The sequence below is a fragment of the Electrona antarctica genome (genome assembly GCF_951216825.1).
Source record: "Electrona antarctica genome assembly, chromosome: 16".
Taxonomy (NCBI): domain Eukaryota; kingdom Metazoa; phylum Chordata; class Actinopteri; order Myctophiformes; family Myctophidae; genus Electrona; species Electrona antarctica.
This window is the reverse complement of record NC_136797.1, coordinates 42,827,004-43,115,361: the sequence shown is the minus strand read 5'-3', so window position 1 is coordinate 43,115,361 and position 288,358 is coordinate 42,827,004. Positions and strand designations below refer to the sequence as shown.

General features: G+C 43.9%; 5 protein-coding genes and 1 long non-coding RNA gene across 8 annotated transcripts; 2 read left to right on the top strand and 4 right to left on the bottom strand.

The window, feature by feature from the left end:
- Positions 1–5,998: 5,998 nt before the first annotated feature.
- Positions 5,999–33,332, bottom strand: LOC306939265. The gene is made up of 4 exons (XR_013791865.1): positions 33,200–33,332; positions 21,885–21,947; positions 15,346–15,564; positions 5,999–6,364 (listed from the first exon to the last, which is right to left on the bottom strand). It is a non-coding gene; the product is annotated as an uncharacterized lncRNA (long non-coding RNA).
- Positions 33,309–38,838, top strand: gtf3c4 (general transcription factor IIIC, polypeptide 4). The gene is made up of 5 exons (XM_079523819.1): positions 33,309–33,717; positions 35,012–36,811; positions 37,187–37,317; positions 37,808–37,896; positions 38,342–38,838. The coding sequence occupies exons 1-5, from the start codon at positions 33,403–33,405 to the stop codon at positions 38,404–38,406; spliced, it is 2,400 nt and encodes a 799-aa protein (XP_079379945.1). The 5' UTR covers positions 33,309–33,402; the 3' UTR covers positions 38,407–38,838.
- Positions 38,839–87,590: 48,752 nt separating this feature from the next.
- Positions 87,591–126,954, bottom strand: tsc1b (TSC complex subunit 1b). 3 transcript variants are annotated; one of them, XM_079523851.1, is made up of 23 exons: positions 126,887–126,954; positions 126,250–126,400; positions 123,377–123,585; positions 122,932–123,035; positions 119,987–120,139; positions 119,677–119,821; positions 118,067–118,221; positions 117,786–117,859; positions 117,495–117,673; positions 116,211–116,332; positions 114,231–114,393; positions 113,701–113,822; positions 112,145–112,241; positions 110,833–110,940; positions 106,866–107,514; positions 105,148–105,191; positions 101,931–102,097; positions 101,161–101,343; positions 99,930–100,040; positions 98,482–98,604; positions 96,056–96,243; positions 94,354–94,524; positions 87,591–91,181 (listed from the first exon to the last, which is right to left on the bottom strand). In XM_079523851.1, exons 3-23 carry the CDS (start codon positions 123,483–123,485, stop codon positions 90,443–90,445), a joined length of 3,906 nt encoding a protein of 1,301 aa, XP_079379977.1. In that variant the 5' UTR covers positions 123,486–123,585; positions 126,250–126,400; positions 126,887–126,954; the 3' UTR covers positions 87,591–90,442. The 3 variants fall into 3 exon arrangements, with proteins under 3 accessions (XP_079379977.1, XP_079379979.1, XP_079379978.1); XM_079523853.1 differs by having other exon boundaries at positions 106,866–107,511; XM_079523852.1 differs by having other exon boundaries at positions 126,250–126,341; positions 126,887–126,899.
- LOC306939500 (transforming protein RhoA-like) lies at positions 126,253–127,846 on the bottom strand (the record flags this gene model as incomplete). Its single annotated transcript, XM_079524087.1, has 2 exons — positions 126,253–126,341; positions 127,270–127,846. 2 exons carry the CDS (start codon positions 127,844–127,846, stop codon positions 126,253–126,255), a joined length of 666 nt encoding a protein of 221 aa, XP_079380213.1.
- An 887-nt stretch (positions 127,847–128,733) lies between these two features.
- LOC306939938 (eukaryotic peptide chain release factor GTP-binding subunit ERF3A-like) lies at positions 128,734–130,071 on the top strand (the record flags this gene model as incomplete). Its single annotated transcript, XM_079524772.1, has 1 exon — positions 128,734–130,071. Exon 1 carries the CDS (start codon positions 128,743–128,745, stop codon positions 130,069–130,071), a length of 1,329 nt encoding a protein of 442 aa, XP_079380898.1. The 5' UTR covers positions 128,734–128,742.
- Positions 130,072–139,673: 9,602 nt separating this feature from the next.
- LOC306940151 (matrix metalloproteinase-17-like) lies at positions 139,674–248,870 on the bottom strand. Its single transcript, XM_079525154.1, has 10 exons — positions 248,353–248,870; positions 185,705–185,837; positions 184,556–184,691; positions 165,316–165,602; positions 157,867–158,043; positions 147,254–147,359; positions 144,892–144,974; positions 142,746–142,898; positions 141,671–141,928; positions 139,674–140,247 (listed from the first exon to the last, which is right to left on the bottom strand). Exons 1-10 carry the CDS (start codon positions 248,515–248,517, stop codon positions 139,919–139,921), a joined length of 1,827 nt encoding a protein of 608 aa, XP_079381280.1. The 5' UTR covers positions 248,518–248,870; the 3' UTR covers positions 139,674–139,918.
- Between the last annotated feature and the right edge of the window lie 39,488 nt (positions 248,871–288,358).

Sequence of the window (288,358 nt, the reverse complement as noted above, 5' to 3'; positions counted from 1 at the left end):
TAATGACTTCCAAAGTTCTTAGTACAAAACACTCTTTATTTCCATGCAACATCACACTGCTTGCCATGTCTACGTTGTAACCGTACCATAGTCACATGGGAATGGAATACAAATGTGAAGAAGATATGACAAACTCTTCTCCCTCTCTGCATGTGGTGATGGCTCATTTATCCTGTGTGTGAACTACTGTAGCTGCCCTGTGTACAACAGGTGTGCAGCAGTGTTAATTTTGACAGCAAAGTTTGATTTGGTTTTAGTCATAGCCTTTTGAGAAAGAAATTATATATATAGAGAGAGAGAGAAACATTTCCCAGAACTCACAGTTAGTACTATCTCCTGAGACCAAATTACCGAACCGTAGCGAATTGAAACAAACCAGGTATATGACTGCTCTCACCCACCCTACATGCTGAAGTGGAAGTTGTTCATTTTGCGTGTACATCGTGGTTTGAGGGCTTGATTAAGTCTTTTAAAACAAAGCTACAGTCAGCCCAAAATAGACTGATCAGGGTTATACTAGGGATGGAACCCAGAACCCATATAGGAAGGAACCAGTTCAGAGAGCTGAACTGGCTCCCAGTAGAATCCAAGGTTACAATGGCTAGACTAAATATGGTCCATAAAATGAAATACGGAGAGGTCCCAGCAGTTTTAAGAACATGTTTTAGGCAAGTAAACGAGGTACACAACCATTTCACCAGAGCCAGTATTGCAGATGTGGTGCTCCCTGCTTTTAAAAGTAAAGTGGGCAAAGGCTCATTCATTTATATAGGAGCCACACAGTGGAACAGCCTGGAAACCAGTGTTAAACTGACCTCCAATTTGAGGACATTTAAACAGAAAACTAAACAATGGCTACTGGAAAAAGTTCCCCTATAAAGGGTCATCTTAGAGGGATGGATAGGGTCGTACTTGTTGTGTTGTGTATGTAATGTATATGTACTGTTATGTATTTGTGATGTATTTTAAAGTATTGTTCCGTTCAGTGTGAGAGGACCTCAGTGGAAATAAGTCTTTGGACTTTTCTGTGTAATCCTTGAATCGCTGTATTGTGTATTATGATTGCTTTTCTAAAAAAAACAAAAAACAAAAACATGTTATTAGACTGGATATCGTCTGTGACATTCGATATCGTACAATTGTGATATGGCAGCAGGGATAGGGAGCAAAAAAACGTGATCGGGACACCCCTACTTGGTAGAGGTTTGGGTCATGAATTAACTCCAAAGATGGGCAAGAAATCTAAAAATAAATGCTCCAGTGATTAGAAACGGATTAACCAAAATATATGCTCCACCATTAACATCCATTGTACAGTGAAGAGGCTGTGGAGGCTCTCTTTTAGCCCGTAAACAAACGTAAACTAAGCTGATTCTGACAATATAGATCACCACCAAACCCGGTACTACTTCCAGTTGGTTTCTATTATGAAGAAAAGCCACTAGATCCATTTACAATGGGGAGCATTATTTTGAATGATTTCTAATTTCGAATCACTGGAGCAATTATATTTTATTTCTTGCCCACCTTTGGAGTTACATCATGGCAAACCAACTACACAAACCAAACCTCTGACAAAGTCCTCTAGCCCTTTAAAGCAGTGATGGAAAAAGAAATTGTGACGTAAAAGTACCAATACTGCAATATAGAAGTTATAAGTAAAAGTCCGGAATTCAAAATGTACTTGAGTAAAAGTACAAAAGTATCAACATCAAAATGTACTTCAAGTACAAAAAGTAAAAGTTCTCATTATGCAGAATGTCCCATTTGAAGTTTTCAAATAGCTGATCTGCGATGCGACGAATTGTGTAAGTAAAGTAACTGAAGTTTTCAAATAAATGTAGTGGAGTAAAAGTACAATATTTGGATCCAAGATGTAGTGTAAATTGGAAATACTCAAGTAGAGTACAAATACCTCAAAATGGTACTCGTACAGTACTTAAGTGAATGTACTGTAAATGTACTTTCCACCACTGCCTTTAAGTGGGTTTTCCCTTGACCCCCCCGACAGCACACTCGTATCTCTAAAACATATATGTCAAACTCAAGGCCCGGGGGCCAAATCAGGCCCGTGAATGAATTATCTTTGGCCCGCGGGATGATATTTAATTAGTATTAGAACTGGCCCTCTAGTATATTGTACGGACCACCATAATACTACAAGTCCCACAATGCATTTGATTTGATTTACTTTCTCATTTTACTATGAAAGCAGTGCTTGGTGAGGATCATAGAACAGGAAACTGAGTTTAATAATAATGCATTTTCAGTTTTTAATGCATTTACTTTTTTGCTGTTTGCCTGGGACGTCCTCCTGACCGGTGCCCGTGTGTTGAAACACAGTCCGGCCCTCGACTTGTACCATTTTATTTTTATTTTGGCCCACTGTGTATTTGAGTTTGACATCCCTGCTCTAAAACTATCTACTGAATACACCATCAATGTGCTACACAAATTGCATTTACAACTTGAGCGTAAACATTGCTTCCCTCAAGTTTGAGGACGATTAAGTGTTAAGTGTTGTGGTTAACGTAACATACCGGTACACATAGTATAATCATATTATGTTATTATTATATAACATAATTCCTCGAGCAGGGAGACACTGCATGGTTCAGCATGGGCAATTTAGCTGCGCTGATTTGTCAGCTGCCATATAACCCCTTGGGAATATACAGCATCTGGCCATGGCCAATCAGCGCAAGTTTATCACCTTCATGTTCTTTTTATCACTCCCCTCTCACCCCATCTTGGCTGGATAAGATCAGTAAAGGCCGGGTGATAATCTAAATGTATATAGGGGATATATTTATACGAGTACATTATGTTGCCTAACGTAATGCCATATCCTGATGTATGTGTATCCTGTGGACGGCCGTCAAACACTGCATTTTAACCGGCTAAAAACTGTTGTAGTCACTTGGCCTACACTTTTAAAACAACCTTTAACCCTTTTAAACCTAGCGTCCCTATTTTGTGCATGTTATTATAAGTGAATAAAACAAGAAACATATACAAATATAAATAAAAAATGTTTTTTGAAATGGGGGCTCACTTGAGCCCCCATAGGTCTTATTTTATTTTATACTATAGTATACAGCAATATACATGTATCCATTTCATACTTGAAATGTAATATTTATAATATAATATTTGTGGACTCCTTACTGCATAGACTTGCTCTCCAATGACACCCACTCCACTCCACTATGCATGCTACTCCCTCGTAGGGCAATCGTGGTCTCAGTTGGTTGGTCTCAGGACAGGTTATACTATAGCATTTTGCTATGAACAGAAAATCACCCCCATTGAAGCCACCGCAAATATACACCTACAGTAAGAGGAAATTATTATAAGGACATCAGACAGGTCACATAGTGTTACACATTGGCAGTCCTTGGACCATAACCCGGCATTTGCTAAAAAGAGTGATGGTACTGGGTCCACTAGTTACGATACGATACAACTTTATTGTCAGCTTTCACTGAAATTTGCTTTGCGTCCATGACGTCACCGTTCAAGGTACAGACAGGAGGACATACACAATACAATACACAAGGTACATTACAGGACACAACTCACAGAAGCAGACAGGAACAAGAACAATAGAACATATCCTCTTGGTTTACCGATTTTGGTTTAAAAGCAGAACAGACTGGTGTACAAAAGAGTTCTTTAGCCAGTTTTTCTTATATTGTGGGACTCTAAACCGCCTCATGGAGGGCAACAGTTGATATTCATCATTTCAAACATGTAAGTGGTCAGAGGAGATGCTCTTCGCCAGTCTAAGCATGCTAGTTGCTCTATAGAGCATAAAGAGTGATGGTACTGGGGCCACTAGTTGCTCTATAGAGCATAGCAGTGTCCGTCGTTTTCTGGACCCACTGAAAACTGTCCAATTCATTTTTCCCATAGAGATTTACAAAAATATTTATATAAATTATTCTAAGCCTATAGAATCAAGCCATACAGGATTCTGATGATTCATGACCATAAAACCTTTGATTCTGTGAAAAAACAACAATTTAATATTTAATTACTAGAATTTTGCCGCCCTTCGGGAGCCTCATCCTAGAGTTACGTTCCAGCGCAATATGGGAAGAAGGAAATTGTGGGATTTGACAGACTCCACTTCATGTTTCAGCTGTGTTTTTTAACCCAGTATTGTGCCCTGCACATGTAGTAACGGATGGGTTATTATTATTATGTGTTGTTAACTTGTTCTGTATTATTTTGATTAGTGATGCTGAAATCAAACTGCACACGCACGTGCAAGTGAGTCCGTGGTGGGACTGGGAAATAAATAATGCGCAGAAGAACTTGACAGGCGCGTTTTGTGGCTGAAATGGCTGGCTGGCCAGCCATTTCAGCTGTGTTTTTAAACCCAGTGTTGTGGCCGTCACATGTAACGGATGGCTACACATCGTAGACACACGCACACGCTGGGTAAATAGTATGTGTACTGCGCGCGCGCGCGCACGCACGCACGCACACACACACACTCACTCGCTGACTTATCGCGATGCGATACAAACACACACACACACACACACACAACACACTCACTTGTCAGTTAAAGTCCCCCCGCGTTGCGATACAGAAGTCCTCCACAGTGTACGAGGACACTGTGAACCCATGTGTCTGCAGTGACACTGCGTTGTAAGCAGCTGTTGTGTTGCAGCCATAGAGCTATAAAGGAGGTTGCAGCACGTTGTTGCAGCGCGCGCGCGCGCGCGCGTGTGTGTGTGTGTGTGTGTAGTGTTCGTCTTGTTCTTCTTCTAATGGGTGTGTGTGTAGTGTGTAACTTCCGGTGGGCTTTTCGGAAATGCTCAATGTAACATGGAAACTCGTGGGTCACGTGGTGGGGTTTGAGCCAATGGAAGAGAGTTAGTGTTGCCAGGTCCGCGTATTGTAAGCGAGTGGTAGTGTGTATAAGTAGGCTGTAGGAAGTCAGGGTTTGCGGGCTTGTTTTCTTAGATGTGGCAACAAATTAGCAATGGTAGCCAATGGATGCAGGATGCAGTGTTGCCAGGTCCGCGAGTTGTAGTGTGTGTAAGTAGCGTGTTGAATGGCATTTTTTCTGGGCTTGTTTTCATAGACCTGGCGACAGTGTTCCGTGTCTGTGTGTGTGAGTGTGTGCGTGCGGGGGTGTGGGTGCTTGGGGCGATAGTGTTTGTAGTAAAGAAATGCATTGCCGGCGTGAGTGTGGAAGGGAGGCGACTTTGGTGGCAGTGCAATGACCATTGATCCGCGGGTGGTGTTGAGGCTCGGCGTTCGGCGCGACATGAGGAGATAGCGGTGGAACGACGCGGAGGGTAAGTGTGTGACGTCACTGCCGTGTGAGTGTAGTCTGTAGGACGGCGTTGCAGTAGTGAGTAGGGTGGTCTCGGCATGACGTAGCTGTTGACTTTGGGTCCCTTGTCCGTGTGTCCGTGTTTTGGGCACAACATTAGCTATGTATATATAGATTTGATATTTAATAAATACCCTTTGTTTTTCACAATCAAATTTTTATTTTATGGTCATGACTCACCAGGAGGGATCCTGGATGGCTTGATTCTAGGCTTAAAATCATTGATATAAATATTTTTGTAAATCTCTATGGGAAAAATGGTGGGCTGGTCCAGAAAACCACACCCACTGCTATGCTCATAGGCGCATAGCTCTCAGCTGTGTTGAGTAGGGTAGGGTTGTCGTCACTTGACGATTGATTGTCACACAAATCATTGCGATTTAATTGTGTTTTTAGCATTGAAGATTGGAACATAAAAATGTATTTTAGGCTTGATAAACAAAGATTCTACAGGGCAGATATGGCAAATAATTATACAAAGAAATTACTGACATATTTACCGGTAATAACTTTACACTTTCAAAATGTAAAAAAAAAAGTAGCAGATCTACAAGCTTACAATGCTCCACGATGCTACGCATTGTGCGCTTGAAGATCTGCCATTTCCACAATCTTTGTATGCGGAATCATTTGAAAATTGCGAGAGGCAACAGTCTGGCAACACGAGACTAACCAGTGACCACCTACTGTAGGGTAAGCTCTAAAAACTCTTTGGACACACCATCTCCTCAAAATGCAGCCGGATGAAGGGATAGTGTAGGCATTGCTGCCTGAGGTCAGGATGTCTGTAAACTTGAAGTGCAGGGCACAGGTGGGCCTCCAGGTAGTCGCTGCAGGCTTAAACAATGCCCACACCATTGAACTGCTCTGCAGCAGCCAAGAACTCTTCCACATTCTCTGATGTTACCAAAACAGAGTCTGTGTTAGCGTATAGGATGACGAGTTGCATCACAGGTGGAGGTACAACTGGGAAGCGATTCTCTGAGCTGCTCCAGACACCCGTGAAGAGAACTGGAATGGAGAGTGGACAAAAAAAATGTATTCATCAAAACCCTTTTCACAATATATTATAGTAACATAATGTGCAACGTTACTGAACAAACATTACTGGATATAACTTGCTAATATAGAGCTATTTAACACTTACATGAAATCATAGTTACTGTATAAATGGAAACAGTAAAATTCTGTAAAGGTGTTCATTTATTTGCATGTTTGCATGTTCTCCCCGTGTCCCCTAGGGCATGGGTTCTCAACCCGTGGGTCGCGACCCCTCGGGGGGTCGCCAAATTATTTTAGGGGGTCCCCAAATTATTTAAAAAAACAAAAACAAAAAAAAGTGTTTTTTAAAAAAAAAATCCACGATTTTTCAAAAATAGCAGACCTACAAGCTCGTAGCGCGCCACTCGGTGGCGCGCTATGAGCTTGTAGATCTGCTATTTTTAAATAGCTAAATTATAACAATGCTTAAAACACCAAAAGGGGTTCCCGCCCAAAATGGTTTAAGATTATTGTAGCAGTCAATTTATATTGGGGGTCGGGAGGGGGCGGGGCGGGGGTCCCGAGACGTTGCCAAAGCATTTTCGGGGGTCCCCGGCCAAAAACGTTGAGAACCCCTGCCCTAGGGTAGGTACCCTCACAAAAAACATGCAGTAATCCTGGTCTCTAAACTACCTCCCCCTGGCCAGCCGGGGCGCCCGATGGAGGGGAAAGGAACTGGTCGGAATAACATGTTCCTTCCACGCGCTACGTCAGGTGAAAAGAAGCATCTTGGACTCCTCATGCATAGAAGGAAGCATGAGTTCAGTCCGCTGCTCCCCCAGGTTGGCAGAGAAAGTGTAGCGCCCAGGATTACATTAGATAATTGACACTGGGTGAAAAAATGGGTTGCAAAATCGTGGGATAAAAATTATTTTAAAAAAAAGGTGTTAATTTATAGTAATTATGGAACCATCTCTGTAAAATGCGTTAACTCACCTGAAATATCCGCTACCCACATAGATCGTTCTTGTGGGCATTTCATTTACTGTTCATTTATATGAGCAAATGAAACTGCTTCGCTATCTGACACAGTTTTTTTGCCTCTTGGAGTGAATGTTTTGAGGTGACAGAAGGCCAATTCTTGGCACGTCATAATAGTCGAACATACTGGGAAAATAGGCAAACATTCTGGGAAAATAGCTGAACTACTGTACAAGTTAACAATGCGTCACAGCTTGACACCGGTCAAGAAGTACTATAAAGGGTAGTTCATATGTTTGGTTCTGTAGCAGCTCAGCCATATCTTCCTACTGTAGTTGCTCCAGGTTACTTGAAGCATCATGAGAATTCTGATAATGTATACATCTTTATTGTTAGAATGGATATACATGTGTAGAGACACGCACACACGCACCCACCCCTGAAATTTGAACCAGGGCCCTCACAAATATAGAGGGTATGTGTGTGACATCATCATCATACCATCATCATATCATCATAAGTGACATATTCATGTCACTTGCTTTTTGAGTCATTGAGCACTGTTTAAAATATTTCATACTGTAACGGTAGGCTACTCAAACTGAAATTGTATATATATCACTTGTTTTATATTTAGTTGTATTTTATTTTTTTAACTGTTTTTCTTACAGTCTTGTATCAATGTATTTCATATGACTGTATTGATTGTAATGTATTTTATGTGTGGACCCCAGGAAGAGTAGCTGCTACTAAGGTAGTAGCTAATGGGGATCCAAATAAACAAACAAACAAATACCCGGACGTTATGTGGGAACGCCTACTGAGTGGCAAAAAACTATATTTTCCGTTCTTAGTCGACAGCCCATACATCCAAACAGAAAGTTCTATCTGATTGCATTAAACAATGTTAAACTCTCTGCCATTTGTCACTCGATTTGCCACTCACTTTATGTATGCGCATACCCTCTATAGTATAATACAAATGCACACATACTGGACATGAAATGGGGGGAAATAATGAAAAGACATACACACCTATGAAAATAGCCACATTCATGTAAAATATAGATATGCACATTTTATGCACAAAGATTTAGAGAAAGACCGACAGATAGAGATACAGATATAGAGAGACAGAGAGACTATATGGGCATTCGTCCTTGCCCGAGGTTATCCAGCCGAGGGCATCATTTGATCATTTGTTAATCACATCCCCTCAGCCATATTTAGTCGCAAGGACAACAAGAAAAAATGCACTTGATCAACGCAGCAACAGTCCATGTTGCTGGGTTCCTTTCACAGCGAGGTCACTCAAGCCTGAGTTATCGTCCGTTGGATCATGGGTTCTCAACCCGTGGGTCGCGACCCCTCGGGGGGTCGCCAAATTATTTTAGGGGGTCCCCAAATTATTTTCAAAAAAAAAAAAAAAAAAAATATTTTCACGATTTTTCAAAAATAGCAGACCTACAAGCTCGTAGCGCGCCACTCGGTGGCGCGCTATGAGCTTGTAGATCTGCTATTTTTCAATAGCTAAATTATAACAATGCTTAAAACACCAAAAGGGGTTCCCGCCCAAAATGGTTTAAGGTTATTGTAGCAGTCAATTTATATTGGGGGTCGGGAGGGGGCGGGGCGGGGGTCCCGAGACATTGCCAAAGCATTTCCGGGGGTCCCCGGCCAAAAACGTTGAGAACCCCTGCGTTGGATCATGCCACACACCGAAAATAGCCGATCTACAAGTTCAAAATACTTAGCTTGGAGGTCGGCCATTTTCGGCTCGCAACACCGCCACGCAAACCGAGGGCAAAACAGGCGACGCGTCAATGAGATAGCACTTCAGCTTGTAGCTGATTTTGTCAGCTACAATCAACCCTTGGGCTGATAACACATATCACCCTCTCTGCCATTGTATCACTCCCCTCACCCAGGGCAAAGGTACAGGGTACAGTATGTCTTCGTCACACACACAAATGAAGGTTGTGTATTAGAGATAAAATATTCATCACATATACAGCAACACGCTTGCAATATTGTGCGGTATATTTTAGACATTTTGTATATACATTTTTGTCCATTCCTTAGAGTGTCACATGTGCAAAGCTAGATAGTAAGTAAGTGCGCGAACACAAACGCACGTCACACATGCGCGTACTTGCACGCACGCACACACACCCCCCTCCGCATGGAGTTTCAGCCTTCTAAAAACACAGGCGCACACATTCATCATGCTACGTGCACACACACACACACACACACACACACACACACACACACACACACACACACACACACACACACACACACACACACACACACACACACACACACACACACACACACACACACACACACACACAGGATTATTGAGGTAGTATCAAAGAGGAATAATAAAGCAGGTTCTTAAGATTTTAATAAGAATAAAATGAAACAGTAACCACCCAGAGGCCAGCGGGGTTAATCCCTTCAATATTACTGAAAATAAAAAAAGGATAAAAAACAGACAGGAGGGGAAGAATGGAAGTGGAGAGGAGGGGGGCTGGGGGGGGGGCTAGAGATAGGGAAACAGCAGAGTGGGAGTGGAGGGGGCACTGGGGGTGGGGGGGGGGGGGGGGGGGGGGGGGCTAGAGATAGGGAAACAGCAGAGTGGGAGTGGAGGGGGCACTGGGAGCAGAAGGGATGAGTGGAGATGTAATATGAGAATAATGGCTGGTTTAGAAATTAAACCGGTTGTGGTGGATTGCAATTAACAAGCAGGTTTAAAAAGAGCACAAGTGCAAATTTAACAGTAAAAAAAAAAATCGGCAGTGTTAATTCAGCTCCTAAAGTGTACACAGGTTACATTTGCACACTGTGCGACTTACAAAATAGATACATTAACACTGAGGATTTTACTGTGTAATGTTTCATACTGTGCGGTGACACGCACGCACGCACGCACGCACGCACACGCGCACGCACGCACGCACGCACGCACGCACGCACGCACGCACGCACGCACGCACGCACGCACGCACACAAAGATGACACTGTTTGACTGTGTTTAGACGTGGTGAAAGCGCGGGCTCAGTTCAGTAGCATATTTCCAATGTCAAAGCACGTGCAAAGGCAGCAGATGGCATGAAACAGTTGGCATGAGTGACTGAGCGTGAATATCTGTTTACTAATAACCCTTTAATTACTTCAGATGGGCAATGGGATCAAACATCCAGACTCACACAGGAATTAGCCTTAAATGAGACTGGACTGAAAATCTAGGCTATCCCCTTATGTTGCCATAAAGACCTTTTGGCTGTCAAAAAAACACACACACACACACACACACACACACACACAACACAATCATGCACGGATTGCATGCGTGCACACAAAAACAAAGGCATTTTACGGAGATATTACATATCCTTGCATATCCATGTTTCAAACGAGTGTTTTGCCCTACTTCATCATAAGTGTCACACAAAAGTTGTGATAATAGCCGATATACAAGCTCATAACGCGCTGCATCTATAACGATACCATATAACAAAATATCCCAAATTGATCTGTAAATTGACAAGACCACACACACACACACACACACACACACACACACACACACACACACACACACACGCACACACACACACACACACACACACACACACACACACACAGCCTATTATTCAAAATGTTTGAAAGCTGACTGTACATATCTTTAGCCATCAGTCATCTCATGAAACGCTCTCTGGTGATCGTGGAGAAATGGCTTTGATACAGGTGTTTGATGTAGGTGCAAATCAATATGGCATCAACGCATGATTCTCACGTGTATTCAGCCGGCAGCAGAAGCTGTTCTTAATCCATTGAGACCTGGAACGCATCCATGTCACGTTAGCGTTTAACCACATTAACCATTAACCCCTTTTGGTGTTTTAAACATTATGTTATAATTTAGCTATTGAAAAATAGCAGATCTACAAGCTCATAGCGCGCCACCGAGTGGCGCGCTATGAACTTGTAGGTCTGCTATTTTTGAAAAATCGTTAAAATGTGCCTCAAATCTTTCCGAAAATTGTCATGATTTAGAAAACATTCTTTTTTTAATTTCGACGTCAGGCCTGAATGGGTTAATATTTTGTACACTTAGTGTATATGCCACAGCTCGCATGCGGTGTTATGAAGGGTGTTGGGGGGGGGATACAATCCCACTGCTGAGAGTAAATGTCACAAAAAAGAAGAGAGAAAAAAAGAAAATCCCTTCCATTTCCAATTATTCAATTTTGTTCCACAGAAGCCACCTCTCGGGCAAAATATGTTACAGAAGGTTCTCAGGCCGGATTTATTCCAAGTCGACTCGTCGTCAGCGCCGAAAATAACAGCTGATCTGCGAGCTCAAAACACCTTGCAAGGTGATATGTTGTGAGCTTGTAGATCTGCAGCTATATCTTGGGGGGGGGGGGGCTGGCTATTTAGAGAGGGGGTTAATGAATCTTGGTTTACATAGAAGTCAGTCAATTGTGCTTGTTTTGAGGGGGGCTTAGGGGGGCTAAGCCTCCACCAGAGGGGGCTAAAGCCACCCCTTGCCCCCCACCACCGGAGCCCCTGCTGTTTTCGCCGCGTCCCGACGCCACACACTGCGCCTGCCACCGGTCGGCCTTTCATTACAGTGAATTCCCTCCGTCAGGCTGGCTGCCCTTTCGTACGGAGTGCGGAGAAAGCACATATTTTAATGACGAGACCTTTACTTTGGACGGAGGCAGGGAAAATAAATTGCTGTTCAAAAGGAGATAATACTCTTCCTGGCGCTACAGGATTGCCAAGGATTGGGCAGCTGGTGTGGCGATGACCCGTGCACCGAGACCAACCTGCATAAATGAAGATGGAAACAGCTTCATCTGGGCCGTAGCATTACTGGGGTGTGCTCAAGTGCTCGAGCACATGCTTAGTATATATATGTATAGGTGTGTGTGTGCGTGTGTGTGTGTGTGCATGCGTGCGTGCGTGCATTACTATACTTGTGAGGACCAAATTATACAATTATAGTCGAATTTTAGAAATTGACATTGTGAAATAGAGAAATGGTTGTTTAGAGATACATGTACAATTAGAAGAAGTTTCAGGTTAGGGTTTGTGTTTGGCTTAGGGCATTTAGAAGTTAGGTTTAGGGATTAGAGATAGAGTTATGCCTGATGTATAGGGCTAGGCTACTTAGTTGCGCACCGGTGTCGTGCACCGAAACATTGGAGATCTACAAGCTCACAGCGTGATAAATTGTCAGCTTGTAGCTCTACTATTTGTCAGCTTTAGGCTTTAGGCACAAAAATTTTATATATCTGCTGTATATTATGAGTCATGTCTCCTGCTGTTCCCTGCCTTGCCTTGTACTGTTTGAGAAATGCTGTATTTTTTAACTTTTTGAACTGTTTTTCTGTTTTTCTTTGATTGATTTTTTTGTCTCTGTTTTTGTTATGTATTTTTGTTTTCTTGCATTCACATTTCTGTTTGATTTCTGTTTTTTTCTTTTTTTTTTTTTTTTAAGTAAAAAAAAAAGAAAAAAGGAAAGCAATGCCATTCATAAAATTGCCGCCCTGAAATGTTGATGTCCTCACAAGTATAGTAATACAAACGTGTGTGTGTGTGTGTGTACACAATGCGTGCGTGCGTGCGTGCGTGCGTGCGTGCGTGCGTGCGTGCGTGCGTGCGTGCGTGCGTGCGTGCGTGCGTGCGTGCGTGCGTGCGTGCGTGCGTGCGTGCGTGTGTGTGAGTGTGTGAGTGTGAGTGTGTGTACACAATGCGTGCGTGCGTACGTGCGTGCGTGTGTGTGTGTGAGTGTGAGTGTGAGTGTGTGAGTGTGAGTGTGAGTGTGTGTGTGTGTGTGTGTGTGTGTGTGAGAGAGAGAATGTGTGTACGTGTGGATGCTTATGCGTGTGCACAACCCCACAGGATCAGGGGAAAGACAAAGACTGCACGTGTCCACAACATCCCAACAGAATCAGAATAGGGTCGACGTGGTGTCTGGTCGCTAGTAGGGCCGAGCTTACCAGCACTCCACCTGCCTCCACACATCCACAGACTATTCATACGTACTCTGCCAAGGTTCTAGGCTCATTATCCCGCCCTCAATGTCTTCACATATTGTACAGTTAACCCATTCAGGCCTGACGTCGAAATTTAAAAAAAAAAGTTTTCTAAATCATGACAATTTTCGGAAAGATTTGAGGCACATTTTAACGATTTTTCAAAAATAGCAGACCTACAAGTTCATAGCGCGCCACTCGGTGGCGCGCTATGAGCTTGTAGATCTGCTATTTTTCAATAGCTAAATTATAACATAATGTTTAAAACACCAAAAGGGGTTCCCGCCCAAAATTGGTTAATGGTTAATGTGGTTAAACGCTAACGTGACATGGATGCGTTCCAGGTCTCAATGGATTAATATAAAAGGCATTATTCACGCACATTTCAGCCACCTCTTTTGCCCATTAGGACCACTCTACGCAACAGCATCAAACAGCGACGCGCGCCTATGGTAACATCATTCTACAGGCCGCAGGTTTCTGCATTACACTTTTTCTTTTCTTTTTTGGCGAGACTGGCCGGTCGAGCTTCTATTTACTTGAAATACGGTTGGTATGTGCCTGTAGGTTTGTGTGTGGGCGTGCATGCATGGGTCGGTGTCTCTCCGTCCAAGTCTCTGTGAGCATGTGTGTGTTTGTGCGCACACACACATGCACACACACACACACACACACACACACTAGTGGCAGCGTGGCAGGCAGGGTCACGTAAATCCCACTCAAGTGTAAGGTAAACAGTGGTGGCAGTGTGTGGGCTGAGGCAGCCCATGCCTGCTTATTGTATTTTCTTCCCTTGGATCCCAGTAAAGACCTCCCAGGCCCGTGTTGACTGCCTGCCTGCCTGCCTGTATCAATACTGCGATACGGAAAGTATTGGTATCAAAATGTAGTTAAAGTACCAAAAGTAGAAAGCACTCTTTATGCAGAATGTCTCATTTCAAGTTTTCAAATGTATACAAATCTTTTGAAAGTAGCAGATCTACAAGCTCACAATGCGTTGCATTGCGAAGCATTGTGAGCTTGTAGATCTGCTCTTGTCAAATGGCCAAAGGGCTGAAGTGGTTAATGTATGTTTTGTAATAATAATCAAACTCTACAAAAATAACTAGTAACTAGTGTTTTCAAATAATTGTGGTGGAGTAAAAGCACATTATTTGCCTCTGAAATGTGTAGTGGAGTAGAAGTAAAAATATTGGAAATACTCAAGTGAAGTACAAATACCTCAAAGTTGTACTTAAGTACAGTACTCAAGTAAATGTACTTGGTTACTTTCCACCACTGTGCCTGTCACCGCCATGATGCAGGCCATCCTGCCTTCATCGGCCAGCAGCAGCTTCATGTGGCAACCAGAGCCCTGGCTCAGGACCCACAAGGAAATTAAAAGGGGATTAAGACTGGCTGACACTTTGTGGCCGATTACTCATTTATTTATTTTCTCCCTGTGCTGCGCAGAGCGGGGGGAGGGGAGGGGGTGGTGGGGGTGGAGGACGCATGTCGTCTTGGCGGTGAAACGCGGGTGGGGCTTGCGAGGACATCACCTCAAAGGCTATAGCGAGCTAAAGCCTGATTTGTACCTCGCCGTATGACGGAGGAGGCGTGCGCCCCAATAAAACAGACGACCTACAAGCTCACAACGCGTCTCTTCCCAAACGCGCGGTGAGCTTGTCGATCAACCATTTTCGCGATCATGAATTAAGCATACAAGTCTAATTCGCATGATACATTTCAGCTTACTAGTAGAGGCCATACTGAAATATACCTTGACTTGACCTCTACACCACCCAGTTGAGATATTATCAGCCCCTCAGTAGAAAAGTCCCACTTCATTACTGTGACTATGCATCAAGCGGCCCGGGGGTTCACTGCCTATTTACGTTAGCGCTCAATACCATCACTGCAGGGAAAACAAAGTGTACAGATGCCAGTGTTTGGTTTGCTAATTAGCAGTTTGTATTAGTAATTAATAGGCATTACCAGTCAAGCAGGCTCCTGCTCAGCGGTCTCCAGCAGCCTGTGAAGGAGATCCAGGAAACAGGGTCTCGTCCCCCACGGCGCCTCTCCTCCATGTGGCCCAAGGAGAAATGACAGCGTCCAAGTCTTCCTTAAAGTCACACTGTGGAACGTTGCTTTTCGGGAGCGTTTTTGGCGACATCTCCGGTGGCGACGTAGTCATTTCGGCATCTGTTCATATTTCTGGGGGAGAGCAAAGAAAATAATTTAATTAAAGAGAAAATACATTTCCGGTTCCAAAGCACTTCCTGTGTGTGCCACTGCCTAGCCTGGCAGCTTCGTGTGGTTTCCAGGCTAGTGAGAGACTGCGTCATCTTGGAGTATAGAGCGTCGTTGTCCCGCCCCCGACGAGTGTTGTCCCGCCCCCAACGTGCGTCGTCCCGCCCCCGACAAGCGTTGTCCCGCCCCCGACAAGCGTTGTCCCGCCCCCGACAAGCATTTTCTTTTGCTTGTCGCATTCATTTTTCCCATAGACATTTCAGAAAGTATTTATTTAAAGACCTTTAAAGCCTCGGACAAAGCCAACTCGGATGGTGACAACTCGTGACAATAAATAATCTTTTGGGCCGAACAAATAATTAGAAAGAAGAAAAAAACGGCCCAAAAGATTGTGTTTATTGTCATGATTTGTCACCATCCGAGTTGGCTTTGTCTGTGGCTTAACGGTCTTTAAATATATATATTTTTAAAATGTTTATGGGAAAAATTTATGGGAAATTCTCTTCCGGGCTGCTCGTCGTCATGAAAGGGGTGTGACTGCGATCATCAATAGCGCGCATGCACTATTTTGTAATTAATTTGTACGTTTTTCAGAAAGCTTAGGTCAGGATTTAGAAGGCATTTTTAGAATTGGCCTCAGGTCTAAATGGTTTAAAGCATACCCCCCGACTTTATTCACATCAGGGTCAACTGACGTAATTCATCATTGCCAAAGTGTTGAAACATTAAAGGAGCATTCAGTGATTTCGGTGATTTGGAAAACCCCCCAGTCCGCCCCAGTAACAAGATGTGCACATGCACGCACTACAGTGGGGTGACACACGGCAGGCCAACAGCACACACACCAAGGCCCACCCCCGCTCGATCATGATTGGCGGAAGGCCCCTCTCTATCCTGATTGGATGAAGTCTGGGCCACCTAGCCAAAAACGAAACCTACGTTTTTTTTTTACCCCCAGGGGTGAACTGGGGACAGGGAGGTACTCCTTATATGGCCAGCACACTCTATAAAAGGGAGGATTATCACAACAAAACAAAAAAAGAAGTGATATTTGAATTAAGTGAAATCACTGAATATACCTTTAACAAACACTACTTTATACAGAAACTAGCTAGAAAGTCTAAATAAAGTAGACAGTACAGTACTGACCGTGTTGTCAAGAGTATTAATGCTCTGTGTTTTCACTATTGTACCCCTGTGACTACGGCAGGTTTCACAGTATAGTGAATATGCAGAGCGATGGTAATCTGACAACACTGAATTATGCATCTAGTCGACTACATTCATGCAGTGTGGCGTTTGTCTTTTTGCAGTGTGTAGCTTTTTAAGCTGTTATAAAGTGTTGTCTTGTTTTGACAATAATGGATTACGCCGATGCAACGGGCACCAGTCGTCTCTTTAAAAGTCAACAACAAAACAAAATGGGTGAGTACTCTCCTTATACAGGTACACACACACAGTAAAACCATCAGTGTTCATTTATCAATTTCTAACAAATGTTACAATTAAATGTACAATTGTACTCTGAGTTGAATTAACACTGCAGATTTGATCTTGTACTTTAAATGATGCAACCATGTAACGGTTTGTTGTGTAAGAAAGGTGAAGCAACACGACATTTGTCAAAATAATGCTCAAACGACAGTCACGCTACTAAAAATGCATTGCGGCATAATGTGGTGTTACAAGAGCATAACAGCTTTTTTTGTGGACAGTAACCCACCTGCCACTCATTCAGCGTATACGAGCTAAGGTGTGGCACGCGCGAGGTGAGGTGTGGTGGGGTGGGCTGCGCCATGGCAGAGTTATCAATTATCCAGGGCACAGTGGCATTTTGGCTTCCTCCAGATCTGGTGTTAAATTAAGTTGTCAGCGCTGTCTCCCTGATTTCCCCCATCACATGGGCAGACGGTGATAGCGCATGACGGCCACTCACAGGAGCTCCTCACCGGCTGCCGTCCCGCATCTCGCTTGCAATTCATCAGCCTCCGAGCAGCACTGGCCCAGGATCAGTCCACGCCAGCAGCACACGCAGGCACACACACACACACACCGCGCTGCATCGGAGCCAGCCAGCCAGCGCAGTGGCAGACGAGAGAACCGGTTCACCTTCCAAAAACCCACTGTAGAGGACAGGGTGTGGTGGACCTTCGCCCCACGTGTCAGGGGCATAAGTGGACTTTGTGTGTGTGCGTGTGTGCGTGTGTGCGTGCGTGCATATGGCCTGTCTTGTTTTCTAAAAACGAATAGAGGCAGGACAAAAGGATGAAGAGGAGACGCTATAAGACAGAGGGAGAATGGAAGATAATTTCCATTTGAAACGTAAAAGTAAAGGAGCATTGTCTTAATAGCAGACTGAATTAAAAGCCTCTGGCCTTGTCTCCACCCCCCCCCCCCCGCCCTCCCATGTCCTCTGGGGCAGGGCCTCAGGTGAGGGCAGGGAATTTGGAACACAAGGCAGGGAGGCTTGGCACATGGGCACTGGCCACCAGCTCCCCCCCAGCACACCACTGAGTTGAAGGGCATGTGAATGCACAGCTATAGACATAAAGAGAGAGAGAGGGGGGCAGAGAGAGAGAGAGAGAGAGAGAGAAAGGAAACGAGAGAGGGAGAGAGAGAAGGACAGCCAGGTGACAGAAATAATGGATAACTGTAAAACAGCAGGACGCTAAGCTCTGAGTGCTTAAGTATTTATTTGTGATGAATAGTAATGATGGCACACTTACAAAGCACTTGTTTAATATGGAATGGCTCAAGAGGCAAGAGTTGTTTCCGTGACTCCTTAGCGGGGCCCGTGCGCGCCAATGTGGCCGTGGGGAGTGGCCGTCACCCCGCCTGTCCCTCCCTACACTACGCATGCAGCAAAATCCCAGAGTGCTACGGTAGTTTAATCCATTGAGACCTGGAACGCATCCATGTCACGTTAGCGTTTAACCACATTAACCATTAACCCATTTTGGGGCGGGAACCCGTTTTGGTGTTTTAAACATTGTTATAATTTAGCTATTGAAAAATAGCAGATCTACAAGCTCATAGCGCGCCACCGAGTGGCGCGCTATGAACTTGTAGGTCTGCTATTTTTGAAAAATCGTTAAAATGTGCCTCAAATCTTTCCGAAAATTGTCATGATTTAGAAAAATTTTTTTTTTTTAAATTTCGACGTCAGGCCTGAATGGGTTAACTCCGACAGTGTCAAAGTAGACCTATAAGGGTCCATTTTAAACCAACACTCGGGACTTAGCTGTGCGCCTCCTTTTAATCCACATTCACAAACACTTGCCATCCCTTTACCCTGTCCCTGTCCCAGCACTAAATAAAACATTAAACACCATTCTGACTCGGAGATATTAACCTACTTATTGGGGGAGAGAAGTCAGTGATTTATGTCGATTTAGTTGGCATTCAATGCTGCCCAGCTGTCACAGCAGAGTCTGTAGCCTAAATTATCTAATGACGGTCTCTTCATTTTACGAGGGCTCTGGTTCGACACCGCCGATAACAGATGACGAGAACATGTTGACCTTGCTCCTGAAGAATATGACTTTTTATGCATTTCTTCCAGGCTAATTTAAGGCAACGGTGCTTAATCGTCTACCAAAGGCCAAGCAAAACACTGGGATCTTGGATCCTCTCCATCCCTGTGGTGGGGGGGTGGGGGGGGGGGGACTCCTCCTGTTAATAAGCCGTATCCAGAACGCCAGGGTATAACTGGTATGGACCTCTTCGGCCATGGATCAAACCGTCATAACCCCTCCCCCCCCCCGTTCCAAAAATGAGCTACAATCAGTTCTGTGGACCTTTAACCAAGGAGGGGAGGAGAGAGAGAGAGAGATGTATAGAGGGGAGAAGGAGAGAAATGATATGAGAGGTGGTGGAGGTGATACAAAGAGAGATATAGTGCACAGGAAGGGCTATGGAGGAAGAGAGAGTGAGGGAGGGAAGGAGACATGGGAGAGAGGGGTGAGACCGAGTGAGAAAAAGTTAAAAAGCAATAGGTACAGCATGGGGGCGGAGGAAGAAGAGCAGGTGTAGGGGGGGGGGGGGGGAAGTAGGCATGCATGAAAAAGAGTGTGTGTGAGAGAGAGTTGAGATTCAGTGGTGGGTGGGAGGCCAGGTGGGGGGGCAGGGGTAGGCTTCTGCCATGCCTCTTAGTAAAGATGGCAACCTTCTCGCCAGTGACGTGACTGAACGGGGCGCCGAGGGGGGGGCCCGGGCCCCTGCGCCTTAATTGGGCACTCAAATGCTACCAGGTCCCTTCCCAAACGACTTGGAGGTGACACATGGCCAAGGGAGAGAGAGCAAATGGGAGCACTGAGAGAGAGAGGGGGGAGGTAGATAGGGAAAGAGGGAGAGAGAGAGAGACAGAGAGAGAGAGAGAGAGAGAGAGAGAGAGAGAGAGAGGCCCAGTGTGGGAGTGGAGAGACGCTTGTGGAGAGAGGAAATGGAGCAGAGGGTTTTAGCACATCCTATGGCCAAGTTTCTCTCTCTCCCTCTGGGTTTTTGGTTGAGAGGACGGACGGCATGAGTGATGGTACATTTGGTCTCTTGCTGTGCCAAGGATGACAGAGCAGAATTAACCCCTCTGTGGTGGGATGGATGGAAAATGTTATTGGTTCAGTCTGTCACTATAGGTGAAAGGGATTTGTTTCCGCCAAGCGAGGCTTTGTCATTGACGGTTAACATTGATAACGGCATTAGACAAGAGTACAAAATTATTCTGTGGTTGTTGGTTGCATCATTTACTGCTGCGCGCATACACACATTCTGCAGCCGTGCGTGTACAAATCTTTGTGGGAGCCGCGAAATGAAATACAGCAAAACAAGCTGAATTAGTCCACTTACCAGGTGATCTCATACTATTATGTACAATTCGATAATTGCACTCAGTGAACATCTGACCCATTTAGAAACTAAATCTTCAAACTGACAAACAGAAGAAGTATGCGGAGTGCAGTCTGATATTTATGAAATCAAGGATGCCGACTTCAAACGTTTCGCTGTGGCAGGACGGGAGCAGATTCATTCCTTTTTTTCCTTTTTTCTCTGCAGTTCATCAAAGCTTCAACCAGCTAATCCCTTTCTTATATAACCCATTGATGCCTGGTGCAACCTATACGTTGTTCTACCCTTGATGCCGGCGCTCTCTCTGTGTCTCATCAGCTATTGTTATAATTTAGCTATTGAAAAATAGCAGATCTACAAGCTCATAGCGCGCCACCATGGCGCGCTATGAACTTGTAGGTCTGCTATTTTTGAAAAAACATAACTATTTAAAAAAATAATGAATCAAAATGTGAAGGTTTTCAGAAACCTTAGGTCAGGCCCTAGAAGGCGTTCCCAGATTCAGCCTCGGGTATCAATGGGATAAATAGCTCTTTGGTGGAGAGGATAGCTGCCGCATAGAGCTCTAACCCTTCTGTCCCCGATGCTACAGCCAGGATAAGCTGTGCGTTGGATTGGCACGTCGGGCTCTGCCTAGAGGCCTGCTGCTGTGCTGGCCGCCAGTACAGATGGAGGGCAGGGCTGGGCAATGCCAGCTTGTCAGTCGGATTAAAACGACTCATTTATTCACTGAAGTATCGTGCAAAGCGACCGGGCCAAACCGGGGTGAGCCGGAGTGGGGAGCAGAGGGTCGAAATGGCGTTGAGACGGGGGCAGTTTGAAAGTGAGAGAGGGGTCCTCCCGCCCGCCACCCCTAACCCACGCTTCCCCCCTCCACCCCCCCTCCCTGTTCCCCCCCCCCTGTCTCATGTTTTTTGCCGGTTACTTATCTTTCTGGGGCTGCCAGAAGCCATTACCGCAGTGTACGGAAGGCGGCCGGCAGGGTGGCATCTCCTGGTGCCCGGGTGACAGATTGCCGCTCGGCATTGGTGGCGGAGGAGGTGAGGGGTGGAAGGCGATTGGCTCTGATGGTCAGGAAGTGGGCACTGAGGGATGGTGGCGGAGGAGGAGGTGGTGGTGGAGGTGGTGGAGGAGGAGGAGACAGAGTCAGGGAGAGGATGACAAGACCTGGCTGTGCGACCTTTGGTATTAGGTGAGTTACTTAAAGGGGCACAGGGCTTGCTTTAAAGAGCATGCTTGGCAACGGTGGGCGCGGGCCGAACACGGATGCCAGAGGAATGAGAGGTGGTCTGGGGTCGACCTGTCTGGTAGTGCCCAGAACCCTGCTGTCAATGTAAAACCACAGCCTGAGAGGATACGTAGAGGACGACTAGCAACATCTTCAGACCTGGCCAAGTAGAATGCACGTCCAAGTCGAATAACTTTGCGGTGGACTGACTCACCTCTGCAAAGACTCTTTGACATCCTCATCAAGTCCACGGGTACTCTTCAAAGTCACTCCTGTTCTGTGGAAAACAAACAACAGAAACAAAGCAAGGTTTTAATCAATAAAGACAAAATAACCACTCACAGAATACTTAATGTTTGAGTGGAAAATATGACTTTTTATGCAAAGACACGATGCAGTTCAGTTTTATTTTAAGTAGCCGAACCGATGAAAATGTACCACACAAAAACTGCAAGAGACAGACATGCAAATCTGCTCACCCTCCATCTAAAAAACCCCACCATACAGTCAGGTCACTGACAGGCCAAACGTGTGTGTGTGTGTGTGTGTGTGTGTGTGTGTGTGTGTGTGTGTGTGTGTGTGTGTGTGTGTGTGTGTGTGTGTGTGTGTGTGTGTGCACGCGAGCGTGTGGCAAAGGGGGTAGGGAGGGGGTGGGGGTGGTTGTGGGGGGGGGTTGAGGCTTGGAAGGGTTTTATCGGGTCTAATTACTCCCGATAGCTGTAATTTACAGGTTGACAGCGGGGAGAAATCGGCAAGATTCACACTTCCGCGGGTCAGCATCTGTCGCCATTACTGTGCCGCGCGTGCCGTGCCGGCCAGTCGGCGAGCGCGGGAGGAAACGGTAAACAACAAACGGCGTGTGACAGATTAGCAGCGCGAGCTAAAGGACCTTCCACTGACACATCATTTCTCTCGCTCCGCGAGTTTGTTTGGCGGCAGCTGTCACCAATAAAATGGAAAAGCGGGAGATGGGGAGGGGAGGGGGAGGGGGAGGGGGAGGGGGAGGGGGAGGACGACGTGGCGGCGGTGGCTTTTGTTCCAGATCCAGAGAGGTGGGTGGTGGAAGGGAAGTAGGAGGAGAGAGAGAGACCAAGAAGACAGGGCGTAGCCTATTTGGACCTGAGATCAGATTCTAAATCCTGACAGTTTTCTGAAAAAACCTATGTTTCTATGGAACCTATGTTTCTAAGGAACCCCCAGAATTATTTGTATTTGGCCGCGGACCCCCATCTGAAAATATGTTTTTCCAGGGACCCTGAAGAGAATATATATTCAAAGATTTACGCCACATTTTCAAGATTTTTCAAAAAATAGCAGATCTACAAGTTCGTAGCGCGGCACTCGGTGCCGCGCTATGAGCTTGTAGATCTGCTATTTTTCAATAGCTAAAGTATAACATAATGCTTAGTTAAAACACCAAAAGGGGTTCCCGTCCGGAATGGGATAGAGGAGGAGGAGGAGGAGGACAAGAGATGGGAGGGAGGGTTAGCAAAAGAGTGACCTGTTTAAAAAGTCTGGCCTCACTTTTTAACGGAATATTAGCAGGAAAAACCAGGGCAGGGCCGCGTCAAACTGCATTTTTTCCGCTGACTGTAATTAGCCTCACTATTTTTTCCCCACCTTTTTAGGTCTGCAGTACAAATTGCGAGTGTCACCCTGAAGTGGTAATTTTAGTTCCGTTTGCATCAGCCTGTGTGGTACAGTCAGCAAAGGAGCACAGAGTGTATTCTAGAGGGTAAGCATTATCTCGGCGCATGTGTGAGAACACATTCATACACTGCACTGCAGAGCCATCCAACATACTTTCCTCTCCTCCTCTCTCTCTCTCTATCTCTTCCTCCCTCCATCCTGCTTGCCTTCCTTCCCATGTGGCTCTCCTTCCCCAGTCCCATGCAGCTCAAAGAGGAGCCAGATACGTCCAGTGCCAGAGTGGGCTGGTGGTGTGGGCATCGCTGCTCTCTCTCTCTCTCTCTCTCTCTGTCTCTCTCTCTGTGTCCATCTTATTGCCTACACACGGGGTCGATCTGGCTGGCTCCTGAACGGAACGCTGGGCTGAAGTCTCCTAGATTCTGGCAATCCAAGTCTTTCTTGACCTCCAACTAAAGGACATCCTCCCAGGTGTTGGCTTGTTAAGCTGGGCTTTTTTTTTGATGACTTGGCATTCGGTTATGAAAAGCTAGGGCCTCTCCAGAGGAAAACGTAGTCGATTTTCAACTAAAATCACGTCTGATGTGAGATCAATAATATGGTGTGGCAAAAAGAAACTGTACATGTCTTCTGTGTTATTTCTCTGTGAGTTGTTGACGTCGCAAAACGATGTGTCAACTCATTACATATCATCGGGTGTCCAAAACAGTATTATTATTTTTTAAACGATTTTAAAGCCGATTTGCAAGCTGACGGTGGCATTGTGAGCTTGTAAAATGTAATTTTCACTACTTGTACATGCGACACTCGCATGATATGGCATTCATTCACAAAAAAATGGAGATGCAGGGTTTCCACCCGACAGCAACAGCAAAACAAATACTATATTATTGAACTCCTCACATCAGATTCATGGGATTTAGTTTGAAAATCGTCACAGTTTCCCTTTATGGGAACTGAACGAAGAAATGCGTCCGAGGGAAAGAAGTAGCATATTACACACAGATAAACAGATACCATTACAGTTAAAGCCGGTTTCTTCCCCAGTGTTTAAGGACAGATGGAGTCCTCTGGTATCTTGCTGTCCCCATCAGTGAGCACATCCATAATGCTGGGTGGGTGTGGGGGCGAGTGCGTGGGTCTGGCCCTGTCCTGTTTAATATCTAACGGGAGACTGCCTGGTCGCTCCGTGTGCCAAACTCCAGAGCCCCCAGTCTTCCCACAAGTGACATATGGGCAGAGCAGCCCCATTCCATTAGCAGGGCCCAAACAGAGGCCAGAGCAGGCCCGAAACCCCGGGCCCTCCTAGCCTTCCCCTGGCACCGCCACAGGGCATGCCCTGCCCACTGCCAGCTGCCAAGACCAGGGACGGGACAGTGACTCCTTATACCTGCGCCTGGCAACAACTGTCAGCTACTATACTACCAGCAGCCACCACACCAAGCAGGCGCTGGAAATAGTGTGTGGAACACAACGCGTTGTTGACAACAAAGAATGGTCAAAGGAACATTGCTATTATAAAATGGATAAAGTGCGTCCTCGCCTTCGTCTTCAATGTTTGCGTTTTCGCAATGTTTGCGTTTACACAAACACTCAAAGCTGGCCATTCATTGTCAATGGCATTCAATTTTTGTGTTAGGACAATGTTTGTGTTTACAAAAATGTATACTGTAGTCAGGGTCCTTTGTAATTATCCTTTAAAATCCTCTCCATAAAATAATGCTTTGTAATACAAATCTACATATGCAGCCTGAAGTGCAGTTTCAGCAGCCACATAGAATTGCAGACGTAGATTAATTCTACATCCACTATAGCCTCCTTAGATTAGTTTCCCTTGGCTTGCAAAAGTACATGCAGGTGATGGTCTGGTATTTAATTCTTGATCATACCTAAATCTCCAAAATCACTTCTTATTAAACTAAAGAACATCGTCCGCAGTCCAGAAGTGACTGGTAAATCTTAGCATTTATCTAACAGAGTGACCTGACAATCACAAAGATGTACTGCAACAGGAGAGAAAATAAGAAAGTCTATAATCTCGGACACCGCTGAAACGATCAGCATCAAACTTTTCATGCACACTTCCAGTAGGCAGGCACTCCACAGACCTCCACCTTTACATTCCAAAGTTTGGGTCCAATGTCACTTAAACCCATGGAGGGTGGCACAAATTATGCTACAAATGTGACTCTTTGTTGCAGAAACACATTATCTCGGGATTCACATCACGATTAATTCACATCACATCACAAAGAGAGTCAAACTGAGTTTTGATATTCCAACTGTTTGCCTGTAATTGGCTTCCAGAATTAGTGGGAGGGGTCCTGTTTCTTAACACACCACCTGAAGGCAGAGAATAAACTGTTCAAATGTGACCTCCTGGAGGCTAAAGTAGTTAACGGGTGATGTATAACACTGTTTGGGAACAGTGGGCCGGGACCCATTTGTGGGTCACGGACACATTTGTATGGGTCCCTTTAGTTTTAGTTTCCTACATTTAGTCTTTAATTATTATCATTTCAAAACATTTTCAAAGACATTCCCAACAAAACTTTTCATGAAATAAGATATACGTTTTTATTATTTTCCCCTCAGTAGGCAAATTTCATTAAGAAATCAAAGAAAAATCTAAGCAATTCCATAAATTAGAAAACAAATGTTTAAAGGAACTACAACATGCATTTTAAAACGTTTAATATTTAATATAATATTGTTTATGCCCCTCAAACGTAATTCTAATGGTTTGAGCCTAAATCACTACTCTGATATAACCAGTCCATGTCATTTCTTTCTGGCTTCTGAAGCAGTTTTAGCTGCAGTACCACAATGTCCTGAGGTGTTGGGGGCGCTGAGTGGAAATGCAAATTTGGAACTGAAGACTGAAGAGGAGGAGGAGTTATACAAAGTAGGGCGATACAGATGACATCACGCGTACGACCAAATCAGTTGAGTTATTCCTGAGACTAATTTCCTTAAAAAACCCTAAAGCCTGATCGTTCAAAATTGATATTTGTGTGGATAGAAAACACATAGGGGAGCGCAAAAAACACCAACACATTTTGAAAAGTTTAATTTCATGTTGTAGGACCTTTAAGTATTAGTGAAATTAGCCGATCTAGAAGCTTGTAGATCTGCTATTTTCAGTCCCTGGAAGACTTCTCATTTTAGGTCACCGGCTAAAACGTTTGGGAACCACTGGTGTACAACATCAGGACTTTTCAGGTATACAGTGCAGTATGCTGCTGCTGATTGTAGGAGGCACTTCTAAAGTAACCCTAAAATACTATTGTCTAAATGTAGGCTAAGGTAGAGGCTATATATTTAAGTGTCCAGGCAAGGCCTGTCCACCAGCTACGAACGCCACCTGGAACGAACCATCACAAGTGTACGGTTTGACCCAGGTCTGTTTAACACACATTACACCGTGTAGCAGCTCAACCCACGTCTTTCAACTCACGTGTTCGCAAATGGCGAATGGACTAAAATGCTGGCCGTGGAGAGGCGTGTACAGCTGTGAGGGCACCTTCCCTGAAGACATACATAAGTAGAAAAGGAGAGAGAACAGGATTGGGAGGGGGGGGGGGAGAGAGAGAGAGAGAGAGAGAGAGAGAGAGAGAGGGAGAGAGAGAGAGAGGGAGAGAGAGAGAGAGAGATGTTCAGCACATCGCATGGGAATGTCGCCGTGCGGCTCAGCAGCCTGTACCTGCCACAGGACCTGAGGCCTTTTTTAATTAATCATTACACTGGATGAATAATTCAGCCATTATCACTGTGAATAAATAGAATGGCTTGTTTGTCTCCCAGGAAGTTCTACCCAATCAATGTTTCCTTTAACCCATTCAGGCCTGACGTCGAAATTTAAAAAAAAAAAGTTTTCTAAATCATGACAATTTTCGGAAAGATTTGAGGCACATTTTAACGATTTTTCAAAAATAGCAGACCTACAAGTTCATAGCGCGCCACTCGGTGGCGCGCTATGAGCTTGTAGATCTGCTATTTTTCAATAGCTAAATTATAACAATGTTTAAAACACCAAAACGGGTTCCCGCCCCAAAATGGGTTAATGGTTAATGTGGTTAAGCGCTAACGTGACGTGACGCCGTTCCAGGTCTCAATGGATTAATAAGCTACAGATTAGGGCTGTCCCCGTGGCTAAACATATTCTTAGTCGACTAATAGGCTGCCGCAGAATTTTGTCAACTGTACAAATCGTCGATTTGGGTAATCATCAAATCTGTTAAAAACGGCTTCCTCTCCCACATTATTTACCTGCAAGAGAATGCTACAGTCTAACACAGTACAAAGTGAAAATCGGAGATGAAGTTTTGGGGATTACGGCTGACGTGTTCATGACATTTCAGTGGATTGATCAAACAAGACTTTAATTTGAAAATAAAATATTAGGTTTACATGAATTAATACCTGATGTCACCTGCTGGAAAATAGGCTTATATATCAATCAAAATACTATGTTTTGCTATACTCCATAGTTTTCATTCATTCAGTATTTTACATTAGGGGACAGCGTAGTTCATTTTGGGTACAGTATTAGTATTAGTATATTATAGTATATAGGTCCCAAGTAAAATAACATTTGTATACCAAAATACAATTACTTGTTGTACACTGTATTTAGAATACAAAGTCATATAACTGTTTTATTTTCACTTGTTGATATTTATGTTCATGTTTGCTGGAACAATAACATAACCTAAATTGTTCCAAGACAAGAGTACAGGTGTGTCGATTATACTCAACAGTTACCAAACCAAAGTATTAGGGATATACAGGCTGAAGGAGAGAGCTATTTCACCCACAATAACCCAGCCAATGCTGGGTACCAAAACCTGAACCTGCATGTGAATTGCCACTGACAGCACAATATACCCCAGCATCGCCAGGCAAGCTGATAATAATAACGGTGAGTTATACGTTATAGAATTCAAACGTTGATGAACACCATTATCCTGAGCGTTGAAGAACTCCTCACGTCTAATCCACAGACATCGTCTCACCTTGACCTCTTCTCGGGTGAGTGAACATCTCCCAGGGGAGGTTCCCACAAAGCGCCCGCGCTGCCTTTCCTCAATGATCCAGAATCAGTAGGTTCTCATTGAAAGGGGATTTACAGTGGATTTATGGGGTCTGAAGCCCGCCGTGCGCCTAGGCATTTGCCTGTGTTCGAGAACGTCAGGGAAGTGAGGAGGGAGGGGGTGGTGGTGGGGGGCTGTATGGTCCCCTTCCTGCCCCAAGGACAGCGCGGGGGGGGCAGAGGAGCACTGATTGAGAGCAACACCTGTCAGGTGAGGCTTTCGCAGTTGACGGCACACAAGGAGCGCCAAGTCCACTGCTATGACTGCTAATCTCTGACGCGGCGGCCCGCTGGGCGCTGCCAGCCTCCTGAGGGACGGCGCCAGGATCCTGCGCGGCGGCAGAGCCTTTTTCTCGCGGCCGCGGCGGCCCCGGCTAACGTCTCCTGAGCGGGAGTGAGCCAGCGCTGATGTGCTCTAAATACATTTCATTATCATCATCATGATTATATCACTAATTGTGTGTACTCGGTAATGCGGCGCAGCAGCTCCCTCCTGGGAGGTGTCTGAGAGACTGAATGATTAAAACACGTATGATGAACCATGCATCAAAACGTCCCTGCGGGCTCCCAGCTCGCAAGATACATGTAGCCGGCTCCGCTGACACTCGGCACGAGCAAACAGCAGAGGATGTAAGGTCTGCTGAGGGATGAGAGATTTGCCGGAGAACCTGCGAGGCAATAACAAGGCAGCAGGTGGATATTAGAGATGCAGGGGGATTGACCTGGGCTGACACCATCCTTATCGGTATTGGGTCCACACACGCTAGCTACGCAACCTATACCATGGGACATGACTGCTTCCTGCTAAATAAGTCCACTATCAAACAATAACTGAGCCAAAGAACAAGGTGGAAATACAGCCCAATCGGCACGGCAGAGCAAAAACGTTGCCATTGGCATTTTCTGCAAACCAGATGGAGTGCCATGATTTCCCCCCCTAAACATGATCATCAGATATTATGATCATACTAGGAAGAAGATTGTTTTCAAAAGGGTACATAAAGTGTTACAATGTTGTTTTTATGTGACCACACCCACCATTAAGTATACCTGGTTTTCACCTTAGCACCACCCACCTGAACTTAAGCCACACCCACAGCTGTTGTATGATAAAAATGGGATGGGTAGATTTTAGTGTGTCACTAAAAGTGGTGTATTTCGATTGGGCCTTTTGACTCAAAGGCTTTCAGCTTTCAGGAAGAAACCAAAAATACACAGGGAAGACATATGCATATTATAACCACACATGGGGGTCTACGAGAGTAATGTTAAATCCATAGTCCATAGACAAATACAAAACGTATGAAGGCAGTTGTGCCATCAGAAGCCACACAGCCCGCACTCAACTCAGCACCATTTGAGTAACATACACCCATAGGATGGAATCAGTTATAATCTACATAGAAATCGCACAGAAATCTAGGATTGAGTTGACAGTCCTCCGCATCTGGAAACACTGATATACAAAATACATGATTTGTTCAGAAACTTCAATATTCAACGCATCTTGTGGTTTGCAGAAACCCACAATGCTAACGTTGTCTCTGGCCAACGCAGGCTCCGTTTCCCTCCCTTCATACAGTATATGTGTTGACAGGAGCGGATAAAGTTTTTGTGACAGCGTTTGATGAATGTTTAATCCAACATTCATACAACCCAGACTGGGACCGGGTCCCCAGTCAAAACCCACCGAATACACACAGCAGGTGTCTGAAATATTCATTCACTACACGCTTCATTAAGAATGAAACATACCACGGTCCCCATTCATTTATTCATTTCGATTATCGAAACAAAAGACTGAAAAATGGGAGATTAAAACACGGTGGGAGTGCCGCCCTTCTATATTTGTCTGAGAGATTTGTAACAATTTGTTTTGTGACAAATAACTCTTGCCTGTTGAAATCCCGCTGTCATCTCGCTGCGAGTCAGGCAGCTAATACTGCGAGAGAGAGGCTTTCATGTTAGGGCTGCAACAAATCACTGTCTGACTGGCACTCTCTGCTCTTCAGGAGACTGCGGCAGTTTGGCCTTTGACCAGTCCAGGAGCGATCCGCGCATCGTCTCATAAAGCATGCTGATGCATACCGAAGCCTTCTACTGCGACGAGAAGAACGCTTTTCATTATTTCCTTTAATTAATGAAATATAATGACAATTAATGAGCTCCGTTGTCAGAGAGAGTGACCACAGTGGAAAATGACTGATGTAGTGCCTGTCAGGATTTGAGCTAATTATTTTTGGACTGGCGAATGTATCATTATGCAGTGGCAGCTCAGCGTTGCTGTCCAGCACTGTTAAAAAGGAATGACTAAATCATAACACGAGCTATGTCAAATACTAATGCGTCACTAAGTGGCATTTGGAAAAACACATTATGCTAATTCCAGTGCTACATGTGGTGCGTGTGCACTGCCATTTTCTATTCCACCAAGTAGTTAATTGCAGTCATCAAGTGACCCAAGTCTAAATTAGTCTGCTATTGTGTAAAAATAAAATAAAATAAATAAACTATTATAAAAAACAATGTAAACCAGACCAGTGTTATTTGAGTAATTATTTTCGCTCCTGTCATGACCTTATTTATATAAACAATACACTAGCATGCAACTCATTCTCAATATTTAACATTGAAATATACTGTATATTCTGAAATCTCAAGATACTATAGCTCCCTTCATAGTGAAACCGTATGTATGTCTGTTCCGTCTTAAAGTTGCTCTATGGACAAAGTTAAAAACAAATGTCATCTATAATCTGTACGGAAAACGTATGGACCCATAAGTCCATTTGGTTACATTTATTTTGTACACACTCTCAATGTGAGGATGCCACAAGACGAAAAAATAAAACAATATTAATTTAAAAAAAAATAACACAAAACACAACATTGTGGTAGAAACAACTCTTCTGCAGTTTCATATAAGTTTGATTGATTGATTGATTGAAATATTTATTAACATTTTGCAGAATTACAGTACATTTCAAGCACAAACTCAATACAAAGGCTGTTAACTGTGAGTGGACGACCCAATTAAGCATTACACTTGTTTACAATAGGGTCCACCATGTTCAATTCATCAAAATCTTGATGGACATACCAGTTATAAAAGAAATATCTGAAAGGACATCAAAAGCCTATTGAATTGGCCTGGATGGTTCAGTGTCTGCATGGGCACCTAGGCTGCCAAGCCAGCCTGACGGCGTGCCGCGGGTTCGACTCCCGATCCCGACGGCCTTTGCCGCGTGTCTTCCCCATCTCCCATCTCTCTCCCCATTTCCTGTCAGTCTACTTTCAACCTATCAATAAAGGCAGAAAAAGCCAAAAAATATCTTTAAAAAGCCTATTGAATTTCACACCTGCACCTGATCATTCATTTTCATTCATCCAGTCAAATCCCGAGAGTTAACTTAAACCTGCACTATGTTAGCCTCGGTCCCAGGCTTACTTTTCTGCGAAAAGAAGAGCCTGGTCACAACGTAAGGCAGAGAAGCTATCGGGCGGATGTATCCTCCGGAACATCAGTCAGATGTATTTCCCCCGGATACGATATTTTCCCGACCAATCACAAAACTTGTTTCATTCGCGGAGAATGTAAACTGATTTGTAAAGCATCAACGTCATTTCCTTGGGCAATACTTCCGCTAAAATCCCGCAACTTCCGCTGATAGTCTTTTCAGTGTAGGTCTTGCCCAGGGTGGCACTATGTAACTTTACTCTTCTACCGTGGACTGTGAAAATGCTGAATTTAGCTATTAGAGCCTGCATGCTTGCTCAGGGGATAAATTGAATCTCGACCAACAGGTTCAAATACGTGTCAGATCCTGTGCCTGGGTGAGACATGACCTTTGACACAATCTAAATGTCTCAATAGATGAGCAGAGAGACAAAATAAATAACGCGTAACTCTGAAATGTACAAATTGACCCAAATATACTGATAAGTACTTGAGTAAAATGGACCACAATGGAAACATTGTGGTTAAATGTTCTGATGAATTGAAAATAGAGGACCCTGCTGTAAACAAGTCTTAGTGCTTTTTATGGTTTTATCATTGTAGCAGTTTTTGTATTGACTCGTTTGAACTTAAATGTACACATTCTACAATCTGTGAATAACATTTTCAATCAATCAATCACATCCAGCTTTTAGCATAAGCTTTGACTGTACTACCTGTACTGTTAACAATCATGTTAATAAAATATGAATAATCAATCAATCAATGCTATCATGCAACATGTGTGGAGCTCTCCAGTTATTCTTGGTATCAGTCATGATTAACAGAGTTTAGATTAGAATGATATTGTTCTCCCCATCATTCTGGCCCATTCCAAACAGGGATGACACATTCCCTGCTGATATTGTCAGGTCCATGAGGAAGCTAAACTAATAAACCCCTCTTGACAAACCTTGACCTTAAGCCACACACCCATGTGTGTGGGGAAAAGGGTCCACTAAGATTTTTCAATGATGATTGGAATTGATTAATTTCTTTATTTTTGAAACGATTTAAAGACATACATGGAAATTCTCAATATAAAACACAAATACTATCAGAATAGTGCTACAATAGCCTATAGCTTTTATCACTAATTGGAATATGGTTTAGTCTAGTATAGTGTTAGCTCTGGTCCATAGCTCTAAGCTATGGATCAGAGCTAGTATAGTGTATAAATTGTGCAACAGGATTTGTGGGGACTCAAGAGGGTGTGTGTGAGGGATTTGGGGAGTTGAGAAACTGTTAGTTCATTACTACAGACATTGTGTATATAATCTTATGAACGCCTTACCATTCAAAAATGCGCCACAAACAAGTGTGTTCTACTGTTCTGCAGCAACTTGACTTGTTTACTAACTTCCGGGAACTAACCCTTGGAACCACTCTGCTTCATGCTCTGCTTGGAACTAAAGAGAACAGAAGCTGCACGTTCCGGAAACCCGCCTACCACTCGTCATCAGCACGACATCGTCGTCATTTCCGTGGTCCACAAAGATGGCGGCGTCCAGTGCCACAGCAGAAAGTGGAGAAACGGGATGCTTAACGGGCGGCGTAACCATCAAGCGTGAGTGCGAGGACGATGGAGCGCCGTCCGTTTTTCGGGTGGTTAAAAGAGAGCCGGTGGTGGAGCTGAAGGCGCCGGTGAGCGGCTCTCAGCCGATGCAGTGGGCTGCGGACCACAGGCTGGCTGTGTCCACAGCTAGCAGCGCGTCTGTCATGGAGCTGGTGTGTGACCTGCACAGCAACCAGCAGGAGATGGTCCTACACAGAACAAACATTCCCGTGCCCGCAGAAGCCCTCAAGATGAAGGTATTGTTATTTTTGTACAGCCTGCTTGTGTTTGTCAGTCTGTCTTGAGTGACTGTCATGTTCTGGAGGGTGTCGTGTAAAGCAGTCTGCACTGTAGCACAGGGACTGCGGAAAGCCTGGAGACAGTGTTGCCAGATTTTGTGAAATTATAAGCACCAGCCACCAAATATAGGAAAACACGCCCAAAAGAAGCGACTTTTACAGGCCAGATTGTTTGAGTGAATGATTGAAAAATACAGTTTGTAGAATGGGTACAGTTCAAGTTAAGTACAAGTCAATACAAAATCTGCTAAGAGGATAAAACCAGAAAAAGCACAAATAAGACTTGTTTACATAAGAAGGGTCCTCCATTTTCAATTCATTCAACATTTAAAGACAAGTATACACTTGCAAAAATAGAAATGAACATTTACACGTTTAGGAAAAAAAAGGACATGGGACAGGGATGTGTACAGTGTAGAAAAAGAGGGAGGGGGGGGGGGGGGGGGGGGGCTTTAACTTTTTTTTACAGGGGCTGGTTTTGAATTGCAGCCCCCCGTAAGTGCTCTTTGAGAGTGGTTTTGAAGGCCATGCAGGGACATGAGCACCGGCCATTTGAAAATAGCGGATCTACAAGCTATATTTTCAAAAAAGCATTGAAATAAAATGAATAGTTGGAATATTTTTTAAACATTCTAACACAAATCTGTTACGGGGCTCCCTGCCTGGCATGGCACAAAACATTTTCATAGAGATTGGATTAGGGACAAATGCATGTTATTTTGGGGGTTCATGACATGAAAATATTTGAGCCCCAAAAACTGCAAGCACCAACGTTTATAAAAAAAAGAAGCCCAAAGTTGCTTAGAATAAGCATTCCAACACTGCTGGTGACATGAGATTTCTTTATCTCGGACACTCACCATTATTCCATAACATACTGAACTATGGGTATTTTGCAGGGGTGCAACAGTTAATCAATTTAATTGATTAATGTACGACAAAAGCAAATAGGTTTGCTTTGCACTGCAGGTTTCTGATCCTGTCTTGGTCTAGAGCGGATACGATGTTGCATCCATGTTTGTGTGTCAAATTACTGGATACAGTTCTAGACTGGATCAGAGCACTGAACAGTAGGCTACATGGCTTTCCACAGGTACAGCAGAAAGCCTGCTGACATGAGATTTCTTCATCTCTGACTGGACAGAAACCATTTCTATTGCAAGGATTTTATTCCTAAGTGCATTGACAACCTTCAAAGTTGCCATCCATCAACAAGCCTAATTAATTTCGTCTTTCGTGTTTTTGTACGCAGGTTGGACCAGAAAATGAGCTTGAAGAAGCCAGTCAGCACTTCAGCTTAGACCCAGACCCCACTTTGAGTCAGCCTTTCAAGGCAGAAAAAGTCATCAACACCTATATAGGGAACCAGAGGGGCATCAAGTACACAAGCTGGTCTCCTTTGGGCTGTGACTACTGTGGCCGCTGCCTCCTTGCTTCTCTGACCCTGGACCACAGACTGACTATCTACTGCAGTAACAAGATCCAGTGGCTCAAGCTGGTTGACCTCACCAGTCTCTACAGCGAGAGGCTCGAGGCGTATGGCTACTCGCACAAAAAGAACGAGCCGTCCAAATTGAACCTCTTCGAACGAGAAGAGCTGCAGCGCCGTTTCCGAATGCAGACCCCTGTACGCATGGAGTGGTCCCACATCTACAGGATGAAGAAGGTGCTTGAGGAAAACACGTGCAAAGAGGTCGATATGGTTATGCTTGCAGTCCTGATGGAGAACGGCGACATTGTCCTGTGGCGGTTCATTGTGCCATTTGTCCAGGGTGGCGAGATTGAGATCTACACAGTCATTGAATCCGGCATCCCCAAGCCCAGTGACTTGGCGTGGTGGGAGTCGGAGAATGACGACGGCAGGATGTCTGCGCTTGTTGTGGGCAGTCAAGTTGGACCCGTGAAGGTGATGCCTGTACAAGCCTGCAATGATACTTTAAAGAAATACTTCACCCTTCGCCAGCCTGTGGTCCTGTGGAAAGAAGAGGACCATATCCCTGTGGAAAACCTGAAGTGTATCTCCATCTACCATCCAATTGAGAAAAGGAATGGCAATCTTGTGCTTGCGACACGTGGTTGCTATGTCTTCTGGTGCTTGTTGATGATTTCTCCTGCTGGCCTGAAAGTCCACAATTCCCATGTTTCTGGCCTGCATAGTCTCCCGATAGTCTCTTTTGCAGTCACTGAGCATGCTGTGGCTGCCTATACTTGCTCCTTGGATGGCACAGTGAGGAAACTGACCCCCACTTTCACTAACTCAACTCTGATCTTCCAAAGAGACTACTTGGTCACCTCAGACTGGTTGCCGGGCAGGGCACTAGACTTGTTGCCGGGCAAGAGGCTGCAAAGTATTTCGGTTAGTCAAAATGGCGCCTACATGGCTGTTGCCAGCACCAGTGGCTTAGTTAACAACCATCACATGGTTAACAGGACCTACAAGGTAAACATCTTTGCATTACAAACACCAGAGGGTGCAGCAAAGCAGATTCTGAACTCGCCCAAACAGAACCTGTACAGGTATGCGGACCTCCTTGAACTGGTGCGCTGGCAAATCCTGCAGGACAAGGCTATCCCTCAGCCGTTGTTGGCCGAAGTTGACCGTAAAATCCAAGATGCAGACCAGCCATACTTTTGGCGTTTCAAGCTCTTCCTCGTACGCATGTACGCTCAGGCTCTAAAGGGGGCGCCCGTGGACCCACGGTGGAAGCCGACATATGAAGGCACCAAGGTCTTCATCGAGGACGAGGAAGAGGAGGATGCCGCTACAGGTGCACAGGATCTGGCGTTGGGCACGGTGAAGGAGGAGGAGGGGGACTCAGGAACAGGGACGCCGGCGAAGCAGGAGAGACCAGGGCAAAATGAGAAGTTGGACCGGCAGGTAGAGGAGGCGCAGGCCTTGATCGAGACCGTTGAGCACCATCTGGTGAAACAACATGTCAAGAAGGTCCTCGCTGAAGTCTATCTGAACATCTGGACTCCAGTAAAGAACAGTGTGCCCATATGTGGGTTGTTGGACTATCTGTCGGCACACTCGGATGACAGGAACGCAGAGGTAAGGCTTGACACCCAAACCCCAAAGTCTCTACTTATGTTTGTTTTTCATATCCCCTCAGTGTAATGATCAAGTATTTATTCCACCGCTCCCATATAGGTCATAACAATGTATACGAGGACTAGAGGAAGGTCCTTGCGAGTCGCGACCGAAATGTCAATATGTTTTTAATAAATTCAATGCACAGGCAACATGTGTGCAGGACTTCGTTTTTTCGTTTTATTTGCTATATTCCCTGCACTACATGTGAGTTACTCTCGACATGTAGTGGGTTGCACCATTTCGGCTACCAGCGTTTAATAGACTCAGGATACATTGAGTCTTTTTATCGCATTTTGTTGCGGTTTCCATTCCTGTTTGTATAACCCCACCCAGGTCCTGATTGGGCATGTCCGCAAGAAGATGAGCAAGCAAACATTCACAGAGAACTGCAGCCTCTGTGGAGAGGTGCTGCCTTTCACTGACCACAAAGAAGCCACGTGTGACAACGGCCACAAATGGCTCAGGTATTTAACTTGTCACTCGTGTCACTTGGTGTCAAAGTTTAGCAAATGCACTAAATCTAATTCGGACAGATTGTGTGTTTTGTTTTTGTTTTATGGGGAAATGCAACTTGCTGTTCACAGGAACTCTATAGCTCTCCAAGCTCAGCCTGTTGACGGTATGGGTAGGAAATAGACAAATAGAATTTTGACAAATAGAATTTTGATGCCAAATGTCTTAGTTTGTTTATTTTCAGAATGGTAATCATGCCTCCCACCTCTTGGTATTTACCCATGCACCAGCCCTGTCCTCCTCCACCGCCTATTTGAAACTGCTCTAAACCACATTACTGTATTGTAGCTGCAGGGATATAGTGCCCCTAGTGGACACCGAGGGAGGCCCTCCTCGCCCCTTCGATCAGTTTCTATTCCATGGCTGTTTCTTTGAGCATGTCTCTGTCCCTTCCCAGCTGACTCTCTGATGCCTTTTCTCTCTCTCTCTCCCTCTCTCTAGGTGTGGGTTGTCATACCAAGCTTGCCAGGCGTTGACGTTCAGGCGCTGCCTGCTGCTAGATAGCATCGCCAGCATGCCAGTGCCTGAGGGTAAAGCGCCACTTTCCATCTCTCTCTCTGACTCCCTCTCTCTCTCTCTCACTCACTCACTCACTCACTCAATCAGCCGGCTCCTTTCCTTCCCCGTCAACCTCCAGCTTCTGCACTCCTCCTGCTCAAGCCTCAGATTGTTTCTTGACATTTCAGATCACTCTCAATTGGAAAGCAACTACTTAAAAAATGATTGGAGTGAAATGACAGCCACCCCCCTTTAGTAATTCTTATCAACATGCATACACAAAAAGGAAGAGAAAAACGTACATGGATTGTAGCTTTTTAGGGGGCGGGGGGATCTTTACATGATCTGTAAATCAGTGTCTATTTCCCTTAATAATTGTATTCATGTCCATTTCTATCAAGTTTTGTATTTCATTCTGTTGAGCTCTGTAACTATTTGGCTTGGTTGTACAAACATTCTGTTTCTTTTCAACCACAGAACCAGAGTGGATCAGGAACTTGCTGCACTGGAGTTGCAAGTTTTGTGACTCTCCAATGATCTGATCATAATACAAGGACCTCCAAATCCCTGGGACACTGGGTGTGTCATCCTATCATGGACTAGATGTGGGCGGAGAGATCTAAAATACATTTGTAATTTTTTTTAATGTTTTATTTTGTGTAATACATAATAATGTTTCAATGATCTGTCGCAATATGTGTCTTGAGCTGTTTTTATATTTGTACACTTGAGTATTGTTGGTCAGTTGGTCAGACGGGTGGCTGAGAGGGCCTACAAGGTCTTTCTAGCCTTTAGAAAACGTTTGATGCATTGACGGCTGTAGGCTGCGAACGTTATCCTAAACTTTAATTGTAACCAAGTTAGGAGTTGTATTGGACCTTGATAAAGGCACTAGAGCCAAAACACGTGGGTCATTATTTGTTTTACTTTTGCCTAACTAAAGCCAATGACAATAAAGGCTTTTCAAAACTCAACTGAGCGGAGTTCCTTGGAATTGTTCTTAAGTTCACCTATTGTTTCACACTTGGAGTTTGATGTCAGGCAGCCCACTACTATAAGGGATGCTTACCTAAGTGTCTGCACATGGATAAGTTTAAAATCAACAATTTATTATTCAATACGACTTGAGCGCTCCATAAATAAGCTCCCTCATTTTCTTTACCCTCATGTTGACTGTTTCCAAACCTTTGGTGTACTTTAACACAAGTAAGTGAAAGTTATTCTGCCAGACCTATTTTGGTCTTTATTTTTCCCTCCTTTTGAATGCAACAAATAATACATTCTGGGGAAAGGGGAGGGTGGGGGGTCTTGAACATACCTACTTTAATTGGCACTGTAAAACAATTTCCAAGCTCTGGGAGAGGGGGTGGATGGGGGTATGAAGAACGGGTGCTCAGTCATTCTCTTAGATGAGGACTTCGGCTGGTTGTAAACGCAGAAGAGACCGAGCTGGAGGCAGATGAGATGAGCAAGATGCAGGAAGAAAGCGTAAGTGTGTTTAAATCCAATGCAGTCCCTCCCATGGGGACAGATGCTAATGAGATTCAGCAGTAATGAGGAATGGAACATGGCGCCAGATGTGATTCTAATTCTAATCGGGGGTGGGTGGGAGGGGGTATAGAACATATTGTTAAATACAATTAACCCTTTTTATTTTCATGGAGAGCAAGGCTGTGCACTTACCCTGTCCCCACACTGCCCCTCCTGTGATCCCTGTGCCTTCTACCTAAGACATGGAGGTCAGTACGTGGCCAGTGATCAAACGTGCTATTGGACCTGGGAGACTGGGCTCTACCATGGCCTCTGTCATCCTTAACATCCGCAGCCCAAGACCACGGGGCCTGCAGAGAGGGAAATGCAAAGAAGAGGAGGAGAGAGGGGTCCACCCTCCCTCTGGTGTCACTGGAGATGATAGCCCGCCCCGGGGCTAGGCGAGAAGAGACGGCTCGCCTCTCAACACAGTCAGGGCATCATAAAAGGGATCAATTTCTTACGCACAGTCCTCTACCCGATGTTGACACTGTTCTCAAGAGCCAGTAAATGTGCAGTCAAAACGAGGCAGAAATCCTCTTATCATTTTGTCTAAAAGTGGATAGTTTATTAGTGCTGCGGAAAACACTGATGTTTTGGGTGTTGAGAATCTTTGTTTATTTATTATTTATATTATTAGGCTAAGTAGTAGGGCCTATCCTGTTACATTAGTTCATAGTAATGTATGCAAACAAGGAATGATGGTGTTTGCTTAATGTTCCTGTAGGTGTATTATAATTGTAGGATGATGGAGAACCTCTGGGTATTTCAGTGACGTTTGTTGAATTGAAGTCACAACTCGGGTTAGAATGTTCTTGTCATCGATAGGTGGAGACCAGCAGTGTTGAAGAGGTTAGCTGTGCTCCTCCTACTTTAATATAATAATCTGTCAAAGAGCATCTTGACTATTAATTACCGGCTTCCCCTCCCTTTCTTCCTCTCTCAAGACTTCAAACAGAGGACTTTTTCTCTTTGCATACAATATTTATATCATTTGTCAGTGGCTAGATGGCATGAAACATTCATAGCACCTTTTTCACACTCTTTATTTAATTTTAAATTCCTTTTGATTTGTTTATATATTTTGAAAATGAGGAAAATCCCCTTGTATTCTCTCAAGAGTATCAGTTCATTTTGTCGCTTCAAAATATTCCCATTTACACTTAGTTTAAATCATGGCAGCTGCTTCAGAGGTGTAGACTTTTGACTACATTGCATTGTGGGATGCTGCCGTTGTTTCAGAAAAGCTGTATTTATTATACGTTTAAGTTTCTGGCTTATTATTTTGTATTAGGCATATCTTTAAGTCGAAACAATGAATTTTGCTTATCTCTACTACCCCTTTACAACACTGTCTTACTCTTATTGGTCAAGACGAGTACCGCTGAATGCCACACAGGTGTCATAATTGCTTCTCTCCAATAAGACTACCTTGTTGGCTTGTTCTTTAACCTTTTCTAATGGCTGTAAGAAGAGATGTACTATGTCTGAGGGGGCACGAGTTCACATCAATGACTCATTGCAAACTACTACAGAAGGTAAATAGTAGAACCCCATAAAAAAGACATGGTAACGTACTGAGAGCTATGATATCAGTGGAAAGCTAAAACCAACAGAATTAGACGGGGCTAAACAAAACATGATTAAGCAATGACAATGTTTGTTTTATCGTACATGTGGGAGGTGATAGATATTGGAAGAGGTCGCCTGTATCCCCCCCAAACCGCCTCAATGATGAATGGAAAAGACAAAAACATTACTTTTTTATGTTAACCAACCCTATGGCACCAGTAATGATCCATTACCATATACAACATCTTAATAACCTCATAAATCTTCCTCTTAATTCCCCCTCCCCCCAATCGTTGACAGATGTGTGTACCAAACCAGACAAGAAGCAGCCGGTTCCTCAACTCTGTAATAAACACAACAACAAGAAGCTGTCTCAAAAGTTTGGACCTCTGAATATATATATAGCTCCCCATCGCCGGTAAACAAGCTTTGACGGACGGAGTGACAGTGTGACGTAGCAGCAGCTACACATCACACATCATTCTTCGCTGCTCGCACGATGAGACTTCTGCTCTCCTCCGTTTCTAAAAGTATTCTAGACCGAGATGCACCCCCCCCCCACCTCCCCCCCCATACAAAAAAGAGAAAAAAAGAAGGAAGAACTGTCAGCAGTGCTAATGAAGTCAGTATGGAAAAGGGGGGTCCTTCTGTTCTCCCGGCGCTGATGCGGTGAACAGGGTTGCCTAACTGGTTGACTCCACTCCTCTCTGTGATCCCAAGGGAGTCGGGTGGGGTGGGTGGGGGGATTGGGGGGGGGGGGGGCTCATTGACCCGAGACCAGGCTAGGGGATGTGCGAGAGGGAGGAGGAGGAGGAGGAGGACATGTCCGTCATTAGAGTCACTACATGTTCCTGGCCCTGAGAGCACTGAAGTGGAACTAATACTGAACAGCAGAATAGACACAGATGAGGGAGGGTCACTTTTTACTGCTACATTAATTAAGCTCGTTCTCAACATGCCCCCTGTCTGCTCTTGTTCAGCTACAATTAAGTGGAAGGGCACCATCGTGTATGGCTGGTTTAACCCCCGTAGCTGCTTATCAGAGACTCCCTCAGCCTAATAGGATTTGCATGATATGGGCTTGAGCGTGATTGATGGAGAGCCGCTACACTGTAAAATCCCAACTCTGAAGGGCACAAACATAAGCCAAATGTAAGTAAGAGTCCTTTTAAAAGGTTCCATTTGTACCCTCGCAAAGTTACAAATGGATAAATTGACACAGAGGATTTGACTGTACAGCAATTTATCGCCCGTCTGTTATTTCCTTGTTCTTAGCGGCCCTCCCGAGCATGTTGCAGCATATACAGTTATACACTGTATATATATATATATATATATATATATATATATATATATATATATATACATACATACACACACACACACACACACACAGTATATATATATGTATATATATATATATATATATATATATATATATATATATATACATACACACACACACACACACAGTATATATATATATATCATATATTTTTTTAAGTGAAACGTACTGTACAAGACGTTACACCGTGTATTCGTAAATGCAGCGGAATGACGGATGTCTGACTCCATCAACGCGGCACCGCCGTGACGTGACAGCTTTCCATAACGGTGACAAGATAAGTTCCAGCCGAGACAGATTGCCTTCAGGTGGCTAGAGTTTAGAATCTCGCCGAGGAGGATGTGCAACGCTTAACTTTCCTTTTGATGGCTGAAGGGCTCTTTGTGCCTTTTATATTCCAGGTTTCAGCAGAAATGGGGGAGTTGGGGGCTCATTTGAGAGTACGCTTTAATATCCGTCTTTCGGAGATCAGAGGGTGTCATATTCACACAACTCATATTTCTTAGGCACCTATCGCAGGCCATGTAAAATTGCCTTAAAAGTGCATTATGCAATATAATAGCAGGTTACAGTGGCATTTACCTGTCAAGGGAGGAAGGCTGGTATAGAGAAAGTCACCTATTGCCTTTTACATAAACGATTTCATCACAATAGGATGGGAGGGTTTCGCAATTGTGTCTTTTTCTATTAGTGTTGTCATTGATATTGGGAATATAACTTTCTGCTTTCTATACAGTAACTTCCTATAAAGCTATCCATGGAGTATTGCAATGTGTTGCCCATTCAACGTAAAATGAAACAATGTTGGAACGACTTTCATTAAAAAAGGTGAGTTATTGTTGGCTTATTGTTTTAGCAGTTGAACTAGATAATTGTGCTCTGTGCGCGCCTCCGTGTGCGCACACGCCACACGCACACGCCACACGCACAGAGAAAGTATTTCAGGACTTGGTTATGCAGAATTTGTAATGAGTATTTTTGTTTTTTTAAAGGAAATACCGGTAATAACTATGTGCAAAACCATTAGAATGAATATTTATGTTGCTTGTTATGAAATATTCATTAAGTTGGTATAAAAAAAGAACAAGGAAGGAGACTGGGGAGAGAGATGTGTGTGTGTGTGTGTGTGTGTGTGTGTGTGTGTGTGTGTGTGTGTGTGTGTGTGTGTGTGTGTGTGTGTGTGTCCGTGTGAGTGTCTATGTGTCTGCATGTGCCCGTGCTTGTGCACGTGTAGTTGTGTACGCGTGTTTGTGTGTGCCTGCGCACGTGTATGCGTACGTGTGTGTGTGTGTGTGTGTGGTGTGTGTGTGTGTGTGTGTGTGTGTGTGTGTGTGTGCGCCTGTGTGTGTGCGTAAAGGGGCGGTGGGCCCATATCACCTATCGCACAGGAGCTACATGACAAAACCCCTGGATTGAATATCTGACATCCATTAACAAAAGCAGAAGCAGTACCATAGTAGCATCTTCCTCCCCTTGTGTGTGTTTTTTCAACTATCCCTCCCTTTCACTCTGCCTGAGGTGATACCAGTTCCTCTGTTCATCCGATCTCCACATCTCTCTCCCTCTGTTTCTCTCTCCTCCCTCCCTCTCTCTCCATCCATCCCTCTCTCTCTCTCTCTCTCTCTCTCTCTCTCTCTCTCTCTCTCTCTACCTTTCATTCCCTCACTTCCCCTTCGTTCCATCTACCCAAATTAAGAAATTAATGAGGGATAGGTTCTTTACCAACTGCCCCCGCAATGTTTACCACTGATGAAATTATAATGTAGGCCCTGCTGTATTATTTATAAGCCAATTAGGGGAAGTGTTACTTGATTTGATGGGGAGCCGACACACAGAGTACATTTAACTAATGGAGACCAAGAGAGTAAAGAGGAGGAGGGGGGGGGGGGGGGGGGGGGGAGAGAGAGAGAGAGAGAGAGAGAGAGGCAGAGAGAGAGAGAGAGGGAGGACAGCTGAGGCTGACTATTCCGTACGATGCTCTAGGATTACGTGGCTAATTGCCCTGCTTTATCTGTCTGTCACTGATAGCCATGCATATTTTAGCGTTCCCAAAGACTTTGATTGTTTGCACTCGTGTTGGGGCTGTAACAAGTAGAGCAGAGGCCAGAGTGGAGTGTAGTTAAAAACTGGCATCAGGGGAGCAGAGAGGGGGGCAATTGGCAATAGAGGGGAGGAAGCGGGGGCTATATGCGGAAAACTTAGACACTGTGACAGGTGCAGGAGAAGTTTTGACAAGGTGCAGCCGGGTGCTGGGGTGGAAAAATTAAAGAGAGGAGAACCTAAGGCATTCGGAACGGGGGCACAATTAGATGGCAGGCCAAACACTAATTAATTCCACTTATTTAATTACTGCTGCCCCGGCTCAGATTGTCGACCCCTTCTGCATATTGAATCAAGGAAACGAAATATATAATAATCTAACATTATTATGATGATGATGACACAGGAGAATACCAAACAATGAAATACAACACACACAACCAAAGACATTTGGTTTCCCAAATTAAACATGCAGAGGTTCTATCTGCGATACGACTATACCAAACAACAAATCCACATTATCCACTTAAGCCCTGTAAGTTGACCAGAGTCCCCCAGGGCTCTACACTGTCTTTGCAGAAAATAGCCGATCTACAAGCTCACAACAGGCCACCTTGTAGATCTGCCATTTCTGCCACATGTTTTCCACAGATGAGGGATGCTATAGGGCCGGGTGCAAGTCATGGCATCAAGAAATTCACACAGCAGCACTTATGGTCAATATTGACCTGGCTATTGTACTGGCATATCGTCTCTGTCGGGTGGAAACCTCTTATGCTACTTCAAGCAAAAGTAGCAGATCTACAAGCTCAAAACAAGCTTGCGGATCTTCTACTTTTGACTCTTTCGTGTGATGCTGTAGTACATATATGTCAAACTCAAGGCCCGGGGGCCAAATCAGGCCTGTGAATGAATTATCTTTGGCCCGCGGGATGATATTTAATTAGTATTAGAACTGGCCCTCTGGTATATTGCACGGACCACCATAATACTACAAGTCCCACAATGCACTGTGAGTGCATTGGCACATATCACATACTATGAAAGCAGTGCTTGTTGAGGATCATAGAACAGGAAACTGAGATTAATAATAATCCATTTTCAGTTTTAAATGCATTTACTTTTTTGCTGTTTGCCTGGGACGTCCTCATGACCGCGGTGCCCGTGTGTTGAAACACAGTCCGGCCCTCGACTCGTACCAATTTCTTTATTTTGGCCCACTGTGTATTTGAGTTTGACATCCCTGCTGTAGTATAAACAAGTAGTAGGGCGTTCATTACCAGAAGAAAAACACAACAAGTTACTGGACAACAGCAACGATATGTAGGCTACTGGCACAACTGGCACACCATACAAAAGTATTTGGACCACTCACCAGCCGAGACCCCCCGCCTCATATCCCATGTTGCATTGCTACGGTATCCACCCGTTTCCCATGGAGGTTACTGGGGAAAAGGTGGGTGTGGTTAATGTGTGCGCTGATTCAATTCACTTTAACGAGACCCATGTGATCCTCATGCAGAGAAGAGATTCAGGTGCTGCCATGTCCGCTTATTATAAGTGAGTTTTGGCTCGTTTCACTTGCAAATATTGGTAGTTGCTGGTTGCGTTTTTTGGGGGGCTTGTTTTTAAGGTGTAGTTACTTATTTGGGTCTTTTTTCCTAATTGTCCACAGACCTCCATTTCAAAATATTTTGTGCCAGGGACATCCACCCCGAAACAAGATTTGTGTTGTGTTTCAAAAAAAAATCAAAATATGAAAATAACAGATCTAAAACATCACAATGTGTCGCTGTGAGCTTTTAGATCTACTATTTTCAAATAACCGATGTAGTAAAGTGGCAAAACAGAGCCTAGTTGCTTCTTTTGGGCTTGGAAAGACTGAGTACCCTTTTGGCTACAGCTAAGAGGAAAAGGAATTTTGCACACCTTTAATGCAAGGGCTCCTGGGACACTGTGGTTTATTTGGCCACAGATCCCCCATCAGAAAACATGTGCCAGGCCAGGGACCTTCACACAAGATTAGCGGTGTTACTATATTTTCATGATGTTTTGAAAATAGATGATTTACAAGCTCACAACGCATCATATCACGACGCATTGTGAACAGGTGTATATCGACTATTTTCAAATAGTCGATGTATATAATGTATGTCGGGTTGAAGTGGTTAAACTGATTTTGATGCAGATATGAACTCATTCAGCTGGGTGGGGAGCGGGACCTGCCCTGGAACCCCTTCGAGCGGTTCACCGCTATACAGAGAGTGTGTGTATGAGGAGGAGAGGAACAACTCTGACTGATGAGCTTTTTGAAAGTTGATCGGACACTTATGCAAAGGAGGGGAAACTGGAGCAAAGGCATCCTTAATTATCTGATGAGGGAAGCTTATCTGAATGGTTTCTTCTTCTCTCCTCTTTTATCCTGCCGGATCACATGGCACCATCTTTACATAACAAAAGAGCTACCTGGCTGGTCGGCTTCATTTAAGCTACATCCTCCTGATCTAGAAACACACTCCACGTGCGTGCGTGCGTGCGCATGTGTGTGTGCACGAGCGAGCGTGTTTGCGGCATGCATGTGTGTTGTTCTAAGACAGAAGCAGAAGGGCTGTATTATGGTAAACAATATGGCCCTGCTTCAGGGATGTATGATAGTACACGCTGGATTCATAATGGGAATGCACTCTTCTGGAGACATCATAGTCGCAGCACGCAGGCCGCCGACGTGTATATATATACATTTTGAACATTTATGAGGCCACTCCTTGCAATGGGCCTGTAATTAATTCACAATTAAAAGTATTAGCACAGGCTTTGTGTGGTGATTTATTTAAAAGCTGGTACTAAGGCTGGCTAGGTTTCCTCCTTTAGGAAATGGGTAATAAGATCTGATGCCAGGCCGTCTTTACCATCTCTTCTCCTAGTGTGCACGCACGCGCACACACCCAGTGTGTGTGTGTGTGTGTGTGTGTGTGTGTGTGTGTGTGTGTGTGTGTGTGTGTGTGTGTGTGTGTGTGTGTGTGTGCGTGCGTGTCACAGTCCCGTATTAGTGCACCTCCTCCATTAGAAGCCCACACATAAGCACAGGAGTCCTGTCACCATCATCGTCACAGTTACCATGTTAACTTATTCATCCCTGTTAAAGCCCATGTAACTGGATAGCTGTTAATTAATATAGCTGTCGGGTAAATGGTTGCCCGCCGGACCATCGCCACCATCCATCAGTAACATAATCTCAGGCTTATTTTCATGCCAGGCCTCGGGCTCAATTAAGATAATGCTATGCAAACGAGGTCTCTCACCATTAGCCTCATCACTGAGGGGGCCGTTAATGGCATAATTGGGGCACTCCAAAGGACAATTACTATGGCACCTTTTCCCACCTATGAGATCAGCCGTCATCTATGAGCGTGGCCCGGGAGTCCAGGAGCCACGGCCGCAGGGTGACAGGATGACATGTCATGGCCAGAGATCAACCTGGAAGGACCAGCGGGCACCTGGGGAGAGCGGGAGAAAAGAAAAGGTTAGACGTAGAGTCCTAAATGGTGATTTATACTTAGTCTAATTGTGCACGGTGTCGTGCACGTAACGTACAGGAAATAGCCAGTGGTGGGAAAAATACTTTGTTACAAGTAATAGTCCGGAATTCAAAATGCACTTGAGTAAATGTACAAAGGTATTGGCATCTAAATGTACTTACGGTAGGCTACCAAAAACATTTCATGTTTTCAAATGTATTAAAATATTTTGAAAATAGCTGATCTACAAGCTCACATTATGAAGTGGTTACTGTATGTTTACTAGTAATAATAATCAAAATCTACAAAGTAAATAACGTTTTTAAATACTTGTAATGGAGTAAAAGTACAATATTTGGATGTGAGATGTAGTGGGATAGAAGTACAAGTATTGGAAATTGGAAATACTTCAGTAAAGTCAAAGTAGCCTACCTCATAATGTTACTTAAGTACAGTACTTGAGTAAAGTTCTTATTTATTTTACACCCCCCCCCTCCCCCTCTCTCTCTCTCTCCGTCTCTCATTAGAAGTGCAGCACTATCTCTCTCTCTCTCTGTTTCTGGCACAACAGCGCCACTTTTGGTACTCATTGGTACTCGTGCTCATAGTCACATAGTTAGTTAGGAGTTAGTTGGAGTGGTTGCACCACTCAAAAACACATTTTAAATAGAAACACCAGTAATAGGAATGAAGTAGCCTGCAGCACATAATGAATGTCACCTTTTTCACCTCTGATCAAATAGAAACATCCATCCATTTATTTAATCTCTAGGATGTATTCTTTTGTGGTCTTCGTTTTTAACCACACAAAAAATAAAGAATCGCAATGAAACATGACCTGAGAGAAGTTTGAGTCTGGTGATTGGGCGGCTCACCAAAACGGTTTGTTTGAGGAGTACTGGGTTGAAACACCCTTTTTAATCAGCACTTGTCATGGTTCTAGTCAGGAGAGAATGTAGGACCCAAATGCTCGAGGCACGCTGGTTTAAAAAAAAAAAAAACTAAACTGCCGGTACTGCATACAAGAGACACGTAACATATCACAATGTACTAGAGTAGCAAAGGAACAGGGGGAGGGGGGTATATACACAAGGACACAGGTGAACTCAAATGATAATCAACATAGGGATTGGCTAGGAGACAGGAGTTACAGGACACAGGTGGAGAAAACTAATAATCACAGGTGAGACAAGACAGGTAACAGTAACTTCAGAGGAAACCAGGACACTAAATACTACAAAATAAAAGGAACAACAAAAAATAAACACTAACTAAAACTAGGAACAAGGAACACTAGAAAACACAACAGAAAGGACACGGATTGTGACAGCACTATGGCTATTGAGAAATGTCCACTTGAATATATCAATGGTAATGGAAACAAAGGGTATATAAGCTAGCTATTTTACCATACTTTCGACGCCCTTATCCAGACCACACCCATCGTTTAGACGCAATTTGCAACACTAGATTTTTTAATAATGGGTTGAATCTAGAGTTGCAATACCTTCCATTGACAGCCCATTAATCAAATTGAAATTTCCGATCTGCATTGTTGTATTAAACAACATTAAACTCACCAACCTTGCAGCTGTATAGGGCAAGCTTGAATTATCCTTTCAATCTGCAAAGCGTTTGTTTCATAAAAATCCACCATAGACATGTTTGAGCTACTTTCTGTCAAGAAATTCCATGCAGGTGTTGGAGTTTGGAAGTGCTCGTCGAAGTCACTGAATGGCCCTGTTTAGAATTTGCACATAATGCAGGAGACAGAAGGCGACGCGTTAATGAAAACGAGTGCTTCCAAACTCCAATACTCACCTGCACGGAATTTCTTGATAGAAAGTAGCTTGTACTGTCTGTAACATGTCTATGGCGGATCTTTATGATACGAACGCTTTGCAGAAAGAGGATCATTCAAGGTTGCCCTACAGCTGCAATATTGGCGAGTTTAACATCATTTAATACAAGCAGATCGGAAATTTCAATTTGATCAATGGGCTGTCAATGGAGGGTATTGCAACTCTAGATTCAACTCTATATAAAAAAAACAGAGTGTTGCAAATTGCGACTAACCCATCGTTGTGATCTCATCTACTGTACACACCTGTAAAGATTTGTGACACCATCTTGCACGGTCGTAACACGCTGTTGTGGTGACGAGCTATAGCTCTATCCACAGGCAGATATCAAAACACCTTTAAAGTGTTGAAAACCTGGTGGTTCCCGCCACAAAAGGTGTTTCAGGACATTTTGCAGTGATGACACACACACACACACACACACACACACACACAAGATGAAAACAATACCAGCCACGCTAGCTGTCACGGCTAAAAGCAAGTGTCGGGTTGTGACGGGCTTTAATCGCGTTCATGTATCTAGCGCTATTGTCACAGGAAAGCGTCTTGTGTGTCATGTGTCTTAACCACTTAAACCCTATCATTGACTCGTGTCCCCCAGGGCTCTATACGTACTAGGCCCCCTCACCTTTTCCTTCTTCACTAAAGATCTTCACCAAAAATACACAATCTGCATTGGGCTGCGAGTTTTGAGCTCGTACAGTATAGTAGTTTTCGCCAAATGTTTACCCTGGAATAAGAGCGCTTAGGGTTCTTGTGGTTCTTTGTGGTAATTTTAAGATTTCTACAGTTATGACAGTTTGTTTCTGACAGCATGAAAGCATGCCTATAAGCTGCAAGTGCAGTCTCTAAATGTATTATGACTTTCTCTATGGTGTCACATTTCCCACAATATGTACAGTAGCCTACTGTTGTTTTGTCTCTTCTCTGATGTAGGCACAGCGTAAACCCACTGGTTCATGAATAAATAAATTCCATTTACTTAGTCGTCTCCTCCTCAAGAGTTGTGCTCTTAAAATGTCTCCTTTAGATGACACTTGACGCAGCAACAGTGTTACTTCAACTCGGCGAGCGTATACACATAAAACCAAATGGACCCTAATGGTTCTGTTTGCACGCTCTCCGAGTGAAATGGACGCAGAGGAAGTTTTACTATGTATACAGTATGTGCTGATATATAGTGGAGGTTAGTTTCCTTCGCCTGGGCTCCAGTGGGGCAGACAAAAGCCAGGTCTCAGCCATACGGAGTCTCTTCCCCGTCTGTTATCTCATCACACTTCCAGTTTGATACGTGAGTCATGCCCACTATAGGCAGGCTTCAGTGAAGCTGGCTGTAGCCGGGCTTTAACGATTCCTCTGACACACATTGGGGCACATCATTCCACAGCGTAACACAGCTTTACAGCTGAAGGCCCTTAAACCTCACTCACAGTCCACGCTCAGGGAGAACCTCTGGTTGTGCGTGCGTGTGCGTGTGTGTGTGTGCAGTGTGTGTGTGTGTGTGTGTGTGTGTGTGTGTGCGCGCGTGCGTGTGTGCGTGTGTGTGTGTGTGTGTGTGACTGCGTGCATGGTGCATGTTTGCGTACGTGCATGTGTCTGTGTGAGTTTGTGCGTGCGTGCGTGCGTGCGTGCGTGCGTGCGTGCGTGCGTGCGTGCGTGCGTGCTTCGCACATGCAGCTGAGCAGTGAAGGGCTCCTTGGGATTTTTAAGAGTCAAGCCCCTCTAAATCTTCTTGTTTCAACTTTAGAAAATCAATAGGATAAATATCCTGTGTGCCCCTCTGTCCTCTCCACTGCCCACCTACAGCACACCCAGGTTATTGGAGCAGAGAATCTCGCTCTCACCTCAGGCTATGTTTAAAATAATCCCTGCCTTTTTTTTAGGGGGTGGGGGGTGGGGGGCTCTGAAAGGGCAAGGATCCCAGGTGTTGCCATTTAAAAAAAGGAAAAAAAGAAAACAGGGAACAAGATGGAGAATCATGTTAACATATGCCATCTGAGAGCGCCACTGGCTAAGTCCTCCCATCGACCTGCGCTGTGTGTGATTAGGCCAGTGAAGCCACGCACATCCCAGACACGGATCGAAGAGGGTACACTTTCAATATGGATGCTCCCCGCACGCTCGCCGCAGCCACATCCAGCTGCGTCTATTGATTTTTGTCCTCAATTATATAATAGAAGCTCTGTTCTAGATTTGAGCTAAAATCACACAGTTTGGCGAGCCAACGTGTCCTATAAATCAAGCGAGCATTTTCTCTCATATGAAATTGGATTTTTATCGACTGCGTTTGACGGCCCCTCTGGAGAGATTTGCGTGGCTACTTTTGTGTGTTCTTAGATACAGTATCTATAGTATATGCGTGTGTGTGTGTGTGTGTGTGTGTGTGTGTGTGTGTGTGTGTGTGTGTGTGTTGTGTGTGTGTGTGTGTGTGTGTGTGTGTGCGTGTGTGTGTGTGTGTGTGTGTGTGTTAGAGATATATGAAGGTGTAAGTCTTGCGTTTTCTATTCCAGGCCATTGGAGAAAAAGACAAAGAGACATTGACATAAAAGTTTCACTGTGCAGTTCAGCAAGCCACAACTGAAACCCTCTCAAATCTATTTCCAAAAGCCATTGGATTAGGTCTCCCAGTGCATGCTTGTCTTTTATAATTGGAAAACATCCACTTGAGCCGTTGGCAACTTTGTTGAAATACCGCCTTAAATTCTCTATCCTCACAGGCATATAAAATAAGCAGTATAGTTTTAGAAGAGGGAATCGGTGAAATGGTATGAACTAACTAAAGAAAGATGTGAATTGAAGTATGGAAACACTTCAACAATATCAAAGTAAATCATCTGTGTTTATCTCTAACCCCTCAGATCTATAACGGATGAACCATGGGTATACTATATATATGCCTGTGAGGATAAGTATTTCAACAAGGTTGCCAATGGATCAATTGGCTAAAAACGGGGTGTTTGGGTAAATTTTTTACACTCTCAGATTTAGATTAACACTTAAAATTGACTTGATATCATCTGAAGCCAAACTAAAACTCGCTCAATCATGTGGAACATCTGTTCACAGTTCAACCAAGCACTGTTCCATCTAGCATTATGTCCTTTCCTTGTCTAAAATATGTTTTTTGTCTTTTCTACTTAGTATGCTTTTTGTCCCATTTTCTTTTACTGTATCAGTTTTTAATTATTTTTTGTGTTCTTGTTTTTTTCGTTTGTTGTCTTTAAAATTTAATAAATTACAATTGTATGTGTATGTTGTAATGGTGAGGCTCTCGCATAAACCCTGGCCTATAGGGTTTCTTAGCTCACCGGCACAACAAGTAAACGGTCATCTTGGAAAGAACTACAGTATGTTATGTATGTGTTGTGCAAATCAAATTAATCAAAAATATTTAACTTTTTTCCCGAATCAAAGAAAAATCAAAGAAATTCCATAAATTAGGAATTCATATAAAAAAAACTAATGTTTAAGAAGCAGTGAAAATAGACGATCTACAAGCTGCACAATGTGGCGCTAAGTGACGCGTTGTGCGCTTGTATTAGATCTGCTATTTTCACTAGTTTGGGACCCGGTCAAACACCTATAATTCCGTTTTTGGGTCTCTCGACCTGAATAGTTGGGGAACCACTGCTGCTGTAAGCGACTCTGGGATGTGTCGGCGGGTCCACCATCGCCACATATAAGCCACGGGCATTTCATGCCCTATGAACCCGGTAAACTGACCCATCAAGCCCTGCCTCGTCGGGGAGGACAAAAACACCGACCTAATTCCGACCAGCACGTCCATCCTGCAAACGAGAAGCAGCGTCATTATCACCCAGTGCCATCAGACACCTGGGAGCAGGACAGTGGAGAGAGAGCGGCAGCCATGGGATGGCTGCACGGGGCTTCGGTTCGGAGCGGCTGGTAATCCGAGCCGGAGATGCTAATCTAAACTACGCTAGGGTATTTTTGGGGTATAATTGTAGCCCTGCCTGAGCTCGGGTGATGATGCGGTCGATCCGCCCGGAGTTGAGCCCCATCATCATCCTCCCCGCGGCTGCGTTCTTCCTGACTTCCTCCCCCGCTGGCCTTTTCCTCCTCCGATTCATCCCCATCCTGCCTTTTCTCTCTCTATGTCTGTCTGTCTCCTTCCCTCCAAAATTTGTTCTTTACGTCTTTGTCACCAACTCCCTCTCTCTCCCTCTCTCTCTCCTCCATTCCTGTCCCCCCCTCTCTTCCATGCAGCCTCGCCTGACAAACCCATAGCAAGAGAGGCGACGAGGAAGGAAAGGGTCGTGGGCGTAACTTTAGCTGGAGTAATGAGGCCTAATCCCCCGCTGACTGGGGCCTGTTTAAACAGCATCTAGCCGAGCCACCCAGTAATGGAGTAATTAACCCCCGGCGCCCTCTCGTGTCCAGCTCCTCCGCCGCGACGTGCACCCTCCTTCGATACAACACTTCCCCACATCGCTCCTCTGTCATCGTCCTCGACAGGAGTGAAAGAGAGACAAGACAGAGATGGAGAGGGAGAGAGAGAGAGAGCTGGAACGGATGAAACGAGTTCAAATCAAAGCTGATGTGAAATAGATAGCGTATGCCAGAGAAAGAGTGAGGAGTGCGGTAATGCGATGCAGCTCCTCGGAATCTATTGCCATGCTTGTACTGACATTGTTTTTGTAGTCGCTGGTCTATGAGGACGCGGTACCATATTCGCCGGTGTGGGAGAGTATCTATCTGAAGACGCGGTAATGGGAATAGTTCAAGGTTCAAGGGTCATTATAAGCACGGTGAAGCACCGGAGGCAGATGTATAACAGCCACAGCCGACAGAGAGACATGCATTCAGGTGCAAAACACATCTCTCCACTGATCTGATTTCCAGACAATCATACACGGCAGATTCTTTGTATTTGCTTTTGGTGGGCTCACAAAAACAATCAGCACAATCAAACAGCATACACTACACACACAGGCATCCCATCAAGCCAATAGGAAGATCCTTGTGTGTTCATGTCCCTGCTCCTGCCTGCTGTCTCCAGCTGGCTTAATGCAGAGAGGCGCCGGAGCGTTTGAAGTAAGCAGCCACCACACATTATGCTAGATGAAATGCTATCATGCGTGGCTGCTGAATGGTTTGTGTCATTAAGAGAATAAGGCAAACAGGGAGCCGAGCGCGCTCAGAACCTGCCTCGCGCGCTTCTCTAAGGGGGGAAGGCAAGATTAACCCATTGATGCCTGAGGCCGAATCTGGGAATGCCTTCTAGGGCCTGACCTAAGGTTTCTGAAATCCTTCAAAATCTTGTTAATTTTGTTTTTAATTTTGTCTTGTTTAGCTATTGAAAAATAGCAGATCTACAAGCTCATAGCGCGCCACCGAGTGGCGCGCTATGAGCTTGTAGGTCTGCTATTTTTGAAAAATCGAAGAACGACTGACATAGAAACATAGCTTTTTCAGAAAACTGTCATTTTCAAACAGACATTTTTAGAATCTGATCTCAGGTCAAAATGGGTTTGATGCCTCATTGATGCCTGAGGCCGAATCTGGGAATGCCTTCTAGGGCCTGACCTAAGGTTTCTGAAATCCTTTTTTTTAAATAGTTATGTTACTACATGTATAGCAATAGCTGATGAGACACAGAGAGCGTGCCGGCATCAAGGGTAGAACAGCGTATAGGTTGCACCAGGCGTCAATGGGTTAAGGGAATGTTCAGAGGCTCTTGTCTGTCAAGACTTCAAAGATGCCATCGACACTCCTTGTTTCTGCCGGCACGGCGACCAAATCGCACACACTCTGCCGCCTCTGTGGCTGTCAACGCTCCTCTGACATCCCCTTTATCAGGTATACAGGCTTTAATCCAGACATGGATAAATAAATCAACACGGGGGTCCTGCTCCCTTCAGCGCCTCCTGGTGGCGGGGTATCCACGCAAACAGGAAACGGGCATAAATATCAAGAAGTCATTAGACAGCTGCTGGGGACAACAAAGAAAGGCCAATTATATTGTACACAAAGGATAATTAATCCATTGAGACCTGGAACGCATCCATGTCACGTTAGCGTTTAACCACATTAACCATTAAACCGGGAACCCCTTTTGGTGTTTTAAACATTATGTTATAATTTAGCTATTGAAAAATAGCAGATCTACAAGCTCATAGCGCGCCACCGAGTGGCGCGCTATGAACTTGTAGGTCTGCTATTTTTGAAAAATCGTTAAAATGTGCCTCAAATCTTTCCGAAAATTGTCATGATTTAGAAAAGTTTTTTTTTTTAATTTCGACGTCAGGCCTGAATGGGTTAACACACAATTGTCAAACGCCAGAAAGCACAGCTGTGGATATTGCAATGAGCAAAGCAGTTTTTTCCCTGGCAGTCAACTCAAATGAGTCAACACACATAACAGGAAAATAAAATCGGAAATGAAACCGGTAATGGCATCAAGGGCCTAGCCCACACTCTGTAAATTGGGCTCATCTCTTCCTGTGTGTCTTCTGGTGTGGAATAAAAAAAAGGATTGAATTTCAAAGTGTCTTTATCATCTTGTACAAACAGAGAAATGTGTTGCTTTTCACCTTTTTTCCCACCCCTTTCTTCCTTCCTTTTTTTCTGGAGCAAGAATCCATTTTGACAACGAGCACAACATCTGGGGGAGACAGACAGACGAGAAAAGAACAGAGGGGTATGAATTAGAGTTGACGCGTCGACACACAGGCAGACACGCAGCACATCACAGCCCTGCTCGGGATGGACACATAGGGCCTGTTTGGATACCATCCAATCCTCAGTGTGGAAACACAGCTGAGAGGGCCGCGGGAAGGCAATCTGAGATATCGACAGCAAAATAAATACAGAGGAACAAACGAATGGGAGAACAATATGTACCCCGCGATACTGACGTGCTAGAACTACCTGCGGATAGGAGCTATACTGGAGGAACAATCTAGGAAAGGCGTTGTGTTGTACCTGTCTGGGTGCATTTTTCCGCTGGCACTTTTCATTTTATTTTAACAGCGAAAGTGAAGCAAACAGAGATCACCGCGGCAGAAATATGACGTCTGAACTGAGAAGAGAGATGTGTTGCTCCATTGTTCCGTTTGTTTGTTTTGAAGACCGGTCTGGCAGCGGAGAGAGAGAGAAGCACACCCCCCTTTCAGAATACAAAAGATGCCTTAGAGGCAACATAAGTGAAGTTTTATGCTGATGACTGAGTGTTTGACAAACATCGGGGTGAAACCGCAACAACTAGGAAAAGGTACGGCAGGGAGAATAACTGAGGCGCATGCTCGGATAATACATAAAGAAAAAGAAAAAAGGGGGTTTAAAAACTGAATATAGCGAGAGGACAAAAAAAAATCTAATTTATTTCCTATATGAGAAAAGTGCAAGGCACCCAGGGGGAGGGGGGCCTGTAAGTTGTGAAAAATTAAAGGAGACAGATTCAAACTGTCCAATTTCCACATCAAACAAACCCTGGCTCCATAGCTCCTGGAGAGACTGCCTCATATTCACCACATAGCCTTAGAAAAAAGGTGCCCCCCCGCTTCTCTTCTCTCCTCTCCCCTCCTCCCCTCCACTCTCCTCCCCCCCACTACCTTCTCTTCATCCCCTCCACCCTACACCCCTCTACACCACCACGGTTTTATGCAGCGCTATACCAGTACTCTCCATTTCCCCCAATAACCCCGCACTCTAATTCCCTTAAGCACTGTACTGGTTACTCTAGCCACTGTCTCTCCCCTGCCTAATTATACCCTTGTGAGTCTATTAATCAACTTGTGAATTATTTAAGAAGGAGAGCTCTTCTGCCTGTAACTCGCTTTGACACTGTGAAGGGGAGAGAGGGGAAGGGGAGAGAGAGAGATAGACAGATAGATAGACAGGGAGGGAGAGAAAGAGGGAGAGAGAGAGTAAGGGAAAAAAGGCAGGATTGACGGGGTGGGGTGGAGGGGTAAGGTGGGGGAAATGAGTGTTAGAGAGACGGGGGGGAGGAGGAGGGGGGGGGGGGGATGCAGCGCGTCGAAAAGAGAGAAAGGAGGGATGGAAGAGAGTGAACGAAAGGGGGAAAGAAGGAAGAAAGAAAGAAAGAAAAAACGAAAGAAAGAAAGAAAGAAAGAAAGAAAGAGAAAAATAATTAATCCATTGATACCTGGAACGCATCCATGTCACGTTAGCGTTAGCGTTTTAAACATTATGTTATAATTTAGCTATTGAAAAATAGCAGATCTACAAGCTCATAGCGCGCCACCGAGTGGCGCGCTATGAACTTGTAGGTCTGCTATTTTTGAAAAATCGTTAAAATGTGCCTCAAATCTTTCCGAAAATTGTCATGATTTAGAAAACTTTATTTTTTTTTAATTTCGACGTCAGGCCTGAATGGGTTAAACAAAAACCAAAAAGGGGGAAGGGAGATGAGATGGGGGTCTCCAACGTCCCGTCCCCAAGGAGCAGGCTGCAGAGCCAGAGCTCTGCTCTGCACCCAGACGAGACAAACCTCCATCAACATGCATTCTGTTTGTTTTGTTGGGCTTTTCTCTTTCTTTCTTTTGGTTAGTTTCTTCTTTTTTTTTTCTCCCACCCTCCATTTTCATGCATAAGTTTTCATCATAAACAGGAATTCATGAATATATGGAGTGATACAGTGAGAAATAGAGGCTGGGAAGATGGAGAGGAACTCCAAGAGAGAAGGGAGGGGGGGGGGGGGTTGAGGTGAAAGAAGAGAAATAGACAGAAAGGCCAAAGTGTGAACGGTGATATGGGGAGAATAATGTAGACAGCACGCACACGCACACGCGCATGCACACGCGCGCACACACACGCACACACACACACACACACACACACACACACACACACACACACACACACACACACACACACACACACACACACACACACACACACACACACACACACACACACACACACACACAGAGAACCACGCTGTGCGCCGTACCTGTACACACTCGCACGCACGCACGCACGCACAGCGTGCAAGGAGAGCTGGGGTCCTTCCCTCTGCTTGACAGGAGGCTGCATGCGTTGGTTTCCCCAGAGCAGGTGTGCATGGCGATGATGCTTGTGGTGGTTGTTAGCATGCTAGAGTCTGTCCTCCCCTGGTCCCTTCTGTTCCAGCCGCTCATCACTTGAGAGGAGAGCAGACCCTTCTAATGACTCCCATCGACACGGGCCAAGAAGAAACAACAGTGAAAAGTGAGATCGTTATTATTTTCATAATGCTTTCGCGCTCACAGTCGGACCCCTAGTGCATTAGCACTATACTGCCCACAGAATTATAATGAACGCTGTCTGAGGAAGGGTTGTGTGTGTGTTTTCTTTTCTTCGTGTGTGTGTGTGTGTGTGTGTGTGTGTGTGTGTGTGTGTGTGTGTGTGTGTGTGTGTGTGTGTGTGTGTGTGTGTGTGTGTGTGTGTGTGTGTGTGTGTGTGTGTGTGTGTGTCTGTGTCTGTGTGTGTGTGTGTGTGTGTGTGTGTGTGTGTGTGGATGAAGAAGTTTATTTCAAAGACCGGATGCCAGTTTAACACGGTGGTTACATTCACCCTGTTTATTGAGCAAGTTAACTGTGGTCCGTGTGTGTGTGTGTGTGTGTTGTTGTTCATGTATGTTCATGTTGCAGGTGTGCACGCACACACTTGTGTGTTAGTGAGTGTGTGTGTGTGTGTGTGCGTGCAGCATTGTCTAGGCCAGAGCTGGACTGTTGTCCGAGAGGGTACGTTAGGTCCACAGTCCACACACACCTGCACGCCGTTTCTGTGGGATGTTTATTAAATTAATCAAAAGTTGCTCAAGGCGAACAGTGCAGGGGAATGCCCAGGGCTCGGCTGTGATTGGCACTATAGTCTCCGCCACTCTGCGCTCTCTCCAGGGTCCACGTCCACGGTTTGCTTAACTAACTGGCCGTGACTGAGGAGGGCAGCTTGACATGAAGCCCCTCTCCTCTCCTCTCCTCTCCTCTCCTCTCCTCTCCTCTCCTCTCCTCTCCTCTCCTCTCGTGAGTCGCAGGCCTCAAACCTTAAGACGCTGACACTGAAGCCTCTGGACAGGAGGAGAGGAAGCAGAGGTGTGTGTGTGTGCGTGTGTGTGTGTGTGTGTGTGTGTGTGTGTGTGAGAGAGAGAGAGAGAGAGAGAGAGAGAGATACAGAGAGAGATGAGATGTGCTTTAGGAAGGGGAAAATGAGTCTTGTTTGTTGAGTACAACCTTTACTTACTTCACACAAACACTTTATTTAGACGTAGCAGCGTTATGTTCTAATTAAACACAAAAAGAGATCTGCCGTTTCAAACTCTTCAGGGAATCTGCATATCCGCTTTAAGGAGGGGGGGGGGGAAGAAACAAAAAAACAAAAACAAAGGGAAAAATTAAAATATATTATCATCTTTTAAAAATCCTTTTAGAAATAAACAAAACAAACACAAACAAAACACCACAAAAAAGCCCCCCTCTGTCTCTTTATCTCTCTCTCTTCCTCGGCTGGGCGACTCTCAGAGGAGGACGAGGAAGGGGGGTGGGGGGTTGGGGGTGGCGGGGCTGGGCGGACTCATTTGCATATAAACTGTAAGAGGCTGGGATTGTCGCCGTCGTTGTCGGGCACATTAGACGCAAGGAGCCGCGGAGGCAAGAGGATTTTCATGTGCAAATTTCAGCCTCGCCAACAACATCCATGCATTATTATTTCATCAGTGCATGCCTGAAAGAGAGAGAGAGAAGGAAGGAAGGCCCCTTCCTTCCCGATCCCCAAACATGCCGCCAACCATCCCCACGGACACTTCAAGATTCCGACCAAATCCCCCTTGCCCGCGCGCCTCTCTCCCCCATGAACGCCCCACTACTGAGTAGCTGTTTACACCCCCATGCAGGGGGGAGTCAGTCTGCCTCTGAGATGGGGGGGGGGGGGGACTGGGGACTGGGTGGGGGGGCGAGATCACATGCGAGGCAGAAAAAAGCCCCTAGAACTCGGAACAGAGAGACACCAGTTGTGACCAGCGATATTGGTGTTCCGCGCATTAATTGCTTGTAAACTGTGAGACTGTGAGGCTCGCTGGCTTTCAAGTTTAAAAAGGAGATTACAGCCAATTAGTGGGCTTCTGAAACCCCTGGGCTGCCTGGGGAATAGCAGCTGATTCCTAATGTGGGACAGCGGCGAGCAACAAAGAAACAGTCGCAGATCCCCTTTTTTTCCTTTTTTCTTTTTGAAAACACACACTTATCACATGTAAACAGAGCTATTTAGTAACACACATATAGGCCTATACTGCTGCTCACTCGCTCGCTCCCGTGCACATCAACCACATCATGCATGCTCCCACACAACCGTGCATGAAGTACAACAAGATGAAAGATAGTAATTGACTGATAGCAATAGTTGATGAAAGCACTATTAGGAGACTTAAAATGGATTTAATGCATAAACACAAACATGGCACACATTCATTTACACATTAGAGACACGGACACCCATATCCCACACAGTTAGCTATGCGCGTGCGCACGCACGCACGCACACAGACACGCACACACGCAGGACAGTGCAAGTGCATTTACATGAATGCACATGACATGCACGTGCACAAGCATGCAAACACACACAGACAACACATGCACGCTCCCAAAGAGACAGGTGCAGAAAGACGAGGAGATAAATATGTTTTAAAAGGTGCAAAGGAAACGTTTGTGGGGCTGGGGAATGCATTTCATCCTCTTAAATCAATTTGTCAAGTTCTCTTAGAGCGGCATTACCAGAGAAGAGCCGGCTGTTTCCCCGGTAAACGTGCCACCTTTAATTTCTTTGTCTGACATGTTTGACTGTACCGTGGCACACACCAGAGACCGAGCGGCGCACGTGGAGGTGAGAAGAAGGTTCAAAGCCCTGATGGGAGCAGCGCCCTGTGTACACCATGAGCACCGTGCATTACCTCCTTCACTCTGTATACTATACCCCATGAGCACCGTGCATTACCTCTTTCACTCTGTATACTATACCCCATGAGCACCGTGCATTACCTCCTTCACTCTGTATACTATACCCCATGAGCACCGTGCATTACCTCCTTCACTCTGTATACTATACCCCATGAGCACCGTGCATTACCTCTTTCACTCTGTATACTATACCCCATGAGCACCGTGCATTACCTCCTTCACTCTGTATACTATACCACATGAGCACCGTGCATTACCTCCTTCCCTCTGTGTACCCCTGAGCACCGTGCATTACCTCCTTCACTCTGTATACTATACCCCATGAGCACCGTGCATTACCTCCTTCACTCTGTATACTATACCCCATGAGCACCGTGCATTACCTCCTTCACTCTGTATACTATACCCCATGAGCACCGTGCATTACCTCCTTCACTCTGTATACTATACCCCATGAGCACCGTGCATTACCTCCTTCACTCTGTATACTATACCCCATGAGCACCGTGCATTACCTCTTTCACTCTGTATACTATACCCCATGAGCACCGTGCATTACCTCCTTCACTCTGTGTACCCCATGAGCACCGTGCATTACCTCCTTCACTCTGTGTACCCCATGAGCACCGTGCATTACCTCCTTCACTCTGTATACTATACCCCATGAGCACCGTGCATTACCTCTTTCACTCTGTATACTATACCACATGAGCACCGTGCATTACCTCCTTCACTCTGTATACTATACCCCATGAGCACCGTGCATTACCTCCTTCACTCTGTATACTATACCCCATGAGCACCGTGCATTACCTCCTTCACTCTGTGTACCCCATGAGCACCGTGCATTACCTCTTTCACTCTGTATACTATACCCCATGAGCACCGTGCATTACCTCTTTCACTCTGTATACTATACCCCATGAGCACCGTGCATTACCTCTTTCACTCTGTATACTATACCCCATGAGCACCGTGCATTACCTCCTTCACTCTGTATACTATACCCCATGAGCACCGTGCATTACCTCTTTCACTCTGTATACTATACCCCATGAGCACCGTGCATTACCTCCTTCACTCTGTGTACCCCTGAGCACCGTGCATTACCTCCTTCACTCTGTGTACCCCATGAGCACCGTGCATTACCTCCTTCACTCTGTATACTATACCACATGAGCACCGTGCATTACCTCTTTCACTCTGTGTACCCCTGAGCACCGTGCATTACCTCCTTCACTCTGTATACTATACCCCATGAGCACCGTGCATTACCTCTTTCACTCTGTGTACCCCTGAGCACCGTGCATTACCTCCTTCACTCTGTGTACCCCATGAGCACCGTGCATTACCTCCTTCACTCTGTGTACCCCATGAGCACCGTGCATTACCTCCTTCACTCTGTGTACCCCATGAGCACCGTGCATTACCTCCTTCACTCTGTGTACCCCATGAGCACCGTGCATTACCTCCTTCACTCTGTGTACCCCATGAGCACCGTGCATTACCTCCTTCACTCTGTGTACCCCATGAGCACTGTGCATTACCTCATTCACTCTGTATACTATACCACATGAGCACCGTGCATTACCTCCTTCACTCTGTGTACCCCATGAGCACCGTGCATTACCTCCTTCACTCTGTGTACCCCATGAGCACCGTGCATTACCTCCTTCACTCTGTGTACACCATGAGCACCGTGCATTACCTCCTTCACTCTGTGTACCCTGAGCACCGTGCATTACCTCCTTCATTATACCCCATGAGCACCGTGCATTACCTCCTTCACTCTGTATACTATACCACATGAGCACCGTGCATTACCTCTTTCACTCTGTGTACCCCTGAGCACCGTGCATTACCTCCTTCACTCTGTGTACCCCATGAGCGCCGTGCATTACCTCCTTCACTCTGTGTACCCCATGAGCGCCGTGCATTACCTCCTTCACTCTGTGTACCCCATGAGCACCGTGCATTACCTCCTTCACTCTGTGTACCCCTGAGCACCGTGCATTACCTCCTTCACTCTGTGTACCCCTGAGCACCGTGCATTACCTCCTTCACTCTGTGTACCCCATGAGCACCGTGCATTACCTCCTTCACTCTGTGTATCCCTGAGCACCGTGCATTACCTCTTTCACTCTGTGTACCCCATGAGCGCCGTGCATTACCTCCTTCACTCTGTGTACCCCATGAGCACCGTGCATTACCTCCTTCACTCTGTGTACCCCTGATCACCGTGCATTACCTCTTTCACTCTGTGTACCCCTGAGCACCGTGCATTACCTCCTTCACTCTGTGTATCCCTGAGCACCGTGCATTACCTTGTTCACTCTCATGTCAAGTAGAAGGCAGAGAAAGAGAGAGAGACAGAGAGACAGACAGAATGAGTCGAAAGATCCACAGGCCCCGTAAGCAGTGGTGGAAAAAGTACTCAATTGTTTTACTTAAAAGTATCACTACTGCAATGTAGAAATACTCTGTTACAAGTAAAAGTCCGAATTCAAAATGTTCTTGAGTAAAAGTACAAAAGTATTAGCATCAAGATTTACTTAAAGTACCAAAAGTAGAAAGTATAGGCTACTCACTGTGCAGAATGTCCTGTTTCAAGTTTTCAATACAAATCCTTTGAAAATAGCCGATCTCCAAGCTCACAATGCGTTGCATCGCGACGTATTGTGAGCTTGTAGATCGGCTATTAGCAAATGGCCAAAATGTATACAGGGCTGAAGTGGTAGGCTACATATCGTAATCTACAACGATTCACGGCGATCCCGACTTCCCACATTACGAGCTTTGCTCAGTGATGTAATTCTTCCTCTATACATTACCTTCTTCTTCTGTGTTTCACACACGCACGCACGCACACACGCACGCACGCACACACACAGCAGAAACAGCTGTCTGCCAAATATTCTGAATTCGGGTAATGAGATTCATGTCCTCCACCTGTACAGAACTGCCTTGCTGTGTCTTATGGCAACAAACAGGCCTCTGCATTGTGCTAGACCAGTTGTTGACCCTGTGTGTTGCTGTCTGTCCAGAAGGTCTTTACGGGTCTTTACAGGACCATTCTATGAGGGTTCTATATATGAATTAACAGTGGCGTGCACAGATAGACACTAGGGGGTGCTAGAGCACCCCCTGCCCTTTTGGCAATGTGCCCTTTAAAAAAAAAAAAAAGAAAAAAAACATTTTTTTTTCCTTTTTTTTTTTGGATTTTTCAAAAATAGCAGACCTACAAGCTCGTAGCGCGCCACTCGGTGGCGCGCTATGAGCTTGTAGATCTGCTATTTTTCAATAGCTAAAGCATAACATAATGCTAACACATAAAGGGGTTCCCGCCCAAAATGGATTAAGGCAACCGGCCGGTTCCACGCGCTGCACAAGGTGCCCTTTTTTAACGTGAGCACCTGCCCCTCTAAATGTCTGTGCACGCCACTGTGAATTAATCAAAATTGCTTTCCACGGGGAAAAAAAAGGTTTTGTAACCAGACAATAATTTATTTCAGTCTTTTTGTTTGACAGCATGATGACAGATTAAGATACAGACTGCTTTGGCACCAAAACAAATGTTTTGTTTGTTCTGTAAATGAGCTGTCGCAAAATAATGAAAAGCCTTTTATTTATTTTGTAAGAACAGATTATCAAATGCAACTACTAAAAGTTTTTTTTTTCTTTTTTTTTAATGAACCTGAACAGCTAACAAAAAAGTTAGAAGTTCAGGTGTCAATTAATTAGTTTCACTATAGTGGAAATTGTGTGAGAAGTGACTGCATTTAAAAAGTTATGAGAATACATTTTAGTTCTCTACAAGCTGCTCAATGTGAACTATATAAATGAAAGGTTATTTGTATAATGTATGCAACCAACCCTAGTTAAGCAGCTAATCATTTATACAAATGCATCAGCCATCAGGCCTTCTACAACTTATATGAAGACTTTATAGTAAGAGTATAACTACCAGGTAACTCTTTACTTAAAGGTCAGGTCTAAAATGCATTATAATCACATTTATATTGCATCATAATGCACTTATAATGCTTTAAATACATTCATTATAAATGTTGATAATTATGCATAACAACGGAAAACAAAGACACACTAGAAACGGTAACGTAGTTATGCGCTGTTCCACTGTGCTTATAATACATTGTAAACGTTATAAGTTGTCATACATGATTATAAACATTCATAATGAGTGTTATAACGCCTTCTAAGCGCATTATATTGCATTACGAATGTGATTATAATGCATTATAGACCCGACCTTTAAGCGGTACCAATTACACGTCTGCAAATTAATTGTGTAAATGTTGTTGAACTATAATTGGTCTTAATTGGGCATTGTGATTGGTTTGCTGACTCGTCAGTAGTTTGGGGGTGGGGGGTGCATCCCCTGTTCCTCCATCAGCGTCACATTGTCTCTGTGCACCGGGGGAGTGTTTGTTTGTAGCGTGACCCGCTCAGGAAAGTCAACAGCTGCTTCCAGTCGGGTTTAGTGGCGACACCACCATCCTTCAACATGATGGGTCTTCTCCTTTTAATGCATTGCAATTAACCACGTCCTAATTAGAACTAATGACTCGCTCGTTAAGATCTCAACGGCTAATTGCCACACTGAACCACAAGCAGGGAAGACGCCGCAAGGAGGTCAGGAAATAAAGAAATAATATATGAACGCTGTACACGTATACTCGTAGGAAAAATAAATGGTGCAAGGCTGACCAGAGATAACGGCTAACCTTCTTATCAAACAGAATTTTTAAATAGTGATAATCAATATTCAAGGAAATGGATTTACCACAGTTTATATATCCATCAAGTACCATTAATATTTAATGGTTAAAAGATTTAAAAAAAAACCAAGCTTCCCCCAATTTTCTATTCCCCAAGTTTGCTGCAATCTGGCAAATCAGATGTGATTAATTATAAATAGAACCATTACGGCGTGCTTCGCAAGCTCACGTTCACAAATTGCATCCACGACTGGGGTTGAACGCGGATAGTGCTCTCTGGGTACTTGGACACGCTCGCCCAATCCCAGGGTCTGCTTCGCATGCAGCCTCCGTCCGTTCCGCACACTGTGGATTCATTTACGGTAGATCAAAAAGACTCAAACAGACAAGAGCATCAGAAGGATATACAGAATATCTGATCATCTCCTGCACACCTTGCTGTTCGGTATCTCGTTGGCTCTCTGGAGCCCCGTGTCTCATTAAAGCAAAGTTAGATGCTGAGAACGTGCACGGGGTGGGGTGCGGTGGGGTGCGGTGGGGTGCGGTGGGGTGCGTGTTATGAAAACATTCTCTGTTGGTGTTGTCTTCGCCTGCAACATTTTAAAACTGGGTTAACCTCAAGAACCGCGGCATGCCTATTCTGAGGGCACGTCATACTGTAAGATAGGCGAACATTAGTCGAAAATAGGAGAACGTTCGTTGAAGGTTTAAGAGATTCAAGATTAAAATAGACAAACATTCTGTGAAAATGGGGGGGGGGGGGGGGGGAGTCATTAGTCTTTTCGCACTACCTGTAAAACTATCTTTTGGGGATTTGTTCCCTCACAAGATGGGGTCGAGTAGCGTGGCTCCCATGTGGATCTCAGACTTCATGTGGCCTGTCAATTTCATCAGTCATCTGACTCATCTCTACACTATGTATGACTCCAAATTTGGGCAAGGGCAAACCTGATCAGACACCCATTTAAGAAATATAATACATATGGAAAAATGCATTGAGGTACTTGACAATGTGAACAACAAATGTAGCACTGATCGGTCCAGCGGGTTGCGAGATTAAGCCCCATACAACAAACACACAGTCAGACAGACAGACCCATTTGTAGACGGCCCGCCTCCTACCAGAGACACCATAAAAAGACTCTCAAACCATTGGCAGAGAGGGCTACAGAGCCTGTTTTAAATCATGCAGCCTGGGGATAAGGCAGGCAAAGGCAAAAAATAAATAAGTAGAAGAGACAAACACACAAAAAAAAAAAAAACATGCCCCCAGCCGCTCTCATAACACACAACATTCTCAGTGTAAAACAATAGAGTCATTTTAGCATGTATAGGGGGACTGAGAGCGATGGCATCTTGGGGCAGAGGGCTTGAGGGCTGGGTGGGGGCCGGTCGGGTGTCAGGGAAGGAGGGGTGCTCTAATGGGCTTGGGGAGGTCGGAGAGCCGTGCTGGAGGCCCACAGGAGGCCCTAGCCTGTGGTCTTGCCTTGGGCAGGCCTGCCACAGCGGCATTCAGGTGGGCTGACAGACTGAGGGATAGGAGGGTCTCCCCATGTGGCCTGCCATCACCCCCCCCTCCCAACGCACACCCCACCACACAGATGTTGTGATTTGGGAAGCAACAAGCTGTGCAGAAGACACAAACAAAGACAGGGGAATCAACATGCCTTCCTTTCAATTAGGATATAAACGCTAAGATATCACTCACCGTTGAAGGCACAACCATTTTCAACTTTACTTTATGCTTATTTTAGGATGCCACCATGCACGCTGTCAGAGGTGGGCTAAGGACAGTTCAGAAACCTGCATGCCAGTGCCTACCAATTACATCATCGATAGGCATTTCAAAATAATAGAAACTACTGCCTTTCTCTTCCTGGAAAGTAACCATGCTGAGATAGAAGCCATTGTTCTTGCGTCAAAAAAGAAAGAAGAAATCTCGTTTTAATGACCAAACCTGCCTGACGCTGATGACAATGATACTAAGGCTTCTGAAATGTCCACAGCCCACCTCTGTGAGTGGACAGAAATGGTAACTTTACAAGTCTCTAACACAAGCGAACACCAGCACTCAGGGAATTTATTTTACTCTATTTATTTTAGGTATAGGCATGATATGTTGCAGAGCAGACAGAAACGTACGTGTTTCGGCGTCAAGCCTATAATAATCCATTGAGACCTGGAACGCATCCATGTCACGTTAGCGTTTAACCACATTAACCATTAACCCATTTTGGGGCGGGAACCCGTTTTGGTGTTTTAAACATTGTTATAATTTAGCTATTGAAAAATAGCAGATCTACAAGTTCATAGCGCGCCACCGAGTGGCGCGCTATGAACTTGTAGGTCTGCTATTTTTGAAAAATCGTTAAAATGTGCCTCAAATCTTTCCGAAAATTGTCATGATTTAGAAAACTTTTTTTTTTTTAATTTCGACGTCAGGCCTGAATGGGTTAAGGGCTTTAACCCATTTAGGACTGAGACCGATTCTAAATCACGCTTTCTAAATACACATTTTCTGAAAAACGTATTATATATAATATTATTATATAATAATATTTATTAAAATCAGACCCGTCTGCCATCTGAACTGAGTGGTGCTGTACTGTACTAGCCTGGCTAATAAGCCAGACTAATATCACACAACACTGTCGCGGTATATCAGTCTGGGCTGGCTCCACTTGGATTTCATTTCCCGTGGGGCGTGTTCAAACATTTTCTCTTTGACGCAATTGGTCAGAGCTACTGTCAGTCAAAGGTCTCAAGCATTGAACGTCACTGTACCAAAGCCCGCCCATATTGCATACCGTGTCCCGATTGGTCCGACCTGTTCTCGATTGTAGGAAAGAGGCGTGCTACTGAGCCTCGCCAGACCGAAATCCGCTGGTAGGCAACTTTTTTTTGCCAACGGCTGATTCGGTCTGGTTTATTAACCAGGCTAGTACTGTACATGTACTGCATTTGTACGTGTGTGTTAGGCTGCGAAACAGTGACACTTGGTGGTGAAAAAAAACGGTATTTCCGTGCTTAGACATACATACAGACACAGAGACAGACATGCATACATACACACATTGCTGCGTATAGGAGAGGCTAGCACCACTCAAAAATCAAAGATGTTGTGTTGCTAAGCTTAGCAACAAGAACCCCAAAAGGGGTTCGCGTCCTGAAGGGTCAAGGGTCAAAAGCCAAAACCCCAAAAGGGGTTCCCGTCCTGAAGGGGTGAAGTGGACCTATTTATTACTATTTCTACCTATCCATTTTATCGTTATTTAAATTGCAAATCTATATCCATGAATCCAGTAAGCTGTGCCACGCAGAGAGGAGTGAATGAAGAATCTATTAATTGAATCAATTATAGTCATTTATAGGCATGACATGAAATTAACCTAGCTGGGACCTGGGAAATGTACCTTGTTTTTTGCACAGGCGCTGGAGTACAGAACAGAAAGGGAAGTGGCATGAATTCCATCTGTCTATACCAGTAAGACGCCCTGAGTGCGAGAGGCGAGGTCGCGCGCACGCATCCGCCAAGGTGACGGCAGACTGCTGGGCGAGTGCTGGCGCTTTGGCATGGGGGGGTCAGATCAACACGAATACATGAATTCTGTACTGGCATATGGAGTGTGTCTTGAGTGTACAGGGTTTGATGAGGTCAAATCAAGATAAGGAATGTCAGAACAGGTCAGCTCCATATATGGAGATCCAAGGGTGGCAGCGGGGGCAGTGTCTTGAGTGTACTGGGTTTGATGAGGTCTGGCCATATGGGGCATGTCTTTTGTGTACTGGGTTTGATGAGGTCTGGCCATATGGAGCGTGTTTTGAGTGTGCAGGGTTTGATGAGGTCAGATCAACATATGGAATGTCAGAACAAGTCAGTTCCATATATGGAGATCTGGCAGCGGGGGCAGTGTCTTGAGTGTACAGGGTTTGATGAGGGCCCAGGTAGGGCCGGGCCTGAAGTTTCAGGCCTGTTGAGAACTCTACTTTTCACCGGCTGCACTAATAACTTTGGGGCAGGCCCGCCAATAGAGTTTGACTGGACAGGTACTGTATCAGTCAAAAGGGAGACATTGAAGAGGAAGGACGGGTGGGGAGGATCAACATATGGGCTACAAATACCGTCCATTATTTTTTAACTCAGGTGTGTTATTAGTCTAAATATAAATCAGTATTTTAGTCAGAGTATAAATCAGGCTTTAGTACTCTCAGCTCTACAAAGAGCAGCCTTTCCACTCAGGTGTGTTATGGCCCAGCACTGAACCGTTACACAGCAGACCTCTACAGGCCCCCCAACCCTCCCCGAAGCCCCATCCACGGTCCACTCACTGTAGGAGCTAAAGATCAGGTCGGGCGGGCCAGACTTTCCCCTCTTGACCAGGCAGGGGGACGTGTGTGTGGAGCCTCTGGCATGACTCTCAGCATGGGAAAACAGTGGCTTTAATATCACCGCTGCTCAAACATTCATTACACACACAGTTCCCTCCAAAGGGAGACAATAGCGCCTCCATCAACTCCCATCTGAAGATGCCGATTTAGGCAGAGGTGGCAGAGAAGCAACTTCAAAGTTTTTGGCCCCCGGGTGTGGACACGGACACACACACACACACACACACACACACACACACACACACACACACACACACACACACACACACACACACACACACACACACACACACACACACACACACACACACACACACACACACACACACACACACACACACACACACACACACACACACACACACACACACACACACACACACACACACACACACACACACACACACACACACACACACACACACCAGGAGTTGGGAGGGGAACAGGGAGAGGGGGGGACAGCCCAGGAGCATCTCTCTCCAGTCAGTAGGGAGGTCATTACTAGGCCATGTTTACATCTACACACAGTGCACACTGATGTGTGCTGCTGTTTTAACATTAGGAATGTTCTACTGCAGCCACCACCGGCGGGCAAAATAGTTTATGTTGCCACGGTGTGTGTGTGTGTGTGTGTGTGTGTGTGTGTGTGTGTGTGTATATATATACATGCACGATTGTACACAGTAAAATCCTCAGTGTTAGCATAGCTCTGAGACTGCACAAAATGTACAAATGACTCAAAGTCTCAGAGTTACAAATGGATAAACACTGAAGATTTTACTGTATATCTGCTTGTGTCCATGTCTGTTTATGTGAGCGAGTAAGTGTGCGTGCACTCTGTGTGTGTGTGTGTGTGTGTGTGTGTGTGTGTGTGTGTGTGTGTGTGTGTGTGTGTGTGTGTGTGTGTGTTGATGTAGCGAGGGAGAGCTTAAATAAATATGATCAGTGAGAGATGTCACTTTATACTATACTGGGGAGAGTTGCTTCGATTGGAGGAAATATATTTTCAAACGTTTGAAGCTATGTGTGACAGAGACTATGTGCTGATGTTTTGATACTGACATCCTGGGACAGGCAAATGGATTCATTATTGTAGCAGGGACAGCAGCCAACCATTTCAGGCAGTCGCTGTATCGGTGCAATGGACAGGGCACTGCCCGTGTAATCGCAGTGGCCTGGAGTTGAGTGTCCTTTCCCTCCCACTTTGTTTCCTGTTCCTGTTCCACGACAGTGTAAATAAAGCACACACAAATAAACCTTTTATTCCGGGTATAGTCTGGTGACCACCGGAGAGACGGGTGACAGCCGGAATGTAGACGGCACCCGGGAGCAGTATGGGTTGGCACCCCAGACTTTCGTGAGGAGGAGGCCCAACAGCCCATGGTGAGGCCTTTAGGAGGGAACAATCAAGCCGTAAGTGGAGCCTGCAGACCACCGTTCCCCTGCTGGTGGAGCCTGCGGAACCATTGCGGCTCAAGAATCCGCCACTCCTGAATGAAGTGTCTGGTGCTGGGAGTCGGTGCAACGCACAGGGACCTGGTGAGAGCAGGAGTGGACCTGGTGAGAGCAGGAGTGGACCTGGTGAGACGTAGGAGGGGCCCGGACAGGAGTCAACCCACACAGCCTAGTCCTTCCACGCGCCAGCCCTCCCAGTCCCAGCAGAGTAGTTCGGGAGCGGTGGATTGTGTGGCCCTGGTCTTTCCCTAATGGGACTGATCGTGGGTAGCTACTGGGATGTAAGTCGGGACTTGATCACCCCGCCTGGGTCACCCGAGTGAGGGGTATGATATTGTGAGACCCGAAACCCCGATGACCTTGGGATACATCACAGAGGATACGTCCCAGGTGCATCCATGCATGCAATGTTTTTTTTATTCCTGTGTCAGCATGGGAAACCCAGTGTTTCCCCTATATGCATTATGATTGTGTGGCGGGCCACCACACAATCACGACCAGCCTCCACAGTATGATCTTTAGTATAGGCGGCCGCGAATAGGCAAAAAAAAGGCAAATAACCGCAAAAGAAATCACATAAATGTTGTGCTCACGTGTGCACGGGTCCGACGCATGCACGGACGCTACACGAGCATGCATGCGTGAAAGCTCCCTCCCACACAATCAGCTTCTGGCTAGGGCAGGGGTTCTCAACCCGTGGGTCGCGACCCCTCGGGGGGTCGCCAAATTATTTTAGGGGGTCCCCAAATTATTTTCAAAAAAAAAAAAAAAAAAAAAAAGATTTTTTTAATTTTTAATTTTCACGATTTTTCAAAAATAGCAGACCTACAAGCTCGTAGCGCGCCACTCGGTGGCGCGCTATGAGCTTGTAGATCTGCTATTTTTCAATAGCTAAATTATAACATAATGCTTAAAACACCAAAAGGGGTTCCCACCCAAAATGGGTTAAGGTTATTGTAGCAGTCAATTTATATTGGGGGTCGGGAGGGGGCGGGGCGGGGGTCCCGAGATATTGCCAAAACATTTCCGGGGGTCCCCGGCCAAAAACGTTGAGAACCCCTGGGCTAGGGGAAACACTGGAAACTAGTAAAATCCTGTGTTAATTGTTCCATTTGCAACTCTGAGAGTACAATACATTTGACCAGAACCACTTGGTTCCATTTATACATTCTTCTCTGTTTAATTAACACAGAGGATTTGACTGTGTACAGTACATGTACAGTAATGTATTGTTGGTGCACAGGAATATTGACAACTTCGCATTTCCTTTTTTTTACTGACCAGTTAACCCACATTTCATAAACAAGCGGAGCAACGGCACATGGAAAAACAAAGTCTAAGAAGTATTGTGCAGCGGTGGAGTCAAGTGAAGTGCGATTGCACATTTGAATTGGAAATGTGGTAAAGATGATGATGATAACAACCTTGTGCGATAAGGCGGATGGCAAGAAGAGGGTTAAATGAACAAAGCCTTGGAAAAGAGTGCAATTCTCCAGCTCCTGCCCCAATCCTCGCAGTTACCCCCACAAAGTACACAAGAAAAAAAAGAAGGAAAATAGCATCACGCATATCATTCATTAGCAGCAAATAAAAGAAATTCTCTCTAATAGTGGCCCCAAATCCCAGAGCTCCCATGCAGCAGCACCACGGAACGGGGAACTGAAGGAAACGGGAAGGGGAAAGATGCAAAAGAATGCCGACTCCCTCAAGTGCTTGTTAGGCCCAAATTATTATGGCGATGAATAATTTTAAGAAAATAAATAAGAAAATAAATAGATAAATAAAGAGGGAAACATTTATAGATCTAAGTATTATCAGAGGAGCTGTGGGCCTGTTGCCGAGCTCTCTGGGCCCGTTTGAAATCTGCCTTTGTTTTTCACTTTGATCTTTAACTGCTAACCTATCCGTCATTTCACCTGATCCACCCTGCTAGCTCCACCCACTTCCTCCCGTTAAAAGTTTGCCTACCTGCCGCGGCGCTGCCCGCACTAAATGGTAATCATCACCACCACCACCACCACCATCATCATCATCATCATCATCTGTGCTTTCACAACAGTAATTAACATGCTGCCTGCAAGGGGAGCGAGATTAGACACAGAGATACACAGCAACACAGAGAGCTGCAGGGAGAACCATTCACACAGCAGAGGGACAGAAAGACAGAGATGGAGAAAAACAGAAAATAAACTGGCCTCTCCTCTATTTCCTTATGGCGAGCCGCCTAAGTCAGTGGTTCCCAAACTTTTTCATGTCAAGGACCCCCAAAATGACACTCATTAGTCTGCGCCGCAACCCCCCCATTTGAAAATATATGAGACTTTTACAGCTCTAGCTGTGATTTTCAACTATTTTCATTTCAAGTACCCCCAGTTTGATATGTAACAGGATACGGACCCACATTTAATGGCATTTCTATCTCTGAGACCCCAATATTATATTGTAAAATCAATGTTAATTTAACTCTGAGAGGGTACAAATGGAACCAAATGGACCCATTTGTACACTTGGATGCATGTCCCCACGTGTGTGCGTTTCTATCTTTCCATGGCTAATCTTGCAAAACACTACACCAATCTGTGCCAAATTTCGTGTGCATGCTGCCAGTAAGTAAGGATGTCAATCGCCGAATATTATTCACAATCTGTGAATCTTCTTTTTTAAACATATATACTGTATATAGGCCTATTTATCTTTTTCCACTTGTTGTGAATTCAGAATCTCAAATTCACCGGCACAGCGATCAGTCTTTCCTAAATATGGAGCCGCGTGGAAACGTTAAATATGACCCAAATTGATGCAAGATACTCTGGCGGAGAAATGCACTCCACTGAACTGCAAACATAGTAGCTAGCAACAGATTACACAGGGAAGCCATGCTGTTGTTAGAGCCCATCTAGTTTCTCCTCTCCTCTTTGATTCTCCTCTCTCAGTTTCTCTCCTCTCCTTGTAATCTCTCCTCTCCTCATACAGTACGCTTCTCTCTTTCTCTCCTCTCCTTCCAATCTCTCCTCTTCTCATCGCTCCTCTCTTTTCTCCTCCTCTCCTGTCCTCCAACTCCCCCACCTTTCGCCTCCTGAGGATGCTGACCAGCAGCAAGGGGAGGGACGTCCCAGTCCCGAACCCTGGGCCCCGAGCTGCGATTGATATTGTAATGAGACCATTCCCCTCGACATCAACCACCGCTCCCTCAACTCTTTCCCAGTAAGCCTCTCCACGCTCCACGCCCCGCCAGTGCTCCCAGAGCCCCCGAGCGGCTCGCTCCATTCCGTTTCATCACACATCAAACAGGCCTGACGCGCTCCACACAGGCAGGACGCGGGGACCGCAACATCTGCACAGGGAGGTGCGTGTGCATGTGGAGGGGATACACCGGCCTCCGAAGAAGGAAAGGTGGTGTTTTGGGGGGGGGGGGGGGGGGGGGGGGACATCGTGCAACAGAGCAGATGTCACCGGGACCCGAACAGCAGGTTGGGGGGAAGGCCGCAGGGAGAGAGACACAGAGTAAGGGACCATGCACTTCGCCACCCACCCAGCAAGCCAAGTCTGCAGAATAGAGAGAGAGAGAGAGCCCCCCCCAGGCTCCCCTTCTCACCTCGCAACCTGGCCCCCCTCCTGTTAGCCCCCTTTGACAGTACAATTAGGTAATTAGTCACCCTCACGCTAATAACCTAATTATTATCTGCGTGTTTTTCTATTGCAAAAAGCCTTGTCCTCCACAGGCGCTCCCTAAGGGCGGCGGTGCATGGGTCCCGGCATGGCGGAGACTCAAGAGCATGAGAGAGACCTCGCTGTCTCGCTATACGAGTCCCTCTGGCACAGAGAGCGCCATGACTCTCTGATCCATACCAAAAGAACCCCCCCCCCCCCCCACCCTCCCCTTTAATGGAGACAGAGAGGCCGCTCTTTGGAGAGGGTCAGGGTGGCTCTCACATCCATTAACACCACGACTATTTCATCATGGCTTCGTTCGTTGTGGCAGCCAGGAGGCTGCAGGGACTCTGTGATCTTGCCTTCCGCCAAAAGCACAGACACTGACATTTCCCCAGTTAGCGAGAGTGGCAATCAGGAGCGCTCTCTGTCAATGAGTCATCAGAGAGTCGGTTCGTTAGAGAACAGCTGTTGACGTCAGTGCACACTGCCACACGCATTAACCCGATCTGAGGAAGTCAACTTTTTTAATTTCTGTCTTTTTTCCCCCTCTGTCGGCTACACTGTTAAACCCTGAGTGCTCATTCATTTAAGACTGAGTGTACAAACAAACGTGTGATAAGTTGACACTGAGGATTTTACTAATGTGTGCTAATGATGTTTCGTGTGGCAGATGTGGCATGCATATATAAAAAACTTAAATGTTACACATCAACCAAAAAAAATATTTTTTTTCATACTTGAATTTGTGAGAGTTGTAAAGTAAGATTTCTAGAGTTCCACTGTGTAGTGCATAGTTTTATAAAGAGCATTAATTATTTTAAAACAATATTATACAGTATACAGTTTCATCTATTTGTTGCATAGAGTTTTGATCACCTGCTACGCACGCAGTGACAGGTGTTGTGTCACCCTCATTATGATTCACATTTCTTTTGTCACACGGCGGAGCGTTGCCTGCAAACAGCTGTTTTCCGTGGCAGATTAAATTAGCGTTTGTCCTGAGTCCTGACACACAGGGAAAGGAAACGGTGGTGGTTCTGCAACAAAACACATACAGTGTACAGCAACAACCTATTCAAGTCAAGTCACTGTTGAAAATGAGCTAATAGACATCAGAACCGCACACAACACCAATGAGGAATTGGTGCAGACACTACGTTTTAAAGTGCACTCTGGGGGTTGTTATTGAGAAAAGGCCTGACATGGTGTACATGCACGCTTGTATATGAATTAAATTTTTTACAATGAATAAAACATCCAGACTTCATATGCAGGATTTTTTCTCTTTTTTTTTTACTACGGAGACAAGCGTCTAACCATGAGAGAGAGAGAAAGAGAGAGAGAGAATTAATGGTTTCAGCCACTAACAATATTTCTCCTCCATAACAAACCATTGCAAATGGATCGCAAGAGTAAGTGCGAGGTATGCAAGAAGGCTTTATTAGATGGAGCTGAATGCATTGCTTTAGCTTGACGCTGAAGTCAGTACACTTTATCACGGTCCAAGTAATGAGAGATAACTTCTGTGTCTGCGGGAAGCAGGTCCACCACACCACAACCCCCATGCATTTTTTATCAGCCACAATTACTCAAGAGCTTGTTGATATTTCCCATTCGTTTCATTCGGGAACATTTGCATCAGATAACCAGAGGCCTGCTGTAGGGCTAACTGAGCGTACGCTACAGTAAATTATAGGTCTCCGACTGTCCAACAACATTCTGGGGGATTTGCTAATGGCCAGGCCGCTCTGCATCGAGAGGTCAGCCAATTCCTTTTGACGTATGGCCTGTTGTCAACTCGCCGCACAGCTTGTGCTTACAGATTCTAGCAAGTTTCGCAGTCCAGTCTTATGAATGCTGATTTATACAGACAGGTAGGTTATGATTGCATGATGGTGTTTAGCGCTAGCTCGCAAAATCAATTTTGTTTGGAACATCAGTCGACTATCCTACAGAGTAGTGAAGCCTAACGCTTACTTTAGCCTAATAACTGTGTACAGTGGCATGAAACAGTGTTACGCTTAATCAATGCTGAAGTTGTTTGAGGGAGATGAATGGCCAAATATCAATCTTTCCCTGACAGGAGAAGCTGGACTGAGGTTGAGTGACAGACAGGCCCTCTGCCCCGATCAGGGGATGTTTCAGTTCCTGCTTTTGGAATTTGTTGTGATTGGCAGGTGGAGAGAGACATTAGGAGGTCCTGGTGGAGCCCTGCGCCGTTTATGCAGATTAACACGTCAAAAAGTACAAATGAATAAATAAACTGGTAAGCACTATCAGGCATTTAGCCTGAGGGGATGGCATCATTACAAGATTAAACAAAATGACTAATCGCAAAACACTTTGCTTCAAAAGTAGAAAAAAGTCAACAGACGCAAATCTAGGGGCTAAAAAGCTAAGTCATCTTAATTATTCAACTTCAGGAAAACAATGCAGTGAATTTATAATTAACTCGCTCACAGAACATAAACGCAGCGTGATGACAGCTGAATCTTTGAACAGAGACGGGCTACTCTAGGCAAGGAAAGCTAAAGGATTACTTTTATTCCTGATGAAAGACAGAGCGATCATCACCTATCCATCCTATTTATACGATGACATGCTGGAGAATCACACAGTTTAGGGGGAAAGGGGGAAAATACCCATTCCAACCAAAAATGGGAATAGTGGGCAGGATCACAGAAAAAGCACATATTCCCAAAGCAACCAACCAGCATGAGAGCCAGAGGCAGCAGCCTTCGGGGAATACGTTGGGTCAGTGTAAAGAAGAAAATAACATACAATGAATAAACAAAGCCAACACAAGGTGTTTTTTTGACACTCAAAAAGAAATCCTATTTTCTTTGAAACCCAAATGAGCTGACGTGAGGTCCTCCACCCAATGACGTGTAGCGCGATCAAACAGCCGTGGCGCTGCCCACGAAATGCACCCGGGGAGAGAACACATTCTTAGATGTTTGGCTCTCGAGCCAAAGCTGATGGCTTTTGTTTTTTACTGCTTTTTTTTCCTAAGTAAGCCGGGCAGCAGAGCCATAACCCGAGCTTGAACTTTACTGAGGCCTCCCACCAACTTCACTGTAAACACACCATTTCTCTTAAATTGGTCTAAAGGTGCCCCCTGGTTTTCCAAGCCTTTCTCGCTCTCTCCACATGCCTTTGGACAACATCCTCTTTTGACCTTCACACCATGCCGCGGCCCAAACCTCAGCTATTGATTTTTATAACTATCTGTTTACTCCTCGTCAGCACACTTTCCCAGCTGCTTGGCGAGCATTGTTTGCCCCGAGGCGATCAGCAAGGCTCAGCTTGTTCCACTCTTTGATCATCGTTCAGCCAGCGGATTAACATATGCACACTCTCTTCCTCCCTTTGTCACTGAGCTTGATAATAAATCTATGGCCTCTCTCTCTCTCTCTATCTCCCTCCTTCTCACCATCTCTCTCTCTCTCTATCTCCAACGCCCGCTCCAACGAGGAACGAGCCATAAATCAATCACCCTGCTTCGTGCGTCTTGTCCGACATGGATGCAAACTCCCGTTTCGAATGGGATCAGTGTATTGAAACGGGGAAAATCAGGTGCAATCAGGCCTTTCAATAGACTGAGTAGACGTCTACCCGTCTACTCAGGTGCTCAGTAGGTTGATTCCTTCCGATTGTGTCGGTTGATCTGTGCAGTTTAATGCATCGCATGCAGCTACTGGAGCTCAGTAGGTGATCATTCCTTTCAATGCAGCCGTAACATCGAACATGCACTGCTCCCGTGCTTGCGGTTATGTTTAGGTTAGGATTAGAGATGCACTGCTCCCGTGCTTGCGGTTATGTTTAGGTTAGGATTAGAGATAGGGATAGTAATTTCGGAACAAGGAACCTTCTGACTAACGACACGGCACCGCTCCAGTAGCTGCATGCGATGCATTAAACTGCACAGATCAACCGACACAATCGGAAGGAATCAACCTACTGAGCACCTGAGTAGACGGGTAGACGTCTACTCAGTCTATTGAAAGGCCTGATTGCACCTGATTTTCCCCGTTTCAATACACTGATCCCATTCGAAACGGGTGATGCAAATCACTGAAGGATCTTTGGGTAAAGCTCTGCTTATTAATCCATTGAGACCTGGAACGCATCCATGTCACGTTAGCGTTTAACCACATTAACCATTAACCCATTTTGGGGCGGGAACCCCTTTTGGTGTTTTAAACATTGTTATAATTTAGCTATTGAAAAATAGCAGATCTACAAGCTCATAGCGCGCCACCGAGTGGCGCGCTATGAGCTTGTAGGTCTGCTATTTTTGAAAAATCGTTAAAATGTGCCTCAAATCTTTCCGAAAATTGTCGTGATTTAGAAAACTTTTTTTTTTAAATTTCGACGTCAGGCCTGAATGGGTTAAAACCCCAATGCCTGACTCATTACAGCCCACTTATGCACATGCATGGCGCCAAGACGAACAGCAGGTAGCACGCACAAAATACATGAACATTGCTATGCTGTGCAGGGAAACGCTGGAGATAAAGTACAGACAGACGAGATTAACTGTTTCTGCAACTGTTACCAAAAAATGGATGTCAGACAAGAAGAGCGTTTGCCAAAACTAAGAGAAGAAAAAAAAGCTAAATGAAGTTAATTACCAGGTCAGTGCAGGAGGTTGCAGCCCCCTGAAACAAGTCTTAATCTGAGGGAGGAAAAAAAACTGCACTGTGAGGCCTCTCCTTCATACCTGCCCTTGCTGTGCAATAAGTGTACTAATTAAAGTGGTTTGAGCCTACAACCACCCCAGTTAGCACACTTAAAGGGCCAAGGCTTCTGGGTAGAGTTCAGAACGCTCCTGATAGGCTATATGGAGTCGGGAAGTAGGCCAGTGTGTGTGTGTGTGTGAGAAAGAGCGAGAAAGAGAGAAGAGGGAGCAGAAAAAGAAGGAGAAAGGACAGAAAGAGAGAAGGAAGAGGAACAAGAAGCGGTGTCTGTGCACGTGCAAGAGAAATAGTGTGTGTGCGTGTGTACTTTCAGGTAGACAGGTGACTTCTTTTTTTTTTTTAAACAGCCTATGTGGTTTCTCTAATGACCACTGCAGAGACGTGGCTTCACTCCCCATTGCCTCGCTTATTTATTACGACCTAATTATATCACCATGTCAGCGAACACAGCCAATATCCTGCCCTAAATGCTATAATGCTCTGGTGGCTGAGCTCGTACTTACAGACCTTATGTTTCAAAGCCATGTACCATTTAACCACAGCTTCTTCTGAGGCGTGAGCGGCCCGGGCTGGAGAGGATATCGCACTTTCTCCACCCGACCTCGCGAACATATATAGCGCATTGGAGAATGCGCAAGGACGAGAGGCGGTGGTGCGGTCGGGGCAGCATGCGGTGAATAAAAATACAGTAACCACACGAGCCGAGGACTGGCAGCGCATCCGCTTGCAGAGGAGGGGGAGTGGGGGGGTTATACGGGTTCCCCCTCCTCATCAACAGGCTGTTCCGAGTAGTGGGCTGACGAGCTGTACGGCCCACAAGGTGCTGGAGCTGGGGCCCCATTAAAAACCGGAGCCCAGCTTGCAGGAAAGATCCACGTCCTCTCACCTCTGCAAAAAACACACATATACACACACACACACACAAAAACAATCCGATCGCCCCGACAGCAAGACAATCAGCCGTGCGTTGCACAGGGTGAGGTGGCGGTGACCCGCTGTGTCCTGCACAGCAGAGATGAGGCCGCTCCCACACACTGATGAGCACTTTGGCAGACATCAAACAGGCCCGCGGCAGACCTCCCCGTGACCCGCCTTCCGCTGACCTGTCTCTCCTGCTCTCTGCTTTTATTTGAGGTTGATATGGGGAGGACGGATCGGCAAATATCGATCATGGCGTGCTCCATAAAATTCTCCCTCCAGGTTTGAGAGGTGATTACATGTGGCCCGGGCCCAGCTGATATAGTTTTGTCTCGCACACACACGTGTGTGTGTGTGTGTGTGTGTGTGTGTGTGTGTGTGTGTGTGTAATTGTACACAGTAGTACCGGCGTATGTACGTGTACATGCATGTCTGTATTTCCTCCGTTTTTTTTGTACTCTGTGTCAGCGAACTGAGCAAAGTCTAAGAGGGCAGCCTCATATTCTGCGGTTCAATTAAAGTGAGTTCCTCCAATCATCCAATGGGAGACAGCCGTCTGCAAAACACAGCCACACCCCAGTACGCCGCAGGAAAATGGGTTACAAAGCATGGGGAATAATGCATGTGAATCCCCAATCATCGAAATTCAAATGAATTGGATGCATCCCCAACCTTCCCTATTGTTCTTGTCTGCCTTCTGTCGAGGCCTCAGAACTCACCATTAAGCGAGAAGAGAAAAAAACGGGCTGCTGATTCAGAAGCCTTGCATTAGGAATGGGCTGTTATTAATTAAGCTTGTGGGGTAGAGTTTTTGACAGCGGCTCCCGAGTGGCAAGCGGTGTGGATCTTGGCGCTGACCTGTCCCTGCGGGGGTAGGCACTGTGTCTTTGAGGTGGGGGTGGGGTGTGTGTGTGTGTGTGGGGGGGGGGGGGGGGGGGGCAGCGGGATGGAGTGGAGTGCGGTGTGGTGGAGGGTTGGTGGGCGGGCGGGCGGGAGAGAGAGAGAGAGAGAGAGAGAGAGACGGGCGGGGGCTGGCTCCATGCCGACAACCAGGCTTGCCACGTCTGTGTGCCCGCTTTGAAGTGTCACCTTGAGGGAAGAGCCGATGGCCGGGAAACGGGGAGGGCGGGAGCCGCGGCTAGGAGTGGCATGGTTGGCATCGCCAGACATGGCGCTTTAATATTGCATGGGCTCCCGTCCATCTTTCTACACACTCAGGACATTCCTTCTGCTTGATTTAGTTTGAAAGTAGATCTTTGTTTTTTCACCCCCCCCCCTTGCACCCCCCTCTCAACATGCTGTGGCTCAACACCTGTGCTGGGTTTGTGCTCATTCTGGCCTGAACAAATGTCAAGCTCTGCAGTCAGAGGAACTTTAACAACTCCCCACGTTATGAAACCTGACAGTGTTCCGTTTGCTCTCCTGAATGACTGTAGGCTGATGCCCGCTTCATACTTCGCCGTACCACTGGGTCAAGCGCCCGGAAACAGACGATCGAAAAGCTCACAACGCGTTGCAGATGCCGACGCAATTGTGAGCTTGATTCAGATCAGATCGTAGCTTGTAGATCGCCATACGACGGGGGCACAAATTAGGTCTAGTCTGTGTTCATACTGTCATCATGTCTGTACACGTCTATATTTAGAACATTGATCATCCTATATACAAACACACCATTGTGATTGAAATAGTACATTCATTTCAAAGTTGTGTTCTGCATCAGAAGTCTGCATGGCTACAGGAATAATATCTACAGTGCAGATTTTTGTAAATGTCCATTCTGGTGATCTTAATTGCTAACCGCAACTAGATCATTTCCCCCAAATGGCCTCGTCCTCTGTGAAAACTAAGGCATATCATTAGCGAGGGAAGAACATTATCCTTTCTTCTTTATTATTTTATCATTTCTTTACAGTCGTACCAAGTCTCGCCTGTCCTGCTGCCAAGGCAGTTATATAGCACAGCAGTGTATATCAATCAGTGTATATCACAGTGTTGGTTTGAGGGAATGCAGGAGGGGAGCTTTATCAGCAGAGGCTAAAGGAAAGAGGTGTTTTGAAGTGAGGGAAATGTATTAAGAAAAATAACACTCACACACACTTTCTACCCACTTGAACAACCGGCCCAGTTCACAAATAGCAGTTTTAACTCCCCTGATTAGCACTGACATCTGCAGCCTTTCATCTTTTCCACCATCTTGTTTTTTTTAATCTGATTAACCCAAACGGGCATCCTTTAATGGCCTCTTTTTTTTCCTTCTTTTTTTTTTTTTTTAGGGAAAGCTGAAAGAGGAAAGATAATTAAAATAATTAAACCACAGGGACTGGTCCGTGCATGCTCATCTCATCTAGTCTTTTCTTTTCTTCTTTCTCTCCTTTAAGTTTTGAATCTGCTTTGCTTACTGATTCAAGCAAGAGAGAGAGAGAGAGAGAGGGGGGGGGGGGGGGGGTGTATGAAAGTGTATGTGTAGGAGAGAGGGAGAGAGAGAGACAAGAGAGAGAGACAGAAGACTCATCATCCTCGTTTAATTGCATTAAGTAGACTCTCGAAGGTCCAATTTCTCCCTCCAAAACCAGCAGTCAATGTAGGATCTGATGTTTAGGTGCATAACAGGCATGTAAACGTGGTGGTGGTGGTGGTGGGGGAGGGAGGGAGGGAGGGCGCGTTTATAAACAGACTTTATATAGTGAATATTTATTTAGTCTATTTCAGTGTGTTTTGCATAAGGCCTTAGATTTAAAAAAAAGGGGGGAAAAGTATCCTCTTTAATGATTATTTATTCATGGTCTTTTAAGCTTTTAATGAGGACAAATGAAGCCGTTTGCCAGAGTGTCAGTATGTAGTATGTGTACCAAAAATTATTCTTGTTTTAGCATCTTCGTTTGCATCGTGCTCCATGAGGAATAAACACTAACGTTTAAATAAAACTAAGATTTTGGTGCAAGACAGTAACTCTATCACTTTCAACTTGATTCTGCATGAATACAGGATTTACAATACATTTTGATGAGACTCACCGACGATGCTTTAGTAAAATTTATATTATTGTTTTAAAATGTTTCTCTTGCTTTTAAGTGACTAATGCAGATAATTGTATAACACAATAATTGTGTAATGTGAGCAAATCACAATCACCAACAAAACTGACTGCACAAGCATTCTATAATATAGCCTATAAGTATAATTAATCAATGGGGGCCGTGGGGGGGGGGGGGGGAGACGAGGCAGGAGGGGATTGGTCAGTTCATGTATTTGTTCTGTTTTTAGTTGTGTTGTATTCTTAACCTTTTTTATTTTAACTTATTTACTGCATTCTATTTCTACTGATTTTTTTTTACTTTTTTACTTTTACTACGTTCATCATGCTTCTTTTCATTCTGTATTGCACTGGAGCTGTTGGACAAAACACATTTCCTTCGGGATTAATAAAGTATCTCCACACACACACACACACACACACACACACGTTCTGTTCCTACCAATTAGGAAGATTGGAAGTATAGTTATGCATAATATAGCAACTTTATCAATCACTGACCATGAGAAACTTTACAAATGTATGCTCCTTTATATTAATTATTCACCCCTATACGTTATGTATTCTCATTCATATGAACATGGGTGTCGTATGCTTTGTAATTGTACCCTACTACGTTACAGTACACTTCTACAGTGCGCTGAAAAAAGTAGGCTATCTAAGTTATATTTCTGCATTAAACATAGGTATACATATCTCGAATATTATAATTACATATCTTCAGATAAATTCAAACTTTACTTCTTGTCAAAAGAATGCGATGAATTCTTGCATGAGGGTTTTCTGACATTCTCCTCAGAGTGCAGTGCTAACTTTACATAGCATTGTCTCCTCTGCTACTACACTTTCTCTCATTCAGATCATTTTCATAGTGCTTCATTTCAAGTTGCAAAAAGGGGGAAGAATCCCTTTGCTGGAAATACTTAAGATTTATATTTAAAATTTCATGAAATCTTTGAGAACATTGAGGAGCAATTTCACATTTGCACTGACATCTAATTTCTCAAGTAGATTCTGAAAGCACAAATTGCCAAGGATTCCCTATGTGCCCAATTAACCTGCATCAATTTCCTTGACCCTGCGGAATGCTGGTAAATTAATCATACCACTTTTTTCCCCCGTCTCTCTCGTGAAATACATATGCACGCGTTTGATAAACTAATCATACTTGGTCGGTTATACTCACAAAAATGATTCAGTCCCCGGAAGCAGTGTGTCAGACCCAGCGGCGTGGCCCAGGGAATGGTGTCATAAAACACAGATAGAGAGAGAGAGAGAGAGAGAGAGCGCACGCACACGCACACGCACACACACACACACACACACACACACACACACACACACACACACACACACACACACACACACACACACACACACACACACACACACACACACACACACACACACACACACACACACACACACCTTGCCAAGATTAGCGATTAATTAAGGCAACAAGCCACTTGACTGTCTGTCTAAAAAGCACTTTCAGGGGCAGTTCACTGACTGCTGTCAATGCATTATTGTGCTCTGTAGGCCAGGCTAGTGCAATCATGTCAATATGGATTGGCAAAACGCCGCATAACCAGACTTCTCTTGCATCATGAATATTTTCATCATGTTTTGACCTTACAGAAGGCAGTAACACTGCAATAGCCTAAGGAGTTGTTATCTTCAATCAACTATGTAACACTTAACACACCATCAACTCCCTTACCTGTTGATAGCAGCAAAGCTACAATTGTGCTGTTCTTTGGAACAACAGTGCCCTCTAGTGGTATAGACGTGAATAGACAAGACGCTGAGATTGTGGGGACAAGACCAGAAACAAATTGTTGCTCTCTTTGTACGTATAGCTTCGTGGAGTTTGGCGTTTTAGTTAAGATACTGCTGCTCTTCTTGTTCTAGAATAAATGTAGCCTTTTTTTATATACCGTATAATTCCAAATATATATATAGTAGCCTGGGCTATTTTATTGTGAATATTATTGCAAGATATTTTTTGTTTCATTGCCATAATGACACTATTATTCCTTAAAGAACAGAGGGGCCATGGCCATTGACTCTTGAATGTAAATGTCTTTTTCTGTGTGGTTCTTTTCTATTTTGTCATGTTGTTCATTCCACCATATAACTCTAGGTGACACATGAATTCAGCTTGAATTCCAGACACTCAAATGCTGATGAGCTCATGACCGCTCAGTGTCATGAGCAGCCAAAAGATAAAGTATTACTATAATAATATATCGCTCCCGGATGGATACCTTATCCAAAATGTTTACTTTTTCTGTTTTCCAATGGATGCAATGATGGGTGCAATGGAGTTATAAGATATGCTTTTTAGTTCATACTTTTCATGGACCAAAAAACAGATTGACTGTGTCCACAAACTACTTAAAACATTAAAAAAGCACATATCAGCTTGTAGCCTTCATCAGGGTTAAAGGACCACTTCACAACTTCTCTTCCTATAATTGGTCCTAACTAATGTTCATGATAAGATACCACAATTCTTTTCTAGTCTGTGTCTCATAGGAAGGCTGTGGGCAGTTCAGAAACCCGTCCACCAGTGACATCGATGGTGAATCCAAGCTAATAGAAACGGCAGGCTTTTTCCTGAAAAGTTGCTATGCAAAAGTTGAAGCCATCGTTCTCACGATAATAAAAATCTAAATATATTTTAAAACAAATCTTGTTTAAAAAAAAATCTGCCTAATGATGATGTCACTGGTGGACCGTGGACGGGTGTCCGAACTGGCCAAAGACTTCCTATGAGACACAGACCGAGTAGGAAAAAATGGTGGTGTTTTATCATGAACATTAGTGAGGACCAATTATATGAAGAGATGTTGAAAAGTGGTGAAGTGGTCCTTTAAGCGTGTTGTTGAATATTTCCTTTAACAATGAAACCTCATTAAAATAATCAAATAACTTAATTCTGCATTTAACCTATACTGACTATTCAGTGGTACACTAGTACTACCCTTAAAACTGGTGTAACTGAGGGTGGTTAACAAAAAAACCAAAAAACAAATCAACAGTTGAATTGTAGTGCAAAACATTGAAGACGATCTTTATTGTTCACAGTTAAACACAAGCAACTGCTTTAAGAACTTCCTTTTTTTTTGCCTTTTTGTCCTAAATCCTCCAGCTCCAAGTGGAGACCTGGTTTTCAAACTGTGCATTCAGTTAGCACTGATTGTACCATCTGACTTGGTTTGCTGTAGTTACTATGGTTGGCATTTACAGTGGATTGTTTGAACATGCTTTAGATAGCGAGGCAGAAGGAAATGACAGCAGTAGGTTCCCAGTGGACAACAGGATTTAGGCCACTTTCAAAAGATGAGTTTACTGTATATAATACTTTACTTTTAAAAGCATAATGAGGCCGTTTGAACCGATGAAAATTAGTTTTCTTTAAATTTCTCAAGAGTGCAAATTACTCCGTCAGAATGCAATATCAGCTTGGCACTTTGAAAATATCAGCTGGTACATTTAAACAAAAAAAAAAAGAAAAAGCTGCTCAGAAGCCTATAGTTTGGGAGAATGTAAACTGTTACTACCGATGTCTGATTTCAATTAGATATGTAACTGTGAGCACCCGTTATTGTTCAAGCAGTACCGGGATAAACGTTGGATAAAAAAAAGAAAACATGAAGGAATAGAAAACACCAGGAATGCATAAAAAAAAATCCTAAAATGTCATACACATTCCTGTGAAACACAAGTATGACCAGTCATAAATAAGACACACACTCATAGCTGTCTGAGCAGTCGCAAACAATCACACAGTCTATTCTCAAACAATCACACATTCTCTCTCAAACAATCGCAGTCTCTCTCAAACAATCACACATTCTCTCTCAAACAATCGCAGTCTCTCTCAAACAATCACACATTCTCTCTCAATCACAGTCTCTCTCAAACAATCACACATTCTCTCTTGCAGACACATATAGACGTTATATATATTACTATGGAATGAAAGTGTACACAGTAAAAATGTGTTCATTAAACGTTGAATTAACACTTTTTACCGTGCACTGTATATGACCTTTTTCGTATGGAAATGCAGGTAGGCCTAAGCCAGTTTTCGTTTTTTTTAGTCCAACAACATATTGGTCAAAACTTCAGGTCTGTCATGGACAAACTCCAACTTTGCTACATACTCACTGTACTATCCTACTTTCATGTACACAGTAAAAATCCTGAGTGTTCGTTTTAATTCTGACAGTGTCAAATCTAACCAGTGTACAAATGGAACCAAATGGACCCTTTACGGGTGCATGCGTGTACATTAAATTAGCTACGTGAATCCTAGCATCCCTACTCTGTGCATGTCATAATAGTTGGAACATTCCAAAGAAATGGGTGAAAAATATACAAAATATAGCAGATCTACAGTACAAGCTCATTGTGAGCTTATAGATCGGCGATCTTCGGTGAAAAGATTTGGTGTAGTAGAGGAAAAAGCAGGACACCCTATAACGGGCAGTATAGACCCTTGGGAGACCCGGTCTCCCATAAGCCTAAGGGGTTTAAAGGGGAAAACCACCCATTTTCAACATTTTACTAAGTCATTAATATACCTTAGAGCTGTTGTGTGGAAATAATAAAAAAGTCCCCCCATTCTGTGTTTCCTAGAACTGTAATTATGAAAAAAATCATTAACATGGTGAAACACATCTTGATGATGTCATCAAGATGTGTTTCACCATGTTAATGATTGTTTTCAGACCTCTAGTTCTAGGAAACACAGAATGGGGGAACTTTTTTTATTGTTTTCACAAACAGCTCTAAGGTACATTAATGACATAGTAAAATGTTGAAAATGAGTGGAATGCCCCTTTAAGAGGTTGAACTACTTACTAACACTCAGGACTTTACTGTGCAACACTGGTACATTATACCCACAAGGGCCTTATCGTTATCAACTACATATTATTCCTTTAAGGGTGAGAAGATTAATCAAATAATTGAGCAATGTTTTCAAATGTTTAGCGATGTATCTATCATGTAACAATGTCTAATATTTGCTAATTACAACTTCACCAAAATGTGAAGGCTTGTCTTTGTTCAAAGGTATTGTTTCATCATCATATTGTAACATGAAATATTTTTTCTTGCTGCTGGGTAAATATTAAGCTAGTTGTCTTGTCTGTTTTGGTTCAGATAACTTATGATGAGCATTTGTCATTTATTCTTTTTAAATACATAAATTTCACTGGCATTTTATGGTCTAAATTAATCACATCGCAATATCAGTGGAGAAATAAACTAAATTATTGTCAAGACAAGCGACAACAAGCAACTTCGTTGTGCGAAGAAGCATCAATTGGGCTGTAATGATACTGATAAAAAGGCTCACATACTATGGGTGTCTGTCTCTTTGAGCAGCTTAAGGCCAGACTCGCTGCATTTACACCCAGCATTAACATGCATTTCATATCAAGGCCAGATATATGATGCATGTTAACAGCAGGGGTAAGAGTGGCCTGAGAGATTCCTTCTCCCTAGCAGTCAGGCATTTTTATTGTCACATTTCTCTTCAGGGGAATGAAATCAGTTGAACCAGGAAGTGTGAAATCCTGTTGTCCACTCCAGGGAATGGAACAAATAACACTGAATTCAGTAAGAGTTGTTGACCTGTACTCTCTTGCTGATCTACGCTTGTAGGTCTACCTCCAACCTTCCACCATATACTTCTCCCGTCTCCCCCCTCTCCCCATCTCAGTTGTGTCTCTAAAACATCATTTATACTCCATTGCGCGAGGGTGTCACTTGCCAAAAATAACTAACTTCAAGCTAACAACAACGCGTCACATCGAGACACGTTGTTAGCTTCTAGATCAGTTCGTTTTGGTGAGAGACCATCGTACTATGGAGTATAAATTATGCTTAACTGTGCTCGTGATGGGTCTCATCGTAGTCCATGATTCTTAACTGCTGCTGCTGCTGCCTGGGTCGCGTTGCGCCCGCCGTAAGCCTCCCTCCTCCAGGCCCGGCCCCACCCTTCCTTCTGGGGCTGTCCTGGTTGGAGGAGGCCCTCGGCTTGGCTTCAGACTCCTTGCTGGACACAGTGTAAGGGCTCCCCTGGGCAGCGGGAGCAGAGGAAGGGGCATGGGCCTGGGCTGGAGTGAGGGCAGAGACTGGGGTGTGTATATGTGCGGGTTTGGGGGCGGGGCTTGCGGGGGCGGGGCTCCCTGGGCAGCGCGGTTCCACGCACAGCTCAGTCTTCAGGCTGTGGGCGAGGCCAGCCAGACGCGGCGCCGGTGGCTGCTGCTGCTGCTCCTCGTCACACTGACTCTCACTCTTGTTGCGGAACAGCTCCCGCGCCCGCATGCCCAGGAAACTCTTGGTGCTGGGGTAGGAGCCCACGGTGAGGGGGGCGTCTGAAGGAGGGTGGCCCAGGGCCAGGTGGTTGCCATGGGGACAGGACAGAGACGGCTCCACCAGAAGGGGCATGGGAGCATCTTGGCTACCGTTGATAGAGTTTACCGTCGTCTTGGAGGGGTTGGTCGCCTTGGGTTGCCCGGGCGATAAAGTGCTGCCGTTGCCCCGAGGAGACCTGTGAGGCGGTCTTTCGTCAAACTCCTCGTTGGCGTTGGTTTTCATTGGTCCGTCTGGCATCATGACGCTGTGGAAAATGACAGCACGGAGGTTATCAGAAATCATGTACTGTAGTAGAATTAGGAGTTAGCTATGCACAAATCACAATATGTTCTATAAATAATATTCTTTTTTGATTTATTTAAGCACAGTGTAAAGGCAGGAAAAGTGATGGGGAGAGAGACATGCGACAGGTCTCCAGCCCGCATCGAACAGGTCACTGTGATAGGATCTTTTCGTGACAGACATTATGACAATTAAACACAGCTGAAGGCAATAACATTGATTGTGAGTGTGTTTCATTTAGGAGTGCCAGCATGGACAGCTCCTGTACCGTTAACCAATTTAGACCTGAGGACGCATGTGTGTCATATTATAGCTTTAAACCCATTTTGGGCGGGAACCCCTTTTGGTGTTTTAACTAAGCATTATGTTATACTTTAGCTATTGAAAAATAGCAGATCTACAAGCTCATAGCGCGCCACCGAGTGGCGCGCTATGAACTTGTAGGTCTGCTATTTTTGAAAAATCGTAAAAATGCGGCACAAATCTTTGAATTTATATTCTTTCAGAGCGAACGTTTTTTTTATTTCGACGTCAGGCCTGAATGGGTTAACGTCATGCTGGCACACAGAAATCGGCTAAATGAATCACACCCACAGCTAAGTAAATCACACCCACAATTAATGTTATTACTTTCAGCTGCGTTTACCCATCAAAAAAGGTACCGGTCACACATAAGCATCGGAAAGGGAGTAGCCAACGCATACCGAAGTGTTGCACGTGTCAATTACGTGTTGTTGGCACTGTGGGCAGTGCCTATGCTTCCGACGCACATGTGTGACTGTGTTCTTATGAGCAAAGCAAGTTACAGTGTCACCAAAGCCTGGTTCAGGGACAAGTGCAATAAAAATGAAGATGAACATGTTGGGGCGCCGATAGCCAAGTGGTTAAGGCGAAATGCTCTGACGCCTGACGGTGGGTCCCGGGTTTGATTCCCAAGCCCGGCAGACCTGTGCTGCATGTCACACACCCAGACTATCTCTCCCTCTTCCCAGTCTCTTTACACTACAGTACCTGTAAGACGCCCTGAGGGCGAGAAGCGGTCGCATGCACGCATCCGCAGACTGCTGGCACCTTGGCATGGGGGGTCAGATCAGATCAACAATTCTGTACTGGCCATATATGGAGTGTCTTGAGTGTACAGGGTTTGATGAGGTCAGATCAACATATGGAATGTCAGAACAGGTCAGCTCCATATATGGAGATCTGAGGGTGGCAGCGGGGGCAGTGTCTTGAGTGTTTGATGAGGGCCCAGGTAGGGCCGGGGCCATTGGCGGCCTTACATATGTTTCAAAAACGGGCCTTGAGCCTCCAGGGGCCTCTTGATTAAAAAAATATATATTATTATTTTTAGTATTATTTGTAGTAGTAGTAGTAGTGAAATGAAATGAAATGAAATCTATATTTACCCAGGGTATCTGGGCTAAGCTCAAGAACTTTTTCCAGCCAGGCCCTGCTCATAGAACACATTTCATCGTAGTGGTTGATGCCTTGTTCAAGGGCATTTCAGCGGTGGTAATTTTAACGTGTCGGACGGCTGATTCGAACTGGGAACCTTCCGGTATCTAGACCGCGCCGCTATCCGTTCGGCTAGCCGTAGTAGTAGGCTAGTCATAGGGACTTTAAGCAACGACTGTTTTCAGGACGGCTCCGCTAGGCAGAACTACAGCGGCTATGACGCAATCGCCGTAGCTGTCAAAATCGTTAAGCAAACAGCCGTCGGCGTCAGCTAACTTGCCGATATTGCTTAATTCTTACATGCGCTGGACATGATCAGCAGTGGAAAGAGGAAAGTGCTGGAGCAATCTGTGTTATTCTAAAACCGTTTTAATAAACATGGTTAATATGACATATGGTATTAGTGTTATTTCTTCATTCAGAGCATGCCAACACATTACACAGCATAAGAGAGGTGATGGAGTAATCGGTGTAAATGTATGACAGCTATTTTCAATAAACATGGTTATGACATGGCGTTGTAGACACGTGTTTAAGTGTAGGTTCTGTCGTAGTAGAAAGGGCTGTGACGGCAAGCAGGTTTATGTATCGAGCACTGATCCATTTCCGGTTGCTGGAGCAGACTGTCGTAGCCGTCGTTGCTTAAAGTCCCTAATATTGCATCGATTCAGCCTCATCCTGTACGTCCACCTACCACTAGTTGGCAGCAGCTAATAATCACTGCAGGTACTTGACCTGTCATGTCACTTTGACCTGTGTTGTTTGTTTGTAATTGTTCCCACTCACTGCACTAGCACCGCTGAGAGTTGCGATTGCATCATTGTATAGCCTATGCTGTCTCCCAGTTATACCTTACAGTAATTCATTTCTACTTGGCTGTGCTGTATGCTCTTCATGCTTTGAAGTCCGATAATACACACTGACACAATTCTTTTTTGAGTGGTGTAAACCACTCCTACGACTGGCTTTGTTAGTCTGTCTGTCTGTGCTCAAAAAATTAGCATGGTTGCTACGGTCACCCAGTTCACCCGGGTGTGATTTCATTACGTCAGACATTATGTCAGACCACAGCTGATCAGTCTATATAAGACCTTACACCACTCAGTTCACACGGGTGTGATTTTTTAAATAATAAATGATTCATTATTAAAATTATGACGCCATGAACGGGGCCTCCCGATTCTTAAGGCCTTCATTTTCGGGCCTTGAGAACTTGAATGGACAGGTATCGGTCCAAAGGGAGACATCGAAGAGGAAGGATGGGGAAGGATCAACATAATGGAATGTCAGAACAGGTCAGCTCCATGGAGATCTAATATAAGGGTTTGAGGTCAGATGTAGAGTTGCTGGCCGGCTCCATATATGCAGATCTAGGTGATGATCAAGGGTTTGATGAGGTCAGTGTTGTGATCGTCATATATGGAGACAGCCATATATGGAGCATCAACTATATATGGTGGTGTGACATGGCATGAGGCGTGAGGGACTGATGGCCATATATGTGACAGACAAGACAGTGTACTTTTCATTTAATTTTATTCCTCATACAAAGATGCCATTGCCTGGCCCTGTATCTCAAATAATATGCCTTTTGTATTCTCTGTATATGAGCAAAATGTAGATTTGTGTAGGGGAAATCCTCATAAAATAAAAAATACTTAGTGAGTTTCTTTTTTTACCTAGACTCTGGAGTGAGTGTATCGGCTCTGCCCCCTGGTGGTGAAGTGGTGGGACCGCCTGGAGGAGCCTCCATCTCCACTCTGCTATAGAGCTGTAGGAGCTCTGTCTGCAGCTGCTGAGTAACTCTTCTCTGGGCCTGGTACCTGCTCTCTGATGCATGCAACTCATTCCTGTGAACAGAGTGAGGGAGGGAGAGGGGCTTTATGAAAAACACAGGTACATTTGGAACATTTGGGTTCAACTGACATAATCATCATCAACACGTTGCCAAGTAAAAAAATAAAACATAACGTAACACTGCATATTCACCATTACACCCATGTAACCTCACACTTCACAAGATTCAATATACAGGAGTGGGGAATACGCAATGTGATGCTATAGTACTCTGACAACAATGATGTATGTCAACAGCTACAATTTGACTTTAAGTATAAAATAAAGTATTGTTTCAACACAACTGGAGTGTGTCCTTGCAAAAAATAATATATATATATTGACAGCCCTAATATATAATATTAGGGCTGTCAAATGATTACAAATTTTAATCAGATTAATCACAGCTTAGAAATTAATTAATCATGATAATCACCATTTCAACTATGTCCAAAATATGCCATGTTTTTCTGTATAGTGTTGTGGGAATGGAAACATAAAAGGCGGATATATACATTTAACATACGTACTGCATGTATGTTTTTACATACATTTAGCTCACACTCCCGCGCGTGTGTGTGTGTGTGTATATATATATATATATATATATATATATATATATATATATATATATATATATATAGTGTGTTGAATCAAACACTCAAGAGCAAAGAACACATTGAGAGTCAATAGGTCCTAGAAAGTTATTGCAAACTTGGCAAAGACAAGAAAATGTACTGGTGTAACAAAAGGATTTATTTGATCACGACTGGCCTTGGTATTTTGGCAAAAGTCAAACTCACGGTGTTGTGCTGTTTTGTATGTTTTTATGTATCAAGTTTTGATGCTGACAGATCACTTCAGAGGTCAATGGTCAATTGAATAGACAATGCATGTCCTTTCAACCACTTATATAAGGTCACAACGCACAGCATATGTTGAGAACTTGTCGTCTGCCAGTTTCAATTTGCAAAAAAGAAAAAAAAAAAAAGTATTAGAAGGAAGTGACTGAACATCACAAAACCAGAGCTAAACATCAAGCACAACAAAGAGTTGACAAGCTAAGTTCCCAACGTTGTATATATGGATAACAATGTGCGATAGAGCCGCTGGGGCTTTGAGAAATGTTTGAAAAACTTTTAACAATAATATGGGGATGTCACGATTGTGACATTTTACTTGACGATTAATTCTCCTACAAAAGATTGCGATAAACGATTGAATTGCCGTTCAATACCAAAACAGAAATATATTTCTGTTTGGCTTTTAGGCATCGTAAACAAACGGTGCATGGGGCAGATATGACAATTTACATAATGAAATAACTTTATACTTTATCATATGAATAGTGGAAATAGCAGATCTACAAGCTCAAAACACATCTGGAAGATGTTTGAAAGAATATGAACATTTTTTTCAACATTGAAATGATTATCCCCATTATGACGATTATTAAAAATAAAAAATAAAAAACAAAAACGATTATCTGAAATAATTGCGATTAGACGATTATGTAAAAACGGTGACAAGGACAACCCAACGTACTTAGCCTGGCATTTGACGTCCTCCAGGAACTTCTTCTGCTCTGCGATAAGGTGCTCCTTCTTGGAGAGGTGGGTCTCCAGCTCAGCCACGCGCTGCTGCGCCGCCTCCAGCTTCTGGGCCTGCAGCAGCATGCTCTGCCTCAGCCGCTCCACCTCCTTCCTGCAGGACGCCTGCAGCATCTGGGCCTCCTGGACACACAGCACAGCAAGACAGTTTAGTTTAGTTCATAGCAATTATTTATTCTGCATCTGAGCCACGGACCACCCATTTGATGAGATTTAGCCTCTCAGACCCAAAACGTAGAATATTTTGTTGTTGTTGGATTATGTTTTCATTTCCATTTGGTTTCATTTTACACTCTCAAGAGTTAAAGATCTATAATCTTCCATTTTGTTACCAACTTTCTATAATTTAGCTGGGGACCACCAGGAACCCCATCAAGGACCACTGGTTTAGGTAGTTCAGAGTTATGGCCAAGGCAGTATGAGAAATTAACCACTCATGAGCAAAAAACAAACAAACATGAAAGTATATAGCCAATCTACAAGCTCACAATGCGTCTGTGAGCTTGTTGCTTGTTGTGAGCTTGCCGTCACTCCGAATAATGTCTCGGTCTTCAACAGTGTGACTGAATTTACAAGGTTCTCTCTCACTCCTTCAAGGCATTCCAGTGGCGTGCACAGATAGACACTAGGGGGTGCTAGAGCACCCCCTGCCCTTTTGGCAATGTGCCCTTTTGAAAAAAAAAAATCTACAAGCTATGAGCTTGTAGATCTGCTATTTTTCAATAGCTAAAGCATAACATAATGCTAACACCAAAAGGGGTTCCCGCCCAAAATGGATTAAGGCAACCGGCCGGTTCCACGCTCTGCACAAGGTGCCCTTTTTTAACTTGAGCACCTGCCCCTCTAAATGTCTGTGCACGCCACTGAGGCATTCTGAGTTCCCACAGTTAGTTTGTAACGACTCCAGAGAGAGACACCTGTATGTCAATGTGTATGTGACAGCTGTATTGTTCTGGTAAAACCCAGCACAGCGTAACTCCTGAAATCCATTTCAGACGAGGCAGCCAGCTCCAGGACGGGCAAGGCAAAAAAAATGTAGGTAATAATAGAGTAATAATCGAATAATCCGATCTTGAAGGCCTGGTAACAAACAGTGTACTTGATTGACACGTTAATAAAGATGACGCACACTCGGACAGACTGACCTCTTCCTCCTCCCTTTTTTTGTGTCAGCTTGTAGTACGCGCCTGCCATAGTAATTTTTTTTAACTGTGTGTGACGTAGGGGCACATCCTTAAAGGCGCAGATTGCCACAACTTCACACACGTTCAGAAGTTTCACTTTGTTACTTCCTGTTTGTACCGAGTTTATGATTCTTGATGTCATGCAAGTGGCATGAGTTGTGATTTGTCTACTTTTGAGGGGCACAGAAGACATACATAACAGACAAACCCAGTACTGGCCTTTAGCCACGCTGTAAAAATTATACTTTGCCATCATTTATTTGGTAAAAACACAATATCTTGCTACTTAAAGAAAAAAAAGTTTTAACACACTTTATTTGGCTGATATGAATAAAATGTGTCTTCAGAAATATGTATGAATTCCCATCACTTACCATTCAATCGGGAACTCAAAAGAGTTTCCACTATATGGAAACGTACAATCTTCTATCAGCACTATGTCTTGAACAGCTCCATATCCCGCTTTGCGTAATGCACTACTTATAGTTTGAATGGTGTCAACATATCTACAGTATGGGTCTCGGCACATTTCTGCACCAATGTCACTAATAGAAAGTGCAGTATATTTGATATGTCAAATCAATTAATGAATCTGAATGGGATTATTACACTTCTTAATCCATTGAGACCTGGAACGCATCCATGTCACGTTAGCGTTTAATCACATTAACCATTAACCCATTTTGGGGCGGGAACCCCTTTTGGTGTTTTAAACATAGTTATAATTTAGCTATTGAAAAATAGCAGATCTACAAGCTCATAGCGCGCCACCGAGTGGCGCGCTATGAACTTGTAGGTCTGCTATTTTTGAAAAATCGTTAAAATGTGCCTCAAATCTTTCCGAAAATTGTCATGATTTAGAAAACTTTTTTTTTTAAATTTCGACGTCAGGCCTGAATGGGTTAAATGTCAGGCTAAAAAAAGCGTTGACCGCAGAGTTCTACTAGACGTCCAACAAACCCAATTAGTGTCCCTTTTTTCACCTCAGTATGTTGTCTCCTTCTTCACAGTCCTTAGCATCCTGTCTCACAAATGTGTGCGCACGCACGCGCAGCGTCTTACACACACACGCGCACGCACACACACACACACGACACGCGCAAAAACACACGGCAAAGTACACAAGCGTGCAAACAAACAGGCGCATGCGTGCACGCACTCACACACACACATATACCTTTGTGTTGTCAGGGCCTGCATGGTGTAACTCCTGCATGGACAGCTTATGTGCCTCCCCAAGGAGTAGCAGCTGCTTGTTCAGGAAGCTCATCTGCTGCTGGGTGCTCTCACTGTTGCTCAACTGAAGGACACGCAAGACAGCCAATGACGATCGAGGACAAAACAGCAATTACGCTACAAACCAAACCTGTCACAACCATTTGTGAACATATAAATAATCTGTCGGCGGCACACGATTAGTCATTCATATGAGCTGGCATCGCACTGCCTGGGCAACACCATAGAGCTTTGTGAGCCTTTCAAAGTCGAGCTCGGCTAATGAGCCAAAAAACAAACTAACCCAAATAATTGTGATATTTTATGCAATATTAATATGATAGATTTTGTGTGTGTGTGTGTGTGTGTGTGGTGGTGGGGGGGGGGGGGGGGGGGGGAATTGCCTTCCATTGAGCTCTTTGAGGTGACAAGTGGACCAAGTACAAATTCAGTTTCTTCCCCTAAAACACTTCCAGATGGAAGAACACTTAACATCATCCAGCACCTTTTAGTTAAAGGATGGTTTCACCCAGAACCCGTTAGTTAGATGATTATTTCTCCACTTGCCAACCACCCCACAGACCTGAGGTAAATTCCCAGCAGCTACGACAACCACATAAGTCGGTGTTTGTGAGGGATCATGTCCTTATCCCTGTACTAGTGACCCCCTCCCTGCTCATTGGTCAGGGTGCCTGTTCAGCATGGAGGGGAACTGGGGAAGAACCTCTGTGTGCGTTTCAGTCACCCGGCTTCCCTCCCGAGAACAGTCAATTATGCTTGTGTTTGTCTGGGTGGGCATCCACCCAGTGTGGATGCCCACCCAGTGTGGTGGATGCCCACCCAGTGTGGCTGCCCAACCAAACGGGAGGCACAGGTGAAGGATTCCCTAGGTCCTGCCCACCAACTTTACCCCTATGTCACCCAAAGTCCATTTTCATTCATTTCTATTTTAGTCAATCGATGGGCAATGACCAATGATCGTAGGCCGTAGGGAATACATGCCCCTCTGGCTATGCAACACCCGTAGTCAGAACTCAGAGTACTGTACGCATTATGATAGTACTTGGAAGCGATTCTTTGTATGACATTTTGATGACATCAGGGATCTCCAAACGTATATGGGCATAAAAGGGACACAGACACACACAGAAACGGAGATTTGTGCATTTATCCTCGACAACCACAGTTGCAACAAGTACGCCAAGTTAGGAGTCAATCGGTCGAACGGTTCTCAAGATATGCGGAGGGTGAACACACAGATACAATAGGAGATTTCATGCATTTACAGATAGATAGGACAGTGGTGAAGGCAGAATATAAAGGAGAAGAGAGGAGGATGTTGGGGTTAGGTGTTGAGCATTATTGGCTAAGCCAACAGGGTGCTCCTGCTCCAGTGAATGTGTGGCCTACCTTGATGGTCATCTGGCTGAGGAGGTGACCATTGTGGCACACTTTGTTGTTGGCTCTCTGGAGTTCTGCCTCCAGCTCATCCATCCTCTTCTGGCACTCCTGCAACTTGCTCTGGAAAGTGGAAATGAGAACACCAACTCATTCAAATACTGTATGTCAGCGTGACTGAAGAGCAGTGCAAATGCTGATCAAAGAGTGCGTTCAAAGAGTGTGTATCTATTGACCATATTCACACGTACGTAGTACGTACTGTACATCACACTCAGGGTGGGAAACCCAGGGCAAAATGGCCGCTGTGGAAGCAAATCATTCACTACTCTCCCTGTAACATTTTTTAATGAAACAATATCATTAAAAAAATATATACATCAATAAAAATAATCAGACAGTCTAAATGGCATGCATTTAATCAAGTCTGACCACAAGCAGGGATAAAATGCATCAATTAAAATTACAATTTTGGCATTTAGTAGACGCTCTTAACTTATTCGCCTCAGACACCGCCAGCTGGTGGCTGAATCCGATACTCGTAGATTTTCACGGTTGCCGCTGTTCACTTCAATGTTAACACTTTAATTGCCCGGAACTATTTAATCCATTACATTCATGCGCCCAGTCGATTTATAAACACGGACGCCTTTTCCGGACGGACCGGCCGGAAGTTCATGATGTTGTGTAGCAGCCAACAATAGCCACACCACTCTAGAATCGAGCGACAACAACGGGAGACAAGAATAAATCTATCGAGACTAGCGACTGGACCGCGGAGCGCCGTCTAACACAGGATCTTTTTTTCAGAAAAAGACGGGATGATTTAGATCGCGAGTTATGAACTTTTTTTAAGATTTTCGTTTTCATCAGCTAAACAGAGGAGGGAGTTTTTCGATGACGTCTTACTCTTGCGCGTCACCGAGAGCCCAGGAGGCGCGCCTGGGCTATACAGCCATGCGATCTGTTCTCGTATCAATAAACGTCGTCTTTTGGACAATACTAATAGAAAGGACAAAGAACTTCGTCCTGGGCGTTCGGAGTGTTACCGGTCTTATTTTGATCTCTCGAAACAGGAAGTGAATTATCGTTATGCAACAGGTCCCACGAAGGTTATTTAAATCACCCAAAACATACATTTTGTAACCAGCGATCATATCAAAAGCAGAGGCATAGACTCAAGCAAATTGAACTCTGTACGTATAACTAAATGCATATATATATGCGTGTACCTAGTACCTACCTGCAGCTCCTGGTTCTTGGTGTAGAAGTCGTCTCGTCCCTGCTGCAGCTGTCTGACCTGGCTGTGCAGCCTGGTCACCACGGTCTCCCTGTCCTCCCAGAGCTGCCTGTACCTCTGCTGCTCCACATGGAGGCTCTCCCGCAGAGACACGATGTCCACACTCTGCAGGTTCAGCTGGTCCTTCTGCAGCAAACCACGGATGGAGACGGTAACGTGTCATTGTTCCCACATCCCGTTACAGTGCGTTTTAACAGCGGGCAACAGCCAGACGAATTTTGCGGAAGTGCATGATTTGTCAATGGGACACATGAAATGCATGTGTCGCTCGCTGTTGTTCACCCACTGTTAAAAGTCAGTCAAGTTAGTCAGACCCATTACTAACACTATCCCTAAGCCTTACCCTACCCTCAATCTTAACTGGCCATGTGGGTCGGACCCTAACCTCATTCTTAACCTCAGTCTTAAAGTTAAAAAAGCAGCACGTTATCGGTCATAGTACCTTCTTCAGTGCTGTATGAACACATATGAGCATGTTGCAATCAAATAAAATAAACTATTTTCCTAAGTCTGTGTCTAAGGAGTCTTCCGTTAAAAGTTTATGTAGAGAGCCGAGCGAGTCTTATTCTGGCAGTTTTCCTTGTGTTTTGGAGACCACCGTACCTACAGCCAACCCTGAACGAAGGACAAAGAAGGGCTCAACAGTTTACCCTGGAATACATTTGGTTTCCGTCACACGCACGCACGCACGCACACAAAGTATGGGCCGTTACCATAGCATTGTTCTGCTCCTCTAGGGCGGTGGCGTTGATGATTCTGCGGAGGAGGCGTCTGTTGCGGACGGCATGCTGTTCCCTCTTATAGCGCTCATATAGCAGCTGGTTGTGCAGCAGCAGCAGCTGGCTGCGCAGTGTGTGGAGCTCATCTAGGGGAGCCGAGCCTGGGGAACCAATAATATGTAAGAATAGTAGTAGTAATAATAATAATAATAATAATAATAATAACTAGGGCTGTTGGGCAATATATCCAATCAATATTATTTCCACACAACACCTCTAAGGTATATTAATGACATAGTAAAATGTTGAAAATGAGTGGTATTCCCTTTAAGTACAAAATGGGAGTACTTTATTGCATTCAGTAATAAATATTTGATTGCATCAACAACAGCTGTTCTCCAATATAAGATACAATCAGATAATTATTACTGAATGCAATGCCATCACAGACCACCAATTGAAAATTGAATTTCAATCATTTCAGACTATAATATGACCTTTTTTCAGTGAACATAATCTGTAGGACAACTTTTAACAGTTAGTAAATGTAGTAAAATTGTTTGTTGTGAAAGATGTTTTTACTCTAAACTGCCCTCTAGTGGATGCATTGCTTAATGTCAGTGGTAAAATAAAAATAAAAATTAAGTAGTGGTTCTCAAAGTGGGGTCCAGGGACCATGGTCCCTGGACCATGGTTTCCAAATTGACCCTTACAGGTCTGCAACTCTGAGAATATACAAAACCATAGTTCCATTTGTACACTCTCAGAGTTATGGGGGTCCTTGAAATTAAAACCATTGATAACCACAGCAGTGTTAGTAATAAATATTACGTTATATATTTTCCATACACAAAGAGAGCATAAATAATTACCCTACCTAATAATTAAAATATTGAATAATTAATTAATACAAATAATTAAAAATAATTACTCAGCATACTAAAATTGCATTCTGTTGTCTCTTCAGAAATATTCAGTGACTCCAAAGTCTACCAAGTCCAACAAGAAGCGCTATATGGTCCGACTCTGGAGGATACAATGGTTGCGGTGATCCTAAAATGAAACACTCAAGTCCCTGAAGGTAGATGTATGTGTCCCTAGTGAATACCTTTTTGTGTCATAGTGCCCCCCCCCCCCCCCCCCCCCCCAAAAAAAAACGCACAGAAACTGTACATTGGGCCAACATCTAAGAGCACAACTTCAAACATTATATTCAGAGCCATGGTTTAAAGAATAAAATAAAATAATAAAACGTAATGACTAAAGAGTTGTACAGCGATTATACTCCAACATAACACGTGGGAGGAGAAGAAATAAAATCTTGAGAACTCGCTCGAAGACGGTCACCTGGGGAGCTTAATTTTCATTACAGCACTATGTTAAGTTCTTTCAAGAGCAGTGTGTTTCTTCTCATACAATCAAAAATACATGACTCCTATCATTTAATCCATTGAGACCTGGAACGCATCCATGTCACGTTAGCGTTTAACCACATTAACCATTAACCCATTTTGGGGCGGGAACCCCTTTTGGTGTTTTAAACATTGTTATAATTTAGCTATTGAAAAATAGCAGATCTACAAGCTCATAGCGCGCCACCGAGTGGCGCGCTATGAACTTGTAGGTCTGCTATTTTTGAAAAATCGTTAAAATGTGCCTCAAATCTTTCCGAAAATTGTCATGATTTAGAAAACTTTTTTTTAAAATTTCGACGTCAGGCCTGAATGGGTTAAGTAACTGAGGGTGAAGTGATTCAATTCTGATGTTAGAAGTCCTATATAAGTCTGCCAGAGGAGTTTTGGCTAAAAGGACAAGGCGCTGCTACTGTGATCTGCAGCTGGGGGAAATTAGACAGACATTCAGTTTCTGGCTGACCGAGGGCGCGAAAGGGCGTGGGAGGGAGGGCTGTGTGGAGGGAGGGCCGTGTGGAGGGAGGGCCGTGTGGAGGGAGGGCCGTGTGGAGGGAGGGCCGTGTGGAGGGAGGGCCGTGTGGAGGGAGGGCCGTGTGGAGGGAGGGCCGTGTGGAGGGAGGGCCGTGTGGAGGGAGGGCCGTGTGGAGGGAGGGCCGTGTGGAGGGAGGGCTGTGTGGAGGGAGGGCTGTGTGGAGGGAGGGCTGTGTGGAGGGAGGGCTGTGTGGAGGGAGGGCTGTGTGGAGGGAGGGCTGTGTGGCGGGAGGGCTGTGTGGAGGGAGGGCTGTGTGGAGGGAGGGCTGTGTGGAGGGAGGGCTGTGTGGAGGGAGGGCTGTGTGGCGGGAGGGCTGTGTGGAGGGAGGGCTGTGTGGAGGGAGGGCTGTGTGGAGGGAGGGCTGTGTGGAGGGAGGGCTGTGTGGAGGGAGGGCTGTGTGGAGGGAGGGCTGTGTGGAGGGAGGGCTGTGTGGCGGGAGGGCTGTGTGGAGGGAGGGCTGTGTGGAGGGAGGGCTGTGTGGAGGGAGGGCTGTGTTGGAGGGAGGCTAGGCCACACAGGAAAACCCTGAGTGTTCATTTAACCACAACCGAGTGTGACAACTGACCCGTAAATGATATTTTTGTACACCGTCAGGGATACATTTTTCCACTCAGAATTGTGCACAAAGTGGGAGAGAAGGACTTGCATAGCGCAAATTATCCGAACAGTCATCTACTTTATTCACTCAACAATCCCTGACCCAAGAGTCTTAACCCCTTGAATGCTGAAGAATCCATGAAAAGTTGTTACTAGATAAATTCAGTACAAGTTACTTTAATTCCAAGCCGATTCATTCCCATATTCTGGTAACGTGTCATTGTTCCGACCGCTCATTAGTCCGACCCATTACCAATACTAACCCTATCCCAAACCGTAACCAAATCAATAACCACAAGCAGAAGCCACGGGGTGAGTTTTAACCGGCCATGTAGTAGGACTAACGGCACTAATGCGCAGTCCCCCATATTCCAATCATCTTTTCCCCCACTAACATGTTAAAGTCATCTACTCTGGAATCTGTGACTCGTTCTAAAGTAACTGGATCTGGAATCAAAACTGCGTTACACAACGCACTTCTGTGGCTTAAGAAAAAAAAAAGTCATGAAAATATCTGTGATATTTTTAGGTATGTATAATTTTGTAAAGGTTGACATGATGCTCGTGACCATGCCTTGTGACACCAAACGCTACTGCTGCAGACAACACGATAGTGGCTTTTATCAACGTTGAACTGTGTTGTGTCTTTTAACAAAAACAGATTGTTTACCTCCAAAGTGCGTCCAGTCAGCCGACTTGCTTGGCAAAGGTAACCTGTAAAAGAGTCATATGGATGAGAGGGGGGAAAAACAGCACTTAGTTCCATTCCAGCTAAAATGGTCTGTTTAAACCACTTGAACCCTGTATATTTTGTCCTCCAGTGTCTACTCTTTGTAGCCTGTGGACAAAAAGAGAAATTTGATGTTCGAGATATTACAATTCTAAAAACTGCATTCGCAGGCAGCATAAGCCTGCGGAATTTTTACTTCAGTTCTTTTTTTTCATCGCACCCGGAGTGTTATGAGCACGTAGAGAACAGTTGTGAAACGTAATCAATTAATATATTTTTAAAAAAAAGTATACTTTTTTTAAAATTAGGCAACAAATTCTGTGGTCTGACAAAATTTCAATACACAATACTGCTTGTACACCTACTTCCTGTTTATAGGCCTACTTCCTGTTTACACTACAGCCCCGTTAACGCTGTACATTGCCTTCAATGATGCAATAAGTAATGAACCCACCCCCAACATATGGTGCACACATACTGTATAATTATACTATATAGACTTGGGGCACAGAGTATAATCCTGTGTTGTCGCTCATGAACAGTACAGATGCTTTAATTAAAGTTAAAAGCCATGGCATCATTCAAGCGTGTTACAGTGACATAATCATTCAACCTTAAATAGGGTCCTTCCGATGCATTTATGTTCTCAGTGGGTTGGTTAATGGATCTGAAATTTCACATAGAATATGCAGGGACTGAGGAGGAAGCCTAGGCTTTAACCTGTAAGTAAGTACTAAAGTACCGGTAGTTTATGTATTCACATTTTTGCTATGTCTTGCTAAGCCTGCACATTGTTTGGGTGCACCTGCACCCATCCCCAGAATGGGCTATTACAATCGAAGCCGATTGTGGAGTGGTCTCTCCTGATCGGATAAAACTAGTATGCCGACCTGGACATTTAGTTTCTCTTTACTAAAGTTCCAGGCTTTCTCCTTTGTAGATGAGAACGCCTGGCAACAAGGCTACTGTAGGTGCAACTGGTTAAGAAACACAACCTCAGTCAGCTCTTTGGAATAGGTCCTCTGTTTCAGCTGATTAAATTCCATCCAGCAAGCTGTGCCTTTGGTGAAGATAGATTAAAAAGGTAGAGGGTGACAGGGACAGTTCTTCTGCTGTTCATAGATAAACCTTTATTGATTCCGCGAGGGACATTTGGTTGTCATAGCTGGTTGTCTGAGCAATATACAATCTAGCAACAGAAATAAATGTTGAGTATTTAGCATAATGTACAATTAATTGGTACTGTATATTATAAAAGCTAGAGGGTAATAGGGAGTCAGTACTTGGAGCAGAGGAACTGTCCGTGTCCGTGTCCGTGTGTGTGTGTGTGTGTGTGTGTGTGTGTGTGTGTGTGTGTGTGTGTGTGTGTGTGTGTGTGTGTGTGTGTATGTGTGTGTGTCCGTGTGTGTGTGGGGAAGGGGCAGGGCATTAGACAAAGGCCGTAGTTGTTCTCAAATGCTTCAACAGAAGGAAAGTAAACATCCCAGCCAAATCCTTCACAGTAAGCATCAAAACACGACATCACGGTTGCCAGTTACCAGGCCAGGATACTCAACATTGGCTACATAATGAAAGAACATGTTGTAACACACATTTCTCTGCCATTAGCAACAGAGCGCCTTGTAGACAACTTGGAATTAGAAAGCTTAAGCCCTCACCTCTGGAGAACCTTATCGTGGGCATCGCTCCCCTGCTGAACAAGGCGATCGAGCACCTCCAGGGGGGAAGGGGACACCACCCCGTCTTCCTCGCAGTCTTCCAGGACGTCCTCCGTCTGGGACAGCCTCGCCATCGCGGCACGGTGCACAGCCTCTAAGGTCTTCTTTCCCACAAAGTGTGAGGCCGCCCTGGGCAGAGCCAGGTCAAACAGGGTCTCGTAGGGCAGCGAGGACGGGGTCTTATTGCAAGGGCTGGGGGAAAACAGGCCAAATTTAGCCGCCTCATCCTCCGGGGCGGAAGGGCTTTGGTGCAGATGGTGCTCGATGGGCGTGAAGACTGTCTGAAAAGACCAGGGCTGCTCCAGACCCAGGGCTCCTGGCCCCCTGCCGTCCTCCAATCCTCCACCGGCACCGCTGCCGAACACAGCCGTACCTGGAGCACTCTCCGCTTTCTCTGGGGTGCAGATGACATTATCATGGCTGTCCCGGATGGTGCCTCTGGGCTGCGTGTTGGATAGGGTCTTCTCCTGAGCCTGGCTGCCTGTCAGGGTCTCAGTGGTGTGGTAGAAGGGGGAGTCAAATCCCCTCAGGCTTGCCAGGTCTCGCTTATCCTCGGTGATTTTCAGCAGCTCCTCCGTGATGGCAGCTGCTTTGGGGGTAACCACAGACAGCAAGATCATGTGTGTTAACTTAACCCTGAAAGTTTATAGCACTAAAGATATGACTGTGTACTGTATGTAGTAATAGTGTAGTATTGTAATATAGCTTCATAATCATAAACCATTTGTCTGTTCAGAACCGTCAATTACCTGGGGTTTCTTATGGTGATGAATGATGACACAATATTCCCCATTTCTTATTAGTAGAATCTTTCATTTCAAAAGTTAATTTGGTTGTCTCCACTGACTTTAACAAAGTCAACATTTTCCAAGTTAAATTTAAATAGATATGGCCGTAGAGCAGCAATATTGCTGGAGACAGTGTGGGTGTTCGAGTGCCAATCAATCCCATATATTTTGGCTGTGTGAGAAGGTGCAGGCATTTTGGGACTTTGTTCACCAGAACCTGGAGAAAATTATGGAATATAACATAATTTGTGACCCCCATAGTTTATACCTTGGACATAATAGGACATGAGGAATATTGCTAATAGCAGCTAAGAAAGCCATCACGAGGAGATGGTTGAAAGCAGACCCTCCTAGAGAGGAGCACTGGATGGAAATTATTGAAAAAATATATCTCATGGAGAAAATGACTCATAATCTGAGGACCAAGGCGGAGCTATTTGAAAAACGGCATTTATAGTGAATAGTGTGTATCTCCCCCTCCACCCCCTCTTTTGTTTTTGTCCTTCGTGTCCTTTTTTTAAACAAAGTTTAAAAAAAAATAGATATGGCCTCAGGGTTTTATTAAAAAAAACATTATTCTGTCTCGTTTCTGCATCTTTATCAAGGGTGTCAATCACTTCGGAGGTGGCTGTTTAAATACACAAATATTTAAAACTGCACTGATTCCAAAGGTTTGTTTGGTTGGTTCACTTGAGTGTTATTATTATTATTAAGTGTAAAATGAGAGTCAAAGTTTGGCATTTGATATCTCTTAGACAAAGGCTTGGATTATTATACTGTATTTCAGGTTATGACTAACATTCCATTTGACACTTTTTGAACTCTACTTTTTGAGTACAAACTAAGACCCTCCAGAAAAACGCAATAAATCCCATAATTTCTGGAGGGTCTAAGAAGCATTTGAGGAAGCAGTGCAAAGTCAGCCAGAGCTACCCAAACAGATGCCGGTATGTTAATGTGTAGTACTCACTAATTAAACAAAGAACTTCATATACTTGTGTGATACTGGAATCTTAGTTCAAACGACCAAGAAGACTTGAATGGAAAATGAGAGGAGGGGCAGAGCTAGACTCAGCACAGACTAGTGGAGGCGGAGAACTCTTCAGTCTCTCTTCTGATTCAAAAAATAAAAATCTGAAAATAACTTATATCCTATGATCCTATCACAAACTGCTGATATGCTATCATAAACGGCTGATATCCTATCAAACACAAATGGCCACTTATTGAGCATGGCAAGCAGCAACACAAGCTTGTTCTGAAAGACACAAAAGAAAACCTCGGACAACACACGTCACGCTACATGCATCGATTAGAGAATGGTTCAGCACCACCACCGATGGGACACTATAGAGCGTCGCAGTCCCGCCCCCTACCAGGGCCCAGGAAATGATTCTCCGTTCATTTTCCTCATAGACTTTTCAGAAAGTATTTATTTAAAGACGGTTACGCCGCGGACAAAGCCAACTCTTGTCGTGACAAATCATGACAATAAACACAATGTTTTGGGCCAAACAAAGAATTAGAAAGTAGGAAAAACCGGCAGGTTTTCAACACTTTTGTTTGGTCCAAAATATTGTGTTTATTGTCATGATTTGTCACGACTGGAGTTGGCTTTGTCCGCGGCGTAACCGTCTTTAAATAAATACTTTTTGAAATGTCTATGGGAAAAATGCATTGGGATTAATTTCCTGGGCCTGGCGTCGTCATGACAGGGGGCGGGACTGCGACGCTCTATATGATAGGCACTAGATCCATCATCACGTTTTTTTGTTTTTTGAAACACATTAAAATACCCAAAAGCACAAAGCAGCAAACAGAGACTTGACACTTGACTGACTCAGTCTCCATACAGGCAGTTTGTTTTTAGTTAATCCTGTACCAACACTACAGATTCTGAAATTAAAGGGCTATTTCACTTTAAAAAAAAGCTTTTGGTCATTTCATCATCTACTCAGGCTTTTGTCCAGACAGTGTTTAAGTTTGCAGATCTGTAATGTTCAAGGCTATTTCAGTAGGTTGTTACCAACTATTGTTGTTACCAACTATAATCACGGAAGCACCCAGTAAGGCTAGTTTTAAGAGGCTCCTTAAGACACCTGATCAATTACCCCAATTGTAATTTTAATTAACTGACATAATTTAAGGGGATGTCTTGTTTAGTGTTTTTATTTCTCTGTATTTTTAATGTCTTAAATGCATTTGTATTTTGTATTATGAATGTATTTTTTTCAAGATTGCACCTGTTTTTATTGTGCAGTGTAATCTTTTATTGTGTTGTGTTATATGTATTGTTTGTCATGGACCCCAGGAAGAGTAGCTGCTACTTCGGTGGCAGCTAATGGGGATCCATCTGAATAAAGAATAAAGTTGCTCGATTCAGTATTTAGATATTTGATTATTTGGCATTAATTTTAGCTGCCCTGCCCCATTCCTATATTACAAACCCATTCTAACTTCTACCTCCATTTTAACCATGTTAGCCCAGTTCAAGTTTTCTGTTCAAGTTTATCTCCCGTGGTCAGCACCTCCCCACTATTGGTGTGCGCTCCTACCTCTTTGTACCTACCGACTCACCCGCCTGGGAGGAGCCCCCACCGGGAGGAGGTAGAACCTCCGTTCTACTCCCTCCCGCCCAACACTCCCTGCTGACAGGTGCCGCCCCCAGCACGTACAGTGACAAATATCACCCTCCCCGCCCGAGTTCCCTCCCCCTGAACATGGGCCAATTGTGTTTGCACACCTTCTTACGTCAAAGCACCACTGCAGACATACACGTCGTCATTAGCATATTAGGGTTAATGAATGAAGGGTGTTCCACCACCGACGGTTGCGTTTGAACGGCGTCTGGACTCTGGACGGCGTCCAAACGCAACGTGAAGCACTCAATGGAGCCCCGGCCTTACTCAGGAGTGAAATTAGTGGTAGTGAAAAACAGTAGTGCTCTACCACAGGGTCAACACGTCTCAATATTAACGCAGTATACTTTCAGTTCCTACTTTTCATTGTATCACAATGAAAAGTATTATTTGATCTTACCGTTTACCAATTATTTGGGTGCCTACTTGCAACACCCACGCCCCACAGGTTGAGAATGACTGTATTAGGCTTTACTTTACCTTCTTCTCTCTCCTTCTCCGTTCTCAGCTGAAGGTCAAGCTCCTGTTTCTTCATGAAGACCGACAGCTCTGTCAGAGTCAGGGGGATGTTCCCTGCACCTCCTGTATCTGATGATCATGATAGGTATATAGAAGAATGCAAATATTGAAATCATCTTTAAACACTTAAACTAGCGCTGGGCCATAAGACTTCAAATCAATATCACGATTATTTCAAACTTTTACCCAATCAGCACCAGGATTTGTTTCAAAATGGAAGCTCTGGGTGCCGGGAAGATATGGCCGCTTTTACTCTGTAAGCCCCCCCTTCCGTTCCGGACAAAAACCGGGAGACATATTTTTGCTTGCTTACCCCGCTATCATTACGATAAAATCGCGGAATAATCCCTCACTTCATATTTTGAACGAGAGGCATGTTGAAGTCAGAAATTAAGTGCTTAGTATATCCATCTGGTCAAAACCACGGAGAGCTCCTTAGATTACGCGCGCCAAGCCTTTCTTTGTGAGCGGTAAACAGGGAAGTGAACGACAACGCGCATGCGAAGAGCAAGGAGTATGGTGCAGAAGGAGAGGCCAACTAAAAAACAAACAAAATCAGAATAATTTTCTCTCGTTTGATATCAATGAAAATGCGCTAGGACGTGTGTACTGTACACGTCCTTTGGATCCGTTGGTTGGATTAGTTATGACGTCGTACACATCATACGGTCTGAATGGGTTAATCCATTGAGACCTGGAACGCATCCATGTCACGTTAGCGTTTAACCACATTAACCATTAACCCATTTTGGGGCGGGAACCCCTTTTGGTGTTTTAAACATTATGTTATAATTTAGCTATTCAAAAATAGCAGATCTACAAGTTCATAGCGCGCCACTCGGTGGCGCGCTATGAACTTGTAGATCTGCTATTTTTGAAAAATCGTTAAAATGTGCCTCAAATCTTTCCGAAAATTGTCATGATTTAGAAAAATTTCGACGTCTGGCCTGAATGGGTTAAAGGGAAATAACAGATCTAGAAGCCCAATGTGTAGATCAGCTATTTTCACAAATTTTGTATGCCACCATTGTACTTTTATTAACGACGCTTTTTGTTAATGAAAGAAAGACTTCAATTGCCTGAGTTTGCTCCTGAGATGCACTGAAGAACCAGTCTGAAATTGTCTTGAGGCGCATTGGAAACCACCCCCCTCCTCCCCATTGTTCCTTACATTATTTAATACTTTATCAAAATGGGATATACAGAATGTAGCAGCATATCTGAACTATAAAAGTCCATACAATAAATATTCAATATTCACTTAATGACTAACCTCTGTTGTTGGCAACCTCTCCTCCACCTTTCTCTGGTTCTTTCACTGGTTCCTGCCTCACCAGTGCAGGCTTAGTAGACTCTCCTGGTCGGCGATCCTGAAAAAGTTTAACAATTCATAGAATTATTACCGGATGTTTGCCTAACAATTATTGCCAAATTGAAATAACACATTGGTTAAGAGACTTTCAATGTTCTCATGAATAAAATAAATCATTTCAGACAAATCTCTAAGCAGACTGCACAGAATATTTTGAAAAAACAACAAAAACAAAGAAAACTAGAAAAAGTGCCCTTCTGGGCACAGGTCTCCACCAGGAGGATAGGACTGTGTGAGATGTTTGGCAAAATGTTTAGGAGTAATATAAACATGTTTGCCTTTGATGGCAATTGGATGATTTGAGGCATTTTGTTCCAAAAATGTGTTTTGCAAAAATCAAGCTGTTGGTGGCGCTATAACAGGCCAATGTGAAAAGGGTGGGATATATTCCTCAGCCTAGTAAGAAAATGTGTGAAAGATTTCACGTAAATTGCATGCTGCGTTCATGATTTGAGGCTTTTGTTCAAAACGGGGCAATCTTGCAAACTGTGAAAGCCAATTATAGCCAATTAGGATGGAATATGAAATATCTGACCGATCCGACTTGAGCACATGACCATAGAGATACTGTGTAACGATTTGTGAGATTTTTGGACAGAATCTGGAGGAGTAATATCAAAAAATGTGTTTTACAAAAGTCGGCCTCCTGGTGGCGCTATAAAAGGCAGATGCGGAAAATGCAGGTCAAAGGTTTGTCCTTGGTCTCTAGGGAGTGTGCATGCAACGTTTCACGCAGATCGGTGCAGTTTTAGGTAAAAAATGTGAAAAGCTGCCACATGGTGGCGCTATAACAGGCCGTTCTGGAAAATGCGGGGCAGAGGTTCATCGTTGGCATCCAGGGAGTGTGTGTGCAAAGTTTGGCATCGACCGGGTTAATGGTGCCGGAGATTAGCTGGTAACAGACGGACGGAAGGAAGGACGGACGCACACACGCACACACACACACGGACGGAGTGCAAAACATACTCTCTCCCCATGCCTTCGGCCTGGTGGAGACAACAACCCCACAGGCAGACTTAACCACTTTCACTCCCAAAATGTTTCAAAAGTTGTCTATCTACTACATGCTCACAATGCATCACATCACAACAGTCTGACAAAGTAGGCCAAAGTAGGATATTCATTTACGAATAATAATAACACAAATAATAATAATATGGACATATAAGGTTTCTGCCCAACAGCGATGATATCCAATGGAGTTATTTATTTATTCACAAGCTTAACTTTTTTCTTTGGTTATATATTCATAAACCCCACCACAGACACTGTATGTACTGGGCCTCGTCTAAATCTACAAGCTCACAAAACAAAACAAATTAAACGTTGAGTTTCCCTAGTCAGACAAATGTGATTGATTGGCTTCCACTCGATGGAGCCAATCAATCAGATATGTATGTATCTTTTTGTAATTACATTACATGGGAAGTGTGAAATCATGCGAAGGCATGCGGTACCTTTCTTGGTGGACTAGACTGGACAGTGTTAGAAGGCAGGGAGATGATGGGAAAGTCGTCCGACAGGGTCGGGGGTGGTGAGGTGGTGGCTGGAGTGCTGGAAGCAGGTGTACCTTTACCTCCTGCTGGGCAAAAAATAAATAAAACACAACATGAGTGAGAGTCAAGAGAAAAACTTCACTAACTAGAACTACAATTAAAAGAATATATATATATATATTATTACATTTATATTTAGTTTATATGAATAGCCGAGTGTCGTGCTACGAGCTATATCTTATATCGTATATAATTTCAAAACAAACATTTTTAACTCAAATCTTTGCTTCTGGGAGGTCCCTGGAACAACATATTTTGAGATGGGGGTCTGCGGCCAAATACATATCATTCTGGGGGTCCTTGACATGAAAAGGTTTGAGAACCACTGACACAGAAACATAAGTTTTTCAGAAAACTGTCAGGATTTTAAGAAGACATTTTTTGTAGAATCTGGTCTCAGGTCTTAATGGGTTTTAAAGTTGAACTCTGACCTGAGGTGGACTGGAAACGCCCGGGGAGGTGAGAGGCACTGTGGGAGAGCTCCAAATTGGGCGACATGCCCCTGGAGGAAGGGGGCGTGGCCATGCCACACAAGGAGGAGGGGCTCCACAGCGAGTCCTTACCCCCGCATGAGTTCAGTTCACAGCTGGAGTTCTGACGAGGGGACATACAAATGAATGGACAACATTAAAGCTACACTGTTAACATTTTGTTGTTGGCTCTCTTTTTACCACCGAGTTAATAGGGCGTGCCTGCTTGCTCAGGGGAAAACACGGAATGTTGTGACCTTCAGGCATTACCACATGTCAACCAGTTGTGCTTAAACCAGACCAAAGGTTATAAGTGTCTCAATAGAAGAGCAGGAAGACAAACACAACCACTGCAATTGTGTATGTTATATACTGTAGTCTACCATTTACCATACAGATTGGACAAAATAAAAAGTTACATAGTGTAGCTTTAAAACAGAATATCCCCCACAATCATGGCTTCCAAACTTCACTAGCACCATATTACAACAATGTGTTTATAGTAAGAGAAAAAAGAAGCCTAACCCTCAAAAGGTTGACCTCGACAGCTGTGTCAAGTGCAACTTCATAAACAAAACAATTAGAAAATAGAAAATCGGTAATAGAATATAATAGACTAATACTGACTAAAGCTCGAGTTATACTTATATACTAATCTAGGATTAGTATTAGTAATCTAGGTTTCAACCTTAAAAACCCCTAAAAATGATTTAGGCCATGTCTCGAGAGCCCCACCCTATCCCCCCCATACAAATTGACGGCTTACAATACCCTTAATAATAGAGAAAATACATAAACCAGATTGTTAATGATTATGGCTTTAATTATTAAAGTTTATATATGTACTGTATGTACATGGCCTATGTAAACTCTTAATTTCCAGCCATTCAGTTGCAAAAAAATAAAATATCTATATTTGTTTTACACATTCAGAAAATAATCTGGTGAACACCCAGAAATAATTTGGCGACCCCCCGAGAGGTTGCGACCCACGGGTTCAACTTGTAGATGCAAGCTTGAGACGGTGTGTGCGCGATATATTGGTTTCTTTCCAACACCTGTTCTAAAAAGAAAGCCTTCTATATAAAAATATTCTTTGTTTTATGGGGAATAATTAACTTGTTGAATTACATATCCGTTACCATCATTCTAACTATAAGAATAGGATGAATAACGAATGAAAGGACTCATGAAAGAAGCGGTACGTCATTGTACCACCATCAACCATACTTTATGGCTAAGGAATTCAATCTTTTTCACCTCCGCATATGCCAGAGAAAACAGCAACTGACCCTGTTTGAACCCCATGAACTGACAGGCAATCTCATTCGAAGCGGTGATAGCATGGAATCGAAGTCTCCCTATTTTTGTTAGGTTGTTTTTGTCTCTCCTCTCCAGGATTTCCGCCTCGGTTCGAAGAGAGTAACAGATTGACAAGTCCCCAGACAGACACACAGGGGCAGAAAACACAGCAGACCCCATGCATGGCTGGCCCAGAAATAGAGGGAGAGACAGCATCGCCACGGCAACCAACCCCTTGGACAGACTACACAGGGGTGGCAGGACAAGGGTGGGGGCGAGGGCATGTTTTGTTACTCCTGAAGCCTGACTCGACCGCCTGCCAGCTTGCCCGCTTCGATGACTCAAACCCTGTCCACCCACACTCTGCATTCCCTCCCTCCTTGCGGCTGCGAAAACAAGGGGGCTATTCGATAGCCTGGTAGACGGGAGGGAGGGTGACGAGCATGGGATCAGAGTAGAACGATCCAACTCACTGACACAGCTTATATGTCGAGTGTAAACAACGCAGCCCTGCACACAAACAACAACAAGAAATTAACTACCTTCTGCAAATCCACGTTTAGGGACACAAACTGCTCATGCTCTTGTTGATGAACCAAAGAACATACAGTAATCTGGCTAATATACGGCTGTCCCTACCTGCCGCCTGGAGGTGGGTGGGCTACGGTAGGACGAGGGCTGTGTCCCTGAGAAAGGGGGCAAGGACAGGGGTGGGAGCAGTGGCTGTCGTGGAGTGTTGAAGGGGGTTGAGGAAGAGCTTCCTGTTGATGAGAAGACAGAAACATTCAATAGTACTGTATATTTAGCCATGTTAAAATTCAAAATCAAATTCACACCGACATGCTCAAAAATCTATTCTTCCTCTGTTCAAGTTTACAACCATCATATCTGCAGCAACATGGGGAAATCAACTTACATTTGTGTTTACATTTGTTTGCCATCCTCCTGGACATTTTTCTAAATAAAAATGGAACCTCTCTCATTGAGAAAGTGAGCTTTTGTGTCTTTCAATCTCAGCGATTCCCAACCTGTGGGTCAGGGCTCATGTTTATCATAAACAATGGATTTATTAATCGTTAAAATAAACACGCTGACAATGCACATGGTCCACCCATAAGTCCACTTAAAACAGTGGTCAGATAGGTGGGACGCAAACACTGTGGAGGTTTTCAAGTGGGCCCTGACCAGAAAAGGTTGGCCATTGTTCTGAAGGTCATTTTCACTAAAAGGCTGGCCTCATTAACACATTTTATCTTCAAGTGTAAAGCAGTGTCACTTTCTTTTTCCTAGATATGTTGCTAGGTAACCACAAATCCACTCAAGGTTTTGTTAGATTAAAACGATATTTAAATGAGACCATTACGTCTCTAGTTAGCCTGCAGCTTGCAAATACATGCAGATGACACAACTCTTGGCTACTATTAGCTTTTATCAAGACCTGCGTTTGTCTGCAATTCCATAGTAGTTCATATTTTATTTGAACATAGTCCACAGATTACTTAATGCATGACACTGTCTGCACCGTCTACAGATACATACCTTTTTTCATTACATTGTACTCAAACCGACGTTTGATACCATGATGTGATTTCATTATAGATGTTAGTGTAAAAACACACAGAAAACCCCCACTAAAAACACATCAAACCAGGCAAATGCACATCCTGTTTTGACTGCACAAAGAGTTATTCACTGCGTGTTGCTTCCCATCACAAGACTGCATATTTAAGATTAACTATGATCTCCTTGTGCGTGAGATCTGAAGATTTAAAAAATGTCAACCTCTGAAGCTACACTCAACTGCATTTGTGCTTCTTCCGACAACTATTTTTCTAGTAGTCACCAGTCATGAAGAAGAAAACATACAGTACACCTGGGAAGCACTATGCACTTTGACATTATGTTCCGTTGTGTCCTCCTCACCATAGCTACTGTGGAAGTCTGTGTAGGGGCTGGATGTGCAGTCCTGGGGCCGGAGCTGGAGGTGGGAGTAAAAGTTCTCGGGCATGGCAGCATAGCCCTCTTCACACGAGGCCTCCTTGGGATCTAGAGACACTTTGGCACATTCGATGACGATGTCGTGGATTTCAAACTTTTTCCACCTGAATTAGAGGACAGACCCGCCACTCAATGTTACAATGATACAGAAGGCCACTTTGCTAAATGAAAGCCGTGTCTCTTCATTTGAAAGGGTTAGAGTGGTTATGGAGTTACCTGGTGGGGTCAAGCTCATGATCCTTGGTTCCGGTCACCAATTCTGGATGTATACGAACATGCTCAAGCATCGGCTATGTATGGGGAGTAGAGAGAGAGCGTTTAGGTTATCCATTCTAAGTGAACTGTAAAGGCAAATTTTACAGTTCCTCACTCGACAAAAGTAATTTCAACTGGAGAGAAAAGTGGCATTTGACTCTTTTCTGTTGAAAATGTGACTTTGTGCGATTAAAAAGGGGCAACAACCAAGTATGAAATTGAAACAAAGTATCAATACCGACCTTCACAACTTCCTCAAATGTCTCCATGTTCTCCTTCATGCTGTAGTGGGAGCGCAGGTAGGAAACAAAGTTGCAGGGGTACATGCCATATAGGCGGTGGAAAAGAGAGTAGACACTGGCGTGCAGATGTATCAGGTACACTTCTGAAACATGCCCTGGGGGATGGAAGAAAACATCAAAGACAACATACATATGGTGGGATAATGCATGACATGCTGCATAGTTAACATACTCTACCATATTGGTCAACATAACGTGTTATTCAGTAACAAAGTTCTGGATAGCAGCTTTAATCACTGGTGTGGTCTACCACTATATGCTAAATACGTAGTGTGCCATGCCAACATTTTTTGAAAAATAAAAATGAAATAAAAGCGCATACCGTCTGGCGTCTGCTAATCATTTCATCCAGACCACACACACGAGCGTATAGCCTATACGTGTGCATGTCGTGTAGGGAATAATTATGGTATACCATCGACGTATGGTTTAATCGACGTACCTGCTCTGTTTGAGTTTGACTGAAGTCTTTATTGGTTCCCTTTTCTCTTAGTTTTTGAGTGGTGCAACCACTCCAAGGAACAGCAATGTCTGTGTTGACCTATGTGACTTTAACCTATGTGACTATGTGACTATGAGTACCAGTAGGGGCAAAAGTGGCGCTGTTGTGCCAGAAAGAGAGAGTGCTGCACTGTTGCCTGCTAATGAGAGAGATGAGAGAGAGAGAGAGAGAGAGAGAGAGAGGAGGGGGGAGAGGGGAGTTGCACCACTTTTTTTTTTACCTCAAGACCACCCTAGAGTTCACTACCTGATACTTTTCCATGATTCCCACTCTTTTGCTTGGTTTACTTACTTAATACTTACGTTCGAGAAAATGTGACATTATTATTGTAAACTATAATACTGGACAACTCACCCCGGTGCTTGCCCGTTTTTCCTCCCGGAATTTTCCCTAGTGAGGGCCCGGGGATAACTTGTAATATGCTATTGGCTGTTTGTATTCTTTTTGGAAAAATATAAAAGGATACTCCTATCATTTTACTTATATTGACCCTATAAACAATTTAGTATAATTTAGTATAATGTAAGGTTTTGCCCACTCAAATGGTATCTCGTCAGATAATCCCTACATAGCCTACAACAACTTCCATGAACCGACCTTTTCATAAATTATATTTGTACTTAGGCTATCTGCTGTGCTGTCGTGAAAGTTTATAGTTAGAGATATTCAAAGTCCAGCTGTCTGCCGTCCAGCCTCTCCCACCCCTCACTGGGGAAGATTCCGGGAGGAAAACAGAAAAGGGGTGAGTTGTCCTGTCCTGTTGTCCCGTTTTTTGTGGGGGTACTTATCCTAGGGGACACGGGAAGAACATGCAAACTCCACACAGAAAGGCCCTTTCGCCAACCCCGCCTCGGGTATGGGCACTGATAACACGGAGGGGAGAGCACGCCCCCAGCGCCCACAGCGTCCCCAGCGGGAATCGAACCCAGGACCTTCTAGCTGTGAGGCGACAGCACTACCAACTGTGCCACCGTGCCCCCGCAATAAGCAGTCATTAGATCCAACATGAAGTGGAATGTTTAGCATGCGACTCGGGGACACTTCATACCGGGATTCTTCAAGTTCCAGGATGCCAGACGGCCGAAGATGTCAAAGAACTCCCACAGGTGTTGTTTCCCAGCCTGGGGTATCATCGGGAGCAGAGTGATCAGCACCAACAGTCCGGTGATCAGGACCACCACATCTGTGTCAGTCTGACACCAGTGGAAGAGGGAAAAGTCATCAGTGGAGATACAAGACAGTGATGGCAAGAATGCTAAATAAAATAAAAAATAACCACAATTATAAAGACATTATTCTAACACCACCTGATCATAATATAATAATAATAATAATATAACAATAATAATGGGTCATACCTTGAGGCATTTGAGCAGCGACATCAGAAGAGGGTAGCGGGCGATCTTGTGTATCCAGGACGGCTGCTTTCGGATTACATGTCCCAGCAGGGTGAGGGTGGGCAGCCGGCAGGACTGTTTGGCCATACACTCGTTCATCCTGTCCAGAAGGTGCTATGGATCAATAAAGGAGAGAGAGGGAGACATTTACACATATGTAATAGAGAGAGAGAGAGAGAGACATTTTAGATGATGCTTATAGCAATGTACAGTGCCAAAATAGAGTAGGTATTTGAGGAATAGAGGGTATATTTTTAAAACTACAATCCCTGAGTCATTTGAGAAATATTAGAACAAAAAAAATGTCAATAGTAGACTATTTTGACTCAACTCAAAAGCAGACAAGTACTTTGCTGGTTGCAGCTTTTCATATTGGTCACCGTGATAATTTTTTCAATTCATAAATCATAGAACCACCTGCCATTGTCAGGAACCACCTGCAGAGAAGCAGGCTATGTGCCGTGGGCATAACGCCATGGAGTGTAAGTAACCAATCGATGTACAAGCTGTCCAGCCGGTGTATGGATAGCATTGCAACATGCGTGTAAAAAATATTTTTCAGCAGCAATTTAGTCACATTAACATTATTGTGGTTGGCGTTAGTCTCAGTGAAGTTCATTATATAAAGATTGCGGTCTGTCTCTTCCACACAGTGACAGTGCTGCACACAGCCTGTCCTGTACACAGTTCTGTGTAAGAGATGCCATTCAGTTAAGGCTCACTTTAAGAGAGAGAGAGAGAGAGAGAGAGAGAGAGAGAGAGAGAGATGCAGTTTGACATTACTGCAATTACAGCAAGTATTATTATTGGGGCATGCCTCCTGGCAGAAATCTTCGCTCAACTGAACATAGAAGTTATTGTCCATGTTCCCGCCATCAACTGTAGCGGTGCACGCAAATGACGTCAGCCTCTCTACTGTTGCTGGATTACTGACAACACTCCAGCACATTCAGTGTGTAATAGTCATTGGAGATTTTAACATTGTTATAGAGAAACTTCACTCAGTATGTGACTTGTGGAACACAGGAGAGATTAACATGCTGTATGCCAATGTTAAGAACGCAGCCTGGGGTGTTCAGCAGTAGTCTGAGCTGGTAGAGAAGGAACTGACAGAAGGCTATTGGACAACTGACTGGGATCTATTTGAGAGGATCCATGGTGAGGAGCGAGCGTGGAATCTTCTTTGCGTTTGAGTAAATGGTCAAGCGAACTTGAGCCACAAGAGACACCACCGGGCGCGCTAAAGCGTGCGAGTTGCTGTGTCGAACATTGCAAGAGCGTTTGCCCAGACTGCCACTCAAAGTGGATACTGTCCTTTCACAAGTGCACTGGCCAATCGCAGTGCATCCTTACTCAAACGCGAAAAGGATTCCATGCTCGCTGGTGAGAACATTAAAAGACTCTCCCATTGTATTAGGGATCACAAATGGACCATTATCTCATTATTATTCTTTTTCTTCCTTTTTCATATGCCCGAAATAGGGATTGATTACTAATCAATTATTTGATTAAATTATCGATTATTTTTTATAATAGATTAAATCGACACCCCTAGACAACTGATGTTTTAAGATTAAATGTGATATGCTCACATTGATAGATTGCTCATGTACTGTATTTATGCAGAGACCGATTGCAGACCTTTACTGCCAGAATCCAAGGCTAACCATCTCATTTATCTTGGATTCTTTTTGTGTTTCAGTGATAGTTGTGCGTGTCTGGACGCAATGTACAGTTGCTGCTCCAAAGGGAGGAGATGTGAATGACCTGTAGTGCATTTCATTGGTCTAGGAAGATACACCAAATAGGATGAAATAAATGATGTTGGCCTACATTCATGCGTCTGGAAAGGGTCATGTGCACACAGGGAGGATTCAGGCCCGCTCATGTAAACACTCGAAACACCCGCTTGGGCATTTCAAGGAGGGGGGCAATAAAGAGGTCTCAGGGATTAACCCATTGAGACCTGAGGCCGTCTTCTAAATCCTTATGTTGCTATATCAGTGATACTTTTTCATGTCAAGGACCCCCACAATTAATATGGATTTGGCAAAGTCCCTATCAGTGATTTGTAAAGCAGCGTGAAAGATGCCCAACACACAACTGCTTGACTGTTGCTTTCCTTATCCTGTCAGGGAAACCCTTTTTGCAAAAAAGTACATGTTAATGACGTTTAGAAGATTTAGAACACTTTCCTGGGGGTCTTTGTGTGTGTAATATGTGGTTTTAGATATTTTAGATTTTAGCAGTGAGCTCAGTGCCTCTGATGTCATGGACACTGGGGCCACTTACTTCCTGGACTACATGTTGTCTCAGTAAGACAGCCCTCCCCCTATCCACAAGGAGGAGCAGTGCACCAAAGCATTATGGGAATTGTAGTCCAGGAAGGAAGTGAGCCCAGTGTTGATGACATCAGAGACACTGGGCTCACTGCTAAAATCTAAAATATCTAAAACCACATATTACACACATAAAGACCCCCAGGAAAGTGTTCTAAATCTTGTAAACGTCATTGCAAAAATGTCCCTTTAAGCTGTCATCATATAGAACACTTTCTGAAGAGAAATAACTATCTGCGCGATGTAGAAATGGGAAATGTTGCTTCCTGCTTTTTGGGAAACGGAAAAGTGGTTCAGAATAAAAGCTCCCTCATCTGGCTGGCACTCTATCGCCATTATTCTGAAGGATTCAGTGGCACCACTACAAGCTCACACCACATCGCATGGTGACCTTGTAGATCAGCCATTTTCCTGTGTGGAACATCGGCATGCACCCTTGTATAGATCATCCTTACGGGGAAAACCAAGATCTAGCCAAGAAAAAGACACTCTGGCCTCCATCATGGAACTCAAACTACCAAAGTCCGACGGTGTGGAGACTGACAACTTTAATACACGAGGTCTCACCTTATCGTGTGGCTCTCTGATGGAACTGAGGATATGCATGGCCTGGGCCGAGTTAGTTTCCAAGAAGTAGTCCACCAGGACATTCAGCAGCATGGACCCTCGTTCTGCAGGAGGGAAGAACATTGACCCATTGAGACCAGATGTTCCATGTCAACAACCCCAAAAACTATATGCAATTGGCCGCCGACCCCCATCTGAAAATATATTGTTCCAGAGACCCCTCAGAAGTATAGGTATGAGACGTTCGCTGTGAAAGAATATACTGAGTGAGATTCAAAGATTTGTACACGTTTTCACAATTTTTCAAAGATAGCAGATCTACAAGCTTGTAGCATGGCACTCAGTGGTAAACAAACATTGGTACATGCAACATGCTCGACTCACCAAAAAGCACAACATAGGATCACAAAATCATAATGGTGTCCAGGCAGGTGAACCGTCTTACCAGTGCTGAGGTGCTCATTGACAACGCCTCTGATCTCTTCTAGTTGACGGAGGTCAGAGGTCTCCAGAAGCGGGAGGAGGTCTGCCACATTGGGCTGCTCCCTGGCCATGGTGGCAGTACGGGGCGTCTCACGCAGCACGTCCCTCCCTGCCTGCCTGGAGGGCTCCCGGGGCCAGTGGGCCACCCGCCTTTACAGTCTCCAGGCACCGCTGCAGGAAACCCAAGTCAAGTGTTAATACAATAAACTTTTATATTAGTTCATAACCATATCAGTTCATGGTAAAATCAATAGGGATTTTTTTTGTTGCCCATGTCCAGTATAAATGCAACCAACAGTCAAACTTTTCCCGTTGATGTGATCCTAGAAATGTACCGAGTGGACCATGATGACCCCAATTCCTAGGTATGTACACAGGACCAGAGCCTTTATTAAGAGTTTCTGCCTCACAGGCCCAAGACACAGTGAATATCTAACTCTAACCCCATTTACTCCACCCATATCAAATCGGTCAGTATTAGGCATGCATTGTTCCACTGCCAAACATTAGCGGACGCTAATACATATGCAATATGAATATGCCTAGCCTCTCTGTTGTCATTTTAGGACAAGAAATTGAAGAAAAGATACCCAACCACATCTAAATATTATTTTATACAGCATACTCATTGGGCTTTTAGTTTTAACACCAAATTGATTAAAAAGCACCAGACCAGACACACAAGACACACAACCATTTCTGAGAAATGTTGTTTGAGAAATGATTTGACCTCAAAGTTGCTATGGTGCTTGCTTGAATCTTTTCTTGCCAGTCTTCGTAGTATACAATCTGAATTCTGATTTCCTTTAGCTTAACCTTCACACCAACATGGATATAAAAAGGGGGAAGACATACATACATCTTCTAAGAATGAATCTAGGACAGGTTTAACAAGGCTTAATAGGTCATAATGAGTTAATCTATGCAGGTTTTCTGAGATACCATTTGGATTTGCAGTGACTCAGCTCACCAAAGTAACAGAAAGCCAGAATGACATTTCAAATGTCCATCCAAATACAAGCAATCCTTACATATTGCTTAACAATAGTAACTAATCAGTGGACGAGAGCTCACCAGCGTTCTAGACTTAATTTAAAATCCCTGACAAACAGGTCAATGAAGACAACACAGGCATACAGGCATGATCATAATAGATGCTGTACCGTAGACCGTTTCTTTCACCAGTGTATCATTTTAGTGGAGCAGACAGATCTCTCAATGAGGCTCTCAAAGTGTTATTTACATACTAAAATATCCAGTGAAGAGTAAGATTAGCCATTCTGGACAGTAAGCAACACATTAAGAAATGAGTGGCTTGTGTGTGTGTGTGTGCGTGTGCGTGCGTGTGTGTGTGTGTCTCATGACAAATCAGAACAAGAAGGCGCTAATGCCTTAAGATAGCCGTGGTTCACAGAAAGCCACATCTCGATCGTCTTCTGGGTTATCAATTAACTGCCCCGTCATGGGGCTAGTAGTTGGGACATGTAACTGTACTGTACTGTAAGTGGATTTAGGCCAATGTGAATGTTGTGTAGCTTTGAGTGTCTTGCGGGGCCGGGGACCCATGGTCAGTCAGTCAGTCAGTCAGTCCAGTGACACAAACAGGATCCACCCTGCGTGTGACCTCAAGCAGCCACTCCTGGCAGCTCTGGAACGCTCCGGGGGACACAAAGAACCTTTATGCTGCCGAAGCACTTCCATGTAAACACTGGAAATTGCATTTGGCCGTGTACAAGCTGTTACGCACAGCCTCCTTTCGCATGCATCCATTCCATATTATAGGCAACATAAGAGACGATCATAAATGAAAAATGTGTAATAAATATATATATATATATACGTGTGTGTGTGTGTGTGTGTGTATATATATATATATATAATTCACAACTTAAGCGCAACATTCTGAAAGTGGTAGTAAACAATATAGATAATTCATTTCATTTTAAAAGGTTAGGCTGAATGTGTCATGTAATGTTGACAAGGCAGTCCATTTCATAATGTAGGGTCACTGAGGTCATAATTATGAAGTCAATGCACACCATTACCGAGACTGCTGCAATAAAATGTCAAGCCCCAACCATGCATATGTAATAGAATTGAATTTATTATAGGTTCAATAATAATGATAATGGCAAGATGCCGTGGTGGGGGTTGATTCTCTCACGAGTAAAATTAATCATCGGAATTTTATTTTACAGTGTGCACTGTGCAGACAAGATGCAAGAACTGCACGGAGAGAGAGTGAGAGACGCATATACAGGAGAAACGACCAAAATGACTCATGGCGATCAAAACATCATGTGCAATTACCGTGCGGGTAGCACTTTGCAGCTCCTCTAAACATTATGTTGACAACAACAAGTATATAGAATAGATTTAAAAAAAAAACACACACACACACACAACTAAAGCAGTGTTCGGCAATATGAATGGACCACGGACTGCTGGCTTGGTAAACAACCCTGGCTGAGAGAACAATGGGCAGGGTTCGCTTTACTTTATCCGATTATCTTTGCTGGCATTATTGTAGCGGTATACTCATACGTTCGTGCAGTTATGAAACCGCGGCGAAGGAAAAATAAATACATGACTACATCATGTTAGAAATCAGTCAGTCTGATATTAACTGTCTTTTCCTAATGAAAAAAACAAGTCAGTCACACCATCGTCGTTGACAGCTAACGTTAGCTGGAACTAAGGAGTAGTAGAGGATGAAGAATCATCCATTTGACACCCGTGACTGCTCTGCGGCAACGCGCGCCATCCAACTCACGTTGAATACATGCATTATATCACATTTAAAACAATAAGTCGCAAATAAATGGACCTGTTTACCTGTTAGAGTAACCGCACTCCACAGGGCGCCGCCATCTTGAACACCTCACAGCCCATCCCACCGAAGTCCTCCTCCGCCTCCGTCTGACTGGCTGCATGCAAAGTAGTCCCACAAGTTATCTCCCCAGATGGCACATGAGACATTTTAGGCCTACGACAAAATGTATCGATTTAAATTACTTTGCAATTATGTTTACTGAAATAATATCCCCAATGCCTTTGATTATTTTTCATAGTTACATAGTTGTACACATTCCATTTGTGTTTGCAAAGAAACCAAAGACTTTGTTGTTGAGAAAGGTGGAGGGATGAATTTGTGTAATGCGGTTTCGCGTGACACAGGTGGTGCACGCATGCGCGTAAAAATAGGCTGGAGTATTTAATTATAATTTAAAATGCAAATATGTCTGTTCATGTTCATGTGTGTGCACACTGTGTGTGACTGCACAGACAGACACATTTGATTGAAATATTTATTAACAGTTTGCAGAATTACAGTGCATTTCAAGCACAAACTCAATACAAACTTTAACTAACTGTGGGTGGACAACCCAATTAAGCATTACACTTGTTTACAAGAGTAATGTGTGGAATGTGAAATGAGTAGCATAACAGAAGAACAAAAATTATAGGCTACCTCACAAGTTTAGCCGTTACTGTTTGACCCATGGGCGTGTTGGAAATGAAAAATGCAATGCAAACAGGCAAGGTATATGAGTGCCCGTAGGTATATGAGTGACCCTTTTTCACTGCAGCCAAATATTGTGTAATATTCCTTCACATGTGTTACCAATGATAAGTAATTAAGGCTCCAATTCCCTTAAAGGGGCATTCCACTCATTTTCAACATTAGCCTCGGAAACCGCAGGCATTTAGTTTTCAAAGGAAACAAGCATTAACGACGTGAGACGCCATGTGGCCGATATAATTCACTTCACACAAGTGTGATTTCTTTTCTCCTTTGGCCCCATACTGTACATCAAGTAGTCCACTCCTCGTGTGCCATTTACATTAGGAGACATTTGCTTCTCTTCTTTTTTTCCTTCTGTAGTGCGGCCTTGGTTTCCTTCTGTAGTGCGACCTTGGTGACCGTCTCAAAAGCATCCCTCACGCCATCCTTTGTTTTCGCAGAGCACTCCATGTACGCAAAGGCACCGATCTTGTCTGCCATCTCACGGCCCTCCTCCGGTTTCACAGGTTCTTGCTTCGTTTTGGCCAGCTTCCTTCGGGTGTGCTCGTCGTTGCGCAGGTCCATTTTGTTTCCCACCAAGACAATGGGAGCACCGGGGGAGTAAAATCTAGCTTCTGGAACCCACTTCTCCCAGATGTTCTCCAGACTGTCGGGGCTATCAATGGAGAAGCACATGAGAACGGCATCGGCCTCCGAGTAAGAACAAGGACGCAGTCTGTCGAAGTCTTCTTGGCCGGACGTGTCCCTAAGCGTTAGCTGAACCGGTTTGCCATCCACTTCAATGTTACGAGGTATGACCTCAAAGACTGTAGGTTCATAGGCATCTGGCTCTGGGAAGTGGTCCTTGTATAGGCAGGTCTTCCCACAGGCATGGTCTCCCACTATTACGATCTTAACGTCTGCCATAGTCGCCGATCTCTGCTCTAATGGGTTCTCAACTTTCTCCATATACTGCCACAACCCTCTTGCCTGCTCCGGTTTTAAGCTCCACTGCTAATACCATATAGCTATGATGTCACTGTGACGGAGCATCATGTCAGTCTTGCCCAAATATGGGCATCCATGACATCATGACATCAGAAATTCCAGCACTCTGATCAACAGTATCAGATAACCATAGCAACCATAAATCAACAAATATGGACACAGTGATCTTCGTCAACATTATTGGGTAACCATGGCAACCAAAATCAACAAATATGGACACAGTGATCTTCGTCAACATTATTGGGTAACCATGGCAACCAAAATCAACAAATATGGACACAGTGATCTTCGTCAACATTATCGGGTAACCATGGCAACCAAAATTAACAAATATGGACACCGTGTTCATCAACATTATCGGGTAACCATGGCAACCAAAATTAACAAATATGGACACAGTGGTGTTCATGGAGACGGTTTGTGTTGTGTGTGATGTCAGACCAGAGGTCTAGACAACGTATTTAAAGTGTTGTAGAGACTAAAAGAACATTGAGAGACACATTGAAAGAGGAAAGAGCCAAACAAGAAGAACCACCACCACCAAGCTCCCCACCACCATCACCACCATGCTGGAACTGAGAGAAGCCGCAACTGAGCAGCTGGAGTCTGCGTTCAAGGCGCTCAATGTGGGCGCCAAGCCGTTCGTCCCCAATGTGGACGTGGCTGAATTTGTCCATAGTAATTCCGGCACTGCTGTTGAAACAGTAACCACCCTGGAGCTGTCTGACATGTCAATTAGCCCAAGAGACGACAGGGGGCCAGGGATGTCAGTGATGATGGAGACGATGGATGAGGAAGTGCCTATAATACACAATATGGTGACCACCCCTCCAGACGCTGCCAGGAAGGAGCATGTCAGTGTCGTGTTCATCGGACACGTAGATGCTGGCAAGTCCACTATCGCTGGACATATCATGTATCTAACAGGAATGGTGGATGATAGGACCTTGGAGAAGTACAAGGAGAAGGCCAAGGAGAAGAACAGGGAATCCTGGTATTTGTCATGGGCTCTTGACATTAACGAAGAGGAGAGAGATAAAGGAAAGACTGTGGAGGTGGGCCGGGCCTATTTTGAGACAGAGAAAAAGCACTATAACATCTTGGATGCTCCAGGTCACAAAAGTTATGTGCCCAACATGATAGGAGAAGCGTCACAAGCCGATGTGGCTGTGCTGGTGATCTCAGCCAGGAAAGGTGAATTTGAGACCGGCTTTGAAAAGGGCGGACAGACACAGGAGCATGCAATCCTGGCCAAAACGGTTGGGGTGAAGCACATCATTGTTCTGATCAACAAAATGGATGACCCTACAGTCGACTGGTGCCATGAAAGATATGAGGAATGTAAGGAGAAGTTGTTGCCATTTTTAAAAAGAAAGGTGGGCTTCAACCCCAAGAAAGATATTCACTTCATGCCTTGCTCTGGTCTTACTGGAGCTAACCTCAAGGAACCAACTAAACAGTGCACCTGGTATACAGGATTACCACTCATTCCATACTTGGACACTTTGGCAAATTTCAATGCATCAAATGACGGCCCGGTTAGATTACCCATTTTAGACAAATACAACGATAGGGGCACTATAGTTCTGGGGAAACTGGAGTCTGGTTCCATCTGTAAAGGACAGCAGCTCATTATGATGCCCAACAGCAAGCATGTTGTGGAGGTGCTGGACCTCTACCACATGCCACAAGACGAGGAGACAGTACACGCCACCCCAGGTGAGAACCTCAGGCTCCGACTAAAGGGCATTGAGGAAGGCGAGATCCTACCCGGCTTCATTCTGTGTAACGCTGAGAATCTTTGCCACGCAGGGTGCACCTTTGATGCCCGAATTGAAATCCTTGAACACAAGTCCATCATCTGCCCTGGTTACAATGCAGTTCTTTACATCCACACCTGTGTTGAAGACGTGCAGATCACCAACTTAATCTGTCTAGTGGACAAGAAGTCAAGTGAGAAGAGCAAAACGCGGCCACGGTTTGTCAAACAGGACCAGGAGTGCATTGTGCGTCTGCGAACAGCACGAGTCATCTGCCTCGAGACCTTCAGAGATTTCCCACAGATGGGACGGTTCACTCTGCGGGACGAAGGAAAGACCATTGCCAGAGGTATAGTACTGAAGCTCGTTCCTGAGAGGGACTGAAGAGGGCAGTCACATAGTACCAGTGAGAAAAGGGGGCTTGGGGCGGAGGCTTCATTGGTACGGTGGTACCCCGACGACGGCAGCTCCAACCTCGCCCGCTCCCCTTTCACTCAGCCTTGCAAAGACCAGTTTTAAAACACTTCTGTGAGGAGTTCTGAGACTTCCGGTAGGAGTGGCTAAGCAATGGCTGCTTGAGATTTCAGCTCTCTCTGGTCAATACAATAAACCTCTCCAAACTCGAGATAAATGATTTAATTGCAAAACATTTTTTGTAATGAGTGAGAGGAGACAAACAAGGAGTCAAACAGTTAAAAAATATACGAGAACATCATTACAAACAACGAAATGGATGGAGAATGACACACGGGTCAAGTGGAAGGTGCACAATGAGAAAACAACAGGTGGCCTAATCCAGAAGGGCCTCGAAAGCATTACTAAAGATAGAAGATATCTTTTTATTTTTTTACATCCTATTAAAAGAAGAAAAAAACAAGGAGACACATGGGTGGAATCGATGACCATCAGAAAGCAGGGATAGTTATCAGTCCAGTAGTGAAAGATGCATGGTTTCACCATAGCGGCCAGATATACAGTACATATACTCGACTATTGTCAAGCACTGCCAGGAATGCCATCCACACTTTTGAAACTTAGCTTGTGTATTCTGTCCATCATGACGGATTTGTTCTAGTTTAGCAATGGAGAGAATCTCGTTGAAACATTGCTTGGAACATGGAGAAGTTGGAGACTTGTACATTTTTGCAGCAACCACACCTGCCTTAAGCATATCTGTTTTTGGTGAGAAGTAAGGGCCCTTATCTCATCAGAGCAACCAAATATTAGCAAACAGAAATCTGGCTGGATATCCCTTTGCAGTTGGAGAACCAATTAAATATACTAGAGCGGTGCCCGTTGGGCACTGGCCTACTTGAAACGATGCAAGTTGGACTCCATATATGGAACCGGGGCAAGGGCCATGTCCAGAGCCCGGCAGAGAGGCCTTTTGTGGTTCTGGTCAACCGTGGGTCCGACCGACTCGACACCGGGCACTGCTGCACCCCGGGGTGTAACGTGTGTGTCAATTCTGAAGTCGGTGGGGCGAATGGTTCTCGAGTTACGTGGATTACAGACGTACGTACAGAGACTTAATTGGATCATTTATAGTTAGATACGATTTCCCCAGAAATTGGTTATTACTGGACACTGGACACTGCCATAAATGATGTGACAGAACCCTCTGCAATACCACATCTATCACACATGGGGGAGATTGTAAATTTCACCTAGTTTAGATTTGGAGTAGTAATGAAATCTGTGCAATACTTTGTGCTCTGGAAAGAAGCAGAGATGGGAGTGAAGTTTCTGAGACTGCCATGGATTCCATCTTTAACCAAAGGGGGGCATCAGAGGACCAGTCATCACCAGGAAAGCCCCACTGCCAAGAAGTCAAGGCCCTTGCATTTGCTGCCCAATAGAAATCTTTAAATATTGGGAGGCCACAAGGCCTCCTTCGCTTACATCATTCTATCCGCCCATATAAATGAAGTAACAATCGAATAAAGAAAAGATAGAAGATAAGATAATAAGAGATCTTAAATAGCTGATGAGTGAGTTAAGCACTTTCAAAGAACTGATGGCAGGTCAGACCTTAAAGATCTCAGACAAGAAGTAAGTAAAACAAATCGACAACACCGCAAAAGACGCCCAGAAACAAGACACGAAAATCGGCGAGGCAGACCCGTATCGAAGAGACAGAAAGGTGGAACGGCGCAGTTAAAGAAGCTCTGCTCAGGTCTCTGAAACAACAGCGAAGCTGCCAGAAGCTTTAACTGACCTGAATATAGTGAAAAGAACAGTACTGTCCTGGAGTTCATCTGTAAATCACTGATATGAGAACTAAAAATGAAACATGTTTTAAAGCAATAAAATACTGTATAGTCTGTATTCATCTTGTTTGACTGTGACTGGTATAAGGTGTACACTTTGGATACAGACTGCCACATACGTTTCTCGTATTGAGATCAAGATTATTATGCCAGTTTTCAGGTCAGCCCCCTTTTTGGGGTAGTCTTTTTGTGGGTGTCCCTTGTGCCATTTCACATTGGATGTCTTAGGCTAATGGCCCAAGTCATTGGATAGTAAAATAAGCAATTCATTACCATGTACTAAACATTTAATATTTATAAGGGCCACGGCTGTTGGGCAATCCGTTTATTTTTTCCTTTTTGGGGGGGGGGGAAAGGGCACTTTGAGGCAAAAGGGAGGGTGCCCAAGCACGAAACCCCCATCTGCACGTGCCTGAATAACGGCATGGCTCCCATGTGCATCTCACACATGTGCCATATTGAAATGAGGGGCGCTCTTGTCATCGTACATCAATTTATGTTAGCGGACATTTGACATTGCTACATAAGGTACATAAGGTGGTCCCTTATTGGCCAAACACTCCCACCAACATGTGATTGGTTAGCCAATTTGCTCATTTACATATGACGTACGTTTTCCCTTCAATGTCAATGGCGTTTAATGTTTTGATGTTTCATTTACGCCATATTTAGCGGAACTCTGACGTCATTTCTCCATTCATTGTCAATGGCACCCCTTAAAAATCACACCTGTGTGATCACACATTATCACACATCATCTCATTCCAGCCAATCACTATTTGCATCCTCACCATCATCAATGTTTGTGTTTACACAAACACTCAAAGCTGGCCATTCATTGCCAATGGCAATACATTTTAGTACATTTTAGAATTGATTTTAAGATTTTAATATTGACTTTTAAAGCTCAGAATGGCCTGGCACCGCAATACCTAGCGGATCTTATTAAACCCCACCAGCCTGTCCGCCAATTAAGGTCCTCTACCTTAGCCCTACTAGAGGTGCCTAGAACTAAAATGGTGACAAAGGGGGATAGGGCCTTTTCAAGCAGGGCTCCTAGGCTCTGGAACAGCCTGCCATCTGACCTGAGGTCTATTAGCTCCTTGGCTATTTTTAAAACTAAATTAAAGACCCACTTTTATAGGAAAGCCTTTTTAAACCGATAACCAATGTTTGCTTTTAATTCCCTTGATAATGTCATTTTATTGCTGTTTGATTGTTATTGATTGTTATGTAACACTGTTGTTTGTATATTGTTAAGCACTTTGTGACACTGTCAAAAAAGGTGCTATATAAATAAAGTTTATTATTATTATTATATTATTATATTCAATGTTTTTGTTAACACCCTCAAAGCTGGACCTAGGAGGGGCTAGCGCCCCTCAAAAATAACTTAAATTAAGTCATGTATTTATTCAGACCCAGGTAAAATATTTTTATATAATTTCGCCTGTGATATGAACACATCTGACCAGTTAAAGATCACAGTTTCGGATCACTTAATACCAATAGTATGAAGTGATCTGGAACTGAGATAAAACCTTCTGCAGAGTTGTACACCATCAATGTTTATATAGCTCATTGTGTATAGAGCACCGAAGTCTGACGTCACTTTCAGTAGAGGGCACCAACACACAGGTTCGTGTATTTTTTTATTTGTATTGAAATCTCCATAGGGCGATTTTATGTCGCTTCATATAAGAACTGTGTTTGAAAAATAAACCGACCACCCCGGCGTTTCTGTCAGGGGAGTGGCTGTGCGTCGTTAATGATGTCCATTCATATTTGATACAGCCAGTTTCTAGATAAAATGGAATTAATGTGACCGCAAAAGCCTTGAAACTACATATGAATGCAATGTCGCTGAGCATAATACGTCACGCCCAGCTGTCAACATGTTGCGTTCCTGAGATTCCTCGTTTACGTAAGCTCAGCTGGTGGTGACTCGACTCGTACTAACCACGATACATTATATATCAATAAAATTAAAATTAAAATAAACGTAATTAACGTTCAGTTTCTGTTGTGCGACGGGTTCCGGGCAGAAGCAGCCTACCCGGAAATGTAGTCTCTGGGTTGTTTGGCTCGTTTCTATTTTGTTACTCTTTGGGTATATTTGTACATTTCCACCTTCAGTCGATGCTTCATATCCATATGACTGAAAAGGCCGGGGTGATCGGTTTATTTTTCAAACACAGTTCTTATATGAGGCGATCTAAAATCCCCCTATGGAGATTATAATGCTTATAAAAAAATACACGAACCATGGGACTGGCGCCCTCTAGTGATAGTAGAGGGCAGTGACGTCAGGACTTCGGTGCTCTATTGCGTATAGCTGTTTTTATTTTGGGCATGACCCCTTCTTATAGCTGCTTGCAGCTATATTTATTATTATTACCATTATTATTATTATTATCACATGATCAGACCAGAATAACACAGCTTACATACAATATGAGTACATTGTCATCTGACCAGTAGAATAGCTCCATTCCTGCCCGATGTTGCCCTCATATGAGTGGTGTTCACATTTGGTGGAGAGTAGGCTTCAGTTGATGGTCAATTCTCAAGTAAAATAAACAACAAACACCAAATTGGCTTTGCTGGTCATTCCAGCAGGCCAACCAGCTTGACCAGCAGAAGCCTGACTGGGTGACCAGCTGACCAACCAGAAAGACCAGCCTGACCACTGACCAGCCTGGCAAACTAAAAGCAGCAAGCTAAAACCAGCAACCATCATATTATTAAAGTTGGTTTTGTTTTTCAGCAGGGAAGTAGTCAAGTCCTGATGTATTAACTTTATTTGTCCAACAGATGGCACTGTAGTCCTATTCAAAGGATTAAATGGTCACTGAAACAGCTAGGAGCATTTTAAAATAGGCCTATGTATTCCACCTAAAATTATACTAAGCCTAAACAACCAAGCCCAATATAGCTCGTTTGAGAGGTCATATAGTACGCAGTATTAGCTGCATTAAATGCTTTTATTTGTGAAATTGTGTAAATTGCAAACACATGCATCTACATGGGTCTCCCGCATGTCACAGACAAGGTCAGGGAGATAAGGATGAGGCTGGCATAATATGATGGGCAGATTGGGAACTATGTCAGTCAGACAGAGCCGATGATAAAGGCCTATTCATAATAGGGTTTTAGGTGATAAGGTGACCACCGGAAACAACAACATGATGTAACCTTGCATGATGTCGCATCACAGACTTTCCACCTCGGAGGAAAGCCTGGTCTGTGTTGTCCGTGTGATCCGGTTTAGGCGTGGTTTAGACCGGATGATAACTTAAAAAAAACTAAAAACCTTCCCCCTCCCATAGAGTTATGGTCCCCCTGTTTGTTTTTAGTCTCGCCAGTCGCTATACGAGTTGGAATAAAATGTGCATATACCAAACAAACTATTCCAATGAGTCACATCAAGGCTTTTATTGGGTAGGCCTTAAAACTATGATGCAGGGAATTATTTGGGGTAATTTTGAATCTGGTTTGGGGGTTCCGTTCCGGCCTGATGATGACTACAAACTAGACTACATGATATAAGTTATCATCCGCTCCTGACCGGATCATAAACCGAAATGGTATGCTCCCAGGCTAAAACCAAAGATTGTCTATATGGATGCACAAACTTCATTGGAGCCACTAGAGGCGCAATGGACTACAAATCTTACAAATGGTCTCCTAAGTAGGCATGGTTTGCTCCTCCTCGACCTGTGGGGGGTGGAGCTAGCAACACAGACAGCCTGGGCACACTTGAACTTCCATGTGCGGCCAAAGGAAGCTGTCTTTTGCGTCATTTCCGGGTTTTTAGACAGCTGGTGGATAGAAATGAAGCTCCACTCACGTGGCAGAATGCCGCTGGGGCAAGCTTTTCCGGGAATCTGGCCGACACGGCAATCTGCCGCATGGGTGGAGCTTCTTTTCCATCCACCAGCTGTCTAAAAACCCGTAAATGACGCAAAAGACAGCTTCTTCTGTCAGCGCATGGAATCTTAGGTGTCAGCAGCTAGTCTGCTCTCATCTCGCATCGCATTGCTGAATACTGAGTATACACCATTGATTTTGTGAACATGTAATTACTTCCCGTTGGTCCAGCCAGTGCCACACTGTCTGGGCTTACCGGTATTTTAATATTTACATTTCCCCCTTGTGTCCTCCCCAATTAAGGCACCCCAACGTGTACTGCATTCCCTGTCACTGCCAACACCCAATGAATAGGATACCTACTGTACCACATTCCACTAAGCAGTGTGTCATCACCAGCCATTTCTTTTTACCTGACAGTGACGAATCTCCTCAGCAGAGGTTCACGCTATCTCCCCCAGTTCGCCTCCCTGCTGAACAGAAGCTGGAAAGCACATCATCTGTCACAGGGTTTCCACCTGTGAACAGTGAATTGTGTCTGTCGATGCGCCCAGTCCACTACTGGGAATGTATTCCAGGCCTCTGCAGAGGTGGGGGATCTCACTCTAGTGACAGATATACAGCAGTGTGATGCACTGTTTGTTCTGGAGCCGCTCAATTCATAAGATGGAAGAGTTCCCACAGACCTGCAACATTTGGACACATTTCAATCAAATTGTAGATAGACACATATCTCTATCCCTCTACGTGTGCGTTGTGTGTACATGTGTAGCCTCTTGCGCAGAATGTTAAAACATAAAAAGCATTCAAGTTGCCCAGGCGGTGGCGTAACCGTCTGGGCACCCGACTGGTAATCCAGTCGCAGTGTGCCGCGGGTTCGACTCCCGAGCCCGACACGGGCTGCATGTCTTCCCCCATCTCTCTCCCGTTTCCTGTCAGCCTACTGTCTGTCCCTTCAAAAACCAATAAAAGGCGTAAGCCGCAAAAAAATATCTAAAAAAAAAAAAAAAAAAAAAGCATTCAAGTTTTAGATTTCCATCGATGATGAAATTGGTTAGGAAGACGCACAGAAATAAATGATGGACGTCCCTTCCAGATTCAGACCTGAGCCTTGTCTCCAGAAGCCATTGTATGCACACCAGGCTCTCACACAGAAACATCCTGTGTTGAATTAATTCTAATCTGCATCTTGGGTGCGCTTTACCCTTTATCACTAAACTGTTTTGAAAATATTTTATTATCTTGAAAAACATTTTAAAATAGTTCAACTAGCTGATCTATGTCGAAACTTTGTGAGCTTGTAGATCGGCTATTTGAACTATTTTAAAATAGTAAAAATGTGCAAAGAAGTTTAGGGAAAAGAGGTATGGGGTGGCGCAAGATTGTGCAAGCAATGGACCGTATTAAGGCGTTTAAGGGACAGGTCCATTTGGGTCCATTGTGTTTCAATTAAGGATTATGTCTACTTACCTGTGTGTACTGTGAATAATAATGTATATACCCTTGTCTCAGCCCCAATAAGTGACTAAGACACATTCTGTCGATTTATTATTTTTGGCAAACAAGAGATTTTGATTCTTTATTCTCTACAAAAATATCTCACAATAGAAAACATGGCTTGAAATGCTCACAATTCCATTTGCCCCCCCCCCAATAGCCGTAGAGCTTTTCAATTCAAATATATGTCTCTATTGTATGTAAACATATCTTAACAATAAGAATAAATCCATTTGCCAAGTTGTGAGGTCTACAAGCCGTCTAAAGGCCCGTTTATACATTTGTCACTTTACCCATTCTTTTTTGTTTTTCTTGGCTGAGTGAATCAGTTGAAAACACTATCTTCACTTGTTGAACAGGTCATGTGACAAAATATAAATGAGCCTTATTGTTCTCCGGTATCCTGCTATACAGTATCCATCCTGGGTCTCCTCTCACCAAAGTACTTGAACGAAGAAAGGAAAGTGTCCAGGTGTGATGAAAAGGGACCCATGGTTATGATGGTGTTGTTGGGGACATTATGAAAAGGGACCCATGGTTATGAGGGTGTTGTTGGGGACATTATGAAAAGGGACCCATGGTTATGAGGGTGTTGTTGGGGACATTATGAAAAGGGACCCATGGTTATGAGGGTGTTGTTGGGGACATTATGAAATAAACAAAATGCCTGGTCCTCCCTCATCCAGTCATAGACAGTCCATCTGAGCATCTCAGCAAAAGCAATAGTTATCCGTTGCTTCCATGGAGATACAGGGGCACACTTTCCCGAAAGGTGTTGGAGCCCTTCCGATCTCTCCAACCAACCATTCAATCCAAACATCCATCGGACCATATTCCCATGGTATCAAAGTGTCCCAAGTGTCCACTCCAAAGTTACCCACAGGAACATTCGTCAAGTCTATGCAGACATTACATGACCGAAGCTTTTTTCAGACGCCGTTCTAAACAAACATGAAGTGACTGTATTTGTGGGTGGGTGCGTGAGCATGCATGTCAGTTTAACCGCTTAAAAACTGCCTCCCCCTGGCCAGCCGGGGCGCCTGATGGAGGGGAAAGGAACTGGTTGGAATAACGTGTTCCTTCCACGCGCTACGTCCAACCAGGGAAACTCCCCCCTGTCAGGTGTAAAGGAGCAACTTGGACACTCAGGCATGAAGGAAGCATGAGTTCAAGTCCGTTGCTCTCCCCATGTCCCCCATATATGGGGACTAGGTTGGCGGAGGGTGTGTAGAGCCCAGGATCACATTAGATAATTGACACAGGGGTGAAAAATGGGTTACAAAATCGTGGGATAAAAATTAAGTTAAAAAAAAAAGTTTTAACCGCTTAAGCCCGGGCCTCTATAACAAAACTCCCTTTTCCCTTCTACACCAAATCTCTTTTCAAGCTCACAATGCCTCACATTAGTCCCATTTTCAGCAAATGTTCCCCTCAGAATACTGATGCCATGGTTACGTAAGTGTTAAGTACTAGTGGATTCTTGGATTCTTAGCACGTTGTCTAAGTGCACAGAAAATGACAACTGGGTTTGTGGGTGTATTTCACAGGTAGCAATATTCCTGTCTATTCGCCTATTTACTATTCACGTTTCTGATCTCTACCTTGCTTCATTCTATAGTGCCATTACACATTCTAGTTCTAGCCACATCTATTCACCTGTTTACTCTGCCATGTCTGTTTCTGTAAACCTGCTCTGTCTGTATGGAGAAAATAATCACGGAGCACCTTTTCATTAATGTTTCCTAATGGGATCATATCGACACGTTTTCAAACCGACGTACAGTAAATGCCTTCTCATCAAAAGGAAACGACCGAAATCCAAAACGATTTATTTCGCTCAGAGAAACTTTGTGAAATGAATATGTGGTCCTATGTAACAACTCACTGTAGTGTGTACTGTATGACAGGGGTTCTCAACGTTTTTGGCCGGGGACCCCCGGAAATGCTTTGGCAATGTCTCGGGACCCCCGCCCCGCCCCCTCCCGACCCCCAATATAAATTGACTGCTACAATAACCTTAAACCATTTTGGGCGGGAACCCCTTTTGGTGTTTTAAGCATTGTTATAATTTAGCTATTGAAAAATAGCAGATCTACAAGCTCATAGCGCGCCACCGAGTGGCGCGCTACGAGCTTGTAGATCTGCTATTTTTGAAAAATCGTGAAAATAAATTTTTAAAAAAAATCTTTTTTTAAAAAAATAATTTGGGGACCCCCTAAAATAATTTGGCGACCCCCCGAGGGGTCGCGACCCACGGGTTGAGAACCCCTGCTGTATGACACTGGCACTGTCAAGGTAACGAGTCTGACTACCAACTCGTGGTAATGCACGCACTCCTCATAAGGCGCTTCGGATGACTGTGTCCACTACACGTAGAAATAAATAACAGAAAAATAATAACAAAATGCTACGAATATACTTAGTACAAGATCAAATTGGTCCAGTTGTGGTTTGGGTTGAGAGGACAATGACCCTCCATGAAGGAGTCTCTAGGCCATTGCCCGGCGGTACTCAGCCAACTGGCTGGACGTACAGTACAGTACAGTACAGTACTTCCTGGTTCAGTTGTTTTGACCTCCCCCTTTCCTTTGACATCATAGCAGTGAGGACAGGAGGAGGGCCAGTGACAGCGTCCAGAGCGGCGTCGGGGGCCAGAGGGGGGAAGGGGAGCGATGGACCCCCAGGGGGGAGGCTGTGTCCGAGGTGCAGGAGCACACCTCGTAGCCGTTCTCGGCGTGGTCCATGTGGTGCTGCCCGTTGACCCTTGTCTCCGTGCCGTTGGACTCCGTGTCCGGGGAGTCCGACTGCATCTCCGTGCACAGCAGCCAGTCCTTAGCAATGAGCCGGGGATAGCCCACCTCCACCTCCATGTCGCTGCCCAGCACACGCCAGTACTCCTTCCCCTTGAAGAAGTAGGAGGAGCCTGCAAGAAGATGGAAGGGGTAATGTTAGTGAACGTGTGTGTGTGTGTGTGTGTGTGTGTGTGTGTGTGTGTGTGTGTGTGTGTGTGTGTGCGTGCGTGCGTGCGTGCGTGCGTGCGTGCGTGCGTGCGTGCGTGCGTGCGTGCGTGCGTGCGTGCGTGCGTGCGTGCGTGAGAGAGGGAGCACCAGAACAGAACAAACAGAACGCATTACATACAGTACTTGCACATGTTTATTTTACCTCACTTCTTTTATCACTGAGCTAATAGAGCCTGACTACTTGCTCAGGGGATCAATTGAATCTTGACCATCAGGTCAACATTCGTATCAGATCCTTTGTCTCGGGGAGACATGACACATACAGTACAATCTAAATGTCTCAATAGAAGAGCAGGGAGATAAACATACTGTCCCATTCAGACTGTAAAAAATTACATTTTAGTCATTGACAAAAAAAGTGACATAGTGCTACTTTAACTAGAGTGAATACTTACTGAATATAAAGTGACCTTTATAAAGAGAGAGGAACACTGGTTGATGGACAGACATAAGGTTGTCTGTCATTGAGGGTGGAGCAAGTTTACTGTCACACATACATGCACGCACTGCGCACGGTGCACACATGCTTGGCCATTGTGGACTGTCCCACTCTGAGTGAAGCCGGTTAAGTTCTGCTTAGTGGCTAAAAGCAGAACTTAACCGACTGTACACGTTTAGGGGCTACACCTTAGCCCCTAAACGTGTACATTTTGACACTCAAATAGTGGTCTAAGAGTACAGTTGTAACCCAAGTCCAAATCTCTTAGGCCCCTTTTCCACCAAAATAACTTTGGTTCTAGAACTGCTTCCGTTCTAGATTCTTGGAACCTTGGTGCTTTCACGGAACCGGCGGACATTTTTTGGTTCCAGTTCCAAACCAGATGTTAGGGTTCTGAACCAATTCATTTTCAGTGGAAACACTGAATATTGAACTGGTTCAATATCAGGTGGGAAAAAATAACCGAAACGGTTCAATCCTGGCAGTGGCGTGCACAGATAGACACTAGGGGGTGCTAGAGCACCCCCTGCCCTTTTGGCAATGTGCCCTTTTGAAAAGAAAAAGAAAAAGAAAAACATTTTTTTCTCTCTTTTCTTTTTTGATTTTTCAAAAATAGCAGACCTACAAGCTCATAGCGCGCCACTCGGTGGCGCGCTATGAGCTTGTAGATCTGCTATTTTTCAATAGCTAAAGCATAACATAATGCTAACACCAAAAGGGGTTCCCGCCCAAAATGGATTAAGGCAACCGGCCGGTTCCACGCGCTGCACAAGGTGCCCTTTTTTAACTTGAGCACCTGCCCCTCTAAATGTCTGTGCACGCCACTGAATCCTGGTGAAAAAGGGGCCTCTAAGACTACAGGGGTTTAAGTGGTTACGACCGCTCACCATCAGACCACCTGATGGCATCATCCAGGTGCAGAGGCAGCCCCTTCCAAAGCGTTGCGTCTTTGGGGTACCCCAAGTCCATGCGTCTCAGGTGGTCATCGTAACGCCAGTAGTGATTGTCCTTGAAGAAATAGGTCTTTTCATTGTGCAACCAAACGAAGGCAGCATCCACCCCCTCCACGGGTAGGCCGAAGTCGCTGATTGGACGGGGGTATCCCTCCTCCACGTTGTTGTCTTTAAAGACCCAGTATTTTAGACCTGAGTGTCGGTCAAGGAGAGAGAGAGAGAGAGAGCTTAATAACTGATGCTGACTATCTACCAGACATTTTCTAATAATTGATCATTTGAGAGAAAGCACGGTAAAGCAGAATGCCCGCAACACTACAGATTAAACAAAACACAGGAGGTTTCGATCCTATCTAAAGGTTTGTTGTTTGTACCATTCACCAGAGACAACTCATTCACAATGAGAATTGAACTGTTCACGTTTTTGAGGTCGGTCAGGTTATGTTTTCAAACGTGCACATTTAGAGGTCCAAAGTAATAGAATCAACATATTGGCGTCATGTCGCGTCACTTTTTTGCCTCTAGGCCATTATAAGTCCCTGATTGGCTAACCCAACCCTGATTGTCCGAATAACATTTGTGCTGCATAGCAGTATAAATGGAACGACTTGCATTGTTCCCGACAGCCATTTAAGAACCAGGAGATCTCTGTTTCAGAGCTTGGAACAGCTTGCTAGCGTGTCTGACACGTATAGGTTGACATAGGTCTAGACTAGGGGACTTTAGGACAATGCAGGTACTGTTTTGCACTTACTAGAGCTGGGAAATCTCTGGATCAGAGCCTGGAACACTGTTTTGCACATCCGTCAATCTTACGTTGTCTTCTTTTCGTATAATGTATAATGTAATATTGTGTATTTTGATCATGTTTTTACTGAAGGCAGTGTATCTTCTATGGACCCCAGGACGATTTGCTGTCACCGAGGTGTCAGCTAATGGGGATCCATTTAATAAACAAATAAACGTGGCCTGCGATAGGCCGGCACCCGGAGGGGCGGTCCTATAGTACCTTTAAAGAAAACGATCTTGTGGTCTCCAGGTCTCTCGTATACGGCGTCCACACTGTCCAGATTGGCTGGCAGGCCTCTCCAGAAACGATGGATCTGAACGGGACGCAGAGACACCAAGTGTTTCTCTCTGGTCAGACGCCAGAAATACTTCCCTACGTGACAGAGAAGAATAGGGTGAAGTTAAAGGTGCTTTAAGCCATTATGACATGGGTTCGATTCTACGAAAAAAGTACAAAGACATGCACAATCCAACCCAAACTTGGGCAGGTGCCGCAGCAGAGTGATGAGTAGTATACAAGGATAAGGAATGAAGACGCTCGCACACTGTGGGCTACGATGCTAGTGATACGTGCCTTTATTTGCACACTGTTTCGAGCACAATGACCTTTGAGCACAATGACCTTCGAGCACAATGCTCTTCCTCAGGTCTGAGGAAGAGCATTGTGCTCGAAACGTCACAGTCATTCATTTCGTTCAATTCTACAAATGCCTTCCAAATCAGTCATACTTTCAAGAAAAAAAAGAAAAGAAAAAATGGAGATCTACAAGCTTGCAGCACGGCACAAAGTGACAGACAATTGGAAATACTCCAGTAAAGTAAAAGTACCTCAAGATTGTACTAAAGTACATGACTTAATAAATGTACTTAGTTTCCACCACTGGTGCGTTGGCACACCATTTGGGAACCACAGCTCCGTGGTCCTGTTGGACTGGAGTTTCTCAGTTGCATGACTTGGCTCATTCTATCTGGAGCACAGTTTTACTCAACCACTCAATGTTCTGTTCATCTGGTCTGAGAGAGAGCAAGACCACAGTCTGAATTAATGATCTCTGTGCTCATTTGGTAAATGGTTCATTTACAGTATATATATATAGCACCTTTAACCAAAGTGCTTTACAATGTCCATTACATTCACCCATTCACACAGTGACAGCGGAGGCAAGGTATAGTAACAGCCTGCTCATAGGGGGCTAAAGGACACTTTGACACCAAACCAGGAGGAGCTTGGGATCGAACCAGGAACTTTCAGGAGTCTGACGTTTTGCACTATTATTGTATCACACTCCTATCCTCTCCAGTGGTGTAATGGTGATTTTTTTGTCTGTACCACGGCATTTTAATGACGTCACGTGCGCCTCATAGAGCTATAAACCTGCATGTGCACAGCACAGCTATAGTGTATGAGTCAACTCGTGACAAATTAATTAATTCAAACGACCATAAAACAACAGGTAACAAGTAACAACACATTCTATAGCACCATCATACTGTGTTGATAATCTACTGGTTCCGACGTGTCAACACACAGTAGCCTATGTGCCTATACAGACTAGCCTACAGTAGATCTACTATATTCAGCATGCAGCCAAACATAAAATGACTTGTCTTTTAGTTCTACTGGATCTCTTCTCCACTAGTCCAGGGGTTCTCAACGTTTTTGGCCGGGGACCCCCGGAAATGCTTTGGCAATGTCTCGGGACCCCCGCCCCGCCCCCTCCCGACCCCCAATATAAATTGACTGCTACAATAACCTTAAACCATTTTGGGCGGGAACCCCTTTTGGTGTTTTAAGCATTGTTATAATTTAGCTATTGAAAAATAGCAGATCTACAAGCTCATAGCGCGCCACCGAGTGGCGCGCTACGAGCTTGTAGGTCTGCTATTTTTTAAAAATCGTGATTTTTTTTTTTTTCTTTTTTAAATAATTTGGGGACCCCCTAAAATATTTTGGCGACCCCCCGAGGGGTCGCGACCCACGGGTTGAGAACCCCTGCACTAGTCCCTCCCTAACATTTTTGAGTGGGATATTGATAGCCCATTGATATGTACGAGGTGTGTCTGCAGCTTTTGTAGCTTGGTAAAAGGTGCCAATTTCGTTTCTCACCTCCGTCTTTCAGCAGCCCATTGACTGGGCTTCCCAACAGACGCTACACTTCTGTTATGGGGATTGAGGACGCGTTCTAGTGCACCGTTCCGTTCCGTACCTGCGCGTGCACGTAAAATGTTTTGGGGGTACCAGTACACGCCGTGGTACTGTGTTCTACAAGCATGACACCACTGATCCTCTCTCATTCTCTGTTCAACGCTCAATTGGTTTCACCTCGCCACCCTCACTCATTTCATCTTTGGGTTTAATTCCGTACCTTTGAAGAAGAAAGCCTCGCCTCGTATCTGGGCCACTGCATCAAAGTGACTGGTGCATCTGTCTGGGGCATCTCGTGCCAGTCTGAGAAAGAGAGAGGACAAGAGTGGGAGGAGAAGAGATAAGGATGGAGGAAAGGGATTGGCAATACAAAAAAAGATAAATGGTTACTGATATAGAACAGGGTTAGTGCTAGATCACAGAAAGTGTAGACGCACCATAAAACTAACCCTTAAGCGACCTATAAACACTGAACCTTATCGTCCCCAATACAAACTATATGTCTGGAGATCATGCGGGTGAATGGTGTGGAAAAACTTGCACAATACATTATGTACACATGGTATAGTGTGCTTGTGTGAGCAGCACTGTGCAACCAAAACCTGCGCTTGGTGGGGTCGTTCTAATGTGGGGCGTGCTTTAATGTATCGGTGCGCGCTCACTGCGCTGCTAAAGACATAACGGGACCTCACTTTTCTATAATACAGCATGTATTCTCTTATACTGTATCCAGTGGCGTGCACAGATAGACACTAGGGGGTGCTAGAGCACCCCCTGCCCTTTTGGCAATGTGCCATTAAAAAAAAAAAAAAAAAAAAAAACAAGTTCACAAGTTCATAGCGCGCCACTCGGTGGCGCGCTATGAGCTTGTAGATCTGCTATTTTTCAATAGCTAAAGCATAACATAATGCTAACACCAAAAGGGGTTCCCGCCCAAACCCAGCGCGTGGAACCGGCCGGTTCCACGCGCTGCACAAGGTGCCCTTTTTTAACTTGAGCACCTGCCCCTCTAAATGTCTGTGCACGCCACTGACTGTATCCCAATCCTGTGTCATGTCATCTTTGTCAAGTGCGTGCGTGCGTGCGTGCGTGCGTGCGTGCGTGCGTGCGTGCGTGCGTGCGTGCGTGCGTGCGTGCGGTCAAACATTCTGCGAAAATAGCAGATCTAGAAGCTCACAACGCAACATGTTGTGAGCTTGTAGATCTGCGATTTTCAGCTAAGAGATTTGAAGGTGTTGAAGAAAAAAAAAAGAGCGGGCCTGGTATAGAGCCCTGGGGGACTCCGGCTGTTCAACATCAAGTATACAGGGTTAGAGTGGCTAAACCTACTTCTAGCTAGCCAAATGTCAGAGCATGACATCAGCTCCTCCAGTTCATTGGTCTATATGGGCTGTCTGGTGCTTTAAACCAGTGGCAACATGGCCAGACTGCCAATGATGAGGCCATCGCCACCACAGGGGCTCCCTGTGTGAGCAAGACGCCAGTCATCCTATCAACAAAGATCTCCATTCAGCAGTGGTGGAAAGTAACTAAGTACTGTACTTAAGTACAATTTTGAGGTATTTTTACTTGCACGAGCAGAGCGCAAGTACTGTTTTCGGCTGCGTATGTCGGTGACTCCCTCAGCCAATCAGGGATTGTGACTTTTGATGGCACGCTCGGCCAATAAGGAACCACCGTTTTTACATAAACATACATAGTTACGTCATCAGCCAATCCCTGACTGGCCGAGGGGCATATGTCGGTGTTGTCCCTCGGCCAATAAGGAACCACCCTTTTTACATAAACATACATAGTTATGTCATCAGCCAATCCCTGACTGGCCGAGGGGCATATGTCGGTGTTGTCCCTCGGCCAATAAGGAACCACCCTTTTTACATAAACATACATAGTTATGTCATCAGCCAATCCCTGACTGGCCGAGGGGGCCACCAAAAATACACAATATGTATACATATGTGGATGAGTATCAAACTTATATATAGGACACTTTAAAAATGTATAACCCATTTTAGTGGATATCTCAAATGGGATTCATATACAGACATAACTCAGATGTTTCAATAACTTTATTGAGGTAAGTTGCGCACTTGCTCGCGCACAAGTAGGCCATTCATGGCCAACTTGTGTGCAATGCGCAAGTATTTCCAATTCGAGCACTGTGGATGGAGGTGGAGACTGGAGAAAATCCCACAAAAAAATCTTAGGGAGGGACTAGTGGAGAAGAGATCCAGTAGAACTAAAAGACAAGTCTTTTTATGTTTGGCTGCATGCTGAATATAGTACAAGCTCACAACGTGTCGCAGCGCAATGTGTTGTGATCTTGTAGATCTGCTATTTTCAGCACGTGACCAGCCATTATGACAACATCAAGGCCCACCAAAATACATTTTAGTGGACTAAATCAACTGTAGATTTAGTCGACTAAACTCTTATGATATTTAGTCGACTAAAACTAGACTAACACTAAAACATTTCAGATGACTAAAAATATGACTCAATTAAGTTTTATTCAAAAGACTATGATAAAAAATTTGCTGTCAAAATCAACACAAAATCAAAACCAACGGCGTTGGACTTACAGAACAGTAGATTTGTTTACGGGGAGGTCCAGCAGCACCGGTGGTTCGGCCGTGTGGGAGTGTTGTTGCTGCGTGCCGTTGGTGTGCGACACAGAGTCCCTGACCCCTGGGGAAGGACATGGGGGTCAAACGTCAGAGCTCTAATGGCCGCACTTCATAATCCGTCAACGTGCAATGGTTTGGCGCACCGCCGTTCTATAAGTGCACGGAAATGTAGGGCTGTCACGACTACAAATTTAAGTCGATTGTCACACAAACAGATTAACAATTGAATTGTGTTTTTACATTGAACATTGGAACGTTACAATTTGTATTTGCGTTTGCCTTTCAGGCTTTGTAATCACAAATCACACAGGGCAGATATGACAAATAACTTAAATATACAAATAAATCACTGACACATTTAATCATTTTTTATATTTTTTTCTTTCCCAAAAAAGAAACGTACAAAATAGCGAAAATAGTTGATTTACAAGCTTACAACACGTGTTGTAAGCTTCTAGATCTGCTATTTCCGCTTGTAGATCTGCTATTTCCGTTTAGTTTTTTTCCAAATGTTTGAAAATGTATGGAACATTTTCAACGTGGAAACAATTGATGATTATGCAAACATATATTAACTCAAATAATTGCGATTAGACGATTATGTAATAATTGTGAAATGCGCAAATAAACCAAACCACAAGCTCACAACGTGCTGTGAGTTGTAGATCGGCTATTTCCGGCATGCAGCGAAGGTATCCTGTTTACCTTATTCTAGGTCTAGTATGTTGTCAACACAACATACTAGTTGTCAAATTGAATCAATTCAACCCACTTCCACACAGCACACGCACACAGAGCTGTATTGATTATATCCATCCATGTATATGAATAGTATACCTCCCAGATTACTTTCTTTTCCTCCGCCTTTCCCTCTCATTCATTACCTCTCTAGTTCTCCATCTCCACATGAAATCAACCCTCTCTGTAACTTTGCTCTCTCAGAGTCATCATCTATCATCACTGTGCTGTGTGATGAAAGAAATGTCTTTGCAAGGCTTAATGAGAATCAGAATTTAGGAATGTTGCACTACGGTGAACACATTTTCAAACCTCACCAAAAAGGACCTTAAACAACTTGAGCCCTGAAATAGCATATGTTGTGAGCTTGTAGACTGGCCAGTTTAGGGTATAGTAACGTTTTGCCTCCCCTAGGACCTATGGGAGGGTGGGACTGGGAGGGATGACGAGAGGGAGGGCTGGGCAATTGATTGAGAATATATCTAACCCGGTAGTTGGATTTCAATGGGTTTCAATGTGTTGGTTAAATAATTGGGCAGCAAGGGTTTTTAGTAAGGGGATTTTTAGTATGTGTGTTTCTTACGCACCAATGGACCGACACGGAAGGATTCTGGCATACTTTGTATCATATGGATGACTGATTCCTCTGGGTCTTAACGCCTAACCCCAATGGGAGGGTGTGTTTTTGTTTGGGATGTACAGTACAAAAAAGCAGAAAAGCAACAACAAAGATTGCCGCTGACAACAACATTGTATAATCCCCCAGTGTGCTATGTAAGTCTTTGAATAAAAAGGAAACAAAAGACAAATTAAATGATGTGGATCTCGGGACCCACGGCGTGTCTCCAGTGTGGAACTTGGACTTGGCTACAAAGTAAATGTCAGACTTCATGTGACCAGCTTGTGACGTCAGTCGTCTATGACGTATGACTCCAAATGTGGGCTACAGAGCGATCAAAGGCCCATTGACTTCTATATATTATTATTAATTGAAAAAGCATCTCAGGCAGACACTGGCCCCTGTCATAGACGGCTAGCCTCTTGCAGAGCCATGCCGTAACAATTACAGTGGTGGAAAGTAGCTACTTAAGTACTGTACTTATGTACACTTTTGAGGTATTTGTACTTTACTTGAGTATTTTCAATTTCCAATACTTTTACTTCTACTCCACTATATAATATTATTAATATTGTACTTTTACTCCACTACATTTGTTTGTTTACATTTTGATTATAATTCCAAACTTACATTAACCACCTATATACAATTCGACAATTTGAAAATAGCTGATCTACAAGCTCACAATGCATCGCGATGCAACACATTGTGAGCTTGTATATTTTCAAGAAATTTGAAAACTTGAAATGGGACATTCTGCACAATGAGTACATTTACTTTTGGTACTTTAAGTACATTATGATACCAATACTTTTACTCAAGTAAGTTTTGAATTCCGGGCATTTACTTGTAATGGAGTATTTCTCCATAGCTGTATTGATACTTTTACTTAAGTAAAACAATAGAGTGATTTTTCCCACCACTGAACAATTATTCACACACGTCCTCAATATATGTAGATACGTGTAAAAGATGCAAAACTATGGCAGATCAGAGAGAGAAAATATATGCCACAGGGAAGCATATGATTATTAAACTTTCCCTCCAGCCAGTCTCCAGTTGTCTTGCATGCTAAGTAAATCAATAAATACTTTTAATTAGTTGGGTTTCCTGTGAGGGGAGACCTTTGCATGCTCAATTCCACTGGTTCTCAATGTACAATATGGTCCAGGGACCACTAGGGGTCCAAATAGACCCTTATTACAGGTCTGTAACTCTGAGAGTGATTTTACAGGGAAGCAAGGGCGTGCAAAGAGACACACCAAGTGGTGCTAAAGCACCTGCCCTTTTGCCTTATGGACAGCAAAGTGCCCTTTCAAAAGTTCGTTCATTTTATTTTTGTTTTGTACACTATAGTATGTGGCCTATGGTGACATCGATCAATTCTGGATTAATAGCGTCTAATATATTATTTATGCCCCAAAATCTTTAAATCTCACACACTATATCCATCGCCACCAGGGGGCGCCAAAAGACCCAGACCGCCACCATATATATTTTATTTTATTTTATATATTTTTATTTTTTTCAAAAAAAAACGAAAAACACGTCCTTGGCGCTCCAGGACATCATGAAAAAGAAGTTAAATAAGTCCTTGGCGATGGATGAGTTAAGGCAGCTGGCGGTTCCACGCGCCCACAAGGTGCCCTTTTTTTCACTTGAGCACCTGCCCCTCAAAATGTCTGTGCGCACGCCACTGCAGGGAAGATTGGGGTCCAGGAGATTAAAAAGAAAACAAGTCATCAAATAGGGGTCCGTGGCCTAATGCATGGGGTTCTCAACGTTTTTGGCCGGGGACCCCCGAAAATGCTTTGGCAATGTCTCGGGACCCCCGCCCCGCCCCCTCCCGACCCCCAATATAAATTGACTGCTACAATAACCTTAAACCATTTTGGGCGGGAACCCCTTTTGGTGTTTTAAGCATTGTTATAATTTAGCTATTGAAAAATAGCAGATCTACAAGCTCATAGCGCGCCACCGAGTGGCGCGCTACGAGCTTGTAGGTCTGCTATTTTTGAAAAATCGTGAAAATACAATTTTTATTTATTTTTAATAATTTGGGGACCCCCTAAAATAATTTGGCGACCTCCCGAGGGGTCGCGACCCACGGGTTGAGAACCCCTGGCCTAATGCATGTCAAACTGTGGGTCCTTGAAATTAAAAAGGTTGAGAAGCACTGCTCTTTTCCTCTCACCCACAGGAGGGATGGGATCCACCAGTGATGGAAAAAGCACTCAAATGTTTTACTTAAAGGAGCATTCAGTGATTTGGGTGATTTGGAAAACCACCCAGTCCGCCCCGGTAACAAAATGTGCACATGCACGCTCTACAGTGGGGGGGAAGTGCAACAGGCCAACAGCATGTGCACCAAGGCCCGCCCCCACTCGATCATGATTGGAGGAAGGCTCACTCATCCTGATTGGATGAAGGTTTTGCCACCCGCCACCAAAACTGAAACTAGGGTTTTTTGACCCCAGGGGCTCACTGGGGACAGGGAGGATGTCCTTATATGGTCAGCACACTCTATAGTAGGGAGGATTATCCAGAAAAAAAGAAAAAATAAGTGATATTTGAATTAAGTCAAATCACTGAATATACCTTTAAGTAAAAATATCAATACTGCAATGTAGAAATACAGTTACAAGTAAATGTCCGGAATTCAAAATTTAAAGTATTGGTATCAAAATCTACTTGAATTATCAAAAGTTTGAAGTATGAATGTCCTGTTTCACAAATGTATAAAATGTATTACAATATTTTGAAAATAGCAGATCCACAAGCTCACAATGCGTTGCATCACGACGCATTGTGAGCTTGTAGATCGGCTATTTTCAAACGGCCGAAATGTATGGGTTGAAGTGGTCAATGTATGTTCTGTAATCAAAACCTACAAAGTAACTAAGCTAGTGGAGTAAAAGTACAATATTCGGATCCAATATGTAGTGTTGTAGAAGTAAAATAATTGGAAATATAAGTACAAAATTGTACTTAAAGCTGCTATAAGCAATAATATATATATTTTTAAAATTAAAATATTTTTTTTTAAATTAAAATTCCGGAACAGCCATTTTCTTATCATATGATGATATATCCATTGATCACTGAAAGTAGCGACATTTTTTTTAAATAATCCATGCCGGGCGCTCAGCGTTTTACCCGCATGGCCGGTGAAACGCTAAATCTCTTCTTAAATCACGCAAATTATTATTTTCTTTCCATCTGTTGTAGATGTTGTGGGATATAACTCCACAGCGTGTTTTCACTCTGTCGCTTCCTGCTTACGGATGCCGTTTCACCGGTTTCACCCAGGTCATTTTGTTCCGCCGCCACCAATAGTGGTTCATATACATTCAGTAAAAAAAAAAAACGTCCACTGCGGAACTCCCCTTTAAATAAATGTACTTTCCACCACTGGGATCCAGCATGCTTCCAGACACTCATCACGGGTAATTACACTGCACAGTGAGCAGGGGGAAAGGGCTGTTCTGTCTGTGTGTCTGTAGATATGAACTGTCAGGGGTGTATGAACCACACTGGCAGCGTGCCTGCTATTTCTCTTGGAGAAATGCTGTGAGCATGTTGAAGGAAAGGAACTGAGAGATGGCCGAAGAAGACGAGGTGAAGGGTGGAAAGTATGAGGAGATGCATGTTGGGGAGTACAGTATATGTGGGGAGGGGAGGAGAAAGAGGATGAGTATGAGTATGAGGATGAGTGCACGATATTGACATTTTTAGACTATATCAGATACCGATATAGATACGGTATGCGACATTATTATTCGTTGCTGTCGGGAGAAAACCACATGACTCCCCCTCTCATGCAAGTAATTGACAATATATAATGTCACAACACCAACTTTGATGAGGTATTGCTTTGTTTTCAAAATATAAGGTTTTCTTCATTCCCAGAAAAAAATATGAAATATGAACATTTTGGAGTTAGATGGTTTCTTCCCGACAGCAGAGATATATTAGATTTATATTTAGCTCATTGCTGATTTTTTTGTTTGTTTTCATTTTCAAACCCATAACAGTCACATTATTATTGTCAATATCAGTGTAGACAGGTGCAATTATGGTTTGACCCTAAAAAAATTGCAACAGAAGGTTTCTCAACTGTTTCGTGTAGTATTAGGTGTCCTTAATAACATACTAAAAGTTTACCAAAGTTTGACCATGCGAAAGGTGTCATTTTCAAGATGGCCGCCGCCAGTTCTTAAAAGACCATTACTCATCCATTATTCATCCTAGACAAGTAATTTTGGTGTCTAACCCTATGTTTTAGTTATGTAGGAATCCAATTAGCTTATATAAATTACAGTTATGATTATAATAACTAGTGTATTTGAAAAAGTGGTTATAAGGTGGTTATAAGTGGTTTTAAAGGTTCAAAATGAACGCTTTCCAATATAAATTTACATTTATCCTTTTTCCACGTGCCATAATGCCCATCATTGGTGATTTTACTTGTAATTCAAATTATGTTGAAGCTTTCAACAATTTACTTAAGGAATAAATGCATTATTACTGTGTGGTACTGTGAAATTAGTCAAAACAGGGCCGCCACGTGAAGGCTCAGTACCGCTAACCCCTATTTTTTTTTTTTGCTTTTTTCATACTACACCGTTCTATTTCATGGTTTCTGACCATGAGAGACTCAATGGAATACCTATTTTTATTATTGGGTGTGTCTGGACCCTTATTGTGCATATTTACAAGATGGTGGCTACCCGAAATAGTGCTTTACCATGATTTCTACCATGATTGTTGACTGTTTTGGCAAACACAAGCAATATTAATCCATTGGCTAAGATTCATGGCACAGAAGGAACATATTTTCTTGAGCTTGCATATTGTCAAAATGGCTGCAAACATGAAAAAGAAAAGAGACATTACATTTCCTGTCAGATCCTATTACCCAGGGGGGCAAACCACCCCTTTTTGGATACCTGCATTTGCCATAACATCAAAGGTTGACCACCAGAAATATCTATGACCCAATAGAATCACAACCTATATGGACACACCGGTCAATTTCTTTGCTGGAAATGCAATATGGCCACCACAATATTAGCCCCCATTAGCCTATAATGCAGGTGAATAGGGCAACATTTTTAACTGAGGGATATTTCCACGAAACTTCACAGGTTGATCAATGATATGAATACCATAATGGTTTGTATTGGAAGTTTCCATGATATCCAATATGGCCACCACAATACTAGCACCCAGAAAATAGGTTTGGCTTCTGAACCAGATGAGCTATAAATACAAACTCATGGTTTCTAACCACGAAAGATATTATTGTTCTGGGGTGTTTCTTTGCAGAAAGACATCCCTCTGGCTGTATTTTGGTTTTGTTCTACTGTTTGTTGAAATTTCCTCTGTTTATGTTGACAATCATCCCTGGCAGGGACGTGCATCGCTGAGTATGGATGGTCTCTCAGTGACGGGAATGCAGTCCCCTGTCCATCTACAGAGCCAGCCTGGCCTATGTCAATGAACAAGACAATATCATGTAGCTGTATCAAAGGCTGCCAGAAAATCTGTTCATGTGCCAGGGACTGGAGACAAGATGCAGCAGGAGCTTCACTCCATTCCTGACTGGGAATGTCTCAGATGCATGCATCATTCTGTGTGCTCTTTATGGGCCCAAAACCACTGGCTCAACTCCAGTCCACTCCTCTGACAAGTGTCCTGCTCACAAGAGTGACATCCTAGCACACTGGGAAGAGCACTTCAGTGAGGTGTTGAGAGTCCTCAATTTCCGAAGAGGATATTGCCACGATACCCCAGCTGCCAATCAAAGCTGATCTGGCTGACCCCCCCCCCCCCCCACCAGTGCAGAGACAGTGAAAGCACTCCAACAACCCACTTCTGGAAAGGCACCAGGAGGTGATGGGTTGCCTGCAGACATCTACAAGAATGGAGGCATGGCACCTGTACCAGGTAATCTGGATAGGGGGAAGTCCCTCCAGACTTCAAGGACGCATCCATAGTGCATGTTTACAAGAGGAAAGGGGACAGGGCATACTACGATAACCATCATGGTATAGCCCTCCTGAGTCCTGAACATCACAGTAAAGATCTTAGCAAGAATCATCCTCAACCGGCTAATCAGCCATGCTGAGAATGTTGTCCCTGGATCCCAATGTGGTTTCCACGGAGGCAGAGGTACCTGTAACATGATCTTTTCCATTTGCCAGCTGCAAGAAAAGTGCAGAGAGCAGAAGGGTCTCTATATGGTGTTTGTCGACCTCACCAAGGCCTTTCACACAGTCAATCGTGAGGGCCTGTGGCAGATCCCTGGCAAGTTTGGCTGTCCAGGGACATTGATCTCTCTCATCGCGTCCTTTCATGACAGGATGCCAGCCAGAGTCCAAGATAATGGTGATGCATCCCCAGTCAGGAATGGAGTGAAGCTCCTGCTGCATCTTGTCTCCAGTCCCTGGCACATGAACAGATTTTCTGGCATAGGCCAGGCTGGCTCTAGATGGACAGGGGACCATCACTGAGAGACCATCCATACTCAGTGAAGGGATGTCCGGCTTGGCGATGCACGTCCCTGCCAGGGATGATTGTCAACATAAACAGAGGAAATGCCAACAGAAACAGTAGAACAAAACCAAAATACAGCCAGAGGGATGTCTTTCTGCAAAGAAACACCCCAGAACAATAATACTTAATAGAGGGAAATTATGGCTAAAATATTTACAGTATATATCTCTCGTGGTTAGAAACCATGAGTTTGTATTTATAGCTCATCTGGTTCAGAATTTAGAGCCAAACCTATTTTCTGGGTGCTAGTATTGTGGTGGCCATATTGGATATCATGGAAACTTCCAATACAAACCATTATGGTATTCATATCATTGATCAACCTGTGAAGTTTCGTGGAAATATCCCTCAGTTAAAAATGTTGCCCTATTCACCCGCATTATAGGCTAAAGGGGGTTAATATTGTGGTGGCCATATTGGATTTCCAGCAAAGAAATTGACCGGTGTGTCCATATAGGTTGTGATTCTATTGGGTCATAGATATTTCTGGTGGACAACCTTTGATGTTATGGCAAATGCAGGTATCCAAAAAGGGGTGGTTTGCCCCCCTGGGTAATAGGATCTGACAGGAAATGTAATGTCTCTTTTCTTTTTCATGTTTGCAGCCATTTTGAAAATATGCAAGCTCAAGAAAATATGTTCCTTCTGTGCCATGAATCTTAGCCAATGGATTAATATTGCTTGTGTTTGCCAAAACAGTCAACAATCATGGTAGAAATCATGGTAAAGCACTATTTCGGGTAGCCACCATCTTGTAAATATGCACAATAAGGGTCCAGACACACCCAATAATAAAAATAAGTATTCCATTGAGTCTCTCATGGTCAGAAACCATGAAATAGACACCGAGTTTGCATTTCTAGCTCATCTGGTTCAGAAGTTAGAGCCAAAACCTATTTTCTTGGTGCTAATATTGTGGCGGCCATATTGTGGCGGCCATATTGGATTTCATGGAAACTTGCAATACAAAAAATGTTCGTATTCATATCATTGATCAACCTGAGAAGTTTCGTGGAAATATCTCTCATTTTGCCCTATTCACCCCCCATTATAACTAATAGGGGCTAATATTGGGGGCGGCCATATTGGACTTTCGCAACAAAATTGACCGAGTTGTCCATATAGGTTGTGATCCTAGGGGGTCATAGATATTATTTCTGGTGGACAACTTTGTATGTTATGACAAATGCAGGTCAACCCCCTTTGCCCCCTGGGTATATCCTTTTAACTTGAAATGGGTGTCCATTTCAGAGAGTTTTAATAGAGTCAAATGTAAAATATTGGATTTCACAATGATCTGATTCTATCTCTGCCATTTTGACAAGTCCAATGGATTCACAGGCCTCAAAAACATAGGGTTAGACACAAAAAATACTTGTCTACGATAAATAATGAAGGAGTTAGGCTATTTTAATGATTTTTTGGCCATCTTGGACGCCATCTTGAAAATAACACCTTTCGCATGGTCAAACTTTGGTAAACTTTTAGTATGTTATTAAGGACACCTAATACTACACAAAACAGTTGAGAAACCTTCTGTTGCAATTTTTTTAGGGTAAGGTGCCTTTTTTTCATATATGCCCTCACCTAGTGAAATATCGGTCATTATCAGTGAAAATACAATATCGGTGAATAAATATCAGAATTATTTTGATAATTTCCCATTGAAAATAACTTTACGGCTAAACCGTACATCGGTATCTGGCATTCAAATATAAGAAGTAAAGAACCAATCAAAATGCAGGCTTAGTTGTTGAGCGAATACTGAAGTTAATGGGGTGGCAGAGGCTCAGGACGTACACGGGCCGCCTTGTAATTGGAAGATTCCCGGCTCGTCCTGGCTGCGTGTCAAAGTGTCCTTGAGCCAGACATTGAACCACCTAACTGCTCCTGGTGAGCAGGTAGGTGTCTCTTTGCTGTGTCAATGTGTGAATGATTGTAAAGCACTCTGGATGAAGGCGCTATACAATTCCAGTCCACACTGCAATGATGTACAGAGACGGCATTATGTGTCTCTGTTTCTGTATTCGTATAGAACAGGGGTTCTCAACGTTTTTGGCCGGGGACCCCCGGAAATGCTTTGGCAATGTCTCGGGACCCCCGCCCCGCCCCCTCCCGACCCCCAATATAAATTGACTGCTACAATAACCTTAAACCATTTTGGGCGGGAACCCCTTTTGGTGTTTTAAGCATCGTTATAATTTAGCTATTGAAAAATAGCAGATCTACAAGCTCATAGCGCGCCACCGAGTGGCGCGCTACGAGCTTGTAGGTCTGCTATTTTTGAAAAATCGTAAAAAAAATTTTTTTAAATAATTTGGGGACCCCCTAAAATAATTTGGCGACCCCCCGAGGGGTCGCGGCCCACGGGTTGAGAACCCCTGGTATAGAAGACATCTGCCTGTGATTGATGCAGAAAGGCACGTTAAATTGAGCAAATGTATTTTGAAACCTAATATTCACTGGCAATGAAATGTGTGTGCCGTCAAAGCATCACTGATTTAATGTGTGTGTGTGTGTGCGTGCGTGCGCGTGTGCGTGCGTGCGTGCGTGCGTGCGTGCGTGCGTGCGTGCGTGCGTGCGTGCGTGCGTGCGCTCGCAGAGAAAGATGAGCTCCAGACTAGAGGTTATCATTGAGGTAGACTCTCCGTACCGTAAAGCTGCCAGACGCGGACCTTGTCTTCATAGGGTAAGTCATACTTGAGGGGGTCGCCCACGGGCCCCTGGTAGTATGGCCTCATGATGGACTCCATGGCTGACGTGTGGGCCAAGCCAATGGCATGACCAAACTCATGGACAGCAACGGCAAACAGGTCCATCCCATGAGCATCTGTGAGAGAGAGAGAGAGAGAGAGAGAGAGAGAGAGAGAGAGAGAGAGAGAGAGAAATTTGCAATTTTAATAGATGAGTAAATTACAATTTATAATTAGAAATTAAGCATTCAGCAGAACCAATTAATTAAAATGTTTTAACTGCAAACATTTCCCTTTAGCGCGTGCTCGTCTCCAGAATCACTTAACGATTGCATTGCAAAGATCGGACCGAACCGTATGGAGTCCAGAATACGTGGTCAAGTAATTAGTGCTGGGAAAACTGTGCGGCACTAATGAAGGAATCTGCTCTTATCTCATCTCCTGCCAGTCAACCTTGCCTTGCCGCTAGGCTTGTAATGCACTTGGACACAGCAGAGATCTTCACATCATTGCAGAAGTGTAACGGTACATCCACCGCCCACCACCCTCCGGTCTGCATTTAAACTCATCTTTATGTAGTGGAAGTTAAGAGTCGCGGCAGCAGACAGCTTGGAGGCGCTAAATGCTTTCAGGCACGCGGTACTGTGAGATAACTATGGTAATACTACCTGAGCCCCCGGGCTGTCAATCAAAATCTGAGTGTGGAACCACACACCTGAGGAGACACGTGGCTTATAAAAGCACCCCCACTCAGCGTTTAGGAAATGAAAAGCCACCAAAAACCCTCTTGTCACGTTCTGCTAAGGCTAAGCAAGAGTAAGTGTGGCCAAGACTGAGGCATCCAGAACAGTGGTATTTAAAAAAAAAATTATATATTTGAAAACTTGTGAAATGGGACATTCTGCAGAATTAGTACTTTCTACCTTTGGTACATTTTGATAGCAATACTTTTGTTGCCTACTTTTACTCATGTACATTTTGATTTCAAGACATTTACTTGTACAGTATTGATACTTTTACTTAAGTAAAGCATGCGAGTACTTTTTCCACCACTGGTCCAGAAGCGAAACAAAAAAGCTATTAATGTTTCATTTGTCTTGGATGTGTGCAGTGCACAGGTCCGAGTCTAGAGGCAGCATTCCCATTTGGCTTGGATGTGTGCAGTGCACAGGTCCGAGTCTAGAGGCAGCATTCCCATTTGGCTTGGATGTGTGCAGTGCACAGGTCCGAGTCTAGAGGCAGCATTCCCATTTGGCTTGGCTTTACGCGCTCAGAGAAAGACAAAGAACAATTAGCGAGATGCAGTCATGGTTACAGTAGGCTGCTTGGGATGTTGAGATGTCAAACGCTGACAGTTAATCCACAAGAACACGTGGTGAAGAGATAGCAAGAAAGACGAGAGGAGAGAGATTCAATCCAGTCAGTAATGTATTATCTTATTTAGAGTCCAACCAACACCAGTGGCATGTCCCTCATCTCTGAGGTGACAGGATTGGACTTAGTGTCTCCGAACTAAGTCAGAGCTCAGAGATTTAGGCGGATGAGCCAAGTTCTCTTATAGGGAGACTGTGCTGGTGTAGATAGAGAGAGAGGGGGGGCAAAGAAAGAGACAGGCAGGCAGGCAGGCAGGCAGGCAGGCAGGCAGGCAGGCAGGCAGGCAGGCAGGCAGGCTTCAGTAATGTATGATGGAAATGTTACTTTTCTTGTATTTTCTCAGTTTTCTAAAAGCTAAATTGACACTTTTATCGATACTATTCCCTGCTCGTGTCAAATTCCAAACCCCTTGAAATCCCTGTACTTCAATATTCAAGGAAGACATTGATTGTATAGGTGCAGAGTTCGGAAGCTAATACTGTAGTTTAGGACACACACCGTAGTACCAAGCAAGTAACTATCGCCTCCAGCACCTTTAGGTTAAAGTTGAATCTGAATGCTGTGCACTTGTGCATGCACAAGCCCATGCACATATGCACGCACGCACGCACGCACGCACGCACGCACATCAACACACAAACACGGCAATATTGTGGAAGTCATAAAAACACCTGCCTAATGAGGCTTACGTCACAGTCAATGTTTTCAGTCTGCATTTTCAGAGCACCAGCAGTGAAACAATTAATAAAAGCAATCTGTTGCCTGTCGTAAGAAAGAGCAGCAATCCCAGGCCTTGCTTACCCGACCAAAATACTACCTCTCATGTATCCTAATGGATGCCTCAACTACCAATCAACCCGCAGGGAAGCGCTTTATCACTAAATGGGACATTTACGTAGCATTTCACCAGTCTGCTGCTGTTCTCTAAATACCCAAGTTTCAATTTAGCAATAATTGTGCACATTTAATGATGACATTGGATGAACCTTTCTTGAGGTCCCGCTGAGCACAATGCACCAGGAGATGTTCCTGACCTAGACAGCAGACAAGGAGGGGTGGAGGAACTAAGAGCATTAGCAACATTAATTATTCAGAGACTTGGAAAGGGGAATGAAAGTAGTCATCTGATAAGGTCCACCCCACTTAAGAAGATTATGCTGTTCCTCAATCTGCTGAAGTCTCAAAACATTCACTTTTTAACTTCAGAGCTGACCTAACAAGTTTGAATCCTCTCAATCCTCTTTGCTGCTGAACAAGCATGAATATGTTGAAGGCCACGGTGCAGTGGTGTGGTAATTCACGCATGTGCTGTTGCAGCTCAACCTGTGCCCTATGTGCCATTTCGGCCGTGCATGTGGCATTCGTCCATGAAATGTCTATTAGTGTTCTGATTTTGGTGCCGTATGCCTATGGCCATGGGACAATGAGAATAATACCTACAGGGTAAGCTAAGGCAGGGGTTCTCAACCCGTGGGTCGCGACCCCTCGGGGGGTCGCCAAATTATTTTAGGGGGTCCCCAAATTATTAAAAAAAAATAAAATAAAATAAATAGCAGACCTACAAGCTCGTAGCGCGCCACTCGGTGGCGCGCTATGAGCTTGTAGATCTGCTATTTTTCAATAGCTAAATTATAACAATGCTTAAAACACCAAAAGGGGTTCCCGCCCAAAATAGTTTAAGGTTATTGTAGCAGTCAATTTATATTGGGGGTCGGGAGGGGGCGGGGCGGGGGTCCCGAGACATTGCCAAAGCATTTCCGGGGGTCCCCGGCCAAAAACGTTGAGAACCCCTGAGCTAAGGGAGGATTTAACCACATGCACCAGCAAACAATAGGAGATCTACAACCTATACACAGCGGCGATCTTGCCATTAAGTTAATGAAATGCTGGCCCACTTTTTCAATGGAAAATGCCAACATGGCCGCTGCCCGCTGGTGATGGTCTATGCAGTGGGTTGTGAGCTTGTACAAAATTGGTGTAAAGATTGATGTTGAACATTTGTAGAAACTTCACTTGGTTTGTAACTTTGTATAGCTTGCTACATGGGCATGATATATTAATAATGTTGATATTGTATTGTCAGCTTCTGTACCTGTTGCAATGTTGGGCTGTGATTGTGATTTCATTCTCACTGTATGGTGAAACGGGTTAAAACGTTCTGCCAACACATAAATTAAAGGAAGCATTTTTTTATTAAATTGCTTCTCTGTGCCTCAGTGCTTTCCCTCCGTTAATGAACAGATAATGGACAGGCAAAATTGCAATAAACATACACTAACTCCACCTTCAAACACAAACACTTAAATACGGAACCTTATGAGGCTTCAATAGAGGAAGTGCTCTGAAATAATAATGTTTCACCCTCCCAGTATGAGTCACTTTTTCTTGACCCTTCCCAAGTGACTGGAAAAATAAATAATTGAACCTCACCCAAAATAATGGTTTGATTCCAGTCTCAGTTTGTCTGTTTACTTTTTAAGAGACTTTTTTCAGCAGAGAGAGACTGCAGTAATTGTCATTGTTTTTATGGGAAAGAGGGCGCTTTATTTGTCGTTCTCAGATTGCTCTTCCACTGACTCTGCTCCCTCCTACCCTCAGCCCACGTCTACACAGCTGCTATCTGCCCCACCTCTGCCATGATTGCACACACACACACACACACACACACACACACACACACACACACACACACACACACACACACACACACACACACACACACACACACACACACACACACACACACACACACACACACACACACACACACACACACACCCTTTTATTCTTCTGCATGGTTATGGGTTATGGCCTGGCGGGAGGTCTAATTAGAACTGAGAATTGCTGTCCAGTAACATATGTTCCACAGTCTTTAAAAGGGTCAAAAGGGGACTGGGAGGTGAATCCCAGCTGCATCTTGAATCTGAATCTTTCACGATTCAGATTCAAGATTTGTATTGTTAGAGTAGAAGAATTCTTGGGTCACCGCTCTTCAACATTGCAATAACAAAACAAAAAAAGTGGTGCAACTCTGTGTGGGGGTCCCCGGGGGGGTCCCCGGAAGTTCCAGACCCACATGAACGTGCCCAGGGTGCCGGCGGCGAACCGCCCCGCGTCCGAAACGGTAGAGAAATGACAGAGTTACCATGTGGGGGACCTTAGGGGGTCCCTCTACTGTACTGTACTGTACTGTACTGTACTGTACTGTACTGTACTGTACTGTACTGTACTGTCACACCCGAAATCATCATATATACAGTTAATATGTGTGTGCGTTAGGCTGCGCAACAGTGACACTTGGTTGTGAAAACCAACCAACGCAATTTTCGTGCTCGGACAGACCCAGCCAGGGACGGACACAGCCAGCCAGCCAGCCAGCCACCTACGGACACACATAGCGCCGTAAAGGAGTGGTTGCACCACTCAAAAATACAGATGCGTTTAAATAATATAATGTGCTCTGTGTGCGTAGGACCTATGTTAATAATTGTGCTTACAGTGCATACAGTATAAATGTGGTTGCTTGCCTGTTTGTGTGTGATTGATTGTGAATGCACAAGAACTGCCTCTGATGATTGTGTGTGCATGTAGCAGGCAGACAGGTTTAGTGTCCATTGTTCACAAGCCTGGTCGCCTTCCTTTTTAAAGCTGTCTCAGAGGCTGCCTGGCCTTGTTGAGGTTGCGGTACCTCTTGCCAGACTATAGCAGCTTAAACAGTCCGTGATTGGAGTGGCTGGGCAGGGGTCTTTGATAACCCTCCAGGCGTTATTGACACATTATTCGGTATATCCTTGATGGAGGGAAGCTCACATCCACTGATGCTTTGGGCTGTCCGTACCACCCCCCAGCAGGGTTTGGGCTGTCCGTACCACCCCCCAGCAGGGTTTGGGCTGTCCGTACCACCCCCCAGCAGGGTTTGGGCTGTCCGTACCACCCCCCAGCAGGGTTTGGGCTGTCCGTACCACCCCCCAGCAGGGTTTGGGCTGTCCGTACCACCCCCCAGCAGGGTTTGGGCTGTCCGTACCACCCCCCAGCAGGGTTTGGGCTGTCCGTACCACCCCCCAGGAGGGTTTGGGCTGTCCGTACCACCCCCCAGCAGGGTTTGGGCTGTCCGTACCACCCCCCAGGAGGGTTTGGGCTGTCCGTACCACCCCCCAGGAGGGTTTGGGCTGTCCGTACCACCCCCCAGGAGGGTTTGGGCTGTCCGTACCACCCCCCAGGAGGGTTTGGGCTGTCCGTACCACCCCCCAGGAGGGTTTGGGCTGTCCGTACCACCCCCCAGCAGGGTTTGGGCTGTCCGTACCACCCCCCAGGAGGGTTTGGGCTGTCCGTACCACCCCCCAGCAGGGTTTGGGCTGTCCGTACCACCCCCCAGCAGGGTTTGGGCTGTCCGTACCACCCCCCAGGAGGGTTTGGGCTGTCCGTACCACCCCCCAGGAGGGTTTGGGCTGTCCGTACCACCCCCCAGCAGGGTTTGGGCTGTCCGTACCACCCCCCAGGAGGGTTTGGGCTGTCCGTACCACCCCCCAGCAGGGTTTGGGCTGTCCGTACCACCCCCCAGGAGGGTTTGGGCTGTCCGTACCACCCCCCAGGAGGGTTTGGGCTGTCCGTACCACCCCCCAGCAGGGTTTTGCTATTGAGACCAGTATACAGTAGTTCCCATGCCAGGTGATGAAGCATCTATAGTCAGGATGCTCTCAGCGATGCCTCGGTTGAAAGCCCGTAGGATCGATTCTGTTCTTTTAATCTTAACCCAGAGTTAAGTATGTGTCAGAGAGGATCATGTCCATGTGGCAGCCTGCCTGGTGGAACGTCCTCTCGAATGACTGTTTCTGCAAGAACAATGTGAGCATTGCTGGTGGTACATTCACGCAAGAAAAAAACAGAAACAATGCACCCATCTACATATATGAGTATTATAAAATGGTCTAATTATTTTATTATCTTTTCTTAATTAAACTGGCTTTATTTAGAAACCTTAGTAATTCAATCCCAAAATGTGTCTAGTACTGTGAAAGTTGTAATTAGAAGCGCAATGCACCCTACAAATAATTGTATGCGAACGCACAGTACTTGTCCAATACACATTCAGATTCTTTAATGTATCGTGTTTTCTGCAGTGAATGTACAGGTATGTAGCGAGCATGTATCACATCAGATTGGGAGTGTGCTGAATGCTGATGCTACAAACAATGACTCTCGCTGCCGGCTTGTCTTTATTCTAAGCATGTCGTGCTTTTCAGCCTTCCGAGGAGTCTGTGAGAAATGTTTCGGGCAAATGTTCCCTCAGATCATCCTGTGCCCTCGTTTTTCTGTGTGTCCCTTGTCTCCCGTGTCCAACTCTCCTTGCTCTCATTTTTCAATGCAGGGGGGTGGGATGTCGATGCAGGAACGGAGGAGTATGGCCAAGCAAGCAGGAGGGCAAAGTTTGGTCAGTGATGAATGTGGCCATCTGTGTGATTAGACGGAACAGCTGTGAGACTAGACCTTCAACTGATTTGTTTATTTATTCATTTAGTTGTTGCTTTCTTCATTGAGCATGCTTGTTGCAGGTTCTATTCCCCAGACCAGCAGGTCCATGAGCAATGCCTCCCTCAATGCCAACTGTTGAATTGCCCTTCAGCAAGGCACTTAAACCCCAGACTGAGCTGCTCAGTGGCCAAGAGAACAACTGGGCTTGTGTGGGCAGATCCCAGCTGGGCAGCTCACAGGCTGGCTACATAAAGTTACAGATCCACATCGAAGCCACACAATTCCTACGCAGATCCTGAGATCCACATAATTAGAATTCTTAATTGTCTTTTTTTTCTGTTCTTCCAGTTCTGTTTTCTTTTTATTCCCTTCTTATTTCCAGAGGCTGGTGGAGTGTCGGGGAAGTAAATGGATGTGTGAAACACTTTGGATAGATCCAAATAATCCATATGTTCACATGCAAGACACCTAATAAGAACAGAGACATTCACGTATGGACAGGTGTACATACTCAAACAGGTACACACAAACACAGCCAGATGACCAACATGCCTCGCTCTCACCTGGTGACCTGAAGGTCCAGGCCTCGTCATCATCAAAGTGGGTGTCCCCGGCGGTGAACCTTTCCCCAGGGAAAAAGGCATGTGCCACGGTGCCCCCCGGGCCGTCGAAAGGGTACCCATCGTTGTGGTCCGCCTTGGTGAAGTCTATCTGGATGTCGGCGTCGTTGCCCGCCACCTCATGGAAGTTGAGCGGCGCGATGTCGCTCCAGACCTTCAGAGCGTAGTACATGAGAGCACGAACCGTGTCTCTCCCCAGCAGAGGTGACTCCTTAGGGAATGTTCTCACTCTGTGGGATGGGAAGAGAGGGAATATAATTAGAAAACACGTGAAGGAGTCGTCGAGACGAGAGGAGAGCTAAAGAGAAAAAATGAGGAGAGGAACAAATAGGTGAGCAAAGGACAGTACAGCGTGACAAACAAAAAAAGAGTGACTAAAAAGAACATGATAAGAACAAGTTGAGCTATTAGGCGGGTTGGCTTGATCAGAGCACTTCAAAATTGACAAGCTACGAATGCCAGCTACAAAATGTTGCCCATTGGTAACAGAAAATATAAAAGACACCAGTATGGAGCTCTGAGGGACGTGTGGTTGCCTCGATCGCTAATATAGGCTGCTCCAACTCATTTCGCTAGCCAATTACAATGTCACGTCACCCCTGTGAACATGTGTAAGAGGGGATTTATCCCTAAATTCTTTTTTTTGCAACAAACGTACTTTTTCACATTTGCGGCACCCTCTATAGATGAAAATGGAATTGATTTTGGCTCTGTGTTGATGCCATCACCCTCGACATGTGATTCAAATGTGGGATAGATAATTCAGTTCGTGATTTGTGGCCTTTTAAAAAAAATAGGCCCCTCCCACTAACTTCGGAAGATGATTACAGCCGAACGATACGGACTATCAAAATTCTGCCTGTGGTGTTTTAATCGGATCGGTCCAGAGATCATGTGTACCAATCAATTCAACTATACAACAGTTATCTTAGCAGAAAGCAAGCACACGATTCCAGATGAAGCCGGTCGATTTGACATTATGGCTCAAGTGCGTGGGACAAGTAGTCCGGCAAATGTTGAGGTTACTCTAGAAAGGAGTGAAATAAATTGTTATAATTACTAATTAACACCACACAGACAATGCTGTGTGCTAATACACCGGATTTAGCAATAATGCACATTACCCTTCGTAGTCCCTATACAGAAAACAAGCAACATTACAAAAAAGAGCACATTACAAACAAACAGAAGAGAAAAAACAACAGCCGTAAAAAGGCCTAGTTTTTACCTAAAATACAAGACACTCAAGAAGAAGAAGAAAAAATAATAAAACTACATTTAAAGTGTTCAGTTCACATGTTTGATTGTCCATGATCCATCCTTTTAGTTGGACCTTAAAATATGTAAAGGATTTGCACTCTCTTATGTTACTGGGTAGATTGTTCCAAATTGCTTAAACTGAAAGGAATTTTGCACAAAGGCTGTGCATAGACTGCACCTCAAAATCCCCTCTGGTGACGGAACTTGAATAAACCATAAACCATGGACAGTTTTATACACAGCACATGTCTGTTTAAAGAGCTTCCAGTTATCAAAGGTAAAAAAAAAAAACTACATTTAATGACAGCTACGGTTCCAGACTGAATATTTTGCTGTGATTTCATCACGTTTTATTTTATGGCTTTTATGTTGCCCCTGTTCCTCACTCTGACAAAACATTTTGCAAGTACACAGTATAATCTCAGGTTAAACCTAAGGATTTGACTGTGTACCTTCTGTGTGCATTATGCATTGCTCGGAACTGAACTCTGGCAAGAGATCACAAAAAATGAGCCTTCGGCTGCTGATTTCGGCTGTTGCCCCCTGCAGATGCCTTTCTTTTCCTTGATCCTTTCTCTCCATTGTACTACTCCCCCCCCCCCCCTCTCTCTCTCCATCTCTCTGTCTCCAGTGGCGTGCACAGATAGACACTAGGGGGTGCTAGAGCACCCCCTGCCCTTTTGGCAATGTGCCCTTTTGAAAAAAAAAGATTGTTTTTTTTCCCCCGATTTTTCAAAAATAGCAGACCTACAAGCTCATAGCGCGCCACTCGGTGGCGCGCTATGAGCTTGTAGATCTGCTATTTTTCAATAGCTAAAGCATAACATAATGCTAACACCAAAAGGGGTTCCCGCCCAAAATAAATTAAGGCAACCGGCCGGTTCCACGCGCTGCACAAGGTGCCCTTTTTTAACTTGAGCACCTGCCCCTCTAAATGTCTGTGCACGCCACTGTCTGTCTCTCTCCATCTTTCTCACTCGCACTCTCTCCACCTTTTCTGTCTGCCGCACTTTGAATTTCTCTCTCTCCCCGCCTCTCAGCGGTAAGAGGATTTGAATGGAAAGAGGTCCTGTCACGCTTCATGCTCACTCCTTCATCCATGCCTTCCGTCTTTCTGTTCCCAAATCTCTCTTGCTCACTCTTCTGATCACTGTCCACTCTGCTCCCTTCTCCTTTCTACTGCTCCTTCTATTTCTGTTCTCATCTTTTGCACACCACACCACACCACATCTCTCTCTCTCTCTCTCTCTCTCTCTCTCATTCTATCAACCTCAGTCTCAACCCTCTACCTCCATAGATTCTCACCTATTTAGCTCTGACAGCGTAAAATAAAGGCTGTCCAGTGTCCACACCATGAACCATAACTATAGTGTTTCGAATGTAGCCCCTAGAGATATAAAGTGATGTCATGATGAGTGATAAAGACAGTTAAGGGCTCAGGGCTCTCTAAACAGGCAGGTAGCAGATCGCTAATCCTTGGGTCCTCACAACACTGGTTATGCTGGCTGGGAACCCACAAAACAAACTAAACATCGCACCTGTGTGAACTGAGCGGTGGAACTATACTTTTATTGTTATAGTTACATAGTGCCACCTCATCATTGTTTGTTATCAGGTCTACGATGGTTGTGTCGTCTGCAAACTTAACTCGAGTGTTGGAACTGTGGTGGGAGATACAGTCACTGGTGAAAAGAGAGTAGAGGAGTGGGCAGAGGACACATCCCTGAGGGGCGCTGGTGTTCAGGGTGATAGTGGAGGATGTATGTTGACCTAGCCTGACCTTTTGGGGGCCTATTGGTCAAGAAGTCCTTTATCCACAGACAGAGCTTTGGTTGTTTCCCTAGCATCTGCAGTTTGATGACCAGTTTACCCTTTTCCTGTTTAGTTTGAGTACATGGCACAAATCCTCCCGCATCCATCACTACACTGAACCGCCTATATGAACTGGGGTCGGTCGCTTCAAGGCATCAATGCAGAAGTGTGGCTTGGCGGACAGTGTGGCATGCGAGTGCGGTGACCCTGAGCAGACTGCCGACCATATAATCACCACCTACTGCCCCTTACACAGACCACCCTCTGAGGCCAGCGTCTTCAACTTAGGACCAGAGATGCAGTCATGGCTATATGACACCGAGTTGGACGTCTGACGTTACACGAAAGAAGAAGAAGCTGGACAGCTAATAAATTAAAGTGGCGAGACATCGTTGGGGTCACTTGCAGAGCGATTTAACTAAACAAATCATATCAAATTTACACTCATACAAAACTCCTCTATCCTTTGCCCTCATATTTTCCAGAATTCTCTCACACACACACACACACACACACACACACACACACACACACACACAACACACACACACACACACACACACACACACACACACACACACACACACACACACACACACACACACACACACACACACACACACACACACACACACACACACACACACACACACACTATATATATCTACTGACTCGATCAAGCTCCAGAGCAAAACGTGTTGAAAAGTGGAGTTCAATCGATGGGAATTTAATCAGCAACACCTGCTGCAGTTGAAGCTCATCTGTGGTAGTGTAATGAAGCTGGGTGGTGGTAGATGAAACAAGATGAAGCTCCTAGCTGGGTGGTAGATGAAGCTAGATGAAGCAGCCCCGGGTGGTATAGATCAAACTCATCTGTGCCAAGTCAGGCACCTGTGCCTCATCACATGTATCACCAAGCCAATAACAAACCAGTTGTTTCCTGGTTATCTGCTGTACTGACTGAAGCGGGTGATGAGGGGTGGTTTGCTCTGCGCTTCATCACCAATATCTAATAAACAACAGCAACAAAAACAAAAAGCTAACCATGATAAATGGTTCTATAAAATGGTCTTGCCTTTCTAGTCTGCACTCATTCGTAAGTCAGAGTGTATGAGCAGAACCAAATGGACCCTTATGGACATTTGTCCACTCCCAGAGATAAATGAACGCAGAGGATTTACTGCGTATAACGGCCATTAACCCATTTAGACCTGAGGACGCATCTGTGTCATATTATAGCTTTTAAAAAGTGCTTTATAAGTGCCTTGAGTTCACCAATTCACAATCATGCTCATATTCACACTCCAACGGCGGAGGCAGCCAACCTGCTCGTTGGGAGCAGTTAGGCGTTCAGTGTCTTGCTCAAGGACAGTTCGTTGCCAGGGGGAGGACAGAGATCAATCTCCTGAGCCACGCCCACTAGTTCTCCAGTCCGCAGACCCAAAGGTTCTGTTGTTGAATGAACATGGCCCCTCCTACTCTCACCCGGGGCGGCAGTGGCTCAGGGGTAGAGTGACCGGATGGGAACCACAAGGTTCCCTGTTCGATCCCGGGCTCCCCCAGAGTTAGTGTTGTAGTGTCCTTGAGCAAGACTCTGAAACCCTAATTTCTCCCGATGTGCAGGTTGGTGCCTTCCATGGTTTCCTCCGGCATCGGTGTGTGAATGTGTGTGTGAATGGGTGAATGTAATGCACAATCTATGTAAAGCGCCTTGGATGAAGGTGCTATATAAATGCACCATTTACCCGTGGCCTTGAAAACAATATAACCCCCCCTCTCCAGTTATGCTCTTGCCGTGAACTAAAACAATCCACTAAAACCTGGAGCTATAGTAGAAGACTACGATTATGCTGCGTTGGGACCTACTAGGTGGTTTGAGGACCCATTTGTGGTTCACAGACCAATGTTTATGGGTCATGACTCGAGTAAAAATCCAATTTTCTTTACCTACATTTAAAAGTATATGGTCTTCTTTTTACTTCTGTTTTTTTAATTTAAAACATAAAAAATATAGATTTTTAAAACAAACAAACAAACCAAGCAACACATCTAAGACATTTCATGAATATCTATATATTTCTTTTAAATAACTAAGAAGTAGTGAAAATAGCCAATCTACAAACTCGCAACATGACGCGAAGCGACGTGTTGTGCGCTTGTAGATCTGCTATTTTTACTAGTTTAGGTCCGGGGCAAATGTCTAATCTCTCTTTTGGGTCTCGACCTGAAAAGGTTTGGGAACCACTGGTTTAACCCACAAAGCCTCCACAAGGCTCAAATACCTGTTCAGGCATCATAAAGCCTATGATCTACCAAGGGAAATGCCACTTCTAAACCCCACTTCTACCCGGTAACATCTGTAAGCACCTGTGGAAGGAGGTAAAAAAAAAAAAAAGGCTATATTGCTATCGCTTTTTATCTATTTAATAGATCACTGCCACTATTACTTGTGAGAACCTCAGGGACTCTTAATACTTGTAGGAGTGCAGCAGCCAGCCCAGCCGAATCAGTGGTAGCAACAACAACTACAATCCACAGATATAGCAATGGTAACTAATAAATATGCTAGCCTCGGAACCCCAGACGTTTTTATTTCCAGGGAGAAAAAAAAAGTCTGGGTCCGAGTCCACTTCAATTCGGCATAGAGTAGTGCAAACATCACTCACTCTCTGCTGATTACTGATCGCCTGCACCTTTGTTAAATTGACACACGCACACATATACACACACACACTCCTCTCTCTCACTGTCGCTCTAATTAATTAGTCTCATGTCTAGCAGCTGCGCATAGTTTCTGCCGGCGGATCCTGCCGGGAGCTGCCTATGCCATAAAAAGCATAGGTGAGTTCCAGGCTACTAATATGCAGACGCTATCGGTGTCCATACTCAGTACTGGATACAGTAGAGGCAGCGGTTGTAGGTATCTGTGTGCATGTGGGAGAGAGAAATTAAGCGATATGCTTAGAGACAGAGTAGTGTGTGTATGTGTGATGTGTGTGTGTGTGTGTGTGTGGGGGGGGGGGGGGGGGGGGGGGGGGGGCATCAAGGTCAGTTGGTTCTGCTGTACAAATAAAGTTCCACATGGCTGAGCAGACTGTCCATAATTACATTATTATAGTGACTGATTGCCTGACTATGTCATCAACATTACACACCAGCATTGTTTATCTCGCAAACCTTACGAAAAAGAGATTAATATTCAGATTTAATTTTAGCCCCTTGAGATGCAGCATCAACAGGATACATAAAGATATACAGTACAGATAATTGCGACTGTAGGTCACATTTACTATGAAAACCTGCATCTCCAGTCCGTTAGTCACAGCCTCCATATATGGTCACGCATCGTGACATCACACCTCCATATACAGTATGGTCACGCCTCGTGACATCACGCCTCCATATATGGTCACGCCTCGTGACATCACGCCTCGTGACACGTCACACCACCATACTGACCTCATCTAACCCTGGATAACCGTCCATACATGGAGAAGACTGGATCATCACCTAGATCTGCATATATGGAGCCAGCCGGCAACTCTACATCTGACCTCAAACCCTTAGATCTCCATATAGCTGACCTGTTCTGACATTCCATATGTTGATTCTTCCACACCCGTCCTTTCTGTTCTGGCATTCCATAATGATTTTGATCTGACCTCATCAAACCATGTACACTCAAGATACGCGCCATATAACCCAAAATCCTTCATTCAAGCGCTTAGACTCGATTGTCCTTCCCTTTATCTGGGAGTACAAAAAAACATAGGATCAAAAAATCCCATCTCTGTAAACCCAAGCAGGTCGGTGGGCTTGCCAGATTCTTGCCTGTATTACTGGTCATACCAATGTTAGAGCAATTTCGGCCTGGTTAAACAACACAGCTGAACCTAACCTGACTCCGCCAGATGGGGCAGCAGAGAGTACACTGGGTTCCCCCCCTCCTGCTCCCATCTGGGAACTCTCAGGCAGACTTGATGCCCGGCCACAAAACGGTCTGGCCAATCAGCAGCAGCTAGAAGGCGGGATAGCTGCTGCTGATTATTTTGCCCTCGGATACAAATATATTGGATTAAGATATTTGAGACACTCTCTGATATTTTGAGTATTCATAATGACCCCGATCCTGTACTAATTATTCTGGGTTTGTCAGACTCCATGCCTATGTTGACGAGAGCACAGAAACAACTCTTCTCATATGGTCCGATTACAGAAAAAAAACTAATTTTGACGCACTGGAAAAAGGAGGAGGCTCCTGCATTTAAGCATTGGCTAAATTATAGTACGCTTCATCTTGAGAGAATAAGGTATTTCCTGAGAAACAGGGAGAGACAATTTGATAAGGTTTGGCTGCCCCTTGTCCATTACTTGAGTAGAAACAATTAATAGACAGGATACCACTGATATGATATGATTTTCTTTTCAGATGTTTTCCATTTTTCATCTTACTATTTTATTCTATAGTATTATTCTATAGTATGCGGTGTCACTGAGGCAAGTGGAGCAGTATGGGTGGAGGGTTGAGGGTTTTTCTTTCTCTTTTTTGTTTCATTTGTTTCATTTTTTGTTTTCTATAAAAGAAAAATGTAATTCATATCACAATGTTTAATCTACAACAATTTATAATGTGTTCTCAATAAAAAACCTATTTGACAAAAAAAGATACGCTCCATATATGGCCAGTTACAGTACATAATTAATTCCAAATGTTGATCTGACCCCCCATGCCAAAGGACCAGCGTTCACCCCCCACCCCCCCCCCCCCCCCCCCCCCGAGAGACAGAGACAGAGAGAGAGAGAGAGAGAGAGAGAGAGAGAGAGAGGAGAGAGAGAGGAAGATTTGGTGGGAGGGTCGTTATAGAGAGCAAGTAATAATGGAATAATTTACGATTATACACCACGTAATAAGATTTGGAGATTTTCTCATAATGTATTAATTGCCAATTCCCCTCCTTTGTGCAGTGGTGTCACTGACCATGAGACATTGATTGAGCCGGTGTTTCATCACCAGGAGAGCGTAACACAGACCCCCCCCCCCCCCCCCCCTACAGTTCCCCTCCCTGCTGAAGAGGTCCCTAGAAACCAGCAGAGTCGTGTTGATTTTGGCAGCAAATGTTTTGAGGGGCGCTAGCCCCCCCCTATATACAGGTTTAATTTTTGTTTTTAGTTCAATGTTTGTTTTAAAAACGCCATTGACAATGATGGGAAAATGTTACATCATCTTGTCCCTAACACAAACATATCAACAATAAAGAGAATTTAATGTTTGTGTTGGCACCGTTTGTTTTACATCACCATTACATCACCTAATCAACATGAGTTAGACTTTAATATATTAGCGCCCTCACTTCACACGGGTGTGGTTTTTTTTATTTAGTTTTAGTCATATTTTGAGTCAAATGTAATTTCGTTTTAGTCACATTTTAGTCATCCAAAAAATGTTTTAGTGTCTAGTGTGTAGTTTTAGTCAACTAAATCTACAGTTGATTTTGTTGACTAAAATGTATTTTGGCGGGCCCTTGGTGGCATTGTAATGGCTAATTTTACACTTTGTTGTATGCTGAAAATAGCCGATCTACAAGCTCACAATGCGTCGCAGCACAACGAGTTACGATTTTGTTTGGAGACCAGGATTACTGCATTTTTTTGTGAGGGTACCTACCCTAAGGGACACGGGGAGAACATGCAAACTCTACACAGAAGGGCCCTTTCGCCAACCCCGCCTCGGGTATGGGCACTGATGACGCGGAGGAGAGAGCACGCCCCAGCGCCCAACAGCATCCCAGCGGGAATCGAACCCAGGACCTTCAAGCTGTGAGGCGACAGCACTGCCAACTGTGCCTCCCCCCCCCCCCCCCCCCCCCCCCATTGGGCCCCATTTTATCTCCTCAAAGATAATGAATCATTTTATAGACACACACACGCACAGTGCACGGCTGCACGCACATAATATATTCCTCATCCCAGCTCAGCAGTTTGACTTTTAATTTTGTAGACCTGTCATAATCCCTTTCACACACAGGCTCTCAGCCCGATGGACTGGGGTGGAGAGAATTAGAGAAGGATGGAGAGAGAGAGCGTGAGGTGGGTGAGTGGTGGGGGGGAGGAGATTGCAGAGCACTTAGATCAAACTCATTTCCCGTTCAGTCTCTCAGCAGATTTTCACCTCCAGTAGTTTTGCTGTCCCTGACGCTCGTGCATGCACACGGGCGTGGACGCACGCACGCACGCACGCACGCACTCACTCACCCTGCACCCATGCATGCTGATGTGTATAGTACTCACCTCATGCTGGTATGACATTGAGGCAGGAAAATTGCCACACTGAAATTCTAAAGGTCTCATCACTACTACTTACTGTAAGTAATTAAAAGAAAAGCTCAGGTGCAGATTCATTGGGCTGATATGGTGTGATGCACTGGACAGCGCGTACAGTATTATGTTGAGTTCAGCTGAATGTGCATCCATTCCTCCTGCATGTGTGCTCATGTGTCACACTAACGTGAACACGAGAGAGAGAGAGAGAGAGAGAGAGAGAGAGAGAGCGAGAGAGAGAGAACCCTTATTCACACACCACTGGCTACACCTACAGTACCATGGCTTGTCAATACTGTAAATTCAGAGCCATAGAAACACACAGAGACACCCCTCCGCAATTAAAGCTGCAATCCATAAATGTTATAACGTATACGGCATATCTTCTCCCGAGCGACGAGGTAATCGCAACTGCAACGCTCTAGATTCAAACCTGGGTCTCCCGCGTTGGGCGGTAAAGAATCCATCGATCATCCAAGAGAGAATCCTCCCTTGGCCAGGGGAGGGAGACATTGGGCTCATTAGCACCAGGCGAACCACATTTTCAACCAGTATACTGTATACGTGTCCTATTGGTTTACACCAGGGGTTCTCAACCCGTGGGTCGCGACCCCTCGGGGGGGTCGCCAAATTATTTTGGGGGGTCCCCAAATTATTTTCCAAAAAAAAATATATATATTCTTTTTAAATTTTATTTTCACGATTTTTCAAAAATAGCAGACCTACAAGCTCGTAGCGTGCCACTCGGTGGCGCGCTATGAGCTTGTAGATCTGCTATTTTTCAATAGCTAAATTATAACATAATGCTTAAAACACCAAAAGGGGTTCCCGCCCAAAATGCGTTAAGGTTATTGTAGCAGTCAATTTATATTGGGGGTCGGGAGGGGGCGGGGCGGGGGTCCCGAGACATTGCCAAAGCATTTCCGGGGGTCCCCGGCCAAAAACGTTGAGAACCCCTGGTTTACACCAGGGTGTACATTTCTCAATGGGAGAGTGCAGGGAGACCACCTCCAACCACTGCATAGTTATACGTTATATAGATCCATACAATTGGCCATGTTCGCGGCACCAGTTTCCCTGCACCAGTGCAGCCATGGGACAGTGCCTCTCAGTGATGGGTATTGAACTGTGAGGAGGAGTACGGTGTTCCTCCTCCACACGCACTGCATTTATGTAACCAACAGAGTTACAAATGCATAAATGAACACTGAGGATTTCACTGTCTATCAAGATGTTCTATGATCAGTAACAGAACCAGAAATCTGTCTCCTTTTGGAAGAAAGCAAACGGCAAAATATCAGTGCTCAACAATTCCTCCATACCTCACTCCCCGTGTACACACACACACACACACACACACACACACACACACACACACACACACACACACACACACACACACACACACACACACACACACACACACACACACACACACACACACACACACACACACACACACACACACACAGGAGAAGGCACTGAATGTGTGGAAACTAATGATCTGTAACACTGTAGGCTACTGCTTTGGGAATAATAGATTTCTTATAGGAGAGAAAAAAGACAGAAAGTGTGTGTGTGCGAGTGTGCATGCGTGCGTGCACAGTATTGTAGATAAATGAATGCTGTATGAGTATAAATCGAAAGGTTAGAGTTGCCCCGACATTCCCGCCCAAACCACCTGTTCTTAGTTAACGATATGTCTGGTGAGTGGTGACATCTCAACTCAATGTAGGGGCTACAACTACAACACTGGAGAAAATTGCCACTAACAAATTTACTCCCACCACTTTGAAAACCAAAATACCGTCCCACTATGAAGGACTGCACCCAAGTCTTTGTATTGGTGCTGCAGTCATGCTACACAAGACTAACAACAACATACAGGTTATTATTACATCCAAATGAAAATGTCTGGCACACTCCACAATATCCCCTTTTGTTATTTCTCGGATTATTTCTTAATTCAATTCCTTCAGTTGGGTCTGTTCCATTGCCGTGTCTCCCTTATTGTTACTGCCTCTGGGACTGCACTAAATAACTACAGACTTGAGTCTGAAGAAACAGTACACACCAACTTATATCTGAACAGAAATCTTATTCTACCCCTCCATGCTGCTCCTTTCTTGTTGTTGTGTAGGAATGAATAAGTAGGCTTTCCAGGAATACTGTACATGAAGTAGGTTCATGATGCAAGGCTGTGTAATGTTTGGTAAATAGAAGTGTACATCTAATGTACATCGTTTGTAAAGGAAGCCAACAGGAAGAGAGTTAACCCATTGAGACCTGGAACGCATCCATGTCACGTTAGCGTTTAACCACATTAACCATTAACCCATTTTGGGGCGGGAACCCCTTTTGCAGATCTACAAGCTCATAGCGCGCCACTCGGTGGCTTGTAGGTCTGCTATTTTTGAAAAATCGTTAAAATGTGCCTCAAATCTTTCCGAAAATTGATTTAGAAAACTTTTTTTTTTAATTTCGACGTCAGGCCTGAATGGGTTAACGCCTGATTTATACTTTGTCACACTTTGTAATTTCGCTCGGCGAAGATGACAGATGTTGAAAGATATTATTTTCAGCTGAACGACTGCATCAGGAATAAAACAAATCTGTTTATCATCGATGTGTGGCTGCACGGTCGTGTGAGGACGAATTATGCTGTAAAATCCTGAGCATTCATTTATCCCCGAGAGTGTAAATATGTTTCTGCTGCACTATGTTTGCAGTATTCAGGATTCAGCGTTTTGAATAAATGCAATCTTTTACTGTAAAGAATGTCATTGGAGCTGTCGGATAGCGGTTCAGTGAATTGGTTCAATTCTGGATGAAAAACAAACAAACAAAACACAGATCAGTTTTTCCAGGTCAGTGAAGGAGAGGAAAAAAATAATTGTGATATTTTGAGAAATACGCTGTTTTGAATAATACCGTGAGCAAAGGGAAGGTTGGACCGAACATGCTGACACTGATGTAGTAGTAGGGCTACGGAGAGAAGGCTGAGTCTGCTGAAGCTAAAAATGAACATTTGATTTGTGTCTGCATTGAGGAGAATACTACTCGCTTTTCCGGGCGCTCCAACAAGTGGGCGAGCTGGGCTGTGAGGGCGACCTTTGTCGCAGCACTAGCGACTCCTACAGGTTCGTCAAGGCACCACAGGTTTGTGCGTTCCTCCGCATGTGGTACGACTGTCGGTAGTACGCAGTCGGTAGCGATGTCGCCTCACAGCTAGAAGGTCCTGGGTTTGATTCCCGGCGGGGGCGCTGGGGGCGTGTTCTCTACTCCACGTCATCAGTGCCCATACCCTAGGTGGGGTTGGCAAAAGGGCCTTTCAGTCTGGAGTTTGCATGTTCTCCCCGTGTTTTGTGAGGTACCCTCACAAAACACATGCAGTAATCCTGGTCTCTATACTGCCTCCCCCTGGTCAGCTTGATGGAAGGCCAGAACTGGTTGGAATAACGTGTTTCTTCCACGCGCTACGTATGTCCTACCGGCACATGTGTGTGTGTGTGTGCCCTTCCTGTTGTCCTCTGGAAAGAAGATGGACTGTTTATTTTGGAAATAGTCAATGGTAAGCAGTGAGGATTAATTGTGTATGGTTATGGATTTTGGCAAGCAGCTTTCTTTGTTCCGTTTGACCTGGACTGATTTTTGGGACTCACTGTTTGGAGCTGAATAAATATGCCTATTGCATATTTGAACTGTGTACCGTATGTGTCTGTGTTGACCCAGCTACCCGAGAGAAACTATAGTATTCATGAAGTTGAAGCTGACTTGTCCGGTTGCACCAACAACAAACACAATTTGCCTTCTACGTGATGTGTTCCCACTTCAAGCTCCTTGGAGAGCCTCATCTTTCCTCTCTTCTTGGCTCAAGAAACACATTACATTACGAATTGGAACGTCCTGCAAGATGGTGGAGCGCAAATCAATTCACGGTCACGGTTGGAGGGCCGAGGAGGCAATAAGGTGGAACATTTAATATTGGTATGGAAAGGGGGATAAAACTAATGCAAGTTTTGAACAATAGTTGATTGTGTGCTTGGTTCTGACAAATGCAATATTTTAAATGGGAATCACAACATTTTGGTCCGGAGAGAGACTATTCTCAGATTATAGACTAATATAACCTAATGAAGATTTCTGGTCAGAGTCCCAAAAAATATATAAACTGTGTGAAAAGAAAAAGAACACACACACTCTATAGGGTGTGTGTGTGCGTGTTCTGTAAACCTGAGCATTGTACCTCTGCAATGTTGTTAAATATAAAGGTGGTTTCTCTGGACTGAGCAGACAGGCTTGTCTGTTTCACAGACAGCCTGTCTGTTTCACAGACAGCGAGGTGAGAGAAGGAACAAGTAGACAGGAGCAAGCTGTGTCTGGCATCGGTACACAAGTGAGACAACGACCGAAGAAGAAGCGAGAGGAAGACATAGAAAGGGAAAATGACAGAAACCAGGATTTACAAATGTGTGGAGGTATTTTTGTGTCACACACACACACACACACACACACACACACACACACACACACACACACACACACACACACACACACACACACACACACACACACACACACACACACACACACACACACACACACTTTTGTATTGAAATGCCTCGATATATTTTTGTATTGTATTATGTAATTTCCATGTAATATATGCATAAATTGTAAACCCTGAATAATTTAATAAATTATATATAAAAAGTTAAAGTGTGACAAAACTGAAATATAATCATCTAAACCAGTGATTCTCAACTTTCTTATTTTATTTCAAGGACCCACAGTTTAATATTCATTAGGCTACTGATCCCACTATATACTGCTAATTTAACTTGTGTACACTCAAGAGTTGCAGGGGACCCCCTGGAAGCCCCTCACAGACCTCTGGGAAGCCCCGGGCCCCACGTCGAGAAGGGGTTGTACAGTATTTAGTTTCTGTCTCAATCCCGATCTTTAGCCGCTGAAGACTCCACCGTAGCCCATAGCACTTGCCCTAGCCTTGACGACCTTGCAGGCTTATATGCAAAGGTTAAAATTGTAATTAAATTAAATAGCATGTTATGTACTGTAGACAGATGTCAGGTTAATTTGTTGACCTGGCATCCTATAGTTTGTATAGTTTTATATTACTGTTTAGACTGTTTATATATGTTATTGGTTTACCTATTATCCTAGATTATTATTTCTATGCATTTGATGTACAGTATTACCTCGTGTTTACCTTGTTTACTGTAAATCGCTCTGGATTAAGAGCGTCTGCTAAACGCCTAAATTGTAAATTGTAGACCAATTAGAGTGTCATCTCCCATTCCCTTTAAGAGCTAAGTGCGCCTCCACCCAGCACATTGTTATTTAAATGACAGATTCGGTAAGTTGGAGGAGACATGAAAAATGTTCAGCCTAGGAAATGGATCTGCTTGTGCGCTCCCATCTACAGAAGCACCATTAATAATGTTATATAATGAGGAGACAGGTGCAACAACAGCTCTCTGCTCACCTCCCAAATGGAGACGAGAGGTGGACCGCCCACAGAGGCTGTGTGGCTGCTGGCATGCAGCTCAGAATGACAGTCTTCCTCCTGCAATGTCTCCTCATTTATGTCCAAGAGACATCTGTGATATATTGGCATATCAACGTAATAAATCACATGCTCATTCTCAGTTAGGTTCTGGATTTAAACCATCCGCATCAGAGCTCTGAAATGGATACTGGCGTAGGGTTACAATTACAACTGTACGTTTAGCAGAGACAGATAAAGAAAGTCGTGAGGCTATGGGTTCACCACATTCTTACCCGACGAGTGGTATCTGAACGTATCTTCTCAAAAATCTAATAGAAACCATAGGCTACTCATTGAAATAAATCCCTCTCTTTTTCTCTCTCGCTCTCTCCCCTCAACGTTCCAAAGTCTGCACACACCAAAAAAAACATTTTTTGGTGTCTCTTATCATGGCAAATTGGCTGGTGATGCAATAATGCAATAATGCAATAATATTGGATCAGCACAGCACCAGACAATTTGCCATGCTAGACATGACATGGTAGATATCCATATATGGATATCTTATCTACCATGCTGAAGGTGTGTTGTGTTGCATTCAGATGAATTTTGATCGAAGCAGTGTGCGCATGTTCCAAACCCACCTATACCGTAGGTCAATATACTCGCTCTAATAGAAGGGAAATACTGCGCTGGGGGATTGTGCTAAGCATTAGACCAGTTAGAGCTTGTCTAAGGTGCAATCGACTTCTGATTTTTCTCACTCCACCGAGGATAGCAATGCACTACAATTGTGCATATAACCCACACCTCGTTTTAAGACAAACACACCCATAGGCAGCGCACAGATAGGTTCACATCAATACACTCGCACAACGGGAGTGCTGGTTGTGAAAGCGCAATTGTCACTGCTGGTGACAATTGCGCTGCCCTCCACCAATTTGTGCGGGATGCAAGATAGGGCTCTTAAAGCCATTGAGACCTGGAACGCATCCATGTCACGTTAGCGTTTAACCACACATTGTTATAATTTAGCTATTGAAAAATAGCAGATCTACAAGCTCATAGCGCGCCACCGAGTGGCGCGCTATGAACTTGTAGGTCTGCTATTTTTGAAAAATCGTTAAAATGTGCCTCAAATCTTTCCGAAAATTGTCATGATTTAGAAAACTTTTTTTTTTTTAATTTCGACGTCAGGCCTGAATGGGTTAAAGCCATTACACACTGACGTGTGTCATCAAACGCACCCATTGTTTGTAACAAATGCACACGTCAAAGCATTGATACTCGGCACAGATCACCAAAACACAATGATAGGCTAGCCTGTTACAACAGGTTCAAGTTCAATAATGCAGTCGGAGTGCATGTGGAATGGAGAAAGAGAAAAGGGCCCAAAACTTTGTTTTATTTATATAATAACTACAGGTGTCACTGCCAATACTCACAGGCCCCTTTTCCACCGGCTGGGAACCGGTTCAGTTCTTTTTGGTTCTTAGTCCATGAGCCAGAGCTCCAAAATTGGAACGTTAATTATAAATTGAGTGTGCAAAACCATACCTAATAAAATACATAAAATACATTCAATTGTTATCACCATGAAACTTCCCCAGTTGATTACTTACAAAGACAATGATTTATTGTTTTACAAATCTTAAAATGTTAAATATGCAAATATATGCAAAATATGCAAAAAATAAATAAATATGAAAACGCTACTACTGTGGAAGGGTTATCATTAGGGCTGTCAAATTAACTGAGTTAATTAATTTGTGAGATTAATTTGATTAATTGTTTTATCGCTAATCCATGCTTGGATGCCCCGCCCCATACATGCCATAATCCCATCGACTCTGCACTATCTAGCCCTGTCTGGATGGCAATAAAAGTGCCATAAAAGGCTGCACAATTTACATAGACAGAGGCTCAAATCACATAGCACGACAACGGGTGAGAGACACCATCCTACCACACTGGATTTGTTATAAAGAATAAAATATACTTGCATATGTATGTTAAATGCATCCACCTTCTGACGGTTATCTTACCATTCCCACAACAATATACAGAAAAACATGGCATATTTTGGACATAGTTCGAATGATGATTAATCATGATTAATTAATTTTTAAACTGTGATTAATCTGATTACATTTGTAATCGTTTGACAGCCCTAGTTATCATATATTAATTTACTTATATTGATCCTATAAACAATTTTGCCCACTCAATTCATAATTAACGTTCCAATTTTAGAGGTCTGGCTCATGAACTAAAAACTGAACCGGATCCCACAACCGCTGGAAAGGGGGTCACAGTCACCTATTAGTAGGCTACAGAGTACCGGCTGTCCATTACTGACTAAATACATGAATTAATAAACTGAGACATGTTACGTGATCCAACACCAACTATGCTCACAAATATCAATAGCCACTGTATATTGCAGAATAAAGCTGTGATCCGGCACCAATTAAGTAAATATTAATGGTCTGTATGTAGATTTATGGTCTACATTTCTTGTGTGAACTGTGGAGAACGATGTTTCAAAATGTTATATCCCGCATCAGGACCGCCATGCATTGCATTCACCAACGGCAACACTCAGACTCCCAACTAATCAGTCTTCAGACACGAGACCAGAGTTACTAACGCTCACGTTAGTCTTATCTTACCTGCTATGGACACTACCTCTGGCAAGCATTATGCCGCCATGTACTAGACATGTGAAACCACCTAATGTGTGCATGGTAAAGCTATTATCTTGATGATTCCCCTTTCTCGTCCGCATATGTAAACGTAACAAACACTGACACACATGGACACACATTCACATAGGCCCAATACGATAGTGTCCTCCACCAACCAGATTACAGCAGCTCCCACTCCTCCTCACTCTCCTGTCTGCTGTCAAGTAGCCGGTTCAGGCCCATAATGTGTGTAAATCAGCATGGAGACCAGCATCTGTAAGCATCTCTAACCCTATCCTGGGGCTTACCTCTCTGTGACAGATGTTCCACGCTGCTGGGTTGATATGGACACATTAAAGACCAGCTGGCAAATCATTTCCCCTTCAGGAATAATGCAATCGCTTGATTTCTGACTAAATTCTTACCACAATGTCGAGTGCAGGGGAAAACATGCTAATTTAGCCAATATTCTTTTATACGTTCAAAACCATCAACCATCAACCTCTCTATGTTTCAAGAATTTATCCGATGTAACCACCCACCTCTATTACCAACTTCTCTATGGTTCTGGAATCTGAAAAGTTTCAGGAATTGTCCATTATTCCCTTACAAAGCAATAGCATTCTGACTTTAAGGACAGTTCCGAACTAATATCTGTGACGAGCTGTATCTGAAAGCACTATAGCCGTCTATAGCCGATTCACACATCCGCGGTCTCCTACTCCTACTCGGAACTCCTGCATATTTGAAACATCTCATCCACACTCAAGCAACGTTATATTTGTCCGTGAGCAGACAGTGGTAGCCGTGCGTCCCATGGAGAGTGGATAGACATTCCAGGGACCCTATGGGTACTGACGTCCCAAATACAGAAAAGGTAACAGAGGGTCCCGAAAGCGGCTAGTCTAGGCGGGTGCGTAAGTGTTAGTCCGACGTAGGGCATTAAGCAACTAGTCGACTAGTTTACTAGTCGACTAGTAAATCCACTAGTCGACCTTGTTGGTACTAGTTGACTAGTTGATAAAAGAAAAAAGAAAAAAAACGTTTATTTTTTATTTTTTATTTTTTCCCCCGATTTTGTAGGCCTCAAGATCAGGTAGAGTATAGTTATAGTCACCATGTACACAGTTTTTGTACAAATATTTATTAAAAAAAAAAAAAAAAAAAAAGAAGTTTATTTTTTTAATTTATTTTATTTTTTACATAATAGGTAGTTAAACAACTAGTCGACTAGTCGACTAGTAAACTAGGCAACTAGTCAACTAGTAAAAATTACTAGAAGTGAATGCCCTACTCCGACGTCCCAATAATCCGACATTACTAACCCTACCCCAAACCCTAACGCTAACTGAGTCTTAACCGGCCCACGTACAGTATGTGGGACTAACGCATGCCCCCCGGTCTAGGCATCCGGGTACGTGGCACAGGGGTAAAATGTCTGCCCACCACCTAGCGGTTTGAATTCTCCATGCATTAGCAACTCCTACAGGTTGGACAGGGTGCATGCCTGTTCAGCAAAGAGTTGAACTAAGAAGGAACTTGCTGTTACCAATGAAATATCGAACAGACGCCCGGGACCTTTCAATTGCATTCTTACCTCCAGGACAGGTGCCTCTTACTCCATTTGTTCTGAGGAGTCAGACTTCGCCGTCGGCGGCCTCTCGTGGCCTCAGGCTCGGACACATCGGGCAGGGAACACCTGGGCGTCTTCATTAGACCCAGCGTAGCTTGATCTGGAATGGAACGGAAATTAACAGAACAGAACAGATGTGTCACTTTCAGCCACGCTCTCTGCACGATATAAACAAACAAACAAACAAACAGATGGAAATTCTTCAAGTCAGTTAACTCACAAATACAGAATATGTTGAGCAGGAATGTACAAATCATACAGTACATACATCCAGTTGTAGTGCTGTACCACGGCATTAGTCAGTCTTGTGTAGTTATAGGAGGAGACCTCCGCCTACTGATCTCATCTGGTCACTGACTTCTAAATTCAACACATGGGCTTCTGATATTATTTTCAAGGCAGTGGACGTAGGTTTGCACACAGAATATAACTCTTCCTAATTTCCTATACTTCCGGGCCCCTTCCCTACTTCCTTCACAGGTGTTATTGATGATACTAATGAAGGCTCTGTTCCATTCTGGTTAAACAGAGTCAGGTGCTGCTATTGTGCATGTTGGCTCACTGGAAACACTCTGCTACGGCCCCATACGGGTGTACCCTAAAGGCCTAGTCTTACTCCTGGTTTTAGGTGATAAGGTGACCACAGAGATGTGTTTGGGTGAGCGCCGGTGAAGCGCTTACCACCGCGGCATGACGTCGTGTTGTAGTTTTGGGTGGTCACCTTATCACCTAAAACGGGAGTATGAATAGGCCTTAAGGGTCCATTTGGTTCCATTTGTACACTCTCAGAGTTATGGGGGTCCTTGAAATGTAAAACTTTGAGAACCACTGTACACTAAATGGAACAGAGCCTGAATTAGTTAGCCTGGTTCCCAGCCCATGGATCCCGCCCACTCCACTGAGCGCACTGCTCAGAGTCTGACAGTCAGGCTATTAATTAGTATCATCATCGGTAACATCTGGAAGTAGGAAGAGTTATTCTGTGTGCAATCTGTGCGTAGAGCCCATTTAAATGTCACCAGACACATAAGTAGCCGGAGATGTCCGAGTGTCTGGCTATGCGAGACTACTCCTGCCTGCATGCCTCCCCCCCACACACACACAGTGACATACCCAAGATGCCAGTCTCCTGCAGGCCTCCAAACCTCTGCATGGCTTTGATGGCCGTGGACAGAGCCTCCTTGGTCTGAAGCTGGCCATTCACTGGGTCAGACGGGGGGAGGTAACCAAACTTGCTCAGCCAATCCTGGAAGAGAAACAGTTGACACAGGCGAGTGTTAAAACTGTCATTCCCAACATTCATGTCAAGGGTTTCAAGTATTCCAGGCCCCCCCGGAGGAATGACACCTGCTGATGTGCTGAGTCTTTGTGGATCCATTACTCGTCCTGTGGTATTCAAAGTGAGTGCAATTGGAAATGAGGGGGAAACAAATGAACAAATAAACAAGCAAACAAGTACAAAACATATTAAATACACGCACGCACGCACGCACGCACACACACACACACACACACACACACACACACACACACACACACACACACACACACACACACACACACACACACACACACACACACACACACACACACACACACACACACTCAATTTGATATAAAAATGTATGTTCAAAAGAGAAAAAATGTATGTTCAAAAGAGAAAAAATGTTGCAACGTGATGTGTTGTACGTGAGCTTGTGGATCAGCTATTTTCATAGGCATGGAAAGGTTTGGGAAACCCTGCTTTACAGTAAGTGATCTTGAACTAACCTATTGAAGCTTGGGTCACTTTGCCTGGACACAGGGACAAACATGTATGTTCTTATTTTATTTTTTGTAAAGCACTTTGTAACCTCGTTTTGAAAGGTGCTATATAAATAAAGGATTATTATTATTATTATTATTATATTACAGAACAGCTCTTTCTTAGGTACATTATTGCGACATCATCAACTGTCGCCCGCCATGTATTTCTCAGAAAACGTTTGACTGTGAACTGCCCTCTAGTCACTAGAGAGAGGGCAGTTCAGGGTCAAAGGTTTTCTGAGAAAAAATGCCCATTGCCCAATATATCCACTAGTCTAGTGGACATATTGGGCAATTCTTCTCAGAAAACGTTTGACTCTGAACTCCCCTCTAGTGCAGGGGTTCTCAACCCGTGGGTCGCGACCCCTCGGGGGGTCGCCAAATTATTTTGGGGGGTCCCCAAAATATTTTAAAAAAAAATATTTAAAAATAGCAGACCTACAAGTTCATAGCGCGCCACTCGGTGGCGCGCTATGAGCTTGTAGATCTGCTATTTTTCAATAGCTAAATTATAACAATGCTTAAAACACCAAAAGGTGTTCCCGCCCAAAATGGTTTAAGGTTATTGTAGCAGTCAATTTATATTGGGGGTCGGGAGGGGGCGGGGCGGGGCGGGGGTCCCGAGACATTGCCAAAGCATTTCCGGGGGTCCCCGGCCAAAAACGTTGAGAACCCCTGGTCTGGAGGATATGTGTGTACGGCGCTAATCTCACAAACCACTGGACCGATCAGCGTCAAATATCTTGTGCTCACTGCCAGTAGGCCACAACCTGACAGCCTGTTGCGGTTCGAATCCCGAACCTGACGACCTTTGCTGCATGTCACTCACTCACCCATCTCTCTTCCTATTTCCTGTCAGTCTATTATGTACCTCCACATACCCTTTATAATGGGTCTCTCCGTTCCATTTGTTCATTTTCCCTCTCTTCCCTTATCACAGGGGTTCTCAACCTTTTTGGCCGGGGACCCCCGGAAATGCTTTGGCAATGTCTCGGGACCCTCGCCCCGCCCCCTCCCGACCCCCAATATAAATTGACTGCTACAATAACCTTAAACCATTTTGGGCGGGAACCCCTTTTGGTGTTTTAAGCATTGTTATAATTTAGCTATTTAAAAATAGCAGATCTATCTGGAGGGACTTCAATTTGTAAAGCAGGATCAGTATCTATTGAGGGTATTGCTGGTGGCATCCAAAAAAGCCTTAACAAAAAAGTGGCTTACAAATGTAATACCAACTATAAATGAATGGATTGATTTAATCTATAGTATATTTATTATGGAGAGAATTACATTCAGCTTCAGAGGTCAAGTTGAAGTCTTCACAGATAACTGGTTTAGATGGATTGCTCATGTTTCTACCATAAGACCTGATTTTGTATAGTTTCAGTTGAACCTGTTTAACCTGTATATGCACCTGTATTATACTTATGTATTATGAATGTTCATCGATAGAGAAGAGAGGCAGACATCTCCCCTTGTGTGTATTGTACGTATATTGTCTTGTTTTGTTTTCGGTTGTATGTCTTGTCAATTGTCAGTCGTTAATGTATGTTTGATTAAAATTCAATAAAACGTAAATTGAAAAAAGAAAAAAAATAGCAGATCTACAAGCTCATAGCGCGCCACCGAGTGGCGCGCTACGAGCTTGTAGGTCTGCTATTTTTGAAAAATCGTGAAAAAATAAAAATAAAAACAAAATCATTTTTTTTTCTTTTTTTTTAAAAATAATTTGGGGACCCCCTAAAATAATTTGGCGACCCCCCGAGGGGTCGCGACCCACGGGTTGAGAACCCCTGCCTTATCAAACTGCTGCATCTCTTCTGTTTTTGTTCGGATGCTCTCTCTCTCTAGCTTTGTTGTCCCCCTCTTCCTCCTTACCGGCTGAGCCGTCCACCCTCCTAGATCAAATGGCCGTTCAGACGTGATTGGTTTTAAATGGGTTTCTGATCGTCTCTGAGAGCTGAGTGACTCGGATCGATGGGAAGGATCTCCTCCTCTATGAACAACAGTGGCAAATTCCATTAGCTAAATAACCTTGCTCTCACAAAGAACTCCATTCACTGATATGGGCTTGTCCACCCGTAGCACTGATGGCCCTGCTTGGGGCTTGACGGGAAAAAAACAAAAACAAAAAAAAAGGTCAAAAAGGAATTGGAATTAACTAAATGAATGAGGGGACAAATCAATCTCCTGAGAAAAGACTTTCCAAATGAAATGAGAAATGAGCTCACAGGCAATCTGTAGGGAAGTTATATTGAAGTTAAATTGAAATGCCATATCGAAAGTTTGTGGGATCGCTTTAAAGTGAGTCGTAAGAAAGGTTTGTATGGGTGTTATAAATAAACAAATGGAAAAAAGAAAATCCAGATGTGGCACTTCTGGTGTCAGTGATAATTGTCCTGCCCCTGTCCGTTCATCTGTGTGTGCGTCTGTCATTCTGTCTGTCTGTCTGTCTGACATACTCCCTGGAAGTGGCTACGATTTCCATCCAAACCTTGCAGGAGGGGCCCGATTGCTGTGACAACTTTGCACGCAGCATCACAGTAGGACAAGGATGAACCTCCATATGACCATCTGTCTCATGTTGGTCATATTTTGGTCTCAACAGCCCAATACACATTTTGACCAATAACTCTGGAATCATAGTGGTAGTGATACTATCACATCTTTTTTTTCCTGGATTCCTACCGATTTTGTCCAAAACTCACACAAACTGGTACAAACTATCTGTGCAAAAATCTTTATTACACACACACACACACACACACACACACACACACACACACAGTGCATAAACATAATTGTCTTGGTATTAACGAGCGTCAACGAGTTCCAGCTGGACGGACGGACAGGCGCACACACACACACACACACACACACACACACACACACACACACACACACACACACACACACACACACACACACACACACACACACACACACACACACACACACACACAGTAACGGGGGGGGGAAGTGGACATACAGGGCAGTATTATGCGTGTCTTAAGTACCAGGTCTTATGACTTAACTTAAGACCTGGAGGCGTGATCAATGCCATTTGGCTATTCTGAGTGGCCAAACAGCATTGACCACGCCTCCAGGTCTTAAGTTAAGTCATAAGACCTGGTACTTAAGACACGCATAATACTGCCCTTTAAAGTGTCCACTATGTGTAAGTATAGTATATGTAATAATGTCATCAAACCGGCTGATTCAGAGGTCTGACAACAACAGCAATATCAGCAGTTCATTCTGGTGTTGCTGATCGGACAAAGTAGGGTCAGAACCTCTGGAAATCTAGGTAGTGTATTGCTGAGATGGGAGTTCTGTGGATCTGGGAGAGCCTCAAGGCCCAGCAGTCATCACACAAGACCACAATGCCTTCAAATGGATGAATGATGTTACTATTATAGCAGGGGTATTCAACTGGCGGCCCACGGGCCAAATGTGGCCCGCATGGACCCCTCTTGTGGCCCAATCTATCCATCCATCTTCCACCGCTTATCCGTAGTCGGGTTGCGGGGGCAACAGCTCCACCAGAGTGCTCCAGACTTCCCTCTCCAGAGCAACATTAGTGACTTCCTCCTGTGGGATTCCGAGACGTTCCAAGGCTAGTGAGTCGATGTGTTTCCTCCAACTGCGCCTTGGTCTGCCCCGGGGTCTCGTCCCAGTGGGACGTGCCTCTCTCTCGTGTGACTGAACTTCTCACCTTGTGGCCCCTGGAACAATTTATCTATTTTATTTTTTTCCCCCTCCTTTTTTTGGGGCTAATGAAAGTTACAGGTATGGTGTGTGCAATATGAACTGTGAGATTACCACAATCCTTAATCATATTCCATTACTTTTGGATAGAAATGAAACAGACTCCAGTCATTTTCAGAAATTAGAGTACTGCAGACTCAGGGGAGGGGTGTGTGTGTGTGTGTGTGTGTGTGTGTGTGTGTGTGTGTGTGTGTGTGTGTGTGTGTGTGTGCGCGCGCGCATATGCTTCCGTCAGTCCAGCTGGAACTCGTTGACGCTCGTTAATACCAAGACAATTATGTTTATGCACTGTTAAATAAGTGTACATCTATTCTAAGGCTCTATATATAGACATATATTATCCTGGTCATTTACGGGCACAAATGTATACATATATCTATTTTATTTATTATACATTTTTATCCCACGATTTTGCAACCCATATTTTTCACCCAGTGTCATCTAATGTAATCCTGGGCGCTACACTTCCTCTGCCTACCTGGGGGGCAGCAGACTGACCTCAATGCTTCCTTCTATGCATGAGGAGCAGTTTAGAGACCATGCATGTTTTTTGTAAGGGTATACTTACCCTAGGGGACACGGGGAGAACATGCAAACTCCACACAGAAAGGCCCTTTTGCCAACCCCTAGGGTATGGGCACTGATGACGCAGATGGGGGGGAACACGTCCCCGGCGCCCACAGCGTCCCCAGCGGGAATCGAACCCAAGACCTTCTAGCTGTGAGGCGACAGCACTACCGACTGTGCCACCGTGCCACTATACATCTTCGTGTTTGAGCACAAAATGTATTTTGAGAAACCCACACATTTGTACCCCAAAGAATGTGTGCCCCCTCCCACACAATCATTCTACAGTTGTGGCCCCCTGCCTAATCTAGTTGAATACCCCTGTATGATAGGGTGAGACAGAGTGCACACAAGTGTGTCTAGTTAATTCTATGTTGCAAGTCTGGGACCTTTTATTGACAAAGGCTTTTCGCACAGCCCAATAGACGCCTTAAGAGACGACGTCACACTGATAAGCAACAGCATGCGCGCGCATAGCGGCAGCACAAGAACCCTTCCTCTCATAAGATGCAATGGTAAAGTAAAGTTCACGTGTAAAACATGCACCATCAAACTTTCAGATGCTGTTTTTCTCCCAGTGTGGAGGAAGAATGATTAGGATTTTTATTGTGATCTCTCACTATATATAATCCTTGGTTTCTGTTGTGTTTGAACAACAATAGCAATTCAAAACAGTTGTCCTCAAAACCACACCTCATAAGAACGGGAGGTGCGCTCATGAACACGGCAGCAGAGCCTGTTTGTCCACGGCTGCACGCGCACCTGCAGCCCATCAAGTATAATTTATGCTTTGTCCTGCGATGGTGTCACGCACACAGACCTCTACGCTCACAACAGTCGCATCCACGATGAAATGTGAGCTTGTATATAAGCTGTTCTCTGTGTGCAATACTGTTGCGCTTTGAAGTATAAATGTCTCCTAGAGTGCATCTCACTAGCCAACTCACAAGAATGGACTGAAACCAGCTCTCCCCAAAACAACAGGTTTGGAGATCTGTTGGGAATTGATTACAGTCACCGTGCGCCCAGTCCCAATGTTTGTAAACAAATAATTGGTCTATACTGTTTTGTCAACTTCAACTTGAAACACACATGCACATTAGTATATTCTCTCCTTGCCTTTACTTTTTTCTCTCTGATCACTAATTCCTCCGCGTGTCAGTGCCTTTCTCTGACCCTTCTCGTTTCATTACATCAGGGGTTCTCAACGTTTTTGGCCAGGGACCCCCGAAAATGCTTTGGCAACGTCTCGGGACCCCCGCCCCGCCCCCTCCCGACCCCCAATATAAATTGACTGCTACAATAACCTTAAACCATTTTGGGCGGGAACCCCTTTTGATGTTTTAAGCATTGTTATAATTTAGCTATTGAAAAATAGCAGATCTACAAGCTCATAGCGCGCCACCGAGTGGCGCGCTATGAACTTGTAGATCTGCTATTTTTGAAAAATCGTGAAAATATATTTTTTTTTAAAAATATTTTTTTTTAAAATATTTTGGGGACCCCCCAAAATAATTTGGCGACCCCCCGAGGGGTCGCGACCCACGGGTTGAGAACCCCTGCATTACATCACGCTGCTCTCTTTGTCTGACCCAGAACCACTCTTTGTCGCCAAGCATAGGTGTTCAATAAAAATCATAACTTCTGAATTATTTTTATTTTTTATTACTTCAACTCTTTCAGGTATGCATGAAAAAGGCTGTATATCATGACATAAAATGTCATAACTTGTCATAACTTTAAAGCCCAAACCACACCAATGGGTCACCATGCAACTCCTGTATTGCATTACTGCTCTTGTTTTTTAATGTTGCCTTGCTTTTCTTTTCTTTTTTTTCCTCTCCATTGCTCTGTAAAGCACTTTGAGCTGCATTTCATGTCATGAAAGGTGCTATACAAATAAAGTTTTATTATTATTATTATTTTATTATTATTATTATTGTAACCAAACAGTTGCAAGGAGACGCATGTACACTCGTGTATTTGCAAGCAACCATTGAATTGAACCAATGAAATCACTTGGGTCGTCCAATGAAAAGTTGATAATCGTCAACTTAAAATTTGTAATCGTGACTCTTTATTATTTTGTTACTGTTACTATACTTGTCTGCACTTGTTCTCTATCCTTGTCTAGGTATCTTTGTTTTATCCGTAATGCAGTATGACTGAATTTCCATCTGGATTAATGAAGGTCTATCCTAAGCCAAACAGCCCAGAATCCTTTGTGCTTTTCGCATTGCTCAATAGTTTCATTTCAAGCCTCCATACCCTCCAAAAAACTCAACTCGCATCACAATCCGACACTCCAATTATCTGAGCGTCTCGCAATTCACCAAACAGCACCTCCTCTTGTTACTCGGCCACCTCAATTGTGTCATGCATATCATATCCCAAGGACGTTACTTCATCTCCAATGTCCTTTCTGCTCTGAATTCGTGCACCTTCAACTACATAATTCAACCTCACTCGACACCTCAATCATTTTCAGTTAGTCAATGCAACAGTCCAATTCCGAATAATTCCCGTTTTCCATTTCAGCCCCAAACTTTCCTATCAGCCACTATCTAGTCAACCACATCCAATCCAAAATGTATAAATAGTCAATGAATAAACCATATCCAAAACACACACAACAAAGCAAGCTCTATAAAGTAACTAATGTTTTCAAATAATTGTAGTGGAGTAAAAGTACAATATTTGCCTCTGAGATGTAGTGGAGTAGAAGTAAAATAACTGAAAAGGAGAGTTATTCCAGTAAAGTAAAAAAATACCTCAGAATTGTACTTGAATAAACTGGTCCTGATGCCAGGTTCACCTCTAGTGGAAACAGTTCACATGAGCCTGGCTCAAAGACGTGGGCCTTGTTTGACCTCAGAACTATCATGGAAAGGAGCCTAAAATCTATGAGGCCAAGCACACAAGTTCTTAAGTACACCGTATGTATGCTGCTCAATTTGTCCTGAAGCAGGTTTTCGATTCATTTTTCAACTGGTTTTGAATAAAGTTGACATTGGCACTGACCTACAGTAGCATGCATTCCGCTTTAGGCCATAATGTTGAAAATTGTTTTCAACATTGTTATTCAGTGTTTCTTGAATAAACATCACCTGCAAGCAGTGAGTTGTTTTCTATCTCTTGATTGACAGTCTAAATTGCCGTTTTCTGTGATACTTGCTCCTCACTAATTGAGTGCTGCCATTAAAAAAAAAGATTAAAACGTTAACATTATTAGCTACACAGAAGCAGGTTTTCGATTCATTTTTCAACTGGTTTTGAATAAAGTTGACATTGGCACTGACCTACAGTAGCATGCATTCCGCTTTAGGCCATAATGTTGAAAATTGTTTTCTTAAGTGTTTCTTGAATAAACATCACCTGCGAGCAGTGAGTTGTTTTCTATCTCTTGATTGACAGTCTAAATTGCGTTTTCTGTGATACTTGCTCCTCACTAATTGAGTGCTGCCATTAAAAAAAAAGATTAAAACGTTAACATTATTAGCTACACAGTAAAAATCCAATCAGAGTTAAACTAACAGTCACAGGATGTCCCTGTGCATTTTACCCACATGAAACCTAGCGTCCCTATTCTTGGCATGTAATGATAGAAGGACATTGGTCGAAGTAGACCAACATTCGTCCAAAATAGCTGATCTACAAGTTCACAATGCATTGCGTTGTGTCACGTTGTGAGGGATTTTGTGTGGTGAGAAAAAAGGAAGGGACCAAGGACCTGGGGGACTTCGGTAAGCCAAGTATATACGGTGGGTTTTAGTGGTGAATATGTGCTAGTGATGCGTGGGTCAGGGTTTTTTATGAAAATGTCTAGACTCGGCTCAGCCTGCCCCGCAGGTAACCCGCGGGACCCCGCGGGTTACAGGATGGCCTGCGCATCACTAATATGTACCCACAGGAACCACCACTGTTGGATTGCTGATTTATCTACTCTAAACTCCCTCCTCTCTTAATATTTTTGTAGCAGCACAGAGAAAGGCTGAAACGCACAGAATATATTCTCTGCAAATACGGGCTGTATCATAAATATAGTTTTGACTATGATAACCATCAACAATTACCTGAAATGTATATAGTGTTCCTTTAAGAATAAGGATTTCCTTTACTTATTTTCTAATAGAACAAGGACAGGATGCTGTGAAAATAGAGGACAAATGTAATAGCAGTGGAACGTGAGCTGTTTTTAGAGAAACAAGCTAAGAATACCCATCTCCAAGGAACCCACAGGACTATAACCATTCCCTCAGTACTTCCAGGTCAAAGTTCAATATGTGATGGGATTTGACAGAGTATGGGGAGAGTGGACATTGGAGAAGAATGACATAATGATGGACATGCAAAGGTCATGTTGTCAGGGAGGCAGAGGCAGGGGGAGACAGAAAGTGTTGATGATTAAACAGACATAGCTGTAGTGTTAGGGGTAATTCTGAGCGCTGTGATGTTTGTGCTTCGCTGTATGACTTGTCGCATGCCGAAAATAGCAAATCTACAAGCTCCCAATGCATTGCATCCGTGACACGAGCTTGTAGAATATATCCGCTATTTTCTGCTTGCGACACCGTCACCGCAACAAAGTATAAATTGGGCTTGAAGGGGTTTTGTCTTGGCTCAAATCGTTGGCCTGAGCAAGCCATTAGTTTGTCAGAAAGGATAGATATGGTGTCAGGTAGACAGGGATGGATGTGGTGGTGGTATGAATGTTTAGAGCAGAATTCCCTGTCGAAGGCAGTTGGCAATGCATGGTGTGCACTGCACAGCATACAAGGCTGAGCCTCGACTGCATGCTGCATGCTAGTCCAGTAATAATGTAATTTGACCTCTAACTAATTGCAAAAAAACCAAACTCAACTGATTTTGCATCTTCAATATATCCTGAATAACAGAAAGAAAGTTGCCTGGAATTGTCTGAGGGGAAAGTGTTGAAAATGGCCTGTACAGTCTGGCCACCATTGACATCCTATTATAAGGCAATATTTTCTAAATGTCCTTATGCTTTAAGTAGCATGTGACATATCAAACTAGGTTGTTGTCATGATGCTGAAGCCATTCCAAGCATTAGTTTTGCATAAAAACACTCATTGGGCTAAATTTGGCCATAGCAACTTGCCAAAATTTAATGAGGTCAGCACATTTGGGCAAGTTGCTATGGCCAAATTTAGCCCAATGAGTGTTTTTATGCAAAACTAATGCTTGGAATGGATTCAGCATCATGGAAACCCCCTAGTTTGATATGTCACATGCTACTTAAAGCATAAGGACATTTAGAAAATATTACCTTATAATAGGATGTCAATGGTGGCCAGACTGTACAGGCTATTTTCAACACTTTCCCCTCAGACAATTCCAGGCAACTTTTTTTCTGTTATTCAGGATATATTGAAGATGCAAAATCAGCTGAGTTCGTTTTTTTTGCAATTAGTTAGAGGTTGATCCTGTATTTTCCATAGATTTCCTGTACTATGCCTCTCACTGTCCCACTGAGAGACTGTAACAAACTGAAACAGAAACACACGCACATACACGCCACACGCATCTGTCTCTATAATGCTTAAAGCTACGATCCGTACATTTTTTATGTCCTGTCCCGATGGAGAGAGGCAATTGCGACGATGTCCGAACTACAATTCAATCTACTTGGACATCTGCTTCAAATAACTTTATTGACAGTCGTCAACCAGTAGGTGTTGTATACCCGACACCAGGCCCAGGGTCAAAACATGTCTGAATAGCAGAGTGGGAAGACCATCTCCAACCACTACAGATGTGATAGTGTTGTTTTAAAATGCTCTACCAGCATGCATCAGGGCTGACCTTCGATCGTTTTTTTTTTAAGGTGAAAGCTTCCAGCCCTAAAAACAAGCCAAATTGAAAGCTTCGACACCGATTCACGAGTCAGCGATTCATGAATGGTGGAGCTCAAGCACATGGCTTTGAAGGGAGCAGATCTACAAGCTCTCAAGCCTCGACATGTCAAGCTGCAATGCGTTGTGACAGCTATTTTGATATAAAAGAGCAAAGAAACTGATATTTTTTTTAAATAAAAAAAAACGTTCTTTCATGCCATCGAACGAAGCTTCGAATATTCATTTTTTTTGTGTCATACATACTGTATTTGTTAAATAATAACGTGTGTAATCCTACGGTGCTGTCGACTGGAGCTGACAAGGAACAAGGACTTCAAAATAGTCCATTAGTTGCAGTCCTACAAGAAACTAAAACAATATTCCGTTTCTCTGTCCCACTCCATCACCCCCTCCAACTTATTCCACTGCTGCACATCCATCCTGGATATACTTCATAATAGTGGAATTCTCTACTAGCCCATTGATGCCTGAGGCCGAATCTGGGAACGCCTTCTAGGGCCTGACCTAAGGTTTCTGAAAACCTTCAAATTTTGATTCATTATTTTTTTTAATAGTTATGTTGCTACATGTATAGCAATAGCTGATGAGACACAGAGAGCGCGCCGGCATCAAGGGTAGAACAACGTATAGGTTGCACCAGGCATCAATGGGCTAGGAAGACCTTAGGGCAGGGGTTCTCAACCCGTGGGTTGAGCAAGCTCGTAGCGCGCCACTCGGTGGCGCGCTATGAGCTAAAACGCGCTAAAACGTTGAGAACCCCTGCCTTAGGGGGCGGTTTGGGACATATTTCGGCAGGCAGTCATGTACGTAGGAAGGTGCGAGACCATTGAGAGCTTGGAATCTACAAGCTCATAATGTGGCTCATAGTGACGAGTTGTGGATAGATCTTCTATTTTCTAAAAAATGTTGAAAGCTAAAGTCATTCTGTCTATGGATTTTATCAATATTTAACCAATGAAAAACAGCTTGTGATGACTAGTGGATGCAGTGGAACACAGGTTATTTTTTTGCAATAGCAACAGCTAGTCCAGAAGGAGAAGAAGTGAATGGCTGAGGAGAACGGATCCTCGTTTTACGAGGCTGCCATGATGATACAAGGTATATATGATAATGATAATGATAATGATTATTTATATAGCACCTTTCAAAACAAGGTTCCAAAGTGCTGTACAGTACAAGGTTAAAAAACAAAAACAACATAGCAAGTCACAATCAAGAGCAGTTTGAAAACGAGAAACACAAATTGAAAAGTAGACAAATAGCAGCAGTTGAATATGTACAATCTCCTATAGAAAGGGTAAAAAACATTCTGTGTAAAGGTGAGTTTTTAAAATATATATATCACCCCAACACCGATGATATGGGTAACACTCCTGCCCTCAAAGGAACCCACTGCTCACTATTGAAACGGCCAGGTGGTTGCATGCGCGGCACGTGCACATATATATGCACGTTGTGCGCACAAATATGCACGCATGTTCTCACTCGCACAAAGACGCACAGCGCCGACATTAAAAGTTGTCAGCTGTCGGCTGTCACCCTGCTATTTCCACGGCAACCTCTCTGCGAAGCCGAATGTGTTGTGCCCCCGTGCACATGATCCCCTCCGTCCCACAATGCCCCTCTCTGTGTCGCCCTGAAGACCAGCTGCTCAGAGTCCTTCATCTCCAGCCTTATTGACAGGAAATGAGTCATCAGGAGACATTTAACCCCTGTGAACTCCCTGTCTTTTTCAGAAAGCTATGAAGCACCGCAGACCACCGCGAGAGTCTCTGCACTGATCTAACATTCCACCACACAGTATGAACTCACTCGGCCCAAAAGAACAGCAGCACAAGCTAAAAGAGCGTTTATACGGGGCAAGTTTCAATGTACAATGATAATTCATAAGATTGTTGCATTGTAGCAATTGTCTTCCAAATCCCATCATTCTTAGTAAGAGTAATCATAATCAGGCAATGAAAATTGCCCAGTAAAACCGGGAATAAGCATCCGTATGCGAGCTTTCTTGTGCATCTGATATTTTTGAAAATGTTTGAAAAATAAAACAAACAATTAACTAATGAACAGATTTGGAAACACTTTAAAGCCATTTTTAATCATTAATCAGTTTGATTCTTGGTGTAGTTACTGTATATGTGCCTTGTAGAGCAGTACTTGGCCCCCACCCCTCCTTTTTTCCCTCTACATCCAATCTCTTCACCGAAAATAGCTCACAACTTCACGCTTTGTGAGTTGTAGATCTGCTATTTTCACTGAATGTTCACGGCCGAACCTCTAGTACGACCCAAATACTGTGCATTTGTTTTGGTTTCTGAAAGATTATTTGCTCTCAGCCAAGGACTTATTTTAAGACATGAGTGCAAAGAGGATGTAGGACAAAGAGAGGGTGGGAGGAGATATGGTGAAAACCAGAGACAACCACAGCTTTGCTAGTTCAAGAGAGAACATCTGGGTGGTGTAGAGGTCAAATCATCATCCACAACCACAGAGGCCTAGCTCTGCCTCCCTGCAGCCATGCCTACGGCTTGGCAGGGTGCGCCAGTGAACACAACTGTCAGTGTTCACTGGTGGTATTCCAGCAGGGGAAGGTGCACTTGTCGTAGTGCACTGGTTTTCAAACCAAATGCATATGTATTTGGCCGGGGGACCCCCCCCATCTGAAAATGTTTTGTGCCAGGGACCCCGAGAAGAGAAGATTTGAGAAGATATACATGTAAATCTGCTGATTTTGGATAGCCAACATATAAATGGATGAAGTGGTTAAAACGATTTTAATACTATATTAACTCATTTTGCTGGGGACCCCCTGGAACCCCTCCAAGGACACCACTTTGAGAACCACCGATGCTCTAGGGTGTGTAGGATGGGTGACAAATTCCAAATGTACTTTGTCAATGAATTTAGCTTTCTCTCTCCATTCTGTCATAAACTATAGTAAAACCAAACCAAAACAGGGCGGCGGTGGCTCAGGGGGTAGAGTGGCTGGATGGTAACTGCAAGGTTGCCAGTTCGAACCCGGGCTCCCCCAGAGTTGGTGTCGAAGTGTCCTTGCACTATATATTTCTAAAACTATGAAACATTTCAAAGATTTCTTTTCAGGCAAACATGTCCACCGTAAGATGAACCTAAATAGGTTTGAATGGGGTTTCTAGGTGTAAGTATGTAGGACTAGTAGCATGGCAAAGTTTGTGCTATTGCAATTGAGAATGCATTGGGCGTTTAAGTTAAATAACTCCGAAACTACAAAAAAATTCAAAGTAAAAAGTTCCAGCATGTGTCTCCACAGTAAGCTGAATTATAAAATGTGTGAATGGAGTTTCTAGGTGAAAGTGCTTTTTTGACGTGCCAATATCTGCCATTGAGCCCGATTGTGAATTTCTCAAATTTGAAAGCACTATATTTCCAAAACTATGAAACATTTCAAATATTTATTTTCAGGCAAACATGTCCACCGTAAGATGAACCTAAATAGGTTTGAATGGGGTTTCTAGGTGTAAGTATGTAGGACTAGTAGCATGGCAAAGTTTGTGCTATTGCCATTGAGAATGCATTGGGCGTTTAAGTTAAATACGGGGGGGACATATTTTGACAGCAGAAACTGCCTGTCATAATTTCTCCCCCCTCCCTATTCCAAAGCCCCCCCAGGTACATTATATATTTAAACTATTTTCAACAATGGTACACTTGTTTTTTCAGTGGGTCGATCTTGTTGAGCTGGTCATTTTGAAAGTAGATCTCACGTCATAAATGTCTGGGCACCCCTGATGTAGGACTAGTAGCATGCCAAAGTTTGTGCTATTGCCATTGAGAATGCATTGGGCGTTTAAGTTAAATACGGGGGGGACATATTTTGACAGCAGAAACTGCCTGTCATAATTTCTCCCCCCTCCCTATTCCAAAGCCCCCCCAGGTACATTATATATTTAAACTATTTTCAACAATGGTACACTTGTTTTTTCAGTGGGTCGATCTTGTTGAGCTGGTCATTTTGAAAGTAGATCTCACGTCATAAATGTCTGGGCACCCCTGATGTAGGACTAGTAGCATGCCAAAGTTTGTGCTATTGCCATTGAGAATGCATTGGGCGTTTAAGTTAAATAACTCCGAAACTACAAATCATTTCAAAGTAAAAAGTTCCAGCATGTGTCTCCACAGTAAGCTGAATTATAAAATGTGTGAATGGAGTTTCTAGGTGAAAGTACTTTTTTGACGTGCCATAGAGCTGCCATTGAGCCCCATTATAAATTTCTCAAATTTGAAAGCACTATATTTCTAAAACTATGAAACATTTCAAAGATTTATTTTCAGGCAAACATGTCCACCGTAAGATGAACCTAAATAGGTTTGAATGGGGTTTCTAGGTGTAAGTATGTAGGACTAGTAGCATGCCAAAGTTTGTGCTATTGCCATTGAGAATGCATTGGGCGTTTAAGTTAAATAACTCCGAAACTACAAATCATTTCAAAGTAAAAAGTTCCAGCATGTCTCCACAGTAAGCAAACATGTCCACCGTAAGATGAACCTAAATAGGTTTGAATGGGGTTTCTAGGTGTAAGTATGTAGGACTAGTAGCATGGCAAAGTTTGTGCTATTGCCATTGAGAATGCATTGGGCGTTTAAGTTAAAAACTGCCTGTCATAATTTCTCCCCCCTCCCGGCCACAAAACGGCCTGGCCAATCAGCTGCCTTGATCCCGCCTATAGCTGCTGCTGATTGGCCAGGCCGTTTTGTGGCCGGGCATCAAGTCTGCCTGAGAGTTCCCAGATGGGAGCAGGAGGGGGGAACCCAGTGCACTCTCTGCTGCCCCATCTGGCGGAGTCAGGTTAATTCCAAAGCCCCCCCAGGTACATTATATATTTAAACTATTTTCAGCAATGGTACACTTATTTTTTCAGTGGGTATAGATCTTGTTGAGCTGGTCATTTTGAAAGTAGATCTCACGTCATAAATGTGTGGGCACCCCTGCTCTATAGTGACTCATACAGGTTGGTTGGGTGGTTGGGTGCCTGTTCGTCAGGGAGGGGATCAAGGTAATGGTCAGGTAGTGCAGGGGTTCTCAACGTTTTTGGCCGGGGACCCCCGGAAATGCTTTGGCAACGTCTCGGGACCCCCGCCCCGCCCCCTCCCGACCCCCAATATAAATTGACTGCTACAATAACCTTAAACCATTTTGGGCGGGAACCCCTTTTGGTGTTTTAAGCATTGTTATAATTTAGCTATTGAAAAATAGCAGATCTACAAGCTCATAGCGCGCCACCGAGTGGCGCGCTACGAGCTTGTAGGTCTGCTATTTTTGAAAAATTGTGAAAAAAAATAAAAAAAAATAAAAATCTTTTTTTTTTTTTTTTAATATAATTTGGGGACCCCTTAAAATAATTTGGCGACCCCCCGAGGGGTCGCGACCCACGGGTTGAGAACCCCTGAGGTAGTGTATTCATGCCCAAGGTGTTACAGTAGCTCTCGTCATCAGAAACAAAACAACGAAACAAGACATGTTAGAAAAAATAACGTGGGGGAGTTAGCATAAACCTCACACGCTCACTCTTCACTACGGGGTGAAAAGAAGCAGCTGGTGACTCCGTGTGTATCAGGGGAGGCATGTCGTTATCTACACCCTCCCCAGGCCGACCGGGGAGGTTGGCAGCGACAAGGACCGCAGGACACATGAAGAAGTGACTATGAAAAAAAACAATCGAGCCACAGTCAAGGAAGATGGAAATTGGGAGAAAACCGGGAACCACCAAGCCTGATTTCAATAGGTAGTGAAATCTACAAGCTCACAATAATGTGTCCCATGGTTGTGACGCGTGGCATAGTTTAAAACATCGTTTTCATCAGGATGGGGGGCGGGCAAATATTGTAGTGCTTAGCAACACACCTAGTATCACACCTTTCAACAGAACAAACAGAACATGACAAAACAGGTACTAACATAATTGTCTCCACCAGGCCGAAGGCATGGGGAGAGAGTATGTTTTGCACTCCGTCCGTGTGTGTGTGTGTGTGTGTGTGTGTGTGTGTGTGTCCGTCCTTCCGTCCGTCTGTTACCAGCTAATCTCCGGTACCGTTAACCCGGTCGATGCCAAACTTTGCACACACACTCCCTGGATGCCAACGATGAACCTCTGCCCCACATTTTCCAGAACGGCCTGTTATAGCGCCACCATGAGGCAGCTTTTCACATGTTTTACCTAAAACTGCACCGATCTGCGTGAAACGTTGCATGCACACTCCCTAGAGGCCAAGGACAAACCTTTGACCTGCATTTTCCGCATCTGCCTTTTATAGCGCCACCAGGAGGCCGACTTTTGTCAAACACATTTTTTGATATTACTCCTCCAGATTCTGTCCAAAAATCTCACAAATCGTTACACAGTATCTCTATTGTCATGTGCGCAAGTCGGATCTGTCCGATATTTCATATTCCATCCTAATTGGCTATAATTGGCCACAGTTTGCAAGATTGCCCCGTTTTGAACAAAAGCCTCAAATCATGAACGCAGCGTGCAATTTACATGAAATCTTTCACACATTTTCTTACTAGGCTGAGGAATATATCCCACCCTTTTCACATTGGCCTGTTATAGCGCCACCAACAGGTTGATTTTTGCTAAACACATTTTTGGAACAAAATGCCTCAAATCATCCAATTGCCATCAAAGGCGTATGAAGAAATGGCACCCTTTTCACATTGGCCTATTATAGCGCCACCAGGAGGCCACAACCTGACCAGCCCTGGTGGAGACCTGTGCCCCGAGGGGCACTTTTTCTAGTTTCAATTGTGGTGAACGTTTTGTAACTGTAGGCAGCATGAAAAAAACAGTATCAGGGGTGCATTGGTATAATTGGAGCTGGCAATTAAAACCGGAAAAGTGTCATTTCAGATTTTAGCGTTGGCTATTCAAAAATAGAATATCTACAAGCTCATGACTTCGTGCCATGCTGCGAGCTATTGTACATCTGGTATTTATGAACATTTTTGGAAAAATCTTGAAAGTGTTTTGAAAAATCTTGAATAATTTAGATCAGTGTTTTTCAACCAGTGGTCCTTGAGGGGGTTCCAACTTCCAGGTGACCCCCAGCTAAATGATGGAGAGGTGGTCACCAAATGAACCCTTAGATCTTTAACTCTTGAGTGTAAAATGAAACCAAATGGACCCTTACCCAATTTAACCCTGACCCTATTTGGTTTCATTTTACGCTCTCAAGAGTTACATTATTGTTAAACATCTGCATTACTTAATTTACAAGAAGTCTACAGAGAATGTAGAAGAATCGTCATTTTGATTAATGTTTGCCTTTTATCTCTCTTATGGTACCAATATCAATACAGCATGGAATTGGGGACAAAATCTTATCCAACGACAACAAAATATTCTACGCTTTGGGTCCGAGTGGCTGAATCTCATCAAATGGTGGTCCGTGGCTCAAATGCAGAACAAACTAGAAAAAGTGCCCTTCTGGGCACAGGTTTCCACCAGGAGGATAGGAGTGTGTGTGTGATGTTTGGCAAAAGGTTTAGGAGCAATATAAACGTGTGTGTGTGTGTGTGTGTGTGTGTGTGTGTGCAGGCCCGGTTCTTCCTACAGGCCGACGAAGCAGCGGCTTCGAGCGCCATGGGGGAGGGGCGCCAAAAAATAAATAAAAAAAATAAACTTTTTTTTTTTTTACTCTGTCCCAACTCTGTCTGCCCAGTGTCCCCCCAGTGCCCCCCCAGTGCCTCCCCAGTGCTTCCCCAGTACCTCCCCAGTGTCTCCCCAGTGCCAGTGTCCCGCCAGTGCCTCCACAGAGCCTCCCCAGTGTCCCCACAGTGCCTCCCCAATGGACCCCCAGTGCCTCCACAGTGTCCCCACTGTCCCCCCAGTGCCTCCACAGTGTCTCCTCAATTTTTGGGACAGAGTAAAAAAAAAAAAAAAAACTTTATTTTTTGAGGGGGGGGGGGGGGGGGGGGGGCGAAAAATCCTGCTTGGGGCGCCAGATTGCTCAGAACCGGCCCTGGGCACAGTGAGATACTGTACTGCGATGTACTGTGATCTGAACAGTATTGCATGCGTTAAACATTGTTACGTGGACTTCTCTTTAAGCTTCATTCTACATGTAAATAACTGCAGGACCTGCAGAACAGCAATGATATATAGTGGTTCATGTTTTACTTGTCAAAGTCAGATTGATCTCCCATTCCTTTATGAGACTTCAAAGTCCACAAAGTGTCATTCATTTTTATTATTTATGTTTGTAGCACAGATGATCATGGTCAAAAGAAAATCATGCATTTGATAGTTTCTTGTACTAGGAAGGGTCGGGGAAGGGTTGGGGTTGTTTAGTTAGGAAATGTATTTATTTAATTATAGGTTGCATTTTATAACTATGTAAATGAAGTAAAGTAAAGTAGTAAATAAAAGATAGTAATTCAAAGTCTATAAAGTGAAATCCCTGTTTGCTAAATACATTTGTCACTTTGTTGATGGAGTCTCTGTGTTTCAGAAGCTACTTTAGTCTATACATTTTAGTAATGACATGCTTACAGAACAAAAGGTTTAAGTAGATTGGACATCCTTTCTTTCCCCTATTAGAGGTGGAGATGATTGTCCTACTCTTAGAGGACATTTACACATGTATTATGATATGCCACTTTTGATCACCCAGGATGCAAATAGTGAACCGGCCCATCGACACCTAGGATGTATTGAAATGCAAAGTCTGGCCAGATCTATGAAGACAGATGGCTGTTCTCTACAAAACAACAGTCCTCTAGAGTCTACACTACAGAACCAGACCAGTGTTTTCTAGGTACAAAAAGTGAAATAAATGAATGAATAAACGATTGGAATTATTATTATTTTGTAATTGCACTGTTAAATAATACATACAGTAGGAAGTAGGCTATGTACAAAGTCTAGATTTTAGGATCCACATTAGCTGGTGCCATGGCACTAGTCTTCATGGGGTCCACATAAAACATACAAATACAATTACAAAATTATTAAATGTCAAAAGCTGGTGTTGGTGTACTATTTATGAAGTATTTATGGAGAATTTTCAGGGGATGGGTGGCAGTTTGTGTCTTGAAAAAAATGGCATGACTTTATAAATTCATTGTGTTTTTGTCTTTATTTTAAATAAATATTCAAAGGCAAGAGTTTTCTTTTAATCTATGAGTCCAGTTTGTTCATGACAATTCCAGTCAGTAACATGACATGCCCTTTAGTTAGATACCTTTATGTATTTGCCCTAATTTTGCTGTGCTGAAGTTGACACTACTCAAATGCTTCTTTGTTGTTAACATCTTAACTTTGTTTATTTGTAATTTAATTTATATAATTGTCATTGTTGTAGCACAGTATGGACAAGACAACATTGTAGTTTGCCGTGTGTGTGTGTGTGTGTGTGTGTGTGTGTGTGTGTGTGTGTGTGTGTGTGTGTGTGTGTGTGTGTGTGTGTGTGTGTGTGTGTGTGTGTGTGTGTGTACATTTTGTCATTAAAATATAATCATTCATTAAATATAATCATTAAAATGTTATCACTTTGGATCAATTGAGCATATCTGGGGGAGGAGGGAGGGTGGAGGACAGTATGTTAGACTGTGATTAGTGGAGAGGTAGTTCTATTGTTCTCTTTGGCCAATCATATCAAAGCATCATAAGAAGGTTTGGTCTGTGTCACTTCTAATTCTCTGCAACTCCTCCAGGATATCAATCATTTCTGATCGCATCATACTGGACCCCGCACAGACTTCAGCTGAAGATGAACTCTCTCGACCCCACCAAGGACATTTTTGCTGAACAGGAGGAACCTAAAGAGCTTGGTATGTTACTCTACCGCCCCTTTCAACCCCTATGTTCTGTTTTCCCTCAATATTGTCAATAGTCATTTTATTAATTCTGAATCTTACATTGTGTTTCAATGTAATGTGTGTTTGTCCTTTATGAGACTTCAAAGTCCACAAAGTGTCATTCATTTTTATTATTTATGTTTGTAGCACAGATGATCATGGTCAAAAGAAAATCATGCATTTGATAGTTTCTTGTACTAGGAAGGGTCGGGGAAGGGTTGGGGTTGTTTAGTTAGGAAATGTATTTATTTAATTATAGGTTGCATTTTATAACTATGTAAATGAAGTAAAGTAAAGTAGTAAATAAAATATAGTAATTCAAAGTCTATAAAGTGAAATCCCTGTTTGCTAAATACATTTGTCACTTTGTTGATGGAGTCTCTGTGTTTCAGAAGCTACTTTAGTCTATACATTTTAGTAATGACATGCTTACAGAACAAAAGGTTTAAGTAGATTGGACATCCTTTCTTTCCCCTATTAGAGGTGGAGATGATTGTCCTACTCTTAGAGGACATTTACACATGTATTATGATATGCCACTTTTGATCACCCAGGATGCAAATAGTGAACCGGCCCATCGACACCTAGGATGTATTGAAATGCAAAGTCTGGCCAGATCTATGAAGACGGATGGCTGTTCTCTACAAAACAACAGTCCTCTAGAGTCTACACTACAGAACCAGACCAGTGTTTTCTAGGTACAAAAAGTGAAATAAATGAATGAATAAACGATTGGAATTATTATTATTTTGTAATTGCACTGTTAAATAATACATACAGTAGGAAGTAGGCTATGTACAAAGTCTAGATTTTAGGATCCACATTAGCTGGTGCCATGGCACTAGTCTTCATGGGGTCCACATAAAACATACAAATACAATTACAAAATTATTAAATGTCAAAAGCTGGTGTTGGTGTACTATTTATGAAGTGTTTATGGAGAATTTTCAGGGGATGGGTGGCAGTTTGTGTCTTGAAAAAAATGGCATGACTTTATAAATTCATTGTGTTTTTGTCTTTATTTTTAAATAAATATTCAAAGGCAAGAGTTTTCTTTTAATCTATGAGTCCAGTTTGTTCATGACAATTCCAGTCAGTAACATGACATGCCCTTTAGTTAGATACCTTTATGTATTTGCCCTAATTTTGCTGTGCTGAAGTTGACACTACTCAAATGCTTCTTTGTTGTTAACATCTTAACTTTGTTTATTTGTAATTTAATTTATATAATTGTCATTGTTGTAGCACAGTATGGACAAGACAACATTGTAGTTTGCCGTGTGTGTGTGTGTGTGTGTGTGTGTGTGTGTGTGTGTGTGTGTGTGTGTGTACATTTTGTCATTAAAATATAATCATTCATTAAATATAATCATTAAAATGTTATCACTTTGGATCAATTGAGCATATCTGGGGGAGGAGGGAGGGTGGAGGACAGTATGTTAGACTGTGATTAGTGGAGAGGTAGTTCTATTGTTCTCTTTGGCCAATCATATCAAAGCATCTGGTATAAGAAGGTTTGGTCTGTGTCACTTCTAATTCTCTGCAACTCCTCCAGGATATCAATCATTTCTGATCGCATCATACTGGACCCCGCACAGACTTCAGCTGAAGATGAACTCTCTCGACCCCACCAAGGACATTTTTGCTGAACAGGAGGAACCTAAAGAGCTTGGTATGTTACTCTACCGCCCCTTTCAACCCCTATGTTCTGTTTTCCCTCAATATTGTCAATAGTCATTTTATTAATTCTGAATCTTACATTGTGTTTCAATGTAATGTGTGTTTTTAAGACCATTATTAGTTGGCTACATGACAGGGATTTTTGCAACATCTACTTTTAAGTCCACAAAGTGCTGTCTTTCTGCCTATCAACAATCTTTGTATTTGTTTCCAATCCAGTATCTCATCAGTCTGGCTGCCCTGACCTACCAGAGGTGAATGAACAAAGAAGCTTGGCAGAGAAAAAACACCACTGCTGTGATCAGTGTGGAAAACGCTTCTCTAAAATCTCCACACTTAAAATTCACCAGAGACTCCACACTGGAGAGAAACCCTATGGGTGTGATCAGTGTGGACAACACTTCTCTATAATGGGCAACCTGAAAATCCACCAGAGAATTCACAAGGGAGAGAAACCTTTTGGGTGTGATCAGTGTGGACAACACTTCTCTCAAATGTCTAGCCTTAAACGCCATCAGATAATTCATACTGGAGAGAAACCCTATGGATGTGATCAGTGTGGACAACACTTCTCTCAAATGCCTAGCCTTAAACGCCATCAGATAATTCATATGGGAGAGAAACCATATGGATGTGATCATTGTGGACAACACTTCTCTATAATGAGCAACCTGAAAATCCACCAGAGAATTCACAAGGGAGAGAAACCTTTTGGGTGTGATCAGTGTGGACAACACTTCTCTCAAATGTCTAGCCTTAAACGCCATCAGATAATTCATACTGGAGAGAAACCCTATGGATGTGATCAGTGTGGACAACACTTCTCTGCAAAGTATGGCCTTAAAAGCCACCAAATAATGCACACTGGAGAGAAACCTCATGGGTGTGATCAGTGTGGACAACACTTCTCTCAAATGTCTAGCCTTAAACGCCATCAGAGAATTCATACTGGAGAGAAACCCTTTGGGTGTGATCAGTGTGAACAACACTTCTCTCATTTGGCCAACCTTAAAAGCCACCAGAGAATTCATACTGGAGAGAAGCCCTATGGTTGTGATCAGTGTGGACAACACTTCTCTCATTTGGCCAACCTTAAAACCCACCAGAGAATTCATACTGGAGAGAAACCCTTTGGGTGTGATCAGTGTGGACAACACTTCTCTCATTTGGCCAACCTTAAAACCCACCAGAGAATTCATACTGGAGAGAAACCTTATGGGTGTGATCAGTGTGGACAACACTTCTCTATAATGGACAACCTGAAAAAACACCAGAAAATGCATACTGGAGAGAAACCTTATGGGTGTGATCAGTGTGGACAACACTTCTCTCAATTGGCCAACCTTAAAAGACACCATAGTATTCACACTTGAGAGAAACCATGTCATTGTGATGTGTGTGGAAAAGCTTTCAGTCGCTCAAATTATGTAGAATTTCACAAGGTTGTACACACTGGATTTAAATACCTTAAGCCACAGAAAATGTCACGAGTGCACATGATCTGTTTAGTAGAGTAGAGTAGAGTTTATTTATTTTGGTCATTAAAAACAATACAGTGCCTGCTTTGTGTTTTTTTGCAAAAATAAATATTGACCAAAAAGGTGTAGGCTGAAGCCTAAGCTTATTGTGCCTACCCTTCTAACAAATAATTGACTTTCATATGTAAAATAATACAACAAAGCAAACAGAAGGGAGAAAAAAACAACAAAACAAAACAAATACAAACAAACACAACATAAAACAAAAAAACAAAGCAAAAACAAGAACAAAGACATACAGGAAAAAAAAACAACAAAAAACAACAACAAAAAACAACAAAAACGAAACAAAACAAGAAAACAAAACAAGACATCATATCAATGTTCTATATGTATCTATTGTTTTTGATCTATACAATTTTTTAAATTTATTTATTGTAATACAATTTTTTAGTTCGTCATCCAGTCCATTCCACAACTTGACCCCTCTGACCGATATGCACCTCTCTTTGGTGTTTATTCTAGCATTTGTTTGTTTGAATATGGCAGTGCCCCTTAGGTTGTAGCGGCTCTCTCTAGGCCAGAACAGCTCTTGGATACAGCTCGGGAGCAGGTGAACAGTATGACAAAAACTTAGAGGCAGGACATCCACGACATCAGGACATCCACGTAAATTGTTGTATGATTATCAATTTTTGATTAATGTGTTGATTAATTGCAAGTAAACTTAACATTCTGTTTAAATGGTCTGCTTTTTGTTGTATTTCTTATTAACTGGGTCAAGAGTTTTCAGAGCAGAAAAGTGATGGTGGCTTGTGTTTGAGTCTGTTAGAGCCCATTTTTTTTCTTTTATTTACATTATTTCATTACATCTTTATTATTATGATTCTGTTACTGTATTGTCTTTGTGGAACATGCCACATCAACAGTATGCTGTAGAAATAAACAAGTCTCAATATTAAATCTTATTCTCAATCGTATTCTTGTTCCACTGTAATTTGACCTGTAGATTTGCTATATATTAGATGAACTTTGTCTCAGAGGTTGTTCAGGACGACTTGGAAGGCAATAAACCTTGGACCACTAGAGAACATATAACATTTGTGCCAAACAGAATCGGAATTTTCTTTCCCCTATTAGAGGGTGGATATTGACCTCTTTGAGGATATTTACACAAATGGTGATCCTGCCCATCAACACCTAGGATGCATTGAAATGCAAAGTAGTGTGACCACTGACCATGTAATAACATATTTTCACATGGGGGTCGACGGCCAATTACATATCATTGCTGGGGTCCTTCACATGAAACCACAGATTATTATTATTTTAAAACGGTCATGATTTAGAACAAAAAAAAAATAAAAAAATGGTGGCTTGTGTTTGAGTCTGTTAGAGCCCATTTTTTTTCTTTTATTTACATTATTTCATTACATCTTTATTATTATGATTCTGTTACTGTATTGTCTTTGTGGAACATGCCACATCAACAGTATGCTGTAGAAATAAACAAGTCTCAATATTAAATCTTATTCTCAATCGTATTCTTGTTCCACTGTAATTTGACCTGTAGATTTGCTATATATTAGATGAACTTTGTCTCAGAGGTTGTTCAGGACGACTTGGAAGGCAATAAACCTTGGACCACTAGAGAACATATAACATTTGTGCCAAACAGAATCGGAATTTTCTTTCCCCTATTAGAGGGTGGATATTGACCTCTTTGAGGACATTTACACAAATGGTGATCCTGCCCATCAACACCTAGGATGCATTGAAATGCAAAGTAGTGTGACCACTGACCATGTAATAACATATTTTCACATGGGGGTCGACGGCCAATTACATATCATTGCTGGGGTCCTTCACATGAAACCACAGATTATTATTATTTTAAAACGGTCATGATTTAGAACAAAAAAAATAAAATAAAATCTTTTTTATTTTTTGAGGGGGGGGGGGGGGGGGGGGGGGGGGCGCCGCGAAAAATCCTGCTTGGGGCGCCAGATTGCTCAGGACCGGCCCTGTGTGTGTGTGTGTGTGTGTGTGTGTGTGTGTGTGTGTGTGTGTGTGTGTGTGTGTGTGTGACGCGGCTTGGCCTGTTGTAGCGCCACCATGAGGCTGATTAGAAAACTGTCAAGTAGCATTTATTCCAAAGCCTAGTGGGAATATGCATGCACAGTTTCACCACAATTGGACACTGCGTTGAGTAGTTGTGGCGATTTGTACAAAACGGGTACAAAGCGGGCTACTCCTGAAAAGTTTAGAAGCCAATTGTAGCCAATGAGGGTGGATTATGAGAAATCAAACAAACCCGTCTTGATCACATGACTATGGAGAGCATGTGTACCAATTTGCATGAAATTTGGATAAAATCTGAAGGAGTAATATTAGACTAGAAAAAGTGCCCTTCCGGGCACAGGTCTCCACCAGGAGGATAGGAGTGTGTGTGATGTTTGGCAAAATGTTTAGGAGTGATATGTTTGTGATATGTTTGTTTGTTTTTTGCAACAATTTTCTTCATTTTGTTGAGGAAATGCAGAGCCAGATCACTCATAGCATCTCTGAGGATAGAATTCTGGATGAGCAGGACATGTGCAGCATTTTGTACAAAACGGGCCATTCCTGAAGACTTTGGAAGGCAATCAGTGTAGAATCTGAGAAATCAAACAGACTCGTCTTGATCACATGACTACAGAGATCATGTATACCGATTTGCATGAGATTTGGATGAAATCTGTGCTGTACTAATATAAACAATGTGTTTTGCAGAAATCGGCCTCATGGTGGCGCTATAACCGGCAGATGTGGAGGGATGCAGGGAAAATGTTTTTCCATGGCCTCTAGGGAGTGCGCATACAAAGTTGTACACAGATCGATGCAGTTATAGGTAAAAACAGGAATTGCCCTGTTATAGCGCCACCATGAGGCTGGTTTGGAAAATAAATTGTGTCATGTCGTCCTCAGCCTAGTGGAAATGTGCGTGTATAATTTCACAGAAATTGCATACTGTGTTTGTGATTTGTGGCATTTTGTTCGAAACGGACCAATCATGTGAGCTTTGGAAGCGAATCTTAGCCAATCAGGAAGGAAGATGGGAAATGGTGCAGATCCGTGTTGATCACATGACTATGGAGATAGTGTATACCGAATTGTGTGATGTATGGATAAAATGTGTACGAGTAATCTACAGAAATGTGTTTTGCCTAAATCGGCCTCATGGTGGCGCTATAACAGGCCGTTGAGGAATATTTGGGGTAGAGGTTCGTCGTTGGCATCCAGAGAGTGTGTGTGCAAAGTTTGGCATGGATCGGGCCAACGGTGCCGGAGATTAGCTGGTAACAGACGGACGGAAGGACGGACGGACGCACACACACACACACACACACACACACACACACGGACGGAGTGCAAAACATACTCTCTCCCCATGCCTTCGGCCTGGTGGAGAGAGACAAAAATGTGTTTTACATATGTCGGCCTCCTGGTGGCGCTATAAAGAGCAGATGTGAAAATTTTCAGGCAAAGGTTTTTCCTTGGCCTCTAGGGAGTTGGCATACAAAGTTATCCACAGATCCGTGCAGTTAGAGGTAAAAACACTTTTCGGCCAGTTATAGCGCCACCATGAGGCTGAGTTGAAAATGTTCATGTGGCATTTCTTCCTCGGCCTAGTGGGAATGTGTGTGCACAATTTCACGGAAATCACACAATGTGTTCATGATTTGCAGCATTTTGTTTGAAACTGAGCACTCCTGCAAACTTTGGAAGCCAATCTTAGCCAATCAGGATGGAGTCTGAGAAATCTGAAAGACCAGTTTTGTTGAATGGCTCTAGAGAGACTGTGTACCAATTTGCGTGATGTTTGGACAAAATCTGTACGTGTACTGTCCAAAAACCTGTTTTGCACAAAGCGGCCTCCTGGTGGCGCTATAACAGGCCGTTCTGGACATTTTGGGGCAGAGGTTCATCGTTGGCATCCAGGGAGTGTGTGTGCCAAATTTGGCATCGACCGGGTTAACGGTGCCAGAGATTAGCTGTTCACAGACGGAAGGACGGACACACACACGGACACACGGACACACGGACACACGGACGGACGGACGGACGGACGGACGGACCTCAAGTCTTAAATGCTAGATGAGGCAAGCTGGGTGTAATAGCGAACAAGGTGACATAAGAGTTGTTTGATGTGGTGCCGCATATACCAGCTCAGGGTTAACGAGGTGATAAATATGAGACTCTCCTCCTGAATCATCATCATGAAGATGCATTTAATGGAACACAAAACCGGGAGCTGGATCACCAGGTAGTAATACGCAGGAATAAATCGTGGTCTATATCCAAACTGTCAGAGGTGATGTGTGTGATGCATATTACCTCACTTCTTGTCAGTGCTCAAAAAGAACGTCAACTTGCAACCACAACTTCATCATTGAATCATGAATGATGGTATTTGACCCATTTGGGGTTTTTTCAAAGGCCAATGCCGATAATTACAGAGCAGGGCCGATAGATGGCCGATAGATAATGCCAATAATATTATTGTTCAATGTTTTTTTTGTCTGATAATATATAACAATTTTATACTACACACACAATGGCTGAACCATATTAATGAACATTTATTTAACAATAATGTCTGCTTAGATCTGCACTCTGTATGTAGGGTACTTAATTTGCTTGGCTTATTGAAGCACAGGCAGGCAGACAGACAGACAGGCAGACAGATGTGCAGAGGGAGAGAGACGAACATCTCCCTTAGGCCCATAATGTTTATTCCCCAAAGCCCCACACACACACACACACACACACACACACACACACACACACACACACACACACACACACACACACACACACACACACACACACACACACACACACACACACACACACACACACACACACACACACACACACACCTCACTACCAGCCACTTCTAAAGCTAATTGGGCGTATATGTTGCGTTCAAAGTTAAGCCTGCTTAAAGGTTGCTACACAAACATTTTGCTATCCGAAGGAACAAGATGCCCTCTGCATGGCTTGTTAGTGCATGTGATACTGTACGTTGAATATGTAAATCCAACATACAGCGGTGCTGTGTATGCAGTATGCAAATACAGAAGCATATGTTAACCTGCGGGTCATGAATAATCCAAAATCGACACGTGTGTGCACGTGCGTGCGCAGTTATACGTGACCACACACACCTGAATATGCCATGATACCCGTGCAAATACACAGCAACAGGGATCCACATTTGAGAGTGCACAGTGCAATCTTCGGTGTTAGCTTAAAGGGGAAAACCACCCATTTTCAACATTTTACTATGTCATTAATATACCTTAGAGCTGTTGTGTGGAAATAATAAAAAAGTTCCCCCATTCTGTGTTTCCTAGAACTGTAATTATGAAAAAAATCATTAACATGGTGAAACACATCTTGATGACATCATCAAGATGTGTTTCACCATGTTAATGATTTTTTTCAGACCTCTAGTTCTAGGAAACACAGAATGGGGGAACTTTTTTATTATTTCCACACAACAGCTCTAAGGTATATTAATGACATAGTAAAATGTTGAAAATGAGTGGAATGCCCCTTTAACTCCTTCCTTACAGGTTTATTTGGTTCCATGTGTACACTGTCAGACTTAAACTAAGGCCGAGGATTTTACCATGTGTAAGCAGGACAAATGAGGCAGGAGAAAGGAAACCTAGTGAGTGAGTAGCATCTACAGCAGGGGTTCTCAACGTTTTTGGCCGGGGAGCCCCGGAAATGCTTTGGCAATGTCTCGGGACCCCCGCCCCGCCCCGCCCCGCCCCCTCCCGACCCCCAATATAAATTGACTGCTACAATAACCTTAAACCATTTTGGGCGGGAACCCCTTTTGGTGTTTTAAGCATTGTTATAATTTAGCTATTGAAAAATAGCAGATCTACAAGCTCATAGCGCGCCACCGAGTGGCGCGCTACGAGCTTGTAGGTCTGCTATTTTTGAAAAATCGTGAAAATTAAATTTTAAAAAATATATATTTTTTAAAAAAAATTTGGAAAATAATTTGGGGACCCCCTAAAATAATTTGGCGACCCCCCGAGGGGTCGCGACCCACGGGTTGAGAACCCCTGATCTACAGTATTCTTTCATGGATGGAGCTGAAGAGTGTTTGGCAGTGGTAGAAAAAGTACTCAAATGTTTTACTTAAGTAAAAGTATCAATACTGCAATAGTAGTGCTCCGTTACTGTAACAGAGTCCGGAATTCCAAATGTAGTTGAGTAAAAGTATAACTATTGACATAAGGAAAACCTATGTAAAGTACGGAAAGTAAAAGTACTCATTATGCAGAATGTCCCGTTTCAAGTTTTCAAATGTATACAAATCTTTAGAAAATAGCAGATCTACAAGCCCAAAATGCGTCACATTGAGAGGCATTGTGAGCTTGGAGATCGGTGTGACGCATTGTGAGCTTGTAGATCGGCTATTTCAGACAAGTTCAGAACATGGACAGTTCACAGTTCATGTGGTTCAGAGGGTGGACAGAGCTCACCTGTCCAGCACTACTCAGCACCATGGACAGCTCCACTCTGCTCAAACCTACTGTATAGAGCACCGAAGTCTGACGTCAATATCGGTAGAGGGCGCAAATACACAGGTTCATGTACTTTTTATTTGCATTGTAATCCCCATAGGGGGATTTTAGATCGCCTCATATAAGAACTGTGTTTGAACAATAAACATTCTTATTGATTTTGTACGGCTGTTATAAATGGTATTAATCTTTTATTTAGAATTTCTATAAGTTTATCATTTGGTGTGTGATAGTTTGAAGTACACATCATTTGAACACACGAGTACCACTGCATAAGGCCAAGACCACCACTACTCTGTCATCATAAAACTGTACTACAAATATATGCTGTGTTTATGATGAAGCAGCTGCTGCAACTTTCTTTTCTTACTGATATAAAGGAAGTGATTATAGTAGACCTGATAAAACTAAGCTTTTGAGTCAAAAAACCATTTCTTTCAGAATTTTGTCGGCTTTTCTGATAGCTAAAGGCCAAAATTGGCCCCCTCTGTTGTTGGCCAGCTAGGGGACACAGCAGCAAGGGTCAGCGGTGATCCTTCAAAAAGGTTCCAATTGTCAGACGGAGTTCCCTCACGGCAACAACGGGCAGCCTCCTCGTTTAACAACAACAAATGATTCGTAGCCTGCGAGCCACTTCAGGCGAATACTCTTGAGGTGTACACGCATACGCATTGCTATGTATGTGTGTGTGTGTGTGTGTGTGTGTGTGTGTGTGTGTGTGTGTGTGTGTGTGTATGTGACATGCCATACACCTGTCAAGCATTTGACCAATTTGGCGGTCTATTGAAGCTCACCTCGATCACTCGTTGTTTCTCTTGCGGTCAGTGTCACTGAAGGTTTTTTGTGTGCTAGTTTGCTCCTCCACCACCCCAGCGGCCTCTGCTTCCTTACATTAAAGATGGAGTGCCATGACCCCCCCCTAATCATCAGGTACTACTACTAGGATTATACTAGGAGGAAGAGGGTTTTTTTGTTTGTTTTTTCAAAAAAAGTGTACAGAAAGTATTAAAGTGTTTTAATGTGTCCACACTCCACTCCACACCCACCATGGTTTTCACCTCAGCACCACCCACCTGAACTTAAGCCTCGCTCACAGCTGTTGGTATGATAATGGGGGAGGGGTTAGGGTTATCTAAAGTGGTGTATTTAGATTGGGCTTTTGACTCAAAGGCTTTCAGATTTCAGGAAGAAACCAAGAATACACAGGGAAGACATATTTGAATATTATAACCATACCTGGGGGTCTATTAGAGTAATGTTAACTCCATAGACACTTACAAAACAGGAAAAACCCCGGCACTGCATCTTTAAGCGTTCCGTTTCCCCTGAGGGGGTTGTATATCCCCCTGTTCTTACATGTTTCCTTCTAGCGTGCTGAGCAGGGAGTAATACTGTATATAGCAGACCACCAAGATCAAATAAATATAATATTCACACTTTACATTATTATAAATAAAACGTTTTCAATCTATTCATGAGTTATCTGACTCAACTGGATTATGAGTTCTCCATGTGGAAAATGCTGCTGCCACGAAAATACACACCGGCAAGCAGACTATATCCCTAATGCGAAGCACTGTGGCAGCAGTAAAGGCTTATATTGTTGCATGCAATCCAATGCCAGGTGATATTTTGTATCATGCATTTCTATCATATCAAATTAATTTATAGGTCTATATACTATTATACACCCATCTGATGTTAAGAAATGAAGGCTTTTTTTTCTATCGGTGTCAGATTCAATTTAGACTGACAGCCATGAGTGAGAAAGAGACATAGCAGTGCGTTCCAGACCAGTAGACAGGTGCAGCACACACCGTAGACGCACAAAGATTATTAAGTGATATATCCTGTCTGTCTTTCTCCTTGTGCTCTATATCCATATGGCTGGTGGCAGCACAAACAAACAAGCACTGTTTGATCAATAATGCACCGTTTAGGATTCAACACCAACCAACATTATGCAATACGCATTTCTGGAGGGTTCATCAGTCATCTCACAGACACTACCCAATTCCACGGTTGAGTAAACCCCCCCCCCCCCCCCACACACACACACACACACAACGCCGCTTTAGGGCTCAGTTGGTAGAGAGCGGCTGCCTGGGAATCAGAAAGTCCCCGGTTTGATCCTCGGCTCTTCCAGGCTTCATCTCGAAGTACCCTTGGGCAAGCCGCTTAACCCCCATCCCCTCCGCCGTGCGGAGCATACCGGTGGGTCAAATGCAGAAAAGTTAATTGCACTTGTGGGATCAGTAAATGTCCTTTTGTGTACCTGCTTTGGGATATATTAGAGGTATACTAAGCCAGGGGTTCTCAACGTTTTTGGCCGGGGACCCCCGGAAATGCTTTGGCAATGTCTCGGGACCCCCCCAAGCTTTGGCAATGTCTCGGGACCCCCCCAAGCTCATAGCGCGCCACCGAGTGGCGCGCTACGAGCTTGTAGGTCTGCTATTTTTTAAAACAATCTTTTTTTTTTTTTTTTTAATAATTTGGGGACCCCCTAAAATAATTTGGCGACCCCCCCCCGAGGGGTCGCGACCCACGGGTTGAGAACCCCTGTACTAAGCTACATATGTTTTTGTATACACCACTACCGGCATGGAGGGAAGGTACGTGTGCATGTAGGTCTGCTGAAGGTTTTATTGTTTAGTTTTTGGAGATCAAAATATGTTGAGAAATGTTTACATACGTAAGGCATAACAATGCATATTAGATAGAAAGAAATATGAAGATATCGGACTCCACGCACATTTTTTTGTTGTACAAAATAAAATGTGACTGTCTCACACACACACACACACACACACACACACACACACACACACACACACACACACACACACACACACACACACACACACACACACACACACACACACACACACACCTTTTAAGCGATCTGTGTCGAAGTGTCCCTGAGCAAGACGCTTAACCCCTAACTGCTCCCCGGGCACTGTAATGGCACTTTCCCCACTGCTGCTAAAGGATGGGTAAAATGCAGAGGACACATTTTACATACAGTATGTGCAAACGTACTGTGACAGAACATACCCCAAAGGGGTGGGGACCATATTATCACACACACACATTGCTTCCATTATTCACATTTAATAAGCCCTGACTGAGACATTACATTCACCACTAAGAACTTCATACCAGCGAGACTACGTGAATTCATGTTCCCTTGAATGGACGAGAGAGAAGACATGTACATTTCCATGAGACCAGAGAGCGGCTATGGTTGGGGCATCTGAGCCGATCAATTATTGAAATGGGGGGGATGCTGTCATATCTGGGACAAGATTTCAGATTTCCATCTACTGAATGGGTGTGTGATGGGTCTGCACTCTGCGCTAGGTCTCCTCTGCCCCAATGTTACTTTCTAAGGCACTTCCAGATGGACGTGTCCAAAAATCACACAAACCCGCTTTATGTATGTTACTGTATGTTTGACTTGTTTGTCAGTTCTAGGAACATTTCACACAAAAAATAGATTGACGCGAACTGTAAAATGTATTCAGGAGCACATGTGCGAACAACACTGAAGCATTAAACAACATGGCCCTGTTGACTAAGAGTGTTGTCCTGTTGTTAGCGCAACAGCTATTTCTCAAAGCTAAGCTAATCCCACTCAGAGCTAAGGCACCTGACAGCAGAGTTATTGATCATGAAAAAGAAATGCTCCTTTGGCACGATTTACCCCATGTGGGTTAAGTTATTCTAACAAAAAAGCTTGTATTCCCATTATTCATGGATACGAATATATCACTGCACTGTTGTGATGAAAAGAGACTAGAGAGCTGAGCCAGAAGGCAAAGCTCTCCGTCTACCGAGCACATGAATGTGGGTCATGACCGAAAGAATAAGGTCACAAATACAAGCGGCCGAAATGAGTTTTCTTCGACGGGTGGCTGGCATCTCCCTTAGAGATAGGGTGAGACGTTCAGTCACGCGAGAGAGACTCGGAGTAGAATCGCCACTTCTGAGCCAGTTTAGGTGGTTCGGGTATCTGGTTAGGATGCCTCTCGGGCGTCTCCGTAGGGAGGTCCTCGAGGCACGTCCCACAGGGAGGATTGATTGATTGAAACCTTTATTTCAGGGGAATCCAATTGAGACCAGTGTCTCTTTTTCAATGGCGCCCTGTATACAAACCTTGTAACCAAATGTTACAGAAAGCAGGTGCATATGCCTTCCTCTAGTGTGAGGTCAGTTAAGAGTCTCTTAAAAGTAGTAAACGAAACAAAAACATTCAACTTCAATTTGTTTTGACAACCATTCCATAAATGTGGTGCATACACCCTGAGGAGGAGACCCCGGGACAGACCAATGGTGCAGTTGGAGGAATCACATCAACTCACTGGCCTTTGAACGCCTCGGGATCCCCCAGGAGGAAGTTACTAAGGTGGCTCTGGAGAGGGAAGTCTGGAGCTCTCTGGTGGAACTGTTGCCGCCGCGACCCGACTACGGGTAAGCAGTTGAAGATGGATGGATGGATGAATGGACGATTTTATCAAAGTTGGACAGCCTTTCTCATCTCTCCCCACCCGCCACACAGTTGACTGCGCTTCAAGCCTGTTTGCCTGTTTCACAGAAATGGGGTTGTGTCTCAAACCTTCAGAGTGCATTATTATTTTAGGCCGTGTGTAGGACATATTTTCAGAGGTTCCAAGTAATAAATCATTGAGAAAAGACATGGCAAACATTCTTGGATACTGCGACAGTATTAGACTGTTTTTCCTGCTCATCTTTTAGGCTGGTTTTACAAGATGAAACTTTCACACTTAAGATTGCAGCTTGAAACTTAAAGGTGTCCCAGAGTCAAAGTATCCCAAAGTAATCCCCAAAAAGTAATCCAAGTAATCTGAGTATTCCGAACGCTGTAGATCCTCTCATTTGTTAAATAAAGTAGTCCAAAAAGTTCTAAAACAAAAAGGCAATGCATTACTCACTGGGAAAAAAGTATATCCTGCTTACCCAAACTTTAAGTCAAGAGTCCTCTGTTCACAAGCTTTGATTTGTTTGTTCAGAGCACAAAGCCTCAGAAATGTCCGGCCAAACTTTTCTGCTTCCCCTACCCAAAGTTCTTCGGTCAAACTACGTATCGGATCGGTTTGAGTTCAGTTCTGATATTGTTTTGTATTGTATTGGCTTGAAAAGAGTGTGTTTGACAAACAAGTGACAACCATGGCAAACACTCACTTCCTGTTCCTTTATAGCTTCCTGGCAGTTCACTTCCTGGAATCAGAACTATTCCTGGAACTATTGCTCACATGCTTTTTCCCCACAGCTCCCCCTGTGATCAAACTTCATTTTGTAATTTTGTCAACAGAAAATGGATGACCATGGTTCAACTACACAAAACACACAATATAACAATATATTCTCTGTACACTACATTTCAGGGTTAAATATTCAACCAAAGTTTAACCAATATATTCCCTTGTTAGGGACCTGTCGAAATTTAGAAAAGGGGGCCCTGGAGGAAAATAGGGGAGGGCCATTTCTTTTTAATTTTAGTCAGAGGGAGGGTGAGCTAATTTTACTTCGAGTCCAAGGGAGGGTGATCCAATTTTGATAATAAAATAGTCCGGGTTTTATATATATATCTAATACTACAGCTTTTCTGAATTAAAGTACAACTTTGGTCAACGATGCCCCTCTGTTGCTTTCACTTGGTTCTTCCCAACCGGTTTTCATTGTTCCCCCTATGTGTCAATCATTGTGCTTGGCCTATCCAGACAGTAGGCGTGTGCAGAATTTGGCCAATCAGTGACGCTCGCGCGAAACGACCGCAACACACTCATCTAAAGATTAGAAACTATAGTCAGAGAACAACAACAAACAAGTATCGTTATGGCGTCTCACAACAGCGTTAGGACAAATGTCCGTAGTAAAAGTAAAAGCTAGTGTTGTGATCGCTGCCGTCGTTCGGGTAGCGTCTGTCACGAGCAGCGCTATTTTGAGTGAGCCGCTACGCTTGCCCATGTCAGCTAGAGGGAGCGGTGTTACAATCAAGTATGCACTACAACCCCCACTTTACAATAGCTCGCATAGCTTGTTGTGTTAGGTGTTGGACTACGAAACCATTTTCTGCGTTGGCCGTGAGTTCAAGCCTCACAGCAGATAATGATTTTTCACTTTATTTTCTTACATATTAAAAACCCTACCAGATTAAAGTTAGGAATAAATAATATAATACTGAGGTAAATGTGATGTTAATTAATAGGGGAGGGTGATTCCTTTTTGTTTAATCCCCTGGGGAGGGGACTGGATTTTTATTTTCATTCATAGGGAGGGTGATGGTATTTTATATCAGGACACATACATTTCCTCCAGGGGTACCCCTATTTAAATTTCGACCTGTCCCTTATCCCCCAGTATGTTTCATTTTCTTTCAATACTCATACCACGACAGGAAATACATTATTTCACACATTTATGTGGCAGTGTCACACACTGACCGCTCTCTTCTCATTTTAAGATTAGTCAATACCAGAAGTAAGAATTGTACAATACCACATGTGAACTATGATCCAGTGAGAAATAATAGATAAAAATACAAATACAAATGTAGCTCCATGATCCAGATAGATCACATTAAGTAGTGAGAAAAGGATGCAAAACAGTCTAGCATTAGAGGGGTAAATGTTTAATTTGTGTGTGTTGCATAAGACTGATAAGCCTTAAAATCCTTTTATGTAAGCTAAATGTTGTGGGTAGGAAATGAGACACATTGGATGCGTGTTGGCCTGATAGGCCTTCCTAAATGAGACACATTGGATGCGTGTTTGGCCTGATAGGCCTTCCTAAATGAGACACATTGGATGCGTTTTGGCCTGATAGGCCTTCCTAAATGAGACACATTGGATGCGTTTTGGCCTGATAGGCCTTCCTAAATGAGACACATTGGATGCGTGTTTGGCCTGATAGGCCTTCCTAAATGAGACACATTGGATGCGTTTTGGCCTGATAGGCCTTCCTAAATGAGACACATTGGATGCGTTTTGGCCTAATAGGCCTTCCTAAATGAGACACATTGGATGCGTTTTGGCCTGATAGGCCTTCCTAAATGAGACACATTGGATGTGTTTTGGCCTGATAGGCCTTCCTAAATGAGACACATTGGATGTGTTTTGGCCTGATAGGCCTTCCTAAATGAGACACATTGGATGCGTTTTGGCCTGATAGGCCTTCCTAAATGAGACACATTGGATGCGTGTTGGCCTGATAGGCCTTCCTAAATGAGACACATTGGATGCGTTTTGGCCTGATAGGCCTTCCTAAATGAGACACATTGGATGCGTTTTGGCCTGATAGGCCTTCCTAAATGAGACACATTGGATGCGTGTTGGCCTGATAGGCCTTCCTAAATGAGACACATTGGATGCGTGTTGGCCTGATAGGCCTTCCTAAATGAGACACATTGGATGCGTTTTGGCCTGATAGGCCTTCCTAAATGAGACACATTGGATGCGTTTTGGCCTGATAGGCCTTCCTAAATGAGACACATTGGATGCGTGTTGGCCTGATAGGCCTTCCTAAATGAGACACATTGGATGCGTTTTGGCCTGATAGGCCTTCCTAAATGAGACACATTGGATGCGTTTTGGCCTGATAGGCCTTCCTAAATGCTGAGGAAAACAAACAGTTTGACTTGTCTGTCATGTGAAAAGGACATTCATTGTGTGCTGGCTAAATAATAAAACAAAACCTAGCGTCACCAGGCTTTCCTTCTCGGAGGAAAGCCTGTTCTGTGTTCTTTTTTTTAAGATTTGTTGTGGGTCTTTTAATGCCTTTATTGATAGCGAACAGTAAACAGACAGGAAAGGGGGAGAGATACGGGGAGTGACACGCAGCAAAGGCCGTCAGGCCTGGGAGTCGAACCCGCGGCACGCCGTCCGGCTGGCTTGGCAGCCTCGGTGCCCAGACAGTTGAGCTAACCGTCCGGCCCAGTTTCGCTGATTTCTAAAATATGAATGTGAGTGTACTTTCCAGAGACTATTTTGCATCTGTATTCTCATCGCAGGCTACGAGAGAGCAAGTCACGTTTTATGGGAAGGTATTATTCTTTCGTTTTGAGGGAAAGGAAGTTCTGGTTTGAGGGTTCCGGCCTGATGAAAAACAATGACTACAACATGACGTAACAAATATCATCCGCTCCCGACCGGGTCATAAACCAGAAGAGGAATGCTGCCCAGGATACTACCCGACTTGTTCATTGTTTGACTTTAGCACTTTGCTCTATTGAACTTTTTCACCCTGGCCACCAATGCATGCAATCCAGTAGCCATACACTGTACCACATGATCACTGGATGCTGTGTGTGTGTGTGTGTGTGTGTGTGTGTGTGTGTGTGTGTGTGTGTGTGTGTGTGTGTGTGTGTGTGTGTGTGTGTGTGTGTGTGTGTGTGTGTGTGTGTATGACAGGCAAGATTAAAACGAGGCCGGTAAGTGAATCATTTAATCCCTGGCTTAGAGACAGATGGTTGTAAAGAGAGAACTGAGAGAATGTCTGCTCTACCCTGGGGAGAGAGAGAGAAAGAGAGAAAGGGGGGGGGGGGGGGGGGGGGAGTGGAGGGAGAGAGAGCGAAAGAGAGAGGGAGGAGACAGAGAGTTGTTGAGAGAGAAGAGGAGAGAAAAGGATGGAAAAGAGATGAAGAGAGATGGAGAGAGAGATGGGTTAAGAAGAGGGAGAGGAAGAAGTGGGTGGAAAGAGAGAGAGAAGAGTGAGGTTGAGAGAGATAGAGAGAGAGAGAGAGAGAGGGGGGGGGAGTAAAAGAGACACAGGAATAGACAGAGCAGAGAGATCAAGAGGGACAGTCAGAACGTTTAGAGGTACAGGTACAGTGAGAAACTTAAACAGAGATGTAGCTCCTGTCTTCACCTGGGGACAAATAGACTTCTGACTGTCCATTTATCTCTCTTTTTACACATGAGAATTAAAGGAGCACTCAGGACATTAGAGAGAGAGTTACGAGGATCAAAGCAAAAGGTGTAAACTAGAAAAAGCATGTGTGTGTGCGTGCGTGCGTGCGTGCGTGCGTGCGTGCGTGCGTGCGTGCGTGCGTGCGTGTAGGCTTTCATGTCATGCCAAGAACTGGAATAGAACCAGTCTGATCCTTGCAGTCATTACACTGGTGAAGAGGAAGTGTATATTTCGGGTGCATGCCTTCCAGTTCTGTCCTTGACCCCACCGCCTATAAATGTGTCAATCATTTATGTGTAATGAGCTTATGATTTAAAATGAGGGGTTTCAACTGACTAAAGGAGAGAGCGATAGATGTAGACAGAGAATGTCAGCCATTATGAGTAAAATAACTCAACTCAAATTAAAACATAAACAAACCGGTAGCTGTGGCGCCAGTTTAGAAACACATCATGTACACAGTAAAATCCTCAATTTTGAGTCATGCATTTGTAAGTCTGAGAGGGTACAAAATGCAACCAAATGGCCCCGGAAGGGTCCGCTTGGTTACATTAGGCTCTCAAGAGTTAGAATCTGGATATTATTTTGTTTGCATACGATTTATTATTTTTTTGCAAACGATGTTTAATGTACAGTATATGTGGCAGAAGAAGTGGCTCCACTCCACTCCACAGAAATCAGCCAGACTTCCTTTGATGTTGCGTCTCTGTGTGGGTGACTGTGGGAGTGTGTGGGTGGTGTGACGTGGCGCCCTGCCAAAGGCCACAAACACAATTAGTGAATCAAGCTCACTCAGTGGCCACTGTCCCACCGTGAGATTCATTCCATATGTCACAAAGAAAAGAGAGAGGAACGCAAACAAAAGAAACAACAGCACCACCACCACACACCCGCATGCACGCACGCACTACTTATTTAAACACAGATCTACTTCAGTAGTACAATCCACCCGGAGTCTTGCCAACCAGATTTGTTCTCTCTGCCAGGGATAATCATTAACTTGTGAGTGAACTGTGTGTGTGCGTGTGTGTGTGTGTGTGTGTGTGTGTGTGTGTGTGTGTGTGTGTGTGTGTGTGTGTGTGTGTGTGCGCGTGTGCGTGTGCGCGTGTGTGTGTGTGTGTGTGTGTGTGTGTGTGTGTGTGTGTGTGTGCACGTCACTAAGCATACTTCTTTGTTAAAACAGAATGTGGAGGCTTTGAATGAAAAGAGCTGTATTCTTCTTGGTTGTCTTGGGTTGCATTATGTGAGATGGAATGAGAGATTGTATTATGGCAAGAAGTATTACTCATTTCACGAGTATGCATGATTATGGATATTTGTCCTTGAATGTAATTGATTCAACAGCTAAGACCATGGCATATCTAGCTTGTGCTGCTATAGCGCACATTGTCACTCACTGCACAATGTTATGTTTTATTTTAGTTTGACCCTGAGTGACAACATACATGCAGAGTAATGGTGGAAACTGTCAGCCCCCTGAGCACGCACTAGTGCTGTCAAAATGGCCCCAAATTGATTTTAGAACATTCCTTAAAAATAAAGAATAGAAAACACGTAGGTTCAATCCATTGTTTTCACATCGATACATTGTTATATAAAAATCACACCCGTGTGAACTGAGTGGTGCAACCCCCCTCTCCCCTGCCCCCCCAACGCCCCTCTCTATATATTATAATATATATTTTAGATAAAATAATTAAAAAAATGCAGGAAAGAAGCGGATCTACAAGCTCACAACACATTGCTATGCGACACATTGTGAGCTGTAGATGGGGTAGAATGTTCGTACAATGTCGTACAATGAAGAATCAAATCGGTGGTTAGTCGATTCTAAAAAATCGATAATCAATAGTTGCAGCCCTATAGATCTTCTAATGAAAATGGTGAACCTCTTCCCACACACGCACGCACGCACGCGCGCTTGCGCGCACGCACGCACACACGTTACACCCTCATGCGCTTATCAAACACATCACCTACCAGAGTGTACCTTTCCCAGAATAAGGTCGACAAGAGCAATGAATGAAGAACAAGAAAGAAAGCAAGTAATAGAAACGCCTCTCGGTTGTGAAAACAGCATGGCAACAGCTGGCGCTGCGCTCCGACTGTGACATGAGCAAGGGTCACACAGCAGTGGGTCCGATGCAGCTAAATTTGTTATTAGTGTAACGCCCGGGATTCAAACCCGGGTCCCCCAACATCTAAAAGGGAATTCCCTATAGCTCGGTGGAGATATTAGACTTTTAATTTAGACTTTTAATTAAAACCCTATATACTTCAATGACAACCAGGGGTCTGTAGTTTGTCTTGGGCCCTCTCCTTTTTTCTCTCTACATGCACCAAATATCTTTGCCAATATTACCAACCTACAAGCTTACGACAAGCTAGCTAGGAGCTCTCTACATTGCATTGCGACAAGTTGTGAGTTCGGAGATTCTACTGTATGTTAGCCTATATTCGAATATTTGCCTATTATCACGAGTTCAAGACATTTCCAGGATAAGAACGCTAGTATTAACACCCAGGATGTTACTGTGTGTACAGATGTATTAGCAGGGCTAGAGAGTGGGTGAAGTGCCGAGGCTTGGGGCGATGCAAGAAGAGCAATGGTACTGAAGGTAGTGTTAACGCCCATTCGCAGTAAGAATGACCTTCTCAGAGTGTGTTGCACCCCCTCGGAAAATGCAAAGTTGCAGAAGCTGTCATTAAACATTTTGTACTGTAATGTGATTGGTTGAAATGAGTGCCTTGGAGGCCAGTGCCATGGAAATGCACGCAGTGCTACTGCTACAGTGTGTAGGGCAGAGTAGAGGCACATAAATCTACTGTATGATGCGGCCATTTTGTTTGTGTAACGTAGTCCCGAGTCAGCAGTATTTTTGTGACCTGGTGTCCTGCCTCACGGGCGATTTCACACAAGTTTACTGAAGTGGTTCATCATACCGTCAAGAAACAGGAATGATTGTATATTCGTACATTTTACTTGCAGAAAGGATTGGTTTACGGTTAAGTTTACAGTGCATTTTAATGATGCACATTAAATTCCTCAGTGTTAAGTGCTGAACCACACGCTCAATTAAAAAAAGCATATATAAAACGCCTTTAAAATGCAAGGATGAGAATGTTAATGGGTGTAATTTATGTTGTGGAACAAATCATGAAACTATTTTAGGCTTATTTCATTCACAGATGTTCCATACGGCAGTGCTTTTCAAAGTGGTGTCCTGGGACCTCCAGGGGGTCTCCACTCTCCAGCAATAATGAAGAATTATTTCACCGGCTAGGAGTTACCCCAATGTATGGACGACGATTCAGAGAATAGATTTCACTCTCCTCTCACTGTTATACTGCCGTAGAGTGCCGTATACCGTCTCACGTGGCCACGCGACCGGAGATCTCCGCCTACTGATATGTCTGGGGAAATCTAAATTCATTGAATGGGCCGCTTGGACGCCAGAGAAAACCAGCAGTAACAAACATAAAACCACCGCTTTGAAAACCAATCGCAATGCCATATCCCATATGAAGGAGCCTGTGAAGCTGTTTTTGTCCTTCTTTCTAATAGTTTCCACCCAGTTCTAGCCCATTCATTGAATTCAGATGTCCGCAGATGTGCAAGGCTATGCAAGACTACAAGGTACATAGACTACTGCAGGGTTCCCCAATAGGCGGCCCGCGGGCCATTTGCGGCCCGAGGAGCGCCCCCTTGCGGCCCGCGGAAGAATTTCAAAATGGCAAATATAATGGCAGATATAAATGGCATTAAATGAGGGTCAGTAGCCTATGCATGTCAAACTGGGCATCCTTTTCAAATGGGGTCTTGCCCTGAAAATGAATTTTCAGGGCAAGACCTCAACCTCACGCGTGCGGACTCGGCCCCCAGCCTGGTACCCTAGTCAAAATATGGCCCTTGAGGAAAATTAATTGGGGAACCCTGGACTACTGTCTACATACTGTATGTCCTATAATATAGACAGTTGTAGAATTCTGCACTAAATCTAATATAACAACAAACATCTTCTCTTATAGGGGTCTCTGGAAAGCTCACAACGTGTCACATTGTGGCGTTGTGAGCATGTACGTCGCCATTTTCGCATTTATTTTGCTGTTTCTTGACGATATGATGAACCACTTCACTAAACTTGTGTGAAATCACCCGTGAGGCAGGAGACCAGGTTACAGTACATTCTGAAACCGTCTACGACTTATACGGAACCTGGAACCAGGTATGGCCGTTATACTATAGGAAATAAACCTAATCTACGAGTATGGCTTGGCATCCAAAAGATTCACATGAAGTTGAGGCTTTACCAAAAGCCAGAGACTGGAACCAGCACTTCAAAACAAGTTGAAGTCGACCCCCTCTCTTCCTATGGAGAAAGCAAGGTGGCCAGGGAGACTGCACGCTTTGCTACCTGACACCGCTAGACTGGATTGTTGTTAGAAAGGGGGTCATAGTTCAACCTACAGCACTGGAAAAATCAAACAGACTCTGATAGTCTGTAACAACATAAGCTCTGCTGTGAGACAAGTAATGAGTACTGAGTAATTACAGTTCCACATAGTGTGTCACTAAATTATGTATTGACATGCAGTATGTGTGTCTTCTATTAATTGTTTTCCGTTTGTGCCTGTGTGCATGCACATACACCGGCCGGGTATGCAGTGATGGTCTTTACCATCTAACCCAGTGTGGATATAGCCTCCACAGTTGGCAGGAGGTAATGTCTTGTATGCTAACAGCTCCATTTGATCACAAATGAATACTAATTAACCCTCCTTTGAAAGATACCCTGTGGACAAAGCTGTGAAGCCAAACAGCCAGAAACTGCTTTCCTAGCCAAGCACATAGCATAGCTAATAGCTGCAGGGTCTGCTGTGAAACTGTATTCCCGGAGGACTATACTCTTATGTGTAGTGAGATACAAGAGGAGCTCATGTTACACTGATGACAAAGTGTCTTGCAAACCACTGGACCGTTCAGCGACACGTTTCTTGTGCACACTGCCAATCGACGAACTTATAGTACACATTCTTTGTTTTAATTTACTTTCATTTATTTCCTATATACAGTAGGCTACTTCATTGACTGGAGTAGGCTACTCCAGGGGTCTATACCAGGCCCGCTCCTATTTCCCAGAGATCTTAAATCTGCTATTTTCTGTTTGCGTCCATGGCTTATTAACAGAAGGAGTGTAATGAATATGTTTTTTTTCACATTGCAGACAATCAGATAAGACGACATGAAGGTAATGTGGAGGCAGAAATAACCTAATGGAAATCGTTTTCAGGGTTGCGATTCAACCTCGATGCTATGCTAACAAAACACTGTATGATTGAATACCGTAATGAAAGACTCATGTAACTAACACTGACTGAACCTTAATTTCTCATTTCTAAAAACGTTATAACACCAACATGATACCCACTGACACCTGCTAGAAGCACTGCTTTTAAACAGAGTCGGGCAGAAACATCCATATTCCATATTTCAACCTTTTATGTTTTTGAGGGGTGCTAGGCAGCCTCTCCAACGTCTGGCTTTCGGAATCACGTCATATGGCAGCCAGGTCCATGGGTGGTCTTTTAATGTTTGTTTAAAACACTTTAAACAAACATTATCAGGCGATTCTTCTTCAATGACTGCACAAAAATAGCAGACCAATGGCGGTGTGTTGTAAGCTTGTTTTAAAAAAAATCACACCTGTGTGAAGTGAGTGGTGCAACTCTGTGTGGGGGAAGTTCCAGACCCACAGGAACGAGCCCAGGGTGCCGGCCCGGTTCCGGCGAGACGCCCTGTGTCCGAAATGGTTGAGAAATGACAGTTACCGTGTGGGGGTCCCTCTACTGTACTGTACTGTACTGTCACATCCAAAATCATGTATACAGTTAATATATGTGTGTGTGTGTGTGTGTGTGTGTGTGTGTGTGTGTGTGTGTGTGTGTGTGTGTGTGTGTGTGTGTGTGTGTGTGTGTGTGTGTGTGTGCGCGTGTGCGTGTGTGTGTGTGTGTGTTAGGCTGCGCAACAGTGACACTTGGTGGTGAAAACCAACGCTATTTTCGTGCTCGGACACAGCCAGCCAGGGACACAGCCAGCTACAGCTATAGGAGTGGTTGCACCACTCAATAATGATATAAAAGGAACGCAAGCCAACTATATAAAATACTATTTTGATGGCCTTACGTGTGCAGTGATGCAAGATTTCCTCCCATTCCAATTTCATGTGTTTTTCTCTCCCCTGCTGCGGGAGCTGGCGAAAACTTCTGAGAACTCAGATTACATTTTATGCAACATTCATTACCTGAATTCACACACTCATAAGGCCCCAGTTTATTATCAAGATCTATAATGGCAATCCAAATAATCACTGTGGTAAAGCTATATTAATAACAGCAATGAAAACAAAGATAGAGCACAGACCTAATGGTGCAGCACAAAGCTTAATATGTCAGTCACCAATCAAGTGATGTCATGAAAAGAAAACCACTCATCTAAAACTTCACCCCTTTTGCAACCAGTTCTTATTTTAATGATGTTTAGGACACAAGAAACACTTTCCTGGGGTTTTTTATGTGTGTAATATGTGTGTTTAGATATTTTAGTCATGATGCCATGTTCATGACCAACATTTGTCATACAAATGTGGTCTCACTTCCTTCCTGGACTACAAGTCACACCTCCACGCAGCATCCCCCCTCTCTCCACAAGGAGGGGCAGTACACCAAAGCATTATGGTCATTGTAGGAATTCCAATCCAGTCAAACACACAGACTTGCAAAATTCTAATTGTGCTACTGTTATCTACTATAAATACTGTTATCTACTATAAATACTGTTATCTACTATAAATACTGTTATCTACTATAAATACTATTAACATTGAGTGACTGCAGTTTCTTCCAGCGGTCCCTTTAATACCAACGCTTTTTATTTTATTTTATAAAGTATATTTATTGGTTTTAACCCGAACGTTACAATGGGATCCATTCACACAAAGAACATAAAAGTTAAAGTGGAATCTATGTACAATGAATACATTGCGCTGTCAAATAACAACGCATAACTGGTTGTTTGCCAACTGCAGCATCATGTAATAATAAAGTATGGTACTGTATAATGGAACAACTGATGAAACAGCATGCAACTTAATGAATAACTAACTACTATAATGTGCTCCTCGGAGCGCAGGGCTCCGCCAGGCCAGGTAGTAGAAGTCAATCTTCAATCAGGATGAAATAAAAAAATCACACCCGTGTGAAGTGAGGGGCGCTAATATATTAAAGTCTAACGCATGTTGATTAGGTCATGTAATGGTGATGTAAAACAAACGGTGCAAACGCAAACACAAACATTAAACGCCATTAACAATGAAGAGACAATATGACGTAATGAGGCACATTATGACGTAAATTTTCCCTTCATTGACAATGGCGTTTACAAAACAAACATTGAAGATTGAACTAAAGACAAACATTAAACCTGTGTATAGGAGGGACTGGCGCCCCTCAAAAATAAGACAGGTCCGTCTTGATGACATGACTATAGAGATAATGTTGCGTGATGCTTGGACGACATCCGTCCACGCGCAATCGTGCACTTTACAATAAAAGCATGGCATTTGCCACACAGAGCATGCCACAAGGAACATTTTTCCCATCGCAGATTTGGTAACCATGGCAGCTATTTTCCAAAATGGCCACCACCTGGCCTGCTGTTGTTTTACCAATAACTTTAGTTCTAGTCCAGAACACCTAGGATCTTGATTCTGGTGACTAATCCTACATTTTCACAAGGATGAGGAACACGGTGGTGCTATTTAGATCTGTCACTGGTAAGCAGGTTTCTGAACTGTCCACAGCCCTCCTCTGAGACACAGACAGAGTAGAAAGAAATGGTACCATATTATCATGAGTATTAGTGAGGACCAATTATATGAAGATACGTTGAATATGGGTATAGTCGTACCAATGTCAACCTGGCGTACCTATTTTGGGCATGACATTCTAGGCAAAAACTTTCCACATGAATAAATAGCGGAAATAGCAGGTCGACAAGCTCACAGAATATTGTGAATTTGTAGATTTGTAGATACCATTGTCGCTTCTTTTGCGTGACGTCATACGATATAAAAATATATACTATGGAGATTTCTGCCTGACAGCGATGATGATAATTTGATATACGCAAAGTATCTGTAGCAGAAGATGGTTATTTTCTTTCCAAAGACACATTTAGGAATGAATCTAGCCTTAGGCGGAGAGAAGGTAGAAGAGAAGTGCGCGGTGTAGTCATCAGCCATGTCGGTTATTATTTTATTGTTTTTGTCTCTTTTTATTGTAAGTCTTGTTTTGTTTGTATGTTTCTGCTATTTTTTTTGACCAATCTGTAACTTGTTGCTTAAATATTACTGAAATGCCTGTATACCAAAAATTCATAATAAACAGATGTTTCAAAAAAAAGAAGAGAAGTGCGAGCAAAAAAGGAGAATATGGGAGTGTTCGCACAGTCTGCCTGTTATGAATAAAAAAGCATTGCTTAGAGCACTGGAAATGAAAGACACGACATCCTCCACCACCGAAAGCGGTACAGGGAATATATATATCCAAAGCTCATTTTACGGCTTACTTCAGGCTATCGCCAGGGACAATTTGAAGACCTGTTGCGGAGAGTTGGGCCGGCAATCTCGAGCCACAATTTCTTGTGATCGGTCTGCTGATAAAATGTGGCCCATGTCATGCACACTAATCATAAAAGTGAAACTACCCTCAACTTTTGAAAGCGCTCCGATCGTCCAAGCACTTTTTAAAGGTGGCCACGTTTTGTCATTGCCTTTCGGTAATTTTCTCATAGTTCATTTTAATGGACAGTGTGCACATATACCCAAAGTCAGGGAGGAGAGAAAGACAAAAATATTTTTAGTGTATTAGTAGCAAGTATTCTACTGTGTATAACAGCATGGTACAGTTTTATAGAATATTGATTGCTGAGAGTGTGGAACTATACTTCAGACTCACATTTGGCGGTGAGTAAAAACTTCATTCTTCATGTTCTCTCAACACACAATAGTATGGGGATGATCTTCATTATTGTTGTCTGACACCAATGTACTGTACACCTCTGTGTATTTCAAACAGCTTACATTTGAACTCAGTCGTAACTCAAGCTCAAACCCTGTACAAGGTCTATTGTGTCTTCCCTCAGTGATGTTCACACATCAGCAGGCAGTGTAGATGGGCTAGTGCTGGGCAGAAAAGAAAGAAAAACAAATAAACGTCACAGTTCCCTGAGCAAGGACCACCTCTATTATCTATCTAGTTGATAATCATGTTGTTGTTGAATCCAATCAAACACTGGTCACACCCAATTGTGCCTTCTGCCAGAGGGCTAAACCCCTCCTCTTTTGTGGCCGAGCGCTTCAGGAGAGATGTTATCATCATGGTGAAAAAAGTGACCTAAAATGTTTTGCGCGACATAGTTCAATATTAAGTGAACAGAGACATCCACTACAGAAACCAACTGGAGAAAAAGATGTAGCTGTGGAGCAACAACAATGGCTGTACTTATTGATGGCCAAATTCACAAAATGTCACTTGAATAGAGCAACACAGCTCCCATATTAAAGCAAAGATTATTGTAGAGAATGGATCATACAGTATGAGCCAGTTCACTTCTATTCAGTGGAGCAAACGGGTGTAGCTTCCCATTGGTGCATGGCCGCATTTAGACAGCCCGGAGTTCAAAGTTGGTGAACTTTGACCAGCCGTCAACCAAGAAGCGCTGGTGGCCGACCCCACTTGGCAGGCATTTTGCTTGGAGTTTTCTTTCAGTGAGCCAACCACTCTAACGTAAGTCAAACAAACTACACGCCAGTAAGCTGGCATTCACTGCCCATAGCCCACAAGACAACATGGGAAATGTGATGCGTCTGAAGCCTCGCCGCTGACGTAGATGTGCGACTGTATCCATTGTCTGACCCTGAACTCAATCTAATGTGAATAAACCTTTTTAAACAGCAGTCTTATGCTAAATGGTCTGCATTTGGAAAATGGCCTGCATTTATTTCCAATGGATGTGTTACATATATTCACAGACACACACATTCACACACTCACAGTGGAGGCAGGCATGTAATACAAAAAAATCATCACGAGCAGCTAGGGGTTCAGTGTCTTGATCAAGGACACTTCGACACAAATCCACGATCAAACCAAGAACCTTCCATTTCCCAGACAACTGGGCAAGTGTCACTTGGACAGTCTTCAAAGGGACAACCTTTGTGTTTACCTGAGCAGAGCTGTGTGAGCAGGTCCTGAAACTGGCTCAAAGCCACCACCAATATAATCCTGTGTTGTTGTTCATGTACATAATGCGTATTGTAGTCAATTAAGTGCAGAACCTTCTCATCAATTTTCTTGGCAAGAAAGAACACACAGTTGCACTCGGCGTGCTACAGTGACATAATGACCAATGGGCAGACAGGGACATTTATAGTTGTGTGGCGGCGTTCTCTTGCATTTTTCTCCTTGGTGGATTGGCCAATCGATCTGAAATTGCAGGGACTGACAAAGCCCTTTCACTTTTTCGCTTTGCACAAATGTAAGCTGTATAATAGCATTTTCGCCACAGGATATGGGCTCTGTAGTTGCGATCCCGAGGTGCGTTCTTGCCAATAATATTGATGAGAGGTTCTCCACTATATTGTCTAATGTCTACACACACAAATGTGTACTATATATATTATACTGGTGGCTGTAAGCTGTTTATCCTCTTCTGGAAAACAGTGAGGTTCACTGTGGGAGCTTTGTCTCCAACAGGACAGCTCAAACAGCTGCTCAGTTCAACGTAAGGGTTGACTCTTAACTCTCTTTGAAGACAGCCCTTCTGGTGGCACTGCCACACTACAGTTGTCTGGGAACCTGAAAGTTGGTTTTATCCTGGCTTGTCCTTGATAGTCATTTATCTGTTGTAACTTACAGTATATGTTTTTTTCAATCCGGGAGCTACCTCTGTGTCTCATTAGTTGTTGCTATACATGTAACATTTTTATAAAATTGGAGGACCTCCCACTTTCTCTCACTGTCATATCTTTCTCTCTCCCTCCCCCCTCTCTCTCTCTCTCTCACACACACACACACACACACACACACACACACACACACACACACACACACACACACACACACACACACACACACACACACACACACAGCCTGTTCTGTGCAAAAGATATGGATGGATACAGAATGGGGCGTGCATTGTTGTACTGCCTTTGAACTGGCACCGGAGGTATAGTATAGTCACTGAGCTCTGTGCTTCTCTTCAATTTCCCCTCCAGTGTATTTCTGATAACACAAACAACATGTTACCTGCACACATCCACCATTGTAGCATTTATGAATCAACATGTCCTACTTTCTTTCTCGCTCACTCTCTCTCTCTCTCTCTCTCTCTCTCACACATGCACACTAGTGATGCACAGGTCCGGGTCTTTGTTTACCTGTACGGCATTTTAACACCCCGATCGCCCAGGACGAAGTTCACCGTCCTTTCAATTAGTAACACCCAGCGCCCAGGACAAAGTTTTATCCAAAAGACAAAGATTATTGCATCGCTCCACAGCCTAGGAGCGCCTGTTGGGCAATACTCGATGTTGCGTAACAGTGGGACGTCATCGAAAATGTTCCCCCCCTGTTTAGCCGACGAGACCAAAGATCTTAAAATGTTAATAACTCTGGACAGACAGTAGGCTGACAGGAAATGGGGAGAGAGATGGGGGGAAGACATGCAGTAAAGGCCGTCGGGATCGGGAGTCGAACCCGCGGCACAAGGTGCCTGGACCACTGAGCCATGGCCCAGACCCGTTAATAACTCTTGATCTAAATCATCCCGTCCAATTCTAAGAAAAGATCATGTGTTAGACGGCCCACCACGTCGCTAGTCGCGATAGAATTAATCATACCTCCCGTTGTTGTCGATCGGCTCTAGAGTGTTTTGGCTACATTTAGCTGCTACATCCACATCCGGAATAACATCCGGTCCGTCGGTAAAAGTGCTCTGCTGCTATAAATCGCTGGGCGCTATGATTTCATAGATTAAATAACCCCGGCAATTGGAGTGTTAAACCACTAACATCCTACTTAGCTGACCTCCCAGGGGTCACCTTGACCCCCCATCTACACCAAATATCTTCGCCAAAAACAGCTGATCTACAAGGTCACAACTTGTTACATTGTGACACATCGTCATCATGAGTTTGTACAGTAGATCGGCTATTTTCACCAATGTTAGAATAGGGACTCTACAATTTAAGTAATTTCAGTCACAACCGTCTGACCTGCATCAACTCAATCTATTTTCACACTATTGTCCCCCCTCCCTTATATGTACCCTAAATTAGGGTACCTCATGAGAATGGAACACATCATGTTGAAGTTGATCTCTTGGCATACATCAAACACATCTCTTCAAAACAGTCTCTGCTTTCTCATTTTCCTATTTTATCTGCCTCTTCTCTCCTCCAACTTGTTAAGAACGGACTCAGGGCAACCAGCAAAGTGAGACAATACACATTCATAAAGCTGTGAAACATGCAGCCATCAGCCATTGATCTCAGAAATTAATTCAGTCCTAGGAAGTATACAGTATACAAGGGCTCTTCTTTCAATTATATCCATTAACAAAATCATTTCTAGTGCACTCACATAAATGGTAGGGCGCACGCACGCACGCACGCACGCACACACACACACACACGCACACACGCACAGCCGCACACGCACGCACGCACGCACGCAGGCAGTACAGGCAGTCAAACATACACCAACACAGTTATGCACAGCTTTCATTAAAAGTCTGACAATTTCTGGAAAGTGGAAACTGTTTAATATTTCACTCTGTTGTTGTTGCTTTGGGGTTTCCTTGATGGTATTTTCAAAAGCAGCACAGTCTGCCTGGCCTCTGTGTTATTTTAAGCCTCCACATGTGAGCCAGCGCAAAAGAAAAAAAAACCCACAGTAATTACTAGATCTGCTCGGTCCTTTGGATAGCTACAGCCGACCGGGGCCTTGATCTGGGCTATAGGACAGAGAGGGGGGACCCTCCGTTAAAATAGGACTGGGACGCCACATGGACTTGATTTGGGGTTTTCTATAAGGGGAGTCTTGGAATGGCCCCGCTTGCTCCTAAACCTCTGTTGTTAAGCATTGACATCAGCAGGAGCCAATGGAGAATGGAGGAGGATCGCGTGCAGCTCTCTTGTGGGGAGAAATAATTCCCACTCAGCCGCCCACACAGTTTGATCCATTACTACTGTAAAGTCATCAACTCTGGCTTTTGGTTTTTGGTGTTTTTCAGTACATGAAACAAATCGCTGCGTCTCATGACTGCAAAGGGAGCATTTAGGCCACTTCTGGACTTCAAACAGTCCAAACTGGCGTACAACTTATATATTAGGGAGTGAACAGTGCTTGAGCTTAAAAGTTTGTGACAGAGGGTCTAAGTACAGCAAAGCTTCTGCCTGCTTTGACAAGCGATAGCACTTCATGAGTTTCATCACACAGTATAATGAGGAATTTGTTTATTTGCTAGCTTATATTGGCACCTCACCAGAGGGAAAATAGACAAGGAGAAGCTAGGAGCTGCCCCCAAGGCATTGGCTCTATAGCCTACAGCCCTACACTACAGTAATAACCATAGTGTTAGTTTAACTGTGTAATGTAAATGTAATCCTTATGGGCCCATTTGGTTTTATGGGTGTCCAGGGATGGCCTGGGACTATCCTCTGGCTCTGTCTGTGTCTGCCTGGGCGTGATGCATGTTTTTGTCTGGGTTTCTGGCCAAAGAGCCATCATGCAGTTTGATTCGGGACACCTGATTTCTCCACTGTCAAACGTTTAGTCAATTTGTGTCATTAACGGAACAATAGAAACATGTTTGATTACACTGTACTCTATGGCAATACCAGCTGAAGAATGCTAATGTTTGTATCTATTTTGAAACGTTGAGCCTTGCCGTCTGATCCACAAAAGGCTTGAGATTGTCAAGCTGTTATTATTGAGGCCACTGCCCCGCTGCAAAATTTTGATGTCTGCAAACTCTGCATAACTACATCATCACATGCCGTTGGACACTCTTGATTTGTTGCCCCTGTGATACAGGGAGCATAGAAGAACTCAATAAAAACATGGAGGTTGAAAAAGAGTGAAGTATTCCTCTTTAAAGGCTGCCCTTCAGCTGGGGAAAGAGTGAAGCCCTTCTCCCCTATGCACCCATTTTCTTTGGCATTATCAGACGCTAACACTCCAGCACAGAGAATCTCAACTAAATGCCAAGGAAATAGTGTACGGAATAATGGCAATGTGTGCTGTGTTGAATGCATTCAAATGTGGTAAGATGGACTCATGAATATTCTATTAAATCAAGGTACGGCAAAACAAGACTTGGTAAATGGTGCATTTCCATAGCATCTTCCTCGAAAGTGCTTTACAATGTGGATTACATGATTCACCCACACATTTGGCAACCATGTTGCCAACCTGCACATCGGGAGCAGTTTGGTGTCTGTCTTGCTCAGACACTGCCACACGCAGCCAGGCAGAGCCTGAGGCGGCAATTGAGCCGGCAACCTGCCAATTCCAAGACGGCCACTCAACCTTCTGGGCCTCTTCTGCCGAAGCTTCACTTATTCACTAACAATATTTCAAGAAATTTTATCGACGGGGCCTACTATATCAACAAGACTAGCTCTGTTCTGTTCTGATGCCAGTACAACATTCTATAACCACATGAAACCTAGTGTCCCTATTATGGGCAGGTCATAACAGCAGAACGGTAAGTATATACAGGTAGGGTTTAAGTCAGTGGTTAAAACATGATGCATGTATTGTATCTTGGTAATGTCAGCTAGTGAACTAACAAAGGACTTTCATACTCGACTTCTCCATCAGAGCCTAATAGACAGCCTATTTTTATTTTATGTTCATCCATTAATGCAAATGAATTAATTGCCCTATTGTGCTGAATATAAGACTACGTTTTTTTCCAATGGAAATATAATTAAAAAAAACAGGGTTGTATTATAATCGGGGACTAGACTATTTGACATTCAATGTTTGTTTTTCCACAAATTAGTCTTGAAAAATGGGGGTTGTCTTATAATCAGAGTTGTCTTATATTCGGCACAATACGGTACCTATAAAGCTTAATTTACGCTCATTCTAAAACGCCCAAGTGAGAGCGAGAACTTGAGTGAAGCGCTCACGTTTGTGTTTTCATCCAAACAGGGTAGGAGTAAGGGGACTAGCTAAACATGTTACTGACTCCATTCCATTGGCAAACAAATCACAAAATCAGACCAGATAAGCTCATTCCAGAGACCTGTTTCTGCACAGTAAAATCCACAGTGTCAATTCAACTCTAAGTGTGTCCGGGACCCTTTGTAAAAGCCTGTCAACTTTCTGTCCAGTTGCGGAACATTTGATTTGAATACATTTGCACATGCCTGCCTGCACGTGGCACCTGGCTTGTGATAATGGAGTGCATTTGTCAGGAAAGCTTGTCGGGGAAGCACAATGAAGAAATGGGACAGTGCTGACTGTTTTCAGGGAGTGATTGTTGTTGTGGATGTCTGTCTTGGAGTCAGCTAGTTACCGACTATTATTACTATTATAGGCCACCTTCACGGTCTGACAAAAAAAAAAGTACCCGAGAGGGGGGAGAGAGAGAGATTGTTTGTGTGTGCTACTTTGGAAAATGAATATCACGTTTTTCTAAAAGAAACTATCACATTTTGTCAACTCCCCTGTATCCGAACTATTTTATTTTATTTTTTACTTTACACTCATCCACTTACTTACACCACTGACATATTGACTATCACACTGACATATTGACTATCACACCCCGTTGGGGCGATTGAGTGTCTTAATTTCCTTTCGAAAATGTTAGAGCCGGGTCATAACAGCATATGTCAGCTGCATGGCCTACTGGTAGACTGAAAAAAATAAAATACATTATCATAACCAACAACAAAGAGTTGTCCAGTAGATTCACCTTATTAATGTTTATCTGGAAATGTTCTGTCTCACTGATTGAAAGGGTCATGAGCAGAGCAGACCTGTGCCAAAAAACAAATCCCAGAAGCCCCGGAATTCAGCGGAAGCCAATGAGGTGTCATGTTGACGTCTGTAAGATAATGTAGGTAGGTCTCTGAGGACAGTAAACATTCCAAAAAATCTGACAAGTGCCCTCAAAACGTCTGCAAAACTGCACTTAACGAGACTGAGACTACACGACAGATAAGAGGAGACAGAACAACTTCTCTTTCGCTGTCATTCTGAGAAGATGACTATACTTTGTGGCACCCCCCCCCCTCCCCCCACCCACACACACACACACATACACACACACTCTCCCTCTCCATTTCCATTCTCTATTCTTACACTGTATCTTGAAACAAGAGTTTCTACACTGCATGTTCTCTGAATCTCTCCCACTGGATATTGTTACTCAGCCAGAATCTGAGCAGCCACAATCAGTGGCGTGCACAGATAGACACTAGGGGGTGCTAGAGCACCCCCTGCCCTTTTGGCAATGTGCCCTTTTGAAAAAATATTTCAAAAATAGCAGACCTACAAGTTCATAGCGCGCCACTCGGTGGCGCGCTATGAGCTTGTAGATCTGCTATTTTTCAATAGCTAAAGCATAACATAATGCTAACACCAAAAGGGGTTCCCGCCCAAAATGGATTAAGGCAACCGGCCGGTTCCACGCGCTGCACAAGGTGCCCTTTTTTAACTTGAGCTCTAAATGTCTGTGCACGCCACTGTAGACAGTAACTATATGACATACAAATTATTCTAGGAGCCCAGCCTGGTAATGTGAACACACAAAAACAACACAATCCTGCACTTTTCAATACATACTTTTATTTATTACTAATATACCATACTACCGTACTTTAGAGTTCTCAAGGGACCTGAAATTGAAGGCCCGGCCCTAACTAGGGTGGCCTGGCTAATTAGCATAATGTTAGGCCCGAAAACCCCCCCCAAAAACAAGGGGGGATATATAACTATATAATGATTTACTTATTTATTTTCATGGAGCAAGAGGTTCGGTCTGGCCCGACTAATTTAGCATACATTTTCGCCAAGGCCCCGCCCGAAAACGTCGCGTTGTGTCGGGCTCGGGCAAAATTTGAGAACTCTACCGTACTTACTATTGTTCTATCTATGGTCATGAAGTGTGGGTCAAAACCAAAAGAATAATATCACGGATATAAGCTATAATCATGTTTATATAATTATAATATTATTACATAATCATTACATAATCATAATGTTTTCTCAGACAGGTGGCTGGCCTCTTCCTTAGAGATAGGGTGAGAGGTTCAGTCATCTGCGAGAAACATAGTAGAGCCGCTGACCCTTCACTAGCCTGCTAAGGTGATTCAGGCAACTAGCACACTAAGCACGCGGATGCTCCCTGAGCGTCTCCCTACGGAGGCCCTCGGTGCATGTCACACTGGGAGGACATCCCATGCCCTGGTAGACCAAGTACCATGCTGGGGGGATTATATCTCCACACTGGCCTTGGAACACCTCAGGATCCCCTAGGATAAAGAAGCTAATGTTGCCTGGGAAAGGGAAGTCTGGAGAAGCTATTTGTTAGAACTGTTGCCCCTATAGGGGCACGGTGGCACAGTTGGTAGTGCTGTCGCCTCACAGCTAGAAGGTCCTGGGTTCGATTCCCACTTGGGGCGCTGTGGGTGCTGGCGGCGTGTTTCCTCCTCCGCGTCATCAGTGCCCATACCCGAAGCGGGGTTGGCGAAAGGGCCTTTCTGTGCGGAGTTTGCATGTTCTCCCCGTGTCCCCTATGGGTAGGTACCCTCACAAAAACATGCAGCAATCCTGGTCTCTAAACAAACTGCCTCCCCCTGGCCACCTGATGGAGGGGAAAGGAACTGGTTGGAATAACGTGTTCCTTCCATGCTCTACGTCCAACCAGGGAAACTCCCCCCTGTCACGTGTAAAGGAGCAACTTGGACACTCAGGCAGGAAGGAAGCATGAGTTCAAGTCCCCATGTCCCCCATATATGGGGACTAGGTTGGCGGAGGGTGTGTAGAGAGCCCAGGATCACATTAGATAATTGGCACAGGGGTGAAAAAATGGGTTACAAAATCGAGGGATAAAAATGTAAAAAAAAAAAGAACTGTTGCCCCTGTGACCCGACTAATACAGATAAGCAGTTGAAGATGGATGGGCTTATACTATTGTGTATAACCGGTTGTTTACTATTACTTCATTAATACAGTAAATTTGTAGTTGCAGTACAGTATATTGCCCAGAAGGCACCTATTCCTATTGCATATCTGTTTGTCCTTGGCAGAATGAGGGCATAATACCAGGGGGTGTTGTTTATTTACTTATGGTCCTGTAAAGACCTTAACTTGACTTAAAAACGCAACTTTTAATGATTTTAGATCCTTACATATTTCACCCCACTCACAGAGTTGAACAAAACTGATAATAACAATTTTTAAAGTGTTTCCTCTCCCGTCCGCAGGTGCAAATATGGCCTCCGTTCATTAAGCAGAGGAAGCCCCCATCCCAGGAGAAAAAACTATTGATTTAATGTTAGTCTGTTTTTTAGGAGTAAATTAAACTGTTGTTTTCTACTTGGTTTGCCCTTTCTCTCCCTAGCCATATCCTCATTTGAAACTGGTGGTACGGTAGCTCCTATATTCCCTTGACTGTCAGTCAGTCCAGCTTTCTCTTTGATCCCACCCTATCCATGGGGGGTTGTGAGCATAATTAGAAGATCAAGGAGGGCCAGTGAAGGAAAGCTTCCTAGTCCTATGTGGATTTCATGGAGAATAGCGCAAGGTGGGGGTGCTTGAGCTTAAGCTGAGGGAATGTGACGCTTCTGGACATCATGTGCTAATTTGAGGCAGAGAAAGAGCTAATGATGAGAGTAGTGGTGGTGGAGACTAGAGACCATCCTTACTTAATATTTTGAAGTCTAGGGGGAAGAGAGGGGGTGAGTGAAGGATGAGTGAGGGGAGGAATTGAGTGCACCACTCCTCTTCTCATCTGTTCCGCCACAGATGGAGCCAGATGGTGTTCTCATTAATGAAATTATAAAGCAAAATTGAGAGGCTGTTCTTTAAGACACATACAGGTTGTCAGGGTGTGGCCCCAACTGTCCCGCCAATCCTCAGGAGGGGTACGAGAGCAACCTTCACTTCAAACAGCACTTACTGCACACTCTCTCAGATACCGGTACAACGAAAATAATCATAACAGATATAAAGAGGGGGAAAGTATAAAATATGAGTATAAAGGAATATAAAGAACATAGGGAGTCTAGGGACAGTCCAAGTGTGAACAGTGTTGTCAACTCCAGAATATCACTTTATCTACAAGTTAACAGTGAAATCGTCAGTGTTAATTTAAAACCGAGTATTAATATAATTCTGAGAGTTAAATAAGGAAGAGAGAGTTCCGAGGCATGTATAAAGAATAGACTGCATGGTCTTTCTGTATGGACAGACAAAAAGGGTTCTGGAGCTAAATTAATTATATGATGAACAGAAATCATGGCACAGATTTTATTCAGAATCCAGCTGCTACAATGTTGAGGAACAAAAACTTGAGATGAGATGTAACTATAGGAGTATATAGGGCATAGGAGGGAGCGTGGTTTTCTGCCACCACTGAAATATCTGCCATTCATTTTACCCATAGAGATTTACAAAAATATTTATATCAATTAATTTAAGCCTAGAATCAAGCCATCCAGGATCCTGGTGATTCATGACAATAAAACCTTTGATTCTGTGAATATTTAATTATATGACTAATTTTTAATAATTAATAAATATCCATTGTTTAGCGTATTTTATTTTTAAAACGTTTTAACGTTTTATGGTCATGATTCACCAGGATCCTGGATGGCTTGATTCTAGGCTTAAAATAATTGATATAAATATTTTTGTAAATCTCTATGGGAGAAAAGAATGGCAGTTTTTTTTCCAGTGGTGCCAGAAAACCACACCCACTGCTATGCCCTATAAACCCCATGAATCCGGAATCCTCCGGGTTAGTTTATCCATTCGTAACTCTAATGTGGGACCATTTGGGTACATCTACAGATACACTCTCAGAGTTAAATGAACCCTGAGGATTTTACCATGTGGTTTGATAAAGCACTGGATCATTTCGGTGCCTGAGACAGAAAGCCACTGGTCCAAGACTAAGTGGATGTCTTATTTATCATGTGAAATTCTATGCTCCTGCGAGCACGCACGTGCACACGCGCACGCGCACACGCACACGCACACACACACACACACACACACACACACACACACACACACACACACACACACACACACACACACACACACACACACACACCCCCTCAAAGACAAATGCAGCGCAATCTCTCTCTGACATTATCTCGCCTGGAAAGCAGCAGTGCAAGCGATCGGGAACCTCTGATATGTTGGTGGTTAAGTGTCTGTTTCGATGGACCAAATGTGCAGTGTAATGGGAGTAATAGCCAGGTTCTGCTGAGATGGGATAGCCTCCTCTAACCCCCACCAGAGCACAGAACGTCCAGCTGCTCTCCAGCGCTGACAGCAATTCCCCCTTGGTGAAAGTGGGCTTGCTTAAAAACAAATACTCAGCAGGGATGTGAGAGTGGTGCTCGTCTGTCAGTCTGTCCATCTGAGGGACTCAGACGGACTTAAGAGCTGCTACACACCTGAGCCTGCCCAGTAGTGTGTCGCACGCACGCACGCACGCACGCACGCACGCACGCACGCACGCAACTAAACGCCGAAGATTTATGGTCTAGTGGTCTACGATATAAGGTCTGTGTGTTTCAATTCGTGCTGGATCAATCACAATATGGACTCAGGGACTAATCAACGTTTTGATAAAGGAAAGGTGAAGTAGGCTAACACAAGACAAAACTAAACAAGAAGCTCACTTAGTAATTCACTTCAAGAAACTTTAATTGTATACAGTGCATTAAAGGACCACTTCACCGCTTTTCAACCTACCTTCATATAATTGGTCCTCACTAATGTTCATGATGATAAAATGCCACCATTTTTTTTCTACTCGGTCTGTGTCTCATAGGAGGGCTGTGGGCAGTTCAGAAACCCATCCACCAGTGACATCATCGATGGGGAATCCAAGCTAATAGAAACTGCAGGCTTTCTATTCCTGAAAAGTTGCAATGTGAAATGAAAGCTATCGTTCTCAGGATAATACAAATCTAAATATTTTGTTTAAAAAAACAATTTGCCTATGATGTGAGGACGATATGATGATGATATGAGGTGGACGGGTTTCTGAACTGCCCACAGCCCTCCTATGAGACACAGACTGAGTAGGAAAAAAAAGTGGTATTTTATCATTAGTGAGGACCAATTATATGAAGTGATGTTGAAAAGTGGTGAAGTGGTCCTTTAAAGAAACAAATTAAACCAAAGCAACTGGGAAGAGAGAATGGGGGCAGAGTGAGCTGTAGATTGAGACCGATGTGTGTGTGATTGATTTGTCTGTCTCCATTGTGTGTGTGTGTGTGTGTGTGTGTGTGTGTGTGTGTGTGTGTGTGTGTGTGTGTGTGTGTGTGTGTGTGTGTGTGTGTGTGTGTGTGTGTGTGTGTGTGTGTGTGTGTGTGTGTATGCGTGCGTGTGTGTGTGTGCATGTGTGTGCACGCATGCGTGCGTGCGCGTGTACTACTTCATACTGTACTATAGTCTCTCGAGACAGACTGTTGACTCAGTCAAATTCAAAAGGAAAAGAGGGTGCTGTTTCTCCTTTATTTGCCGATGGGTTCTCAGATTGACACTGTACAGCCTAACTTGGACTTTGTTTCTGTTGTCATTGGAGTAGTAGGCTATGAGGGAAATGGGAATACAATACATCCTATAGACTAGAGACTGTCTGTATAGCACAATATTATTGGCCTCATATAATATATATACAGAATTTCCCAATCAGTGTTTCCCTTTCTCTGCTTCCCCAAGCAGCCCCCACAAATGATTCATCCGCTGGTTGTAAAAAAAAAACTTTGGCCTATTTAGCTACATAAACCCCCTGGATAATACAATTTGAGCGCAGAGTAGCCTATTTATGTGGAGTAATATTAACCTACCATATTAACCCATTTTATGAACAATAGACATTTAATTTCAATGGCAAGAGCCCCACTTTCTGTCATCCCTCTGTTCACAATTCACATGCATCCCACATCTCACAAGAGGCATGGATTTGTTCAGATACATAATTATACTCTAGCACACAGCTGGTTCTCAATGCGGTCTGGGGACCCCCCAGCCAGGGGTCATTGGGGCGGTAGCCTACCTGGCTCCTAGTTTTGTACACTGTCTCTCAGTCTCAGAGCTCAGCTAATGAGCACTATATAAGGCTTTCGCAGTGTCGAATAATATCAAATGGGGTCCGTCGTGGCGTACCATACATAAATGCATATCAAACTGTGGGTCCTTGAAAAGAAGAATATGAGAATCAGTGCACTAGCATATCGTACACTCGGTTTAAATAGCCATAGTTTGAATTGAATTGGCATCAGATATCATGCTCTGTGGCAGACCATTCCATTCATTCACATAGAGGCGTGACTTGTCTTGAGCCCCTACACAGGGTAAAAGACCTCTGTCTGGACAGCCTGCTATTGTCCAAAGTCCCATGCAGTTCTGTATGAGCAGCGTTACTATATGCGCACGGTCACATCCATGTTGTGACAGTGCAGGCTACGGCGTAAAGGCAAATTCACGTGAGGTGTATGTACTATGTAGGCCACTTGTTGAGTAAAAACAGAGCAATTCTTGTTGTGTATTCTGAAAAGATTGATTGATTGATTGATTGAAATATTTATTAACAGTTTGCAGAATTACAGTACATTTCAAGCACAAACTCAATACAAAGACTGTTAACTGTGAGTGGACGACCCAATTAAGCATTACACTTGTTTACAAGAGGGTCCACCTTGTTCAATTCATCAAAAAAGCAAAAGCACTCGTGCACTCTTGCGTTTCCATGTGTCGCCACAGCTGTCAGTCACACTCTTCACGTGTCAAATCATTAAGTCAAAGCGTTCCCTTAATTGCGCCGGCCGGGTGTGCAACAAGACAACAAACCTGCAACAAACCATTTTAAAATGGAAAAAGACAAGGGGATACGTATAACAACACTTACCACCCCCATGTCCATCTGTTCGGTCGTGAGAGAGGGTGCCGCTCTTGCCAGAGGAACCAAACAAAACGTGGACAACAGCAGCAGCAGCATCTCCGGGTAAATAATCCACACGCGCCGCCGCGCACTCCCGCACTTCTGGAACATGAGAGGAATCTTATCGTCCATACTAGGATAGGCAGCCCACCGCAGGCAGGCAGGATGCTCCTGTCCTGGTGGACCGAGAGAACACGTTCAACCGCCGCCTTCTCAAACCAGTCCAATTTGTTCTCATTTGCAGTTAATAAATAAATGAACAAACAAATAAATAAATAATAATCAATTATTTAAAAACGAAAAGAAAAACTCTATCTCACCGTTGCATATTGGCAAAAACGTCTGATTTTTAGAGTAGTTCAGTTTCTTCTAAAAAGAAAGAAAATAAAGAAATTCCCTCATTACATATACTGCAAGGTCTGTAGCCTATAATCCGTCTTGAAGCACATTGCAGTCAGTGGAAACACTTATTACGCGCGTCTCCATCAAGTAGCCGTGTGTAGTAGTATCCCGCGAGTATAAATCCGAGCTTTGTATCTCGTGCCTAGCCTACATGGGTAAAAGGCTCGTGTCGTCCACCCAGCAAGCAAGCAGCAAGAATACAGAGGAGATCACTGGCTGGCTGAACGGTGTGAGAGAGAGCGGCAACTTCTCTTGTAGCTGGGAGGGAGGGAGGGAGGGAGGGAGGGAGGAGGAGGGATTTCAGACCGTAAAATCCAGGAGCGTTTTTTTCCCCCGTGCGAAATGCCGAAATCCCCCGAAGAAATTATATATTTTAACTGTTTTTGTCATGACTCTCATGAGTAGCCTAATTAAGTAAAGCATAGCCTACTACACACTGCAATGAATGGTTATTTGGAAAGTAAAGACATCAACCTGTAGGCTGTAGCTAATGATTAATCATCAACTATAGGCTATGAATAGTTTTTTGAAGGGAAATAATTGTCTCCACCAGGCCAAAGGCATGGGGAGAGAGTATGTTTTGCACTCCGTCCGTGTGTGAGTGTGTCCGTCAGTTTGTTAACAGCTAATCTCCGGCAACATTAACCCGGTCCATGCCAAATTTTGCACACACACTCCCTGGATGCCAACGATGAACCTCTGCCCCAAATTTTCCAGAACGGCCTGTTATAGCGCCACCAGGAGGCCGACTTTTGAAAAACATTTTTTTTTATATTACTCCTCCAGATTGTGTCCAAAAATCCCGCAAATCGTTACACACCATCTCTATATTCATGTGTTCAAGACGGATCTGTCCCATATTTCTTATTCCATCCTAATTGGCTAACATTGGCTTTCAAAGTTTGCAGGATTTGCCCATTTTGAACAAAAAGCCTCAAATCATGAACGCAGCGTGCAATTTACGTGAAATCTTTCACAGACTTTCCTACTAGGCTGAGGAATATATCCCACCCTTTTCACATTGGCCTGTTATAGCACCACCAACAGGTGGATTTTTGCAAAACACATTTTTGGAACAAAATGCCTCAAATCATCCAATTGCCATCCAAGGCGTAAGAAGAAATGGCACCCTTTTCACATTGGCCTATAATAGCGCCACCAGGAGGCCATAACTTGACCTGCCCTGGTGGAGACCTAGCCTGGCTAATAAGCCAGACTAATATCACACAACACTGTCGCGGTATATTAGTCTGGGCTGGCTCCACTTGGATTTCATTTCCCGGGGGGCGGGTTCAAACATTTTCTCTTTGACGCAATTGGTCAGAGCTACTGTCAGTCAAAAGTCTCAAGCATTGAACGTCACTGTACCAAAGCCCGCCCATATTGCATACCGTGTCCCGATTGGTCCGACCTGTTCTCGGTTGTAGGAAAGAGGCGTGCTACTGAGCCTCGCCAGACCGTAATCCGCTGGTAGGCAATTTTTTTTTGCCAACGGCTGATTCGGTCTGGTTTATTAACCAGGCTAGTGGAGACCGACCTGTGCCCCGAGTGGCACTTTTTCAAGTTTGCTATCATTTTTTAAACTTTCTCTTGCCGACCTCCCACATTTCATTCGATGATTAACAAAAAACAGTGTTGGATTGATGACATACTGGCAGAAATGATACAGCACCTGGGACCTAACGCAAAGACCTGGCTCGTGGGGATTCTGAACACATGCATGGCACAGAAAACCATCCCTTCTGTCTGGAGAAAGGCCAAACCCAAAGTGGTTACAATCCCCAAACCTGGCAAAGACCCATCATCCCTAAAGAGCTACCGACCCATTTCCCTCCTCTGCATCACCTACAAGCTCTATGAGAGGCTGCTACTCCAACACCTCCTTTTCAATATCTACACAAACGACCAGCCACTACCCACAGAATGCCAGCGTTTCATCTACGCCGACGACCTCTGCATTACCACCCAACAAGCAGACTTCCAGAAGATTGAGTCTGTCCTTGAAAGTGCCCTCCAAGAAATGTCAAGATACTACAATACAACCACCTGAAACCCAACCCATCAAAAACCCAACTATGCAGCTTCCACCTGAGGAACCGAGACACGAAAAAATAACTGAGCGTCACTTGGGATGGTCACAAACTCTCCAACCATACCCACCCCATGTAACTTGGAGTTACACTGGACAGGACACTCTCCTTCAAAAAACACCTGGAGAACACAAAAGCCAAGGTCAACACCCACACCTGTGAAATGAGTAGGTGTAAATAACTTTAACCACAATTTACTTAGTCTAATGGTGGTGCTGAAAATAGAAGATCTACAAGATCTACAAGTTCTTGTCGGCAAGCAAAACACAGTGCGACTGAGTAGCTAAATTGAGTATGTTGTTCAATATGTGCAGATTGTGGACATTCACACATCAAGGGCTATTTAGGGTTAAGACCAATGACCCCAAAGTGATTAAATCTGTCAGTCATTATGCTTATATTAGAAAAGAAAATGTTCAGGCTCATTGGGCATTATTATAGATAATGGATTTCAACCGCATTCAATGCATAAAAATGCACTTGCAGGGGTGTATTCTCGCCCACCATAAGCACATTTTCTGCCCACCCCATGGAAGCATAATAGCAGAATGTACAAGTCAGGCACCTCACAGACTCACAGTTTAACTGAAGGCGGATGCATTGCACAATGCACACCTTAAGTACTGTATCACTATCTTAACAACAGGTGCATAGGAGAATGGGAAAATCCAAATGTTTAAAGAGAGTGATTCCAGATCATCCCACACACAAGTTCATGACTGTGTGTGTAGGATCAATCTTCTTTTACGTAGGGACCTCACAGTGACTCATATAAGCTAACAGTGAGCACATGCCTCAACTACAGAATCCCAATGAAAACAAGCCATAGTGCTTTCTTGGATTCAATCCTTTTAGCATGTGTATTAAACTGTAGGCCTGCTCTTTTGTGCTTTTTTTTGCAAACTGTTTTATAAAGTATTAAATCAATCAATCAACTAATCAATCAATTCATCAAATTATTAATAGTCAAACAATTTAATGACACAGTTGAACTGCGTTGGTTTTGGTAAAAGAAATTGTTCAGAATCATGATATCATTGATATGCTCCATTAAAATAAATCAAGACTAGGGGCCTTCAACCATCGGATTTGAAACCGAAGATCATAAACAAGGCTGCCCAAATTTTGATACTCAACCCTTTCAATTTCAAGGACCCCCATTTTGATATTCATTAGGCCACAGCTGCCCACTCGATTAGATTGGGTATTCTCTAGCTGTATTTACTTGAATGGTGACCAATCATTAGCTGCATGGGACCCCCTTAAGGACGCCCAGCTGGGTCTGCCCAAACACAGCGGATGGTAAGGATAAGAGGGTTGGCAATGTCAAGATGGAGGTATTACTGTATGCACAATGAAATCTAGAATGCCAATAACCCTGGTCCATTTTCTAAGTTACAGTAAATCTCCCGATTTTACTGTGTAGAGCCATACAGTATGATTGTGCCAAGTCTGTAACAAAGTAATCTCTTCCAGAGCCATATAAGATCAATCAACATAATGCCAACGTTTTCTTTGGTGACCAGTTTGACATATTTTACATTGCAATTGACTTTCGACATCCGCAACTGGAAATGTTGATATATACATGTTTATATACGTGTTTGTAGAACCTTACAAAGCCAACGTTTTTCTTTGGCGACTTTTGGGGGAGATTTGGGGGATTTTATTTATTTATTGACTCCTGTAAAATAATTGGACACAACTGGCAAGGACAGGATACAAATTCAACACCTGTCATCTCCAATGTTAAGTTAACAACAGCCTAAAATATATACAAACTAGAAAAAGTGCCCTTCTGGGCACAGGTCTCCACCAGGAGGATAGGAGTGTGTGTGTGTGTGATGTTTGGCAAAATGTTTAGGAGCAATATAAATGTGTGTGTGTGTGTGTGTGTGTGTGTGTGTGTGTGTGTGTGTGTGTGTGTGTGTGTGTGTGTGTCGCGGCTTGGCCTGTTGTAGCGCCACCATGAGGCTGATTTGAAAACGGTCAAGTGGCATTTCTTCCAAAGCCTAGTGGGAATATGCATGCACAGTTTCACCACAATCGGACGCTGCGTTGAGTAGTTGTGGCGATTTGTACAAAGCGGGCTACTCCTGAAAAGTTTAGGAGCCAATCGTAGCCAATGAGGGTGGATTATGAGAAATCAAACAAACCCGTCTTGATCACATGACTATGGAGAGCATGTGTACCGATTTGCGTGAAATTTGGATACAATCTGAAGGAGTAATATTAGAAAATGTGTTTTACATATGTCGGCCTCCTGGTGGCGCTATAAAGAGCAGATGTGAAACATTCCAGGCAAAGGTTTTTCCTTGGCCTCTAGGGAGTTGGCATACAAAGTTATTCACAGATCCGTGCAGTTAGAGGTAAAAACACTTTTCGGCCAGTTATAGCGCCACCATGAGGCTGAGTTGAAAATGTTCATGGGGCATTTCTTCCTCTGCCTAGTGGGAATGTGCGTGCACAATTTCACGGAAATCACATGATGTGTTCATGATTTGCAGCATTTTGTTTGAAACCGAGCACTCCTGCTAACTTTGGAAGCCAATCTTAGCCAATCAGGATGGAGTCTGAGAAATCTGAAAGACCCGTTTCGTTGAATGGCTCTAGAGAGACTGTGTACCAATTTGCATGATGTTTGGACAAAATATGTAGGTGTACTGTCCAAAAACTTGTTTTGCACAGAGCGGCCTCCTGGTGGCGCTATAACAAGCCATTCTGGAAATTTTGTGTGTGCAAAATTTGGCATCGACCGGGTTAACGGTGCCGGAGATTAGCTGTTCACAGACGGACGGACGGACGGACACACGGACACACGGACGGACGGACGGAGTGCAAAACATACTCTCTCCCCATGCCTTCGGCCTGGTGGAGACAAAAATAGCAAGTTACATGGTAAACTAGAAAAAGTGCCCTTCTGGGCACAGGTCTCCACCAGGAGGATAGGACTGTGTGAGATGTTTGGCAAAATGTTTAGGAGTAATATAAACAGGTTTTCTTCATTTTGTTGAGGAAATGCAGAGTGCCTGGTGGCACTATAATAGGCCAATGTGAAAAGGGTTTAATGGCAATTGGATGATTTGAGGCATTTTGTTCCAAAAATGTGTTTTGCAAAAATCAACCTGTTGGTGGCACTATAACAGGCCAATGTGAAAAGGGTTCCTCAGCCTAGTAAGAAAATGTGTGAAAGATTTCACATAAATTGCATGCTGCGTTCATGATTTGAGGCTTTTGTTCAAACTGTGAAAGCCAATTATAGCCAATTAGGATGGAATATGAAATATCGGACAGATCCGACTTGAGCACATGATCATAGAGATACTGTGTAACGATTTGTGAGATTTTTGGACAGAATCTGGAGGAGTAATATCAAAAAATGTGTTTTACAAAAGTCGGCCTCCTGGTGGCGCTATAAAAGGCAGATGCGGAAAATGCAGGTCAAAGATTTGTCCTTGGCCTCTAGGGAGTGTGCATGCAACGTTTCACACAGATCGGTGCAGTTTTAGGTAAAAAATGTGAAAAGCTGCCTCATGGTGGCGCTATAACAGGCCGTTCTGGAAAATGTGGGGCAGAGGTTCATCGTTGGCATCCAGGGAGTGTGTGTGCAAAGTTTGGCATCGACCAGGTTAACGGTGCCGGAGATTAGCTGTTCACAGACGGACGGAAGGACGGAAGGACGGACACACACACACACACACAAACGGACGGACGGAGTGCAAAACATACTCTCTCCCCATGCCTTCGGCCTGGTGGAGACAACAATGAAGTAATTGCCTTGGCATTTAGCAACAAACATTTGATGTTCTTATTTGGCAGCTGTGTTGGTGAAATTATGTTGAGACTTGAGAACAAAAGTCTCTTTGCCTCTGCGACCTCATGAATCATTCTGTTAAATCTTGAAGCATAATACAGATGCACGCTCATGCACAGTTGCACACGTCCCCATATACACACCAACACATATACATGACGATACAGAGAATACACTAATTGAAAGAATCCTTAACCTTGCATTACTGCCACTAAATGACTAATAGATCTCATTCTCCTTTATTGCAACCACTGAATGGAGGCGTATAAGTATAATATCAAATCTGGAGTTAATTTAGTGCCATTTTTACCCTTTCAAAGTAACACTCCAGATTTTACTGTGTAGCCTACACATGCAACAGGCAGCAAAGGCATACATCAAACTTTAATGTTCTGTGCTGCTGAAATTATTGTAATGCAATTTCAACTGAATGTTGTGTTTGAAAACTTTAATAGATATATCGTTAATTGTCTTAGCTGATTAGTCAGCCAGTAATACATACTGTGGCTGTTTTTGCCATTTAAAGCTTCAGGAGCTAAAGATGCGTGTGTTCAGGGAGTGAACTGACACCTAATTAAATATACATATATCAGTAGCTTCTTGCTTCTTGGACTGAAGAAAGTGCATGTGTTTCGTAAATGCAGAGACGCTTTATGTTCTACCCCTCATTACGCTGTGATTTCCACTACAAAAGAGCCACCATTACAAGAAAGCACAAAACCACAAAGCACAAAACCATTTTGCTAAATTGCGTCGCAGTCCCGTCCCCTTTCATGACGACGCCAGGCCCAGGAAATGATTCCCAATGCATTTTTCCCATAGACATTTCAAAAAGTATTTATTTAAAGACGGTTACGCCGCGGACAAAGCCAACTCGACAACTCATGACAAACACAATATTTTGGACCAAACAAATAATTACAAAGAAGAAAAACAACAAAAAAAGTGTTGTAACCTGCCGTTTTTTTCTTCTTTCTAATTATTTGTTGTCATGATTTCTGTTGTGTTTGTTGTCATGATTTGTCACGACAAGAGTTGGCTTTGTCCGCGGCGTAAACGTCTTTAAATAAATACTTTTTGAAATGTCTATGAGGAAAATTAACGGAGAATCATTTCCTGGGCCCTGGTAGGGCTCTATAAGGATGACACACTACTGTCAACAAATATACTGTTAGATATAATACCAACTATATCAGTGGTTCTCAAACTTTTGTCAAAGACCACCAAATCAATATGTATTTGGCTGCAGCAGATCCCCATCTGAAAGGGTTTTGTGCCAGGGACCCCATACGAGAAGATTTGTCTCAGATGACGTTAGGACTAGAACACAGACATGAGTGGATTCCAATGGAGAGAGTTCAGCCTCCCCTTGGAGCAGGACAACACTGGAAATAAAATGGAGGCTCCAATGAAATGTATGTGCATTAGAAAATCACACCTGTGTGAAGTGAGCGGTGCAACTGTACTGTGTGGGGGTCCCCGGGGGGTCCCCGGGCAGTCCCCACAACATCCAGACCCCCAGGAATGGGTACAGGCTTTAGTTTAGACATATTATTGGTCCAACTGTCAATAGACCGACAACCTACCTCAAACCCTAACCTAACCCTAACAGCAAGCACGGGAGCAGCGCATGTGCGACCGTTGTTTCCGCATGTCGGTCCGTTGGTGTGTCTAATCTGCATGTGCATCCCCCAGGAACGCACCCAGGGGGCCGGCCTGGTTCCGGCGATCTTTCCCGCGTCCGAAACGGTCGAGAAATGACAGAGTTACCACCATGTGGGGGTCCCCGGGGGGTCCCCGGAACATCCGGACCAGGGGGCCGGGCCTGTTCCGGCGAGCCTTCCCGGGTACAGTCGAGAAATTATCGTTATCGTGTTGCAGCTTTCCTTGCTCATCCGTGCTGGGACGCGTAGACATACATACATAGTGACACACAAAGCTCCGTAATGGAGCGGAGGCACCATTCAAAAAGACGGTGTCAGACAACGTGACTTCATGTATTCCTCAGACTTCATATGCTTCATCATTCATGACCCTAACTTATTATGATAAATGCCTTCCAGCCCTCTAAATATAAGCAAGTATAACTCATATACACCAAAAAGTGATTGATTTGTATCAATGAACCATTTAATATACTGTATCAATCAGCTCAGTAGGATACCCAATTAGTACACCAACCTCACAAGCAGTCACTCGGCATGCTCAGTTCAAATTGAACAGATTATACTTTTAATTATGTGCAATTATTCTAGACTTGCACACGTGCCCCACGCACGCATGCACGCCCTTCAAAGCTCCATATTCAAATCAGGTATGGCAGAAATGTATCTATCTAAAAATCACAGTCGTACAAACACACACACAACGCTGTGCATTGGAGGGGCTACCGCCCCTCAACAATGTGACCATAGTGTCTGAGTTAGTTTGAACCGGTTACCTCTGTGCTCAAACTAAAATCGTTTGTTCATCTATCATGTGGATCTGGTCATAGCACTTTGTCCACATCACAGGCTATATTCTATAGCTTGCGAGACAGCAAGGTAAGAATCGTCTTGAAGTAGTCCATGCACGAAACAATAAGCAATACGCATGCAGACTTTTGTTTTTCTGCTATGATGATGTTGTGTATAGTCTCAGGACGCCAGAGTGAATGTTGTCAAGCCTGCTGCTGATGACGTCTGTCTTTCAATGTTGAGATGCAACGCATCAGTGGTTTTCATAAATATAATGTACTATGGTAATATTTATTTTCAGGCTAGTCTAAACTCTAAAGCGAAGTATAGGTCTGTGTTGTAAATGGCCATGGCGGTGGAGGATCCCATTCCTGTTCTTCTTACTTTTGTGACCCAGCCTCGTCCATGTGGGATTGCATCAGCATGCATCCATTTGCAATATGAAATTTCCATTGCGTGCACTGCTGAAGCATACATTACTCACATCTTGCAGGGTCCCCTCTTACCTAAAAAAAACAGTTTTAAATTAAGAGCCCTTCAGAGCAGCTTTCCCTTTCAGATGAGAATCAGGTTTCAGTCACAGACAGGAAATGTATGTGTTCTACATGTCAATTCAATTTCCAATTCAATTTGATTGAATTGGAAATTGAATTGTATTGAATTTTATTTTGGTTTATTGAGGAGCACAATATACAATATACTGTACAATACAACGTGAGCCGGGAGGAGAGTAAGCATACAGACATTTACAACCTTTATACATATTTTCTTCCATTTCACTCTTCCCTCTCGGTATAGTGTTTTATTAGTTGTCTCAAAGCACTTTACATATACAGCAGAGACCCGGCATTGTCTCACCCTGAGCAAGCACTTTTGAGATGATAACAAAATACGAAAAGCTCCCCTGAACTGGAAGAAACCTCATGCAGACCCAGGCTCTATAGCAGTGGTTTTCAAAATATTGTCCTTACACTTTTATAGTTCCATTTTATTAAGCCACTGCGTTGCCACCGTTTAGTTTGTTGTGATCCGTGAACGCATCGTCGGCAGTGCTCGGCACAAAGCCAACAACAAAACTCCCCCCTACACCCCCACCTTTGTCATGTTCAGGAAGATTTCTGGTACATTACATTACATTACATTACAGTCATTTAGCAGACGCTTTTATCCAAAGCGACTTACAATAAGTGTATTCAACATAGGTAGGGAACAAAAACTACTAATCACCAGAAGTCTTTAGTGCATTTTCTGCAAAAACAAGCAACCAAGAGTATACCTAGCGCTAAGGTAAAAGTGCAATATATCAGCTACCTATTTCCTTAAACAGATGAGACAAAATAGCTAAATCAAATGAGCATGAGCTAAAACAATTAAGTGTATCGACTAAACAAGATCCAATAAACAATACAACAATAGAAAACAAGCGTTCGTACAACTAGTTAACAACAAGTAGGTCAGGCAGAGAGGAAGGGTAGTGTTTCCTGAAGAGGTGGGTTTTCAACCTGCGGCGAAATATGGGCAGTGACTCTGCTGTCCTAACATCAGTGGGAAGTTCATTCCACCACTGTGGGGCCAGAACAGGTACAACCAGAGGAGGTCCTGGGTACCACTAGTGGTACTAGTACCACAGGTTGAGAATCACTGCTCTATAGGGTGTTTGGTCATCTTCCTTAACCAGGGTGGAAAGAGAGAGGGAGGGAGAGATATCAACAAAGGCCTGTCTATGCAGTACATGTCTGTCTTGGGGGACAGTGGGGCTGCCCTCACTGTGTCCTTCCCAGTGTGTGATTGTTATAATTGTTTTCCAACTACAGAACAGGTCTCCCATCCTTGCCCTCTATGGCTGGTTCGTGACCACCTTACAGCAGCCGAAGCAGCGGAGCGAGTCATAATTCCTGTTCTCATCTCCTTCTGTCGGTCACATTAATACAAAACGTGTTCCGTGTTGGCAACGTGTTCCTTTTTTAAAATCTGCGGGACCACAGTGTGAGCCACTGTGCACAGTAAAAATCCTGGGTGATAATTCATCCATTTGTGACTCTGAAAGTGCACAAATCAACACTCTGTATTTTCCTGTGTGAGAGCCATCAATGATTTAGATCAACATCTTCTTCATCCCGACATGAGCCGCAGGTGTTCTGATAGTTCCATTCATCACGGAGAGGAGAACTGATAATGTACTGTGAAGATCACATTCACAGAGCATTATCAACTCTCCTCCAGCTGCAATGGGCAATATTTCTTGAAGTTTTATCCGCCTTACAGTGGCAGTATTTCCATTCCTTTTTTTCTTTTCTTTTGTTTTTTTTTAAGATATTTTTTTGCGGCTTACGCCTTTTATTGGTTTTTGAAGGGACAGACAGTAGGCTGACAGGAAACGGGAGAGAGATGGGGGAAGACATGCAGTAAAGGCCGTGTCGGGCTCGGGAGTCGAACCCGCGGCACACTGCGACTGGATTACCAGTCGGGTGCCCAGAGGGTTACGCCACCGCCTGGGCAGTATTTCCATTCCTTTGCCATAGATACTACTGTATGCGTTTGTTGGCAGCAAATACAGTATTAGCGCCAGCGTAACAGGGGCGGCAGTGGCTCAGGGGTAGAGTGGCTGGTAGAACAGCTGGATGGGAACGTGAGGTAGGTTCCCAGTTCGAACCTGGGCTCCCCCAGAGTTAGTGTCGAAGTGTCCTTGAGCAAGAGGCTGAACCCCTAATTGCTCCCGATGTGCAGGTTGTTGCCTTGCATGGTTTCCTCCGCCATTGGTGTAAGAATGTGTGTGTGGTATAATGCACAATCTATGTAAAGCCTTGGATAAAGGCACTATATAAATGCACCATTGGCATTTACAGTGGACAAAGTCTTTACATTGCTTTATTTTTAGATATTTCTTTTGGCTTTTTCTGCCTTTATTGATAGGTTGAAAGTAGACTGACAGGAAATGGGGAGAGAGATGGGGGGAAGACACGCGGCAAAGGCCGTCAGGATCGGGAGTCGAACCCGCGGCACGCCGTCAGGCTGGCTTCGCAGCCTAGGTGCCCAGACGGTTGAGCTCCTTTTTAATGTGGCTGGCTGCATACTTTATGCTGGCTTTCCACTTCAATTAGTCTTGTCTTCGTTAACTTTTACTGACCACTCTTTCTCTAATAGTGCCCCTAGTTTTACTTTACAATAACATTTCTGTGTGGATCTTGTGGATTGGCCTGCAGTTCTGAATCCGGTAATGTCTCTATATTTTAACTAGAGATGCCGCGATCCGATCATGTGATCGGATATTGGGTCGATAGCAGCCAAAAAACGTGATCAGGATCGGACTACAGCTAAAATGACCGATCAAACGCTCCGATCCAAGCACTCTATTCTAGTACTCCACACTAGCACTCCACACCAGCGTGGTCACATCAGTGTTGTTGTGAGGCAGCCATAGTGCACACTGCAGGCTGCTAGCCACTAGCCAGCAGTACTAGGCTGCTGCAGTGCCTCCCCAATGTCTGCCCAATGTCTGCCCAGTGCCTCCCCACCCAGTGCCTGCCCAGTGCCTCCCCAGTGCCTGCCCAGTGCCTCCCCAGTGCCTGCCCAGTGCCTGCCCAGTGTCTTCCCAGTGCCTCCCCAGTGCCTGCCCAGTGTCTTCCCAGTGCCTCCCCAGTGCCTGCCCAGTGTCTTCCCAGTGCCTCCCCAGTGCCTGCCCAGTGCCTCCCCAGTGCCTGCCCAGTGCCTCCCCAGTGCCTGCCCAGTGCCTGCCCAGTGTCTTCCCAGTGCCTCCCCAGTGCCTCCCCAATGTCTGCCCAGTGTCTTCCCAGTGCCTCCCCAGTGCCTCCCCAGTGTCTTCCCAGTGCCTCCCCAGTGCCTGCCCAGTGACTCCCCAGTGCCTCCCCAGTGTCTTCCCAGTGCCTCCCCAGTGCCTGCCCAGTGACTCCACAGTGCCTCCCCAGTGTCTTCCCAGTGCCTCCCCAGTGTCTTCCCAGTGCCTCCCCAGTGCCTGCCCAGTGACTCCACAGTGCCTCCCCAGTGTCTTCCCAGTGCCTCCCCAGTGTCTTCCCAGTGCCTCCCCAGTGCCTCCCCAGTGTCTTCCCAGTGCCTCCCCAGTGCCTGCCCAGTGACTCCACAGTGCCTCCCCAGTGTCTTCCCAGTGCCTCCCCAGTGCCTGCCCAGTGACTCCCCAGTGCCTCCCCAGTGTCTTCCCAGTGCCTCCCCAGTGCCTGCCCAGTGACTCCCCAGTGCCTTCCCAGTGCCTCCCCAGTGCCTGCCCAGTGACTCCCCAGTGCCTTCCCAGTGCCTCCCCAGTGCCTGCCCAGTGACTCCCCAGTGCCTCCCCAGTGTCTTCCCAGTGCCTCCCCAGTGCCTGCCCAGTGACTCCCCAGTGTCTGCCCAATGTCTGCCCAGTGCCTCCCCAGTGCCTCCCCAGTGCCTCCCCAGTGTCTCCCCAGTGCCTCCCCAGTGCCTGCCCAGTGTCTGCCCAGTGCCTCCCCAGTGCCTGCCCAGTGTCCCCCCAGTGCCTCCTCAGTGTCCCCCCAGTGCCACTGGGGACACACAGCTGCTGTATTGGGGCAAATTAGTTTCAAAACTGTGAATATTCAGAATGAATGCGTATTGATTGATTGATTGATTGAAGTACTTATTAACAAATTGGAGAATTACAGTACATTTCAAGTACAACTCAATACAAGACTGTTAACTGTTGATGACACCATAAAGCATTACACTTGTAATAGCCTACCTGCTATTGATACATGTATTAACACAAAAAAGCTGATCAATGTGCAGATCTGATCCTGATCAATGCACCATTTTCCATTATCCACATTTGAAGTGAGTAGGCTCAAGTTGGTAAAAAATAAATGGGTCAGTTATTATCATAACCTACTGTTGTGTAGGAAAATCAGTAATAAAAGGTAATCGATTTGGTTTTGATGATGGTTGATCGGTATCGGTTCGGGAGTGGAAAAAGTGTGATCGAGGCATCCCTTTATTGTAACTGTGTACACAATGACAGATTCATAAGGGGCTTGAGGCCTTGTGCTAGCCATTCCCTCTTTCATTCTGCGTTTATTTAATGGGCTAATTTATTAAATTAGGTCTCCAAAGCTGATTTATAGTGTTTATAGATTACACATTACAGATTGCACTTAACGGAAATGAGCAGGAGGAGTTACAGATGCCCCCAACCCTCTTGCAATGGTACCTCGACACAGGCCACATTTAATCATTTAATCCATGTGTCTCTCCATCTCTGATTTCATACCAGATATATTATGCCGGGCCACCAAATGTTTTCCTGTTAGGAGTTCTATCATTGTGACATGTAAAATGATCCCTGTCTTGTTGGTTGTCACCCGTATGATTAAATGTGTGATTAAGACTGTGGCTGTAACCCAGCTCCAAACAGCTTGATAACATCTGATATCCCCCGCTGAAAACGGGTTGAATGCAGACAGCAGCAGTATAGCAAAGAACATGGGTAGGTTTGTTTACTGCCCAGCACACACTGCCTGCCTTCCTCCTTCAAAACCGCCTACGGAAACTTATCCGGGATATTGAAAGAAGAGAAACGAAAAGGTTGTACATGGATACAGTCTGTGGGCCATAGATATGGGCCTTTCATCTTATGTGCAATATCATATCTAGAGATTCCCTGGGCCCAGAGAATCTGTAAAGACAAGAGTATTCTCTTAGATTGGGAGCAGTGCTCTTAAGGCTGAGCGTGGGTCTTTCTGCAACCGTCAAGAGGTAACTTAATTTATTCCCAGCCTCTACAGCCTGCCTTCGCTGCCACCTTATCATTCACAGTGGAAGTGCACACACAGAATCAGACAAATACGAATGGATGAGGCAGAGATTGCTCTCTGATTCCATTTGAAATCTATCTGTTGCAGTTTGTGCACGGGGGCAGCTGACGACCTCTTTGTGTACGTATGTGAGTCGGTGCTGTGACCCTGACAGATAACAAACCGCTGTGCCATAGGGGATGTGGCAAAGTAATGCATCATGGGAATTGATCTTCAAGTCATTCCGTCCTCCTTTCTCTCTCCACATCCCCCCTCCCTTGACTTTGTGCAGCCAGTGTTGCCGACTGAAAATAGACGATCTACAAGCTCACAACACATTGCAACATGGTGCGTGTTGGGCTTGTAGATCGTCTATTTCTGTTAAATAGTAAAACGTATTTACAGAATACTATTGAAAAGGGCTCGAAAAGTGTGTTCCTCATGAACGTTTGCTGTGCTAGCTGCTGACCTTCCTCGTGGGGACAGACAATGAGAAATGAACTAAGCAGTCAAGGCAGCCTTTAACATCACGGTTTACCATGCGTATTAATTAATAGTCATTGCAAAACGAGTGTTAGTTTAACAGTGAGAGTGTAAAGGCTTTACCGTAAGGGTCTGCTTAATCCATTGAGACCTGGAACGCATCCATGTCACGTTAGCGTTTAACCACATTAACCATTAACCCATTTTGGGGCGGGAACCCCTCTTGGTGTTTTAAACATTGTTATAATTTAGCTATTGAAAAATAGCAGATCTACAAGCTCATAGCGCGCCACCGAGTGGCGCGCTATGAACTTGTAGGTCTGCTATTTTTGAAAAATCGTTAAAATGTCAAATCTTTCCGAAAATTGTCATGATTTAGAAAACTTTTTTTTTTTTTTAAATTTCGACGTCAGGCCTGAATGGGTTAAGCTGGCTGACCTGCTGTGTACTGTATATGTACTGTATGTCTCATCATCACAAGTGGAAAAAGAATGCTATTTCTTGCCACCTCTTTTTAATTAATAAACACAATCATCACTGTCAATACTCTTGGGTGTTCATTAAAAATAAAACAATTAAACCAGCCCATTCTTGACAGTTTCTCACACTGCTAAAATAAGATATTAAACTAACTAACTAAATAAATAAACCGTAATGTCACTCCCAATGATGTATTAAGAACGAGTCAGTTGTTCTGTGGTATACTGCCGGTGCATGGCTTTATTTCTTGCCTTCTTTTAAACAAGCCAACAACGTCAAAACCGTCAAATACAAACAGTGATCAGATTCAGATTTCAGCGTGCTCACTTTCTTCTTCTTTTTTTACCCATTTTCTCCTCCAAATTAGTAGTTATGTCAATTGATTCCTCCCCAGAGTCCCACACACATTTCTGTGTTCTCATTGCTGTCCTACTGACTCACCTACCAGTGAGGAGCTTTCACCGGGAGGCAGGCCCGGTTCTTCCTACAGGCCGACGAAGCAACGGCTTCGAGCGCCATGGGGGAGGGGCACAAACCCCCCCCCCCCCCCCTTTTTTTTTTTTTTACTTTTTTTTTTCTTTTTTTTTTACTCTGTCCCAACTCTGTCTGCACCGTGTCCCCCCAGTGCCCCCCCAGTGCCTCCCCAGTGCCCCCCCAGTGCCTTCCCAGTGCCTCCCCAGTGTCTCCCCAGTGCCAGTGTCCCGCCAGTGCCTCCACAGAGCCTCCCCAGTGTCCCCCCAGTGCCTCCACAGTGTCCCCACTGTCCCCCAAGTGCCTCCACAGTGTCTCCTAAATTATTGGGACAGAGTAAAAAAAAAAAAAAACTTTTTTTATTTTTTGAGGGTGGGGGGGGGGGGGGGGGGGGGGGGGGGGGGGGGCGCCGCGAAAAATCCTGCTTGGGGCGCCAGATTGCTCAGGACCGGGCCTGCCGGGAGGACATGGAGCCCTTGGTCCTGCTCCTCCCGCCTAACACTCCCTGCTGAGAGTTGCTGCTCCAGCCCGTACGATTACCTGCAGTGCCCTGAACGCGGACCAATTGAGTTTGTGTGTAGACGCTCGACAAAGCTGGATGAAACACACAATGCACGTTTGGAGTTGTCAGCTCATTCAATTTGTTCTGTGTTCTAATCTAATTTGTGCTGTCCTTAGGGTGGAGACAGGACAGCCTTAAAGTCTGTCGTGGCCTTACCCTTAAACTAAAAGGACACTTCGACACATAGCCTGGGCAGGCTGGAGGGCAAACTGGTGACCTTCCAATTCCTAGACCAGCACGTCTCTAACCACTAAGCTATTGGTGGAGAGCAAGGTTGGCAGTGGGACATGCATGAATTGGACAGGGTGCCCTAATGGCACAAGTGTGACAGACAAACGCACAAGCAGACAGTTTCATAGTTGTCATACCTTTACACAATTTCAAGGAACCAGATCCCATCATCTCATAATTCATTTGGAACAATAAAGGGGCCAGAATAGCAAAGAAACAGCTAGTGAAATGGTGGCTTCTGCCTCTCTCAATTTAAAATATATTATTGGGCTGCAAACTTGAACGTTTTGTCCCTCTGGCACAAACACCTGACCAGCACTGTGATGGCTGCAACCTCTTGGCTTCAGATTGAACAGACGGCCTGTGGGCACACATCTCTTCCTGCGCTTCTGCAGAACAATCCTGCCACCATAAAAAAAATCCATCACACATAACCAGCCCTGTCCTTTAGACATGGTAGCATAGAAACTGTCATTCAATTTCAAATGGGTAAATTCTCAATTTACCCAAAGTCTACAAGGATAGCCCTATATCTACAAAAACTATGCTTTTCCTCCAGGTTTAGGTGATTCAATATTTTCTGCCTGGAGAATAAGAACATAGTCAGAGTCAGAGTCAAACTTCAGGGGTGGGGTTCTAGTTTAAAGCATTACCTATTTCCAGACATCCATCAATGAACTTTTAAAATGACATTATTGAAACATGAGCACATCTCCCCAGAGAGTGTATGAGTGGGGGTCTGCGGAATAATTCAGATCTTTTTTTGGTATCACCTCAGCTCACATAGCTTGGAAAGATGTTTTATAAATGGAGTAGAATTGAGCAGAGCTGCCATTCAAAGCAAATGGACATTAATGGCATGCTGCATGATAAAAGTCTAACTAAACAAACTTCACAGTGCCCTTGCGCTCCTCATGAAAACACGATGGCTTTTTTCTGTTTGAGGATGAGGATTTATAATGGACTGGCAGAAACACATTTTTACATTCCATTTAGTTTAGAATGAATGAATACATTCCCAAGTTAATCCACATCTCTCATTCTTTGCCCCAATCGATTTCTCCTTTACGCCCTCGTCGCCCTGTAGTGATGATGCATTGTTTACCAGATCGTGTGTGTGTGTGTGCGCGCGCGCGCTTCTGAGGTGTGATCTGGGAAATGATGCTGGGAAAAATACATTGATTGGCAGTTTCAAATTCAACAGGTGACTCACTGGTTGTCATGGCTATAACTAACCCTTTCCACAGATGCTAAAAGCTATGCTCCAGGATCTGTCTTCTTTTATGGCTTATCTATTAGTAAGTGTTGTTTTGTCCTCTGTTCTGCATCGGTAGACATCTGTTGTGTTAAAGATGTGCCACATGCTCTGGAAAAGAACATTTTACAGAAAGAAGATGTCCAGGAGCTCCAGCTGCCACGGTGAAACAAAGCAGCTGAAGTTCAAAGAAACATCTTCCATTAAAACCTCATCCATATACATGAACACTGAACCAAATTACATTTTTATTGAATGCCAATTCGACGAACGGCGTTGAGAAAGATCGCATTCGCTAGAGGAGTGCATGCACTACAATCTGGCTTGAAATAAGGAGCAGAGCACAGTTGGACAGCCAATACTTGATGCACTTGGAAAGATAAATGTACCCTTCTGAAAGCATTGGCCTTTCAAAATATCAGGCCTCAGACACATTTAATAAAGCATAACCCTGTGGTAATCTCTGTGGTTGGTAAATGGTAAAATGGTAAATGGTGCATTTATATAGTGCCTTTATCCAAGGCGCTTTACATAGATTGTGCATTACATTCACCCATCCACACGCACATTCATACACCGATTGCGGCAGAAGCCATGCAAGGTACCAACCAGCACATCGGGAGCAATTTGGGGTTCAGTGTCTTGCCCAAGGACAATTCGACATGTAGACAGGAGGAGCCGGGATTCGAACCGCCGACCCATGGATCATTGGACGACCTGCTCTACCTCCTGAGCCACAGTCGCCCCTATTGTCCTATATAAATCCAGCAAATTGTCCACACTTTTGATCTGTGGTTTCCACGTAAAGTAGTGCACTACAGAGAGACGATGTTTGGAACGGCAGCGGTGCCAATGCCATGTACAGTACGTTTTGTAATAACAATCAAAATCTACAAATAACTAGTAACTACAGTTTTTAAATAATTGTAGTGGAGCAAAGGTGCAATATTTGCTTCTGAGATGTAGTGGAGTAGGAGTATTGGATATGTAAAATACTCAAGTAAAAGTACAAATACCTCAAAATTGTACTTAAGAAAATGTACTTAGTTACTTTCCACCACTGCGTCCTAGTAGTCCCTCCATGTGCACGAGAGTCCATGCAGGAGTCAGCCAAAAGTCAGTAACAGACTAAAGTTAAAAGTTGTCATATGGGGTAAAACTGATGGCTAAGGACCGGGCAAGGTAGCCTGGTTAATAAACCAGACCGAATCAGCCGTTGGCAAAAAAGAATTTGCCTGCCAGCGTATTAGGGTCTGGCGAGGCTCAGTAGCACGCCTCTTTCCTACAACCGAGAACAGGTCGGGCCAATCGGGACACGGTATGCAATATGGGCGGGCTTTGGTACAGTGGCGTTCAATGCTTGAGACCTTTGACTGACAGTAGCTCTGACCAATTGCGTCAAAGAGAAAATGTTTGAACCCGCCCCCCGGGAAATGAAATCCAAGTGGAGCCAGCCCAGACTAATATACCGCGACAGTGTTGTGTGATATTAGTCTGGCTTATTAGCCAGGCTACGGGCAAGGTGCTTAGTGGTGTGCCGAGGAGGAGAGGGATGAGCGAGTGAGAGAGTGAGTATGTCCTCCTCTTGATCAGAATTCTAGAGCTAGAGTTAGAGTAAATTCAGGTATCTAATTGCATCAACGGAGTAGTCAAGTTGAGCAGAGAAGTCCTTCATTAGTTCATGCAGTAGTTGGCAGTGTCAATATAAATGCATTGACATCGATCCATTTTTGAAAGAATGACACAGCTAGCTTCCAGTTCACCAGTCCTGCTGCTGCCAGAACAGAACAGAGATTACATCACCAATCAGAGGGATGTCGGCCGGCTGCATATAGTGTCCTGCTGACCAAAGCATATAGTCTACGTTTTACTGAGATGTTTTGTACTGTCCGCGGTATAATGACCACAATTTCTCCTTGAATAAAATGTTATATGCTATCTTATCTTACCTTGTAACTTCTTGTGTAAGTCTTGTGCACGCGCACACACACACACACACACACACACACACACACACACACACACACACACACACACACACACACACACACACACACACACACACACACACACACACACACACACACACACACACACACACACACACACACACACACACACACACACACACACTCCAACCAAGCATGCACGAGGGAAGCTGGAATGGAAACAGCCCAACGACTACTAAAACTACAGCATTAAGTGCCATGCCCAGAGCTGTCAGGAGCCATAAAATGTCTCCACTTTCATTAACCTTGAACTGAGCCTAAGGGACAGGCTGGGACGAATAGCGGGAATGCGGGATGCAAGAATTTACTGTTGTTCTTTCAGGAAGTGTCCCAGGTCTAATTCAACTAAACGTCTGGTCTGGGATACGAGACACTTACTTGATAAGATAACCCCAATTAAATCTCAGCTGCCTGCCCTTCCCTTCCCCCTCTATTTTTGCATAGCCCACACAGTAAACGTTGGACCCCCACAGGTCAATTCTTACACTCTCAATTGTTACATTGACACTCAGGATTTTGCAGTTCACGGGGTCAGCTGCACAGTAAGATACAATTATTAAAATGGACCCACATGTGTCAATCTGATTGCAAATAGTATTCTTGTTGACACAGGAACAGGCTATGAATGTCTCTACACTACAGTACACACTTGACTGTATAGTCCTACACAAGGGATAGTCACCGCAGAATAGATGGGACACAAATATTTTTGGCTTTGTAGGACAGGGGTTCTCAACCCGTGGGTCGCGACCCCTCGGGGGGTCGCCAAATTATTTTAGGGGGTCCCCAAATTATTTAAAAAATAAATAAAAGAATAAAGTTTTTTTTTTAAATTTATTTTCACGATTTTTCAAAAATAGCAGACCTACAAGCTCGTAGCGCGCCACTCGGTGGCGCGCTATGAGCTTGTAGATCTGCTATTTTTCAATAGCTAAATTATAACAATGCTTAAAACACCAAAAGGGGTTCCCGCCCAAAATGGTTTAAGGTTATTGTAGCAGTCAATTTATATTGGGGGTCGGGAGGGGGCGGGGCGGGGGTCCCGAGACATTGCCAAAGCATTTCCGGGGGTCCCCGGCCAAAAACGTTGAGAACCCCTGTTGTAGGACATTGACTAAACATGCATGCATGCGCGCGCACCTATACACAGAAAAAAGGCATCCACATTCAGTAAAACCTGTGTATCTCTCTCTCCCCGTCCCTCTCTGTCCCATCCTAGTTACTCCATGTATTCTTTCCATTAAGTCAAGTCAAATGTAAAGGTCGTACACAACGTTGGGGAACTATTCATAGCCCAGCATCACCGAGGGACTCTTCACACTAAAAGCCCTATAAAAACAGGCCCTATTTTGTCCCATCCTACATCATGACCAAATATTCAGTCAACATCTCAGTGGCAAAACCGAGGCTATTTCAGCAGGGCGGCATTGAGCACAGTGTTATTCCCAGTCAATGCTAATCATATAAAACTATCCATGTGCATGAATGTATAAAAGGATTAATAGGAGGATGAACAAGGATCCATTGACATTCCCATTCTTCAGTTTAACTGGATTATCATGGTCTTCTCTGGCTCCATGAAATTGCCTAAGCTGCCCAGTCTTCTGCCGTGCATTAGGGGCCTTGGACAGTGATGTTGCCTTCGGTGAGGAATGGAGGCGAGCGGAGCTATTAACATCCACGCACTCACCCTAACATATCTCCTCCCCCCTACTCTACTTTTCATTCCCCCCTTTCTGTTAAAAGACACCGCAGACAGAAAGACAGACAGGCAGGCAGGCAGTACAGGTGTGAAAACATGAAATCCTTGATATACTCCCTCTTCTCAGGCTCAGGATTTTGCACGTGCATACTCAAACTTTCTCCCGAATCAAAATCAAGCCCATGCTGTGCACTGTTCACCTAAGCAGAACAAGGCCTGTTTAAGAAGCAAACACACACACACACACACACACACACACTGCGCAAAAACCATGGAATACGGATGTGTATATTACAGGAAACTCCCGTAAAAATGTCCAACAAACTCCCGTAACTCCCGAATTGTACCATCACACCCGTATATTACCGTATATTACATGTATATGCCCGCTAAACTTGAGGTTTACGGGCAAAATACCGGTCCCGTAATTGCCCGTTAACTCCTCTTTTCACGCAGTGACACACACACACACACACACACACACACACACACACGCGAGCGCCTATGTACGCGTATACTCATTTGAAGGCATCTGCCTTTGCACTGTGTGTAGTCGCTGCAATGACTGTTGTGGCAGCAATCTATCAGGACAAGGGGAGAAAAAAGAACGTTTGATTTATGTGTCCCCATAGATGCCTGCGTAACCCTTTCAAAGCACTTCCCTAATTAGCAGCTGGATCAGAGTGCGTGGTAAGGCGGGGAGATGTGGAGGGAGGGGGTGGGTGGCTGGATCGGGGGGGGTGGGGGGGGTTGGTTGCTGCTGTTCCCCCAAGTATTTCATTAATCTGTTCAATTCTGTGCCCTGAGAAGCCTCTGAGAGCGGGGAACGAAGCAAAACGGCCGATGTATCTCTCTTCACAGGTTTCGTGTACAGGGGATATCTAGGCAGAGGATTATACCCTATCTTGGAGTCTCTGGAATCTCTGGAGTGGTACTTTTACTTTACTATCTTTGAAGAGCGAAAATGGACCTAATGGACCTAAATGCGTACTTGCATTAGACTGTCAGAGTGAAATGAATACTTCAGATATCACTGTGTGCTGCTGCACTGCAGCCATGGCTGCGTTTCCTGTTCCCAAGTCGAAAATATTATGAATGCAAAATCTCTTCTCTGTTAAACAGTACATACTGTATCACTTTTTCCAACTGTCTTTCTGAAGCTGCAGCAGTGCAGTATAAATTATATTTTTCCAAGTTTGTGCCTGGCTCTAAACTAAGTAGTTATTTGTCATCAATATGCCTCTTGTGGTGCAGGAGATAATACAGTATGCCAGTGCCTTGTGGTTCAAAACCAAGTGTAATCCAAGTTTGTATAATTAATAGTTGACCCAAACTAATAATGTCCCTCACTGCCTTTTTAACAGAGTAAGGATTAGAAGTGATGAAACTGGGCATTGCTGGTAATAGTCATGTATCCGTAGCCTACTTCAAATACAAAAATGTACAAAAATATATATGTCTTCAGTGTGCAGTGGTGACCCTGAACAGTTTTCAGAAAAGTTGGCGGCCCTGGAAATGCATCACTGCTAATAATATGCATTAATATAAGTACACGTTTCGGCCTGTGCACACCGAAACAGGAATAAAGGAAATGGTCAACTGAGCCAGTCATCTCACGATTTTTGTTTGGAGTGCCTCTTTTTTCTCTCTTTAATCCATGTGGTTTTCAAAGTCCCTTTGTCTTGCTGCTGACAAGCTCTGATCCTCACTGTAAGCTGGACTGAGATCATATCCATCACCATGTGATTAGTCTGTGTGATGCCTGTCTAATGAGCCTGCATGGAAACAGCTGCACACGTGCTTTTCTGAATTATACATGTAATGTGGAAAGGGCTGCGGAGGATCCTACACTACTGCACCACACTTCAGTGGCGTGCACAGACATTTAGAGGGGCAGGTGCTCAAGTTAAAAAAGGGCACCTTGTGCAGCGCGTGGAACCGGCCGGTTGCCTTAATCCATTTTGGTGTTAGCATTATGTTATGCTTTAGCTATTGAAAAATAGCAGATCTACAAGCTCATAGCGCGCCACCGAGTGGCGCGCTATGAGCTTGTAGGTCTGCTATTTTTGAAAAATCAAAAAGAAAAAGAAAAAAAAAAGTTTTTTTCCCCTTTTTTTTCAAAAGGGCACATTGCCAAAAGGGCAGGGGGTGCTCTAGCACCCCCTAGTGTCTATCTGTGCACGCCACTGCCACACTTTGAACATGCATGGAACATGTTAGACAGTATTTGTAGTAAAATACGTATGACAACACACATACTGTAACTTAGTGTTAGTTTAGACCTATACCTGTAAAACTATTTTTACACAGTCAAGAGTTAACATGTTTCACTGCGAAAGGACCTAATAGAGGCTATTCGTATGCATAAAGTGAAGTGAGTGGCAAATCGAGTGACAAAGTGAGTGGCAAAGTGAGTTTAACGTTGTTTAATGCAATAAGATCACATTTCTGTTTGGTTGTATGGATTGGGCTGTCAAGGACATAACGTATTTTTTTGCCACAGTAGGCGTTCCTGCATTACTTTCGGGTACGATGATGATGTCACACGCATACCCTCTATATAGGCCTACTAATAGGTCCATTTTATGAGGGGTTCTGTTTTGAAGTTAACATTTTCTGTGTACATGTAGCTGACTCCATGAACAGTAAAGTTCAAGACTGTCAACATAACTCTGAAGATGTAGAGATGGACCCTCCACGGTTTCGCAATGTGCTATTTGTCTCAGTTTCTATCACGTTCTGCGCATGATTGAACCCAAGGAGGATGTCATGTGCATCCGATTATTGGTTTCAAAGGACAACTTGTCATACACTGAAGGCGAGGAATTTTCCACTTGAGGAGGAGATGAAGATATTGTCGCTTGGTGCCCTCAGCTGCACCGTGGTCTTCATCAGCCCGGCACACACAGATTTCAATGGCAACAATAAGAGAGATCCACTGAGGCCAATGATAGATCTGACGCCCACGCACGCACGCACGCACGCACGCACGCACGCACGCACGCACGCACGCACGCACGCACGCACGCACGCACGCACGCACGCACGCACGCACGCACGCACGCACGCACGCACGTCAAAATAAATCTTTCATTAAACCGCTGACCCTATAACCCCAACTTTAACCCATGACCCTAAACCAGACCACTAAGCACTAAGCCTAACGCAAATGCTTAATCCTTACTTACCTTTTACTAATGTACGTAGCTCTGTTCTTAGTCAGGAAAATGACCATAAGGTCCCTACAGATCGACTTCCGCCAGAAAAAAAGGGACGCAGAAAGACGCTACAAAAAAAGATATGAAAAACGCACCAGTCTGCAAGGACCTTTACTCTCAAGTGGACCAGGAAAATGTCCCCATACATACTTTGTCACATTTGTCTGGTTTTCCTATCCTTAAGAGGACATTCTGTCATCTGATTCTGAACCTGGTTCACTGGACACGGTGTCACATTCTTACCACTCTACAACACGTGTGTCTTGGTCAACATGTTTATCTTGGTAGTCAGGAGTACACAATGTGTCCTCGTATTATTCAGAGCTACTGAGCATCAGGCCGGAACTTCACAATGTATTAATGATTGCCTGTGATCATGCCATAAGCCATACCGCTATCTGACGACATCCTACGACCAACAGTACCCAGACCACGCTTTGCATATGACGTGTGCTTTCCCGTTGAAAGGATCCGTTCCTGCGTTCCTTTGAAAACGAATTTACCCTCCAGGCTTTTCAAGGGAGACCATGATCTCATGCCCCTGGCTTTTAGATGTACAGTACAGTGAGTCACTCAGTGACTACAGGCCCTCTGATCACCAAGCCCACGCCCACGCCCACGCCACGCTGCTTCAAAACCTGTGTCCTCACTTAGCTTCACGAGTCACAAATACATGGCAATTACAGCCCATACAGTTGGGTGCCACCGATATTGTCCCTTATCATTTGACCCATTTAGGCCTGACCTCAAAATTTTAAAAAATCCTTCTAAATCCTCCAGTTTTCTGAAATAAATATTTTCACGATTTTTCAAAAATAGCAGACCTACAAGCTCGTAGCGCGCCACTCGGTGGCGCGCTATGAGCTTGTAGATCTGCTATTTTTCAATAGCTAAATTATAACATAATGTTTAAAACACCAAAAGGGGTTCCCGCCCAAAATGGGTTAACTGTCCTTTTGCGCAGATCACGCAAACCTCAGCAAAAAGAAAAGGACAATATCGATGGCCTCCAACTGTACTTTGTTGTACGACGAATAGTGAAAATAGCCAAAGCTCACGACATGTCACGATGTGAGCTTATGCTGCAGAACTGAAGGTTTTCACCTATAGTGAAATGCCCAAAAGAGGACCGCGGGGTTAATGTGGTTAAAGAATCACTGGATTGTGACAGTGATTATTATTATTATAGCCAAATGACAAAATGAATGTCATCTGGCATCACTGCACCATCAACAGACAGCAACACAAACCTCCTTAGACCTCTAGGAAACACTTATGGCTGCATCCCAGCAATGTGATTTGCTAAGCTTTTCATGTGCAACGGTGTCAGTCTCAGTGGGGGGGGTGATGTAATAAACGTAATAAAAGCAGCATGTGTTTCTGTTTAACGGCGGTAATCACAGGTGAACCCGAGCGTGGCGGCCCAGCACCTCACCGGCTGCATTACTCCATTTACAAAATGTCTCCAACCCTTTCATACACACATTTCACTTGGGGTGATTGCGGTCATTAATTCAAAATTACTTGTGAAAGTTTACTGCAAGGCTTTGGGTCACTGGTGAGTAAATGACTCACCTCTCGAGCATTAATATATGGGCTATAGTTACACGATCACATCAACACTTTTCAGTTGAAAATAAGTTCATTATTTGTTATTTGTTGTTGAAGACGTGTAAATGAACCATACTAACCCTGGCATCTCTATTTTTGGAGAATATATGCGAAAATGTAAAACACATTTTCAAATGTTTTATTTATTTGTTATCAAAAATATATTTACAAAGATAGTAGTGTCTACACCAAATACCTACACAGAATGGTTACTCTCACTATTCGGCGTACAAAGAAGTACTGTGTGTATATATATCTCTCTGTGTGTGTGTGTGTGTGTGTGTGTATATATATATATATATATATATATATATATATGTACATACATATGGCTTATTAAGAGGTAAAGCCAAGAACTACAGGAGGGAGTCACAGGGAAGCTACTACCTCCTCAATTAGAGCTCAGCTTGGACATCAATAAGATCAGAGCGGAGGATGTGGCTCTTCTTCTCTCCAAGGAGATGCCACTGGGACAAGCAGCCTCCGTATGCATGCTAGCCTCAGATAGTTGCTACCGTATATAGTCTAGTGGATAATAAGGTGATTCATCTAATCATCTTTCATCTTCATTGAGTTCATTCATCTTTGCAAAATTACAAGGACAATCCCAAGACTGCCTCATCCATGACTTTCCCTTCCCTCATCAAAAGACAACTGAAGATGGGTTCTTGTTGCAGCTATATAGCTTTCCCCTGCTCCTACTGAATGGTATGTTAAGATTCCATCTAGCCTGGATCTCTCCTTCACAAATGGTGCAAGTGCAACTGCTGCCTATATTCTTTCAAATATAGTAGAATAGAATATAAATTCATCCTGTATTAAAATGGCCTTGTGGGTGTCAGAAACGCAAACATGCTGGGTGGATGGTAGGCATGTCACAAATGTAACATGCCCATACTGTTATGAGTATTTCTTAGCTTGCTATATTTTAATTGATAACCGCAGACCTGCATTCAAAGATCTTGACTCCCTACCCAAACTCAAAATGAACATAAAAGAATGATGGAACAAGTGAGCATAGTTTAACTCCTTGGACCCCTCCTTTCTCTGTAAATATAGCCTACCCTATGATGCTACTGGGTTTTCTTCCAATATATATTATATTTTATTAATATGCATTAGCCTACTGATAAATTGAGTACAATGGACCACAATGGAAACAAGACCCCTGGGTCTTTGTGTGTTATGCTTTTAGTACCTCACCCCCACGTGTGCCGTCATGAACATTAAATGTGACACCATACCCCAAATATATGTCTTATTAAAGATGAGTTAAAATGATACAAAGGCTTTTTCCCCTCCTACACTTCTAGAAACAACGTTCTTTGCACACATGCTTTACTACAATGTCTCCTTCTGAACCCTGTATGCCTCAGACATGACACGTGGCACATTTCCAGCCACCGTCCGGGGCGGTTGGTTTTACAAGTGCTCATCATTATTTCATGGATGTCATCCAATTCAGTGGATCTCATGGTACGCTGGAGACATGCAACATTAGTTGGTCACTCGCTGCATTTCCACACTGCAGCTGCAACTACAGTATATACTGTATGCCAGGGGTTCTCAACCCGTGGGTCGCGACCCCTCGGGGGGTCGCCAAATTATTTTGGGGGGTCCCCAAAATATTTTCCAGAAAAAAAAGGAAAAAAAAAGATTTTTTTTTAAATTTTATTTTCACGATTTTTCAAAAATAGCAGACCTACAAGTTCATAGCGCGCCACTCGGTGGCGCGCTATGAGCTTGTAGATCTGCTATTTTTCAATAGCTAAATTATAACAATGCTTAAAACACCAAAAGGGGTTCCCGCCCAAAATGGTTTAAGGTTATTGTAGCAGTCAATTTATATTGGGGGTCGGGAGGGGGCGGGGCGGGGGTCCCGAGACATTACCAAAGCATTTCCGGGGGTCCCCGGCCAAAAACGTTGAGAACCCCTGCTGTATGCCATTGCTGCTCAGATGTGCACAGAAATACAAATCTTAAATGTATGAAATGATTGCTGTGCGCTGACTACTGTCCACTGTAAGTCTCTGTTTACCTTCTACCTTGCACCATGTATTTATTCAATGTAGGTCATTATTATTGGAGCCAGACCGATGCCAGATTTTTGGGCCCAAAGTTGTTTTGACTGATATTTGGTCAAAAAGTTCCACATTCTCGAATCAATTTGTTTGTTTAAAAAAAGGTTTTAAATCAAAAGATCAAGTTTCTATTTGACATTTAACTTATAAGCAAACTAATAAACACAAATAACTTTTTGTATGCGAAACTGTACTAAAGTGTACATCTGTACTTTCCAAAAATAGCTGATCTACAAACTCAACACGTTACAATGCGACAAATTGTGAGCTTGTTGCATCAGCTGTTTTTGAAAATGTTTCCCTATAAGGATTAATAAGGACATGCTCAAATTAGGGTTAAAAATTGGGAGATTGGGACACTTTGGCTGCATAATAGCGGCTTAATGGAATCAGTTAGGTGTGCGGCATTTTGCTCGAGGACATTTTGACACACAGCCAAACCGAGAACTGTCCATTTCGCAGACGTCTCCATGAGCCCCTCTTAGAAATGTTGCAATTAATTACAGATATCCTCATCTACTTTATTATTTTTAACCCATTGCATCGATTTGTCCTCAAATGTAATCACAATAACAGATATTGATTTCTCATTTAGCTCTGCCAGGAACGTATGTAACTATTACTGTATTATATCTCCTAAATCCCCTCCAGGGACCGGTTTATGTTACGTTATGTTATCCAGCGCTTGCATTAGCTGTAAACCTCTATTGCATTTATGACTTGAGGTCTACTCCAGGGGTTCTCAACGTTTTTGGCCGGGGACCCCCGAAAATGCTTTGGCAACGTCTCGGGACCCCCGCCCCGCCCCACCCCCTCCCGACCCCCAATATAAATTGACTGCTACAATAACCTTAAACCATTTTGGGCGGGAACCCCTTTTGGTGTTTTAAGCATTGTTATAATTTAGCTATTTAAAAATAGCAGATCTACAAGCTCATAGCGCGCCACCGAGTGGCGCGCTACGAGCTTGTAGGTCTGCTATTTTTGAAAAATCGTGAAAAAAAAAAAAAAAAAAAATCTTTAAAAAAAAAAAAATTTTAATAATTTGGGGACCCCCTAAAATAATTTGGCAACCCCCCGAGGGGTCGCGACCCACGGGTTGAGGACCCCTGCTCTATAGCAGCAACCCGAGGGAGATACTGTATATGTCGTTGAAACAATGAAGAGCAGTCCATCACATCTAGGGTGCCAGAAATTCATCCTCATTACTGTATAATGACACAGTGGTCAGTAGTAATCTGCTGGGGATTAAATAAATAGGCCACGTTTGGTCCCAACAATCTTGGAATATCTAGTTTCAGGGTAAAATATGATGTGTAAAGAATAAGTGAACACTGGTCTAGAGGACCGATGTCAGTTAGCATTAAGTGAACACTGGTCTAGAGGACCGATGTCAGTTAGCATTAAGTGAACACTGGTCTAGAGGACCGATGTCAGTTAGCATTAAGTGAACACTGGTCTAGAGGACCGATGTCAGTTAGCATTAAGTGAACACTGGTCTAGAGGACCGATGTCAGTTAGCATTAAGTGAACACTGGTCTAGAGGACCGATGTCAGTTAGCATTAAGTGAACACTGGTCTAGAGGACCGATGTCAGTTAGCATTAAGTGAACACTGGTCTAGAGGACCGATGTCAGTTAGCATTAAGTGAACACTGGTCTAGAGGACCGATGTCAGTTAGCATTAAGTGAACACTGGTCTAGAGGACCGATGTCAGTTAGCATTAAGTGACAAACAAGCCACAAGGGACAGCAGGGAGTATATGTTAACTACATGAACCCTGAATGCAAACATCCGGCAAAATTAACAAAATCTACAAGCTCACAATGTGTCATGTTGAGGGCTTGTAGATATCTGGAAGAAGTCTGGTGTAGGAGGAAAAAAGGAGGAGGCCTAGTTTAGACCCCTGGGGGACTCCGGTCAATGAAGCATATAGGGGGGTGGTTTAGGTGGTTAATTGGGCATACTGAAGTGTGACAGGTCACTGTTACTTTGACTGAGCCTCTCTTTCAAAAGAAATAAAGAATGTGCTAAAGAATACTGAGCATGAAACTAGGTGCAATTATTCATCCAAGTTTTGCCATAGAAATTTGACTTGGACTTCTAACGTCATCGCTATGGATGACTTCACATTTTTATTCCAGTTCTCACAGTGTTATAAATGGCTGTTATTGAATAAAAGCCTGCACACCAGTATAATGCTCCCATACGCAATTATTCAATGGTAACAATTGGAGCCACTAGGCTCTTCAGTCAGACCAGTGGAGGCCTAGTAGGATGTACATGACTTTTTGCTCCTTCTCAGCTTTTTCTCATCTTGTTATTGATTTTTAAACACATGTGCATGCAATGTGGGTACCACGCGCACACACACACACACACACACACACACACACACACACACACACACACACACACACACACACACACACACACACACACACACACACACACACACACACACACACACACACACACACACACACACACACACACACACACACACACACACACACACACACACACACACAAGTCCAGTCTAATATTGTCCCCCACCACACTGTCCACATGAATGTTTGGATCCATCTCAAAGAGAGCACACAAGCCAACATAACATGTGCCTTTATCCCTCCTGCTCTCTCCACTAATTATCCGCCCGGCCAATAATGTCGTTTTATATAACTGGGCACACACAGTCAAATGCCCAGTGTTAATTTAACTCTGAAGAGTGTGCAAATGGAACCAAATGGACCCAGAGTTACATTAACACCAAGGATTTCACAGCGCACTATAAAAAAAAGAGGGTGTGACCTTTACAACACGAAATGGAAAAAGGAAGAAACAAAATCCAAGAGCTGTATTTTTAAGTATTCCTGGCTTTGTTCCACATGAAATGGCATCGTTTCTGTCAAAACTTTATGACGCAACTTCTGAGAGCCGGGCCGCTGCTTTTGATGATCTCGCTCGGTGTGACATTTTCAGTGCCCTATTTTGATACATTTATTATAATGGATTACGCAGCATGGTTTACGGCCCACAACACAGCCTGTAGAGCTATGGTGGTCTGAATAAAGTAAGGCCGCAAGCTTAGAATTCATGCTATAACTTGAGCGGTGTGCTGGACTTTTTTTAGGCCTTTGTTTGTCCGGGAGTTGAAATTGACGGCACAGAAAAAACTCTGACAGGCTGCAGCTGGCAAAACAAGGATGTTGGAAAGGGGTTCATGACAAAGAAAAAGAACAATAGGCCATATCTCATAACTATTAATTGCCTCCTGCACTGTAAAATCCTGAGTGTTGTAATTCTTGTACGAATGTAACCAAAATGGTCCATTTGGTTACATTCGTATCGTTTGTATCGTATACGCACGCAAGCACGCACGCACGCACGCACGCACGCACGCACGCACGCACGCACGCACGCACGCACGCACGCACGCACGCACGCACGCACGCACGCACGCACGCACGCACGCACGCACGCACGCACGCACGCACGCACGCACGCACGCACGCACGCACACACACACACACACACACACACACACACACACACACACACACACACACACACACACACACACACACACACACACACACACACACACACACACACACACACACACACACACACACACACACACACACACACACACAAATATGTCTTCCTGGTGTATTCCCGGCTTCTTCCCTTCCTGAAAGCTGAAAGCCGTCGAGTCAAAAAGCAAAAATCAGCCAATCCTCTTATTAGCCACGGACATACAGTAGCTTAAGGTCCAAGTATTGTATTTCTCAAGTATTGCGCAATGTCTGACATCCAATCGTTATGCGATCAACCAATGGCATATCTCCCACCCAATCACGCCGGTCAACCACAAATTGCGTCCTCACTTCTCCGTCCTTTTGTCTTCCATGTTTGTGTTTACACAAACCCGAAAAGCTTGGCATAGGTGGGGCTAGAGCCCCTCACAAATGAAGGTAGTCTACAAGCTTGAATGTTGTTAGCTTGTAGATCTGCTATTTTCAAAAAAGTTTAAAATATTTTCTTTGTTGTTTCACCTACTGTATGACATGGCCAAAATCAGGACACCAGGGTTATAGTGGTTAAATGAACCCATTGAGACCTGGAACGCATCCATGTCACGTTAGCGTTTAACCACATTAACCTGGCATTAACCCATTTTGGGGCGGGAACCCCTTTTGGTGTTTTAAACATTATGTTATAATTTAGCTATTGAAAAATAGCAGATCTACAAGCTCATAGCGCGCCACCGAGTGGCGCGCTATGAACTTGTAGATCTGCTATTTTTGAAAAATCGTTAAAATGTGCCTCAAATGTTTCCGAAAATTGTCATGATTTAGAAAACTTTTTTTTTTTTAATTTCGACGTCAGGCCTGAATGGGTTAACACTCTGTTGGGGTCAATAGTAGCACACTGTAAAATCCTCTGTTAATTTAAAGATGGAGTGCTGTGGCTTTTTCTACTTTTTCTGTTTTGTATGTGTCTATGTATGGAGTTAACATTGCAAAAGACCTCATTGTGGTTAGAATATTCAAATAATGTCTTCCCTGTGTATTTTTGGTTTCTTCCTGTAAGCTGAAAGCCTTTGAGTCAAGGCCCAATCGAAACCGCATTCCATCTGAGGGTTTTTTACTGCGCTTTCATGTGTCTTGCTGCGTGTGACGGCGGGGACAGACTGGCTGCTTTCCACTTAGTGGACCTGGCCTTAGTGGCAGCCCTCTGCTGACCCTGTGTTTAGTGGACCTGGCCTTAGTGGCAGCCCTCTGCTGACCCTGTGTTTAGTGGACCTGGCCTTAGTGGCAGCCCTCTGCTGACCTAGTGGACCTGGCCTTAGTGGCAGCCCTCTGCTGACCCTGTGTTTAGTGGACCTGGCCTTAGTGGCAGCCCTCTGCTGACCTAGTGGACCTGGCCTTAGTGGCAGCCCTCTGCTGACCCTGTGTTTAGTGGACCTGGTCTTAGTGGCAGCCCTCTGCTGACCCTGTGTTTAGTGGACCTGGTCTTAGTGGCAGCCCTCTGCTGACCCTGTGTTTAGTGGACCTGGTCTTAGTGGCAGCCCTCTGCTGACCCTGTGTTTTGCGCAAAAAGCATTCTACAAAAGGCAATGAAAATATTTGCATAATCTCCGCTCTGATTAGCATAAATGAATAATATTGTATACAACTCAGCGAGCCTCCAGCTGACCTCACGAGAAGGTCCAATTACATTATGGCAGCGCTAATGCATTACTAACATGAACAGTGCCATCCTTTATAATATTGCGTTGACACTGTGTCACTCATGCTAAACGCTCATTTACCAAAGTGTAGACCAAAGCATAGTGCTGAGACTTGCTAATCATGGTCAGAGACCTTGGGTGAATTATGTAACCCATAATTCTCGTTCTTATAGCATTCGTTTCATGTTTCACATTGTGAATTACTGACTCTTGGACAGCAGACATGCCTATTTTGGTGACAACCTCATCATAAGGCTAACCTCAACCACTGAGACAACACCTGAGTGCCGAGGAGAGTGAAATGACATATCATGTTTTCGCCCCATACCATGTTTTCACCGTGTCGGTGTGTGTCTAAGCAACTAATCAGATAAGTAACACACAATTACAATCAAACTCACTCAAATTACATTCTCTCTAGAGTCATGTGGTCAAGATGTACTGTATACAGTAGTATCAGTTAGATTTGGCAAAAACTGCCAGAAATCGAAACCCAAATTTGAATCACACATCGAGGCCTCTAATCTTTACAGTAAGTACGTACTGTAGTACCACAACGGAAACAAGCCATCAGGCTTTTTTGCGTTATCCTACAGCGTTTGCAAACTGTTGATAAAGTATATTCAATCAATCAATCAATCAACACACACAGATCCAAGCGCAATTTCACAGTTTGTTACAAATGGTAAATGGTGCATTTATATAGAACCTTTATCCATGGTGCTTTACATATGTGCATAACATTCACCCATTCACACACACATTCACAATGTATGCGTGCCATTACCGTGGCAGAACATGATTTTTCCCCCCACCACATCAGGCACAAAATGATCAGTCACCGTATGAAACCAGTGCCTGCACAATACAATTGCAAAAAGAATCTTACATGGTCATGAAGCATACCTATGCCTATACCTATAACTTTTACGAAGGCAGGCAATAAACAATAATTATGGGCCATTTGCTATTCTCGAACTTGCTCATAATGTCTATAAACTAGTCATCTCATTCGTTTTCATGGACGGGCTCAAGCAGTATGGTGCCTCTACAGCAGGGGTTCTCAACCCGTGGGTCGCGACCCCTCGGGGGGTCGCCAAATTATTTTAGGGGGTCCCCAAATTTATTTTCCAAAAAAAATAAAAAATAAATGATTTTTTAAAATTTTATTTTCACGATTTTTCAAAAATAGCAGACCTACAAGCTTGTAGATCTGCTATTTTTCAATAGCTAAATTATAACATAATGCTTAAAACACCAAAAGGGGTTCCCGCCCAAAATGGGTTAAGGTTATTGTAGCAGTCAATTTATATTGGGGGTCGGGAGGGGGCGGGGCGGGGGTCCCGAGACATTGCCAAAGCATTTCCGGGGGTCCCCGGCCAAAAACGTTGAGAACCCCTGCTCTAGAGCAGTGCTTCTCAAAAGATGGGGTACGGCGTGGATCTCAGACTCTTATCGTCTACCATCATGAATAGAACAAAAATGTGAAATGGGTCAATCCAACTATCTAGTAAACAAAACTAAAACACCCAATTCAATCGTCTACTCTCCCCAGGAGAGCAGCTCAGTCAGTGTCAGTAGTACGGTCATTACCAGTGGTGAGAAGTAAGTAAGTACATTTACTCAAGTACTGTACTTGTACATTGTTGAGTTTTGTTTTTTTTACTTTTGTGGAGTCGGCCTACTGTATTTCAAATTGTCAATACTTTTATTTCTACTCCACTACATCGCTGAGGAAAAATATTTATAGTATAGTATAATATACTGTTTGCGGACGGTGTCTGAATTTGAGAGGTTGAAATTACACTTTTATAGACTTAGAGACAGCTCGGCGTTGTCAAAGGCCAGATGGAGAGCAAGCAGCCTGCCCCTGCTGTCTCCGAGGGGAAACCCTGCAGGTCTGATCATGGCTGTCATTCAGAATCAGACCCAGACAGGTCACGGCCCCCACTGATTATTTGTTGAATGTCAAGACTCTGGAAATATAAATATAACGTCAGAGCTGTTGGGAGTCACTGCTGCTTTCCTCGGTTTCCTGTGGGGGGAAACGGCACAGCCGCAGGGAAATGGATGAAATAAAAACACCCGGCTGTTTTTAAGTCAGTGGTTCTCAACATTTCTTTAGGCCGTGACCCCTCAAAATAATCATATTTGAACTGGGAATCCCCAACCTGACAAGCACTTGGAATATGTAGGAGTTGAGGCATTACATTTTTCCTGACTCGATTCCACAGATAAATACTTATAGGAGTTCACAACGCCTCACAGTAGTATAGGCCATACATGGACTACTTATGCGCAAGCAGAGCGCGCAAGTACTGCTACTAACTAACTAATGTCTATTACAACTGCTGTTCTAGATCCTTTAGACCCGTTATTGACCTTATACCAACCTTGAAACGTACCTTAGTTACGTCACCATCAACAGCCAATAAGGGACCACCATTCTTACCCCGACATACATACATACATACATACATACCCAGCCGATCACCAAACGTTCCTTTGTTACCTTTGTTGTTAATCAGGGATCAGCCAATCCAATGGCCGACGGACAACACCGACATACGACCCACATACTAGAGCATTCACTTCTAGTCATTTTTACTAGTTGACTAGTTGCCTAGTTTACTAGTCGACTAGTCGACTAGTTGTTTAACTACCCATTATGTAAAAAATAAAATAAATTAAAAAAATAAACTTTTTTTTTCTCTTTTTTTTTAAAATAAATATTTGTACATTGAACAACTGTGTACATGGTGACTATAACTATAATCTACCTGATCTTGAGGCCTACACAATCGGGAAAAAAATAAAAAATAAATATATATATATATATATTTTTTCTTATCAACTAGTCAACTAGTACCAGCAAGGTCGACTAGTGGATTTACTAGTCGACTAGTAAACTAGTCGACTAGTTGCTTAATTCCCTACGACATACTGTACGCAGCCGATTACAGTACTTACACGCTCTGCTTGTGCAAGTAATAATAATAATAATAATAATAATAATAATAATAATAATAATATCATGTGAGGACCACCCTGGGGCCCCCAAACCACAAGTTGAGAACCACTGGTTTAAGTAAGGGTAGTTGTCAAACTGAAGCTCTCAGTCTCTGAGGAAATTGGGGGAGTTGACAGGTACATAATGTATGTAGTAGATCAACAGCAAACCCTGACCTGTTGGCCTTTCACCATTCACGTTCTTACTGGTTTAAATTGCTGCAGGCAATAGAGGGCATGCGCATGCATAAAGTGAGTGGCAAATCGAGTGGCCAAGTGCGTTTAACAAAATCAGTTAGGACTTTTCTGTTTGGATGTATATGGGCCCGGCTGTCAAGGCCAGAAAGTATTCTTTTTTGTCACTCAGTGATGATTCGCGCATAACTTCTGGGTATGATGATGTCACGCGCATACCCTCTATAGCGTGTGCCAACGTGTACGTCACCAAGAGGGGGGCGGCGTCTAAAAAGCTAGGGACGGCCCCCTGGTGGGCATTAAATTCTAGCCCGCATCACTCAGAATAGAATGACGGTGGTATGTTTTTATAAATATTGAGCTCGTTCTTGGCGATAACATAGTGAACAAACACCAGGATGGATAGAAAGAACGTCGGGCCCAAATACTACATTACAAGGACAAGGAAAATGTTGTGAACAAACACGGCTGTGCTTAGATACTTTGTTGAACGTTATGTCTGCGCCCGTGCGCCGATCCAAGTCATTCTACGTCTTTTTGTAAACTCGTCAATCTGGGTTCCTTGATGCTGTCTCCATGCTGGAAAGTTGAACATCTAATTCCGTTTTCTGGCTCATTTCCTCGACGCGACCTGCTGTGGCACTTATTTACTGAGCAAGTCTGCACCATTGTGAGGTCAGTTTAGAAAAAGAACGTATACAAGCATACGGATGGTCGCTCAATGTAAACAAACCAGACAAGCCAGCAAGTATGGCGGAAGCTACCACGTGACACATATGTTGACGCCCCCTCCAGGAGATTTTGGTACACCCTATAACCACATAGCATCCATATTTTGGGCAAATCTGTCAAAAACGTTTTTTATTTTTATTCACGCATCTCGACACGTTACCGTATTTGTCACACAAAGTTAAGGCTTGAGTGGTGAAGAAAATTATTATTATTATTTTTCCTACAAATCGAATTGTGGCTATATCCATACCTACAGTATTGAGGGGCTTTCCACTCCCAGTAGAATGACATGGGTGTAAGTGTGTTGAATTGAACTCTCCACAGATGAATTAGATCTGCCCCTCCTTCCGTCCCCATCCTCCCCCTTCCATTCCTTTCCTTTCCTTTCCTTAAATTAGATTCCCCCAGCTGAGCGGCTCTAATGTATTTTAGTATGGCTAGGCTTGTGTCTCGGTGCAGTGACAGGTCAGGCACCACTCTTTAAGTGCAAATCCCTTCGTCTCCTCTCCTCTCCTCTCCTCTCCTCTCCGGCAGTGTCAGTAAATATTAGATGTGGCTCCGATGGCTGTAAATGGTCAGGGAAGGGCACAGCATTCCTGCTGACTGTTTGTTTTTTCCTTCACAGAACAGGCATTACTTCAGCAAACCACCCTTAAACACAGCCATTGGGCGGGGGGGGGGGGGGGGGGGGGGGGGGGGATAAAAGCATGAAAACACATACCAACAGGTGGCATGCATAGATTGAATGCTTCACTGAGTGGAGGTATAGTGCTGTTGCAAGTGATGTGAATCCAAAGACAACAGACTATAGGTGGATTTAGCCTATATGCACGCCGGGGGTGGGGTCGGTGTAACATTAATTTGACACGAGAGAAAACATGTACAGCAATACCAGTTGTGAAACGTATATGCCAATAACAAATCCATATGACAACTCAATATGGCCAAGCGATAGAATATGAACAACGTTAGACACAGAGCATGTCTATAGGATTTATTTTTGGACCAATGGAGCACCAGGCTGACCTGTTAGTCCTCACAGACACACTATTAAAAGATGAAGCCGTGGCCCGGACGGCTGCCGTAGACGCCCGGACGGCTGCCGTAGACGTCCGGGCACCTACTGTATAGGCTGCTGATCCAGCCTGACAGCATGTTGCGGGTTCGAGTCCCGATCGATCCCGACGACCTTTGCTGCGTGTCACTCCCCATCTCTCTCCCCATTTCCTGTCAGTCTACTATCTCTATCAAAAAAAGCTCCGCAAAATATATATATATAAAAAAGGTGAAGCAGTCACACACTCGAAGCCTTGGTGCAATGTGGATTTATAAAACAGAGACCAAACTTTCTTCATACCCTGAAGAAGAAACGTTTTTAATTTTTAATAAATGTGTGCGCGACTGCTTTGTCTTTTAAACTTGATCTCTTCATCGTGATCGGCATCTCCACAACATTTAGCATGCGCTCCTCCATTTGTCTTAGAAGGGTGCATATCTTTGTTCCGACATACTAACAGTCCGACACCCTAACATAAACATAACCCTAACCGCACACGGAAGCGACAGGTGAGTCTTAACCGGCCATGCATGGGTCTTCATTAACCTGCCACGCATGGGTCTTAACCTGCAATGCATGGGTCTTAACCTGCAACGCATGTCGGGGAGCCACGGGTGAGTCTTAGCCGGCCACGCATGGGTCTTCATTAACCGGCCATGCATGGGTCTTCATTAACCGGCCATGCATGGGTCTTCATTAACCTGCCACGCATGGGTCTTAACCTGCAACGCATGGGTCTTAACCTGCAACGCATGGGTCTTTAATAACCTGCAACGCATGTCGGGGAGCCACGGGTGAGTCTTAACCGGCCACGCATGGGTCTTCATTAACTGGCCATGCATGGGTCTTTAACCGGCCATGCATGGGTCTTCATTAACCTGCCACGCATGGGTCTTCATTAACCGGCCATGCATGGGTCTTCATTAACCGGCCATGCATGGGTCTTCATTAACCGGCCACGCATGGGTCTTCATTAACCGGCCATGCATGGGTTTTCATTAACCGGCCATGCATGGGTCTTCATTAACATTAACCGGCCACGCATGGGTCTTCATTAACCGGCCATGCATGGGTTTTCATTAACCGGCCATGCATGGGTCTTCATTAACATTAACCGGCC

Coding starts and splice junctions, on each gene's coding strand:
- gtf3c4 (XM_079523819.1), top strand. CDS start 33,403: ATGGCGGCGTCCAGTGCCACAGCAGAAAGTGGAGAAACGGGATGCTTA. Junction 36,812..37,186: donor CGGATGACAGGAACGCAGAG/GTAAGGCTTGAC, acceptor AACCCCACCCAG/GTCCTGATTGGGCATGTCCG. Junction 37,318..37,807: donor AACGGCCACAAATGGCTCAG/GTATTTAACTTG, acceptor CCCTCTCTCTAG/GTGTGGGTTGTCATACCAAG.
- tsc1b (XM_079523851.1), bottom strand. CDS start 123,485: ATGGCCAGGGAGCAGCCCAATGTGGCAGACCTCCTCCCGCTTCTGGAG. Junction 119,822..119,986: donor CGCTGCTCAAATGCCTCAAG/GTATGACCCATT, acceptor CACTGGTGTCAG/ACTGACACAGATGTGGTGGT. Junction 112,242..113,700: donor AGTCTAGTCCACCAAGAAAG/GTACCGCATGCC, acceptor AAACTTTTTCAG/GATCGCCGACCAGGAGAGTC.
- LOC306940151 (XM_079525154.1), bottom strand. CDS start 248,517: ATGGACGATAAGATTCCTCTCATGTTCCAGAAGTGCGGGAGTGCGCGG. Junction 184,692..185,704: donor GCAGGAGACTGGCATCTTGG/GTATGTCACTGT, acceptor GTTCCATTCCAG/ATCAAGCTACGCTGGGTCTA. Junction 158,044..165,315: donor CTGGACCTTCAGGTCACCAG/GTGAGAGCGAGG, acceptor TCTCTCTCACAG/ATGCTCATGGGATGGACCTG.